The 288,358-nt window shown below is 41.7% G+C and overlaps 3 protein-coding genes across 19 annotated transcripts; 1 reads left to right on the top strand and 2 right to left on the bottom strand.

Moving 5' to 3' along the window:
- Positions 1–3,326: 3,326 nt before the first annotated feature.
- Positions 3,327–84,390, bottom strand: TRANK1 (tetratricopeptide repeat and ankyrin repeat containing 1). 2 transcript variants are annotated; one of them, XM_074988184.1, is made up of 25 exons: positions 84,229–84,390; positions 79,231–79,357; positions 63,695–63,829; positions 61,897–62,023; positions 60,108–60,258; positions 57,570–57,688; positions 55,683–55,766; positions 48,741–48,879; positions 46,714–46,845; positions 41,901–42,068; positions 39,827–39,988; positions 34,988–35,239; positions 33,210–33,386; positions 29,176–32,112; positions 28,387–28,586; positions 25,765–25,902; positions 24,492–24,635; positions 23,532–23,688; positions 22,763–22,851; positions 18,480–18,583; positions 18,186–18,318; positions 16,926–17,071; positions 9,165–12,235; positions 6,139–6,240; positions 3,327–4,579 (listed from the first exon to the last, which is right to left on the bottom strand). In XM_074988184.1, the coding sequence occupies exons 3-25, from the start codon at positions 63,826–63,828 to the stop codon at positions 4,470–4,472; spliced, it is 8,976 nt and encodes a 2,991-aa protein (XP_074844285.1). In that variant the 5' UTR covers position 63,829; positions 79,231–79,357; positions 84,229–84,390; the 3' UTR covers positions 3,327–4,469. The 2 variants fall into 2 exon arrangements, with proteins under 2 accessions (XP_074844285.1, XP_074844286.1); XM_074988185.1 differs by having other exon boundaries at positions 48,801–48,879.
- A 31,809-nt stretch (positions 84,391–116,199) lies between these two features.
- MLH1 (mutL homolog 1) lies at positions 116,200–163,754 on the top strand. 4 transcript variants are annotated; one of them, XM_074988167.1, is made up of 19 exons: positions 116,200–116,432; positions 118,228–118,318; positions 118,456–118,554; positions 124,939–125,012; positions 131,504–131,576; positions 135,450–135,541; positions 136,284–136,326; positions 142,356–142,444; positions 145,743–145,855; positions 147,700–147,793; positions 150,426–150,579; positions 151,808–152,175; positions 153,736–153,884; positions 155,936–156,044; positions 157,789–157,852; positions 158,742–158,906; positions 159,152–159,244; positions 160,114–160,227; positions 163,587–163,754. In XM_074988167.1, the coding sequence occupies exons 1-19, from the start codon at positions 116,317–116,319 to the stop codon at positions 163,752–163,754; spliced, it is 2,268 nt and encodes a 755-aa protein (XP_074844268.1). In that variant the 5' UTR covers positions 116,200–116,316. The 4 variants fall into 4 exon arrangements, with proteins under 4 accessions (XP_074844268.1, XP_074844269.1, XP_074844271.1 ...); XM_074988168.1 differs by lacking the exon at positions 124,939–125,012 and having other exon boundaries at positions 116,293–116,432; XM_074988170.1 differs by lacking the exons at positions 116,200–116,432; positions 118,228–118,318; positions 118,456–118,554; positions 124,939–125,012 and adding an exon at positions 130,487–130,504.
- A 37-nt stretch (positions 163,755–163,791) lies between these two features.
- Positions 163,792–275,229, bottom strand: LRRFIP2 (LRR binding FLII interacting protein 2). Of its 13 annotated transcripts, XM_074988171.1 has the most exons (27): positions 274,839–275,229; positions 263,022–263,175; positions 243,090–243,176; positions 240,662–240,712; positions 236,233–236,286; positions 230,735–230,803; positions 226,819–226,881; positions 224,123–224,197; positions 218,412–218,459; positions 218,280–218,324; positions 206,973–207,020; positions 206,818–206,874; positions 203,507–203,575; positions 201,324–201,437; positions 198,791–198,835; positions 197,543–197,656; positions 196,963–197,034; positions 187,039–187,209; positions 185,684–185,776; positions 182,925–183,017; positions 180,708–180,809; positions 180,268–180,400; positions 178,799–178,848; positions 177,083–177,203; positions 174,593–174,672; positions 171,914–172,018; positions 165,685–165,823 (listed from the first exon to the last, which is right to left on the bottom strand). In XM_074988171.1, exons 2-27 carry the CDS (start codon positions 263,109–263,111, stop codon positions 165,713–165,715), a joined length of 2,160 nt encoding a protein of 719 aa, XP_074844272.1. In that variant the 5' UTR covers positions 263,112–263,175; positions 274,839–275,229; the 3' UTR covers positions 165,685–165,712. The 13 variants fall into 13 exon arrangements, 12 of the variants coding, with proteins under 12 accessions (XP_074844283.1, XP_074844284.1, XP_074844272.1 ...); XM_074988176.1 differs by lacking the exon at positions 180,708–180,809; XM_074988173.1 differs by lacking the exon at positions 218,280–218,324.
- Between the last annotated feature and the right edge of the window lie 13,129 nt (positions 275,230–288,358).

Below are 288,358 nucleotides of genomic sequence, written 5' to 3'. Positions count from 1 at the left end.
AAGGTTGACAAATCAGAAAAAAAATTATCAAGATGAGCAAATCAGAGAGTAGAGGGGCAGAAGGCGGGGGGAGGGGGGAGTCAAGAATTAGATTAAGCCAAGTATAAGACTAGTTGGCTTAATCTAATTCTTGACTCCCCCCGCCCCGCTTCTGCCCCTCTACTCTCTGATTTGCTCACCTTGATAATTTTTTTTCTAATTTGTCCACCTTGATTACATTTTTTTGGTTCTCTAGGCCTTAAATATTGAGTCTGTTCTGGTATGGTTATGGTCTGAAGAAGTGGGTCTGTCCAACGAAAGCTCACCTAATATATTATTTTGTTAGTCTTTAAAGTGCTACTTGACTGCTTGTTTGTTTTGATAGTATATAGACTAGCACGGCTTTTTCTCTGTTTCCCATAAGTACACAGCTGGAGCTTACCTGCAGAAGAAAGACAATCCAACTACCAGATCAAATTTGAGGACTATTACCAGTGTTCCCTCTAATTTTTTCCATTGATAGGCAGAATAAATTTTATGTGCATCAGAGCATGTGTGGATGTGCACCATCAATAGAAACACAGGCTGCCCACTGTGGGTAGCTATTGGCGCTCTGCTAATCAGCTGGGCAGGACCTGAATCATTCCTGGGCAGCTGCCCAAGGGCTCAGCTTGCAGGGAAAACTGATTACCATGAATCTGGACCAACAAACAGGTTCTGGAGAATGATTTTCTGGTTATAGGTCCAGCCTCAAGGTCCTCTAGCTGAATGGTGAGGGGTCATTTGCCATCAAGCAATAACTTAGTGTTCTGTGCATGATATCAGCTGCTATAGTTCCAGTCATGTGTTTTGTGAAATCCAAGTGCAGATATGTAGGTATTAATGGAAATAAAGCATCAGATTACTCCTCAAGCTGTTGGTATACAGAATGTCTCTGCCAGAGCGTGTCATAGTGCTCTCCCCGAAGAAAAATATGCTTCAAAATTGCTTTTGAACAAGTGACATCAAAGATTTACTAGTAGGGGCAAATCTCTTATGACTTATATGAAAATAAGATCTGTTTTATTGCCATTTGCTCCTACCAACATTTTCCATGAAGATAGATTTCTTGCCTTTATCTTTTCACCTTGATAATAACGCAACCATATGTTAAAGTATAAGCTTCTGTTGGATACAAACTGCTTTTCTGAGTCTGGCTAAGTGTTCATCTCTTATATGGAGAATTAGATCTCTGAGTTTTTAAGAGACCTATTAACAGCTCTCCTCGGATGTGGCCACACTGGCCCCTCATGGTAATGAGGCACTTCCATAGATGCTAATGAGGTGTTGGTCTGGATATGCAGTGGCTCATTAGCATAATGATGGCCACGAACACTTCAAAATGCCACTTGCATAATGCACACCACCTGTGTAGCCCGGGGGGTGGGGGGTGGGGCTTTCAAAATGACCCCGATTTCAAAAAAGCCCCCAGCTGCGCAGGTAGCATGCTTTTTGCAAGCGGCACTTTCGAAGTGCACATGGCCATTATTATGCTCATGAGCCACTGCATATTCATACCAGCACCTCATTAACATCTGCCAAAGTGCCTCATAAACATGCTCCCTCCAAAAGGAGGGGCCAGTGTAGCCACAGCCCTCCTGAATCCCTGTGACTTTGGACAAGCCATTTAACTTCTTGGGGCCTCAGTTTCCCATCATAACATGGGCATGACACAAATTGGTGAAAATGAAAAACCACTGAATGGGAGTAATCCAAGGCTTAAAATGAAGCACAATTAAGACCTCCAGACCTCCTACTCCTGGCTACACTTGGGGATAAGCATTAGCCTTTAGGCCAGAAGATCTGGACTTACTGTTGATTTGCTCAGCTCACAGCTAGGAAGCCTGAGCTACAGATGCTTGATCTCATTTGCACAGCCACAAGGGCTGATTCTCCATCACCAAAGAGGAAACCCAGGCCCTGAGATGCAGAAATGTTATGCTAACCCTTCAAATAAACCATCAGAGATTTGGATGAACTGTAACTTCATTGCATTGATCACACATTAGGACAGAATTAATAAACATAGCAGAAATTATTCAAAGAGGGTGCAAGGGTTATGCACAGCAAAAAGAGAGGCTCAAGCCAAGCAGTGGGATTTGATTTTTGGAACCACATTTCCTCTCTCTGAGTAAAGCCAAAATCTGATTCCAGACATTCCTGAATTTGAAGATGGTGGTAGTGGCGGGGTGTTGAATTTTGATGTCAACTTCAGGGACTTTAGGGAGCTGTTTCAGCTCAGCTCACTGCTGAAGCAGGTTTCATCCAGGAATTCAGATCCAAAACTGGAGCCTGGAGTTCAGTTTGTATGGATTTGTTTGAATGTATTTGTAGTTCTGTTTGGATCCACACAAGGAGGAAGGCATGAAGTTCTAGAATTAGCTTTGACGCACAAGGGTTTTTTGTTCTTTGTTTTTTTGTTACATGTGTTTCAACTTTTTGGTCTGTTATAGTAATTTCATGTTTTTCAATACTTAAGGGAAAACATACCTGAATGTCTGACTTGTTTACTGAAGTGAAGGCCAGTGTGTATGTAATAAAAACACCGATGTGAAGGGCTTTTCAAATATGAAATGTAATTAAAATACAAAACTTGTTTAGCTGACATTAAAATCAAGAACTTAAACAGATAAGATCCTTAGACTAATGTTAGAATGTATATTTATAGTTTACAATTAACAAAAATCAAAATCTTGATACACATTAATAAAACCTGTAGGAAATTTCAACATGCTGTGTGTGCAAAATGCCAAGATAAATTACTGAGAATCTTGCCTTTCTCATTCTTTGACTCAAGAGCTCTTTAAATGTTTGCTTTTATCTATGCAATGCATTCAATTTTTCCAAGGCAGTGGGACCAGGAGATGAGAGGAAAATGCTTAGGTAAATACCAGGACAGACAATGGAAAAAATAGGACAACTGGGCCCCCCATAGTTGCTATACACCCCACCCACACCCCAAAAAGCCTAATGTCTGTGTAAACAAAGTGAAATGAGGGGGCCTTGTGGACATGTCCCCGGGTCCCAAGTTTCTCTTGATAGGTCTGGTGACTACTAAAACAATTTGATATATGAAAAATAGTTATATTTTTCAAACCTAGTATCTCAGCCACATAGTAACACATTCATTAAACACACAAAACACAACCTAAGAATCTATAATGGAGCTGTGAACAGTCAGAAAGTACAGTGGTGGTGAGCACCACTACACACTCTGTTCTTTGCACCAAATCCCGCCGCCCTTTTGCATGTGAGCGGCCATATGCACCCCTTACAAAACAATTTATAAAAATGAGACAGTGTCAGACTAACATCAACATTGTTGGCTTTATAAAATGTCAATCTACATGACAAAGGTGGTTTCTTTTTGACATGTCAAATCTATAAAACAACACAAAAGTATAAACAATTTTTAAGATCAAAGGAACATCTTTGATATGTATTGAGCATAATCACAAGAACAAGTAGAAAAAGAAACTTCTAACTGGAGATGTATATAATGATAATAAAACACTAACACCAATGCGTTTAGAAAGCTCTGTACTCACCATTCCTGTCTCTGGAATTAATAGAAGGGTATCCCCAAGGAGATTTAAGCTCCTCCAAAAGTGGGAATGCTCAATGGCTGGCTAATTTACGACGACTATTTGAAACCACGTCCTCCAGGGACAAACTGTTTTTGAGAGTCCAAAAATGTTAAAATACTCGTGAAAAGACATCAAAAATCTTCTTCCCCATGAGTGTTCCAGCTCAGCAGGATGTAGAGATAGATGCAAATTAAAAGAAGGGAATGGAACTGGTGAGGAAGCACCCCTGAGTAGAGGCAAAAAAGTGCCATTCTTTCCACTGGCTCATTTTAAATTAGTGAGGCCAAGACTACACTAGCACTTTTGTTGGCATAGCTTACATCACACTCAAGTAGTTGAAAACTCTCCATCCCTCTGAACAATGTTAAGTTACACTGGCAAACGCTGGTGTGGACAGTGGTATTCTGGTGGGAAGTGCTCTCCCATTAACATAGCTGCAGCTGCTTATCAGAGGTGGTTTAATTATGCTGAGAGGAGAGCTCTCACCAGTTGGCATGGACCGGCTACATGAACAATTTTACAGCTGTGCCACTGTAAGCTCACTAGTGTAGGCATGGCCAAAATTACATGCTGACGTTTGTCACTTCTGAGTTCCCCATTTGGTTCTGCCTAAAGTTTGTCCTGTCACATTTTAATTTTTACAATACATAAATTTATAAAATAGCTACAAGCAGTTAGGAATTTGTTCCCCCACAATAAATGATTAAAAACAACCAAAAGTAAAAATCTTGGCTGGTATTTTTCACTTTCTCCCCATTGCTGACCCTATCCTGTTACATTTTTTATTTTAAAGCCTTAAACAATTTTACTCCTAAATTATGGGTGATTCAGGGTGGGACAGCCATCTGCATATTTTTCAAATTATTATTTTCGATGTTTTCCTTTTTTTCTGGAAGGCTTTTTACGACATAGTTCTTCAAAAGCTGCCATTTCATCTTCTCCTTCATTTTCGAAGTCTTTATCATCCGCAAAACCTATTTAAAAAACAACAAATTGTTCAAAAGGGTATAAGATTAAAACTTTCTTTTCCTAAAGACATGACAAAAACTCACTTGCATCTTTTTAGTTAGGCCCCGATTCAAAAAAGGGCTTTAGGTCAGGGTCGTATGGAATTTTAACTATGTGCTTAAGAGCAAGTGCCTTCAATAAGACTTAAGCATGTGCTAAAGTGCTTTGCTGAATAAGGACAAATTGGTGATCCAGAGCCTTAGATAATAAAAAATTACAACTAAAGAAATAAAATCAAAATGAAATTCTATTACTGAAGGTAAATATGGGGGAGGAGGAGGAGGAAAGGAGTCAAAAGTTTTTCTGATGGCTCTCTTAACTGTAATAATTTCTTAGCAGGTTCCTCCTGAATATTTACATTTTATGATAGCAACATTAAGAACAAATGCTTCTTCCAGAGCGTTAAAATATTTACCCTTCTCCAGTAGACCCTTTAGCTTCAACGAATGGATCTGTTACAAGTAATGTTTGCACAAACATTTCAGTCTCTCTGTGACTTTAGTATACCTCTTGCATTGAAGAACTTAAAATTAACAGCTCTTCAGCACAGAGTTAATACTGATGATGAGATCTTTTTTATAAAGTATTTTTCTTCTATTAAGTTTTGATCAGAACAGAAAAACAAACCTTAGTGGCTAATGTGTATGTCAAAACACATAATTCTCTCTTGGATTCCTCCTGTGAATGTTTGACAGATACTCAGGACCCAACTCTATTACCATTGGAGTCAGTAAGTGTTTCACCATTGGCTTCAGAAGAGAAGAGGAAGGAGGCTTTAATGCAGTTTGTAGAACTAAGAGCTCACTCACACTATATTTTAACAATCTCTTTGTACTGTCAAAGGATAAAATGGTATGTTATTGTAATCAAAAATCACTGATCTAATACCACAGCTTTAGATTACAATGCAACACAATACACAGAACACTTTATTACTGGATATTGTGTCCTTTCTGAACAGACATCAGAATTGTTAGAGTCCTAATGCAGAACTTGGGTACATGCTTAATTTTAAGCTTGTAATTACTCCCAACAGAGTTAATAGAACCACTCCCTTACTTAATGTTAATCTTAAGTATTGTGAAAGATGCACATGCAAATCATGACATCTTTTAGAAAGAATATTTTACATGAACAGATCTTTTTGTTTTCCTTTGACTTATCATCCATCTGTCCTGTCCCCAGACTAAAAAGAGAACATGTTAAAAAACATAAAAAAGATCACTCCTATTGGACATGACTGACCTCAAAACTGGGGTTATTCAGATACCACTGCAAAACAAACTCTGCTGTCTGTAGTGGAAAAAGCTCCATTTCCCTTCCCTTTTCATAGGGACAACGCATTCTGAACAACACATCTGACCCACAGTTATCTGCATATACAGCCTCCTCAGTCCTCTCTGGGTTTGCAATAATGGTAGGGGCCTTGAAAAAAACCTTGAAGGTGAGTATCTCACCGCACAAATTAAAATACTACTGTATAATTTATGGGAGTTATAGAGACTCGCACAATTTGATGACATACCTTCCCCCTTTACCATATGCGACTCAGTGTTCTTCAGCAACTTACGGGCATCATTAAGATTAACAGATAAACTGCTGACAGGCTTGGCCATTATTTCTTCAGCTGAAACAGATAATAACTGTTAAACACACCAAGATTGTGCTTATTATCTGAGGTATGGAGAGCGACTTACGGAGACAGTCCATACTAAAGAAAAGGAGTCACAGGACCACGCTGCACTGAAAGGAAAGATTTTGTATGACTCAACAAGAACTTCTCTTGGGGAATTCCAGAAGTACATGCTGTGGGACCAAGATACCACCCATGGCAGATGACACAGAATGCATGCTTCTGCACATCAGTCAACACTGCCAGACCCAGGGGGACAGTCATAGCCACACCACCACCTTGTCCATTTCAGAAAGCCCATGCACAGAGCTTGAACTCAGGGTCAATGTTTTGCCTAGCACTGAGCATGACACAAGAGAGACGATTCCTTGGATTCTCTCTTTAATCCCCAAAAACTCTACAGGTGCAGGTTCAGTACAGTGCAGGCGTGTCACTGCATTTGTTTAATGAATTGTGATGTTACAGATTTAATAAAAACATTTTCAAATAAACATAAAAACCTTAAGCAAACCATAAACTTGTATGCACTTGTTCTCCTGAGATGGAAAAACAAAGACCGCAGATGATAAGATCTTGTAGCTAAATCTACCATTAAAGTATGTAAATAATTAGTGGTAGTTGGGCTCAAGGGGTTGTGATCAATGGCTCTATGTTAGGTTAAGGACTGGTACTAAGTGGAGTCCCCCAAGGGGTGGTCCTGGGGCTGGTTTTGTTCATCATCTTCACTAATGACCTGGACAAGGGGATGGATTGCACCCTCAGCAAGTTCGCAGGTGACACTAAGCTAGTGGGAGGGGTAGATATGCTGATGGGTAGTAATAAAATCCACCGTGACTTAGACAAATTGGAAGATTGAGCCAAGAAAAGTCTGATGAGGTTTAACAAGGACAAGTGCAGAGTCATGCACTTAGGATATAAGAATCCTAAACACTGCTACAGCTTGGGGACAGACTGGCTAAGCAGCAGTTCTGCAGCAAAGCACCTGGGCATTAGAGTGGATGAGAGGCTGGACACAAGTCAACAACGTGCCCTTGTAGCCAAGAAGGCCAATGGCACAATAAAAACTGTCCAGCAGAGGCAGCCTAGAGCGCATGTCTTATGAGTAGAGGCTGAGGGATTCAGGTTGTTTTCTTTTATTATTATTCTACAGAAAACTGAGGGGAAATTTGATAGCAGCCTTCAACTACGTGAAGGGAGGGTTACAAAGATGATCAAGAGAGGCTGTTTTTAGTGGTGACCAGACAGCAGAATGAGGAACAATGGCCTCAAGTTTCAGTACGGGAGATCTAGGCTGGATATTAGGAAAAACTATTTCATCAGGAGGGTGGTGAAGCACTGGGATAGTTTACCTAGAGAGGAGGTGGAATCTCCATCCCTAGAAGCTTTTAAGTTCCCTCTTGACAAAGCCCTGGCTGGGATGATTTAGTTGGTATTGGTCCTGCTTTAAGCAAGGGGTTGGAATTGATGACCTCCTGAGGTTTCTTCCAACCCTCTGCTTCTATGATTCTAAATGTCTCAGTGTAGACATAACCTTAGAGGTATTTCCAGAAGTACATTTCAGACAAGTTAGAAACTGCCACAGAAATATGATAGCAGCAGCTGATCATGCATCTAATATAGTTTAAAAAAAAAAAGACTTTAATAAAAGAGCTGACCGTGAGACCCTGTTAGACTACTCATTTTATCTGCTGATTATCCTATTTAAATATTTTTCTGTATGTTCATTAAATATAAATATAAAATTGAAATAAATAAACTATGACTCTCAAGAGCATTCTTAATTTTAAACTTGTTTTCATTTGGAAAAAAAACTGAAAGGCAGTACAGATCTTTCTTCACAAATAGGATTTAACAATCTGGGCCTGATTCTCCATTCACTTGCACTGGGATCCACCAGGAGTACTTTCAATGAAAATCTGAATAAGCCAAAGGAGAAACCAGGGCTATGTCACTGCTGCTGCACAAAAGTATTTACACACATTCCCATACTTACCCTGAATTGTCCCAGAACACATTCTCCTTAGTGATAGGTCATCATTACAGTAAACCCTTATTTTACAAACCGCGATTTAGCGGACTTCAGGGACAAGGGACGTCCCCCCATTGTTCCTGAAGTCCTCTGGTGTTTCAAAAACCACCCCCCAGCTCCCCAAAAAATTGCTTTGCTTACATTGCTGCAGCCTGGAGGAGCCACCAGCTCCTCCACTGGAGCTGCCATGCGTTCCTCCCACCAGGGGCAGGGTGCATAGATGGGCAGACTGGCACTCGTGTATGCGGCCCAGCCCTGGTGGGATGAACGTGTGGTGGCTCTGGTGGCAGACCTCTGGCTGCATGCGGCAGGGTGCCTTCGGCTGCACCGCGAGGCAGCTCGAGCCACACACAGCAAGGTGCCTCCAGCTGTGCAGCAAGGTGGCTTGAGCCAGTGTAGCAAGGTACCTCCCGCTGCGCAGCGGGGTGCCTCCGTCCACATGCGGTGCGGCAGCCTGTTTTGCACAGCGAGGCTCCTCCAGCCATGTGCTGCGAGGTGCCTGGAGCTGCACACAGCAAGGAGGCTCCAGCCACACTGGCAGGGTCTCAGCCATGCAGCAAAGTCCAGGGCTCTTCCAGTGGTGGCGGGTCCGGTAAGTGGCAGGGTTTTTATTTCTTGAGAGGTTTTTTTTGTTTGTTTGTTTTTGTTTGGGTTTTTTTGTTGTTGTTTGTTTTTTGGAGGGAGGACTGGGGCAGGAGGAGGCTGGCAGGGGTGGGTGGGCAGTAAACCCTTGCATTTAACGGACTTTCAGGAATAGCGGACACCCCATGCCCATTAGTATGTTAAATCAAGGGTTTACTGTATTCAAATGTTGAAGGAACCTAAAATACAAGACCATACAAGCAATGATGACATGGCATCACAGGCAACAATAACAACAAAATCTTACCATCAGTCCAAGCTTTTCTCCTATAGACATCTTCCACAATATCAGAAATCTTCTTAATGTTCTCTTGAAGTTTTCTTTGTACCACATGAAAATGTTCTTTAACTATCAAGTAGCTTTTGATGTAGGCAATTTGTTCAATTGTGTCCACTACATCTAGCCCTTCACATATTTTTGGGTCAACATTTCTTTTGAAAAAGTCAAAATAATTCTGGTAAGCAGTGTATTTATTTCTATGTTCATCCAGGTGTTTGTGCTTTATGTAAGTCTCACTCGCCACAACAGGTTCCCTCTTTTCCATGCTCTCCTTTCCTCCCTGATCAGTCTCTGCTGGAGTCATGGCTTCAGAAGCTTCTCTCTCAAAGTCTTCTTTCTGGATGAAGTAGTTTTCAGGACCCTGAATAAATTTGACTCCACAGAGGTCACATTGCGTTCGGTCAATATCTGCTTTTTTAAAGATTCCTGATGCCAATTCTTTCACTTCCATGCCAATGGGATCTGGTTTCGAGCACGAGTTTCTCTTCCATTTTATGCAATAATAGGCTAAAAGGAATAAACGCCACAATTTTTTCTTAGCATAAGCTTTCTGCTGTTGTTTCTGGTGCTTCATGGATGCTATGGCTGTCAGCGGATCCTCTCTCTCTTCCATATAGAGATCGCTTTCAAGTTCCTTTTCCGGCTCCTCAAATAATTCCAAAGGATCCAAATAGGACTCAAATCGGTTTAGGTTTACTTGCTCATAAAAGATGCCCCGTACACTTCCCCCTTTGGCATACATCATGTCCCACTTCCAGTGGCAGTCAGCTAAGTACTCCTCATCTCGTTCAATCAGCAGCTCTTGCAGGCCTTCTGCTATTTTTCTCACATTTACAGCCTCGTTCACTCGTTCCACGATCTTAACTAATCTCTCAGGCACTTTGGATGGACAATCTTTTCTCATATTTATCAACTTTGCCTTGATTTCAGGGAAGTGTTCATGCAGAAGGGATTTACATCTAGGGCTAAGCACTTGATCAGCATTCACTAACATCACTAAGCAGAGCACCACTGTGCGCTCTGCTTCCCCTGTAGTAATGCAATCAATGTCCTCAAAAGCATCAAGAAGAACATTGAAATTACTGTTTTTAGCTCCACACAAAACCTCTGCAACATAAAGGAGATGAAATCTGAATTCTTTCATAGCCTCACTTGTGTCCTCTGGTTTGTACTCTTGTATGATGGAAAATGTATCTCTCACCTCTTTGTTCAGGCCTTCCTTTCTGAACAAGAACTCCCAGTAATGGAAGAGAGCAATGTAACTTTTTGGAAGACACAGAGTAATGTTTTTGCAGAGGCGCATCAGGACAGCACAGCACAGAATATACTGGAATTCCAGCAACATCACGGTATTTCCTATGCTAGGAATCAGAGGTTCAACACATTTCTTCACAAGGACATTCATAAAACGGAAAAACATCCATTTACAGTTTGCTGGATTTCTGTGAACATAAAGTTGGTCCAGTGAATACTCAAGAAGTCGAATGAAACACAAGTGTGTGTTTTCGGCATTTTCAGAATACTTATCTGGTATCAACATGCCATATCTGCCATCCAGCCCTCGGAGTCTTCCTCCTCTGCCTCTGTCCCCCTTTTCATAGTGTTTAGTCTCTAATAACTTTAGTTCTTTGTTATAATCATCTTCCTCCTTAGCAAGGAGCTTATCAAATTCTTCAGGATAACCAGAAGACAAGATGAAAACTTGCATTGCTCTGAGCCATAAATCTGTTGATTCTCTTCTGTTTATGGCATTTTCACTTTTAAACTTAAATACAATGTACTCCTTCAGTACCATCCTACAAGGTTTAGGAAAGTGATAAACAAGTCTCAAGAGATCTTTGCATGCCATTGGGTTTTCCGACATCACTCTCAGATGGAAGTGTTTAGGGAATAAGAAATCTAATAGAGATTTGCATAATGTATACTTATCTGCCGTCAAAAGCTCATCAATGTCATTACATTCGTGCAACAGCTCTTTTGGGAATACTCTTTTGGCCTGTAACAACAGTCCATTTATTGCTGCTAGCTGCACTTTACACTGAAGTATAGACTTTGCCTCATGACGCAACAAAGGTCGATGGAAATCTTTACAGGCCTTATCCTCACATGTCAAGCCAGCAATGAACTTCATGCACATGTCAGAGTAACTCTCCTCAAGTGTACTGCGAGTAATTGAACACAGCCGGCTGAGGAAGTGCTTATTCAGTGCAGACTTTAGCTCTTCCATGCCTACACGGAAGTGATCTTTAGTTTTTTTCTCTTTCAGACTCAGATCATCTGGCAAGAACTGAAGGATATGTCCAGCTTCATTTGGAGACATCTGGCAAACACTGCCATCTATTGGCAAAATCCCAAAATAATCAAAACATGACCTGACCATTTCTTTCTCAGCATTGGTAGTGGCTTTTTGGAGAGCTCTGACCAGATTTAGAAGGTCCTCTAACCCACAACATGCCAGAACAAAGATGTCCTGGTATGTTGGTTCACAATGGGTTAATTCAAAGAGAGCTTCCACTGCACCAGCAAAATGATTCAAACGTGCGAACTTATAGAAGGCCTTTTCAAGCTTTCTAAAGTCTTTCTTTAGAGCTCCCTGCAGAAAAGTTGCCTCAGCAATGCCAGACTTTTGATTTGTTTGCTTACAAAGCTCTAATGCTTCATCCAGGATAGCATCTCTGTTTTCCAATTCTGAACAGCTAGTTTGGCTGATACGGACAGCAGTGAGCAGACATGAGGCTCGAAATTCCTTTTTGGCTGTGAGCTTGGCTGCCTCCAACACAAAGCCATGCTGTTTCATTAGTTTAGCAGCCTCTTCTTCTCGACCCTCCCTCTTCAACAGGTCTGCTGCCTGGGCCAAGCATTTACGCGATTTTAAGAACACAAGCTGGTCTTCAGTGTCGAGTTTGGAGAGAACTGCCATCATCTCCTTGGTTTTGTTTTCACTTAAGTACTTCGCAGCTGCCTCCAAATAAAACTGGTTTGCTGAGTATGAGAGTTTGGAAACTGGCTGCCTTTTCGTCCTTAGTATATCTTCATATCTGGAATAAAAATACATCATGTCATGTTACTGCCCTATATGAAAAAAAACAGACACAACCTACCATTTTTTTAAATGATCACACAACACTGAACGAGATAATACACCAGTGCCAGTCAGGTCCTCTCCAGACATACTTCAAATGTTGTACAGAGTGATGAGAGGTCTTTGAGATATGAAAAATTATCCCAGCATTTTGAAAGAGCTATAAATCATTTCATTACAATTTAAAGTTATCTGAAATAAAACCATTAAAATTTCAAATCAGAAATCAGATTAGAAACTCAGAACCTCAGTGGGTCTTCCTACATATTGCTTTAAAAGGATGAAGTGAGATTAAAGTGATTCAGAACAGAGGTGTATGAACTTCTATTAAGAGAGATTCATGATTATGCTAACTATTACATGAACACTCCAAATTGTAAGACAAAAACCCTGATAATATCAAATATTCTTTAGGGCTCAAACTTAGTAACTGCCAATAAAAGCTTACACTGATTACTTTATGATTAACAGAATATGTATCTGCCAGAGTAGGGTATATAAATCTTTCTCCCATTTGTTGCTTCTGAGTGACAGATCAAGTTACCTTTTTTAACAGTTCCAACATTCAGCTAATGGCTAATTACTGTTACATAATGTCAGTAAATTAGTAAACTTGTTTCATACCCAAACTACAACCTTGCAAAAAGTCTTCTTTTCTACTCACCTAGGACAAAGTAATGTTTTCTGACAGGTGAGCAGATCATCATTAGCTTTCCATTACCTATTTTTGCACGTTAACAGCAAAGGAACAGATTTTTGTGCCAGGGATGGTAAATTTACATGGATGACTTTGCAAGTCCATTTTAAAATAAAGCCCTAGATACTAAAAATAATTGTAGTACTTCCAGTTTTCAAACTCTCTCTATATAATTCATAAATGTTATTCTTAAAAAAAAAAAAAGTATTCCCAAGTACAGAGCTTATAAGAGCTATTTCCAAATTCGCACATTGCATAACATAAGATTTCACGATATGTCATACAAAACATGAAAATTTACTGTGATGTTTGAGGAATATACTTACTTTACTGTGAAGTGTTAATTGTCTAAACTGTGGAAGCTCCTTCAATGGAGATTTTCAAAGGAGGTTTGATAGTTTACACAACAAACCCTGCATCTTGGTAAAATGAACCTTGAGGTTCTTTCTGACCCGGGGCAGGCAAAAGATGGCCCTTGGGACAGATCCCGCCTACCAAATCCTCCGATCATAGAATCATAGAATCCTAGGGTTGGAAGGGACCTCAGGCGGTCCTTGAGTCCAGCCCTCAATCATCCCTAACTAAATCATCCAAGCCAGGACTTTGTCAAGCCGTGACTTAAAAACCTTTAGGGATGGAGATTCCACAACCTCTCTAAGTAACGAATTCTACTGCTTCACGACTCTCCTGGTGAAATAGATTTTCCTAATATCTAACCTACACATCACCCCATGTAATTTGAGACCACTGATCTTTGTTGTGCCATCCATCACTACAGAACAGCCTCTCTCCATCCTCTTTAAAACCCCACTTCAGGAAGTTGAAGGCTGCTGTAAAACGGACCTTCACTCTTCTCTTCTGAAAATTAAATACGCCCAAATCCCTCAGCCTATCCTCCTAGGTCATGTACTCCAACCCCCTAATCATTTTTGCTGCCCTCTGCTGGACCCGCTCCAATGCGTCCACATCCTTTTTATACAGGGAGGCTGAGAATCGGATGCAGTACTCCAGATGTGGCCTCATCAATGTCGAATAAAGGGAAACAATAACTTCTCTAGATCTGCTGGAAATGTTCCTCCTAATGCACCCCAATATGCCGTTAGCATTCTTGGCTACAAGGCCACACTGTTGACCCCCCAGCCTATAACAATGCTTGGGATTCTTCCGTCACAAGTGCAGCACTCTGCACTTCTCCTTGTTGAACCTCAATCAGATTACTTTTTGCCCAGTCCTACAATTTATCCAGGTCACTCTGGACCCTATCCCTTCCCTCCAACATATCTACCTCTCCCCTACCTTAGTGTCATCTGCAAATTTACTGAGCGTGCAAATCCAGGTCATTAATAAAGATGTTGAACAATACCAGCCCTACAACCAATCCTTGGGGCACTCCGCTTGAAACTGTCCACCAACCAAATCCAGCCCACCACTGTCCTGTGGCCTAGCAGGAGCCTCAAGCAGGCTTCCTGACTGATATGCCTCCACGCATGCTGAGAGTGTCCGGCTGCAGCGACCACGTGCACTGCTACATGTCACGGGGCAGAGGTGATCAGCCTTGGTGCACTGCCTTTATCTGTACCACAGACTCGCACCTTCCATTGGTTGGAAATGGGTCTATGGGAGCGGCCTACGCCATGCCTGCAGCAGAGGCAGCATGCGGAGGCCTCCCCACAAACTGTGTGCAATACACGAACATACATTGCCTCCCACATCAGGATGGTCTGAGTGGCCTACAGGGGCGTGGCAAGCAGGGAGCCTGCTTGAGAGTAGAGCTGAGCTGCTGGCTAGGAGCTGACTAAAATAAGCACCTACCAGCCAGAGCCTGCACTGGGCACCTCACTCCCTTCTCCCCCAACTCCCTGCACCCTGTCCCTAGTCACAACCCCCTCCAAGCTCCTACATCCCCTCCTCCAGGTCATAATGCTCTCCTGCATCCATCTCATGCCTTGCACCTCTCCTGCAGCCCCCCTGCCCTAGTTCAGCACCCAAACTGTCTGCACCCCTGCACTCCTAGACATAAGCCCTTCCCAGGCCCTGCATCCTTCCTGGAACTCAAACCCCAGCCCCAGATCACAAACCCCTCCTTCACCTGAACTCCCTCCTGGACCCCAAACTGCCTCCTGCACCTCAAACCCCTACCCCACATTCTGTTCTGCACCCCAAGCCTATCCCAGACCTCGCCCCCTCCCATCAATATCATGGAAGAGTGTGGCCATTGACCACTTATCCAATTAGTGGAGTGCCCTCCCGTCAAAAATTATTACCCATCTCTGGGTCAGAGGGAGGGGATCAGACAGGTCTGTGACAAACTGCGCACATGAGCTCACGCGCGTGCACACACACACACCTTCTCGCCGGGAATGGGAACTGAGACTTGTACCTTTCACCCCTCCTTTGCACTCTGTGAAACCTATCAGCAAAGTGCTCCATTGCCCTTTACTGCTGGTCTTGACAGAAGATGACACTCTCCTGTTGCTATCCAGTTACTCCACTCCATCAACTGACAGAAGTCTGTATAGTGGATCTACAGCTGCTATGTGGTACCAATATGATGCCACATGACAGAATTTGGGCTTTTCTGGTTTGTTTTAAAACACCTAGAAAATTACACACAAAATCTTTTGCTAAAATATCATCAATGCTGCAAAGTCAAGTGCTAAAGATTAGGAAAAGCAAAAATTAATATTTCTTTAGCAAGCTTAATCCCTCGCTCCACCCAGCCTCCTGCCCACAATATACATTATATATATTATAATATATTAACATATATAGTATATATTAATATATACACAATATATTAAAGGCAAACTCTAATAACATGACCATATACTATGTCTTCCACATCATCATTCAGTACAGAGGACAGACCTCTTCTGGGAGTTATTCAGGGTTATTCTTAGGACACCTCATTCATATCTTGCAAAGCTGGAATGTGCCTAGCAAATAATGCAACAGACTGCAGGAACAGAAAGGTTACTCCCACAGCTGAATGCTACCTGGGAGAATTGTATTGTGTCCCTGCCTCAGTGAAGCCACATTATGCTAGCAGATCACTTAAACCAAACTTCAGAGGGTGGTAGCCAGTTGTGTGTCCCTCATTTTATGGGTGCCTGACTAGAGACCCTGGGATCTGATTTGCCAAAGTGCTAAAAGAACTCACAGCTGCAGATGGAGACTGGGAGCTGAGCTGTGAACATACCAAGTGCTAAAAATGATAAAGACTTTGATATCCAAAGGTCCCAAACATCTCAGGTTTGGAACCACCAATTCCTGATTTTGAATATTTCTGAAGTGCTCAGGCACTTAAAGAGATGAATAGTATAAAATCTGATGAATAAATTAATGTCTTCAGAATTTACTTGTGCAGTTTAAAAAAAAAGGCCTTGACACTGAAAAGAAAAGAAAACATTGAACTGTCTCCTTAAAACTATGTCTACACAGGGATAACCCTCACCGGCTGGTCTAGCCACCTGACTTGGACTCACAGGAATCAGTCCCTAGGGCTTAAAAACTGCTGCGTAGACATTGAGTCCCAATGCAAACTCTGGAACCCTGTGAGGGTGGAGGATCTTTTATTGCTGCATAGAAATACCCTTTATGAGCAATCTATCAGCGTGCATTCACAAGGGGGACAAATTTAGGTGAGTGAGTCTTTCTGTGAGATCTACTTTAGGGATTTAGTTGAGGAGACAAGTCTAGATAGAGAACTGAAGATATGACATGGCTGACATCAAGTGAAATAAATCCTCAGGGGAGAGGGGACAAGTTCTCTACCACAGTCGAGCTGGTGAGAGTTCTCATAAACCAAATGAATTTCATCTTGGCGCATAAGTAATGTCACCAACTAAAACCCTTGTCAAAATCTGTGAAGAACCTACTTTAATATGCTCAAGCAACAAAAGACAAAAAATAGTCATCTTCCTTTGCAGAATCCTCTTTAGGAACATACCTTTTCACTAAAATAGCTGCTTCTTCATACAGCTCCTCATGGCAACACATCTTAAGCGCAAGATCAAACTCCTGGATTTGTTCGTAACATCTGGATGCATCTCGGTAGCACTGGCTTCTTTTATAGAAATACGCAGCATCTTTTATCTGCACCATAATAGCTCTTTATTAATATTTCAGTCTTCTAAGTATTTGAACAATACCAAGAGAAAAACTGTAGTATTTTTAATCCATACTAGGAAGGAAAAAACGATGCAGTGTCACTGCCGATGAACTTCTATAGATAATTATTCCCCTTTGAATAATATTGTTAAAGTAGCTTAAGATTTGTTAATATATATCTTGTTAATTTAAAATAATCATTAGAATGATGAACTGTTTTTCAAAAACCGGTAAATTGGAAATTAAGGTAAACACACACACACACACACATACACAAACACACACACAGATTGACTTTTCAAAATTGCTCTGCATTGGCTTAGCTGCTCCTTACAGAAGTTAGTGGGAATTTTACCCTTGACTGCAATGAGAGGAAAGTTCACCTAATGATGAGATAACAGAGTTGCAATCTGTTTTTTCTTTGGGGGTATGTTATTCCATCACACAATTTGAGTTGTATCAGTACTTTTCAGCTAATGCATGAAGTTAAGAGTTCAGAGGCAAGGGTTTAAACTATAAAAACGTCATTTGTATAATTCTGCATTATGGATAGCTTGTAATTTGTGTTTGATCAGTTCAGGCAGAAAATGTCCACTTGGCAAATTAACTGCTGAAGACAGCATCACCTGCACAGTTGTATCCAGTAATAATTTCCATCTTTGTACACTAATGAAAAACACTAAATTCTTCTTCTCCCACTCACTCAATTGTATAAAGTCTGCATAAAAGTTCCAAATTAGAAACACCAACAAATGCAAAGCAAGAATGACTAACTGGGGTTAGGGAGAATGGTAAAGAAACCTAATCTACTAACGCAGAATCCCTAACGCCTGTTCCCTCCTTTTGTTTCTGTTCTATGATATGTGTTGTCCTTGCATATATGATCTACCTGAAAGAACTTCATATTACTTATTATTCTTATGCCATAGAAGAACATTTATCTAATCTCACCAATATTAAAATGATGTAATGAATATAAGTTTTAAAGTATCCTGTATGGGACCATGAGGTTTAAAATCTTTAAAATAGATCTAAAATCCCATAACAAGACAAACTCCATAAAATACTGGGTCAGGGAGAGGGAAGAAGATTATAGTACCTTTCCCAATTTTTCACATAGTTCTGCACAAAGCTGAAATTCTTTCGTGTAAATTAGACATTTCAGGGACAGTTTTGGCTCTCCACATTCCAAATAGGTCTTAGCCAGGTACATATATTCCATCTGTTTTTCCCTATGTAAACAAAAAACAAAGACCATACATTCACAATAAATCCAGTTTTACAATATTTTTCACAAGTCTGGTATACCAGAAGTTCTAGCAACAAGAATAGTTTGTTCCTTACATTTTCCAAGACATACTACTAATAAATGCAGCTACATTTCAGCACTTACTTGGGGCTGCTTTTCTTTGATTGCACATTAAGTACAGCATCATGCGCTAAGGCCAGTTTTTCCTTCTCAATTGCTCCCCCTTTTTGGTAACATTTGGCTGCCACCTGAAATTAGATAACAAAAATGCATGCCTATATTTGGATATCAGTGTGCAAAGCTTTCATCGGTTATTATGAATAATAATCATGATTAGTATTTCATCAGTGTGTAAACAATTTATACAATTTGCTCAGCAAAACCATCATGCTTAACTAAAAAATGTTACATTTCATTTTCCAGTGACAAAGGAAACATTAAGATCACCAAAGCACGTGGAAGATGAAGAGTATAATAATTTAAATATAAATGCATTTAATATAAAGGCAAACATCAAAAATAAGTTCATGCATAATTTTAACTGAGAATGTTTGACTAGCAACACGAACAATACATTCCTCTTGCTTCACATGCAACAGTGTTATCTGGTATGTCACAGAGAGGAATCTTCTCCATTAGCAAAGTCAATAAATCTTTCCTGGCATATTTCTCTGAACTATCATGGACCAAACTCAGATGTTCAATATTCACAATCTTATAGTGAAAAATATTCAACATGTGAAGTAACCTATGTGGGCAATATGCACTGCCAGAGACTAGAAGTTGGTTCTCTAACCTTTAAACTATGCACAAAGCAAATTAAACAAAGTTAAGGAGTGACTGCCTGATGAAAAGCACTTATTCAGTTAGATCACTGTAGGATGAAAAAAACTGATACAGTAAAAAAATTACAGAATGTGGATTATTTGTCTACACGCATGGTTCATATACTGCTCCTGTCCTATGACAACAACGGGAAAGTTTGAGAAGATCTCTGCTGAAGCACTAATTCTTAGTGTGTGAGGCAAGTTTGTCTGGTTTTACTTTGTTTGCTTAAAGTTTACAGTGTGCTCGGCCAGTGATGAGGAGCTGGAGGAGCGGGCATGAGGACTGCTAGCTGAGTGGCCATCCTTGTGATCACCATTTCCCTGTTTATTACTGAGAGGGGGAAGAAATCCCTATGAGAGAAGGGCTTAAAAGCCAGATGCTAAGTGACCCAGAGGAGCTGCCTAATAGGCAACAACAGACAGGAGAAACGGTTTGTAGAAAGGAGAAATAATCAAATCAGCATGGCTCAGAAAGGCTGCATCGTTCCAATGCATCTGGCTCCTCCACCTGCATTCAGACAGAGAACCCAGTAATGGTGTCTCTACCTCAGTCTTGCCACTGATTTGAAGTGACTTTCCTGATTTCCCCTCACAAAAACACAGATTGGGAAGACCATCTAGTTTAAAAGCTGTCCACGGGTAGAATCTCCCAGGAACCATATGGACAACCTATAGGAGGATGCAGCAGCTGCGCTGAGGAATGCGTGTGCATAGGAGGAAAATCTCCAAGGTGGAAGAAGCAACTGGCTAGATAGGACTGCAGTAGCATCATCTGTAAAGAAGGAAATCTGCTGGTTACTTCTGGCAGCAGGCAGTGCCTCCACTCTTATTCCCAACTTGCTGTCCACAGAGATTTAAAAAAACGGTATACTGCCCTGGCAACAAAGGACAAAGAATCTCCCCCAAAGGTGGTGGTGGTGAAGCCATGTGTTTTCAAGACTGGGAGGATTGCGACAGCCACTCCCAAGAGGAAACGAGGGGGGCGGTGGGAGGTTCCCTTCTAAAGAGGATGATGGCATCAGAGAATACCTGTACCAGCCAATAATGGGTGGAAGGAGGCAGAGTGACAGTAGCAACTTCAGCAGGTATTACTGAGCATGAACAATACAAGCTATGCAGCAGCTTAGGATGAGGAAAGGCACATTGTCCTGTGGGCACCAGGCTTACAGATTCTGGGAGGCATCCATCTGTTCATCCAACCTGGTTTACAGAGAGGTGTGCTATCCACAGAGTGTACCTCAGCAGAAGAAGCTTTCTCAAAAAAGGAGGAGGATTATAAAATGAGGAAACAAGCTGAGTCACACCCCTCCTCCTGGTCTCTGTCCATCAATTCATGGCACCAAAAGGAAGAAGAAGGCAGTCATCCCAGAGAAGAAGGGTTCCTGACTTAAGAAGTTTGGCTAGTAAGGCTGTTCAGAGAGTGGGATGAGAAAAACTTTGCAATGAACTTAACATAGTTCATGTTAGGCATTAGTTGCATTTCATCTTCATTTTCCTTGTAACCATTTCTGACATTCACGTCTCATTACTTGTGTTTGTAGTAAGAAGAGGAGGGCCTGAAACTTAAGCCCATGTATCACGGGCCTAGGCCACAACAGTCAAGACTTTGCTAATATAAAGCTGAAGTTGTGAGCAAGAGGCAGGCCCCTGTTCACAGAAGTTGGCAAAAACAGGGCAGATATTGAAGAAACTCTCATACCTAACTGATACAAGACATGGGCTGGAAAGTACATTCCAGAGGAATAATATCAGAACCTCAACTGCTCTGACTCTGATGTGCCCTCTTAGACAGTCCTTCTGGCCCATGACTGGTTGTTCCAGCAACCCCTCTCATTGGCTGCTGCCCAGCAGCCACTCTAGGATACCTGGAGCACTTCTCTGGTTTATTTGAGTCCCTGCCTCCACACACACACACACACACACACACACACACACACACACACACCCCAGGGTTGCGAGAGAGGGTGTGAGCAAACGGGGAGAGGTGGGGATTCTGGATCTAGTCCACCCTTTAACAAACTCCCATATTTTTCTTTGCTTTAACTCAATCCCTTTTATTGAGGTCCACCACTGTAGCCGAGAAATTTAAGCATGTTCACACCAACTTCCTCACTGGTTGATGGAATCCCTATTGGATATAGGTAATCCTATTCCTTCCAAAATACTCAGTCTATCAGATCTGGAAGCTTTTTCTTTTTTGGCCTGTATAGCAGGAGTACTGAACATGCACTTAATTCTTCCATAACTTTTTTAAATCAAAAACTCCATCTGCTGCTGTCTTCAGGCATTGTAATGCACCATTCTGATGCCCACCACTGAAACTTAAGTCTTATAGTTTACCTAAGGAATAATCAAAACATTTTCACACTATCAACTGCCTAGATAGACCCAATTTGGATATTAGCTAAGAAACTAGCAAATAATAGACTTCAAAAGTCAAGAATTCTAAGAAGCCATTTTAATATAAATGTGCACATATTAAAATGATGGTTTTGTTTTTTAAATAATTTAATATTTCACAGAACAAGAAGAAGTCTGTGGCACCTTAAAGACCTACAGATATTTTGGAGCATAAGCTTTCGTGGGCAAAGACCTGCTTCATCAGATGCATGAGTTGGGGGGGTGGTTTCAGAGGGGTATTTAAAAAGTGGGGTCCCAGTAAAAGGGAGGGCCAGAGCTGACAAGGTCTATTCAGCAAGGTGGAAATGGCCCAGTATCAACAGTACTTATCAAAAGAGTTAAAAACAAGTCAGAGCAGACTCTGATCTGACTTGTTTCTTCCTCTTTTGATCAGTACTGTTGATACTGGGCCATTTCCACCTTGCTGAATAAACTTCGTCAGCTCTGGCCCTCCCACTTACTGGGACCCCACTCTTTAAATACCCCTCTGGAACCACCACCCCCACTCATGCATCTGATGAAGCGGGTCTGTGCCCACGAATGCTTATGCTCCAAAATATCTGTTCGTCTATAAGGTACCACAAGACTTTTTGTTGTTCTCGAAGCTACAGACTAACACGGCTACCTCTCTGATACTTAATATTTCATATGAACTTGTGCATCACAGCAAAATTCTTTGGTTCTCAGATATTACTGCTAGAACGAGAAAAATTAGATATAGACATAAACCACATTTTGACCTTAAAAGGCCATGAGCTAATCATTAGATTTCCCTCTACCTTTTCCCTGAGCAGAATGTATTTTGTTATGTTCACCAGTATGGAGGTGATATGTGACTGGCTGCAAGTTGCCCTCCTCTGGATGCAGCAGGTTAGATGTGTGGCTACTTTGGGTCAGGGATGAGGCAGCCCTCCCCCAGCGACAGCAAGTCCCTGGGTGAACAAGCAGCTGTGCAGCTGCACAGGTTACATGGAACTTAGCTCATCACCTAGACCATTGTGCTCCTAAGAAACGGAGTCTCTTCGCTATAGGAATGTTAAATAAAATAGAATTTAAATCGTTCAAAATCACAACTTCCAGCTGACTCATACTTTTGCTACAGTAAAACAGCTAAACTATTCTAAAGTGACTTATATTGGTACAAAGGGAACAGGGTCTCAGAACTAAAAGAATATAACTCAGATCAATATATGACATTACCTTCCAACACTGATGCTTAGCATAGTATTCTCCTTGTGCAATCCATTCTTCTGGGGTTGAAGTTTTAACAAACATGCTATCATCAAGATCTGGATGATGGTGAAGAGGGAAAAGAGTTATTTTATGTTGGTAGTCTGATATAAGAGATGACACCTAGTCCATCTATCTCAAAACTAAGAATTATAACACTTCAGTAATTCAACCCTCACCTCCCTGATAACTTATGTTCAAATCAACTGACAAAAAGGGGTACATTAGATTTTTTTCTATTTTTATTTGTCCTAAAATTGACAATTCAATTTTTATTTTAAATGGCCTCTAAATGTTTTAATTACTGTACAGACAACAAAGATTGGAGTCACTTTATGGTCCTTTAATAAACAGGTTCTTTCATTTGCCAACAAGTTTGATTTCACAGTGTTTATGGATTAGTTGCACATCTTCCTCACTTGTAAAAGGAAGATAACAGTAAGATGTCTGACAAGTATTGCTGACTTTTTAGAGCTAAAACTGTTAAACTGAAGCAAGAAAAATATCTTCCTAAAGTCAAATGGAATTTCCAAGGACCAAGTATTTTACTCTTGGAAGCATAACGTTAAAGGCAAGCAACACACATGTGCACCATTCTTCATATTATTTGATTATTATAAATAAAGCCCTACAAATATTTGCTAAGAACATGGGAATATTAACACATTTTAAAAAACAAACACTTAGTGGATTGTCTCGTTTTCAGAGTTTTAACAGAAAGTTTTGATGTGGCTTTTACCTTTGTTTTCATCTATTTTGACAACCTGAACAAATTCCCTTTTGATGAAATATTTAAAAGCTGGAGCACGCTTGTCGCTATTTTCATCAAAGATCCAAAGATTGACTCTGGCTCTTGTAATGGCAGTATACAGTTGCTTTAACTCTCCATTGAGCATCTAGATTGAGTGATTAAAAAGACATATGACGTGATATGTGCAGGAAATCATTTGAGTGCAAAGTAAAAAGAATGATATGATTACATACAAAACTAACTATTTTAAAGTAAGCCACTTTAAACATTAAGGGTCCAATTTTTAATATGCCTGCAAAAATGCATGTGCAATTTTGCACCTAATTTGTGTGCAATTACTTCTATTGCAAGTTCCATGTACACACAGTAAGTTTCACATCTGAAAACATTAACAAATGAAGCCACTTATTTTTTGCACACAATTATGGATATTTCAAGTAAAATTAAGCATGCAATTTCTCTCACAATTTTGAAAAATCAGGTATTAAGGGTCTGATTCATGACTGCATCCCTCATGTCCTTCCCTGCTTTTAATAGTTACACCAATATCAGACTGGAACAGCATTGAAGTTAATTAGTTCCTAACTTTTAATTAATTTTTAAACTGTAACTTCTACAACTATCCATTCACTATGCAAGATATTTGCCCTGCCACCTGAGATGTGTTCAGAAACATACTAACTTCTAAATCTTCCCAAGAACAAAGTACATCAAAATCATATGTTTAGTAAGAGCTAGAAAAAAGAAAAAAATGTTGATGGATCCAGGATTAATTAATTACAATACATAATATTCATACACTGACTGGAAGAACAGTTATATACAATAATGCTAAATAACAGTTTATTAGAAGTCTTTCTTGAACTTGGAGATTTTTCTTCTACAGTTTCATGTGTGTTTGCTATCTCCAAGCAATGTGTTTTATAAAACAAAAACAGAATGTATCACCTTGTACATTTCTGGGTTAAGGACAGGAGATCTGCTTTCGGTAGCAATATTTTTTTCTAAAGGTGCTTCAATCACTATCTTGCTCTCTCCTCCTGATTCAGAGGATGGGGTAAAAGAAGAAATTATCTTCCACTCTTTGTAAGCCTAAAATTTAAGAAACATACAAAGATTTTAGGTTAGCCAAATCTAGTGCATACCAGTGCCTACACATACATACACATACGCATAGAGTTTACAAACACAAACACACAGGAATTTGAATACAGCAATCTACATCCTTAAAGTTGTGGGTTGGTGACTTTATTTGTACAAATACCATACAACTAAAATGTTTAGTAAATCCCATCATTCCTGCAGTTTTAAAATTATTGCATCCTTTAGTGAATTAAAATTTGTTTCAGTCATGTCAAAAATTGTGGCACAAATTGAAAAAGTCAAGCAAACCTAGGGTGACCATCCGTCCTGTACTGGGCAGGAGGGTCCCATAATTGGGAGGCCAAAAAGGTGTTCTGACTTATTTTTTAAAAGGGACTCATTGCCCCGTATTTGGGTCCCCCCCGCCACACACACCTTTTCCGCCAGCAGCAGCACCTGCACAGCTGCTGGCAGAAGTCACTTCCCCAAGCCTCAGGGAAGGGGGCAGAGCTTGGGTGGCTGCCACCTCCCCTGAGCAAGGAGCACTGTCGGCTGTCACTTCCCCACAGCTCCGGGGGAGGGCCGGCAGCTGTGGCTTCCCCAGGGCTCCTGGGGAGGGCCAGTGGCTGCCGTTTTCCTGGGGCTCCCAGTGAGTGCTGGCGGCTGACGCCTCCTTCGTGGCTCCCCAGGGGTTGACGGATCCAGGAGGAGCTGCCCCTCCCCCCTATATCTCCCTATCCCACTAGCTGTATGCTTTTTATGTACCCTGGTGTAAAACTATGCTAATCTCTAGAAGAGTTGATGGAAGTTGTGTGCATAACCCCAGAGGTAAATGTACCCTGGTTTAGAACCACTGCTCAACCTATACTATTAGTCCATCACTTTCCTGAACCCAGCTGATATCATAGAAAACTTTTAAAATGAAAAAAATAAATACCAGAAATAAGCCAGTATAAGATGATGCAGCAACCCATGTAGGGGTGACCGAGCAGCAGCTCCACTGGCTTACCTGTGACCCAGAGTCCTACTCTGCATTGGAACTGACTGTCTCTAGAGAGAACTGTGTATATTTCCTCAGCTAGAACAATTAGACCTACAGGAAAGAGGCAAAAGGAGAAAATAAAATGCAAATAAATACCTCAGAATCTGTGAAAAAGTTGTAAAGGAGGACATCATCAAATTCCAAACCCTTTGCTTCATAAATTGTTAGCACAAGTGCTAAACTAAGCTCCTCTGGAATCTTATCCTTCACCGTTTCATTTGCTACTAATATTACCTGCCAGAACAAAATTAGTGACTTATGAATCAAAAAGACAAAAAGTAATTCATTTAAAGCGTGGAAAAAAGACAGCTATCTGTATTCCTCACTGATGTTCTTCGAGATGTGTTGCTCATGTCCACTCAGTGTGGGTGTGTGTTCTTACCACATGCACTGGTGCCAGACCATCTTCCCTTAGCAGGACCCATGGGGCGGTGGGTGGCTCAGGTCCCTTCTGGAATGGCAAGCACCTGCCACACTATATAGGGTGCCTCCACTCCATTCCATTTCACCCCCAATTTCTTCTTGCTGGAGAAACTCTGACAGTGGAGAAGAGTGGGATGATGACTGGAGGTGGGAGTTCACTGACATGCCATCTGCCATGCAACTCTTCCAAAGGCTGCCTCACGATGTGGTATGTAGTGAGAACCATGTTGCATCCTTGCAAATTTCCTGGATAGGCAAGCAGGCAAGAAAGGCTGCAGAGGAGGCTTGTGTACTGGTTGAGTGGGCTCTGATGTGCAGTTGTGGCTGAGCGTCTGCCAACTGAAAGCATCTCCAAATACATGAGTTTATCCAACTGGAGATGCTAGCCCCTGCAACCTCCTGCATAAGCGACAAGGAGATGACTCATGGAACAGCTTTGTTCTGTCAGTGTAGAAAGTGAGGGCCCTGCAGACTTCCAGGGCTCACAGCCATCTCTCCTCTTTAGTCATGTGAGATTCTGGGGAGAAGACCTGGAGGAAGATGCTCTGACCTGTGTGGAAGGTCAAGTCTGCCTTAGGTAGGAAGGCAGGGTATCTGGTCACTGCTGGTCACTGCTGCACTTTATCTTTAAAACAAGAAAGTTAAAGGGGCTCTGAAGGAGACAGTCCTAGCCAATGTATATATCACCAAGAAGGCCACCTTCCAGGACAGGTGCAGAAGAAAGCACATGGTCATCGGCTTGAAGCGTGGTCCAGTAAACCAGATTAAGAACCAAATTAAGGTCTCACTGGAGAGCAGGAGCCCATGCACATGGAAAGAGCCACTCAAGACCCCTCAGGAATCTGCTTGTCACATCACGTGAAAACACAAACTGGTATTGTACTGGCAGGTGGAAGGTTAAGACTGTTTCCAGATGTACTCTGATGGATGCAAGTGCCAGGCCCTCCTCCTGTCAGTAGAGGGTGGTCTGAATAGAGCCTCCATTAGGGTGAGACCACTCTGTTCATCCCACACCAAAAACCTAGTCCACTTGGCTATGTACATATGTATGGATGGCTTGCAGCTTCCCAAGAGGGACTGCTGAACTGCCACTGAGCATGACTGTTCCTCTGTATCCAGCAATGGAGCTGTCCGAGACAGCTCTGAGAGCTGTGCTCCACAAGGGCCTGTGAGGTGTAATGGGCTACTGCAGAAAGGTAAGTGGTGGCTGGTGTCCTGACCTTATCCTCCTTAGGGCTCAGAGATCTTCCCTGGCCTTGCCTGCACCTATTCAGAGCTGGGCAATGATGCCAGGAAGCCAACAGAATGGAAGGAGCAGTGCACACTGATGTGCTGGAGCTCAGGACCAAATCTATGTGTTCACGAACCAGAGCTATGGTAGCTTCCATTTGGAGACCCTTAAAATAATCGCCCCTCTCCTTTTGTGTACAAGGCTTAAATGCGGCACTTGTCACTAATGTGTCCCCTCTTGTAAGCACTCCAAAACAGCAGCAGTGAGGATCATTCATTGGCATGATCCTAGTACAACTACAACACAACTTGAAGCCCGGGGAATGGGGCATTCAAGGTTAAGTCCCTATGGGACCTACATTATGTAACTAACTGATAACAGTCAATTAACTGAAAAAAAAAAACCCAACGAGAAGTCCTGTGGCACCTTGTAGACTAAGAGATTTATTGGAGCATAAGCTTTTATGGGCAAAGACCTGCTTCATCAGATGAATGTATCCATCCTGCGCACTATATAGCGTGGCATATGTACGTCACTCCAGGGGGCACCCAACTTGGCTCCCCTACAGGTACTGCTAAGGGAGAATCTTCCAGCACCAGAGATGTGGTGAACACACACAACTATGTTGAATGGACATAAGCAAGTACTCAAAGAAGAATGAGCAATTAGTTATTGCAAGGCACAGTTATCGTGCACACTACCGTAGGTATCAATGTAATACTAAACCTATGTTACATCCATAGATACTTTAGCACTCTCCAGAAAAAGGGTTGCTAAACTGCTTTCTGGCTGCTACCTGTGAGGCATCTGGAGAACTGGTAGAAGAGAGCAATCAGCATGAAAACCTGGGCAGGACTGAGTGGAAATTTCAAAGAGAGAAAATGAAATAGGTTCTGAGGCTGAAATAAGAAAGGTAAATCCTGAATTTTTACTTTATGAAAGAACACTGGGGGGTTGGTCCTTTAGAAAAGTGGATTTTGCCATTAGCTTAAGCCAAACCAAAACAAAAACAAAAAACCCACTTACACACTATGTAAAATATCCCCTAGAAAAGAAAAACGAACCTGATGTGCTCCAAATTCAATTGGCTGTGTTTTTCTTTTGTTGCCTCTCAGTAAAATTGCTAGGTCACTAACACTGCAAGACTCTAAGACAGTAGGTTTAGGTCCATCAAAGAGGCCAGAATCCCTAGGAAGACGATCGAAAGATTCTGGGAAATAGTTCTGAAGTAAATCAACAACACCAGAAGCGAGATGTAGAATTCCTATGATGATCAAAAATACATATTACAAATGTAATATAGGCCTCACACAAACATAACTATAATAAATATGAACATTACTCAGATTGCACAGAATACAGAAATAAGACTGAGATTAGGAGGAGACAGCAGCTGTAACATGCTCTTTGAGTATCTTTGATTTACAGGGCCACCACAAAGAACACACGCAACAAAATTAAGCAAAGACTTCTATGTAATAAGCAAAGGCTCAAAGGGAGAGGCAAGCATTAAACAGCAGAAGTAAACCACTTGTCCTAAAAATTGTAACTATCAAGCAGAAATTTAAGACAAACTTTTAAGAAATATTCTAACTGGGTCAAACACAAACAAAACATTGATAGGAAGATTTTCAAGCATGATTAGTGATTTTAGGATGCTTTATTTTTGGATACCCAACTCAGGATACCTTAAAGGAATCTGATTTCAGAAAGCCCTGAGCATTCGCCATCTGAAAATCATTTCCCTGTAAACGTATCTCGTGATGAGCACCCAAATATTAAGATACTTATAATCAATCACTTTTGCCTTTTGAAGATCTTGTCCCCAAAATAGAATATGGTAATTTCTCTACCTGAATGAGATCTGTAGTTCTGATAAAGCTGGTATATCCTTTTAGGTTTTCTGACAATGCATCGTTTCTTGTCAATTGAGTTCTTGTTGGCATAGTGAAACAGCGACCTCAGATCACTAAAACGAAAAGCAACTCCCTTCATTATGCTTTGTGCAGTGTCACCAGTAAGGAACATTGCATTAGGGTCATTGATGCATTTCATTAACAGCGCAAGCTCAGCTTGAGTGAAGTCTTGAATCTCATCACCATAAAGCTCATGGATGGACCATGGTAGCTCCTCAAGCTTAGAGAGTCTTTGAGATAAGTTGTATAGCACATCTTCTTCATCAAAGTAGCCTCTCTGTGATCTTATTTGCTGATAAAGGCAAAAGAGACGATAGATTTCACTACGGTCTTCCTTGAAGTTTGGCGATCTCTTCCGCCCTAGTTTTTTGTACTCTTCTTCTGTAAGTTTACCCTGGGGAGAACTTAGTGCTTCAAAAGATCCTTTCAAAAAAGATTTTATTTCTTTCCAAACCAATGCAGGGTTATAGGGGGTTTTGCCTTTTATCATTTTTGGCCACATTTCATTAGCAAACACATCGTAAGTCACAAAAACTCGAGGGTCGCTTTCTCGTGAGTGAGCTTCTGCAGCCTTTTCATCCTCACCGAATTCTCCTTCAGCATTACCTTCTTCATCCTCATCTTGCCAATTTGGTATTACCAAGTCTTCCTGAGTGGACCAACCAACGATGGTTCTTTTAAGACTTCCATCTTCATTCCTAAGAAAAAATGGATCAGGCATTGATGCATCAAGTAAAAGTAACAACTGTTTGGAGGTTACGTACAATGGGAAATTTTCATCTTTAGCATCTTGTAGCTTGTAAACATTTGGCTCAAGTGGCTGGAAGTGACTTGTTGACTTAGAAGACTTACTTAGCTCAATAAAATTCCTCTGGACTTCTTGGCACAGAACATGATTTTTAGTAACAAAAATCTGGTGCAAGTGTTCCAGTTTGTCTGATTCTTCGGCGCTATGCTCTTCCTCCTCTTTGCTATCATCTAGTAAGTTCAATTCTATGTTAGCTGCACTTGAATACTGTTCATCTTCATCATCTTGTTCTTGTTCATCACCTACGCTTTCTAACTCCACTGACTCACCGGAGTCATTGTTGCTGTGCTTTTCATCCTCCTCCTCGTCCTCCTCCTCTCCCATGCTTTCTTTTTCAGATTCGATTTCCAATCTTCTCCTCTGCCACATCTGTCTAACCAGTAAAGGGGCTCCTGCCAACTGTGCTTTCTCCCAGTAAGAATGAAATTTTTTCCATAGTCTATATAAGCAACAAGTAGTCTTTCCTGTTCCACTCCGTCCAATTAAGATGATTGGCTCCATGGGTTTGGGACTGAGGTCAATCACTGCATACTCTAACTCACCAACTCTGAAAGGGTATTCAACAGCAGAATTCATATCATTTATGATGTTAAGTGCCATGTTAGTACTGAAGCTGTGAAATTTCATAATATTATATTCTGTTTCCACTGCGCTAGCTGGTGGGAAGTATTCAGGTATGATGTGTTCTTTTGTTTTTTCTGCCTCTGTATCTTCCACATAACAGCGAGGAATGCGCTTTTGCATTTTCAGATTAGAAGAATACTTGATTTTACTTATACCCTTGAGTTTTTTCCTCAAGATGCAGGTCAAGCCACGGTTGTATGCAGTACATATAGTGTTGATAGCACGGTCGAGTTTGCAGTGATCAAAAACAATGTCCCATATTCTAATGATTTCAGTGTAAATCCTCCCAGATTTTTCTACAGGATGTACAGACTGTTCTGTCTCTATAATCTTCTCTGCAGCCTCACTGCAACGGGGAGAAAAGTCTATTGCAAGCTCCCATAGCATCCTTGCTCCTTTGTCCAGCTTAGCTTCATACAGCTGAATATCAGCTTTCAAGTGTTTTAGCCGCTTTTGTAGACCCTGGGTCCATTCTCCATTTCCAAGCTGCTGAACTGCCATTATAATTTTCTTTTTCATGTAATGAGGTACAGCTTTGCTGCCTAGCTTCTTCAGCATTTCAGAAGTGCACTCAATTTCCCATGTCATGTTATCAAAGTCCTGAATATATGCTTCAATGTCCTGAATCTGCCCATTAATTTCCTCTGTTTCTTCACCTATGCCATAAGGCATGGGAATGTCGGATTCATCATGCTCCTTCTCAGTATTCTCCACTTTCTCAGAGCCAGCAACATCTGCTTTACTGTGAATCAAACTCTCATACTCACAAGTGTGCTGGGACTCACTCTTTTTACCTTCAATGCTTGTTAGTGCTGAAGGTGGGTTTGGTACTCGAGAATTAACTTCTGTTGGGTTGTCACCCACTTGAAGATGCTGGATTAAATCTGTGATTGATTTTACTAGGCTTTCCCGTGGAGTTAAGGGCTTATTTACCTCACCAGGTTCTTGCTTTGTCAACTGAGCATCTTCTGCTTCTTCCCAGGTGTCAGGAACCAGATCTGAATTTTGGACATTTGCAGGTGCCGAATGGCCAGATGGTGCTCTCCAGACAGATGCAGATGATGAATGAGCTGCACTTTTTGGCTGTGATGTGTTACAGGCTGGAATGGACTTAGGCACCTTAACAAGTTGCCCTAATGTATCTTGACGGTGCTTCCTCTTCTCTGACACAGCTGCATTCCATGCAACTAGCCGAGGATCATTTTTTTTAATTCTGTGCCTCACATCTTTTCCTAGTTTATTTTTCAAGTTAAAGTTAATGTCAAACTTTGCTAACAAATCCATTATTTTCTTAACCTGCTTTGACTGCGTTTTCTGAAATATAATATGCATCACTGTATTCCCATTCTTATCTTGGCTGTTTGGATTAAGATGTGGGAAAGTGGATGGGTTCGAACCATAGAGTTCCAGTAAATAGTTCAAGAAGCGTAAACCAATGTAATCTGAAAGAAACAGAACAACAAATCACTTAACAAATATACTTGCTCTTAAGAACCAGAAAAAACTATCACTAATCTTTGCAGCTATTAACTGAAAATAAACGTCCTCTAAAATAATAACGTGAATTTAATATTTCTGAAACCTCTCATTTTGAGAACCAAAAAAACTGAAGTTTTCTATTTTTTCAGGAAAAAAAAACAGATTTAACACTAACAAAGGCAACAGAAGATTTGCCCCATTCCCCCACGTGGACGCTTCAGGAGGCCCTCTGTCAACAGGCCAGGGGCAGCCAGTAGGCTGGCCACTCTGTCGACAGTGTGGATCACTTTTTCAATCTGCATTTGTGCATGGACACACTCTATCAACAGAAGTTTTGTCGGAAGATGTTTTCAGAGAACTATCTGCAATGACTCAAAAATCTTGAGTGGTGGCTGCTAATTTAGACACCATCACTTTGTATGTACAGTGGAGATGTTTTCTAATGTGCAGTTCTTCGCCTTTATCAACACAAATTTTCATCTGCCATTCTGTTGCCCAGTCATTCCATTTTGCAACATCCCTTTGCAACAATTCAGCCAAATTTGGACTTCACTATCCTCTGTAATTTTGCATTGTTGTCAATTTTGCCACCCTATTTACCCTCTTTTTCAGATTTTTTATGAATATGTTGAATGGCACGTCCCCATACAGCTCTTTGGGGCACACCATTATGCATGTCCCTCCATTTGAAAATGCCAAGTTATTCCTACTCTTCATTTTCTCTCTTTAAACCAGTCACTGATTCTTGAGAAGACCTTCCCTCTTATTCATTGACGGTTTACTCTGCTTAAAAGTCTTTGGTGAGGGACCTTGTCAAAGGCTTTCTGAAAATTAATATAGAACATAAAAATAATCCATATTATTTCATTTACACTAAGCCCTTTAGATCAAGCTCCAAAGTGTTTTATCCCATGGTTATTCTGTCCCTACTCAACAAAGCCCATGTTAAAGCCAGTGAGTACTTAGCTTGAGGAAGGACTATCTATAAAGACAATCCTCCTTCCTAAAATAATCTGAATAAATTAACATTTAGACCCCGTGCACCAAAACAAAGACTTACTTCTTTTATCTAAGCAGATGGAAACTGCAGCATGCAAAGGTGTATCGCCTTCAACAAAAGAAATGCTCCGAGGATCTGCACCATTGCTCAGCAGCAAATAAGCCAAATCAAAATCATCATTTTTCAAGCATATCTGCAGCGGTTTTTCAGGGCTGGCTCCATTCCCCTCAGGTGAAGCTAGTGAAATAAATTGGACTATTTAAGACTAAATTTGATTCATTAGATCTGTACATTCAGAAAGGACATCAAATGTAAGACATCAGTGACTGTGAAGGGAGTAGATGTTAAAAATAACATAGGGACTGATTAACCAAATGATCATATTTATACATTAACAGAATATTAAGGAAATTCAAATATTAAACAAACCTCATATGACCTCTCCCAAATCAAAGTCAAGTTAAAAAAAAAAAGTTCACTGCAAATCTGATGGCCAGGATTTCCCTCGTTCCTTTTTCAAGAAATCAGTGTAAGAAGTCAAATACTTAAAAGAATGTGAATTCTTCTAGCTTCAGAAATACACAAAGCCATACAGCTGCCTGTACGCACTAAGATATTTTCCTCCCCTTATAAAAATACTAAATTTTTCTCCCAACGATATCAGTTGAGGGGAAAAACAAAGTAATCTTGACTTCCAGACCTAGCAGGAGCAAAGGACTAAAATAGTTCAGAGCTCAGAGTGTCACAACTAGTAAATGCTCCTCTTCTCCAAAAGGTCTCGTATATGGTGACCCACAGTGGCTACTTCATATCTCACTCTCTCTTTTTTAAACTTTTAAAAAGTGAGTGTTCAGTGTGAGCAGCTAAAGAATGGAGCTTGTCATCCTTACTGTAAAGCACCTAGAATTCTGTATGGTATGTGTATACATATAAAAATACATTTTGCCATGAAAAACCTTAAGATAACACAGAGATCCTAAGCAAAATTAACAGTGCCTATTTACATTCAGAACAAAGAACACATGTTCTTTACAGTTCTCCTCACACAAAATGAGAAAAACTATAAAATTTCCCGATCAGATTTAAAGTAGAAGCTTAAAAATGGGTAAGCATGGTAGCATCTCTGTATTAAGGACCTCTCAAGAAGCGAATAACTAAAGCAATTGTAACAAACAAAGGCAATGATGTCAATTCTGTTCTCCTAACCAGGTAGAGGTAGTGCGTAGTAATTAATCAAAAATCAAGCAAAGCTTAAGGCAGAAATACTGTTTAACCATTTCCCCTCAAATACAATCCTATGCCTATATTAGATCAGATTCTGCCACACTTACTAAAGCTGAGTAATAACTTACTCCACAATCAATACACACAATAGAATCAACTTTTTAATAATACAGTGATTGAATTTACACTGTGCCAGAGGAGTCGGGTTGCCAGTATTTCTAAAATACAGGTTGAACTTCTCTAATCCAGAACCCCGGGGACCTGACCAGTGCTGAAAAAGAGAATTTGCCAAATCACGGGAGATCAGTATTGTCTAGCAGAATGAGCAACACTTCCACTGCTTTCTGAGCTCCTAAAAGACATTTAAGGGTAAATTACAACTAAATAATCGCATAGAACTCTGAGAGCCAGAACTGGGGGCTCTAAACAAACTTTATGGGACCACAGGAAACTTGGCCACAATTACAATATATGGTCATCCAGCTAACTAAAATCATGCCAGATTATGGATGTTGCCAGACAAGAGAGCTCTGGATTAGAGAGGTTCTACCTGTAATCTGTTTCAGTCAACAAACAGAAATCTTCTAAAACATTTTCATATCTGAGTTTTTCACCTCCTTTTTCTAGCAAGCATCTTATGAGATGCAGCCGACAATCATCCAATCTGTCAACCTTTTTAATAACACTGCCAATGTTGAGGTCTGAAAGGTTACAGTTTCTGATGACGCCACATGATGGCATTTCTCCACTGGCATTACGCGTCAGCAACAGCAAAACTTCATGCCACATTTGCTTCTCCAACAAAAACTTTATGAAGCTGCTAGCACAGGTATTGTCGATGTCACAAACCAGTTCTTCAGGAATTTCTGCAAGGAAGCAAAGTAAAAGGCAATTAAATAGAAGCAAGATAGCACAATGACCAATGCAAACTGATTCCAGAAGCATTGATTGAAAAAAAAATACTAATCATTATTAAAATACATAATGTTATTGACAGTCTAGCACTATTACCCTGTATCCAGCACTGCAGGAAGAGGGAGAAAAACAAAATCAGCGCGACCTTAGGCAAGAAGAAAGGTTCTGTTCCCAGACCAGTTTAAGAGGCATAAAAGACGCTAAGTAACGTCAATTTAAATAATGTGGCACATTAGAAGCGTAAGGTCAGAAGGGAGTAATATGAACATCTGGTCTACGGTCCTGATGACGAAGGCCATCAACGACATGATAAGGCTGCAGTTTGACCATATGTTTTCAAGACAGAAGATACAGGATTCCATAAAGGACTTCACAAACTAATGATAAATGAGTTGCTACTTGAGCACTTCAAGGAAACAAGAAAAATCATTGGATAACTCAAAACTACCAGTCAGACAACCCCCATTCTGAGGAAAAGGCAAAGCACTAACTCACATTCTTGAATGGGAGGTGAGTTTTAAACCACAGTGACATTCCAGCTACCTCAAAGCCCTCTCATAAAGAACAGGAGGACTGACTAGATGTCATACAGAGAGAGAACGCAAAATCAGACATTGACTGCACCTAATTGCCACAACAGTCCAAGTTCCTGATATATGAAGAACAAATCCCTTCAGTTTCCAAACAACTCATTGTGTCAGGAAAGCACCAAACATGCAACTACAGACTCTTGATTTTAAAAGAGTAAAGAACCTTTGCTAAAAAGCCGTCTCCCTCTAAATCAAGCATGTCAAACATGCTGCCCATGGGTGACATGCAGCCCCATCGAATGTTTTTGCAGCCTGCAGCTCCAGCCCTGGGACCCAGCTGGGGCCTGAGCAAATTAGCAATTTTACACATCAAATTTTATGAACTATTAATAAAATTATAAAACAATAAAAATAATATTAAGTGACGTTCTCAATTAAAATTATTGTATTATATTAAAACGAGACTTGAAAAGTAGTATAAAATATACCTAAAACATAATCTATCATAATAAATAATTACAACTTTCCAAGAGAATTACATTTTCTTTGGTGGCCCTGAAAGTTATCAGTTTTCATTTGTGCGGCCCTCTTGGAGGCTTTGAATTTGCTCTAAATACACTGGTACTAAATATAGACCAGGTTTCTTATGTTGAGATCAGATATCAGGTAAAAGCCAGACAAAATTAGATTGGATTTAAATAGCCCATCACAAAGAGAGGTAGACCAGAATACCAATCAATATAAAAATCCAGAAAAACAAACACACACACAAAAAAAGCCAAAGACAGACAGACTTACTTTTTCCAGGTCAGAAGAGACTTCTGATTACTGCTTTACAGAAAGAATTCTATTATGCTGAACAATACGTACAACCATGAGCTGTTGGGGTCCCTGTGAAAAGTGAGTTGATCTCCACCCACTTCCTAATGGACCGGGATGTACACATCACAAAACATATCCCCACAATTGTCACTAATTCACAACCAACAGAGGCAAAGGATTCAATAGGCACGAAGAGGCATAGCTAAAATTGCACATCAGCAGTCAACTGCTATGTCTAGTACAGACATAGCCCACGTGTATCCCACACACCTACTGGGTGTGATTCACTGTACATGCAGTGGCACCTAGACCAATTACAGAGAGAAAGAATGAGCCTCTTCTAGCACCTTAGCTGCAAGGCAGCTGGGGTTTAGCTCGAACTATAGTGGCTCCTGCACTAAGCTCCAGAGGAATCAGGTTCAAGTCAGCCTATGGGTGGTTACAGAGGCACAATGGAACAATTCTATTCTGTGTTCATTAAAATAAAAGGGCTAATATGCTGTAAATCTGCTAGAAGAAGATTAGAGACTCAGGCTGCATCTACACTACGAGATAAATTTGAATTTAAGGCAGTTAGCTCGATATTAACAGGTCACTGTCTTCACTGAAAATACCATTAGCTCAATATAGGGAGCACTAATCTCAAGATTACAAAATTGCAGTTACGGGATATAGCGTCAAGCTCGAATTCAGAAGTTCGGTTAAAGGCCAGTGTGGAAGTGACACATCCTAAAATCGAATTTATTAGCCTCCACAGCCTCCACCCTATCTAGCCCACAAAGCTAAGTGAGCTGCACCTGACTCCCAGCTCCCCGCTACTAGCAGGAGCTGAGAAACTGAGAAGGCTGTTGGACTCCTGTGGTGGGGAGCCAGGTACTTTGCGGCCAGGCAGCTTGAGCTCCATGGGGCCAGACACTCCGCCACCAGGCTCCTGGAGCCACAAGCAGGTCCAGGCACCCATGGGCAGGCACCCACCTCACAGTGCCCTTGGCCACCTGTGACCAGGCGCCACCTGCCAGTGGGCTCCAGCAGTTTTCCACCAGAGCCGGTGAGTGGCAGGGCTTTGTTCTTTTTGTTTTGTTTTGTTTTGCTTTTGGGAAGAGGGTTTTTTGCAGGGGGCGTGAGTGTTTTTGAGTGTTTTCTTGGGGGAGTTGTTTTTGGGGGGAAGTTGTGTTGGGACTGGGGCTGGGGGAGCCTGTGGGGCGGGGGATTAAACCCTCATATCTAAGGGACTATGGGGAAGAACAGACAGCCCTATTAGTCCATTAAATGGAGGGTTCACTGTACTAGCAGGAGCCAGGAAATTGACCAGGGCTGCTGCACTGTCAGTTTCCCAGGTCCCCCAAGCTGCTGGTCCCAGAAAACTGACAGTGTTGCTGCTCTTGGCTCAGAATGTGGGGCTGAGGGAACTGTGGGATAGGTTCCCACAATGCACTGCTGCAACAGTCCATGTCTGGTGATATCAATGTGGGCGCAATATGTTGAATTGGTTGGGAGCCTGTGGGAAGTGAGGATACTCAAAATCGAATTTAGAAAACCAGCATAAAATCAATTTTAATAAAGTCAAATTTATCTTGTAGTGTAGCCGTAGCCTCAGTGGCCTGGTCATAAGTGAAGTATAAAAGGCTAGATAGAGTAGTCAAGAATTACTTAGCTTTTTCTGATTGCAACTGATTAAATGGGCATTTAAAAAAGGCTAGTCACCACTCCCTTACAGGCTTTCATGTATATAGCACTATATTTCAAAACATGTTTGGGGTTACAGTTAGAGAGTAGCAAAACCTCTGTAATGTTGATGTCCCTCAACTGCCTTTCTGGTCAACTTATCGACTTCCCAAGCAGTGCTCCCCCTCTCTCAGGCAGCCAGCACACTACCATAGTATGTGTGCAGCTTTCTACAATCAAGCCAGAAAATAGTTCGATTGAATATTAAGTTTCTAGTTTTCATAAAGACAAAAAATTTCCCATTTTTAAATTCCATAATCTCTATGTTGAAAAACTACAATTTTTTGATCAGACATCCCATAGTATCCCAGCATATCACTTCCCTGACACTGCATTCCAAAGCTGGGAATGTTTCAGACGGGAAGAAACATTAAAAAATGTTTTTATCTTTTAGAAAACAACTCTTAACCAAGTGCTGCAGCTCACTGGGAAATGTGCTAGTCCTTGCAAAGATAAAAGATTTTGCTCTGCTCCTCTAGGGTGATTCAGAGACAAACGGCAAGACACTGATGGCAGCATCAGAAATAAGCTTGGTACATTCCATCTTCAGGCTGGGCTGGAAGGCACCTCTAAGCTTACAAACTTAGTGAGGTTGAAAAAGTGATGAATTTTTAAAGAAGAAATGATATGCATCTTAAACAGGGGTCATAGCGGAGAGTCTAACATTAAGCAAGTTTAGCTAACCACAGAAAATTCTGGAGATGTCACCAGCTAACCTAGCTTACATATAAATTTTTTCTTGCCTGGAACTACCATAAAAAACAGAACATATGCATAAGTCTTTCTGCAGCTCTGAATACAAAGATCTATCCCTCTCCAAAATTCATATTTTGGAATTAGGAGAATAAAATTAAATCTTCCAGCAAACATCATGGAATAGGTGCTAATGGATCTCTAATAACCGTATTTAATAGGCAAAAAATGGATCACTAATGCAGCTCAGTTTATTTGGTATGACTGAAAGAATTATCAAACAGCTCTAATTAAGGCAATTTACAGTGGCGACAGAAGTGGTGGAAAATACACTAATATTTTTTGTCACTTGCAACAATACAAGTCACATGGCACAGGCATAATACAATTACTAAAACAGCTTTTAGCACATATTTGAAAATAGCATATGCAGGTCCTGTACTATTGCTTTCCCCCATGTCAATTTTTTTAAAAAATACCAAAAATAACCAACCAATCAACCCAGAGTAAAAAAACATAAAAACAAGACTTCTCCTATGGCATAACTACTGTATACATTTAAATATATGTTCACTGTACTGTTTCTACAGTCTGCAAAAAAAACCTTTAAATTAAAGATGTTAGCCCTCCAGCAAGAATAGGAAGTAATTTTTTCTGCAACTATTTCTACATTACAGATACTTGCAGAAAACACTCTGTATATTTAATTCAAATACATTTTTCTCACCGATCAAGTTGTGTGAAAGGCAGAAATGGAATTCACTTTACCTTTTACAGTAGACAACAGCTCCAGAAATTTCTGAACCTTCTCCTGCTTCAATGCATTTTTATGGTGTGCTTGGTTTTCAGGACCGCAAAACATCAAGAACTGCTTAAAAGCATCAAGAAGAGAGCTAATTTCATCATCTGAGCCTTTGCTTTTGCTCTTTCCTGAAAAAAAATCACAAATGTGTAATCCTGTTTTTTGTTCGCTGTTGGTTTTTAAAACTAAAGTAATATAATATATTTTATTGGAAATGTATGGAATGCTAACACATAAAAACATACTTTTTAAAATAAAAACTAGTAATGCCTCCCAGTTTATCCCACGACCAGGATAAAGTACAATGTGTGTTTTATATTAACTAACACATTTTAGTTAGAAAATGAGGCCCAGGCTTAGCATACATTAGCCAGTGGCTCTGAGGAACGTAACTATGTCCAAGTGACAGATCATGTAAGAAAAACAGCTGAAGAAAGCCCAAGGAAGGTAGTCTTCTTCCATGAGATCCAGAAGAAATTCAGGCAGTTCGCTACAAAGGAGCAATCAAAACTCCCTACTTCCACTCCCTACTTCTACACTAAACCCAGAAAACCTTGCCCTTGAGAAAGAGAATGAGGGGTCAAAGTGCCAAGGTAAAGGTGAAGAGAAAAATTTAAGTGGAACCAACAACCCTGGATGAAACAGTGGATCAGGCAGGATCACAGCACAAGAAACTTAAGCCCACTATCACTACAGCCCTGGCTGGAGGAACTTGTCAGATCTTTTCATTCTGATGCCACCAGCTTGCAGCCAGGAAGAGGGAAGAACAATAAGATGGGCCATGGGAGGGAGCATTTAGGGACCACTTTTTCAGGAACCAGAGACAGAGGAGAAAAAGGTGAAAGTAAACCCCCCAGGCACTATATTTTCTCTATATATGGAGACTTTGAGGTAGGCTTAACCCATAACTGAGTTTGCCCAGGTCAGAGGCAAGGCATTTCCTCTGTTTCTGACTCTTGAGGTCTTTAAGGAACTGCTTGTTCGCTCAGGTATTCAGAAGAGCTCCAAGTGAACACTCTTCAAAGGGTCTTCTTGAGGGCTTAGCTGAATCTGATCCTTTCTTAGAGCTATTACCACAAAGTTCGTTCTTCCATCTTTATCTGCTGTGAGGAAAATGAAGTACCCACTATTTGGACTGACATTTAGATACAAGAGCTTACAACCTTCCTTAATAATAGTTTAGTGATTATTTGAAGAAAGAACTGATATTTGTTCGTTTATTAACATCTAGTTTTAAGCTCTGTTAAAGCTTAAAAAATAGGCAAATAAGAATTTCTCTTTAAGTATTTTTCTTGAAGACCTTTTTCCTTTAGCCAGTTGTCTAGAAATACAAATTGTGATTAAAAACCATTTTAAAAATACATTTCAAAGTTTGTGCATAGTGGCAAGTGGTGAGGCTTTCTCAGGGTATGTCTACACAGAAAAGTTATTTTGAGAAAACGGTCATTATATTGAAATAGCTATCCTTGGCCACATCTACACTACAGAGATCTTTTGAAAGAAGCCCTTCCAGAAGATCTCTTCTGAAAGAACTTCTTTTGAAAACACAAAAACACACACAAAACACAGCTCAAAGAGAGCTCAAGAGAGATCTGCTCTTTCAAAAGAGAGTGACCACACAGCCCCTGCTCTTCTGAAAGAATATGCCAGGAATCGAAAAATCAGGCCCCATGAGGACTGCTCTTTTGAAAAAAAGGTCCCACAGAGTGATTACATACGGTTCTTTCAATAGAAGCTGTCGAAAGGGGGTGCTCTTCCTAAAATGGGAACTGAACAGTGATTTTGAAAGGAGCAAGCACTGCGTTCTTTCAATTTACTTTCGAAAGAATGCTTTGTGTCTGTAGACGCTCTGCGGGATCTTTCGAAAGAACCCCCTTCTTTTGAAAAATCTTTCAAAAGAACTTGCTAGTGCAGATGCAGACTTTGATATATTTCCACCAGAAAGAAACACTATATAAACCTTACCTACTACAAGCTACGAGAAGTATAACATTTCTGTAAAGGAAAAATGACATTTAAAACAGACAATGCAACCAGTACCTGAGTTGTCAGAGGGAGAAGCATGTCTTGCTAAGTGATTGTTGATTATATCTACTGCCTTGAAGTTTTTGCTTTTTTTCAAGATGTCTGCAGCACTCCTTGCTTGTGCATCGAGAACTGTGGGGTCCACCCCAGCATTTAGGAGCATCTGCACATTTTCTGTCTGACCTGAAACACAAAATCAACACAGTAGGGAAGTGGCACAATCCTCTCATTCAAACAAAGAGCAGCTGAGTATTACAGAAAACTGGGCATTTTGCCAAATTGTACTTTGGGTGGCTTATGTGTATGTGTTTTCTTTTTTTAATTGATATTCAGTCTTTTGCTTTCCTCTTTGATCAAGACAAACAAAAAATATTTAAAAATGTCTAAGATACTTTGTGTGATTCCGTTGTTAATTACTAGTTTTTTCCCCGTATCAGAGTGACATAAAAATAACATTACCTAATAACAAGCCTTGCACCATATGTTATCTACATTTTCATGAATATGACAGTACTACTATTCTTTTCAATTGAAGCTAGTATCTGAACATAACTGCCTCTAAAACACTGCAGAACAAATATAGAACAAGCCCTGAAATATAATTTCTAACTGGAAGCTCAAAATATCATCTTTGATATATCACAAGGCTCTGTACTCCTGTCTCACAATGTCACATTCCATTTTGACGGGCATTGTGCTACTCCGAGAGAAGATGGACTCTCTTTTCCTCAAACAGCTGAACATGTCCTACAAATCAGATCAAAAGAATTCCAAGGAGAAGCATCAAAAGTCAAAGGATCACCCAGGCAAGTGAAAGCAGCAGAAATGATTCCTAGGAAAGCTACACAATATTAATTCCATTTTCCTGAGACACAGTTGCAAGGCTGACCACTTCAATCACTCTATATATCCCACTTTATAGAGCAGGGGTCAGCAACCTGCAGCTCCAGAGCCACATGCAACTCTTTAAGGACCCACTTGAAGCTCCAAGCACTGCCACTGCTGACTCTTCCGGCAGCTCTGGAGGCTGCTGCTACTTAAATGTAGGCCACTCAGCAGTCAGCTGTGTCAGGGAGGAAGCAGGCAGGGCAAGGAGCCACTCCATGCAGGGGAAGTCAGCCTGCAGGAGAGCTGTGGGGAGGGGCAGCTGAGCCTGCCCTGCCAGACCTGCACAGTCGTGCTGAGAAAGAGGTGGTGGGGGGAGAAGTGTCAGTGCATGGAGCTCATTGGCTGAGGCAGGTAAATCCTGGGGCTGAAGGGGTTAAACCCTAGGGTGTCTAAGGGGTGGTTTGGGGCTGAGAGGCGTTAAACCTGGGAGTGGGGGAGCAGTCTGTTGGATGGTGGGGGTAAAGCTTGGGGACAGGGGAATGAATCTGGGGGTTGAGGCAGGTGAAGCCTGGAGATGGGAGTAACAACTTTCTAACTGGTACAAATCATTGTGTGTGAGCTGTTCTTAAAACAGGGGTGAAAAAAGTGCGGTCTGGCATTATTTATTGAGGACTGCCTTGTATTCACATGCATTGCGGCTCTTGAAGTATTGATTTTATAACTGAATTTGAAAAAATGGCTCTTCTCACCATTTTAGTTACAGACCCCTGTGCTAGAGCACCAGGAAAGGCTTGGAGAAAAGGGTGTGAAAAAGTGAGACACTTCTACACATTCAACACCGTTCTCTTGTTGCTATACATTTATGCCTTGCCACCTGTGTTATTTTAACAGGCTTTTGTCAAAAAGATGGCTCTGAAATTTCTTCCACTTTTTGCAAGCAGTATATTCATTGGGATGGCTGGGAGAGAAGAAATGTGACTCGTCCACAGCATAGTATGAATGAGGCTACGTCTACACTACAAGATAAATTCAGATTTATTAATAACAATTTTGTAATGCTGGATTTCATAAATTCGAATTTGACTATCCTCACCTCCCCACGTGCTCCTCACAAAGTCGACTTATTGCTGCCACACTCAATCAGCAAACATCGACTACGGCAGCAATGTATTGTGGTAACCTACCCCACAGTTCCCTCATCACTATAGCATTCTGGGTATTTTCGCTGGGGCAGCATGGAGAAAAAATAGCCCCACAAGTGGTTGTTGATATTTGACATCATCTTCCCACATTGCATTGCCCTCATTCCCCTCCCGTGGTAAAAAAAAGTCCATTTTTCCAGGTGGAAGGAAGGAAAACTAGTGCATCAACAAAGATCACCAAATGCACACAAATCGCTTCATTCTATAACTGAATTACTTTTTAAAACTGCAGATAACTGAATTAAGAACGATTTTATAAAAAGCAGTCGGTGTGCATCTTTCAACTGGCCCTCCACCCAATGCCCCCATCCCTTGAGTACATCTGATCCCGGAAACCGATATAGGGTCACTGCAAAGTATGAAGAAAGAGTAGATAGTAAAGAACTTGAAAAAGGAGGGTTGCTTAGGTAGGGTTTTTGGGTTCCCAGTTCATTGTACGGCTTCTGTGCATCATCTGTATTCTCAACTGGCCCTCCACCCACTCTTCCCTGCATGAAGGGTGCAAAGTTAGAAGAAAGGTGATAGAAAAGGTTAGGAAAAAAGATTTTTGGCTTCCCTCTTCGCTACACAGACATTGCCAACACAGGGGATGGGGGTTTGGTATTTGGGAGGTTGAATGGCCAGGTGACATGGTCCTTGAAAATCTTTTTTGGCTGTGTGGTGCAGGGTCCATGTCTCAAGGGCCACCTGAACCATTTCCCCTGAGTGGCAACCAGGTCCCACAATTCATAGCCACTGGGGAAGATATTCACCCTTAGTGACAGCTAGCCCTCTGTGTCCTTGTTGTGGTGGGGGGACGTGGGGAGGTTTGAGTGGGGGGCCAGCTGACGCAATCCCCCTGGGTAGCTGCAAGCCCCGAAAATCTTAGCCGCCAGGGGAGATTTCCCCCTGGCAGCAGCAAGGCCCCAAATTTCTTAGGTGCTGGGGGAAGACTTCCCCCCCGGCAGCACCAAGCCCTGAAAATGTTTGCGGGGGTCAGGGGGGGTTGTTGCACTGAAGCTACCAAATATCCTAGCTGCAAGGGAGACTTCTCCCCAGGCAGCAGCCAAGCCCTGCAAGTCTTAGCTGCCAGGAGAGGCTTTCCCCAGGCAGCTGCAAGCCCCCAGAAATATTTCCCACCCTTGGAGACCTCACCACACGCAAGCCAGGACATGGTGCTGCCTGGCATCATGGTCAGCCCCAAACCGCAGGCACGTCCTTTAATTGGATTGGGAGATACCCATGAGATGTGGTTGGGCATGGGAAAGACTCCAACTGAATGGTGCCGGAGAGGGCGGGGCTACGCAAATGTAAACTACTGAGAGGAGGTTTCTTGGCCTCTCATACAAAAACGACCCCCACAACAGCTTTGCTGCCACGTGGTGTGGTGGGGCATCGGCTGGCACCAGGCAGCGCAAAAAAAATACCAAGTGCTCAGCTAGCAGAAGTAGAGAGCAAACCACATTGGGGCTATTTGTAATGCGTCGATGTGATCACAGCGCTAATAGCAAAGAAAGAAAGACATTTCTGAGCCTCTCATACAAACATGACCCCTCAGCCATGGGCTTCCTGGTCCTAAATTGAAATTCATGGTCTTCCTGTTACCTAATTCCTGCACACCTGGAGACCAGAGGAGATGGAAGTGGCCAGAGTGGAGCACTGTGGGGCATTGCGGGGTACATACAGGACACCTCTGGAGGCTAATAAATTCAGTTTGAAGACCTGGTGCTTTGACACTGGCCTTAATTTGAACTTTTAAATTTGAACTTGACTCTACACCAGCTGGTTCCAATGATATAATGTTATCTATATTAGCGCTCTCTAAATCGAGCTAATGGTGTTTACAGTGAAGACAGACACACTGTAATATTGAGCTAACTGTCTTAAATTCAAATTTATCTCCTAGTGTAGATGTAGCCTGAGACTCAGACTATCAACAGGAGGCACCAAAACACCATTGTGTTCAATGAACAAAAAGTTCGGATAACTTCAGGGCTGATGGTTACTTTCTGTTGCCACCCAGTGGATTAATTAAGAAATGCAAATAAAAAACAAGCCACCTTTCTATTTCTTCAGTTTTCAGATAAAAGCATCCACAGAGATGGTATGGCTATTAAACTTCGCGCAAGAAGCCCAAAGGAAAGCAGCTCCCAAAGTTTGCATGTCTAAGCTGAAATACATAGCTACTGACTTCAAGGTAAATTCTGAGACAGTTCTCTATGTATGAGAAACGAAACTCCAGAAAAGCTTGAGACCTTAATATTTTCTTAATTGCTGACCGTACCAATACATAAATGGACCAAGAAAGATATAAGTACGTTGCAGCAAGTCATGCCTAAATCTTAATCAATCAACCAAATAACAAACAAGCAGTCAAGTAGCACTTTAAAGACTAACAAAATAATTTATTAGGAGATGAGCTTTTGTGGGACAGACCCAATTCCTCAGACCCTTCTTCAGGTCTGTCCCATGAAAGCTCATCATCTAATAAATTATTTTGTTAAAGTGCTACTTGACTGCTTTTTTGTTTTGATAGAATACTGACTAACACAGCTATCTCTCTGTCACTATTCAACCAAATGAAAGACCATACACAGAATAACAATGCATAATGACAAAGAAATTGGCCACCCCACCACACCTTATAAGTTTTTTAATCCTGCTATATGTGCCATAGATATAAATGTACATTGCGCCTTTTATCATTCTCCTTCTCAGCATGAAATAAACAATACCAACATCTGGAGGGTTTTTTTTCCCCTTTTGCTATAAAGCACAAAAGTCCATGCTCCTGAATAATCCCATTTTTAATTACATACGTTTCACAGGATAGCCACTGGAATGAGAGGCCACGACATGCAGAACTGTGCAACCATCTTGGTCTTGCTGGTTGATGCTACCTTTCAAGTCAGGTACCTCATCTAATAACCATCTGAAAAGGTGGTTCCCTTCTGAAATAATTATAAATTAAAACCACACATTATTAAACGGTACAATCTGTCCTGTTTGTACAGGATAGTGGGAAGTATTATTGTCCAGTTCCCCACCACCATCACCCACCACCATCATAGGTGGCCAAACAAACTATCAGGCTGTGGCCACACTTGGCCAAAACTCTGACATGGCCATACAAATGGCCATTTCAAAGATTACTAATGAGGCGCTGAACTGAATATTCAGCGCCTCATTAGCATTAGGACGCTTCCGGCCGTGGCGCTTTGAAAGCGCTGCTTTCAAACGCTCGCAGCTCAGCGCAACTACACGGGGGTCCGTTTCAAGAGTGACCAAGTGCGGCCACAGCCTCAGAGACATAAGTGAAAGGTGACATAAAGGGAAATATAATGTAGAATACCAAGCAGTAATCGGTGTCCAATGCCAGCTAAATAACTGGAGAGAAATAAACAAATTTTGTCCTAACATGCAACCTGAATTTGGCCTGAAAATTTTAAACATTTGTCGTGCCCGCAAAACAGCTTTTTCAGATTTGAGATGGTCACATCTATTACATCTCAGCTTTGAATGACTGTAACACTACTAGGTGCACACGATTCTCAAGTATATGTGAATCAGACGTAATTTAAGTGCTCTTATTTTTGAAGAATAATTATAGAAACACAGAACTGGAAGGATCCTCAAGAGGCCATCAAGTCCAGTTCCTTTCACTCACAGCAGGACCAAGCACCATGCAGACATCCTTGGGAGGTGCCTTTATAACCTGCTCTAAAAGACATCCACTGACGGAGATTCCACAGTGCCTCTAGGAAATTTATTCCAGTGCTTAGCTACCCTGACAAGAAGTTTTCTTAATGTCCAACGTAAACCTCCTTTTTTGCACTTTAAGCCCATTGCTTCTAATCCTATCATTACTTGTTAAGGAGAGCAATTTTTCCTCCTTGCTCCTTGTAACAACCTTTTGTGAAACAAGTTGTGAAATCCCCTCTCAGTCTTCTCATTTCCAGACTAAACAAACCCAGTTCTTTCAATCTTCCCTTACAGGTTATGTTTTCTAGACCTTTAATTGTTATAACTGCTGTTCTCTGGATTTCCAATTTTGTACACATCTTTCTGAAATGTGGTTCCCAGAACTGCACACAAGACTCCAGCTGAGGCCTAATCAGTGCAGAGTAGAGTGGATAAATTATTTCTCATGTCTTCCTCACAATACTCCTTTTAACACATACCATGTTTGGTTTTTTTTGCAACAGTGTCAGACTGTTGACTCATATGTAGCTTCCGGTCCGCTATGGCCCTACATCCCTTTATGCAGTACTTCTTCCTAGACGGTTGCTTCTCATTTGGTATGTGTGAAATTGACTGTTCCTTTATAAGTGGTACACTTCGTATTTCTCCTTTATTGAACTTTACCTCAGAATATTACTCCAGTTTGTTCAGATCGTTTCATATTATACTCCTATCGTCCAAAGCACTTGCAAGCCCTGCCCCATCCTGATATCATCCAAAAATTTGTGTCATTATCTAAATCATTGATGAAAATATTGAACAGAACTGGTCCCAAGACTGATCCCTGCAGAGCCCTAGTCATTATGCCCTTCCAGCATGACTGTGAATCATTGATAAATACTCTCTGGGAATGGTTAGCCAAGTCGATACGCACCCAACTTTTAGCAACTCCATCTAAGTTGTATGTCCCTAATTTGTCAACAAGAACATCATGCAAGACTTTATCAAATGGCTTACTAAAGCTACGGAATTACTAAGGCTATGGAAGACAGTGTCTTTTGGGTATGAGCTTACTTTAGATTGTTAAATATGAGCTTTACCTGCAAATTCTCTGTAGGCTGACTAGGGTTGCTTTTGTTTTATTTGGACATGGGATGTCACTCACTTGCTTTGATACACAGGTGGATGATTGCATGAAGTGGGTATGTCCCAATGCTCCCCACACCTGCTCCAATGGAGACCAGCCACTGCACCAGTTCTGGTACCCTTTCCATTCTCTCATAATGGCCAAACAGGACATACTTCTGGTAACAAAGAGACAGTAATTAAGTGTTACAAAGGCAAAGTGAATGAACAAATATTGGCCACTTGCCTCATCCAATATTAAATTTAATTACATAAATTTATTATTTATATTACAGTAGCACCAAGAGCCCCAGAGCAGAGTTCAGGATCTGTTCTGTTCCATCTCTACCCCACAAAAAGATCTCTCAGTCCAGAAGGTGGTTTTGGGTTTTTTTTTTTAATTTTATATACAACAAATATGCGTGCGCGCGCGCACACACACACACACACACACACACACACACACACACACACACACACACACACACACACACACACACACACAGAGTATATTATGTAGCTCTGTTTTTTCTTATACATCTAAATATTTTCCATTTTTATGGTTTTTAATAGTGGCTTCCACACATATTGCAAACACTGGCAAACCTTTGTGTAAAAGAATTCTAATTTGTGAAAGTTATTGTTTGTGAACATTTCAAAGTGTAAATATTATACACACCTGTAAAAGAAAAAAAGGGAGGGGGAAAAAGCAGCAGCACTTAAAACTCCCCTAGGTGCTTTTTCTCTTTTTTCCCTTCAAAAGGAAAACTTTTGGGGATTTTCCATTTTAATTTTTTTTTTACACTCTTCCACATATACAAAATTTCCACGGGAAAAATTTTAGGAGAACACTGGGTACTATTATTTCATAAAGACAATCACGCTAGAAACAAGCACAGCCTTATAAGGTTTGCCAGCATCTATCTGCAAAGTATGGGTCCAAGATCATAAGTCATCTACAGCATTCACGTTAATTATACATATACAAGTTTCTTTTGTGGTGATTAAAAGCCAATGTGATTAAATGTCTCTCTTTACATTTTGTTTTGCCTTCCCTTCTTTCTCAGGGCTTCTCCTCTTCCCTACACCATCCACAGAACAGTTTTTCACAAATATAAGTGAGTATAAAAAAGTCCCCATTTCAAAGATATACAGTAAAACATACCAAATGTGCTGTGGAATTACAGGATATGTGGCAACCCCCGTCACATTCCATCATATATGCCCTATTACAGGGTTAATCTTTTGGCCAGTAAATGTAGCTATACAGAGCTTACTTTATAGTCCCCTATTTTCTTAAAACTTTCTAATATCGGATTTCAAACCAATGAAGATGAAGCATTTGACAGCAGAACAAAGAGAATCTTAAGCATAAGCTCGCTGTAAAAGCTCACATCAACAGCAGGCTCAGTACAGACGGTTTTATGCCTCTCAACAAGAAATTGCACAATTTGAACCCAACAGCTACAGGAGACAAGGGATCTGATTTAGGTTTAAAAAAAAAAAAATCTATGGATTTATGGCTAGTTTCATAATTCAACACAGATTCTGGAGCCTCTGCTTTGTGTTTGCTATTGTAATTGATTAGAACATCCCATAGAAACAGAGGATGATAATTTATGCCCTCACGGGTTTCTCTGAGACAGAATACTTGTGGACAAGGTCTGCTCTTGCACTGTTGAAGACAATGCAAACACTGGCACTTAAGTCAATGAAAGTAGGATCAGGACTGCAATGTTTATATAAGCAGAAATCCTCCACCTGAAATTAAGATTTGAAAGGCCCAAAATGCAGCAGAATCTGTGGGATTTCACAAAGAAGGAAAGAGCAAATTGATGAAGATGTCATATAAGGGAGTGAGCGCTCCAAACCCGCTGCCTGGCACAGAGCAGTCATTTCAGCTGAAGGGATCATGGCCAGTGGATCTACGAATAGCCCAGGGGCCTGCAACCAAAATAGCGAGAAGAGCCATTTTTTCAAATTCGGTTACAAAATCAATACTTCAAGAGCCACAATGCACATGTATACAAGAGAGTCCATAATAAATAACATCAAACCGTACGTTTTGTAAGTCCTAATTTAAGACAGTGCACACACAATGATTTGTAATGCGATCCATGTAAATATTTACTCCTTTTCTGAGCCCTAGGAGGCTCCAAGATCCGTCCTATCTAGTGGCACTGACTACCAGAAATGAATTGGTGATCCAAAGGGGGTCAATTTAGGAGTATGCAGGGGTCAGCAAACTTTTTCATGTTGGGCCCCACATTTTGTCCCTGCAGTTAGAAGGGCTCCTCCCTCAGCTTGTCCAATGCCCTGGAAGTGAGCATCGGTCTCCGATAAGTTATGTGCCACGCTCCATTAGTAATGGCGGGGGACAAGGAGGGGAGCCAGAAGAGGTCGCAGGGGGGAGGCTGATTGCACTGTGCCCCTGTTATGAAATTTCATAACCCCTGCCTAACGCTTAGAGCAGAATCTGAGGTATCTAGAGATGAATTCTTTTGCCAGCATTTCATTGATTCAACTTAAGCAAAAGTCCACATAAGGCACACCAACACTGCAAGTGGCTTTCAAGCATGCTGGCAGCAAAACAGTTAGCCGAGGCCTGTTTTTCAGACACAAGTTTGCAGCACTTGTGTAGCCTGGCTCTCTGTCCACCTTAGTTGTCCCACCTTTGAAATAGGTTTAATAATAATTCCTGTCTCACAGAGATATAGGGAGAATGAACCAAAACTTAATCTGGCTGATCCCCATTAGCAGCCTCCATCAAACTTGCTCTTGAAACAGCCTAGTTGCTGGGACCTAAAGCCCAGAGCATGAAGGGGTCTGAAAGGCCATCAGTGGTGGGCAGACTCTGAGCCTTAGATCATCACAGACCTAGGGAAGTGGTGGAAGAGAATCCAACAGCCCACAATGAATGCGAGCCCCCTTTTGCCATCCAAGCTGAACACTTTTTTCCTTCCCTCTTGCTCCCCGGAGTCCATAACTTGGAGAAATCTCAGTATTAAGTAATTTGAGCACAAAGTTCAAAACACTGACAGTAACTGTACAGCAATCAGGCCAAGGCAGCTCTATGTGGTAACTGTAGCAATACAGCCTCCCTGGCAGCTGCCTCTCCGCACTTCTGAGCTGGCTACATTCACAGATGGGCTGCAAGCACTGTGCCTGCTAAGCTGTGGTCCCAGCCTGAACCAGCCCCTACAAGAAGAGTGCTTTCCTCGCCAGTGAGTGGCAATGCCTGGGCTGTATGGGTAAACCACACACCTATGTCTGGTCAACTGTCCCATGCAGCAGTACTGAGACCACTTCACAGAGAAAGAGTAAGTGTCCTCTACAGCCTGCACTAAGAGCCAGCCGATCTTCAGCTCAAGCTGTAGAGGGGCCTGCACTATGCTCCAGCGGTCCCAGGTTTGAGCCCCCTGTGGGCAGCTATGCAAACCTACTACTGGCTGGAGGGGCTGAGCTCCCCGCCTGAACCTACCCCTCAGATCTTATCTCCCTAAACTAAAAAGGAGGGGCAAGCCTTCTACTATCTCCTAGCCCAGCTCCACTGCTGCCCCCTCTGTTTCTGGCTCTGCTCCCTTGAATGAAGGCAAACACAAGATGGGCTGGAGGAAGGGGGAAACTCGAGGGCTGCCCAAAGAGTTTGTCAAAGCTGAGTAAAATCCTAGACACTGTCTAATTTTGTAAAAACCCACACAGAGAGTTAACCGGACATATGGAAAGCCTAATTCCAGCATCCAGAGCTGCAGAGAAGTCAGCACTCAGAGCCAAAAGTAATTCCTCAAAGAGCTGCAGGTTGCCACCCCCTGGAATAGACAATACAGCTTGCCAAAAGCCCTGAACACAGAGACAACATCCCCCACCCCCAACCCCTCCTCCTTCAATTAATGTATTTCATTTATCTAATGTCATCGCAATTTTTTCCAGACCTCTGTACTATATCTGGGTCTGGACTGGAAATTGTATAGCTCTGAAGAAGTGGGTCGGTCCCATGAAAGCTCATCACCTAATAAACCATTTTGTTAATCTTTAAAGTGCCATATGACTACTGGTTTGTTTTGTTAGAATACAGACTAACACGGCCACACCTCTGTTACAGAGACAAGAGACAAGGATGCACCTTATTAGTACAGCAGTAGCGGTGGAATAGCTACACAGGTGTTCAGCATCCTACCACTCGCTGGGGGAAGGGACAGAAGCATTCCTTCCCAAAACCCTGCATGTTTTTCTTGCGTTAGGCCCTTTAATTGGATTTTGTAGACATGTCCAGGAACAGCCGATAGTGCACAAAACGACAGAATTTAGTTTTCCGCATAATATTGTAGCAACCCTAAATGGCTAGCTATATTTTAATAGAACCTTGCATTCCTATGTATCTTGGTATCACCCTGTATCTTTTTAATAGGCCACAGACTTTTGTATTACTCTTTAGCTTTTTTATTTTATATACTACTTTTTCCCTTCATATTATCCTTTATATTGGTTATTTTATATTCATAAGACACTCTGTATCGGATTCCATATTGTACCTAAAACTCCATTTTACTCTTGTATGAGGCTGTAACACTTATGCTGTCTGTGCGAATGGGTATGTGTGAGAGCCACCTGGAAGCGTAAATGTGGATGCTTACAGAGTTACTCTCTGGAGCCAGCCTGTTTGGACAACAAAGACTTGGTGGCTGAAGAACAATAAGAACTGCACTCTACAGCAGTGACCCACCCAGACAGGAAGATTAAGGACCATCTGTAGGTGGTAAGTCACACAGAAACCTGGGCAGTGGAAAGGGATCAAGCCCATCTGCCATTGACAGGTGACTCATCATGCCTGGGGCAGTGGGACAGAACCAGAACTGTGGACTAAAAGCTATAAAAGATGTGCGCACCACTACAGAGCTGGGTTCCTCTGCTCGTCTTGTCAACATTGGAGTGTTGATCTGGATCTACAGAACCTGGCTCCACATTCACATCTACTCCGTCTGGCCACTGGATTAGAGTGAGCAACCTTTAGTCGCTACAAGCAACCACAAGACAGGTATGTGCATGTATGTGTGTGTATATGCCTCTTGAGCAAACTATATATATTATATGCATATAATATAATGGTACTAAGTTCTCAGTAAATGCAGTGTTCTTGCCTTGTCCCTTTAAAAAGATCCGATGTACTTCTTATAAATATAACAATATCAATATTATTAGACATATTAGTTAATATGTATTTAAATTTTCACAGCTCAGAGAATGTCAGACTGTAATTAAATTGCCATAGATTCAAAAAGTTGAAGTATTAAAACAAATTGTCAATATCACATGTCAAAATATGCAGAGAAAAACATCCTTACATCAAACTCCAGCAAGTTCCCAAACTTTTTTTTTGTTCTACATATGTGTACATTATATTTATTCACAGAAATACATTTTCACTGATTTTTGTGTGTACTGTAAAATAAACATTTACTGGTAAAAGTCTAATCCTTCCACACCTCTGTACAATGTTGATTATAAATAACATTGGTCATGAAATACTGTCAATTTAACCCAGCTGCCACACTCTTATAACTAATTTATTAATTTGATTTTATGGTGTTGGTTACCCAAGTTGCTACAAACAAGTCTCGTACATTTTGTTACAGAATTTGTGCGTTGTACAGCTCTGTAGTGAGTCAGTATGGCCTCCTGCAGACCCGGAGGCAGAGGAGGCTATGCAGAGGCCCTGGTGGGTGGGGCCGGAGCCAGGAGACCAGAGGCCCGCCCCTCAGAGGGCGGGGCCAAGGGCTAGAAGAGCCAAAGGCGGGGCTCAGGACCCATTTGAGCCTGGGCCTCCGGGCAGGGAGGACGTGCCTGCACGAGCTCCCCGTTGGCAAGGGCAGAGGGCCTGCCGCCGCCTGGTTAGGCCAGAGGAGCGAGCCCGCAGCGGCTCCGAATGACCCTGGATCCAGATGCCCCGGGGGACTACCCAGACTTCCCAGACCTTCACACCGGCGGAGACCCCCTGCCTTGGGAGGAGCCCCCGAAGCGGTTCGCCCCAGAACCCCGGCGTATCCCTACAGCCCTCAGGCCCTGGATCGCCTCAGGTCCCCGGTGCTACCGCCGCCCGACTATCCCAATGACATGGATATGAGCGACTGGCCAGAGCCCCCGAAGGTGGAAGACCTGGAGGAGACCGACCTAGAGGGAGCCCCTGACTAGATGGACTGGGACCTTCCGCCAGCGGAGGCAGAGGTAGGAAGTGGCCCGGGGAACGACGCTCACGAACCCATGGCAGTGTGTTGCAGCCTGGATCCCCACTGCTGTGGTCGCGTGTGAGTGACCCCCCAGGGCCCCGGGCCGGGTCGCAGTGGAGTGGGAGGGCCTGCGACCCCCTACCCCCTCCTTGACAGGGCCAGCCTGCGCTGAGCCTGTCTGTAAACCCTTGTGTTGCTGCCCCGGCCCAAACTGAGGGCTGGGCCGGTGTTTAACCCTTGTGTTGCTGCCCCGCCCCAAACTGAGGGCTGGGCCGGTGCTTATTACTTGGGGACTGCTGCCCTGCCCTGGACTGAGGGCTGGGCCCAGAGCTGTGCTATTACTTGGGGACTGCTGCCCTGCCCTGGACTGAGGGCTGGGTCCAGAACTATACAACTCTTGTGAACTGCTGCCCCGCCCTAGATTGAGGGCTGGGGCCTGTACGGTGTTGTAGCAGTGAGCTGCTGACCGCCCGAACTGAGTACGGGCTGGTGCTCTAACCCCCTTTTTGCTGCCGCCCGCCCTAGGCCAAGGGGCTGGGCGTCACTGGACTTGTTACTCTTTATTTTTTTTAAGCAAAAAGAGGGGACAAATTACATACAAAATGTTTTGATGTGCACTAATAGCATCTGTTTTTCAAAATGATGTTTAATCTGTGCTCACCCTTATTCACAGAACATTAAGTCATTCAGTAAAATGAAAAAATAAAAGAAAAAGAACAGTCACCTTACTCAACAGAATAAATGTAACAGCAATGTACCTCAAACAGATCCTTCAGTGATAAATGAGTAACTTTCAGATGTCTTGGCAATTTGTCTCTCTCAGCTGCCAGCAACATCAAGGACTAGGAAAAACAAACATTTATGAGCCTACAAGTACTCAGATATTAATTTAAATGTAAATGCATTAATATGTTTGGAAAAAAGAAAATTAAGGGGGGAAATGAGAGCGGTTTTCAGGTATCTAAAAGGGTGTCATGAGGAGGGAGAATTTGTTCTTGGCTTCTGAGGATAGAACAAGAGGCAATGGGCTTAAACTGCAGCAAGGGAGGTTTAGGTTGGACATTAGGGAAAAGTTCTTAACCGTCAGGGTGGTCAAACACTGTAATAAATTGCCTAGGGAGCTTGTGGAATCTCCATCTCTGGAGATATTTAAAACAGGTTAGATAAATGTCTATCAGGGATGGTCTAGACAGTACTCGGTCCTGCTGCGAGGGAAGGGGGCTGGACTCGATGACCTCTCCAGGTCTCTTCTAGTCCTAGTATTCTGTGATTCTATGAATGAACATTAAAGGGAAAAATCTCACCTATGGTCTCCACAGATAAAAATTTGTATTACTATGTGTCATTTGTGACAATCTATCAGATCCTCAAAACACTAAAACTTGCTTTTTCTTTTCACTCAAATTCTTTAATTTGGCAAACACTTTTTTTCCCAACCCGAGCTTCTCATCAGGCACAAGTCACTACAGAGCTGGAGCATTTGCCATAATGTTTATGCTCCAGCATCATCAGGGACAAAAGCTTATCTGTAGCAACACTGGGCTTAAACTGAAGCAAGAGAGGTTTAGGTTGGACATTAGGAAAAGCTTTTTAACTCTCAGGGTGGTTAAACATTGGAATAAATTGCTTAGGTAGATTGTGGAATCTCCATCACTGGAGACATTTAAGAGCAGGTTATAGAATGATATCTATGGTCTAGATGGTACTTGGTCCTGCCATGAGGGAAGGGAACTGGACTTGATGACCTCTCTAGGTCCCTTCCAGTTCTAGTTTTCCATGATTCTATGATTGTTTGCTTGGGATTCAGCTTGTGCGCCGAAGAAGGAACCACTACAGGCTAGCAACTCAGACATCAGTGGCTCAAGAAGCTAAACTAGCAAGCAACATTATGCAAGACAGCAACAGTAATGACACTGCATTATTTCATTTACCATGGCACTATGTATTGATATCAAAACAATAACATCAGGAAATAGTATACTGAATTAATATTATTATTTTATAAACTATAATTAGTTAACAACTTAATAAAAGCATCCTGACTGGTTAATAGTTGAATCACACAATGTTTATTACATGAGCAACTTATGGCTCGAAAGCCTCAATCTGGGTATCAGTGCATTAGATGATTTAATATACCATTCAGAACTTGAAATCAGTTAAAGTGAGAACTAAATTAATTTCAAATGCTACTTGCTTGTGAATTTGAGATAGTTTTTGAAGTTTAGCCATCATATTTTCCTATTTTAATTCTCGACTTCTCTGTTGCTGTGTTAAAGACCCAAACAAATCAGAAGACTGACTTGTTATACCAAAGAAACAGTAAAAGAGACCATAAATACAAATTAAGACAATTTTTGTCTGTCAACTGTTTCAATTACAAGATTTTTGTGTCTTGTAACTACCACACACAAAAACAAGCACATTAGATTTTTAAGGTGACTTTGTTCACTTCAAAGGGGAAAGCACATTTTAGAAACTATTTTCTGGTCAGTTTCTATTTTTTCTAGTTCTAAGAATCAATATAGTTGAACATGGGAATAATAATTTTATATTTAAAAACAATTTAAGAACATAAAAGGTTATTATTGAAAAATTTTTCTGAAACAGATTTACGAGTATTCACGGCATGGGAATAAACTTACTTGCCACATTCCTTTCTTGGCCAGTTTTTCTACTGCCACCTGCCAAATTAATGCATCAAATCTTTCATTCAAGATGTTCTTAAAGCTGGAAAGAAAATATGGTGCAATATATTTTTCATCTACAAAAACAGGAAAAGAAAATTAAGAAGAGTATTTAGCATATGCAACTTTCACAAGCGGTGCTCTCAAAGTACATCAGTTCATTACATGTGGTCAGTTCTTTCAGTAACTATTACTAATAAGAGGTCTGCTCAATAATTAAAAAGGGTGCTTTATTTTCAGATGTCACAGATTTCATGAACAATGGGAAAGTAACCATTTGCCCTGAAAAAATTTCTGAAGCCCATGAAAATTTAAAACCCTTCCTATTTACTGTGAATGGACAGAGAAGTGGGTGTAAGTGATCAAACTCATTAAATAGGCAAAAGAGTACATGAAACAAGTGAGAAAAAGACACTGTGGGAGGCCAGATGACATGCCCTTGGGCTCTTTCAGGCAAAGTTTGTAAACCAGCCCAGTGAGCAACAGTGAGACAGAGAGTAAGGAACATTGGAGCTAAGAGAGAGAAGTCTGACTATGCTACAGAAAAAAGTAGTTGGGGGATAGGCAAAGCTAAGTATCCTTTCTTGTGTGTTCTTTTCCCTCTTCTCACTGCTCCCCCATAGGCCTTTCAATAATTTGCTCGGGGAGAGTATTCCACGACTTAATACAGCTTACTGAAAATTTGTCCTATGTTAAGCCTAAAATTCTTCTCTTTTTTCCATTACTCCCAGCTATGCCCTTATCTGCCCCAATGACAAGGAAAGCTGCACAACCTGGAAGAAACCAGGTGACAATAGACTTCAGCAGGTCCTAAGTTCTAGTCTTAGTTCTCCATGGACTCCTTGTTGTCTTGGGCAAGTCACTTCACCTTTCTGTCTCACCTTCCCCATCTGTAAAATGAGGGGGTGAGACGCAGATGGGGATATTGTGCAAATTATTTAGTAAATGTATGGTGCTTTGAAAATAACATAAAAATGCTAAGTAGGTGTTTTCTTCACTCAAATATATGCAGAATTTATATTCCTACAAGTAATGCTTCACCAAGATATACAAGTTCAGTTCTTTTTATTGCTCTACTATACTTTCATGTTACCTCCACTCCATGATCATTTGTATTATTCGTTTCTAAATTATCTCCAGCTTGTCACAATTTGTTTGTATATGTCCAGAAGGGAATGTAATATTCTAAGTATGGTCACACCAGTACTGTAGAGGATTATTCCAAAGTCCGTGACATGACTTGATGTCTGCAGCCCAGAATGGCATTGATCCTTTTGCTATCAGATCACATTGCAAATTCAAGACAAACTGGCTGTTTACTGCCATTGCATGTCTCTGTCAGCACTAATGCTTCCCAGGCTTTTCCATCTCACTGAATGAGCATTTCTGCTTTTTCCCCCAAGACAAGTTGACTTACATGTACTCTAGACCAAGCTCTTTTTGAGATTTTCTGCTCATATTTTTTTTGTCTACTGGACTGCTTTTTCCCTCTTAACAGTTGCTCGAATTCAGCCCATTACTGTAATCAACTGCACATTTCACCAACATGCTGTCATTCCTTTCTCAAGTCACTAACAAAGATGTTAACTAAGGCCATATTACATAACAGTCCCCATTAGAACAGCTGATCCTCCATAGCCAAGCTGAAGTCAGTGGGAGCTGTGGGTGCACAGAACCTCAGAGAAATTAGGCTCTAAATCTCCAGACTCTCTTCAATTTAAGTCATTCCCATAGAGTGGTGAGCCCTAAGGCCCAAAAAATGGGCTCTGGATCTAGGTTTTGCATTCAATTTTCAATACACAGGATTCCTTTCCAAGCCATTCTGAATTAAAATTCCTGCATTCTTTACATCCACTCCTTTGGTAATTCTGTTCTAAACAGCTATCGAGTTTGCCTGGGAAGACTGAGGCTGCTTATTGTCTTCGTTCTGTTTCCCTTTTCAATATTTTGTGATTGTTCCTCTTAATATCTGTTCTATTATTTTACTAGGGATGGTAGTTAAAGATAAAAAGTGGCAACTACCTGGATCTTTCTTCTTACTTTTATTGCAAAAATCATTATGACATTTTCTTCTTCTCCAGCCTTGTGCAAGTTGTCCAACCTCCTTGCAGGTTGTCCAAATATCTTGAGGCTCAAACCAACCATATTAAAATTAGAGCTGGCTGAAATCCCCAATCCCTTCTCTTCCTTTGCCCACCTACTAAAATAATAGGAATTTCAAACCTTTTGGAAACATTTTCCTTTCATTACTGTTCTAAATGGACTGATTTTTTTTAAAAATCACAGAATTATTTTCAGCAATTTCTCTGCTTTTTTAATTAACTTTTCAGAATAATTTTTTTTTTATTTTGAATAAATCCCTCAAATCTGCCTCGGTTGATGGTGACCAAATTAACTATTCTGGGACAAATGGCTTCAAATCCCATACACATGCCTGTCAGCTAGCCTGTCCCTATTACGAGCCTAAATAAAATGTAAACCTCCATTCCAATTTACCATTAATGCATGTGAAGATGCCAACTAAAAAATCAGCAATTTGAGATTGGTCCATGGAACCACGCAGAAGATTCAAACCACGAGAAAAGGTAAGTACTGCATCGTGAGTTCTTGACAACTTTAGCAGCGAATAACCAGATCTGTAGTAGCCCTAAGAGGAAAAAAAAGCATTGTCATCCAATCTCATTACTTCTAAATCTGGGAGAGTTAAGAGCCCATCTCTGAAAGTTCCATGTAAAACTATTAGTAACATTAAAATGGGATTTTTTCCTGAATAAGACTTTCAGTCTAGTCTAACTACATACATATAAAGTTATCACCATTTTAAATAATTGAGAGAATTACTCAGGTATCAATATAACAAAGCTGTAAAATACTACAGGTAACTTAACAGACCCCCTCATTATTGAGATAAACATGTTGATCTAGCCCCAAATTACTAATCATACCCCAAAAACGTACCTTGTGTTGTATATTAGTAATACCACTCTTACCTTCAAGCTTAAAGAATAAATACATCATTAGCGCTTGTTGCTAGGGCCCAGAGGAAAAAAATATCACATTTTTAAATGAAATTCATAGCTTCACAGGCAAAATAGTGAATTTCACAAATAGGTATAAAGCGCAGTCAGTAAAAGATTACAATTCTGTTACAATCCTTTGCATAAAAATCAGCTGCCCATTTCTCCCCAGACTGATCAGACTTTTTCCCAACAGCAGAGAGGCAGAGGTGGGCATCCATCCATCCATTCTCACACCCAGTGGGATTTGCACTATGTGTTATAAGTGGAGGTGGCACTGGCTACTCTGCCTTGCACAAAATTGGCCAAAAGCAACACCAAACAAGACTGTTCCACACAGGTGCCTCCTACAGCCTATGCATCTCCACTGAGGCTGCAACTCTCTGTGTTCCAAGCCACTGTGGTAATGGCTACCATGCCTTGCATAAAGCTGTTTGCCAAGTCCCCCATGTCACACACACACACTTTCTCTCTCTCTCTCTCTCTCTCTCTCTGGCTCTGCCATGATGTTGCCACAGACTATGAGCCACATGGAACACAACACTGTCCGGGGGACTGAAGACGAAAAATGCTTTTATGCTAATTTCACAATTTCTAGGCTGTCTGTAAAATCAACTGCAGTTTTGTCAGGGCCTGGCTCATTGGAAGTGCTCACCTCTGTATTTCACGTATTACTGGTGTCAATGTCTTTAGAAACAAAGTAGAGAACTCTCAATCAAAATACTGAAAATAACCAAAGAACAGACTATCAAGTATATTTCAATCCCCTAATAGTGCTGCAAAACACTTGAACATGTGCTTATGTCAAAAATCTAGGACCACTTTTCAATATCTGTTTAAGTATTTATGTAGCTTAGACAACAGGGGTTTAAGCATCCTGTACATTTAATGTCTCCACTGAATCAGGGTCATAGTGAAACTACTTTTCACAAGACCATTTGCTGTATTGGAGTTTCCGTAGTCCAATGACGCTATATGGGAATTTAATTTTACACCACTTAACTACGATTTCTTTATACTTGGATGGTCTTGTGTGTCACACCTAGTTCTATGGCAATTAAATACGTTTGTATTTAAATATAACTGTCATTTTGTTTATGTCATAACATATATTTGGCTACTGATTAGGTACCTGAAAGTTACTGTTCTCTCATTCTTCTTACAAAGAGTTGTAGTTGTGTATTAATTTTTTTTAAATGAATTCTGAATCTTGTTTAGAATAATAAGGCTGCAAGCTTTGCTGATCTGTTGGATTAAATGTGCATTACCTTAACATACGTCAAATCCCATTGGAGGCTCTCGTTGGCACAGTGAAATGCTTCTTCCCATTTACCAAGGCTGTAAAAGGCATTTGATTTGTTGCACAATAACACCGCCACATCTCTCTGAGAAACCCTACAAAAATTAACAATATTAACATTTAATCAATTTTAAATATATAAATGGTACTTTCCAGTGAACAGAAATTTGACAAAAACTCTTCAATTTATTGCACCAAATTGAATTATGGTACAAACAAGCTGTCTCTAGAAACAGCGACCCTTCAAATTCAGTTAACACAATTCCATCACTTATAGCAATGTTCCATAGGGGTAAAAAACCCTACTTGAATATAACATTAATGTGACAAGGTGAAAAAATAGTTATGATTATGCATGCCACCTTAACTCCACCCCTTTCTTTTCAAGATATGGGCTAAATGCAATTTTAGTTCCTTAATTTCATTTCTGATGGATAATATGGGAAGTACACTGATTCTGCAGTTTGGATGAATTCATGATAGACCCAAGACTAAGTGGAAAATTGGAGGTGTGACCTGCAGTTGGTAAGAAGAACAAGCGTGCTTCAGCAACCAAGAAAAAAAAAACCTAAATAAAATACACATCTAAATCCTTGGCTGATGTGAGCGGGCATAACTCCACCAAAGTCAAATTTATATCAGCTGGGGATCTGGCACAACTTAGGACATTACTTTAGCTCTCAACTATTGATCATTTGAGTACTGGGAATCTGCTCAGGCTCCAAAACCAACAGGCCCAAAACAATGTCCAGAGTTATACTAAAGATCCTAAACTAGACACCAAGGCCTTGGACTGGGAGTGAGGAGGAGCTGAGATCCAATCCTGGTTTAGTCAGAAAATCTCCAAGCCTCTGTTCTGTACTTCAGAGGGATAATATGATGATAAATTCATTACTTTGTATAAGGAGCTGAGATACTACTTCGTGCGGGGGATTGGCTAAGCATAAGTACATCAGACAGAGCTACAGACTTTAAAGCCAGAAACGACCATCACAATCATCAAATTTGAACTCATGCACGCTACCAGCCATAGAACTCCACCAAGCCACTCTTACAGAAAGCTCATAACTTCTGTCCAAGTTACTAAAGTTCTTAAATCTTGATTTAAAGCAGGGTTCTCAAACTGTGGATCAGGGCCCCATTTTAACGGGGTCACCAGGACTAGTGTTAGACTTGCTGGGACCTGAGGCTGAAGCCCATGCTCAAGCCCAGCTTTCCTGAAGGCAAAGTCCAAGGGCTTCAGCTTTGGGTGATGGGGCTCCAGTTACAGACCCCATTACCAGGGCTGAAGGCCTTGGGTTTTGGCTGCCCTACCTGAGGCAGCGGGACTCAGATAGGCTCAAGCTTTGACTCCCACTCCTAAGGTAGTGCAGTAATTTGTTATCAGAAGGGCTTTGTAGTGTAATGAAGTTTGAGAACCGCAGGTCTAGCCCAATGCTAGAAGGAATGAACAAAAATAACACACAAATAAGTCACAGTAATGTTTTATTCAAGCTTGAATTAAGCTTGTTTTTAATTTACAATAATTCTCAGCACTTACATTGAGCTGTTCTGATAATATGATCATCATCCTGCCCACTTTACAGATGGAGAAATAATCAGTGATGGCTATTAAGTGGCTTGCCCAGAACAAAAGAAGAGTCAGTATCAGGGCTTGAAAATAGAGCTCAAGTGTACCTGATTACTGCTATCCTTATGACAGTTAGACCACTTACCTTTAAAATTCTCTTATCATTTACTCCGTCATAGATGAGCTGAATACTTACATCCTCCAGTGGAATAACTGATAGAGCACGCCTAAGGCTTCATCGTAGTTTCTGATGGCCAAGAAATAATTTCCATTTTTGAAGTTCTCATTTCCAGCTTTTTTCATCAACTCTGCATAACTCATGGGATCCATGCTGGTTGAGAGTGGGGAAAAAAAAATGAAAAATCTATGATAACGTGCAGCAGCTCCTTCCTCCCAAAAAATCACAAGTCTATGGGTTTTTTTTCTTTTTCTTTCTTTAAGGCCCTAATCCTGAGAGGTGATAACCAGCTTCTAAGGACTTCTGTGAAAAGTATGGATCAGACCTCTCTTTTGCATCAACCATTCACTTTGGTTCTGGAGCCAATTTAATTTTAGTCTTTGTAATCCAATGTAGTCTCAAAGGTTACCTGTCAACTTCTCCTCCCACCAGGCACTAGGAGCAGAACAGATAAAACACATATTTCCTATCCCAGCAGCTGAAGATCATACGACATACGTGAACCACAGCACTGAATTGAAATTTACCCTCTGCTAGCAAGAAGTTGAGACAAAAATTATGATTTAGTCCTCTGGCTGGTAGATGGTTGGCACATTTCTCAAATCTTGTTGAAATCTTATTTTTAAAAGTGGCATTTAATATGATTTATTTAACACAAAAACACAAGAGAACTACAGAATTAGTTTAAAAATTAAAAATGTAGTGGATTGAAAAAAAATCAGTTTTTTTGGGGGGACGGGGGAACAATGCCTTAATTCTCCTCTGGTTTGACCAGCTTGTAGTCAGGCAGACAACTACACAGAAAAATTACACTACAATCTGATTATAGCCTGAAAATATTGTTATATAAATACAGTAAGATATATCTAGCCCAGAACAGCTCAAAATCTACTTTAAGATATGATAAAAGCAGAGGGCATAGCAAAAGCTCCATGGGAATATAAAGGTGACAACTACTGGCACCACAATCATTTTAGCAATTTAAATTGCAAAACAAAATTATTTATGGGAAGAAATGAAAGTAGTCACAACATCCAATGCATTTGGAGAGGAAGTATTCTAACACGTTAAAACCAACATTTGATTTGAGAAATGTTACTCCCAAAAAAACTGCAAAAATCAGAGAAAAGCAAGTTTCAAAAGTTTCACATTAAAGTTTTTCACAAACCACCAACAAACAGAAGTGTTGCAAAGAATTCCCATCAACTGGGGAATGGAGATCCATCAACTACATGAAAAAAGTACCCAGAAGTGTAGAAAAATCTACACCCTTACATGCTGTAACTATGACAACTTAAGCCGCAGCACAGACACAGCTAGACTGGCAAAAGAATGCTTTGTTGAGCTAACTACCATCACGCAAAGAGATGGCATTCCTAATGGAATGGAAAAACCCCTTCCATTGGTTGTCTTCACTATGGATGCTACAGGATCACAGTTTTGGCTATATGCTGTAGTACTTCTGCATAGAGGCTTCCTACGGTGACAGAAAGCATTCTGCTGCCATTGCAGGTAATCCACTACCCTGCGCAACATGACCTAGGTCAACAGAAGCTTTCTTTCCTCAGTTTAGCCACATCTGTATGTTGCCACAGCTACGACGTGCAGGGATGTGAATCGTAAGTCTTGTTCGGGTCTGTCCCATGAGAGCTTCTCACCTTATAAATTATTTTGTTAGTCTTTAAAGCGCTACATGACTGCTGGTCTGTTTTACTTCAGCCTTAGGTCATCACACCCTACAGTATTCCATACCATCACTCTAGCTATTGCCTCCCATCAGAAACATATTGCAGCTGTACCGCTATCAGGCCTCAGGGTAGGTAGTACCTAATGGTATTTCTGCTGCAGTGGATTTCAACAGGAGTACTTGAGATGCAAGCTACTATCAGCCAGTCAAGATGGAAGAATTAGTTTATCATCTTAACAAGTGTGGGTTACTCCATATTATCTGTGTATTGAGAAGAAATTATGCAAAACAATCCCACACAGTAGGAGGCTCACAGAAAAAAAGTTTTATGTGGAAATGTAATTTTATTTCCAGCTAAAGAAGTTGGTTTTACCCACGAAATCTCATGGCCTACTAAATGTGTTAGTCTCTAAGGTGCCTCAGGACTGCTTGTTATTTGCAAAGCTACACATTAACACGGCTACCCCTCTGAGACTTAAGCTTTAAATAAACATCCTCCCTTACGGTTTACAACCTGAACTTTACATCATCCTGCTAGTAGGACAGACTCCAAAAAGAGAAATGATCAGAAATTGGCTATCAACAAAATTGACTAATATTAACACAGAAAGCTTTAGTAGGTGCAGTAATTTACAACATGGTAACCCCAAAACAGTTAAAGCAGCTTAATTTTTTTTAATCTGGATAGATCTTAACTCTTAGATTTGTTTTGTTTGGTTGGTTGGTTTTTTCACTTCTTTCTGTTTTAATCTATATGCATCTCTCTGACAACAGGAGCAAGTCAAAATCAAGATTACAGGAAAAAAAATTCTGAGATGGGTTCAGCTACTGAAATGTTTTCTTTATATTGTGCCTGTGTGTTTGGGTCTATGTAGATCAGAACATTTAAAAAGCCCCAGTTATAGCTCAGTTTATCTAGGGTGGACTTTGACGGTTGTTTCAAAAATTAAGGTGGAGAAAGTAGTGAGAGTGAGGTCTCTGGCTTCTACCCAAAATTAAAATTTATTTACTAGATTATTTATTTGAGGTCCATTTAAAATTTAAAAAGTCAACACTATAAAGAAGTTTGACAGACCTGTTATAGAACAAAATAGTGAAAGATCCTCAGTTATGGTGTTTGTTTGCTTTTTGTTACTGATTTTCTAAAACATTCAAGTGGACAAAAGATGGGGGAAGGGAGGAGTGGGGGAGAGGAAAAAGAAATCAACCAATCATGAGTGAGTATAATGATTACACCACTTATCACGAGAAACAGCAAATTTAGAGACCACCCCAACTTTGTAACCCTTTGTCATAAGACAAGAAAACAAAAGAGGAAACATGCTGGTGTGTAGGACCTGATTCTTATCTCACTTGTACCATTTTACACTAGTATAAATTACTCCTGATTTACTCTGGTATAAGTGAAATCACATAAGCTCATGTCTTCACCCCCAAAAGAAAAACAGGAGGCCTCTTCCGTAGACAAAACTGTGTAGTGTAGACACAGCTTAAATGTAAGGAATGCGAGACTGAGCCAGTACAAATCAAGAGGCAGAGAGGAACACAACTATCCTTTCTGTGCTAAAAGCAAAGGGAGAACTTCTTCCTGCTCCCCTGCTGGGCTGGTGACAGCAAGGCCAACTCTCCTGTGGCTTGAGTCTACTCTGGGTAGAACGGACCTAAAACATATTCCCCAACATTAACAAAACCTTGTTTGACATTTGAAATTGATCAAATTCCTCTGGCCAGTTTTCACTTTTTGTGATGTCCTGCACTCCTTGATTCAGTACAGAAGCAGACATGCTGACATACAGGAAAAAAAAATGTCTCTTCATGCCGTACCCCAGCACAACCAATATCAAAACTAAAAATCTTGAGGCAAAGCCCATTCTTTTGAGCTTGCCAGGCAAGGTCCTAAAAACAGATACTAATGAAATTAATGGGATGATAGCTGGAAACAAGACTGTGCACAAAAACCAACAGTTTTGGATATCCAAATTTGACAGCCAACTGCCAACTGAAATAGAACCACTGAACTAACTGTCGGTTGCAACATAAAACACGTTGCTCTAACTTCTTCCTGTAGCTTTATTTTCTCTCACAGAGAGCTCTCTCCATTCATAGACATTTATAAAAAAGATGCAATCCATTATTCTAGCTTGAATGAACATAATTATTTACTTCATGCAACATAAATGATCAAAATCAAAACCATAAGAACACAGAGCCATGAGTAACCAAAAGTCTTGAATTTCCTGATGGAAAAATATCAATCCCTCATCATGTGGAAATCTTTCTTAAAGCACTAAAATACTGTAATATAGAGGCTGAGGGGAAGGAGAAGGAAAACCATGAAGACTCCTCTCTACTCTTTCAGAATAAATAAATGCAAATAACTACATTAATGTAACATTAAGACCTTGATCCTGAAAATAATTAAGAATATGCTTAACTTTTCTACTGTGAATAGTCCCACTGAAGTCAATGGGACTATTCAGTATAGCAAAATTAAGCATATATGTGTCTGCAGGATTGAGACTTAAGCATACAACACTAAAATCATTGAGACCTGATCCTATTCCTACTGCAAAAAAGGACAAAATTCCTGTTGACTTCCTGGGGAGTAAAATTCAGCATTGCCAAGTCTTCTGATTCTGTTGAAACTCATGATATTTGATGTTTCACTAGTTCCTATAGACGTAACTATATGAATTATGATTCGGGGCCAGGGATGCAGGAGGGGAACAAGAAGTAATGATTGTGGAGAAAAGCTTGAAACTATGACCATAGTGAATCCTAAAGGTGCAATTAATTTATTTAAACAACGCGATCTTTAAGCCAATGTGATATTTGAGAGGCCTGAATTCATGACTTTTGAACATCTGTGGTTGGGAACTTGATCCCATAATCAGCAAATGTGAAAGTTAAAGGTCAAGACACTGTTCAGCCTGTGTTTTTGTAAGATATGTTAAGATACTTATTTAATGAAAAAACACAGAATAATAAGCTACATTATGCAATGTTAACTTAATGTTGCTGTTGCAAGTTCCTAGAAGCTTCACCTTATGGCATTAGTTGCTAGGTAGTAAAGACTTTTTTTTCCTGAGGCATGTCATTTCCTCCAACTTCCAGACAGCAGGGCTATAAGTATTTTTTCTTAAATTAAAAATGGGTTGGGCTTTTGGGGTTTTTTTTGGGAAGGGGGTTTTCTATGGGGGGGAATAATGTTATCAGCAATCAGAGAGGTAGCTGAGTTAGTCTGTATCTTCAAAAACAAAAAGTCCTGCGGCACCTTATAGGCTAACATCTTACGTTCCAACATATATGTTTGTCTGTAAGGTGCCACAGGACTTCCTGTTGTTATCAGCAATGGTGGGAAATGAGAAGCATCTCCAAGTCTGAGGAAATTCATCCTCTGGAAGTTTTTGTGGTCACCCTTCCTGTCATGCAGAAAGAATGCAACTTTTTATCCCTGCCCTCAGACATCACCACTTCAGCAGAAAACATAAACAAAACAACCAGCTGTAGAAGAATGATTGCCAAACACCTTCAACAGCATTGAGAGAGAGAGAGAGAGAGAGAGAGAGGGAGACTCTGACAGAAAACATAAATATTTGCCAAAGAAGCTGCCTCTCCTACTTCCTGGAGGGGGAAGGGGAGGTGTCAGGGAGGAAGTAGGTGAAACACAGCAGCTGTCAGAAAGAGGGAATCCTCTCCCAGTCTGTAACCCCCACAGACAGATGGACTGCAGTAACATCAGGCCCATCAAAAGTTATTGTTGGTTGCACGACAATAACTCAGAAGACAGCACTTCATGCTTTGTTCCCTGGATGCTTCTCAAAGAAGTTTTCAGGTTGAATTTTTAAAACCTGTGACAAATGGCAAAGATAGCAGAAAAATTTTAAAACTGCAGAATGTGTTATATTTGTACTTGTGATGTTCCAACATTCTGACTCATAATACTAGTGCAGAGGCATGGTTTACACTTTAAATTTGGACCACCCTACCTATGTCACTCAAATTTGGGTGAAATTCCATACCCTGCGAACCATGATTAGGTTGCCCTTACCCACAGGGTTGACACAGCAAGATCAACAGACTTCTTCAATTGACCCAGCTACTGCTTCTGAGGCTTTGCCTATGCTAAGCAGCTTAATATTTCCACCTGCAAGGAGCAGCATTAACTTTGTGGCTAGGAGAGTTCTCCTGCTGGTAAAGTGCTGTTCACATGGGCATTTGTTGTTGGCATAACTTTTGTCTTTTGCAAGGGAGTCTTTTTAACACCTCTGAACAACAAAAGTTTTGTCATTCAATTGCTAGTGTAAACACAGACCCAGAGAGAAACATTAACTACATCAACATAGGCATGTCTACAATGCAGTGGCATAGCTGCATCACTGTGGTTATACTTATAGCAACTGCAGTGTTTAAATAGTCTAGTCTAATGATGACAGAGAGATAGCTGTGTTTGTCTGTATTCTATCAAAACAAAAAAAGCAGTCAAGTAGCACTTTAAAGACTAACAAAATAATGTATTAGGTGATGAGCTTTCATGGGACAGAAATGGGTCTGTCCCACAAAAGCTCATCACCTAATACATTATTTTTTAGTCTTTAAAGTGTTACTTGACTGCTTTTTTGTTTAAATAGTCTAAGTGTGACTATCTACTTATGACCCAAACAAATGAAAATTTCAAGTACAGGAAAAAGAGACCTGTCAAGTTTGCACAGGGCCTTTTCCCCAGGCCTGTTTAGGCTGAAGAAAGAGAGAATATGTTTTGTGTTAAGTAGCACATTTTAATTGGTATTGAAAAATGAATTAACACCTGGCTTAGACATATTTTAATATCTTTAAAATATGTTAACTGATGCTTGGATTTACAAGGCTTACATTTTGTGAGATTTCATGCAAAGTAACATGCAGGGCCCCAGGTGGCTACTGTCACTCCTTCACTAATTCTCTGATGGGCTCTGCCCACCCTCTCACATCACACAATGCAGTAGAACCTCAGAGTTACAACTCCAGAGTTAAGAACTGACCGGTCAGCCAACCCATCTCATTTGGAATCAGTAACATGCAATCAGACAGCAGCAGAGACAAAATAAATAAAGCAAATACACTACAGTGCAGTGTTAAACATAAACTACTAAAAATAAAGGTTTTTAAAAAAGAGTTGACAAGGTGAGAAAACTCTCTCTGTGCTTGTTTTATTTAAAGATGGTGAAAAGCAGTATTTTCTTCTGCATATTAATGTTTCAAACCTGTATTAAGTCAATGTTCAGCTGTAAACTTTTGAAAAAACCACAATCTTTTTTTCAGTTACATACATTTCAGAGTAATGAACTACCTCCATTCCCAGTAACTCTGAGGTGACCGTATAATTCAAAATCAACCAGACACACACATACATGCTAAAAGGTAATGGGATGTCAAGACATGGGAGTAGCACGAAAGCATGAGCCTGTGGGGAAATGGTTTTAGTCAGTCTCATGTCTTCACACACCTACTCACACTAAATAAGTGCTGGGCATGGGCAGCTAACTCCCAAATACAATCCATGACCCTGTGTCTCACAATGTGTGGGGCTTTACACATAGATGAAAGTCCACATTGTAACAACCCAACATAGTAATAACTTTTAGTGGCAACTTTGTGTTACTGTGTATCATATCACCCTGTATTACCCTGTATCTTTTTAATATACCACAGACTTTTGTACTACTCCTGAGATTTGTTATTTTATACTACTTTGTACCTTTGTATTACCCTTTACATTGGTCATTTTACATTCATAAACACATTGTATGGAATTCCATATTGTATTTAAAACTCCATCTTAACTTTGTATTAGCCTGTAAACCTTGTGCTGTCTGTGTGAGAGTGGATGTGTGTGAGAGCCACCTGGAAGTATGAATGTAGATGCTTAAGAGAGCTACCCTCTGGAGCCAGCCTGTCTGGACAACAAAGACTTGGTGACTGAAGAACAATAAGAACTGGACTCTACAGCAGAGACCCACCCAGAGAGGAAGATTAGGTCCCATCTGTAGGTGATGAGTCACACAGAAACCTGAGGCAATGGGAAAGGATCGAGCCCATCTGCCATTGACTGGTGACTCTGTGCCTGGGGTAGTGGGACAGAACCAGGAATATGGACTGAGAGCTATAAAAGATGTGCGCACCACGACAGGGTTGAGCTCCTCTTCCCGTCTTGTCAACATCGGAGCATTCATCCGGATCAACAGAACCTGGCTCCACTCTCACATCTACTCCATCTGATCAAGGATTACAGTGAGCAACCTTTAGTAGCTACAAGCAGCCTCATGACGAGGGCTGTGTGTGTGTGTTTTACTGAGTAAACTATGTATATTATACGCATATAATATAATGGTACTACATTCTCTATAAACATGGCATTCTTGCCTTGCCCCATTAAAAAGATCCTGTGTGCTTCTTATAAGCATAGCACATTCATAATATCAGCTGCATCACCAGACAGAAGTTTACTGCTCGCTTTCAAGGCAATGTACAGACATTGCAAATTAATGTGTCCAGTATTATTTTGCTCTGTCTATAGACAAGCATGTCTTTAGGAACTTGCAACTAAGGTAACTTTTTTTTTCCTGAAAAGCAAGCAATAATTCTAGTCCTTGCACATTAATTATCCACATCCAGCCCAGTACTGTGTTGCATTTTTATGGTGACTTGCTGAGGGTCTATTAAAAAGTAGGCTTATGATCATTTATTTTATCATACATGAAGACATACAGCCCAAGAGACTCTGATTTCTCCAACTCTCGATGTACCCCTTCAACCAAAATAATAGCAACCCACAATTTCTGCTTGTTTACTACTTTAGAAATAAAAACTTATCCCATCTGCTCTTCCCTAGTGTTGTGGGAAGGAGTGCTTTGTGCCTCAAAGCATTTCAGCAGTTCATACTTTAATTGACAGCCTAAGGATATTATTAAAGGGATATTCTATCCAAAGTGTTAGTCATTTGCTAAGATAATTAGTTAGTTAAATAAGTGAGCTTTTCCAATAAATGTGGTTGTTTAAAAAAAAAAAAAAAAACACCTCTCCTCTCTGCTCCTCAGCAGACGTCTGCAATATCATTCTACTAGTTCACCAGACACCTCCAAGTCAGACAGAACTTGCATTACTAATGTAAAAAACAATCAGAAGATGTTTAAAAGCACAACAAAAGCCAGCCTTCTGTCTATGACGCAGACAAAGAAAAATAATAGCCTGACCTTATATTCTCCCTCGTGCCACAATACAACCTATTAACACTCTTTGCTCTATGGTTCTGAACCTGCAATAAATTCTGCATGGAGAGACCTTTGTATTTCCACGTAGTCCATTGAAGGATCAGGCCTAAGGTATTGTCTCTAAGGCTACGTCTACACGTGCACACTACATCGAAATAGCTTATTTCGATGTAGCGACATCGAAATAGTCTATTTCGATGAATAACGTCTACACGTCCTCCAGGGCTGGCAACGTTGACGTTCAACTTCAACGTTGGGCAGCACCACATCGAAATAGGCGCAGCAAGGGAACGTCTACACGCCAAAGTAGCACACATCGAAATAAGGGTGCCAGGAACAGCTGCAGACAGGGTCACAGGGCAGACTCAACAACAAGACGCTCCCTTAAAGGGCCCCTCCCAGACACAGTTGCACTACACAACACAAGATCCACAGAGCCGACAACCGGTTGCAGACCCTGTGCATGCAGCATGGATCCCCAGCTACAGCAGCAGCAGCCAGAAGCCCTGGGCTAACGGCTGCTGCTCACGGTGACCATAGAGCCCCGCAGGGGCTGGAGAGAGAGCGTCTCTCAACCCCTCAGCTGATGGCCACCATGGCAGACCCCGCTATTTCGATGTTGCGGGACGCGGATCGTCTACACGTGCCCTACTTCGACGTTCAACTTTGAAGTAGGGCGTTATTCCCATCCCCTCATGGGGTTAGTGACTTCGACGTCTCGCCGCCTAACGTCGATTTCAACTTCGAAGTAGCATCCAACACGTGTAGCCGTGACGGGCTCTACTTCGAAGTTGGCACCGCTACTTCGAAGTAGCGTGCACGTGTAGACGCGGCCTAAGGGTACAACTATTCTGCAACCAGGAGCGTGCTTCCCAGATAAGACAGACAGACTCATGTTAGCTTCAGTCAAGTGAGCATGCTAAGAACAGCAATGTGGACATTGCAACATGGATAGCAGTTTGGTCTAGCCATCTAAGCTCAGATCTGGGAGTCAAGCTGACCTGAACTTTCTCAGCTGCAGTGCAGACGTACCCCAAGGCAGGGGTCAGTAATCTTTCTGAGGTGGAGAGCTGAAATTTGACCTTTTGGCCTCTATGGATGGTCTGATTGCCAATGATACTTTTAAAAGTCACTAATAGTCCTACTTACAACAGCTTCATTAATAAATAAATTAAGATGCAGAGCTTTACCATTTAGTTGGTGGTTGGTAGCATTAGTTGGTCTTTTGTTAATCCATTGGCAGCATGGCTTTGAGCAAGCTCCTGGCTGCATGTGGGAAGAGGAGTGAGGCTGAGCTCCAATCTCGTGTACTGATGAAAATCGGCTTGTGGGCCACACTTGGCACCCATGCTGGGGGGTTGCTGACCCTACTTTAAGGGTATGTCTTCGCTACCTAGATCAAGCCCGTCAGGATCGATCTTCCAGGGATCGATTCTGCATGCCTAATGATGATGAGCAAAATTAAACTATCAGGGGTCAATGGTCAAACCCTGTGCTCCTCAATTTCATAAGGATTAAGGGAACTTGTTGGGGGAGTTTCTCCCATCAACCTCCATTGGTGAGGACGGCCAGGCAAATTGTTTGTAGATAAGTCATTTCCAGCTACACAAATGCCATGGCTGGAATTGCGTATCTACGATCAACTTTAAGGTCTAGTGGAGGCCTGGCCTTAGTGTTCATAGCTGCATCTAGGTCTAAGATACTTTGTGTGTCCTCATACAGATCAGATTCTTTTGCCCATCATCTCAAATGCACACAAAGTTATATCCCAATCAAAGTTGCAAATTCTGGTTGGATGCATGCCTGGAGATTTCATCACAACATAATCTTCATTTTCTGGACACACCAGAACAACCCTGAAGGGCTGACAACTCACACTCCAACGCCTGATAATCATATCCCAAAACAAAAAGTTATCAGCAGTTTGAAATAATCATCACAATGGCACTCGCAAATATGTTGAAGGATTTTTTTTAAAATAACATGACAAGGTTTAAAATATTAAGATATGTGACAGGTAAAAAATTTAAATATTGTTTCTTCAGGGACTGAAGACAGAGAGCAAAGCATGAGGAAGCACCCTTACACGCACAACTCCTAGAGGAAGAGCTGGGAAACTGCTATTTGCAAATTTTTACCACTTTCTGGTACAGATATGTATCGGGGGGTAGCCATGTTAGTCGGTAGCTGTAAAAATGAGGAGTTCTGTGGCACATTAAAGACTAAGGGTGCATCTACAATAGCTCCTTGTTTTGAAATTAATTTCGAAAGGGGGCCCAATTTCAAAAGAGTCTGTAGAGCGTCTACACACCCAACAGCCTCTTTCATAATTGTTTTCAGCGAAAAGAGGCACAAATTTTGAAACCGCTCTTCCCATCTGGGATTGGGAAGAACAGTCCCTTTCGAAACCAAATTTTGAAATAGGGCATGTGTAGATGCTCCAGGCCCGCAATTTCAAAATTACGGGTCCACCATGGCAGCAGCTCCAGGGAGCACGGAGACATGCTAGCAAGCCCCAGCAGGGCTCTATGGTCCCCAAGACAGCCCTTAAAGCCACATGGCCCCGGAAACCCCGTGCAGGAAGCTGAGAGCCTGCCCAGAGCCTGAGGAGCATGAGCTGTGCCTGGCACATGCTCCAGCAGCCCAGACAGATGGGCCACACAGCCCATCAGCTGGATGGCGAGGCCCCCACCTCCCAGCCCGAGGGGTTGCCTGAGGAGATCCAGGGCCAGAAAAGGAGGGGCCCTTCCTGGACAGAGGCTGAGGTAAAAGACCTCCTCAGCCTCTGGGCAGAGGAGGAGGTGCTGCTCCTAGCACTGGGTGGCCTCACAACACAGCAGCCTTCGAGCTGTGGTCACTGGAACTGTGGAGGTGGGGACACCCCCAGAGCAGGGCCACTCAGGTCCAATCAAAGGTGAAGGAGCTGAGGCAGGCCTATAGCCAGGCCAGGGCCACCCACAGGCAATCGGGGGGCAGGGGCCAGCCCGAGGTGCCCCCATTGCTGGGCATTGGAACAGTTCCTCAGCCCGAAGGATGTCCTTGAGCTGTCAGCAGTGGTTGATGCAGGCAGGCCTGACATCGACCGGGAAACAGACCCGCAGGAACAGTTGGGGACCCTCCTGCCAGACCACACCTGTGGAGCCAGGGAGCGACTCAGAGGGGGGCCCACTCATGATTGCGGTCAGCTCTGGTACCTCCAGCCAGGCCTCCTTGAGGCTGGTGTCCCCAGACCTGTTCTCCGGAGCCCCAGGTAGGTAACGGGTGGATAGGACGGCCCAGGGGGGCCCTATCCCAAGGTTCACTGCCCTGTCCCAGACCCAGGCGCAGCGCCATCCAGCACATGCACCCGTGGACAGCACCCCGGCCCTCCCAACTGGGAAGGGATGCGGGGGCCATGCCGCAGCCAGCAGTCACCCCACAGATGAGGTCCCAGCAGGCACATGGGAGCCCCAAAGGGAGGTCAGCAGGGGAGGCACCACCTTGGGGGATGGTCAGGGGATGGCAGGGGTGGTGTGGGTGGAGCCCCCGGGCCCAGGCAACAGCACTGATGGGTAGCATCTCTCCCACTTGTGTCTCCACAGCATCACCCTCTGAGGGCTGGACCACACCCACACCACCATCCAACGGAGACAGAGAACCCTCCTCCTCATTGCCCAGGCTGCTGCCTGCCCAACCCCGGAGGGCCCAATGGTGACGCTGTTACAACCCTCAGGAGGCGGCGGAGGCCCATACCGCAGCCATCCAGGAGCAGAGCGCCGTGCTCTGGGAGTGGCTGCAGATGGAGCAGGAGGACAGGGCCTGGCGGAGGGAGGTCTGGGCCGAGGTGGACGCAGCCCTCTGATGGCTGGCCCCCTGCTAGCCCCCCCTGCCACCCTCATCCCCCCACCGCCCTCAAACCCGCTCCCAGCACCCCCAAAACTCACCACCCTCATCCCACCCACCCTCACCCCATCCACCCAGCTCATCATGGGCCACTGGCTGATTGCCAGTGTGAGTCATGGGGATGATCTCACCCCCAGCCCTCCCAGCACCCCGGTTCCCCCCACCTCACCCAGCCCACCCCATCCCTTAGCCCCTGGCTGATCCTACCTCCCTTTGCTGCCAGCACCCTCCCAGCCCCAATAGGGTTCCCGCACCTGGGGTGGCAGGGGCCCCTGTACCCACCAGGGGTCTCATCCCCCCACCCTCGTGGGGGACTAGGCCCGCCCATGCCTGTGGCCCTGGCCACGTGGGCTTGCCCCCACCTCTTCGTATATAGTTCTCCCCCATTCCCCTTCATATTTAGCTCCCATAGGAAGACCCCACACCATTTTTCCAGGGCTGTTTGTTTACATGTATATAGTTGGCCCCCAGTTATTAAACCCTTTTCTGTGCACCCCAGTGTCCCCTGTGTTTGGGGGGCTGTGCTACAGGTGGGTGTAAGCCATGCGCCAGGAGGTGGTCAGCATGGCTCCCGCTCAAAGGGCTCTAGGAGGGCTTCCCAGACCCTAACCCCTTCTCGATGTGCCTGGTGGCACGGGGACGTGGGTGTCTGCTCATAGGGGGGGCTGCAGTCCGCAGCCCACCCTGGCATGTAGCGCTCGTGCTTGCCCTCCACTATATTGTGCAGAGCGCAATAAGCCACAATCACCTCAGGGACATTGGGCAGGCTGATGTCCAGCCGCACGTTGAGGCATCCGAAACGCACCTTGAGGCATCCGAAGGCCTGCTCTGTAGTGTTGCGGGCATGGTTCAGTCAGTTGTTAAAAGTGTCCTGGCTGGTGGTGGTGTGCCCAGCATAGGGAGGCATCAGCCACAGCTACAAAGGGTATGTCCCATCGGCCACTATACACGGTGGCATCACTGTGTCCCCCACGGGGAGCTCCTGGGCAGGGATGTAGGTGCCCTCCTCCAAGTGCCGCCCCAGCCAGGAGTTGCATAGTACCCGGGCGTTGTGGGCTTGCCCAGACCAGCCCACGCAAATGTCACAGAACCAGCCCCAGGCATCAACAAGCGCTTGGAGCACTTGCAGTTTATGTAGCATCCCGCGCTTGGTCTTGGAGCACTTGGTATCCCTTGCAGTTTATGTAGCGTCCCGCGCTATGGTCTGGGGCGCAGATAGCTATGTGGGTGCCATCGAGTGCGCCAAAGCAGTTCGGGAAACCGAGGGCTGTGAATCCCGCCATGGCATCGTTCAAGTCGCTGAGGCGGACAGTCCTCCGCAGGATGATGCGACTGATGGCCTGGACCACCTGTAGAAGGGAGGCACCAACATGTGGGGCCTGCACATGAGGGGGCCCTCTTGCCCTCTCCTGTTCCCGGGGTGGGTGTGGGGCCTGGTCTGACTTACCACAAGGAGGACGGCTCCAACAGTGGCCTTGCCCACTCTGAATTGGTACCCCACTGAAAGGTGGCTGTCTGGGGTGGCGATCTTCCAGACGGCGATCCCCACATGCTTCTCAACTGGGAGCACAGGCCGCATGTGGGTGTCCACATGCCGCAGGACAGGTGTCAGCCACTGACTCAGCTCCAGGACCGTGTTCTTTGTCATCCTAAAGTTCTCAAGTCACCATTCATCGTCCCACCGGCCCAGTACCAGCCTCTCCCACCAGTCCCCACTGCTGGGGTGGCTCCAGAGGCGCCGTGGGGGATGTGGAGCAGTGGTTGGCCTGTTGCCAGGGCCTGCAGGACCCCAGTGGTGGGGGGAGGTGGGCCCCAGGGCATCCACCATGCCCAGGATAGCAATCACCACCTGGGTCCCGTTGTGGGTGGGGGCATCGGCCTTGAGCAGCTGCCGTTGCTCCCTTCTCCTCCCATTCTTGGAACGTGGTCCACGCAGTGGTGTGTGCTGCTCTGCGGTGCTCTGTGTGTGCAGGGTGGGTGTGTTTGGGAGGGGCCCTTTCAGGGCACTGCTGGCTATGGGACCTGGAAGGCCTTTTCGGCCATGTGACCCCATGCTTGGTGTTTCCAAGCTGCTTATTTCAAAAGCGCCCGCATTCCTGTGTGGACACTGCCTTCCGAAGCAGGGCAGGGGGGTTGTTCTTGCAAAATAGCGGATCAGCACAGCAATCCGTGTGTGTGTGTGTGTGTGTGTGTGTGTGTGTGTGTGTGTGTGTGTGTGTGTGTGTGTGTGTGTGTGTGTGTGTGTGTGTAGCCGCGCTATTTTGAAATCCCTTCTTTCGATTTTGTTTTTTGATGTTCCCCCTTTCGAAGTTTATATGTAGTGTAGACACACCCTAAGAGATTTATTTGGGCATATGCTTTCATGGGTAAAATTTACTCCATCCAACTCATGTGACAAAGCAGGTTTTGCACATGAAAGTTTATGTCCAAATAAATCTGTTCGTCTCTAAGATGCCACAGGACTCCTCATGGTTTTTCTCTGGTATAGATAGCAATCCTACGTGTTATCTGGGAAATTAACATGAGGGATGCTTGGAGGTCACAGAAATCAGGAGGACTTAAGGGATTTTGAGATGACAAATGGCCTTAGGAGTTAGGGCACTGGACTGGAACTCAAGAACAACTGGACTCAATGACCAGCTTTACCACAGCCATCCTGCATGAACCTGGACAAATCACTTACTCTCTCTTTTCCATCTGTTCAACTGGGATAATAATTCTTCCTTTTTCCTCACCTTTTATCTGTTGTGCTTGTTTAGCTGGTCAGCTCCTCAATGCAGGTCACGTCTCTTATTCTTATTCTGAGTATTTACAGTGCTTAGTGCAATGGGGTCTCAATCTCTACCAGGGTTCCAGGCACACCTAAAACACAAAAAAATAAATAACATATTTAGTTGATTTTCAAGCAGAGAAGGCAATGGGTGAGGGGGCAAGCAAACAATAAAAACGATGCAACCAACAGCTGTTAGTGGCAGACAGATGCCTCAATCCCCCGTTAAACCACAAATGACTCTTGTTACCACTTCTTAAATTTCCTGCTCCACCACTGACTTGTCAAAGTTTGCTCAAATCATTTAACCTCTTTGTCACAGTACCCCATCTGTAATCTGAACTCCTAAGAGATCTATTGGTGAAAAAACTAATTTGTGATACCTCTGCATATGCTAAACAGCACCTCCGACTGATTTAGAGATTCTCTGTAGTAATTTATGAATACTGTATTGACCAGATTATTGGGATGTTTATAGCATAAATACTGGCTTAGTTTAATAGGAAGCTGTAAGGAAGACAAGCAGGAAGGAAATGAAAATGATTGAAAAGAAACCGTTTCTCAGTTGTTAAAGACAATGTCCAAACTATTAACATGGACAACTCAACCTCCTGGCTACATCTACACTAACCCAAAACTTCAAAATGGCCAAAATACATGGCGATTTTGAAGTTTACTAATGAAGCGCTGAAATACATATTCAGCGCCTTGTTAGAATGCCGGCAGCCGCGGCACTTCAAAATTGACGCGGCTCACCGCCACACAGATCGTCCAGACAGGGCTCCTTTTTGAAAGGACCCCACCAACTTCGAAATCCCCTTATTCTTAACAGCAGATAGGAATAAGAGGATTTTGAAGTTGCCAGGGTCCTTTCGAAAAGGAGCCCTATCTGGATGAGCCGCGTGGTGGCGAGCTGCAGCAATTTCGAAGTGCCGCGGCTGCCGACATCCTAATGAGTCCCTGAATATGTATTTCAGCGCTTCATTAGTAAACTTCAAAATGGCCATTTGCATGGCCATTTCGAAGTTTTGGGCTAGCGCAGACACGGCCCCCGAGTCCAGCCAATCTCCAAAACTGGCTTGAAGAACAGGGCCCAAGCCTGAGAACCTGAAGATCAAAAAGGGCTGTAACAGATGAAAAATGGATTCCCTCAAGAGGAAGACAGCTGTTCATCAACAATCAGAGTAACCTTCAGGACCTGCTGGGCTATATGCAGACATTAGGTCTATAAGATACCACAGAGAATGGCAAGCCTTTGGGTAAGAAAGACAGGAATGTAGACTGTTTTAAAAGCCTTCTTCTGTGAATGTTTTGTTCCTACTATTAAACAAGAATTTGTTTTTAAGAGTGCAGTCTAGACACTATACACACACATACTCTTGAAGAAAACACAGCTACCTCTCTGTTACTATTCAACACTCTTGAAGAACTGTAGATGTGTCAGACCTGCTGTGTGAGTACAGTCAATACACAGGCCTGTAGCCCAGGAGCATAAATGGAAGAAACATAGAATTCCAACCCATGACAGAGAGTAAAGGCATGAGAGCTTGACACCTGAGAGGCTGCACTCAGAGGCTAAATCTATACTAGTGGGATGTGCTGGCAAAATGATGATTTTGTCCACAAAACCTGGAGAGCATCCAGATGCCCAAGGGTGTTCTGCTGACAGTAAGTTGACAGAATGCAGCACTTCTGTTGCTATCTGTACCCCACTGGCCATAAGGAAGAACACCATTGTTAACAGAGAGCTATCAACAAAATGCCAGTCTGGACATTCCAGGTGGGGGAGGACCTTCTGTCGACAGAAAACGCTTCTGGGACAGCACACAACCCTGTTTGCTCTGCTTCCAGGTGGCCATTTTGCTGATAAAGCAGCTAGGCAGTCCCGCTGCTCTCCATCAACAGAGCGGATTGCTCTTTTGATCCACTTTTGTGGTCTGGCCGCAATCTGTCGACAGATATCTTGTGAAACAAACTTCGCTCTAATCTAGACGTAGCCAGAGAGACGGCAAAGGAACAGAAGTCTAACCATGATGGGACATTAAACCATGAGTAAGAACCTGGGGAAGAGTGTGTGGGGAGGGGAAATTCACAGATTTAAAAATCACAGGCAGCAGAACAAAGTGTTAATTTTTATAGAATATGCAAGGCCACTGTATTCCTCCTGATACGATTTTTCAAAAAGCAGGGAAGTGGACATCTGTGTGTGACCCGCATACCAAGGTGTGGTTCACTGTCCCATGCAGTGGCACCTAGCCCACTTACACAGAGAGAAAGAATGAGTCTCCTCTACAGCCTTAACTAAGAGCTAGCTGCTTTTTAGCTTAAACTGTAGTGGCTTGTGCACCAAGCTCCCGAGATCCATGGTTTGACTCTACCTGTGGGTGGTTACATGTGCATACCAGTCTTATGCTGGGTACAGCCTGTAGCGTACAGCAGCGTCAGCTGGAGCTGCAGTTAAGGCCAAGGGAGAAAAAAACAGACAGCTGTTTTTGGTAAGGGCACAGTAGCCAGTGCAGCTGCTGCCACTTGGAACGCAAGCGACGGATCTGCACCAATATGGTAAGCAGAGATGCCTGCTTTCACCTCCCACAGTTTTTCCAACAATATGTCTTGGGCTAAGTTCACAATTTCCACCCAGATATGCAAAACTCTGATTTTCACAGGGCTCTAACCAGGAAATCAAGGAAACTAATCATAGAGTAAGATACTGTTCTGTATAAGTGAAGGCATCACAGCTGTCCATTTGACATCAGTGGATGGATGGGGCCCTTAGACACAGATCAGTTACAGCTCTCGGCTCCTACCCTGTCTTTCAATTATTTACATCCTATTTAGACTGTAAACTCTGCAAGACAGGTACTTGTCTGGCAGGCCCTGTGAAGAGTCCTTGAAAACTTACAGCATTCAATAAGCAAAACAAAATACTATTAAAATGCACAGCATTGCAGCTCCACCACTTAAATGCAAAAACTAAATGTGAATCTGAATAATGGTGTAGTTCTTTGTCACAGAACTAGCCAAGCGCCATTGTGGGTTTATTTAAAAAGACATGACATTCTTGCTCCACCCCCATCACCCGTCACAGCAGTCAAACAGCAGTAGAATAAGTTAATAATTACTGTTTACACCTGTGAACTCAATTTGGCCCATTTATTCAAACAAGTGCTATCCTATAATTGTAACAGAATAGGGTGGTTTTTTTCCCCCTTTTCCTCTGTGCCACAATAGCAACACCATATCTTATCTCCAGGAGGATGAATGTGTACATAAACCTCTAACAAGCAACTCTGGGACTCCTATATAAATAACAGCTCCATTAGGGGAATATTGCAAACTGTTAACTCTGTCTTTACATTCATTAAAGGTGGGAGGGGGGGCACAACTAGTATCAGCAATGGTGAGAAATCTTTGCAACATTTCCCTCCTATAGGCAAGGCCAGTAAGTCAAAAACCAAACTGGGAATACAACTCCACAAATCCTGGCTCCCTCACCTGTAGTGAAACTATATTCAACCCTGAAGAGTTCAACTTATCAACTTTACAGATTCATGAGGGGAAAAAAAAAAATCACTGGATTCCTAGTAACATTTTCCAGAAGATCTGGAATTCTTTTACCACTGGCAATAAACCTCAATTATCTATTTTTGTAATATTGCACAACTGCTGGCTTGTTTTTGAACAAACAATCAAGAAAAGGATAAAATGAAAAACAAACATTACAGGGATGAGCTATTATCAAAGTACAGAAACCATTAAACAAAAAACTTTTTAAACAAAAAACTTTTCAGTTGGCAAAGAGATCTTAAAGACCAGCTTCATGCTGTAACTGAACAAAACTTAATCCTAGGGGGAAAAGAGGTTCATCTCCATTGGAAAATGTGCTCCTTTCCAGACTGCACTAATGGAGTCCCCACATTCTTAAAGGCAGATTCACAAACATGGTCAGTGTCTCTTTTCTGTGTACTCTGACCAGCCACAACACAAACAAACCACACAGGATACACACTCCAGGGTGAACAAATGTCACAAAATGCACACATCTACTGGGTGTGGTTCACTGTCCCAGGTACTGACACTTATCTAGATCACTTACTGAGAAAAAAGTAGTGTATTCCCAAGTCCCATCCCTCCCCACCCCCACCAACCCTGGATTGTTATTATCTACTCCAATCTGATAAAGTGGGTCTTACCCATGAAAGCTCATTACCTAATATATAAATTTATTAATCTTTGAGGTCCTACAGGATTGCTTGGTTTTTCAGAGAGAAAGAATGAGCCTCCTCTACAGCCTTAGCTGGAAGCCAGCTGGCATTTAGCTTCAACTGTAGAAGGTCATGCATTAAGCACCAGAGGCTCCCAGGTTTGAATCTGGCTGTCTAGGGTTATACAAACATGGCCCCATAACTCACCCTATAGTATTTACACATCCATATCTCCCAGAGCCGGAAGGGACCTAGCAAGGTCACCAAGTCCAGTCCCCCACCTTCCCCATATTAGAGTCAAACAATAATGACAGCTCAAGGACCGAGCTCAGCAACCCCGGGTTTACAAGGCCAATACCCAAACCACCGAGCTATCGACACCCCTTATTTCGTGTGTGCAGAATGTAACCACCCGTTTCATTCTGAGGGCGAGGTGACCCTCTCCTGCATTTCTTGAGTACCCCTACCAGCACCAGGGGACGTTTTGGTTGCTCAAGGAAGTTGAGATTGGGTCCCCGCCCCCTAAAGAAACTCATCCTTCAGCGCAAAGCGGGCGGTGGGGGTGGGCGCTGAGGGCGATCTTTGGGCCCTCTGTCCACCTTTCAGCCTGCTGCGGTAATAAGCAGCGGAAGGTGGTAGATTAGTGTATTGCATGAAGTGCAACCAGCCCCCAACACCGGTGCAGGATGCTTTCCTCTGCAGGAAGTTCCCTGGCTTGCCACACTGCCCAGGGAGGCAATGGCGACATCCCCGCCTACCTGAATCCCGAAGAGGCGGCGGGAGGCCAGCACACTGGGGCATCGGCCGCTGCAGCTGCTCTTCGTGTCCCCATGCCGCAGCTGTACAGAGCGCCCAGGCGCGGCTCAGCTGCTGCCCGTAAACACAACTCATCTCGCTCGGGCACGCTCCCTCCGCGCCCAGCCCGGGGCGGGCCACGTTCTGTCCCCGCCCTCTCGGTCACGTCATTTCGGGGAAACGGGCGGCTGGTACCGGCGATGGAACCTTGGGCAGCCGAGACTTCGACAATCGAAACCTGGTTCCCCGTTCTGAGCCGCCCCTGCGAGCGCGCGCGCGCGCGCGCGGCGCGCCCACACACGAGCTGTCGGCCGCCCCGCAGCTCAGCGGGGGGTGGGGGAGGGAGAGGAGAAGTTGAACACAGGCCGCTTGTACGTTGGGAGCTACCCCCTCTACCTCGCCAGGAGGGATATAGCCCCCAGTGTTAGCCTACCTGTAAGAGGCTTAAGAGCTTTAGTAGTGGAAGTGCTAGAAAGGCAGGAGGGCTCTTTGCCAGTACAGCAATGTCAGGCACAGATCAGCCTTCTTCACACCCCAAACAAGAGACCACCACTGACCATCACACACAGCCCCCACTTAAGGCCTCTCCAGGGCATCATCAGTGATCTGCAACCCATCCTGAACAATGATCTTTCACTCTCATAGACCTTGGGAGGCAGGCCTGTCCTCGCTACAGGTAGCCTGCCAACCTTAAACAAATCCTCACCAGCCACTACAAATCACAAACCAGTGACTATAGGCGTGAAACCAGCCCCTGCAACAGTCCTCGCTGCCAACTCTGCTCACATATCTACACCAGTGACATCACCACAGGACCTAACACCAACTATACCATCGGGGCTCCTTTACCTGCACATTTACTAATATAATATGTGCCATCATGTGCGAGCAATGCCCAACTGCAATTTACGTTGGCCAAACTGGACAGTCTCTCTGTAAAACAATGAATGGACATAAATCAGACATCAGGAATGGTGATCTACAGAAGAATGTGGGAGAACACTTCAATCTCTCTGGACATTCAGTGACAGATTTAATAGTAACAGAGAGTAAGCCATGCTAGTCTATGCACTATCAGAACAAAAAGCAGTCAAGGAGCACTTTAAAGACTAGCAAAATAGTCTATTAGGTGAGCTTTCGTGGGACAGACCCACTTCTTCAGACCATATGCAGACCAGAATGGATAATAAACTATTATTTATTTAAATTATATATTATATATAGTATAATAATATAATATTATTTATTATTTATTTTAAAATATTATTTATTTTATTTATTATTCACCTAATAAACTATTTTGCTAGTCTTTAAAGTGCTACTTGACTGCTTTTTGTTTTGATAGATTTAAGGGTGACAGTTCTGAAACAAAAATATTTCAAAAATCAAATGGAGAGACAAATCTCTGACCTACAATTTATTTGCAAATTTGACTCCATTAACCATGGATTAAACAGAGACTGGGAGTGGCTCGCAGCTTACAAAGGCAGTTTCTCTGCTCTGGGTGCTAATGTCTCCCCATTAGACTCTGACAAAGGCTCACATCCCCCTGTCTGATCTGACTGTTTTTTTCCTCTTTTGATAAGTAGTGTTGATACTGGGCCATTTCCACCTTGCTGAATAGACCTTGTGAGCTCTGGCCCTCTCTCTTATTGGGACCCCACTCTTTAAATACCCCTCTGAAACCACCCCCCAACTCATGCATCTGATGAAGTGGGTCTTTGCCCACGAAAGCTTATGCTCCAAAATATCTATTAGTCTATAAGTTGCTACAAGACTTCTTGTTGTTCTCAAAGCTACAGACTATCACGACTACCTCTGATACAAACCAACATAGTTACACCAGAGAAAACCGGGCCAAAATGACTTGCTGGGATGGGGAGCTTTCACTCCCCTTTAGGCCTGCATAATGATTCGCAACCATCTTCTTTAAGGGTTATTTTCATGAATAATGAGCCTTAGATCTTGATTACCAGTCTGAACTAACCTTCCCCACCGTACCATCTTTGGATTCCCTCTCCTAAGGGTTGTTTGGACCACCTATCTACATGCTCCTGCAAAGTTTAAATTTTGTTTTCAAGCTTCTCCAAACTTTGGTTCTCATGTCTTGGTCCTCCCTGAAATACAGGGTGCAAAAGGGATTTTACTGTGTTTTTCTATGAGCCACTTAAAAGTCATATTATCATTTTAAAGTGAATGATTTGAAATTATGCTTCTGAGTAATACATTACAACTAATTTTTAGGAGACAGATTTGGGTCACTGAAGAGCAAAAGACTGGAAGAGCAGATATTCTATCTTAGCAGAACTATTGACTAGCTGTGTGTTTCTGCAAGTCCCTTAAAATCTCATGTGGTAGATGTAGATGGTCAGTGTGTTTGGCAGTTACACCTTCTGCTTTCCTGTCCATAAAATAGGGATGATATTAACTTATTTTCAGAAAGTAACTGTAAGATTCTTGGATAATGGAACATAGCAGAACTTTGCGAAGTATTACTAACTGGAGGATTTTTTAAAAGTATAATATTTTAAATGGCTCATTGATTCAATATATAAGTAGTAAGAGGTAGCCATGTTAGTCTGTATTCTAACAAGACAAAACAGTCATGTAGCACTTTAAAGACTAACAAAATGATTTACTAGGTGATGAACTTTCATGGGATCTGAAGAAGTGGATCTGTCCCTCGAAAGCTTATCACCTAATAGATCATTTTGTTAGTCTTTAAAGTGCTACACGACTGCTGTTTTGTTTTGTCAACATATAAGTATGTAGTGTATTCATGTATACTAAGTTTCAATAACATCTTTCATCACAAAGCATTTTAAAGTAATTAATGCCTCACAACACTTCAGGGAGGTACCTAATTATTTCTGTACTCTGTGCCCTGTGTGTATAAGGAAATGGAAACTTCACATTTTTGAGTAATTTGAAACTTTCACTTCATTTTTTGAGGTTTTTAATTTTAATTAAGGAAGGCAAATTTATAGCCTTACAGCAAAGGTGAATAATTTTCAAATATGTCTTTCAAAAATTGTTTTTGTTACACACTAATCTCTTAAAATGAGGCATATTAATAGAGTGAAAGCTGTTACAAACAACTGATCTCTTAATATACACAAGGTCATAGAGACTGACAAGTCTGTATCTTCTACACAGAGCATTTTCAGAACTTCTGCTGCTGTAGCACCACATGTGGGGTACTAGCAACTGCACTGTCACCAGAGATTTTTACAAACACACCACTTAATTCTGACCAGAGAATGTCTAGACAACATGTTGGAAAAAAAATACCTTGTACATCTACACTAGTGTTCCAAAAATTGCTTGAATCAGTGGAGACATATAGGTGATGGAACAGACAGAGGAGAACTTTAGAAACACTTCCATGCGAAGATGAGAAGGCAATGTCTCCGGATAAGATGAATCTATTTTTACTCAGACAAAACTTGCGGTAACTGGACAACATTTATTTAAGCCAGAGTTGAGTAATGGAAACCTGGCTCAGAGGTGACAGTCAGTTCACTTGACATTTGGTGCAAACTTGAAACTAAACATCCTTTCTGGGTCATCGTCACACTTAAAAGCAGGAACACCATTTCACTTAGTTAGTCAACATTAATTCTGATAGAACTGCTTGTAAAATTCTGCTACAGAATTCAGGAGGAAAAAGAAAGCCTGAAAAGCAAACATGCATTATGGTAGCGCCAAGAAAACAGTCATATATTTGAAATGAGTCACATGATAGAAAGTGAAACTTTGTTTGTTTTTCTTCCGCACCCATTTTTAAAAATGAAACCTGGCCTTATGCACAAGAATCATAGCTTGCTGTCAAATCTTCCCCTCTCATTGAAAATGAAACTAACAATTCCAAACGCTGTAGCCCTGCTACATAGATGTATACCAGGCTTCTCTGAATTACTGAATTTCATCTTTAAACCTGAGTGTGGAAGGCATAGAAACTGAATGGAGATAGAACTTTTGATGGAGGCAATATTGACTGCCCAAAGGCACAGATAAACTTGCTAGGAAGAGTGGTGGTAGTGGCAACGGTAATTTGGCAACAGATGTGCATTCTGACTCATGGCCTTAGTTGTACCACTTTAACACACTGATGCAGTTATAGCGGTACAACTCCCTAGTGTGGATGTTGGTATACAGTAATAGCTTATTCCTATATGAGAAAGTGAATAAGCTATACAACAATGGCCAGCACTTGGAAAGCTTTGCTGGTATACTACACTGGGAAAGCATTCCTAATGAGCATACCGCATTTAACTTATTTCAGCTTCCCTGAGCAGCATGAACTATACTAGCAAAAGCAAAATTTTGCCAGTATGACTATGTTTGCAGTAGAAGTGTTTGCCAGTACACCTATGTCAGTTACAAATCATATCTTGTCACACCCCAAAGCCAACAAAGTTATGCCAGATAAAAGCAGGCTGAGCTGACTACCGTTGCACCCATTTGCTGGGGTGGGTGCTTGCGCTATGATTCACAACCATCTTTTGATGTTATTGTTCAGATTTGTATTTTGGCAGCACGCAGAGGCACCAACGAGGACAGTCTGTACCACAAAGTGCTTGCTATGTAACAAGACAAACCAAGAAAAATGTGGTAGAATGGGTGAGGGAAAGCAGTACAAGTTATTAAGTGACCAGGGTGACAGTAAGTTTGTCATGGTTGTGCTGTTTCTTTTGTTTGAACAAATATGTTTCTATTTGTTTTGAAGAAAAGATTGTTGGAATAAGAACAAAGGGAAAAATGTGGGGAAGTGGAAGAGATTTTGCAGAAAGGGAGAGAAACGCAGCGTGGTGACTGGGAGGATGAAATCGGGTAGATGAAGTGTTACACTGGCAGGAATGAGACAGGCTGGAGGGCAACCAGCAGTCCATGACAATACAGCAAATGAGAAACAAAAATCCAGAGTTAAAAGGCAAATTAAGGAAATTAATAGGGGAGATTTTATTCATATATATACATATATGCAGTGTAAATGTTATTCACCTCTAGACAGGGGCCTAGTTTCAGAGATGAATGGATGATGATAGTGTTACTTCTTGTACAGGGAGACTGCCGAACCCATTGCCTTCAGGTTCCTCTGAATCCAGTGCAGATATGCATAGATATAAGGCAGAGGAATTGTTTAAAGCAAGCATGCCAGTTACAACAAGTAGCCTACAGTGAAGTTTTTTAAACATGCTGCCACATAGTTTATATTAGCTTATTTGTACTAGTTAAATAAGACAAAATAGGTAGCCACTGCTGTCCTACCATCACAGGCAGGGTATAACTAACTCATGAAAATGAATCTAATTCTAGTCCTGTTTCTGTTCCACTATCTAAGAACATAAGAATGACCATACTGGGTCAGACCAAAGGTCCATCCAGCCCAGTATCCAGTCTGCCGACAGTGGCCAATGCCAGGTGCCCCAGAGAAGGAGAACAGAAGACAATGATCAAGTGATTTATCTCCTGCCATCCATCTCCTGCCCTTGTACTGAAGGCTAGGGCACCATACTTTACCCCTGGCTAATAGCCATTTATGGACCTAACCTGCAAACATTTATCGAGCTCTTTTTTAAACCCTAATAGAGTCCTGGCCTTCACAGCCTCCTCTGGCAAGGAGTTCCACAGGTTGACTGTGCGCTGTGTGAAGAAAAATTTCCTTTTATTAGTTTTGAACCTACTACCCATCAATTTCATTTGGTGTCCCCTAGTTCTTGTATTATGGGAAAAGGTAAATAATTTTTCTATATTCACTTTCTCCACACCATTCATGATTTTATATACCTCTATCATATTGCTCCTCAATCGCCTCTTTTCCAGACTGAAAAGTCCCAGTCTCTCTAGCCTCTCCCCATATGGGACCTGTTCCAAACCCCTAATCATCTTAGTCGCCCTTTTCTGAACCTTTTCTAATGCCAATATATCTTTTTTGAGGTGAGGAGACCACATCTGCACGCAGTACTCAAGATGTGGGCGTACCATAGTTTTATATAGGGGAAGTATGATATCTTTTGTCTAATTATCTATCCCTTTTTTAATAATTCCTAACATCCTATTTGCTTTACTAACTGCCGCTGCACACTGCATCAATGTCTTCAGAGAACTATCCACTATAACTCCAAGATCCCTTTCCTGATCTGTCATATCTGGATTTGACCCCATCATGTTGTACGTGTAATTTGGGTTATTTTTTCCAATGTGCATTACCTTACACTTACCCACACTAACCTGGTACTTCCACCAAACCTTGTTCTCTCAAGCATTAATGTATCCATTAATGTTAGAGAAGTGAAAAGGGGAGTATCATGTATAAGCCACCATGAAATAAAATAAATTGGGACTGTCAACAGGCAATGTCCCTCTGAATTTAACCGAGCACACCCCCACCCCCACAAACACCACTTCTCCAAAACATAAAATGATTGTGTACAAGAAAGGCAGTATTCTCAGGTATTGCAAAGTAATCGTATGTATAATAAAACTCTAAGGACTTCGTGAGAAACTTGCATCATTTAACTAAAGGTACAGTTTTAAACAAGTTTACTTTATTTAAACCAGTGCAAAAGGCTGTGTGAGTGTAGTTATTTTGGGTTAACCCAGCCCATCAATCAATTTATTCTAAACCAAGATAAACTACTTTTAAACTAAAATGATTGTGTCTGCACTACAGTCGTTCAAAAGCTGTCTATGGTCTTTTTGATTATTTATTTCTTTGAATGCTCTCTGAATACGAAATTTTAGCAATTTATATTTGGGTTGAATTTGATGGATCCTGTTTTAGGCTTGAAACAATGGGGGAAAATCCCAAATGGAGTTTCATAACAACAGACTGAAGTGGTCACCAGTATAAACTTGCATCTGATAAAGTTTTCTGGTCTCTGGAAGGCTGTTCTGCAAGCCATTCCAACTTGAATGGAGGCAGTTTGTCTCCAAGATACAGCAACAATCAGTCCTTAGGCGACTAGTTAGTTGGGAAGGCTTCAGGCCTGTTGGACAGCAGAGCAAAGCTGATATAAGCTTTAGATAAGCATCCACATTTTTGAGAGTTTGTGGAATTTCTGAGACTTTTATTATTTACACCAACAGTATTAATTTTATGCTTGAGTTTTTCCTTCCATAAGTAAACTCATAACAAAGCACAGAATGCTCAGAAGCTATTAGGCTCTTCCATTTCATTCAGCCATCTTATCTCTTGCCTCCAGCCCCAGACCCCTAATCAAGATTAGGCACTTAAAAGGTCAGTGTCTAATTACTGCTCCCCAGCTACAATATTCTGTTGTCTGTCAAATCCTGAGGTGCATTCAAAACCAGTGTCAAATAAGTGTCTGCCTTTCCCTTTGTACCTCACATGTTTTTTTTGGAATGTTCCAGTGGCAATTCTGTTCATGCCTCTATTGTGTGGGGACTGCAAGCATGTTCACCAACAATGTGATTAGCCCCTTTGCATTTGGAATTAGCACTTGTTTATGCTCTTGAAAGGGTGACACACTGATGTTTGGAGACTTGTGTTAACCTGGAAAAAACATCAGGATTTTCTAGTGTGGACACATGGAATCATAGAACTGGAAGGAAGTTTTAGAGGTCATCAAGTCCAGTCCCCTGTGTTCATGGCAGGATCAAGCACCATTTAGACCATCCCTGACAAGCTGTTGTCTAACCTGATCTTAAAAATCTCCACTAATGGGTATTCTACAAGATCCTTAGGCAATTTACTCCTGTACTTAACCTCACTGACAGTTAGGAAGTTTTTTCTACTCTCCAACCTAAGCCTCACTTGCAGAAATTTAAGCTGATTGCTTCTTTACCTATCCTCAGAGGTTAAGAAGAATAATTTTTTCTCCTTGTCTGCCATACCAGATAACATGCTTTTCTTGGGTTGATTCATGCTAATTTTTTATTATATCCAGTATATATACATAGTGTGTATTTATTATAGGTATTGAAGGTTATGCAAATTATTAAGCTGTAATGCGAGAAACCTACAGGACTGTATCCAGTATGAACAGCTAAAGCAAACTAGTAGGCTACATCTACACTACAGCAATCTGCAGAGAGAAGTTACTGTTGGAAAATATTTGCCAAGAAAACTTCTGTCGACAGATTGCAGCCACCCAAAAAAAGTGGATAGCTCTGTCACATTTTTAGTGTGGATGTGCCATGGGTTTTGTAAATGAAACTCTCTAGTGTAGATGTAGCTGTAGAGTAAGACAGCATAAGCAACCTTTGACCTAGATAAAATGCCTACTAGACAGCTCCCTGATTTTTGGGAACTAAATAGGGGAACTGAACCTAGAGCTGAGCCAGCTCAAATGGTGCCCAGGACCAGTCAGTAACCACAAGACAGACTGCAGAAGAGAAAAGTTCAGAAAGGCTGAAGGTGTGAGATAATCCTCATTAATATGTAAGGTTAAACGTCATAGTCTACTAAGCCATAGACTCAGTGTATCCGAAGATTTCTTAGGATGAGTTAATAAAATCTGCGCGTGGTAGGTTGGGGCCCTGTGATGAAAAGCCCTGAGTTAGTATTTGAATAAAATCTTGGTCATAATTAAAGTAAAGCAGTTTTAGTATGTGTAATGCCTTCATTTTTCATGTACAGTCTATTTGAGAGATTTGTACTGCACAGAACTGGTGTAAACACCTAGCCTTCTGTGGCTGGTGTTATTATTGATATGTAATGGGCTCTGGAGCCAAACTTGCATACCAGGTAAAATGGGAAGTGCTAGAAGTAGATACGTCCAAACCCTCAGGCTGTTTCTACACAGGTGGCATGCTAATACACGGCCCAAAATATGCTAATGAGGCATGGATGCAAATTCCCTGCCCCTCATTAGCATAAGGTCACGTGATTTGGTGTCCAGAAGACTATTCTTCCGGACTCCAAAACACTGTTTAGAAGTGCGTCCCCCGGGGGGTCTTCTGGAAGGAAGTCCTTCTTCTGGAGGCCCCTTCTTCTGGACTTCAAATCACGTGACCTTATGCTAATGAGGCACAGGGAATTTGCATCTGTGCCTCATTAGCATATTTCGGGCTGTGTATTAGCATGCCACTTTCGAAGAACGTGGCCTGTGTAGAAACAGCCTGAAACAAAGTAACTAAATAGAGATATGAATAGTAACAGAGAGGTAGCTGTGTTTTTTTCATATAGTTGATGGATCTTCATTGCAAATGGCTAAATATTTAGCTGAATAGAGATGAGTTATTGACAATCCTCAGCAGGCAATAGAAGCGGGGAACAGTAGTAAATGTGCCAAATGGAATGGAATTAAAAATAAGTGATGTGTAATAACCCTGTAAGTTTCAACTCCCAGGATTATCTGAGGGAGAGAACAAGCAAACCAGGTTGCTGTAAGAAAGAAAGGGCATATCTATACAGGGAAATTTACTATTGTAATTATACATGTACAAGTTTACCACTATGATTATACCGGTATTACTCCATGCTTTTTCCAGTTTAGTTTATACTGTTTTGGTATCCCTTGTTTTTTTGTATAATATTGAACTCTCTCATATTTAACCATTAGTGTCTTGAACTAGTTAAATATAGTAATGCTAAGTTTAATTGTGGAAATTTACTAGAACAGGTTGGACTTCCTGGTCCACCACCCTAGGGATCGGTCTCTGCCTGTGCGCCCCCCCTTCCCCCCCGCCCGAAGCTTGCCCCCCATCCCTGCTGTCAGCTCTGCTTCTTCTCTAGCCAGTTCCCCTGATTCCCCCCACCGCCCCCCCGCCCAACACATACCTCCAGCCTTGGCCAGACTCCCACTGCTAGCCTACCTGAGCTGACCGCAGGGCTTTCTTGTCCAGGAACATCCATGGTCAATTGTGAAACTGGTTTTGGGAGGTGCAACCTGTAGTTAAATTGTTGTAACCCTTGTTCTTTTTATTTGCTAAATGAAAGAGACGTGCTCTGTTGAAATTTGTCAAATATGAACTGCATGCAGGTACAGTTAGTGCACGTTTCTCTATGATCTAGTAAAATCTGGTATTTTATTCAGGTTTGCCAAATATGAATTATGTACTAGGTGAAGTTAACATAGATGTTTCTGTGGTCTGCTGCCATCTGGAATGTTATGTGCCAAACACATATAAGAAAAGATGTGTAAAATTGGTTGGTGGACTTTTCCACCTGCCATAAACACAAGAAATATATTATAATTTGGAACAGAGTGAAGATGTAACTGATATAAGGCTACTCTCCAGTTTGGCAAGGTGTGGACTCTGCTTCATGTTGCTGATTTTATTTGATGCAACAAATATATTTAGTCTGATTATTTGGCATCTTGACTCACTATGGATCCCATATAGTTCATGACTCAAGACAATTAAAAACCAGACAGATCATACAAACAATAGGAAAATGAAGGCCATAATCCTAGAATGAAGATTTCACAACCCCAACTATTGATAAGGAGTTTCTCGCCAGAGTTTTCTTTAATCATATTGAGATCTGTTTCTGTATCTAGTGATGTTGGGTGCCATTAGGATAGAATCTCCTTCCTAACAGCCTGGCATTATATTATTTAAATGAAATTATTTAAATGGAATATTAGTATGTGATCCTCTAACTTTACAGCAGTTGTGCCTCTTCCACCAGGTTCTGCATATTATTTCAAAGTTTTTCCCAAGAATTTATGAAGAGGATAGCTGAATCCTTGTAGATCTCTCCAGAAGAGGAGCAAGAACCACAGCATGCTGCAGTACATATCCTATATACCTCTCCGCAGGGCAAAATCACCTAACCTATAAATGTCAGCAGCTTGAATAGGACAGCAAACAGTAGTCACTATCTCATCTATTTGCGAAAGGTGAACAAGAAATAATATGTACATGCTAAAGGCTTGGAATATCTCTTCTCCCAGCCCACCCCACCTTCACTGGTACTCACTGCCATAAGTGAGAGAAACAGCCAACACCACTCCAGATCTGCTCCTCTGCACAAGGAGCTCAGGTGTCTGATCCTTCTTGGGCATATTACAATTCAGGATAGTTAACTACCAAGTCCAAGTGGCAACGTATGACTATATAAGTTACAAGAAGTTATTTTATTATGTGCCACAAGACCAGAAGGACCAATTCCAGGCCTTTGCCACTGAAGGTAAGATGATCCCCAAAGCCCCTTTGCAGGGCTTACTGGATGCAGTGAACGCAGCTGTTTGTTCTATGGCAGCTGGCATACTTATGCACTGCAGTTCCTGGCTGTAGTTCTTTAGACTCCTAAGGGAGGTCCAGCATGTAGTGAAGGATCTTTGAAGGCCGCAAGCTCTTTAGCAGTGCAACAGATCAATCCCTTCATTTGGAGGATTTTAGATGAATCCTCCAATCTCTGGGCATCTATGTCGCTGCAACCAAGAAAAGATTCAGAGGTTCACAGATAGCACAGTGGTTTCCCTTTGTCCCATGGAAACCTTCCAAAGAACTGAAGAATCAACCAAGAAGAGGCCAAGATTCCACAAAAAGGGCCCCTCATCTATTGCCACCTGCCAGTCAGCAACTTCTCATAGGCAGCTGTTTTAACCCTTCATAGGTCATTCCACAATTGATATATAAATCTCCGCCACTCTCTCAACTCTCCCTCCACCCTACAAGGATTGTCTTTTCCTTTTCTATCCTTGGGAGCATGTTGGAGCAGAAACCCTTATTCTCTTTACACCCATATTCTAAACCCTTGTTCTCTTTACGTCCACATTCTAAATTTGGTATTACAACACTAGATGGTTACAGACATTTAGTGATTTGTTACTGTTATTAATCACTTTTGTTAATTTTATTAATTGTACTCCTGTAACGTTTCATGTATGCCTCTGGTTTAGTTAGCTTAGTGAGTAAAAAGTTAGAATTTCTAATATTGTGCCCATGTTAATGAGATTAGAAGAATGCTGGAGGCCAAAGCCTAGATGCTTGAAATACTAAGTACTTTGGAAGTCCTTGTAACACTGATTGTGTGTGAAAGTGGAATGTCTGTGTTGAGATAAAGGTGTGAAGAGTATCCTTAAAGCCAGACAGCCAAGGAGGGGCAAAGCATGGGTGAAGATAGATTCAGCAGGACTTCAGGAAAGAACCATCAGTATAAGGAGTGGTTGGATTGGCAAATTGATGACTCTAAAGAATGGAGCAGACACCCCTAAAGACAATTGGTTACAGAATGAGCCTCTCAGAAATGTTTTGGGAAAAACTGATATCAGAGAGATAACTACCAGTCACAGACTGACACAGCAGGTTCCACCAGCTTCAACAAGGAAAAAGAATTATAAAAGCTGGGTGCTTTGTCATGGTACTTTGGGTTCGTCCTGCCACCAACTCCAGGAGAGCATCGGATCGCGACGGACAAGGCCCTGCTCTCCCTCTGTGATTGATCTAGCTGGCCACTAGATTGATCCAGACACTGGATTGGTAACTATACCATTGTCTGGTGGGAGCGTATCCATGGTGTGTGTATGTGTGTGTGATAGAAAAGCATATGCTACTGCTGTATTCTCAATAAATGCGGTGTACTGCCTTTTCCCCTTCAAAAGATCTTGTGTGGTTTGTTTAAGCATAACAAGTGCATCAGTCAGACAGCCAGATACCAGAAGTCATTACATCAGGCTACCCCATTCACTTCAGCTCCAATCCCTCCCCTTCACTTTTGAGGGTCTTGCAAGGCAGGAGATACAATCTGTCCTGCTTCTGTGGGTGATGGAATCAATTTTCCTCTCTTCATTGGGAACCAGCTCTACTCCAGGTACTTCTTGATGCCGAAGACAAAGGAGGGTGGAGATGAATCATGGGCCTCAGGAATCAGAGCACATACCTCCAAACAAACCTTTAGGAAGGAACCCCAGTTCCTCATTTGATTCAGATGAGTGGTTTGTGGCCCTTAGCCTTCAAGATGCATGTTCTCATCTAGCAGTGTATCCCCCTCACAGATCCTTTCTGGAGTTTAAGACAAAAAAGCAGTAAAAAAGCACTTTAGAGACTACCAGAATAATTTATTAAGTGAAGAAGTGGGTCTGCCCACGAAAGCTCATCACCTAATAAATTATTTTGGTAGTCTTTAAAGTGCTACTTTACTGCTTTTTTGTTTTGACAGTATATAGACTAGCACGGCTTTCTCCCTGTTTCTGGAGTTTGTTATTGGCAATGGCCATCATTAGCAATGAGTGTTTTCAATTTGGGCTTTCCAAAACAGAAATCCTCTTAGTTATTTTGGCCCTCCTGTGGCTGTAGGGGAGGGAGAGAGAGAGAGTTTGAAGCACTGGGCCTCGTGCAAGACACGAGGCCTGAACCACAGTCAGCAAAGCCAGGCCATGCTATGAACAAATGTCAGGCCTTGTCATAAAGCAGATCCTTGCTTCCAAGTTCACTGCCTGATATAGGAGCTTGGCAAAGGTACAGCATGCTTTACTAAAACATGGGCACTCCTAAGTACTAGGTACTAGATATTTATGTGAACACATTCCTGGGAGACGGTACAGGAACACAGCAACCCTGAGTAAAACAAAGAAGGGAGGACAGAATAATGAATGAATAATAAATGTTTTGTTAGAACCAGGAGGTAAAAGCTGTCGGGTTAGTAACTAAGCACAGGAAGAGTGTAATCTGTGATTTGTTCATATACACATATCAATGAGAAATCATTGGAGAGGAACCTTTCTCAAGCCATGGGGGCACCAAATATTTCTGCCCATGTCATGGGCATACATGTGTTAAATTAGTTGCACCCAGGGGTCCAGATCACTAGGATCATGCTTTGTTGACAATAAAGTGGCTCAAATGCCCTCAGCATTGAGCCAAGTCCGTGGTCTTTCTGGCTAGTGCTGTCCAGCTCTGCTGAACCCGTTATCTGCGCAGGAGAGAACACACATACTCCCAACAGACAATGATCTTGACAGCTGATTTGGTAATTGATTAGCTCTTTGCTGTAGGGGTTGTTGCAACCTAGCATGACAGAAAATGTTAAGCTAGAGAACCACTAAATTTCTTTCCTAGGTATCTCACAGAGTTTAAAACAAAGCAGGGAAGAAACAGGGAACGAAATCTGTAAGGCTGAGGCAAAAACTGTAACCCTGAAAAATAATAAAGTAAGAAATATATAACATTGCAAATTATGACCATGACTGTTAAATGGCTAAGATAACACATCATGAAACTGAACAGGGCAAGCAACAGAAACAAAGAAAAAGTGTGAGGAAACAACAGAAGCAACAAAATGCTGGGAAGCACAGGAACAAAATAGAACATTGGCAACTGCTGTAGAGAATCTGCAAAAAAAGAGGATTGCCTTTCCCATTATAAATCTTGTTGGGCAACAACAGACTTTGGGTACTTAGATACTGCCCAAAGAAGGGGGATGAATATGGAAAGGGGTGGCCCTAACAAAATTAAAAGGTGGAATTAGGGATGATTGGAATGGATGTCACAATGGGGACATGTGGAATGACCAAAACTAGCCACCACTGTAGGATAAGAGCCAGGTTTTGGTAAATCCTAAACTGAGGCCTAGGCTGGTTCCTGTGACAAGAGGAAAAGTAGGTGTCCAGGAGAGAGAAGAGGCAAACAGGTATGTTGATAGATTGGTAAATCAAATGAAGGAAAAAATGGAACAGTTCATAGAGCACACAGTGAGACAGCAACTGTAACACAGTCATAGGAAAGTAGATCAAAAATGATTTCAAAGTGAAAAATCAAGAGTGAGCTGGTTAACACCTAAAACTGCTGAAGCAATGTATAATAATGTTGACCAGCAATAGTTAACCACGGCAGGCAAGATCAAAACAAAAAGCAGTCAAGCAGCACTTTAAAGACTAGCAAAATGGTTTATTAGGTGAGCTTTCGTGGGACAGACCCACTTCTTCAGACCATAGCAGAAGTGGGTCTGTCCCACAAAAGCTCACCTAATAAACCATTTTGCTGCTCTTTAAAGTGCTACTTGACTGCTTTTTGTTTTGATAGTGTATAGACTAGCACGGCTTCCTCTTTGTTACTATGGCAGGCAAGGTCACTCATACAATCCATTTGGCTTGCACAAGAAAGCATCAGAGACAAAGGTAGCAAATTCAGGTTTTTACAAGAGCAGATAATGATCCCCCACCTTTTCTGTCAAAGACAGGATAAAATCCAAAACAAAAAAGCAGTCCAGTAGCACTTTAAGACTAACAAAATAATTTATTAGGTGGTAAGCTTTCGTGGGACAAACCCACTTCTTCAGATCATAGCCACACCAGAACAGACTCAATATTTAAGGCACAGAGAGCCAAAAATAGTTATCAAGGTTGACAAATCAGAAAAATTGTAATCAAGGTGGGCAAATCAGAAGAGCAGAGGGGTGGTAGGAGAGGGGGGAAGTCAAGAGTCAGATAAAACAAAGTATGCAAAAGAGTCCTTATAATGGGCCAGGTAATTGCCATCCCAGTTTGAACCACATGTTAATGTGCAGAATTTGAATATACAAGAGAGCTCTGCACTATCTCTTTGTAGGCGATTCTTAAAGTTCCTTTTCAGTAAAACACAGACTTTCAGGTCATTAACAGAATGGCCCCCTCCATTAAAGTGCTAGCTGACAGGTTTGTGAGTTAGGAGCTTTTTGATGTCTGTTTTGTGTCCATTCATTCTTTGTCGAAGACTGTTTCCCGTTTGTCTTATATACAAAGTATGTGGGCATTGTTGGCACATAATAGCTGTGTCTACACGTGCACGCTACTTCGAAGTAGCAGCACTAACTTCGAAATAGCGCCCGTCGCGGCTACATGCGTCGGGCGCTATTTCGAAGTTAACTTTGACGTTAGGCGGTGAGACGTCGAAGTCGCTAACCTCATGAGGGGATCGGAATAGCGCCCTACTTTGACGTTCAACGTCGAAGTAGGGACCGTGTAGACGATCCGCGTCCCGCAACATCGAAATTGCCGGGTCCTCCATGGCGGCCATCAGCTGGGGGGTTGAAAGATGCTCTCTCTCCAGCCCCTGCGGGGCTCTATGGTCACCGTGGGCAGCAGCCCTTAGCCCAGGGCTTCTGGCTGCTGCTGCGGCAGCTGGGGATCCATGCTGCATGCACAGGGTCTGCAACCAGTTGTCGGCTCTGTGGCTCTTGTGTTGTTTAGTGCAACTGTGTCTGGGAGGGGCCCTTTAAGGGAGCGGCTTGCTGTTGAGTCCGCCCTGTGATCCTGTCTGCAGCTGTGCCTGGCACCCTTATTTCGATGTGTGCTACTTTGGCGTGTAGACGTACCCTCGCAGCGCCTATTTCGATGTGGTGCCGCGCAACGTCGAAGTTGAACATCGACGTTGCCAGCCCTGGAGGACGTGTAGACGTTATTAATCGAAATAGCCTATTTCGATGTTGCTACATCGAAATAAGCTATTTTGATGTTGGCTTCACGTGTAGACGTAGCCCCAGACATATATGATGTTAGTTGAGGAACATGAAAATGTGCCCGTGATTCTGTGAATAACCTGGTTAGGTCTAGTGATGGTATCTCCAGAATAGATATGTGGACAAAGTAGGCAACGGGGCTTGTTGCAAGGAACAGTTCCAGGAGTGGTATTATTTTGGTATAGCCTGTGGTTACTGGTGAGAATCCTCATAAGGTTGGGGGGTTGTCTGTAGTAGAGAACAGGCCTGTCACCTAGGGCCTTCTGGAGTGTGGCATTCTGATTAAGGATGGGTTGTAGGTCTGTAATGATGTGTTGCAGTGGTTTGAGTTGGGGAATGTAGGTAATGATCCGTGGTATTCTGTTGTTGGTTTTTTTGGGCCTATCTTGAAGTAGCTGGTCTCTGGGTATTCGTCTGGCCCTGTTGATTTGTTTTTTTTACTTCTTCTGGTAGGTAATTCAGGTTTATGAATATTTAGTAGAGATCTTGCAGTTTTTGGTCTCTGTCAGTAGGATCAGAGTAAATGCGATTGTACTGAAGGGCTTGACTGTGTGAGCAGGATGAAAGCTAGAAGCATGTAGGTAAGCATAGCGGTCAGTGGGTTTCTGGTAGACTGTGGTACTGATCAGGCCATCCTTGATTTGTACTGTAGTGTCCAGGACATGCATGTCTCGCGTGGAGTGGGCGAGGCATAAATTGATGGTGGGGTGCAGATTGTTAAAGTCTCTGTGGAATTCTTCCACAGTCACTATACCATGGGTCCAAATCATAAAGATGTCATCGCTGTATCATAAGTCAAGGAGGGGTAATAGGGGACAAGAGCTGAGGAATCTTTGTACCTGGTCAGCTATAAATATATTAGCATATTGTGGGGCCATGAGGGTCCCTGTAGCAGTTCCACTAATCTGGAGGTATAAGTTGTCCCCAAATCAGAAATAATTGTGGGTGAAAACAAAGTTACAGAGGTCAGACACTATCTCTCTGTTACTAGGATAAAATCCAGGAGTTATGGATTCCCAACTACTGTAACCCACAGTGCCACACTCTTCCCTCACAGCTAATTATACAACTTTCTTTCTCAAATAGTTTACATACCAGTTAAATTTTCCTTTATCTTCCTTACGCTTTAAAATAACTTGAAAGAGGTAATTCAATTCTCTTTGCTCAGGTCTTCCTCCCCTCCTAGGTTGCTCCTCCCACCCCCACACACTGTTCCCCACTTCTGCGCTCTCTTTGTTTTAAAAGTTCCATGTTAATCGCTATTATGAAAACCTCTTACTGCTTAAAAAAAAAAAGAAGCAGCAACTGAAAACAAAACACAACAAAGAGATAAAACTTTACTTTAAAAAAATCCAGCAAATGAATTATTTTAAGATTTCAGGAATGCAACAGCTGGAAATACTCCTAACTTTCTTGAAGATAGGGTTGCCAAGATACAGAAATTCAGACTCTGCGTCTAATCCTAATCAAGGATGAATATTTGAAACATGGATTATCCTTATTTCCACATAGCAGAGTTTTTAAAATAAATTAATATAAAATGATGGAAATACCATCTGTTACTAATTTAATACATAAAAGCAGGCAAAACATTATTTCTATTAATTCTTATTAGAAGTTTTAAATAAAAAGGCAACAACTTACTTATTTAAATGTTTTACTCTTTTATTTGCCTGTCTGTTTTCTGAACTATATTACCTTAATAATATTGCGCTCTTAATGCCTTACATTGTATAGTTATGAATACAGTTCTGGCACCATTCATCTTTAATTGTAAGTTTGTCATGCATGTTGTCTTGTGTCATCATATGTATCTCATGTGACTTTTTTGTTTTAATTTTGTTGCAATAAAAATCAATTGTATACTTTTTTAAAAACTGTAAGTGGTACCACACTATTTTAATATTATAGTTGGGGCATAACCATCAAAATATAATTAATAACCAGTTTTTGCAAGCCTCAGAAGGCATAATTTATATACATATAGTTTGCCACAACAAATAATGCACTTGCAAACTAAAAACATTCTCCTCAATTACAGGGTTTTTTATTCAAAAGGAAAATTGTAAGAGGGAACCTCACCATTAATGTAAGGTAATACAGGTTGAATCTTTCTTATCCGGCATCCTTGGGACCAGACCAGAGCCAGATGAGAGATTTTGTCAGACAACAGAAGGTCAACATTGTCAAACACATTCCACTGCTTACTGAGCTCTTGGAAGATATTTAGGGGTAAATTTCAGCTAAATAACACCTCTGAACACTGAGAGACAGGATTGGTGGCTGTAAGCTAACTTTATGGGACTACGGCAAACTTGATGATTGGTTATCCAGCTAACTAAAATCATGCTGGATTACAGAGTTTGCTGAATCAAGGTTCCAGATTAGATAGGTTCAACTTGTAGTAACAAAATATTAATTTTTTGTTTGGATTTTTATAAAGTTGTCTATGCATTAAATAGTATGATAGTTATAAGAATGTTATAACAAAATGAAAAAAATATAACAATATATATACTATGTCTGATTATGTCATAAAAGGTTAAAGCTAACCACATAATTTCAAGAGGTTGCCATCTTTTTCCCCCAAATACAACCAAGCAGGGCTTTTTATCTGTCAGTATCATGGCACTTCTTTTCTGGAGCCACCACTTTTAAAAGGTGGATGAGCAGCTCCGAGCCATATGTGGCTCTTTAAACAGCCATTTGTGGCTGCTGTTGCTGAGGCTCTCTTCTGGCTCCCTGCATCCTGTTGACTGAAAGAGGACTGAATTTAATTGGTTTAAATAAACCAATTAAATTGAGTCCTCTCATTAGCACAGCAGGGTGCTGGGAGATGCCCCCTACTGCACTGCAAGTTGGGAAGCAGCAGGGAAAATAAAGTGATCCTGAGTTTGGGTGTGTGTGTGTAAGTGGGGTTTGGGGTGGGGGTTAAGCCTGGGGATGGGGGTGGCAGTTTAGGGCTGCGGGCGGGTGGCTTGGGCCCCATGTGGGGCAATTTGGGCCCCGCACGGGGTGGTGGTTGCCACTCGGGCCCCATTGAGGGCAGCCAGCTTGGGCCCTGCTGGGGTGTCAACTTGGGCCCCATGCAGGGGGGTGGTTGGGCCCCACATGGGCCAGCTCAGGCACTGCATGAGGGTGGCTTGGGCCCCTCCGGGGGGTGGTTAAGCCAACAGGAGACAGCTCAGGCCCTGCGCCAGTTGGTTCAGGCCCCCATGGGGTGGTTGGGCCCCATGTGGGGCAGCTTGGGACATGCATGGGACTGCCAGCTCAGGCCCCGCACAAGGGGATGGAAGGGCCCTACCGGAGGGGGCCAGTTAAGCTGCTTGGGGGCAGCTCATGCCCCATGCAGGGTGGTTTGACCCCCCATGAGATATTTTGGGCCCCCATGAGATAGTTTGGGCCTCATACGGGGGTGGCTCAGGCCCCTCCGGGAGGTGCAGTTTGGGCCGTGCACAGGTCGTGGCTTGGGCCCTGCCAGGAGTTGGTTAGGGTCCCCCCAGGAAGGCTGCTTGGGCCCCACTCATGGTGGTTTGGGACCCCCAGAGGGTGGTTAAGATGCTTGGGGAAGGGGATATTGGGCCTTCAGGGGCAGGGGGGTGGTTTGGGGCTTGAGTTCCACTACCTTGTTTTCTAGAAAGACAGCACTGCAACCAAGTGTCATAAAAGTTTAATATATGCAAAGTGTTTGCATCAACCTGCATTTAAAATTCAGTATGGTTTATATATTTTTACTTTTATTTTATGTTATGTTGAAGGAAAGCACTGGCGATTGAAGTCTGTGCTTCTACATAGTTAACAGAAATGGAACTGGTATCACAAGCTAACTCTAAAAAGCTTTGATAAAAATTCTGTTACTAATTCTTTTGCTAAAGCACAGCGCTCAGCAGGAGAAAGCAGTACACCTCACGGAAAACTGTGAGAATCTATTTTAGCAGTCAAGCAGTGTATTTACTATGAAAAATTAGTAATGCATGTGTTAAGTGAAAAGGAATATCTATGCAATAATTACAAAAGTAATTAAAATAGGTCTATTTGTGCTAAATAGTTGGGAAAAGCAAAACAAAAGCATAGCCTGTGTTATAAAAAACTTGGTCCCTATTACATTGTTGACAAACTCAATTAATCTGTATATTCGTGACGGGGCACTGGCATATAAGGGGTTAAAACAGCCCTGGGAGAAAGCTGAGGCCTGGTCTACACTAGGAGTTTAGGTCAAACTTAGCTGACTTAGGTCGATTTTCTAAGCTGCGGTGCACGAAATGAGGGGTGTGACATTCTTTTTTTTTGGGCGGGGGAGCAGCACAATCAGCTCTCCTACAACCACTGCAGCTTCCACTGCTGCCACAGCCCTTTTCTTTCTCTGCCCACGGCCTCTGCCACTGTCTTCGCCAAGGGCATGCCCCCCCACCACCACTGAGCCAATCAGAATGTTCAGAGCTCCTGGAGTTAAGAAGCATGGCCAAGCTGGTGAGTTCCCAGCTTGGTAAGGTGGTCGCATTGGTCCCTGCAGCCCATGTCAAGCTGGCCCCTGGGAACTCCCCAAGATGCCGGTGTGGAGTGAGTGCTGCCCGTGGGGGTGCAAGGCCACCTTCAGTCTGGTGCCACCGCCACTCGTCAACATGGCAAAGCCATGAGTGTCCTTGAGTCCCCCACATAACCCTTGAGTCCTCCCCCTGAGCCTTCCTCCCCCTTGGGGGCACCCCGTCATGTGCCTCCCCCACTTGGAGCCTCCAGCACCCCGTCATGTGCAGCCCACCCCCTTCCTGAGCACCCCCCACACTTCTCTTCTGCTGGTCCTCCCACAGGTTGTGGGAGCCCCAGCTAATCGCGAAGCTGGAAAGTGGGGCCTGATGTAGAAAGCTTGCTCACTCCTGTTCTAAGCAATCCATCCACACTATAGGGTCTGTTCTGCTGACTCTAAGGACTCCTAAGGTTGGCTTTTTCACTCCTCCTTTTCACGAGGAGTTACACCAAAATCAACCTCACATGGTCGACTTTAGGGTAGTGCAAATGGAGCCTTGTGAAATTCAACATTCTTGGTCTCCTGGAGGTGTCCTGCAGTGCCCCAATGTGACCCCTCTGGTCAGCATTTTCAGCTTCACTGCTCTCCAGAGCCATGTCTACACGTGCACACTACTTCGAAGTAGTGGGACTAACTTCGAAATAGCGCCCGTCACAGCTACACGTGTTGGGCGCTATTTCGATGTTAACATCGACGTTAGGCGGTGAGACATCGAAGCCGCTAACCCCATGAGGGGATGGCAATAGCGCCCTACTTCGACGTTCAACGTCGAAGTAGGGACCGTGTAGTCGTTGCGCGTCCCGCAACTTCGAAATAGCGGGGTCCGCCATGGCAGCCATCAGCTGAGGGGTTGAGAGACGCTCTCTCTCCAGCCCCTGCGGGGCTCTATGGTCACCGTGGGCAGCAGCCCTTAGCCCAGGGCTTCTGGCTGCTGCTGCTGCAGCTGGGGATCCATGCTGCATGCACAGGGTCTGCAACCAGTTGTCGGCTCTGTGGATCTTGTGTTGTTTAGTGCAACTGTGTCTGGGAGGGGCCCTTTAAGGGAGCGGCTTGCTGTTGAGTTCGCCCTGTGACCCTGTCTGCAGCTGTTCCTGGCACCCTTATTTCGATGTGTGCTACTTTGGCGTGTAGACGTTCCCTCGCAGCGCCTATTTCGATGTGGTGCTGCGCAACGTCGATGTTGAACATCAACATTGCCAGCCCTGGAGGACGTGTAGACGTTATTCATCGAAATAGCCTATTTCGATGTCGCCACATCGAAATAGGCTACTTCGATGTAGGCTTCATGTGTAGACGTAGCCCAGGTGTGCAGGAAATGGCCCGGGAAAGTTTAAATTTCATTTCCTGTTTGGACAGTGAAGCAGGCAGAGCAGAAAGCACACCTCAGCAACACACCTAGCCATGAATTCACATGAGGTCACAGAGGAGCTCCCTCATGGAAAATGCAGATCCAGGACTTTATTGCTATATGTGGGTAGGCGGGGATGAAGCTGTGCTGCCAGAATTGCAAAGCAGCAAAAATATCTCAGATATTTATGCCAAGATCTTGCAGGGCACAGGGGGAAAAGGATATACCAGTGATGCCCAGCAGTGCTGCATGAAAATAAAAGCACTCAGGCAGGTGTACCAAGAGGCAAAGGAAACAAGCAGACATTCTGGGTCATCGCCGCAAACATGCTGCTTCTCTGGTCATCTGTAGGGATTATGGCGAAGGGAGTCAATCATTGTCCCAAAGCAGTCAGTGGATATCTCCCAAGAGACTCCTCAGGCAGCCTCTGGCAACAGCAGAGAAGACATGGAGGAAGAGGAGAAAGATAACGATGGTCATCAGGAGAACAGAGCAACTGGTCTCACCGACAGCCAGGAAGTTTTTGCAACTTTGGATCTTATCCCTTCCTCCCAGGACATTCTGCAGCCAGACCTGTGGGAGCACGAGCACCTGGTGGCCAGGCCTCACTCGCAAGGCAGAATGACCATACACTCCATCTTGGAACACTATCATACAACGGCGGGAAGGTCTGAAGTCAGGCCAGGAGAAAGAAATCAGAAAGTTGACAAGTAGTTGGAGAGTCCCCAAACAGAACATCCTGACAAGCAGATAGCAAGCCCCCAAAGAGAACAGCTGGGCTAGTAGCTGGAAGCCCCCCAAAGAGAACTTCTTGGTTGTACAACATCAGAGGGTCCCAGGGGAGGTTCAGAAAAAGACCAAGGACAGAGGAAATCTTGTAACATGTTCTGACAGGCCGGGAGGATAGAAAGCCCAAATTAGGTAACAAACACTTTAATTGGCCAGGTGTCGAACACCCAAGTAAGAAACAGTACAAAAGGTGATTTAGCAGGAATAAGGGTGTGGGCTCCTGGACACAAGGCGGAGGCTAGCAACTTCCAGTCCAGACAGCAGACCCTGGCCTGATCACCCGGACGTCACCACCACGAAAGGTCCCAACCAAGCCGTATCTCTGACTTGAAGGGCCGCTGTAACGTAGTTGTTGGTGAGATGTGGGAGCATTGTATGTTATTGGTAAGTCACATGTAATTATATACAGCTATATGTAACCTAGTGTTTAGCCTATGCCAAATAAATAACTATAACTATAACTATAACTATATATATATATATAGTGTTAAGTAATTGTAGTTACGAATAAATGAATCAATCACTATCGGTAAATACCACTAGCTGGTCTAGCTGGGGCTGTATAGAGAATTATTGGGACTTAGAACAGCCACAGGGCATTGTGGTGTTCACAATCGGAGTGTTATTGTTCCTGGTACTCATAATACTGTGGAAACCTAGGTTTTAAAGTAGATACGCTGAATCACATATTGCTGCTACACTATATAAGGCTGCTATAAAGGTGGGGTGGTCGGTCCCGGGCCACCCAACTCCCCCCGCTGTATCACACCCCACGCGCACCCATGGGACCTGGAGTAGGTTGGCACATCGTCAAGACCCTGATGGTGGGGAGGGCACCTCTGGTGAGTTCTCATTTTTACTCATGCTACAAAAGGGGTAAGGTGATTGGATGATCCGTGTCAGGTGCTGTACCTACATAGCCTGGGCCCCCTGGAACAACTTGTTAACACGCCTTGGGACAGAGTATCGATCCTCCCTGCACATGTCTATGAAGCTATCAGACAGGTACTCTTTAATCCTTCTCAAGAAATTTTTGGGAAGACATGCCTTTTTCCGACCTCCACAATAGGATGCCTTTCCACACCAAGGCAGCAGTGAGTAAGCTAGTGTCACTGCACCACAGAGCAGTGCAGCATACCGGCCAGCCTTCTGCCCACATTCAGTCAGCATCTGTTCCTTATCAATGTTTGTTATTCTAAGGAGGCTGACATCTCTTTTTGCAGCCTAGAGGAATCAGGGGAAGGAGCATTAACTGATGATAGCACTGGCTGTTTCATAATGCCTGGACCACTGCCCTCACCTTCCTTCCATGGGCGCCTGGGGGAAGAGAAATTTTCACTGTCCTGTCAAAGCACGGGGGAGAAGCATGTTGTGATCATGAGAGCCACACAGTCCTGCCCTGCACCCCACCTTCTCTAGGCTCCTGGGGGAATGGAAACTCTCAATGCTCCAGCAAAGCAGGGGGGAGAAGCACATGTTGACCACCCATGCCACAGCCCTGAAAGCCACTATGCCTCTCCCCCATCCCTCCTGCCCCTGCTTGCAGTGTACACAGCTAGAGAAACTGCTTTTGGATCACAGGCTTGAACGTATGCCTCAATCTGTGCCTTACCATGTCTGAAGGTGAACAGAGTCAAGCAGGTCCCTTAAGATCTTTGTGTAGTACCTGCTGCACAGAGAACCCTAAAAAGCCGACATTTGTCCTTGTGCATAATACAGCCCTATTGTTTGCCATAGAGGCTCTCTCATGACATTCCTTTGAGTGCTGTAAAACTCTTCTCATTTACAGTAAATGTATCTCCCCAATGTTTTGCTTTGCTTATGTTTTGTTGCAGTGTGTGCAACTGTGGACTTGTTTACCACCTCTCCAGCCCTCCCACTCCAGCTGTTAGACTGGCACAGACCTGAAAGAGGACGAATGCAGTAAGATATGTTCCTAGAACACATGCAAAGTCGTTCACACAGACAGGGCACAATTAAATGCAAGGAGGAAGGACCGGGAGGACAGGAAAGCACTCAGCGAGCATGAAGTCCAAACCATTCTGGACTTGCTCAGCCTATAGTTTAACTGCGCCTCACTACAGTCCAGGCTGCCTGTGTATGGCTTCATGAGCCAAGGGAGCAAGCGGTGAGCTGGGTCCCCCAGGATCACTATTGGCATCTCCATGTCTCCAATGGTGATTTTCTGGACTGGAAAGAAAGTTCCATTCTGCAGTTTTCAAAACAGACGGAAGTTCCTGAAGATGCCTGTGTCATGCCCTTTTCCTGACATCCCACACTGATGTCAGTGAAACAACCTTTGTGATCCACCAATGCCTGCAACACCAAGGACAAGTACCCCTTGTGGTTTATAAACTCTGTGGCAAGGCAGTATGGTGCCAAGATAGGGATGTGTGTTCCACCTATCACCCGTTGCAGTTAGGAAAACCCATTGCAGAAAAACCATTCCCTACGTCCTGCACACTTCCCTGAGTCACTGTCTTTTGTAGCAAAATGGTATAGATTGGCTTGGCTACCTGGATCACAGCAGGCCCCACTGTTGATTTTCCTACTGTAAATTGATTGCCCACTGACTGGTAGCTGTCTGGCATTGCAAGATTCCACAGAACTATTGCCACATGCTTCTGAATTGTCAGAGTAGGTCTCATTTTGGTACCGCTGTGCTTCAGGGTGGGAGAAAGCGATTTGCAAAGTTCCATGCGAAAGTGGCCTTACACAGGTGAAAGTTTTGTACCTGCTGTTGATCGTCCCATACCTGCAGAGCAATGTGGTCCCACAAGTCACAGCTTGTTTCTCAGCACCAGAACTGGTGCTCCACTGTCTACAAAGCTTTGAGTGCAGCCAGCATCTCTGCATCCTCCTCTCCAGTGTTTCACTTTCGTGTCTGTCCATGTCCTCCTCACAGTCTTCATTGCTCTGAAGGCTGCTCAGGCTCTGCTCATATAGCAGCACAATGTGTGAGGTGCTCAAAACATTTGCCACAAGAGTTTGAAGCAGGGCGTGTCATGCTGGCCCTGCAATGGCATCTGTAGTGATATGAAAACACTTTTTGCCATTATTTTCCGAAGGGAGGGGAATAACAGAAGAAGTGCACTATGGGACCACACCCAGAACCTCTCACAGCTCTGAGGCTGGGACCCAGCCAGGAAAGGGCTTGAGACAGCCAGTCAGGGTCTGGCTAGGCATCATAAGAAAGCTAGTCAAGTGATGCACAGTCAGTCTCACTCCTTCAGAGTGAGATGGCCCTAGCCACCCGCTGGTAGAAGGTATCTTGCACAGAGCAGTGCTGGGGAAAGAGAGTGAACCAGGGTGCTCTGGTCAGAGTAAACCCCAGGCTGAGGCCCAACAACAAAGGTCCTGGGAGGTATTAGAGCTGTAGAGGGGCCACCAGCATAAGAATGGTAGTAGGTCCAACCACTCTTGCCAATAATGAAGGGCCACTTCCGACTATAGTTTGCTCCTGAGGGAAGGGGCTAGATGAACATCAGTGAGTCACTGAAGCAAGTGATGGTTTAGGGGTAACAGGGTTTCCTGTGAGAGGAGGACCACAGAAAATGGGCACTGGCAAGGAGCAGTAACTGATGGAGGGGGCAACAGAGTCTTGGAGGGATGCATGGCCTCATGTGACGTGCTGAAGAATGGGGAAAGGACAGGTAACAGTGGGCAAGACATCTCTGGAAGGGCGCACTCTGGAACTGGATGAGCTAATTCCTGGATTGACCAGCAGGAGGCACAGTGGCATTGAGTCAACCTGCTATGATATTAAATTTGGGTTACAAGAGAAATGTAAAACAAACAAGCAAAAAGCTTTATTATATTAACCATCATAAACCACTTAAGGATGAATCCTGTAGCAACCATGGATAGAAATATATATTTTGATTAAGAATTTATCTCTGTATCCATCTGTATTACCCTGTGTATTTTAATAGAAGCTTCACACTACTTTCTAGCCATTCCTTATATTTGCTATTTTATATTCATAGACACTTTGTGCCTGACTCCATATTGTATCTGAGACATCATTCTGAGAAATATATTCTGTTGTATTAACCTGTAAACCTTGTGCTGTCTGTGTGTGAGAGTGTGTGAGATCCACCTGCAAGTGTGAATATGGATGCTTAGAGAGTTACCCTCTGGAGCCAGGCTGCCTGGACAACAAAGACATGAGCTGTGTCTGTATGTGTCCCCTCCTTTTGGAGTGGGCATGTTAATGAGGTACTTCAGAAGATGCTAATGAGGTGCTGACATGAATATACAGTGTCTCATTAGTATAATGGCGGATACATGTGGTTTGAAAGTGCCACTTTTGGAACGCCGCCACCCATGTAGATGGGGGCCTTTCAAAAGGACCCCCTAGCCTTCAAAAGCCCCTTCTTCCTAAAACCAAATAAGAAGAAGGGGCTTTCGAAGTCAAGGGGATCCTTTCCAAAGGCCCACAGCTACATGGGCAGCAGTGTTCCGAAATCAGCACTTTCAAATCGCACGCAGCACCCATTATGCTAATGATGCATATTCATGTCAGCACCTTCTTCACATCTTCTGAAGTGCCTCATTAACATGCCCCCTCTGAAAGGAGAGGGCATGTGTAGACGCAGCTTTGATGGTATCCAGGTATCAGAGCAAAGAGGAATAAAAGCCCTGGGCATCAAGGAATGAAACAGAAAGTGCTTTATAAATAACAGACGAGTTAACTATACCTCAGCCGACCAGCTATGAGCAATCACGTAGGTAATCCTCCAGAAACCACTACCTAGACCAGATTTAAAATGGTCATTATTGAGGAAGTGAGTTCATGTGTCCATGATTTTAAATCTTTAGTTGCTGAAGTATGGGTGATTTTGGCTATGGTGTAAAAGCAAAGCATTATTGCTATATATGTCTTCATTAATTAATGTACTAGTGTTTTATCAGGAATGTGCACAAGACTCAAGGTTTTGGCAAAAGACTGTTCTGCACTCTGGTATCTCTCAAAATAGGAGATTCCAAAATCTAAGCAGAACTATGGGTTACATTTCAAGATTATCTGAATCAGAAAGATTGATCTGGAATGAGGGCAATATGAAATAGTTATATAACTACATTGACTACCAGATTGGAAAATGTCTTGGAACCCGTAATTCATAGTGTTGAGGGCCTAGCTACTGAAGAAGCAGTAGTGTATCAGACAGTGAGCTTGTAAGCAAGTGTCTGCCAATGACAGGGCTTGACATTGGTTCATAGCATGGCCTGGCTTTGCGGACTGTGGTTTCCACCTCACATCTTGCACCAACCTCAGTGCTCCAGGTTCTCTCTGCATCCCCCTGAGAAGATATTGATCCATCACCATAGAAAAGCATAATACATGGACTAAAGATGACCTGGGGCTAAATAATCACTGTTATGTGACCCTCTTATTTTACCATCCACACATTCATGCCCCATCTGTCCCTTGGTCTATATGTTCCCTTATACAACTGACGAACAATTATAGTGGGCCTGGGAATGTTAGCTTTGGGATTTTAGTTGAGAGTTGTAGCTTTTAGTGCATATTCCAGTATTTCAGAACTAACCTATTATAAATTTCTATGATTATAACAGAAATTTGGAGTACTGACATCACACACAAATGATGTCACTTTATCTACACAGAAGAGTTCATCCTTGTTATAGGTTACCCTTACTGCTGGTTGTCATCATCTGTTAAACTTCACTGGGTAGGAAATAGGAGCATCTAGCTTTTAAGTTCTAAAGGATTGGCCTGAGTCACTGCAGCCACACACAGGAGTAGTGATGTCAACAACATTCCTGGCATGTGCCATGCTTACTAGGGTTGCCTTGCTCTGTGATCCATGATTCTTTTGTTTAAAAAAAAAATAGGAGCTGGTACTTGGCAAACTCCCCACCCATCCCATGGCTGGGGACGCTGAGGTGCCAATACTCAGTACCGGTAAGTACCAGCACAAAAAACCCCACTGGTTGTAGATATCATCGATCTTTGTCTGCAGTGACCATGAAAATAAAATAGACAAGGAAATTCTGTTGGGGCATAGGTTTAAAAGAGCACAAACAGAGCCATTATATATCGGAGGCAGTTTCAGATGCAATGAATATTACTTCTGAGGGAATTCTGCAGTAAAAAATATACAAATTCTGAGAGGGTTTTTCTGTATGGGGCAATCTGGTGGAAGGGGCCCCATGGGGGTCTGAAAGCAGTGGGGATCTGGATGCACAGGCGCTTGTTGGGAGGTGGGATTCCCAGTGCAGAGTAAAAGGAAATCTGCAAGGGGGTCCAGATGAAGGCAGTTGAGGCTCAGCAGATTGGGTCTCAGTGGCTACGTCTACACTAGCCCCAAACTTCGAAATGGCCACGCAAATGGCCATTTCGAAATTTACTAATGAAGCGCTGAAATACATATTCAGTGCTTCATTAGCACATGGGTGGCTGTGGCACTTCGAAATTGCCGCGCCTTGCCGCCGTGCGGCTTGTCCTGATGCCGTGCGGCTCGTCCCGACAGGGCTCCTTTTTGACAGGACCCCACCTGCTTCGAAGTCCCCTTATTCCCATGAGCTGATAGGAATAAGGGGACTTCGAAGTAGGCGGGGTCCTGTCGAAAAGGAGCCCCGTCGGGACAAGCCGCGCGGCTGCAAGGTGCGTCAATTTCGAAGTCCTGCGGCCGCCCGCATGCTAATGAAGCGCTGAATATGCATTTCAGCGCTTCATTAGTAAAATTCGAAACGGCCATTTGCGTGGCCATTTCAAAGTTTGGGGCTAGTGTAGACGTAGCCAGTGAGGCATGAGTTTCCTCTGCCAAGAAAAGTGGAGCTTCACCTATTATAAGAATCTATGGAAATTTCTTTTACAGAACTGAGCTTGAAGTGTGTAGAAATGCAGTCAAAAGGATGAAACTACTAAGAGTTTCTCTCTCACTATAAGCCAGACAAATACCCAGGCATCAGATCAAGTTACAGAGTGAAGATATCTGACAGCTTCAGCAAAAAATTTAATCCTTTATTGTTCTAAACGATGGTCAGCTTTGCAGTGGAGTAATTAAATTTTCCAGCATCAGGTACTTTCTTTGAGGCTGCCATTCTCAGTCTCTGAAAATCGCTTGCCTCAGCCAGCTATGGGGGTTGCATCTCCTGCCTTTTCAATGGCCTCTAAATAATCTTGAATTGAACATAAACCAGCAATTCTGTACATTTCACCTCTATCCCACAGGTTTTACTGTCAGAGGGCATGAAAAATATGAGGCGCTTCTTACTCTTGTCCAATTAGCTCAAAGGAGATAACTGAAAGAATGAAAACAGAGGCTGAGTGTCCTTGGTTCACAGGCCTCTTAATAGACTTCTGTATTTCTTTTTGTCAGCTTGATAAACATGTGGAATGCCTTGATAGTTCTTGTTTTAACTCTTTGTTCTCTGAAACCAGGCCATCTTGTTCTATGATAACCACAAACTTCACCCCTCTATCTATCTCCACAATATTGTAAAATAAATTCTATACATGCTCTCAGATATAGGACAATGTAGTGTTTCACTTACAGAAACTATGTTGTTAAAGAGTTCTATGTACATTTTAATGTGAGAACACCATCAAAAGATGAATGATTTTCATAATATTTGTCCTTTCTTTATTTGAAAATCTTTTCCTCTGAAGGCATCTCAACATGAGGACACTATACTATAGCGGAATAAACTATGGCACAGCAATATCCAAGCTGGACTTATTCTGGTTTTTCTATTATTATTACTTATAGCTGTACATCTCCTGAAATGTGTGTGCTGCTAAAATGAATCACACAGGACAGAGACAGTGTAAAACCACTTGCTTGTTAAGCACAGTCCAATGCTATGGTTTAAAAATCAATGCTGCTGAAAGCTTCTCATCAGGACACACAATCCCCACAATAGTGCTTCACTAATGTTCCCTTGGCAAATGGTTTGCTGTGATTTACTATGTCATATGCTACACAGAGGCTGGAAAACACAGCAGTACCATTCATTACAGGCGGGTTTTTTTTTTTTCTTTTTTTTTGCTCTCAACTTTCTTTCCCACTCCTCTCTCTTAACATGGGAGTTATTGGCTGGTTTGGTCACATAGCAAGGCCGCTAATGCGTGCTTTGCAGACGCCACTGCCCGAAAGGACACTGCAGTAGCCTGTTCCCCTCCACCAGATTATTTCCCTGTTCACTGGTCAAGGGAGATACAGGATTCCTCCTGAGCTGAGGTGGAAAACGTACCCAAAAGGTTACTTTTGAGTACAAGTACAGCTGCTTCTGGAGGAGGGAAGAATATACTTAAGTACAAATCACCAACGTACCTATGGAAAAATACTTGAGTAAAGGCACATATGCACATCACATATTTATTATGCTCAAGTACTTGGAAGTGAAAGTAGGTGCACTTTCACTCAAGTAACTTTTTGGGTACTTTTTCCACCTTTGTTCCTGGACCCTTCATTGCCAGACCTGCAGCAGCCCCCATCCCTTGGAGCCAGCGGCTGTGTAGGACATCAAGCAGAAGGGACACAGCAGGCCACCTGTGGGAGTCACGAACGACCACATCATGAGTACAGCCAGGCCCCCCGTGCTGCCAGAGCAGCACCAGGTGGATCAATCCAGCCCCCCTCCCACTCTCACGCTGTTCTTTTCCACCGCCGGCAGCTACCACAACTACATTCCCCACAAAGCTCTGCGCCACACAGTCCATCCTGCCAGCCAATAAGAACGAACCCAGCGTACGCGCACCTGCCCCCGTATCCCCCGCCACCCGGATCAAGCGTCATTCCGTTCTCAGGGCGCAGAGAACGACGGGAGTTGAAGTCGCTCAAGGATCCGGTATGCAGTCCCCGCCTGCGGGCTGCGCTGATTGACACCTGCGCTATCCAATGGGCAGCGCCCGAGGCACGTCTCTTGACGGTTTGGCGCGAGCCTAACCAACCCCATTTACGGGGCGTCTGCTACAGGCGTTCTTCGTTTGGTCCTTGCGCCTCCCGCTAGGGTCTCCCACTTTCCCCGCAAGAGAGCCGGCCTCTCGGGCCCCCACCCGCCTCATGGCGCTGATGGCCGGCGTGATCCGGCGGCTGGACGAGACCGTCGTCAACCGCATCGCGGCCGGCGAGGTCATCCAGCGGCCGGCCAACGCCATCAAGGAGATGCTGGAGAACAGGTGAGGTCGCGGCGGGACGTGCCCGCTGGCGGGTTGCGGGGCTTGCGTGGCTTGCGTGGCGCCCGCCCGCACGCACCAGTCCGCTGTGGAGGAACCGGCGGGTCTGTGGCGCCAGAAAGGCGAGGGGAGGGGGGCACGGGTGGGTGCCCCCTTGTACCCCTTCCTCCGTGCCCTGCCATACATTTAATTGCTCCCTCATGCCCCTCTCTGTTCTCCTTGCTGGCCTGGGCTGGCCTGGCCTGGCCTGTACCCCTTGCAGACACCAGTCACCTATGTGGGGGGCAGACATAAGGGAGAGCAATGCCATGACTAGTGTTCCCCCTAACTTTTATCATCTGTGGGTGGAATAACTTTTGCTGTATGCATCCAGGCATGTGCGGTTGTGCACCACCAGTAGAAACACATGCTGACCTTTGTGGCTATGCTGTTAATCAGCTGGGTGGCTGCTGAATCTCTCCCACGTGCTCAGCTAACAGAGAACGCAGGCTGTGACCCCAAAACCACTTGTAGCTGTCATGTTGCAAGATTAGGTGGCTGGCAAATGTTATGAGAAAAGGGAGGGAGGAGGCTGAGCAAGGTAAAAGCCAGGGGTCTTATTGGCTGTGTGGCCGATCGTGGACTTTATCCCTTTTATTATTATTTATTATATTAATATTTATTAATAATGGCTTAAGACCTTTTACTTACTTTTTCCAAAGCTTATTAATATTAAAGATAAAAACAGAATGAGAACAATTAGAGATACACAGGTGTTTCTTATACAGGCAGAGAGAATGCGTTCTACGTCATCCCTGGTTACATTGACCATTTATTCCTTTTCTAACCATGCTGTAACTAATCTCACAGCTCAAGATGCAGAATTTCCAGGACCAAGGTGGGCTAAGGAGGCCTACCTCTTGGACATCGTTACCAGTTTTTACAGGGGGGGACCCTCTACCGGAGGTTCCCCTAATTCTCTTGTCCCTGAAGGCAATCTTGGTTCTAGGTTACATTTATTTAGGCCTATTTTACTGCTCTTTAGAGTCGTTACTAACAACTGGGGCCTGATCCCCTACCTAAGCTGAGTCCTCATGGAATGTAGAGGTACTTAGGCAATCCAGTGTACGGATGTTGTGGACAGTCCCCGTATCTTGTTGTTTGGACTGGCAACAGCAGCGCTTAGCTGTCCTATGGAGCATCCCCAAATGGCAAGCTTAACGCCCTTAAGGTACCTTGCCCTCAAGCTCGTAATGAGTGACTGGCCGATGAGGGCTTTCATACCCACAGCTCATAATCATATTCTGGGTTTTTCCCCTCTCATTATGCCATTTTTTTGCTCACCAGGCTAATCGTTTTACTTATTGTTCTGTTTTTTCACTTTCTGTGCTAATTACATATTATTCCGTTTTTTTGCTTTCTATGCTAACTTTTTTTGTGATGGCAGTTTTCACCTGATTAGGCTCTCTTATCCCCATTGGCTGGCCTTTGCTTTTTCACTTACTATGTTCTAATTATTATATAAAATTATAACATCAGCAAGTATAAAAGCATTAACAACTGATAAAGTCTTAATAGAATATGACTTCCATAGTTTGCAGTTTTACATATGTAGTTTAGCATGTTTCCTGCTTGTCTGCAGCTTTGCTTGTTGTACGGTTTCCTGAAGCCTATGGCCTAGTGGCCGAGTTGAGTTCTGGAGCCTTTCTAAATTTACCCTGACAGGCAAAGCAGGCACTGCAGTATCACTACAGACTAGTTTTCTTGGAAGGGAAATGTCACTTGACTGGGCATTGAGAGAGAGTTTTGCTTTTTGCAGTTTGGATGCCAAATCTACCAGCGTCCAGGTGACAGTTAAAGAGGGAGGTCTGAAACTCATTCAGATCCAAGATAATGGGTGTGGAATCAGGGTAAGTAAACCTGTTGACAGGTATAGTGTGTGGTGAGGGGCTTTGTTGTGTTACCTTAATGATACATTTTCCCTGCCTTTAAAAAAAGATTAGCATTTTATTTCTGCTTCCACAATGTGTGTTTGTCTTTGTCATAGAAAGAAGATTTGGATATTGTGTGTGAAAGATTCACTACAAGCAAACTGCAAAAATTTGAAGATCTGTCTAGTATTTCTACATATGGGTTTAGGGGAGAGGTAGGTTTCTGGTTAACAGCTTGTTCATTACCACTGTGCTTTTATCAGGGGGTGTAGTTAATGTCTGAAATAATTTTAAAAAATATGGAATTTCTTGTAAGACTGCATGTTGGCATTGAATATAGATAAGTGGAAGCTGGGAAATGTATGTTAACTGAGGGAGATGGGTAGACAGATCCACTGGAGTGATCTGATGAATATTAGTTTTTGGGATCACTTCTAGTCCCCTGCCCCCACTAAGCACTAGACAGCATGTTTGTTCTCTCCCAGAAAAGGGGAGCGCTTTGGGTTGGGAAAGTGAAGAGGAGTAGATTATTGGAATAAGACCCAAGCTGTAGAGCTGTTTGAACTGGTGACTGGTTTGCAGAAGTACTTTATCTTTTGGCAGAAGGTTAAAGTGCCACCAGCATGATACTTGTATTTTGGCTGGAAGAATTTTATGTGACTCTGTGTGGGGCTCCAGTTGGAGACTGATGAAGTGCTGTCCACTCTGAATCACCCCTCTCCCCTTTTGTGTGTATAACTCTGGTAAATTTCCCTGCTATTCCTTCTTTTGTGAAGAATATACAGTGGTAATGTGCCTTCAGAGGGGGAAAAAAAAAGTAGTCACACCCTTAACATTGTCATCTTAGGAAAATATATAGTGTGTATTTACAATCAGTGTAAGACTAAAACAAAACTGAGGAAATATGCAAAATAAAAGTGGGTTATACATAAAATGAATGTCTAAAGAGACACAGTAGTTTTGTTAATGAGGCTAAGAGCTTCCATACAAAGGAAAGAATAATAATTACAATTTACATGCTGTTATGACTGAGATCTTAGAGCTCTGGCTGTGGAAACTGGAATGGAATTAGAGAGCCACATTTTGCTTTTTCTATTCCTTGACCCACATTGTTAAGTTGCAAGCAAGTTAGGCTTCTGTTGGCTTAGCTTAAAACTGGTTCCCTTTGGAATTCACGCTCTCCTGTAGAGAATGTTTAAATGGATTCATAGGTAAGGCGAAGAGCAAACTATCTCTATGCAGTCCCTCGCATGGTTATTTTATAGAGGCTTAGTGTTGTATTATTCAGGCCTCACTGATCATGCACATCATTGGAACTATTGAATGTTTCCCCTGAATGAACCTGGGAAAAACATGGTTAGTGTACCATTCTGCAAAACTCCCATCTCCTGTTGAGAGTGCATGCATTCTAAACTGAAACATCCTTCATCCCATTGAAAGGTATGTGTGGAAGTTCCACTAGTGTGTGGCGTGAAACTAGTACATACCAAGGAGCTGTTGGTACTCCCTGAAATTCGAGGAGCTGGTGCGGTATTGCTGATTTGCTCAGTTGGAGTGGTGGTTCTGGAGTGCCCCCTTCAGGAAATCTTGAAAAACCTGCTACACCTGAACTGGATAGTGCTAGGTACCTTGGAACAGCATCTCTATACTGCTGTCTCCTGAATCCTAGTGATGAGTGTATTACATTAAACACCTGAACCATTTCTGATCCCACATGCTCCGTTTCATGAGCAATCTGAACCTCCAGTGGCACTTCTTCTGCTCTGCTGAGAGCAGCGGCTAACTGGAAAGGTCAGGGTATGCCTCTCTCAGAATTTCCTTAATACTCCTCTCCATCAAATTCTTCCTCCCTGAGGAGCACAGTGTCTGGCTCACTTAATTTCGCCTCTGGTACTGCCACTGAAGGACTTCCTTTTTCTGCTGGCAGATTGCTGCCACTGTTTCTCAGTCAACTTTCTCTTCCAGCTCACCAGGCTGTTCCTGAGTCTCTGCTGATGCATCTGCAGGAGCTGAGCCTGCCTTAACTAACTCTTGACATACTTTTGTTTAAGTGGTGCCCCCCAGGTTGATCAGTTTCTCTTGGTTCCACTAAGCCAATAGAAATAGGAACTCGTCTCTCTCTTCTAGCTCTCTTGCAGTCATCTCTAGGAATACCTTATCTGCACTGTCTGTACCCAAGCACTTGGTGTTACAGGTGCCCTGTGGTTTCTTGTCTACATTCTGATACCTTGCCTTATGTCTTTCTAGCAAATAGCAATGGTCTAACTCTCTGATTTGATGCAACAACTGACCGTGATCCAATATATATTCTGCCCTCCTCATTCCCCCCGAGATTTTAAGCTGGTAGCTGCTCATTTCTGCTCTTTGTGATCTATGTCACGCTCCTCACGGGCATGAGACTGACTCCATTCCAGCTTCTTCTCTCTCTCTTTTTTTTTTTAATGGAAAAGAACCAACCGCTTCTCAGAGATATTGTGTAACTGATCCTTTAACTCCTCAGTTGCCTCATCCTCCACAGGTTTCTGGCTTTCCTAAAAAATCTCACTATCATTTAACTTCCTCCCTAGAATACTACAAGCTGTTAATAGACATTGCATTAGCAATCCCTTTTGCCTGTCCAGCCTTTCTTCTCTTTTTGCCTGTTTCGGTCTCAAACATCTGACCAATGAGACTCCATGAGTGATAGTGCTCTGAGAGCCTCTCTTTCAACATCTCTTATCTGTGCTCCTGAATATATCTTGTAGGAAAGACTTTTGAAGCTATACCCTGGGTAACTCCTGCAGGCTCTGCTGCCACTACTTCACTCATATTTTTTTCTTACACTGAATAAACTTACTTAACTTCTAAAGCAGGAAAAGAAAATTTAACTAACAACAAACACTACTTCTTAAGTCTAAATCAGAAGATGTTCCTTTCTTACAAAAATAAAAATAATGCCGCAGACTGGTCTCAACAGTACTGCAAACAAGTCCCAAGAGGCAAAAATAAAGGGATGGGGGCACGATCCTTCTCTTCCATCTATAGCCAATGTACTTCAGCTGATGGAGAAGCTAAGCCTTGTTGGTTCCTGCTGATTAGTGGAGCAATACTGCTAACAGACAGCCCATGGTGTGAACTGGTAGCTGAGGGGGCTAAAAAGGGTTACTCAAACCATACGAGTTCTGAGCTACTGTGGCCCCCTAGTGGCAATTAAAACATTAATCAACTCCCCTACCACCTGTATGGGCCAGTCATTATCACACAGATACATCAATAGTCAACAATCAACCCAGAAAACACCTTATCACCCATGCAACACTTGTAAAAATGACTTAAAAGTTTGCGTTTTACTTAAGAGGAATTTTCACAACAGTCTGCAAAGAGAGACTTCTGAACTCTCTCTTATATTCAAATTCGACACATTAGCATGCGGTTTGAACCGAGATGTGAATTTTCTGGATAATTACAGGGGCTTTTTTGCATACTTGGCTTAATCTAATTCTTGACTCTTCCCCACCCCTGACCCCCTACTCTGATTTGCTCACCTGGATAATTTTTTTCTGATTTGTCAACCTTGATTACTTTTTTGCTTCTCTATACCTTAAATATTGAGTCTGTTGTGGTATGGCTGTGGTCTGAAAAAGTGGGTCTGTCCCATGAAAGCTCACCACCTAATAAATAATTTTGTTAGTCTTTAAAGTGCTACTTAATTGCTTTTTTTGTTTTGATAGTATATAGACTAACATGGCTTTCTCTGTTACTATTGTAAAATAACTTGCAAGATTACACTCCCATCATCTGGCCACAGAAAGCAAACACGAAAGGGTTAAGCCTTTAAGCACCCACAAGCTTCAGGAGAAGAATAAGGGGAAGTGCCACTGGGACTGCTACCCAGAAATCATTAATCAAAAGGGAACCAACATGCCAGTAAGCAGGCTGTATCCTGTGGCTAGGTCACACAGTCCTTTTGCTTTTTATCAACTTAGATAAGCTTTCTCCCCATGCACACCTTCAGACTCCTGGCTTCTGGCTCACCAACTTCTAATCAGAAGATGTTTAGGTTCTTGTCTCAGTTCAGGCAACAGAGTGAGAGAATAGAGAGAGTTGTGCCTCAGAAGAGGACACTCAGGATGCATGGCAAGAACACTTAAATAGAGGATATTACCAGATCATTAAACCCTTTATTAAAATAAATGAAAGAACAACTTTTATGAAACATAAGTTATAAGGCAATAATATAATTCCATGACTCTTTGAAGTAACATTTCCATGATAAAGAACTACTTAGCCTAGCAAACTCACACCCTCTCCTGAAGAGCTGGTAGTAACAGATTGAGGACCAACCTTGCCCTGGCATGCCCGATGAGTTCACTGGTTCACATACCTACAGTACTGATCTGCAAACCGGTGAGCCTACATTCTAATCAAGTGGGCCATTCTGTAGAGTTTGTGTCTTACTGAAGAAGAATTTTCACACTACTTGGAAAGAACAGTAACAGAGAGAAAGCTGTGCTCGTCTATATACTATCAAAAGAAAAAAAAGTCAAGTGGTACACAGAATCACGGGCACATTCTCCTGTTCCTCAACTAACATATGCCATCATGTGCCAACAATATCCAGATGCTTTGTATATTGGACAGACTTCAAACTCTCTTAGACAAAGAATTAATGGGCACAAAACAGACATAAAAACACTCCTGATCCACAAACCTGTTAGTCGGCTTTTTAATGGAGTGGGCCATTCTGTTAACGACTTAAGAGTTTGCGTGTTACTGAAGAGAAATTTTCACAACACCCTTCAAAGAGAGGCTGCTGAATCTCTTTCATAGTCAAATTTGACACATTAACACGTGGTTGGAACCGAGATTCAAATTTTCTGGGTCACTATAGGGGCTCTTTTGCATGCTTGGCTTAATCTAATTCTTGACTCCCCCCCGCCTCTCTACTCTCTGATTTGCTCACCTTGATAATTTTTTTCTGATTTGTCCACCTTGATTACTGTTTTTGATTCTCTGTGCCTGAAATATTGAGTCTGTTCTGGTATGGCTATGGTCTGAAGAAATGGGTCTGTCCAACGAAAGCTCACCTAACAAGTTATTTTGTTAGTCTTTAAAGTGCTACTTGACTGCTTTTTTTTTTTTTTGTTTTTTTTACGTGGAAAGAGAGGCTGCTGAACTCTGTTTTATATACAAATTCGACACATTAACATGTGGTTTGAACCAGGATGTGAATTTTCTGGGACGTTATAGGGGCTCTTTTGCATACTTGGGTTAATCTAATTCTCGGCCCCCCCACTCTCTGACTTGCTCACCTTGATAATTTTTTTTCTGATTTGTCCACCTTGATTACTATTTTTGGTTCTCTATGCCTTAAATATTGAGTCTGTTCTGGTATGGCTATGGTCTGAAGGAGTGGGTCTGTCCCATGAAAGCTCACCTAATAAATTATTTTGTTAGTCTTTAAAGTGCTACTTTACTGCTTTTTTGTTTTGATAGCTACAGTACTGAGTGACTTAGCTATACTGCAAACCTGAGTTAATATCTTGATAGATGTCAGAAGAAGCTGAAAAGCAAAACTAACAACTCTGTGCAATCCCTAGCTCAGTTCAGGCCCAGCCTACCATGCCCAAACCTTATTTCCTCTCTCATAAATCTTCAAGTTTATTTTCTGTATGGGCTCACATATACTGTGATTTATTAATTTCTATATAGTAATAAGAATTATCTCACTCCCAAAACTATTATCTTTGAACTTGTAACTTTCGTGTTCTGTGGTTTATGCTGTGTTTACCGACTGGATCTAGACACTGGATAAACAGACTCAATTTTCTGTTTGCCCATTCTGTTCCTCAGAGTTGAGGGGGATCCAATAGACCATTCTTACCTATGCCAAAGGTTGCAAGTATCTATGACTTCCTTTATCTGATCATATAGTTTAGAGGTCATGAAGCGCCTTGTGTTAGAGCCAAGTACTGTGGATAACTGTGAGTGACTGATGAAAAGACCAGGCCCCTGAAAATATGATTCGGTGACAGCAGGTTATAAGAAAACAAAAAAGCAGTCCAGTAGCACTTTAAAGACTAACAATAATTTAGTAGGTCATGAGCTTTTGTGGGACAAACTCACTTATTCAGATCATAAGAAGGTAGTATATATCAACCCAAGAAAGATTGCTGTATCATAACAGCTTCTAGCAACTTAACCTTATGATTGTGTAGAGATCTCCCATCAAGAACCCAGAGGAAGTAGTTTGTGAATTCTGCAGCCCTTAACTTTTTTAAAAAAATATTTCAGTTTCCATTTAAAAAAGAAAATCAAGAGAGTAAACCATTATTTCTGAGTACAATCCTTTAAAGGAACATAGCTATTGACTTAGGAAGTGTCATGCCTTTAATAGTACCAATATTACTAGTTCTGTGTTAATAATCAGTCTATCCTGTGTTTGCTGTTAAAATGTTGGCATATTACTTGTGAGTAATGTATAGGGAATATCACAGTGACATGAATTACACACAGATGGTAAACATCTACATTGTAATTGCGACCACTGTGAATGTATTAATTTGAAATTAATATTTTGTTAAATGAAGTTTATAAAAGTTCATTTTTCCCCTCTATAGGCATTGGCTAGCATAAGTCATGTTGCCCATGTTACTGTCACAACTAAAACTGCTGATGCAAAATGTGCATACAGGTACGCTGCATATTCATTCTTTAAAAAGTTTGTGTGTAATAAACATTTTCTTTTCAGAGTTGTTAATATGGATGTTATTTTGGATACAAATAAACTCAGAGAAAAGGGCATAAGGAAAGAAAGGGAGGGAGTTTCAGGCATATGGGTGATTAGCCAAAAAAAAATGCAAAGATCAAGAGAGAGAAGAATAAAATGGAATATTGAAGAGTAAGCTGTAGTAGGACTAGAGCAGGTGTGGGCAAGTTTTGTCCTGAGGGCTACATTGAGGGGGGGAAATTATATGGAGGGCCAGGTAAGGAAAGTCAGGGGAGCCCCAAACAGTCAGGCATATGTTGACTGGAGGTGGGAATCTGATTAGGAATATTTTTTTTGGGTGACTTGCCAGTTACCTGATCAGACCATCTCTAAGTTTGCCCTCTGCCTCCGTTATAGGTAGTAAGAGCTGAATGCTCTAAGTCTGGAGGCAGGTTTCAGGAACTCTCATTCATCATACATGCTTTGAGCAGAACCAAACCAGGGCAATTTTTATTATAACTGGTATTAAAATCACACACAATAAAATGCCTAAGATGATGAACACACAAACTGATTTGATTACTCTGGTAACGTAGATGCTGCCTGAGTATACAGTTGCAATTGCCTAGTACAACACCATACTCATGCTACCTCCTAAAGACCCAAATTGTTGGAGACCCAGCCTCACTCCTCTGGTGAGAGAGTATTATGGTATAGGAAATTGAAAGATTTAAAGAGATACTACAGGTTGAACCTCCCTAATCTGGCACCCGCAGGACCTAACCAGTGCCTAATGAGTTTTTTTGCTGAACCACAGGAGGTCAGTATTGTCTAGCAGCATTGTCAACACTTTCACTGCATGGTGGGCTCTTAGAGAATATTGAGGGATAAATTAAAGCTAAATAACAGCACAGAACATTGAGAGCCAAGAGTGGTGGCTGTAAACAAACTTTATGGGACTGCCACACCCATGACAAGTGGTTAACTAAAATCATGACAGACTACAGATATTACCGGATGAGAGTGCCAGTTAAGAGAGGTTCAATCTGTAGTACTAGTGAAGAGAAAAGGTAAACGGGACAAGAGTTTTGAGGAAGAAGAATTCTCTCTTTGAGGATGAGAAATCCTCTCTAATGCTATTGGATATGGGGTCTTATAGATCTTCTTGCATCGCTTTGGCCAAGACTACCAAAACCAGAGTTCTGCACCCTAAGATTTTTGAGTATGCACATAATATATGGAGATACACATCTCACGGAGCTGGAAGGGACCTCAGGAGGTCATGAAATCTAGCCCCCTGCCCTCTTGGTAGGACCAAGCACCATTTCTCCCCCCCGCCCTTTTTCTCAAATCTGTTTGCCCCAGATCCCTAAATGGCCCCCTTAAAGATTGAGCTCACAACCCTGGGTTTAAGAACAAGTAGTCCTGTGGCACCTTATAGACTAACAGATATTTTGGAGCATAAGCTTTCGTGGGCAAAGACCCGCTTCATCAGATGCATTTGATGAAGCGGGTCTTTGCCCATGAAAGCTTGTGCTCCAAAATATCTTAGTCTATAAGGTGCCACAGGACTACTTGTTGCTCTCAAAGGTACAGACTAACACGGCTACCTCTCTGATACTTGTAATCCTGGGTTAAGCAGGCCAACGCTCAAACCACTGAGCTATCCCTCCCCCTGCATGTGATTTGGAGGATTAAACTAAGATACCCCTTTGATGTGCATGAGCTGTCACTTCATACTTTCATGGACAAACTCCTAAAATGGGCACCGGTGAGTAGAATGCCAGGAAGTATCAGCTAATGATCTCCACCTCCGCTTTTCAGTAAAGCAGGATGTTAGTTCGATGCAGCCATTGTATTTTTGGCACCTTCAGATGTTGTATAAAATAATGTCACATTATGGCTACATCTACCGTAGAGGAAGATTTCAAAATGGCCATGCTAATGGCCAAATTGGAGAATACTAATGAGGTGCTGAAATTAATATTCAGTGCCTCATTAGCATGCTGCTGACTGCGGCACTTCAAGTGGCTTGCCTACACAGGGGTCCTTTTCGAAAGGACCCTGCAAATGTCAAAATCCCCTTATTCCTATCAGGATGTTTGCAGGGTCCTTTCAAAAAGGACCCCTGTGTAGGCAAGCCATGTGCCGGCAGCATGCTAATGAGGCACTAAATAGTCATTTCAGTGCCTCAGTAGTATTCTCTGATTTAGCCATTAGCATGGCCATTTTGAAATTTTGGCCAAGTGTAGACACGGCCTATATGTCAGCGTGCTTTGCAGTTCGACTAGCTGAGTTAAAAGGCAAGGCAGGGTATGATCCCTTGTAGGTCCTTGCATTACTGCTAGAATAGAATAGAGTAAAAGAGTGACAGATTTAGGAGAATAAAGAGGCTTGCATATATGTGCTTACAAGCTATAAATCAAATGTATGTGCTCACAGACTACACATGGCCCACCCCCCCACCCTTTGAACCCCTGGCACTGCCCCGCACCAGGACCTGCCTTCTAACCAAGCATACCTGTTCCCCACCCTGGTTGCCCTGCTGGGACTTATGCTTCCTATCCAATCCCTTGAGATCTCCTGCCCCTTAATTATCCCCCATCCGACCCCCTTGCTCCTCACTGCCTGACTTATCCCCCCACCATTGAACACCCCCAGCTCCTTTCCCCCGATTGATACGCTGGTATCTGGAGCTCCCTGACCTGAGGCTGTTTGCGGGGCTGGAGTGGGAGAGCAGCAGAGAGGGATGAGTAGTGGCGGGGCTAGAGGCCAGCTGCTCACTCTGATGCCCAGAAGTTGGGCTGGCTCCTGCTGGCTCAGGTGTCCTGTCCCAACTCCCTGATAGGAGCCCCAGGTGAGGGGGTACAGACTGAAGGGTGCAATTTGCTGGATATGGCCTGCGGGCTGTAGCTCATCCTCCTGAGGCCTAGAGGCAACAAGCAAGGGGGTAGTAGAATGAGTTCAGATCAAGAAGCCCAATTGTGGATTCAGTGCGTTTTAGTTCAGACCAGAGGTTCTCAAACTGTGGGGAAAGTTTAACTGCTCGCATTTTGTCCACAGCAAAGCCGGTTCCTCAAGTAGGTGTATTAGGTCCTTGGTGGAATTGTGCATTTGACTTCAGACAGCAGTGTGTGTTAAATGTGGGTTGTTTTTTTTGTTTTAAAGTTGCATAGCATTATACAAAGACATATGTTTTTCTGTTTGTTGTGACATCCTGTGCACATTTAATATTTACAATTGACCACAATTGCAGTTTTGCTTTTGCTTTTATTACAATGGATTGCTGGTTTTGTTACTAGCAATGCTTTGCTGTTTTTAATATTTAGTGATAGTTGCATGGTGGTGGGGTTTTTTTTTTTTTTAAATCCCTAGATGTACTTTGTGTGATGGGGATATAAACTACTACGGACACAAAGGAGTGCAGTTAAATAAGATTGAGAACCACTGATTGGGACTATAGATAGCTAAAGACAGCAGTTTTGCCTAATTTTAAATAATATTTTTGAACCTTCATATCAGATGAAAAGTTTATTTAAAACAGTTCTATTTTAGAGACCAATATAAGGTATGTTTTCTTGTCCAACTTACATCTTTAAATAAAATTATTGTTATTGAAAATGAAGTAGGGCTGATTCCTTGATGTTTTCCATTATACAGCACAAGCTTGATTATCTGGCATCCCTGGGGAATGGGGGTTGCCTGATAATTGTATATCCTGGTTGGTTAAGCTGGGGCTGGTCTCCTCGCTGCCATCAGACCTGGCCGGGGAGATGCCAGTTAATCAGTTACTGATTATCCAAGTGCCAGATAACATGGCTTTTACTGTAAGATCACATTTTTAGTTTCTTATGACTTTGCCAAACAATCATGTGGGCTGAAATTTTCCATGCGGGCTATCGACCTCAGGTTAAATAACTTGAGGGGGGAGATTTTTATCCAGAATGGTTCAGCTGTTCTGAGAATCAGGCTAGGAAAAAGTATGTTGTTTTGTCCATGTTAAATACTGTTATGCAATCTCTAACTGCAGCATTGCATTTGAGGATACTTGGGGAACCTCATGGCTTAAGGCATACCAAATACAGGTGCTTTTTCGTTGAGATTTGGGTTCCCCCCATTTCTAGGTTATGTCTTGCTTTGTTTTATATAATCAGAAAAGTCCTTTCCGTAGAGAGACAAGGGAGGTGAGGTAATATCTTTTTTTTGGACAATCTTTTGTTGGTGAGGGATATGCTTTTGAGGGGCCTGGAACTCTCTTTCAAATTTTGGAAGGTGGAAGACCTGAAGGGGTGGCGGGGGGAGGGAGGAAAACTCCTTGTAAGCTCAAAAAATTGTCTCTCATCAACAAGAAGTGGAGCCAAAAAAAAAAATCCCCAGCCGTATTCACCTTGTCTCTTTAATATCATGGCTACAACGTTACAGCATTTAACCCTTTTATTAACATTAATATTGTTTACTGTTTATTTCTAATAATTATGGCATCTTAGAAAGAAAACAGCTATTTGAACTTCAACTTAAAAACAAAAAAGGCTTGAGTCACTGCCCCATAAAGTAAAAATTACAACAAATATGTACACCTCAGCCCTCATCATACGCAGCAGCCTTAATCAAGAGAGGAAAAAATGGGCTTTGCAATGTGTGACAGGTTAGTAAATCTGGGCTCTGGCAAACCAAACAGGAACAGGCTGTACAGTTCAGAACTCCTTACAGAGAATGCCCTGCCACCAGTCCCCTGCTGCTTATGTTGAAAGAGCTTCTGCTCAAGTCCCTCGCCTACTGTAGCATAGGGGGAGAGGTGAATTTTTCATTTTTGATACCTTGAATTCTACCTGGAGTTTTATTGGAATCCAGTGTACATCACAGAGCGTTGGTCTGATATGTTCAAGTGAAATGCCAGTTAATAAAAGTGCCACAACATTGTGTATGACCTCAACTCCAAAGTGTCTCCCTGGGGAGAGCACATTCCAGTAGTATAATCTTCAGGTGTCAAAGACAAACAAAGTATTTTGAATTAGGTAGTCTTTTAATTTAGCAAAGTGATAATTATCTAAATTCTCTGTCTGGAAAGATATGTATATTGGCCATCTGCTGTGTCTTAAAGTTTGTCAAAATTTCCATAAATTGCGGAGTAGTATTTGACCACTAGAGGGCTGTTACGTTGTTTCATTGCGGTAAAAATTAATAAAATAGCAATTTTTCATCTTTATGTTTTTGCAAACAGTGTTGTGACTATTGTTTCAAGAATACAAAAATGGGACAATTAAGGAAAAGCTGTACAGGTTGAACCTCTCTAATCTGGTACTCTTTGGCCCTGCAACATCTGTAGTCTAGCATGATTTAGTTAGCTGGATGTCCATTTTCCATGGGTGTGGCAAAGTCTCCCACAGTCTCATACAGTCTTTTTTTTTTTTTTTAAAGCCACCAATCCTGGTTCTCTGAGTTCTGTGCTGTACTCTAACATGTCTTCTGAAAGCCCGGTAAGCATGGGAAGTGTTGGTAATGTGTTAGCCAATATTGACCTTCTGTGGTTCAGTAAACTGTCTGGTTCGGCACTGGTCAGGTTCTGAGAATGCCAGACAAGAGAGGTTCAACTTGTACTAGTTAGCTTATGCATATCAGTGAGACTCCTGCCATTATAGAGAGATTTTTCTTAACTTAGAACTACTGTATTTCCTCTTAATAGGAAATAACTTTGTCTTATCCTTATTATACAGTATGTAAGTAGGGGTGAGAAACAGATATTACATAAACTGAGTAATTTGTATAGCCTTTTAAAAATTGCATAATTCAAAGATCCAAGGTCTAATACACCAATAGTGCAACTAATAAAAATAATGCAAAAAGCACAGTTAGTGAACCTAAGCTGCTGGAGTGCATATGTGCGTTTGTCAGATACTATATTTACAGTGCAAATCTCATCTCATCTAATGTGTCCCTTGCTGACAGCACTGTCTGATAATCCTTAAAAGTGACTCAGGGATGAACCTCAAACAGAAAAGAGTGTTACAATATCATCCTATTGTAGGATGGGTTTGGAAGATTTTTTTACCTGAGCAAGAAGGAATGACTGCAATAGAATACAATTGTGCCTCTTGAACATCTTCACAAAGAAAGTGAAAAAATGCAATTAGTATAAATAAAACAATTGTAAACATGCATCAACATGACCAACCATGAAAATTAGTAATCCTTTTCAAGGTTTCCATTTTATTTCTTCAAGTTTAGAATGCTTGAAGTTCTCGTTCAGAGTCTAATGTTTCTTGTATCAAAAAATTCTCAGATATTTGTTTTATAGTCACAGAAGTTCAGAAAATGGAAAATTAAAACTTAAATCAACAAAAAATGAAAATACCTCAACACCAACTGGACTGAGATTGCCCACGCCCAAATTTTCACAGCTTCATGTCTGAGTTTCCCATCTGACCCCCAGACATAAAATTGGTGTCTGACAACTGTGTATTTTGTTTTCTGATTAGAGCAAGCTATTGTGATGGAAAACTGAAAGCGCCTCCCAAACCTTGTGCTGGAAACCAGGGAACTCAGATCATGGTAGGTGCTGGAGGTGATTTGTTACTTTCAATACTATAGTCCTAGCCAGGACCCTGTGGTGCTAGGTAAACACAAAACAAGAAGATGATCCTGCTTCCAAAGGATTTAAGTTGGTTGTCTCTCTTATTGACCTGCAAATCTATAGTTTCATCAACGAATGTTTTCTGTCATGTAATTTTTGTGACGTTGAAGTATTTTACAGATTTTACTTTGCTTTGTGGAATCGGTGCAAAAACTTTAAGGCAATTTGCATAGGTTATGCTTCGTCTCTAGATGTCGGCAGTATATAGTAACGTGGAAGAAATACTTAATTTTGTTATGTTTGGACTTCGAATACTGGGAGAAGTAGGTATGCATATTTAAAACTATGCAATATTGAATTGCATTGTAAATTTAACGAGACACTGGCTTGCAAATCTTGTTAGATCTATTAACGTTGGTTGACCTAAATAAATAATCAGTACAGTAAACCCTCAAGTAATGCAGGGGTTGTGTTCCTGCAACCCCATGTAACTCCAATTTTTATGCAAGTCTGGGGAGAGATGGGAACTTCTGCTTACGGACCCAGGAGACTGACCAGCCCACCTGCTGATCAGTTTCCTGGCTGCTTCTCCCTGCTTTCCTCGGCCTGACAGCCATGCTGCTGCAGGAAGGCTTTTAGCTCGCCTAGCTGCCCATGGTGCTTAGCAGATTGACAGCCACATGGCAGAGAGAACGGGTTTTAGCTCACTTAGCTGCCTGCTAAAAGCCTTCCCTCTGTCTTCCCCAAGCAGCGTGGCTGTCAGAAGGAGCTTTTTGCTCGTCCAGCTGCCTGCAGGCTAGGGGAGCCAAAGGTCTTCCCCCAGCCACGTGGCTGTCAGAAGGGGGTGCAGAGCAGCATCCGGTTGCACTTAACTCCCATTAAAGTGAGTTATGTGCACCTTGATGCAGTGTATGTCGAGGTTTTACTATAAATAGATTAATATTGTGCCGTAGATATAATGTTATGGGAAGAAGTGAGTTAGTGTTGTGTCCCATGCTGCTCGCACTTACGAGGAGCTTCCTATGAACATATATAAAACTACCTCATTATCCTCATTCAAAACTTTCCTCAGAACTCATTTTCTTTTTCCTGTGGTGCCTTCAAAATACTTATTGACAATGAAACTGCTGGTGCACCAAGACCATTGCCTGTCATGCTGTCTAAGGGCAGACCTACACTAAAGGGAAAGGACAAAGTAAGGTACACAACTCTGGCTATGTTAACTGCATTAACTATGTTAATTTGGGCTCCTCCTCTGTCTCCACTGTAGTAGGTGACTTCCCTTGCTCCTAACGAGGCGTAGGAGTGCCACTGCGGCCACACTGTGAATTCAAGTATCAGAGAGGTAGCCATGTTAGTCTGTAGTTTTGAGAACAGGAAGTCTTGTGGCACCTTATAGACTAACAGATATTTTGGGGCATAAGCTTTCATGGGCAAAGACCTGCTTCATCAGATGTGTATTCAGCTGTGAATTCAGTTTAGCATGTTCCTATCAGGTGTGCTAAATTGAACTCTGGAAGATTTCAGTATCAATCTTCCCAGAAGTGAAGTGGGCTAGTATTGCCCATTATTTCCTTGTATTCTGCCAACTGTCTGGTTGTATCCATCCTTTGTTTCTTGCTTTACACTTAAACTTTAAATTCTTTGAGGCAGGGAATATGTTTTGTGTATCAAGTGTCTGATGCAAGGGGTCTTGTCCCTGACAGGTTCTTGCAAGTGTTAATACAGATGATATGGAAAACAGTGGTAATAACTCTTAGAACATTAAAGACAGGAAACTGAACTTCCCCCTAATACTTGTGCCTCTAGGAGTCAATAGTGTATTTAACACTAATTTGTTAACTTTATTATTAAACCTCAGATGCTTATTACTCCAGTTGGTCCTTAATTTACACAAGGGACTCATTACTTTATTTGTATTGCACTAAAATACACTGTTGGGAGTACTCTGTCCTGTGGTGTAAGGATGTTTACTTTGGAAATTTACTTTGTATTATTTGATCTGTAGCCTTTGCTAGCTTAATTGTAGTTTGGCTAAGGATTTGTTTTACTATAGCCATATATCAAGAAGCCATTACAGTATACCAAACTTAGGCCCAGGGAGGCCTAGCTTTTCATATTTTTCCTGTCAGCAATAATGCAAGCAGCCTGCCGGTGAAATATGGCATGAAGGGCTTTTTGCAAAGTGTTTTCCTTTCACCCCATTTATAAGAAAAGTTAAGATCAGACAGGCCAGATTAGTAATGTTAAGACAGTACATAAATCTTCACTATCTGTGGCATTATCTGATGCCAACTGGTGTTCAAGCTCCCCTCCCTGCACTGCCTCACCCCGACAGGAAAGGTATGATGGCCCCAATTGAATTAGAGTAAAGTTCACCTAATGGTGTTTTTTCTTGACCTTTTATCAGAAATTGGTCTTGAGAAACAGACTATAGAATACATGTTGAGGTCATCAGGAAACTTGGGGTACTGGTAAAATTCTATGAAATCAGAGCTTAATTTACTATCAGTATTTAAGCACTATAAGGTAAAATGGGTATAAGAACCCCTTGCTGCATGGGGAGTGTGTGCTGGACAGAATCTGCACCCGAGGCATATGTCACCTTCTGAAGGTTCTCTCTGCTGCCTCCTGTTATCTTTGCTACCACTATTCTTAGAACAACCATTTGTTTTTCCACTCTTTGGCTGTGTCTACACTAGCCAAAAACTTCAAAATGGCCATGCAAATGGCCATTTCGAAGTTTACTAATGAAGCGCTGAAATACATATTCAGCACCTCATTAGCATGCGGGTGGCCATGGCACTTTGAAATTGACGCGGCTCGCTGCCGCACGGCTTGCCCAGATGGGGCTCCTTTTCAAAAGGACCCTGCCGACTTCGAAGTCCCCTTATTCCCATCTGCTCATAGGAATAAGGGGACTTCGAAGTCGGCGGGGTCCTTTCGAAAAGGAGCCCCATCTGGACGAACCACGCGGCGGTGAGCCACGTCAATTTCAAAGTGCCGTGGCCACCCGCATGCTAATGAGGTGCTGAATATGTATTTCAGCGCTTCATTAGTAAACTTCGAAATGGCCATTTCGAAATTTTTGGCTAGTGTAGACATAGTCTTTAGCTTGAATTTTACCAACTGCAATAACACCTTCCTCGCTGATTGAAGCGAGCTGGCCTAAGCTTCTAGATGGTTCAGATGAGTCAGTGAGTATTGCACCCTGCTTGTATAGCTTAAGTTTAAATCATAGGTTCAGGTAGTTAAGTAACTTGTATTAGTTATAACATTTAAGTAAGAGCTCTGTTTGTAACCAGATATTGACTGTTTTAAACATCTTCAGTTTGTATCTATTAAGTGCTGCTTTCATACCTTCGTGTTGCTAAAATAAACAAACCGTAAGTGCTGCTAAAAGTGTTGTCTGTGTAATCACTGGAAATCCTGAAAACTCACCTCCAACCTTAGACACTCTCCGTCTCGGACTCTGTGTTAACTTGGGAGAGGTGTGAACTTCAGTCTTTAAAATTTAAGTCAGATTGGCGAGCCTTTCCAAATCTGCAATTCCTACTAAATTACCCCTGAGTCAACAGCTCTGAAAACCAAACGGTGGTGACATATGTTCCTTTTTGTGAAGCATACAATTGTCAATAGTTTTGCCAGAACATTGAAATTGAGTATTCATAAATTAAGCTACCCAGACGATCATTTTGGAGATTTTTATATCAAGAAGATTGGTTCAAGTAAAATAAGGTTTTTTTTTTTGTTTTTTTTTTTCCTACATCTTATTTGTGTGTGTGTGTGTGTGTTGTTTTTGTTTTTAAATAGTGATGTGTGGTTTTTTGTTTTTTTTTTAATAAATGCAGGTTGAGGATCTTTTTTACAATGTAAATACAAGGAGAAAAGCCTTAAGAAATCCAAGTGAAGAGTATACAAAAATTTTAGAAGTCGTTAGCAGGTAAAGTATTAAAGAGCTCCAGTTTGTTTTATCTATTGGGCTGCTTTTTTTGTGTTGCTTAAGGTAGGACAATCCCAGTTCATATTCGTATCTCTATTTGATAAGTTAGAAACTGTGGACATTACTTTTCTAGTGGTGTCAGGCTGTCATATTGACAAAATTTCCTTTGGATGAAATTGTGAGATCCTTACTTGAGTGAACACCAATTAAAGTTAGGTCAGAATGAAAACAAGCAAAAACCTCATGATTTGGCCAATTGTGAATAAATGCAGTGGGATTCTCACTTTCCCAGGGATAACTGAACAAATCAGCCAATTTCATCCTTCCTCTCCCAGAAACTGAAAGTTTATTCCATTGTAACACCACTAAGTCACCCTTTTGGATGGAGCTTTTGCTGTTTCTCTATATACCAGGCTGTCTGACATACAAATATTTTAGTCTTTGCCTAGAAGTGGTGAACTAATACAATAATTTCTAAAAAGAATCTGCTTTCCTATACATGGAGAGGTCTAGACTGATGTTTAAATTTCTTTAGGGCTTGGATGAGTCAGGTAATAGTAAATTGTTTCCATCTCATGTGGCAGTTGATTTGAACTGAATTTCTTTTAAACTACAGAAACTAGCTGTTTCACAAAAAATATAATTATTTGTTTTCATGTTAACTGCTTTAGTACGGTGGAAAGGGACAACTTGTCATTTATCCTTTCATGTACTGCATTTTTGTTCTGTGCTTATTTTTCAGGTATGCCATCCATAACTCAGGAATCAGCTTTTCTGTTAAAAAGGTATGTAGAACTTTTTAACTTCACATATTTATATAAATTAAATAAAAGGGCTGGCCTTGTGCCATGGATTTTGTAATGAGAATGTAATGTGTTCTTTACAAGAAAAAAAATTCTAATACGAAATCTGGATAAAATTACACATTCATTTAAAGTAACAAGTAAATAAAATAATAAATTCAAATAAAAGCTGAGCATCAGCAGTTCAGATTTTTTCTTGCGCTCACAAAGCTAATACTAAGCCCTGGTCTACCCTCGGGGATAAAATCAAATTAAAGGGACTTAGGTCAATTTTATAAAACATCAGTCTTCACCATAGGGCTCATTAGGATGTTTTTAAGAGGCTCTGAGTTCAACTTTCATACACCTGATTTCACAAGGAGTAAGAACAAAATCAATTTTTCAATGACCACCTTAGGCTAGTGCAGGCAGCAGTGTTATTAAAATTGATTTTATTAGCCTCTGAAAGTATCCCACAATGCCCCAAATGTGCCTTTTTGATCATCGTTTTCACCTCCACTGCTCTCCACGTGAGCAGAAAGTAAGTGGCGGGAAAATCTGAGAAGTTTGAATTAATTTCCTTTCCTTTCTGGCCAGTGAGACTAGCCCACCTCAGCAGCAAACCTACTAGCCATGAGTTCAAAGGGTTTCAAAAGAGCCCCAGCATGGAGCTGTCAGGTGATCCAGGACCTCATCGCTGGCGGCGGGGGTGGGGTGGGTTTGAATCTGTCCTCAGGCAGCTGAAAACCAGTAAAAAGGAATGTGGACGTTTATGCCAAGAAATCAGAGGGCATGCTTCAGAAAGGGTACACCAAGAATGCTCAGCAGTGCCACATTAAAATCAATGAGCTCAGGCAGGTGTACCAAAACACCAAAGAAGCCATCTCCTGAAGTATGTCTCTTTTATGAGCAGCTGGATATTATTCTGGAGAGAGGTCCAACCACTTTTTCTCCCAGAATGCCTGGACTCTTCAGTAAATGGTGGTTAGAAGACCTCTGGCAACCACAAGGAGTATGAAGCAGGGTCTGAGGTGGTAGATGAGGTGAATGACTGCGGAGTGCAGTCTAGCATAGAAGTTGATCCTGCAAGCCAGGAACTTTTTGTAACTTTGGAGCTGGTGCTGTCATCCCAGGAGGTTTCAGAAGCAAACTGTGATGCTGGAGAGGGCACTTCACCGGGTGAGAGTGCTTTTTCTCTCTCCTGTTAATAGTATAGTGCAAGCAGGGTCGGGTGGATCTATTCCCATTTCCCTTAGAACAGCTTGTTAATATTTCTGGGGATGGAGCACTCATACTGTTTGGACATCTCAGTGAAGGTCTTAGGCAGGCACTTCTTGATTCTCCTCATGAGATTTTTGAGGAGACCTGACTTACAAGCCACCAGTAAGTAATCTGGAATTGTGGCACCCCAAAGCAGTCTTGCAAATTTTCCAGCCTTTTACCCAAACAGCACAAGCATTCTTTCTTTATCCCTTTTTCTTATTCTGAGGAGGCTGGTGTCCCCTTTGGCAATCTAAAACGCATGGGATGTTCCATGAGTCACTGCAGTGACTTTTAATGATTTTTTTTTTTTTCCTGTGACCCAGCACAGAGCAAAACTCCTGCAGCCTGATTATGGCATTTAAATAATGGTGCTGCTTAAAGAATCCCATGCGGCAAACCCCCGCCCTTCCCTGCCTCTGTCTGGGCTGGAGGGTGATAGTAACCCGTCCTGGGTCATGCATGCACCTGCAGTGACATTTAATGGTCTGGGAAGAAAGTAACACTGGAGCTTTTTAAGCAGACCAGAATTCTGAAAGATACCTGTGTCAGGCACCTTTTCTGACCATCCCACACTGATGTTGGTGAAATGACCTTTGTGGTCCAACAAAGCCTGGAACACCAGGGAGAAGTACCCCTTGTGGCTTATATTCTCGAAGACCAGGTGATCCGGTGCCAGGATGCGGATTTGCTGCGGTTAAGGAACCCCATGGCATCAAAGCCATCCACTATGGCCTGCACATTCCCCAGAGTCACTGCCTTTCACAGGAGAAGGTTATTGATTGTCTTTGCTACCTGGATGACAGCAGGCCCCACTGTAGATTTGCCTACTCCAAATTGATTTCCCTGCTGAGTGGTAGCTGTCTAGCACTGCAGACTTTCAAAGAACTATCAAAGCAGGTCTCATTCTTGTGTTGCCATGCTTCAGGGCTGGGGAAAGCAATTCACAAAATTCCATGAAAGTGACCTCACGCATTCTGAAGTTTTGCAGCCACTGCTGATCATTCCATGCCTGCAAAACGATGCAGTCCCACCAGTCTGAGCTGGTTTCACGGGACCGCAACCTGTGCTCCACGGTGTACAATGCATCCAGTGCTGCCACCAAATCCACGTTCCACTCCTGCTGTTGATGTCTAGAAATGCTCTCCGCCTCAGGGTAGTCATACTCCAGGCTCGTTACATTTAGAAGATACTGCAACACAGTATTGGAAGATGACAGAAAATGACAGAAGACCTAAGTGTCTCTGGATTCATGTTATCCTTGTAATGGTGTGTGGCAGGCAATATAAAAGTGTTGTGAAAATTCCCTTGGCCGCATTTTTTTTTTTTTTTTTTTTTTTTTTTTTCCAGTGAGGGAAATGCACTCTTAGATGATAATTTCAGACACCCAGAACCACTTGCAGTGCCCTTTTTTTCCCACAAGAGACTGGCACAGAAACCCAAAATGCAACAGGGTTGCAGGAACTGTGGGATAGGTGCCCCCAATGCACTGCTGTCACAGTTGAACTTGGGCTATTTAATGGGGACACACTAAGTTGACTTTGAGCAGGTATGGACACTCAACTTCAACTTTATAAAATCTAGTGTTAAAAAGTTGACTTTAATGAATTTGGCTTTATTCTCAAGTATAGACATACCCCAAATCTCCCAGTAAAGAGGTGTTAGCCACTTTAGGAGACAGGGTGCTGAACTAAATGGACAGTGGATCTGATCTAGTCTTGCAGTTTCTGTGTTGTCACCTTATTTGATTGCTTTCCCTGTTAGGATTTGCATGTGTTTTTGCAGTTATTACTTTAGGAATTTTCAATTTATTGTTACAAATCTCTAAAATAAGGACTCTTAAATTTTACTGCTCCTTAAATTTAAATGAGAGGTGGTTATAGTTTCATTGTTAAAAGCTAGATGTCTTTTGATCCAAATTGGAGTCAGATTTTAGTAGTGAATTTTCCTCCAAAATTACTTTTTTGAATGATGTCAGTGGTGGATACAGCAGAATCGATGTGGACTGTGGTTCATTTGGAAGTGGAGCCAAAGATAAACCATGTTGATATGATGCTGAAATTGGCTGCCGTTTATATTAGGGCTTCCCATATTAATGGTGGTACAAACATTTTTTTTAAAAATAATTTCTAGTGTAGGAAAGATCCTTGTATTTCAAATAGTGATGCAAAGGGGAAAGGCAGCCTAAGGTATTACAGGTTGAACTTCTCTAATCCGGAACACTTTTGTCCAGCAACATGTGTAATAATTCAGCAGTATTTTAGTTAGCTGGATGACCACTTATGGGTTTAGCCAAGTTTGCTGTGATCTCATGAAATTTGTTTACAGCCACAAGTCCTGAGTCTCGGTGTTTTGTGCTGTTATTTAGCTGTTATTTACCCCAAATGTCTTCTAAGAGTCCGGTAAGCAGTGGAAGTGTTGGTAATATGCTAGACAATATTGGCCTCCTGTGGTCAGGCAAATTCTGTCATATGGCATAGGTCAGGTCCAAGGATGCTGGACAAGAGAGATTCAACCTGTACTAGGAAAGAGAGTCTAATGAACACTAAAACTTTTAACGCTGAGGTCCTGCCCAATACTATATTAATAAACACTTAGTCTTCAGTTGACAAGCACTTACGGTTGCTTTTAAAATAGCTCTGTTCTTGGGTTTTTTTTTTTTAAATTGCTTTTAGCCAGCAAACTTCCCAGGATGTGCTTACAAATGTAATTTTCCTTTATCTTATTTTTCATTATTTACCTACTACACATTTTAGAGAATTTATCTGTTTGTCTGATCCTCCTAGACTGGAAGAGCTAGGACCACCAAAGTCAATGTACAGCTTCCTGTTCTCATAATTTAAAGCAACGTAAAAGTTTGATTGTGTCAGGAAAATGGGAAGTGCCTGGAATGGGATTGCATCTCATAAAACCAAACAGAAAAGAGATGGAATCATCAAATCAAATACACTCCTAAAAATTGACATAACAGTGAATGTTGAAAAAGAGTGAAACAGGATGAGCCAGAAGAATAGGATGCACCTGAAGTAGGATTGCTTCTTAATAAACCTTACAGAAAAGAGAAAATGGAGAAATTTGTCGTGCTCTGTTTTGACACCGCTAAATCAATACTTATGATTTTAAAAAGAGAAATAAATGTTATTGGAAACCAGAATGACTATTGCTCTTTTTGTTAAAACATAGTGAATGATAAAAATTCATAGGGATGAAGAAAAAAATACACTCAATGGAAACTCTCATTTTAAAAAATTTACTAAAAAAATTAAATGGACAGATTGTTAAAATCTTTTTTTAAATAAATCTGAAATAAAAATTAACTTCATAAAGCATGTATACTTTCCTTTTATTAAAAACTAACAAAAACAACTTGATAGAGTTAAGGACCAGAGTAATTTTGGGTAAATTTGCTAGTATTTAAATAATGAGAGACACCCTTGAATAAAGGCTTTAGTTATCCTGACATTTAATGTAACAACATAGTGCCAACAAGGTTAAAGAACAAACCTGACCTTGGTTTGCGTAGTTTGACTCAGCCGAGTAGCCAACTAATGACCAAAAAAAAAAAAAAGCTTTCCAGATCTGTGTTCTTAAGGAAATGTGCTCTTGCCTTTCTCTGAAAATCCTGTTTAATAGATTTAATCTTATCGAATGCCCACAATGTCATCACGTTCAGGCTATTTTGGACCAAAGACTTTATCGTTTGCAAACTACATAAAAGGTAACTAAAAAGCCCCTAAGTGATGTAAGAGCCATAAGCTAGGGTTGTTGATGGTTAACAGGTAAGCCTCACCCTAAACAGATGAGGCTTACTGGTTATGATTAATGTGTGGGGGCTGGAGCATCTGCCTACCTGCTGTGGGTAGAGGACTGTTCCAGCCCCATGGGGCCCGCCACAAGCAAATGGTGTTCCAGTGCATCTGGCACAGCCCTCGTCTATGGTGGGCTCAGCCTGAGAGTGCTGCGGAGAGGTGCTTTAGCCCACCTGGAGCAGCTAGAGTCCTCAATGGCCCCAGGCATACTGTGGGGAGGGGCGCTGCAGCTCAGCTGGAGCAACTCCAGTCTGTGGTGGCCCAGCTGGAGCAGCCCCCAACCATGATGCAGGGGAAGGGAACTTGCTCCGTCAGGCCTAGAGTGGCTCTCCCTCCTGCCCCAGCTGCACCTCCCCGGTTAATTGGTTAAACTTAACATTTAACTGGTTAACTAATTAAACAGGATATTACATCCTTACCGCAGACCCCTTTTAAAACAAAACAAAACAAATTTGCATAGCGGCTGAGGAGCAACTCAGCTTGACTTTCAATAAGGCTTGACTGTCAGAGATTTAAACTTCAAAGTGCCTATGTCACTTTAGAAAGTAGAATTTTGGTTTTGATGTCACTTGGGCGCTTTTGAAAATGTTACCTAAAGACTTTAATGCTCTTAAATATTATTTTACAAATTAATAAAACCTATTTCACACATTTCCTACACACAGAATTCTGCTATTCCCCCCCACCCTTACTGGTATTATTAATGTGACGTGCATGTGAGGCAAGGGGACATGAAGTAAGATGCATGCTGATGGCACACAATGATGTGAGAGCTGTGGGCTCCCTCTCTATCCAATTGCTGCTATCGTGCACTTGGCACACCTCACAGATTCTAGGTGCACAAGCACAGTTAACAAAACTAACCGAGATGAAGGAGGGCCATTCATGCAGCCGACTCACCAGCTTAGAATGCCCATTGCTGCACATGGGGTTAGTGACACATTTCCTTTCTCTTGTTTTCAGCAAGGTGATACAGTGGCAGATGTTAGAACCTTATCAAACGCCACAGCAGTGGATAATATTAGGTCCATTTTTGGAAATGCTGTTAGCAGGTATGTTGACTATAAAGTTTTTTAAAAATTAAATTCTGTTTTGTAGCCCTATTTAAAATAAATAATTAAAACACACAACCTCCATGAACATTAGACTATTTGTAGCAGTATGGTACAAATGAATGTAGTTCTTGAGCCATCATGCTACGCTATTAAATATATGATAAAATAACTTAGGGTGTTACTACACAGCAAAGAAAATGCTACAGATGACCAGTGGCAGTCAGCTCAGACTCATGGGGCTGTTGCTGTGCAGCTGTTTAATAGCTCTGTTGGCTGTCCGGCTCCTCCTGGAGCTCAGGGCCTAAGACCCTGTGAGGTGGGAGGGTCCTAGAATCTGGACTACAGCCTGAGCCAGGAAACATGGCAAAAAAGCAGCCTGAGCACCCTGTGCTCAAGTTGGCCAGCAGTGGGTGTTTAATTACTGTGTTTATATGTACTCTTAGTGCCCACTGAGCTTCCCAGGAACAGTTCCATAGTAAAGAGGCCTGGAGTGCATTAACCTTTCAGCAAATTTCCCTCAGGTTTAGTGAAGATGGAAAAAGAATGATGCGTGCTGCACAGCTCCCCACAGCCTGATGGAAGGGTCTTTTATGTATCCAAAACCAGGGACAGAGAGAAGAATCTAGGAATATGGCCACATGCCTGACTGATCTTCTCTCCCCCCATCACCACAGGCAGAAAGGGAGCTTTCTCTACTGAAGAGACTCCTCTAAACACTGATATGGGGATAATTTGGCCCAATTTCATCTAGCAGTTCCTATCCTGGTGAATCTATTAGGTGTCAGAACTAGTAATTTCTTCAAGTATGCTTTTCTGAAATCTTAGATATGTTTTTGTAATTTATAAATTAGAGCTGTGATTGGAGAAAATGACAAGAAAGTGGTTGTAAAAATAACCCTTACTCCATAGAGTCTCAGCAGTAGATGTAGGAAGAATTCCCCCCCACCACACACAAAATGCTTATCTGCATACATTTCATAGAACAGTTTTGCAGAATGCTTTGCCGCCAACTTTTGTTGGATTTCTGCCAACACTGATAGAAAGGTCAGTCTGATTCTGTCAGTTAAATTTAGAAGTTACAGCTAAGGAATTGAACTGATTGTGTGACTAAAAATCACGTTGACTCCTTTCCGGGGGATTATAATGATAAATTACCTAGGCTTAATAATATTTCTCTGCCCAGTGTAAGTGTCCTATCAGAGTTTTGCAGACTGATGGAGACTAATATTTTAAGACTTGTCTGCACTGTCTGGGAAAATGTTTAAGCATTCTCCACTCCTTATCCTTACCAGCATCCCATCCCTTAATTCAGATCAGGTAAAAGTGGAAACTGAAAATGTATGTGGGTCACAGGTTCAGGAAAGGCAGTAATATTCAGTTATGGTCTGAATGACAATTTTGAAGTCTCTGTTGGTCTCTCATGGCTAGCAATATGTGTCTTAAATGTTGAGAGAACTGCGATTCATGATTGCCAGTGGTAATGTAACAGCCATTCCTGGTCCTGGAAAGCCACAGGATCTTGGAAAATGCGGCATGTTAATTTATTGACGAGCTACTCTGAATAATTTTGTAGAGGCTTTTGACATTTTCTTTCTAATGTTACTGTCAGTTTGAGGATACATGGTAAATAAGAGGACATGGCCTCATTATTTTTATGACCAACAATTTTATTCACCAACAAATAACTTTAAAACTCTTGAAAAGGATTTTGTTCTGTAACTATCATGTAAATAAAACACCTGTAGTGTAGTCATAATGATGCTGGTCCCAAGATATTACTCAAGGTGAGTGAGGTAATGTCGGTTATTGGACCAACTTCTATAGGTGAGAGAGAAGCTTTTGAGCTTACCCGTAGCTCTTCTTCAGGCCTTGGAAAGACAGTTCCAGTGCCACGGGTAATACAAGGTGGAACAGATTTATTAGCATAAGGCTTTAATTTATATTTTATATTTTTAACACTTCCACCATCATGGGGGGAAGACTGCAGGAGTGGGGAGTGTTGAGAGGGAGTGGGTTATAGATTTTTGTAATAAGCTATAAATCCATTTTCTAGACTCCATATTATTTAGTGTCTAGCAAAGTTATGAATTTAAGCTCTCATGCTCATCTTTTGAATGTGTAGTGCAGGCTTTCAGTGAGAATAAGAGCTGCAAGGTCATCTGTAGAGTGGTCATATTATGAAGACTTCACCCACAGGTGATGTAATTTTGTCTTATCAGTTTCCTGTGAGAATTCATTTGAGTGTGTGTTGCTTGTCTGGTTTCACTCACACAATTGCTGCTGATAGATTTCTGCGTGGATACAAAATTTTTATCCACAGATGTAAATTGGTATCCACATTGCTCCAGAGCTCTACTGAGAATAGCAAACTGGTGCACCATTGCCTTCCTGCCTTGGCAGCGTTGCTGTTAGCTCCCAGTTCTGGCCATTGGGGCAGGCATCAGACTCATCATCATCTGTCCCTGGTTGCACTAGTGCAGTGGATGTGGTTGGGGTCATACAGTGGTTGGGAGCAGCAGCATGTCAGGTTTTGCTCTCACCAGTGCAGTTCCTTGTAGAGCTCTGCATATACCGGTTTATATCCATGCATATTTGCATTTAGAGCATTGAGTGAGATACCGCCTGTTTAATATGCATGTTCAGGATCCATGGATCTTCGAAACCTGCATCATTGTTGAAGTGGATCAGGTGTTCAGGAAATTGATGCTAGTGTGAGAGTTCTCTAGAGATCGTTTAATAGATAGGTGGTGGTGGTCGAAGTTGAGACAGAAATCTACAAGCAAGTTTAGGTAGACTGTCCAGAAGAGGAGAATATTATCAGACAAATATTGGACAAAAGTGCACCACAAATCCAGAAATTCTTCTTTAAGGTGGCTGATGAAAAGGTTACCATTTTGGATGGCCATCATAGTACCTGTGACAGTTCCAGTGGTTTGGACAAAGTGTGTTTTTGCTGAATGTAAAATTGTTATGGATGAAGATGAAATGGAGGATGAGTTTGGTGATTTACTTGGGCTATAATTTCCTAAGCAATCTGCTCCACCTTATATTTAGCTTTGACGCTCTTGAGTACTTTTCCCAGACTTGAACAAGAGCACTGTATAAACTTGGAAGTTCTCTCTTATCAAGAGAAATTGGTTCAATAGAAGGTATTATCTCACCCACCTTGTCTCCGTATATTGCCAAATTTGTAATAGTGCATTCCCACTTGTAATTAGGGTAAGTATCTTAAACTCATTTCAATAAAATCTTTGCACATCCATGTATTTTCTTTCAAAATAAAAACTGTCTGTAGAGAATTGATAGAAGTGGGCTGTGAAGATGGAAAGCTGGGCTTTAAAATGAAAGGCTACATAAGCAATGCAAACTACTCAGTGAAAAAATGCATATTTCTGCTCTTCATAAATCGTAAGTACAATCATAAGTTTTAATAAAGATGTTCTTTTTTGTATATATTTTACAGTGCGAATCCATTTATTTTTATAGAACAGCAGCATCAAGGCTCTGAAAATGCATCTGTTTGCAATCAAATTAAGGGCTGAATTCAGCCAATATTGGTACCTTGTAGTAAGCAGGAAAGCAGCAAATAAATCAAATGTTTACTTGTCTGCCATGTTTTGTGGTCTGGAGGGTCAAAGTGGCTGGAGCCAGAGCCAGACTGTACATACCATGGCCCAAGTTTTCTGTCCTGCCTCCACCTACCATAATCTTCTCTACCCACAGAATTAGAGCCATTGGGCCAAGTCCTTCTCCCTGGAGTGGCAGCAGGGACTGTCCTCTGTTAGGGACAGTAATAGTGGTCTACAGACACACCCCGCGGCAGCTGGGAACCTTCTCCATTACTTTATTGTCTGCTGGAGTGGGTGGGCAGATGGGGCCTGCTGCACTTTTTCCTCCTCATCTGATGAAGCGGATCTTTGCCCATGAAAGCCTATGCCCCAAAATATCTGTTAGTCTATAAGGTGCTACAGGACTTCTTGTTGTTTTTTCCTCCTGTCATACATAGAATCCTTTTCTGGGGCGATGTTGGCAGGGCCGTCTTTGGCAGTAGAACTGTGGAGTTAATGCTGTGTTAAGCATTATGAGGCAGTTCTGAGTTACTGTTTCTTATCACATGCTTGGTTGCTCCAACCACGTTCTGAGGTTTTTCTTCCAGCCATAACTTTACTTTTTAAAAGAAGTTTCTGATACAATTGTGTGATTCCTGGAACTGGTACTTAAACACAGGCTTACAGTGCCTAGATCTTAATCCAGACCTAGCCAGAGAAGGGGGATAGGTTTTATTGCTGCTTCTTACTACAGACTTCATGACATGGGCTAAATGCCAATCTATCTATGTTTTAGTTCGCCCATTTGTAAAAAGAATTTAATTGTAATGTAGCCAGAGTGTTGAAGCTCAATAATTATAAAATCTTTAAGTTCCTTTGAAAATGCCTTAAGCTGTCTTACTTAATGACTAGAACAAGCAACAACCTTATTATTTTCTTGTACCTGAATATGCACAGAATGCTGCTCAGGCTATCTGGCAGCTGCTTTATCTGAGTACACTTGCGTGTGTTGCAGGTTATAGGCACAACTCAAAAGATAGTTTCACAAAGATGAGCTCTGGCAGCTTTCTCCAAAAACACGTTGCAAAAAAGGTCAGAATGCTTGTAACTCTTGCGTTTGATCCTCGCATGAAGTCAGGTGTCTGATTATGAAGAGGATCACTTTTAGAAGAAAATTTTTGGGAACTTGTATCTTTTGGTGGTCTGCTGCATGAAGGTTACTCAAGTGAAGAGCATGTCCTGTGTTTGCCTTTAATTTATGCAATCCCATTGAGGCTCTCCCAGTGAACAAATGAATATGCTACTGCATGAGAATTGGAAAGTGAAACTTATATCTTGACGACACTGAATGGTGAGAAGGAAGTCCGATTATTAAAACTGAAATCTTTGAAATGTCGTCATTGTTTGTAACATAGGTTGAAATATTATATGGGGTGACAAATGAATGGAACACGATCAGATCCTAAAAACTGAGGAAGAGCAAGGATTTAATGATAAATGGAAAGTGAGCAAAATGCTTTTATAGAGCAATTTTTAGCTACTGTAGACTTCTGTCAGTGCTTAGACCCTATGGGAATAGATTCTCCAAGGGGGAAAAAAAAAGTCATGCTCTTCAACAGCAGGAAGTTTGGGGTATAATGGAGTACTTGTGCAGCATATAGTGTGTTTAAATGTGCTAGTTGGATGTGCTGTTCTTTATTCCAGATCGACTAGTGGAGTCAACTGCTTTGCGGAAAGCCATAGAAACCGTATATGCTGCTTATTTGCCAAAAAGTACACATCCATTCCTGTACTTAAGGTAAAGTAATAAAAAGCTGTAAGCCTTGTCTTCACTGCTGTGCTGTCTTGGCACAGTTGCACTGATGTAACATATCTGGTGAATGTGTATCGTATGCTGTGTCAACAGGACAGTGCCTCCCACTGAGATAACACTGGGTAGATGGTACTTTAAGTCAATGTAACTTGTGTCAACAAAGGGGGTGGTTTTTTCACATCCCTGAGTAACATAAATTCTAGTAACTCCTCACTTAATAATTCCTGCTTAATGTTGTCTTGTTGTTTATCTGTTTGAGCACATGCACATTTAAAGATGTGCAGTGCTCCCTGTAACATCGCTGGGCCTCCTGCTTTGTCCACTATTTGAAGGATTTTCTAGAAAAGCAGCCTGTCCTTTGTGGGGGTTTAGAACCAGGGTGGGCTGGCAGCTCCCATTTGTTCCCTGTGAGTTACGCAGCTGAACTGCTGCACTTCAGGTGCCCATACATCCACTGCTGTGCTGCTGCTGCCCTCTGCCTTGGAGCTGTTCCTGGGAGCTACCTGCTTGTTGTGCAGTGAGTGAGGGGAAACAGGGGAAGCAAGGTAGAATGATGCTGATGTCAGGACATCCCCCCACTCTTTAGCCCGTCTCCACAAAGCAGGATATAAAAGCTATGGACTCTTGAGTCTGAACTTCTTGATGTACATTACTGTACTTAAAAGGGCAATGTACTTGAAGTATGTTTGATTGTGTTTAAAGCGGCAATGTGTATCTCTCACTCTCAAACACACACAAACTCAACACACTGCACTTCTCTCACGTACATATTTTTGGCACCGTGCAGCTGTGCGTGCGCTGTCTGGAGGAGAGAGCACTCCAGCAGGATAGTGTGGGTTCATGTTCCGTTTCTGCAGGGCAGCATTTGCAGCCATTGCCAGGCATCTGTTGTGTTTCCTCCCTTGAGGGCCCAGCTGAGTGCTACTTCATCATTTAGTAGAAAGATGTTACCTGAGAAATATTCCAAACTGATTCCACCACTTCAACCAAGCTTCACAATCCTAATTGCTGTTTACAGTATTATCTTACTTAAATTATTTAAAACTTACACAGTATGGCTATGTCTACCTGAGAGAGTTTTTCTGGCAAAAAAGGGGCTTTTGTTGGAAAAACATGTAGAGTATCTATGTGCAAAATATACTTTGTCAGCAGTTTGTTGATGAAACCCAGCACATCCTCCAGCATTATACCTCTCCTCGGTCAGGTATAACACCTCTCTCAGTGTTCTGTCAACAAAACAGCTGTGTAAATGCTCAGAGGCCCTTTTGTTGACAGAAGGGGCTTGCGGTTCACTGGGCAGCCCTGTTTACAGAGCTTTCAGTCAGCTGTTCTGTCGAGAGAGGGCCGGGCAGTCAGGCTGCTCTCTGTCAACAGAGCGGATTGCTCTGTCTGTTCACTTTTATGTGTAGATGCAATCTGTTGACAGAAGTTTTTCCAGTAAATCCCTTCTAACAGTCACTTCTGTTGACAGATGCTTCTTGTGTAGGCATAGTCTATATGGATATATTGTCTTTTGTCCTCTGAAAATATTTGCCTGGAACCCACCCTCCCATATTTACAGTAATTCTTGTGGGGAAATTGACTTCAATTAACATAGGTTTGCTTAAAGTAGCATTCTTCAGGAACATAACTATAACATGAAGTGGGGAATTTCTGTACCTTAAGTGGTAGTCTAGATAATCCCTTAACTTCTAAAGCGTGTTTTGCATGGCTAGCCAGAGTCAGAGTTACCAACAGCTCAAGGGGATTAAGACAGCTAAATCAATTTCTTCCCAAGAGGTTGGTAACTGCAGGTGTGTGTTTCATTGTTTGTAGACTAGCAATGCCAAAATGCCAAAGCAAAAGTTTGATTTTCAGAAGTGTTGAGCACTACAACTCCAACTGAAATATACTGGATTTGTGGGTTTTCAGCACTGAAAATTAGGCTCCTTTTTCCACCCCAAGAGTAATAGTGAACACTCATGCATTCTTTCTAAAACTCCATCTCTCTCTCTCTCTTTGTGCTAAGAGGTAGCAGAAAGCAAGAAGTTTCTTGCAGTAAGGTAAGCGCTTCAGGAAGGCAGGCCTGGAAGAGACCCTGGAGAACAAAAGACTGGTTGGAGAGTGGTGAAATTTTCTGTTGAAAAATAGTTTTCTACTTCAGCCGTGACAAATGCAACCCTGGAGGGGATGGTTAAGGACTATGATCCAGTTGGATAACTGAGTTACCTGACAGAAACCACTGAAGTGCGGGAGTGACTTTTAGCAATGGTGGTAGTCCAGTGATGGACTTCTGTATGTCATCCCTTGTCACAAAAGGGTGCATGGTGGTGAATAGACTGTTAGGTGTGCCCACTGAAGAAGTGATAGTTGGCTTCAAAACAGCTTTTAGAAATATATAACAAAAATAGTTCCATTAGTGGGCTAATCCAAAGCCCTTTGAAGTAAATGGAAATAATAGGTTTTGAATCAGACCTCTTAGTGTTTAATAGAGTATCAAAACCAAATACCACTCCACTGAAACACAGTTGGCAAACTTATGGACTTAATTCTGACACATCTTGTGCTGAGAGTATTCACACATTCTCCTCCATCAGAGGGATATTTTGGGTTAGTTTTCCTTTAAAATGTTTTGCAGCCTGGAAATAGCCCCTCAGAATGTAGATGTGAATGTGCATCCTACAAAGCATGAAGTCCATTTTCTTCATGAAGACAGTATCCTAGAGTGTATTCAACAACACATTGAGAGCAAATTACTGGGGTCTAACTCTTCGAGGATGTACTTTACCCAGGTGAGATTATAACTATTAAGAGACTAGCCTTATGCCGTGTTGATAAAATATCTGCTGCCACTGTCTAATTTCAAAATTAGAATCTAGTCTGGGTCAGATATTTCTATTGTACTGTGGATCTTCTTTTGAGAGCCGTACTGTCAATTTGTGCAGGGTTTTTGCCTATATATATATATAAAAAGTGATATTGTCAACTTCTAATCTAATGGGTTTTGGGGGGAGGAAGTTGAAAGTAATTTTTTAGGTACATTGACTTAAAGGCAAAGTTTTGTTGTCAAAACTAATATCAACATACAAAAACTAACAAAACAAAGTTGCCAAAGTGTGTTTGCACTTGCTTCCTTTCTCAACTAATTGTGTCCACATTTGGAGCTCCCTCTTCAGCTGCATGAGCAGTGTATTCTGAATACGTGTCCCTTAGTGTCTGGCAACACCATCTGGGTCTAAATTCAAGATACTGACTAGACTGGCAGCCTGGTCATTGTGGGACACTTTCTGGAGGACAGTAAAAAAGTGCCTCCTGGTGTCTTCACTGCATGTTTGTCGATAAAGGGTGGCAGGGAAAAGAAAAATCTCTCAAAGGGATGGATGTTTTTTGTCCCTAATGTTGGGAGTTTATGACAAAAATCACATTTCATTGTACAATCTCACTGTTTTGTCACCAAAAGGCAGTTTTTGGTGACACAACTTGGTAGTGTAAACAAGGTTTAAGTCCGTACTCTTAATTTTTTTTCTCTGTGTGAAAGACCTACATAAATGAGGAAGATGATTATACATAAAGTGCTGTCAAATACACAAGGTAAATAGACTGGAAAAAAATAAGGAAATACATTTTTCTCTATCTTTGTTAGTCATCTTAGGTTTACAAATAACAAGACGTCTTCAGACAGAAGCTTGGCTTTTAAATGGCTTCTTATTAGTGTTTACCTTTTTGCAATAGAGTAAATTAATAGATTTACTATTACACATTTGTTCCATTTAATGTTTAAAGATAACTAAATAAGTAGCATTATGTATTTAACACCACCAATTTTTAATTTTTATTGTAATTTTGTTAGTTTCAAAATACTGTAGTTTAGATAAATACAAAATAATTATGCAACTGTGTTGCTTAAATCTGCATAGTGTAGGCAAAGCCTTAGAGAAAATCACAGGCCAGTAAAGTCTCCTGATGGTGCTGAATTTCTCTCCTGTCCTCTCCTCTCCCTTTCCCATTTTTGCAATGAAGACTTTGATTCCAGGAGTTGAGTGCTCTGCCACAGAGGTTGTTAAATCAGTAGCAAGCTCATCTTCTTCCACAGCTAAAGGAATGAGTGATAAAGTCTATGCCCACCAGATGGTCCGCACTGATTCCCGAGACCAGAAGCTGGATGCTTTCCTTCAGCCGGTGAACAAACCTTTGAGTACTGGGCATTCAGCAGTGACCCTCAACAGTGATACAGGAAATTCTGAAAGCAGAGCCAGGCAGCAGGATACTGAAATGGAAGATCTCAATGACTTTGATACAGTGCTGGCTGTACAGGTGGATTCAATGATGACGCCAGAGCAGCAGCAGAAGGAAAGTGGAAGGCTGTCTCCTGAAACGGTCCCTACAAGGTAAAGATGACCTATGCTGGATAGTTGTATAGTTGTCTTTTCATCAGAGTGGATAAAAAATTTGCTTTTAAATGTTTAATTTAAATCATATTTTAAAAATGTAAGAATTAAACCTCTTGAAATTAGTTCTTTAAATTTAAAGTGTATGTTAAGGCCTAAAGGTATAATGTGTTAAAATTTTTTAAAAGTGAACTAAAAACAAATTTGCAGTACCTGATTTCTGCCAAGTTTTTGAAGAAAGGCAACTTAACTGGTGTTAGTGGCTAAGCATCTGGAATCAGTTTGCTGAAATGTTAAATCAACTTCTGATAACAGTAAGTAATTTTCTTCTGTAGGTGTAAACAAAATTTTCTCAGTTTCAGTTTGTTGAACTAATTCAGATCAATTCTTAGTTCTTTCAAACCAAGTGATTTGTATTGAGGTAGATCCTGGATTGCACTTAAATTCAAAAAGCGATCTTATGCTGAAAAAAGTTGGAGACCACATATGGTACATCCCCTGGTGCAAAAGGAAGCCTCGCATTTAATTAGATACCAGTCAACATGTTCTAATAGTTACCAACTAGTGAGAATCAGCTTTTTTTGTGAAAGTAACTAAAATGTATACATTCAAGACAATGGCAAAACAATGGTTATTCAAATCAAGGTTTTCTGGTTGTTGATTTGAATGATGGTTAAATCACTTGATTTAAATCAGCTTGCCCTGCTGTTTATGCTGGTGCGCAATTAGGTTTGGATGCTTTTTTTAAGACATACAAAAATGGATCAAGAAAAGTGAAAACCAAACGTGAACAAATATAGCTTTCACAGAGGAATTAAACTGTTTATAAACCGTAACCCAGAAGCTTGTGCTGCTGCTGGAGAATCAGAGAGTTGAAATGACCATTATCCAAGTTGAGAGACAGATATAAAGAAATGTACTGCAAAAATGATGAAAAGTAAATAGCGTATGTTTTATTTAAGGCAATTGTGTATGTTAATCACAATTCCTTATGTTCACACCATGGAGGACTAAATTCCACCCTATAATTAATGTGCCAGGGATGTTACACAGTGTTCCTTTTCCAGCCTTGCAGACGTTCAGGAAAAAATAATCTGACCTGGGACTACTTAACTACACGTGAAGCTCTTAAAAGAAGATCCATGGAGCAGCTGTTCAGGGAGACCCTGATAGTGCTGGTCCAATGGAGGTGCTCTGACAATTTGTCCAGAGGTAGCAGGGAGAGGAGTTATTTTTCATGATATTGAAGAAAATCAAACATATTAAAGGAACATGCTGGATCTTTTGTGAAATCTCCTTTAGGGCATGGTCTAACTCCTTTTGAAGTGTGAGTACTGAGTTGGACCTTAAACAGTTGCTTTGCCAAAGTGATTAGTAATAAGAATCCTTAAATAGCCTTGACAGTTGCCCTGTTTTGTAAAAGAAACAAAACAGTTTTTCCTCCTTTTGGAGTTAGCTGGGTTTCCTGATTGTGGTTTAATGTAGAATTACCACACTTCACTGTTGAAATATCGTTCTAACGAGCATAGAAAATATTTCCTCTTTGTCTCTGTATCACAGAAAGAGACAGCATACAGGCTCTGATGTGGAAATGGAGGAAGATGATACTAGAAAGGGAATGACTGCTGCCTGCACTCCTAAGAGAAGAATTATTAATCTAACCAGTATGTTGACTCTGCAAGAGGAAATTAGTACTCAAGCACACGCAAGTATGCAAGCCTCTTGTTCCTCAAGATGATTATTTTACTGACAGTTAAACACATGCTTTCTTGGACTACTTAAGATAATTTTATAAAAGTGGTACAACAGACCTGCTCCTGTGGAAAAGAAAGTTTGCCGAGTCTTTTGCTGTGTATCTTCTACATTTGTCTTAGCTTGCAGTTTGACCTGCTAAACCACAACAGTTGAGTTAATCCAAATGTCTGAACAAAATTCGTATTACGTTTTTTTAAAACATAAGACCCAGCTTCTGCACACACTTAGATAGCCATGAAGTAAGCACCTTTCCTAAAGGTTGGCTTAGTTTTTAATAATTTTGCATATTAAACCACATTACTTGACAAAATACACTGTTTAATATAAGGCTTTATTCCATTCCAAATGCAGGTGTTAACTCACCCCCGAGAAGAAATAACTTGCAAAATTGCAGTCTACATACCAAGGCTTGTCCTTTTTTTGCTGTGGATACAGAGACAAAGTGAGGTTCCTTAAACAGAACTTCTCCCTGCCCCCACCCCCTCAATTTCCATGCTGAGCTGTTCAAGGAAAAACCATGTTCAGACATTTTTTTTATTGTCCAGTTGCAAGTCTCTGAAAATATATTTGATAGGACAGATTAATTAAATTGCTGTCATTTGTGCACACCATTTTTATTTGAATGAGGAAAGAGGAACTACTTCACCTGTCACATTGTCGCCTGTGAAGTCCTTATAAAAGTTAAATATGCTTCCCAGCCTGTCAATTGGTAGGCATTTTTTCCTGTCACGTGGTGGTTCACTTTGCATCCTCTGCACCCTTCTTCATTAGTGAGAGTTAACTGGAGTAGGGATGGCATCCATTCAGAAAGTCCAGATGTATAAAGTTGGCTTAGGTATTGGAATTCCTATGGCATGACAGTTTTTATCTAGTTAGTTAGAATTGGTTGGAAATGAGGATTCAGGGGAATTCCACAGCTCAGAAGGCCAGCATCTACAGATACCTACACTGGCTGCGAAAGCTAAGAAATCGTGACTCCTAGCAATCAAAGGGTTTAATGAGGAGTTTCAGGAGAACACCAGTGCTGGCTACTAGTACTGAATGCAGAATGCCATATCCTGGTGGATCTGGTCCATCCACTCAGTACCTAACTATTAAGGAATTGCAGTTGAGGCTGTTTAAAATCTCTCCAGAATGGTAACAGTCAGAGCAACTGTCCATTTTGTATTACCTTCGTTATTGTCTCTGAAATACATGCATCCTACAAAGGCTTTTCCAACTGAAGTGCATCTCTGAGACTTTTCTGTCTCAGAGAAAATGCAAATAGAAGTCAGGTAGCACATGGCAATGACTGCTTTATCAGAGCAATGCCAAACCCTTGGAAAGAAGATAGAGGAATGTAACAATATGCTTTTTAAAATAGAGTGGATGGACCAGAGCTTCATTTGAAGAGTCTCTTACTTTTTATTATAAGCTCTTCTGAACAACAAGGACAGAAATTGCTTCTGGAAAAGCATATACCACGCTAAGAAACCTGATCTGTATATGCATATACTTTGTATCAATTGCAGGGGGTGGGAGAATAATAGCCTTAGTAAAAAGAGCAGCAAGGTTAATTCTTAAATCTGATTTTATTCTGGAGGGTTTTTTGCATTACCAACTTTCTTTTAGGCATGTTGGAGATGTATTCAATCTTTATCCAATCAGGAATGTGTCCAGTAAAACATGATAAAATTCTAGTAAAACACCCAGATTTTTTTTACATTTTTTTTTTTTTTTTTTTTTTTTTATTCAGGGTTTGAATTTACTATAATCTTTCTAGTTCATACACTGTCTATTTTGGTATTAATCTATTGGGGTGTTCAAAATTTCCTTGCTAGTTTTTAATGCTTGGTCAGTTTGGACTAACATAATAGTGATTTAAGAAGTATTCTAGTTATGAAAGTCTCAAAACAATCAAGATACTGATACTTTGCAGACTATAACAAATCTGGGCTTAGGTGTGGAGGAGGAAGGGGGAAGAGAGATTTTATTTGACCTCATGATGTTAGATGTATTATTCCAGGTCTTCAGGAGATGTTACGTGATCACTCATTTGTTGGTTGCGTTAGCCCCCAGTGGGCCCTGGCACAATACCAGACAAAGCTGTATCTTCTCAATACCACACAACTCAGGTAAACACACAGATTTCATGCGGTTAGATGTCTTGTCAGTAGTTGAAATTGCTTGTGTACACAGCTCAGTAGATGTAAGAAAGAAAGAATGAAACAGTAGAAATGAGGTACAAAGGCAACGTGACAGCTAAATTTCAAAAGCAGCAGAATTGATTTGATGAGCTCTCAAGTCTGAAAGATCTCAAACTTCTAATCTAAAAATTTTCTATTCATCCTGAAAAAATGTGTAGACCGCTATTTCACAATGAAAATGCACTTTGATTCTATGCCATTCCTATCCCTACCATCCATTTGAAGATTACTGAAATGAGAACCTAACTCTTTTTTTAAAATTGGTTCTGTGCTTGCTTACAGCATCTGGAGAACATAGGGAACATGCAAATTATATGAGTAAACCTACAAAAACTGGCAAATTTAGTACCACAGGCCTTGAGGTGTCAACATTTCTTCTTACTGCCTTTTAGCAGCACAAAAATCAGTCCTTTTCTGCCACGTGAACCCTGCACTCAGAGATTATGGGTTTGTCTGCACTGACAGCTTGTATGTAATAGAAAAGCACAAAAAGAAAGCACTGATTTGTTTTCACATTGTTTTCTGTTGGCATCAGAGCATGTTTATATATGCAGCACTTGCATCGCTGATGAGAGGAGTGCACTGTGGTAACTATCCTACTATTGCACTGCTCTGTAACACAAAGCAAATCATTATTGTGATGTGGGTGGATATGTGTAACGCCTGCCAGAAGAACCAGTCCTGAGGCAAGGGAAGACCGTGACCTCAGCCCCTACTTCCTCCCCTGACTCCGCCCTGTATGTTCTGTCTGCTTGCCTCTGTTCATGTTGCGGAAGGCAGCAGGAGCATTCCATGTTCATGATTTGTTTTATGTCCTGCAGCATTAACAGCAGGGGCTCTCAGAATGGAGCTGAAGGGGGAGGCACATACCTACAGGCAGGACTGCTGAGTTTCAAAGTGGCCACTCTTGCTCTACGTTTTGGGACCTCTCTGGAGGGGAATTAGATCAGTAAAAGCAATCAGGAATGTTTTTGTGCACATGGACACGAAAAGACTTGTTGGGGTGGTTTTATCTTTTGCACCGAAACTCGGCAATTTCAGCAAAAATGTGGATTTCCAGTGAAGATAGTAGCATGTTCTTTGTACAACCCCTCCCCCTCCCTTTTTTTTTCTTTCTAAGACTGGCAAGGGTAGACATTTAGCATAAGTACATGGGTGGTGGGTGAAGCTTGGTGGAGGCAAACCCCAGCCCACCCCTTCTGCCCAGGTCCCTTGTAGAAGCCAAGCCCCCCATTTTAGAGGAAGGCCATTCCCACCCCCCTCAGTGGGAGGTGTGCAGACACAGGCGGCTTTGGCAAGCTCATGGCTGAATGGGGGAAGGCTCACGTGCCACTCTTGGCTCCCATGCTGGGTGTTGCTGACCCCAGTCTACATATACTAGAGAATGGGCTGCTGACGTCTGTCTCTAAGTCCTGGGCAGCCAGTGGCTCAGTTAATAAGGAGAGCTGCGTGATGCAGACTTGATTAAATGGGGTTCTAGTGACAGGCCAAATCATAGTTTTATTAAAGGACAATCCATTCTTATTGCTATTTTCATAGGAAGCTTATTTCTGTCTCCTAAGTACTGCTTTTTTTCCAGCATCTGCCTGCATAAACTAGAGAATATGCATAGGAAAAAATTAGGCAAATGGTCATTTAAATAATAAATTTTAATTATTTTCTTCCTATTCAGCCAAGAACTCTTCTATCAGATTCTTATTTATGACTTTGCAAACTTTGGTGTTCTGAGGTTATCAGTAAGTATAACTTCATTTCAAATCTTCACATATAGGTTTTGGAGAGAATGTGATATAAAAGCTGGTTTAAATCACTTGCCCACCATCACATAAGGAATCTTAGGCAGAGACAGATCTGGAATTCTCCCGGGCAGCATTCAAATGTGCCCCACCTCCTTCCTCTTCCTGCAACAATCTACCTTCTTCACTGCATGCTTTTCAACTTCTGTAAAAACTGAGGCTGGGAAACTACAAATGTGTTTCCTTCACTGCTAGAGCAGGTTCATTCTTACAGTCATGTGGCATGTGTACGAGGGGATTGAAATAAGGGTAAACAAGCAACCTTAGTTTAGTGTTTCCTAACTGTGTTGATTTTGAAACTTTTTAATTTAGCTTTTTGGTAATTCATGTTCTGTATGAAGTATGTTTGTTTATAATGCAGACCAGGTGGAACTTCAGTTAGGAAGATGGATCCGTTAGATGACAGCCAGTACTATAGGTTTTTAGAAATGCATACTGTTAAATTTCCTTTGCAATTACATGAAGAAGCAGATTCTGTCAATGATCACACAGCTGCTGCAAGATGGGATAGTGGTTGCTTTATTATTATTGTCAGATTCTGTTCCTTAAACAGTTACACTTCTAATGCACCAGATGTGTTAAAACATGGCTCCTATTTTGTTCTGTCTTCATCAGAAATGTATTGGGAAATGCTAAAAATTAGTGCTTAAATATGCCACTGTATTTTACAGTGCCATGGGCTTCAGAGAAGAGATTGTTGTAAAGATTCATCTGTTTTCTCAGGCATTAGTAAAATTAGCTAACTGCTGAATGAGGAACATCTGGACTTTGAAGGTTGAAGTGTACCGGAGGTACTGATGATCGTATTGTACCTCATGGTTACTTACAGGAGCCAGCTCCATTGTATGATCTAGCTATGCTAGCCTTGGAGAACACTGAAAGTGGTTGGACAGAAGAAGATGGTCCAAAGGAAGGACTTGCTGAATACATTGTTGAGTTTCTGAAAAAGAAGACTGAAATGCTGAAAGACTATTTCTCTCTTGAAATTGATGAAGTGAGTACTGCTTTTGCTTCTGTGTTATAAGGTTATTTATGTATAAACCTTCAGCGTAGGTAATGCACAAGAGAAACCACAATATTTATTCACTGGAACCTCACTTTAAGACTTGCACCAACCTGATAAATATAGTCACTTACTATACTGCAAACAGCAGTGTGCTGGGTGGGTAGGTATGTCAAGTAAAAACGTCTTTAAGACCAAAAATATTTCAAGATGTAAAGAAAAACTTTTGCTTGCAGGATGGAAACCTTACTGGATTACCACTCCTGATAGACAATTACATTCCATCTTTGGAGGGGCTACCTATGTTTATCCTTCGCTTAGCCACAGAGGTATGGTGTTCTTCAGCAGTTAATAGAAAAGTTAACCAACCTGCAAATGCTACATTTTTTTCTTCATTGTCATTTATTAGGAAATGTGATTGCAATAATTCCACCACCAAGAAATTCACCAAAAGTGGTTATGGACAAATGTTTTCCTATCTAATGTCGTCATAGACACTGGTCTGACCGAAGCAATTGGTGCAAAAGCTCAACTGCCAACCTTCCTGCTTCAAATAACCATACACAGTATTTTTAAATTTGTCAAGGTTGTAATTCTATTATAATGGTAACACCATTGATATGACTTGTGCTGAGCTTTCTCTTTTAAAAGGAAAATTGCACTGATTGGTTAAGACCATCCATAGCTCAACATTCATTATCTTCTAGTATACTTAATATTTAGAAACTTCCAAAAAGTCTTTCTTTGAAAAATAGGCAGACTTTTAGTCTGTTCCTTGCTTTCCCTGTATCTCACCTGGCACCACCAAGTGGCTAAGACAGTTGCCTATTTTGACTTATAATTAAGTGGGCCTTAAGTTGATTCTGCTGACTAGTAAATAGCAGTAACGTTCTTTCAAAACTACCACTTCAGATATAGTTTTGACTTCTCCTCTGGCCTTACCAGTCCCAAATCATAGAGTTTGCTGGACTACCAGAGGTCTGTTGGCCCCTCTGCTGCTGGAACTCCAGATTCCATGGATAACCACCAGACTGGCCCTCTGGTTTGGCATTGTTTGTGCTGTGCTGATTCCCTCCCTTCCCCTGCCCTGAGTGCTCCAATGGTGAACACCCACCGATTCCCCCATGATGCTGGACCAGAGAGCTTCAACCTCTACTGAAACAAATGTCTGCATTTTATCAAGTTTCTGTTTTGACAGGTAAACTGGGATGACGAAAAGGAATGTTTCGAAAGCCTCAGTAGAGAATGTGCTATGTTTTACTCCATTAGAAACCAGTATATATTGGATGAATCTGATTTGACAAACCAGCAGGTACAGTAATCGACTGCGCTGCTCTAAGTCAGCAGGGTATATCACTCATGTTGAATTGTAAAAACTTTTGAAGATGGCTTTTATGACTTCCCCTTCTGTGGAACAACAGTGCCAGAGGTTCTGAAAGACAGCCAAGTTTATCCTTTGTAGATGGATACTTTTACAAGGCCAGAGGACTTTGTGTGTTTAGAAAAATCATTACAGAAATTCCCATGTGTTTAAAAATAAAACAGCTTAAGACTGTCTCAAACCATTGCCTGGTACATCTACCTTCAAAAAGTATAAGTTCTGGCTGAATCTCTAAGCACCATATTACTCTTGCAGAGTGTCCCAATCTGCGTCATTACAGTATCAGCTCAGCACTTTTCAAAAGTTCACCAATCACATTGATATTTGTTTCCTCTGAGTAATGCAAAAGCAATATTAATACCACCTGTAATCTGTTTCTCAAATCAGTGAACTAAGGCATCACTAGCTGTAAGGGCTTTCTGAGCCACAGGCAATACTAACTCACTTTTGGCTAAGGACGTGCATACCTCAATTTTTCCATTATTGTGCCCCCCATGTGTATGTTTTAATATACAGTTAGAAATATATGTACACAGTGCACAAAATGGTTGAGGGGTTATAGTGGATTATAAATTGAATATGAATATAATGCTGTTAAGATGCATTTCATTTTAGAGTGCATTACCAAGAGTTCTGTATAAAACAGGAAATAATTCTTGTGCTCTGCTTGGCTCTAAGGAGGCAGTAGCTGGAGTATTGTACCCAGTTTTGGTACTACACTGACAGCTGTGGACTAACTGGAACATCCAGAGAACAGCTACACAAAAGGCTTAGAAAACATGACCGATGAGGAGAGGTTAAATTGGGCTTGTTTAAACTAGAAGAGAAGGTTCACGGGAGAGTTTAAACATACTTGAGTATTTAAGGGGTGTTACAAAGGTGGTGAGTGCTCCGTGTCCTGGAAGGGTAAGGACAAATAGTTAATGGGCTCATGTTTGACATTAGGAAGACCATTCTAAGAAAAGATGAAATTACCTAAAATAGCTATTGCATCCCTTCACTGGAGGTTTTTAACAGGGTAGGCAAACACCTTTTTATTTCTACTTAATCCTGTCTCAGCAGAGTGGGGGGCGACCTGATGAGCTCCTGAGGTCCTTTCCAGCCCTACACTTCCGCCTTCTTTTTAGTAAAATCTCCACAGAAATTAATCTTTTAACTGATTAAAATAGCAGCAAGTGACTTGATGGCAGTTGTGCAGGAAAATATTTTCTACCAAAAAGCCCCTGCAAACACAGCATGGGCTGAAAGGACATGGCTCTGAAACAGACCATAACTCAAATTCTGCTGGTGCCTGCGAACGTAGTTCCTTGCAAGTGAATTGCACAAACAATTGTTTGTTCTAGGAGAAAAAAAATTAGTCCAGTTCACATTAGGGTTGTCAAGAGATTAACAGCGTGATCAATCACAAAAGTTTTGAACAAATATTATTTAAATAGGTTGGGTGACTACTGCGTTTTCAAATTAATTTCAGTTACAACACAATACAAAGTAAACTGTGCTCACTTTAAATTTAGTACAAATACTTGTAATGAGTTGATTTTTACAGTACAAGTATTGTAGTTGTATTATGTATTAATATTCTGAAAGCTGAACTTAGATACAATTATGAATAAACTGCATTCAAAACTAAAACAATATAAAACTTTAGAACCTGGAAGTCCATTCAGTCCTACTTCTTCAGCCAGTCATTCACATTTGTTTACATTTGCAGGAGAAAATGCTGCCTGCTGCTTATTTACAATATCGCCTGGAAGGGGTTTGCTGGCTCTAATAATGTTATGTATCACAAAGAAGTTTAAATGCCAGATGTGCTAATGATTCATGTCTTTTCAAGCTTCAAACACCATTCCAGAGGACATGCCCATGTGTATGATGAGTTCTGATTGATAATCCAATGCAGTGAAGACTGATGTGTATTTTTAATTGTGAGAGTCAGATGCCAGCCACAGAAGTGGTTGTGGTTTTTTTTTTTTTTTTTTTTTTGGTGGTTGGAGTCTATAGTTTCTGTATCAGTGTCGCTCTTTTAAGACTTCTGAAAGTATGCTCCACACCTTGTCTTTCTCGTATTTTGGATGGCACCTCAGATTCTTATACCTTTAAAAATTTCATATTGGTACTTTTACATTTATCAAATCTGCACTGAAAATGTTCTTAAAACCAGTAACATTAGTCATCATCCAAGACTACTTATAGCATAAAATTTATGGCACAATACAAATAAAACAGAACAGGAAACAGTTCTCCCTCAAGAAGTTCAGTCACAAATTTAATTCATGTTTTTAACCTACCATCATCTCTGTGGAAGCTTGTCTTCTGGAATGGGAACTAAAGCACAAAGAATTATATATAAGTGTTTACCATATCTGGCATTTAAAGACTTTGAATGGCACTTTTGTAGCCAGCATTGCAAAACCTGTTTTCACTTTCAGGTGACACTGTAAATAAGAAACAGGCAGTATTTGTGACAAAGGTAAAATAAACTCATTTGTCTTTGTGGCTGGCAGAACAAGAACTAAAACTGAATAGATTTGTAGGCACTAAAGTTTTACATTGTTTGGTTTTTGAGCATGGATATAACAAAACCCCAAACATTTGTAAGTTGCACTTCACAATAGAGCATGCAGTACAGTAATTGTATGAGGTGAATTGAAATAGTATGTCACTTTTTACAGTGCAAATATATGTAATAAAACATTGTATACTTTAACTGAAATCAATAGATATGAAAATGTAGGAAAACAAGTTAAACAGTGCCATTAGAACTGCAGTTACTAATTATGATTACAAATTAATGGTGAATTAGTTTCACACAATTGTGAATAAACTTTAGCTGACACACTTAACTTTGCATAGCTAACACAGCCAAGAGTGTTTTTTTTAAAAAAAAAAAAGTACTTCTAGCAATAGGCTAAAGGAATTTGTTACAGAAGGAGCCTGTGTTTTCCCCTCAGTGTTAGCACTTCATAGTGTAATAAGCTAGTTTTTATTTTTTTATACCCAAACCATGCACTGGAAATCTTCAAAAGATATTTTGATTTAACCCTCTTTTTTCCACTTTAATTTAGGCTAGAACAATTCTTAGTGACAGTGAGTGGTTGTGATTACAGGAGGCTGGCAAGGAGATGTTTTATTGATCAAGATAGTGAACTAATTCACAAAGATGAAAATCAATTTAGCATTCCCAACTACAGGTGTTTTAGCAGGAAAGTTAAGGTTTCCAAAAACTTAAAACCCTACATTTTCCATAACTGGTTTTAATACTTGTTTTTTTAAAACAAAACTTTTTGCAGCCTGAAGAGCTTGCATCTGGTTCAAGACCCTGGAAATGGACTGTGGAACACATTATTTATAAAGCTTTTCGAACCCACCTTTTGCCTCCCAAACACTTCACAGAAGATGGCAACGTTTTGCAACTTGCTAATCTGCCTGATCTGTATAAAGTTTTTGAGAGGTGTTGAACGCTTCAGTTACCTGCTGGCATGTAACAATGGGGGTACACCAGTAACAGTGGATGGACTAATGGAAGAAAGGTGTTTGTCATGCTGCTTTTTAGCAAAAAGTATTTGTTTAAGAAATAAAGCTATTTAGTGTAACTAAATAGTGAAATACTGCATCGGAGACTCTGCAAGTTTCCTACCACATTGAAAACTTCATTCCCACTCAGAATGGATCGGAGGTCTCTCAAAAAGGAGCAGATTTTCTGATATTTTCAAAAGGTAAAAAGTTCTATTATAGAGAAGTATATAAAGCTGTCCTGTTGCTGAGGGAAATAGACTAATCCTGCAGCAATCAATGCAGCTGCACAAATTAACTGAAATTGTTGTTGTTCTGGTCCTACTCACTATCTAAAGGCAAAATCAACATTAAGATTATATAGGAAAAAAGTTGAGTCTATGAACAGGGTGCTGCATGATGGCTAGCTAAGGATATGGTTCACACTTCTCATTGTTACACTCAGAAGGTCAAAAGCATAGAGGGAAATACAGCTGTATGAAGATCCTGTACTAGAGATTTTATCAAGATTATGTATTTTTTCCTAAAGTAAACATTCACTTGAGTTCACAGCTCAAACAGTTAAACTCACCTTTTCAGGTCAGGCCCCATTTTTTGTCCCTAAAATTATCAGGGCCCCTACAACCTGTCAAATATAATTCAAACTGATGGACATTTTGGTTATGGTCATATGGAAAAAGCCCCTTTTAGCATGTGTAAGCAAATAAGTCTGTAGAATGTAAACTATTAATTGGTATATAAATGTGAATACACATACGTAAACAGTAACATTTCAGCATTTTTAATGAGATTGGATGAGTTTAAGACCCAGTAGGTGATCGTGCTATGTATCCCCTTTAAAATCTCATACCCCCCAAGGGGGCCTGCCCCCTGCTTTACTCACCCCTGCTCTATACTTACCATTCAATTTTTAAAGTAACGAACAAGTACATTCAAGTCCCTCTAAGATTATGAATGTTACCTGGAGTACCTTACAGACTATCACGGATAAAGTGATTGCTGTGGTTTGAAGGCCTTTATAGATTATGGTTCCTGAAACAACTTAAAAATCACTCAAGAAAGCCACTCATATTTGGCCAGTAACATGTCCATTTAATGAACTCCTCATCCTTCCTTCCCATCCTAAAGTTTCATTCCAACTTTGGCAGGTGCTATATAATATACAGAGTACAAGAGAATATCTTCCTTGATTAAAGCCCTATTTTATATTAAGAATAGCAGAGCTAGTACTTCCTTGGTAAAATAATCTAGAACTCATATGCTATTACCCATGCAAAACAAAATTAAAAAAAAAAAACCCCAAGTTTTATAAGTCCCTATTTTTATTTTTCTGCAAATTTAAATATTTTACAAAAATGCACCTTTCCATCAAAATGTATAAACTTTAATGAACAGACCCTCAAACTGTATCTTAAAATAAATGTTATCTGATTTCAAAGGTTAGCGCTACCATATTTGAAGTTTAAATTGCACGATATAGAAGGCACTTGTGCTGTGTGATGTCATGAGCAAATACATTTGTTAATTTCTAAGTGTCCTCTCGAATTCATGCAGTCATCTTCAAGCACCAAGCATCAAAGCAGCTGAAAAAAGTTAAGTAAACTCGATTCCACAGTTGTGAAAATAAATGTTTTCTAGTAATAAGTCAATCATACAGCATTGTGCTCCAGCTCTGACTCTACACTTAAACTGCTAAATAAAAATCACCATCATTCACATAGGAATTCAAAAATTTCACGCTCTCATAAGTTACAAAAGGTACGTCATTTAATTCTGCAACTAAATTACTGAACAGCTCAGTGTTCAAATAGTTTGTGCCAATGAAAGTCTGTATTAAAACAAGCTAAGGGCCAGTTAGTTCAAGGAGCAGTGCGCAATTTGTTCCATTTTCTAGAAATTTCTTCTACTGTTGAGATAGAAGCGCAGTCCTGTTTGCCTTCATCTTCTCCAGCCTTTTCACCAAATGGCTATTGGTCATCTCCATCTCTTCTATCCTGTCCAATGCTGTTCTTAACTAAAATGAAAACAAAGTTACATTAAATTTCAGAACAACTGCAGCTGGGTTTCTGTTTAAAAATCCTGTCCTGGTGTGAATAGCACAATTTAAAAGATGAGTTTTGTGTTAGACTTTCAACAGAGAAAATTGTGTTATGTTCTTTAAAAGACTGTCAGGTCAAGAAAAATGGCACCTGACTGCTGACTACGTAGTTACCCTATCCAAACAAAGCAGAGCTCAATTGCTGACATTAGCATAATCTAGAAAATTTAAAGATGGGTATTTCTGAGCAGCTGGGCACCCACAGCTTCATATTACAACTACACACTTTGGACATAAACCTCTGTTATCCTCAAAAACTGATACAGTTTATAGGCAGTCATCTGAGATGGCAGGGGTAGAAATAGCAAGGCCTTGTATAGTAGCTGTTATTCCAGTGCTGGATGTGTTTAATGCAATTCCTTATCTGACTCCCTGGAGATGGGACTTTGAGCAGTTTATCTTGAAGACTAAAGATTTTATGATGGTGCAGACTAATCATTTAATTCTGTGGAACATAGCTCTTAGTCACCTAAATGGTCCAGCATAAAGGAACATGTTTCACGTTGTGTAAAGGTGATATTCCATCTAAAAAAGCTCTCGAATATATGCAGTGCAAATAGCAGAATAAAAGCAATGCACAAAAATTGTCTTTACTGTCTTCTCCTTACACTTCTGAAAACTATCCTGTGCTTTATATATCCCTCCCCATGGAAAGACAGTAGGTTCACTCAAAGCATGTAACCAGACACTTTCCTATGAGGGCTTGTCTACAGTACCGCCTTCCTTTGAAGGAAAGATGGTAATTAGGGTGTTGGGAGTTTACTAATGAAGTGCTGCGAAATTGAGGAGTAAGACTTCGAAGTTGCCCCAGCACTTCGAAGTACCGGTGGATGAGCCACAACTAGATGCATGCCAACACTTCATTAGTAAACTCCCAGCACCCTAATTACCATCCTTCCTTCGAAGGAAGGTGGTAGTGTAGACAAGCTGTGAAAGAGGCATGATTCCGAGAGATGCCATTCGTAACTCTGAAAGCACACAAATTGAGAAGTTTGACATCTAACAGGAGAGCTCAAACCCATTCATGATAAACAGTGAAATACCTGAATACAGTCCTTTCCTCTATCACTTTTGTAACCAAGAAAAGGCTTAAATGGAATATATATTTGTATCACATCTTGAAGAATCCTTTCTCAAAGGAGAAAAAGGGAAGAATTTTAAATGCTTCTGTGAGGATTTGAACATAGACTGTAGATACAGGTTTCCTTTGTTGAAACATCACCAAGGGTTGAATAACCAATAGTAGCTGAATGTGATGTTGATATTTGTAGGTATGTATGATTCTGATGATCAGGCCTAAATAAAGATCAAAGACTTTTCAGAAACAGGATTTCCTGGAACACTTTCTTCCTGATGGTATTAGATGCATGGGCATGCTGAGTGGCAGTCCTGTAGTAGTACCTTTTGCAGATCTGCTGATGAACCATATCTGAGGAACAGCAAAAGAACCTTAAGTCTTCCTCCCATTGGAACATCTTTCAAGTTTGAGACTGACATGCTTGTCCAAGTAGCTTGTCCAAAATCTGGATATTTTCACTGCTCATGTTAAGGGTTTTTGAGCCAAAAAAGACAAGCAGATTGAGACTACAAACTGTGCACACTTGAATGTGCTAGTTACAGAACACGCTGGATTCTTAGATGAGTACTCATCTGTTGTACTTTCTATCATAATGATAGGAGGTAGGTGGGATTAAACTAAACCAAGAATGTGTTTAGGTTTTTTTTGGGTATTCATGAAATTTGCCTCCACTTACAGCAGAAACAGAGAAGCTGAATCTTTGACAGAACTCCACGCAGAGGGGGAAGATGATGGGTTATAGAATATGTCTACGTCACATCTTGAAGAGCAACAGTTACAGTCGTCTCAGGGGTATCTTTGTCAGTCTGTATCTTCGCAAAAAAACCAAGCAGTCCTGGAGCACCTCGAAGACTAATAATTTGAATCTGAAGGAGTGGGTGTTCCCTATGAAAGCTCAAAGCTAATGAATAAAATTTAGTCTTTAAGGTGCTACAGGACTGCTTGTTTTTGCACAGTTACAGTCAGTAGCCATTTCTTTGAATAGTTGTAGTCATGTATGTCACATGACTCTCAAGCAGTACACCCTTTGCAGAAAGCAGGGCTTGGAGTCTACCTACACAAGGATTGCAGGACTGCTCTTCTGAAGCTTGTATCAACCTTGGAAGATGAAGAAATGGCATAACTGGATGAACGCATAGAAGTCCTGCAAATCTCCAATATGGAAATGTCACTGAAGACTGTTATTGACATCGTTTGTACTCCCATCAAATGAAATCTCCTCTACTGAGGGGCATAAAAACATTCTCTCATATGCAGTCTTGATACACTATTTTATTCATTGAGAGAGACGCTGTGAAGATTGATTGGTCCTTCATATGACAAATAAGGCCCAGGGAAGCACAGAATGGTTTTGTCCTATCCACACAAAGCTTCATATTGTGACATCTAAATGTATGGAGAATGCTGCTGGTCTGGAGATGAATATGCCTTAAGAAAAAATACAGGTGAGTATACAACCTAGTTCACATTAAACTGACAAACCATTTTATGACCCTGACAAAAAGTTTCGTTTAAAGTCTACTTGTCTTTGTACAATTTGTGTATAAGTAGGCTCTTCTATCAGATCCTACAATTTTCACACCACTCCAGCTGGATGTTGTTGCAATCAGGAACAAAATTTTCTGACATTACAGCAGAAAGGGACAAGGTTCTAGAGGCTCAAAGAGATGAACCACTAGGAACATGTTAAGGTCCCACAGATGAACCAGCTCTTGGAACAGAGGATATATATGAAGAAACTGTTAAGATCTTGCTACTGTGGAACTGTGATGAACTGATCTTCCCTGAACAGGGGTGCCATTTCAGCCACAACGCAGCCTTCAGTGACAAATGCTCTAAATTTATCCCTCAAGGCCTTGGGCAGCACATCTTGAACTAATTTGGACACAGTTGTCCAGATGTCAAAAGTTGTACTTGTACAATGCCTGCTGATTAGTAGCTTGCATCTGCAAGAAAGAGGAGGTATAAATCTTTTTTGCCAGCCAGATGCATGCAGTAAGTCTTCTTCCTTAGGAGTCGACTTAAACCTGCTCTGTTGGTTTTATTGTTCACCACTTATCACTAAGGAGGTTGGGGCTGGATCATGATAAAACCCGTCAAATCCCCGCACAGAAATCAAGAAACACTTACTTGTGCACTTCAGTGAAAGTGGTGCTGAAACTAGCATGCTCTAGAGGACTGTAGTAGGCTCACAGACTACAATGTTAACGGGGAATGACTCTCACGGACAGATCCACTAACTTTTGGATGTTTACCTACAAAAACTCTGCTTGAATACCCAGGGAGGCAAGCACCACAACAGCTCCCAATGTGTCTTGACATCCTTCAGTACCAAAGGACAGAAGAACCTGGCACTCAAGAATCACCTGGGGATGAGGATAAGGCACTTCAGTGTGTTCAAGCTGAATCCTGCAGCTGGACTGACAGGGGCAATTCAGGAAGCTCTGAGTATCACCAGTACTTGGCTCTGTGGTGGATCCCGGGTCACCATCACAGACATATCTCAGGCAAGATGCTTAATATCCCCCAACCCTCACCCCCTCCTTCAGCGCTCTGTATTTGATTTGTCAGTTTTTATTGCAATTTTTCTGGGGACCTCTGGACTGCATAACTGGGTCTGGACTGGAAATTCTGAAGAAGTGGGTCTGTCCCACGAAAGCTCATCACCTAATAAATTATTGTTAGTCTTTAAAGTGCTGTTTTGTTTCATCACATGCGTGGCTGGTGACCTCTGCCTCAGACCAAGAAGCAGGACTTCTGAGATGGAGGAGAGTCCCACAGTTTCCATGGAGGCCACTGGTATAGCTATGGCATTGGTAGTAAGTCAGTGCCAGGCCAGGTGCTTCCAGCCTGACCAGGGGAAGAATGCCAGTCCTGGTACTTATGGAGCTCCATGAAAGGCCCTCATCCAGGGAATAGGAAGAGAAGGATCCCTACTTGAATACTTCAAGATTCTGGGCTTTGAGAGATGGCTGTGGAGCCATCACTTTGGTGTAAGCAGCCAGACTGATTCAGCCGTAACCCACAATGATGACAACTGGTGCCAATAGTGGAACCACTACTGCCAGCATAGAGCATAGTTGGTTTCTGGAATACTGCATACCCTCACGTGAGCAGTGGTATCAAAGTAACTGACAGTACCAAGATGAAATGCAGTGACCAGCATCCCAGCAGCAGGGGCAGTGCCAGCCAAAAGGTTTAAGTTCTGGGTGCTGAGGAGGTCCCTTGGGTCAAGTCTGGGATCATACTCATTTTTTCTATGGAAAGGAAGCATCAGGCTCCAACATTGACATACCCCTAGTTTCAGTGACCTGGCAAGCCACTGAGGCTGTAAAGTATGCAGCCTTGGAAAAGTCCTGCACCAAGAGAGAGGTTGGGTCAGAAGGGCAAAGGAGGCCTGCTCTTATACAATAGGCCACTAGTGCAGAAACAAGTGGGGGTGGTGGCGGCTTTGCTTTCATTAGTACTACACTTAACAGATACCCTGAGTGGGAACAGGTGTCTATGCTGTAGTGTCACTGAAATCCATGGAGTGTGTGGGGGGGAGTGACAGATAGGACTTGCTCCAGCCCACATACTGGCATGCATTATGTGCTTATCCACACCTGGAGGAGGGACACAAGTTCTGATGGGACTAGGAGTTGCCTCCGTCTCATGACTTTCTGTAGCATGTGCAAGAGAACAACCCTAGGATGCAAAACCGCACTTTCCACACCTGTGAGTGATTTTCAATTTGAGAAGCTGCTGCTTCAGATGAAGAGCCATTACCACTTGAGTTCATTTTGTGAATGATCTGCAAAGCAATTGTTGCTGCTTAATGTGGGCTTTGCCTAGACGCATTAAGCATCATAAGCAAGGAGTGTTGCTAAGGCTCACCTACACATGATAGACAATGTTCAACTACTGCTGAGGCATCAGCTCTGGAACATTAGATTCCAAAAAAGTAGGTCTGTCCTGTAGTTAGCAACAAGACTCCCAGCGCATATAGTAAAGATTCTTGCTAGCTTCACTGCTAAACGTAGCAGTGTGGATGTGGCAGGGGGCAACTTGGGCAGGCTTATATGTGGGTGGATAGCCTAACTCCTTAGGTCCAAGCTTGAGTGACATGAGGCACACCTCAAGTATGGTGTAGACAGCTCCTGAGACCTAATATTCTAGGCTGACCTCTCACTGTGGTCACTCATGGTTGAGCATCTTTTTATGAAGAAGCCGTTTTGTCACACATTAAAAGTTGTAACAAAAGATTACACAGCTTGGATCTCTATCTGAGTCACGGACTGGAACTGGAAGAAGACAGTACTCAATGAGTCTAAGCGAAATGACGTTTGCAATGTAACATGCTCCAGCCTGGGAACAAAGTGCAAACAAAGGTGGAATAAATCCAGGTATCAGTGAAGATGGCTTCAGAAGCTCAAAGTCATATACCTTATTACTTCAACTGAAGGGAAAAAACAGATTTAAAACAGGCTGTTAATAAACAAATAAAAACATTTACTGATGATGTCAGCTTAGCAATGGTTTGAAAGCAAAGATTAAAAAGGTGGCAATAATGGAAATGGGATGGAACTCATTCAAGGAACCAATGCACTTAAAATGATAGTAAAAAAAAAAGCATTAGGTGCAATGTTCAAGAATTTAGAGAAAAAATTTAAGAGGAGAGTACTGCTGTAAGCTAAGACAATTGTCAATGAAATGCTTGCAGATACTGCAGAACTCTGCCAGCGATAGTCAGAAAAGAAATGTTTAAAAATACATTGGTCCAGCATCAGGTTCCTGAGCCTTCATAGTGAAGAAAAAGTTGTGTGTGATCACTTGCAGTTCTTGCCCTCTTGCTGGAAGCCAACAGACTGCTCCCAGAATTACTCCCTCACAGCTACAAGTATTATTTGTTGACATTTGGTTTTACTAATAAAAAAATCCAAGTTTACCTCTCGCTGAAGTTTCCTCTTTTCTGCCTTGAGTTCATCTTCCACTTTTTCTGCATTCTCTGCTGCAGTTTTATATCTTATTACTTGGCCTTCAAGTCTTGCAATCTGCAAATCAAGTAAGTCATCAAGAAAAATGGCTGCTGACTTCTTATGGGACAGGCTACCCAACTGTCTTTCTCCCCTCTCCTATGTCGCAGTCCACACAACTGCTCCCTGCATTATCTGCAGCACCTTCAGCAGGAGAGAAGGTTGTGAACATCAGTGTACAGAAGAAGCTGTGATTGCAGAGAAAGGGAAACGGTATATAAAGAACAGGGAGACAGCAAGAAAGGAGACCCACTGAGGGAGAATTACCAGAGGAGGTCCCTCCCCTGACCCCAGCCATCAGGGTGAGCCCAGGGGGAGTAGACTGAGAATGGAGGAGTACTAGCAAGAGTGAGAGAGAAAACTGGGCAGGTAAAGAGCAGGAAGGTAAAGCAAACTGGAAAACAGGCAGCAGAGAAATGGAGGCAAGATACTGGGGGTGGCAGGGGAGGGAGGACGGACACAGCAAAATAAAGAAAGGGAAAAGAAAGGCAGACAAAATACATGGAAACAAGACAGGTGAAACATGACAATGGGTCAGGGTAGAAATCTAACTCTATAGCAAAGGAGTTCCAAACAAAACATGAATGGGAACCACTAGCTTTAAAGCACACTCAGCACTCTAGTTAGTTTGCGAGTTATTGTGACAAGATGTTTTGCTTCACTTACCCAAAATGCCTTATTAGGCTCTAAATCAGGGGTAGGCAAACATTTTGGCTTGAGGGCCACATCTCAGTATGGAAATTGTATGGAGAGCATAATTACAGTAGTGCCTCAGTTTACACAAGGGTTGTGTTCCCACACACCCTCCCGTAACTTGAATTTTGCGTAAGTCGGGGACAGCTTTTTCCCCCCGGCAGAATGCATGTTCTGCAGCTGGAGAAGCAGCAGGAGCACCTGGAGCTCCTTTTGGAAGGTAAGTCCTGGAGTTGGGAGGGGGGGGGTGGGTTAAGCCTGGTGGTGGGCTGGGGCTGTGGGAGGAGGGCAGAGGTTAAGCCTGAGGTTGGTTAGGGTGGCAGGGGGTACGGTCGAACCAGAGCCATGCAAGCGGGGGGGTGAGCGAGAGCTGGGCTCAGGTGGTGAGCTGGTGGCTTTGAACCAGGGCCAGATTGACCTGGAGCCAGAGACAGGTGCAGGGGTGGGGGGTGACCTGGAGCCATGCGTAGGTAGTGAGCAGGGCTGTGGGGGCTGAGCCAGGTCCAGGGGGAGCGGGATTTTGAGTTCCAACAACATTGTTTTGAGCCTACAACAGCAGCCCAGCTTCAGCAACCAGTGGGCTTTCACACTGCTGCCATTCATCAGCATTTACCTCTGAAGCTAACAATCATCACCATGAGCTTTCAAACCCATGTTCCCTAAACACTGCACTTAAGCTTGGAACAGAGCAAAAGAACCAGTTACGATGATTCAGAGGGAATTTTAAGACCTATAAAAATTAATATAATATTCTGTTTATCATCCTACGGTGTATGGATTCAACTATAAAGATGGATACCTGAATTCTGAATGACATCTTCCCCTACTCATCTAATTATTGCCTGATAGCTCTTATTGAATATTTTAATGTTACGTACCTCATATACTGCTATGTGCTTAATTATTGTAAATGAATGATAGATTGTTCAAGTGAAATTATTAGTGTTGCGTTTGTGCTGCTTCCTTTAAACTGTTTTCTCTCTCTCTATGCTTTAATTGTAATTTCAATCTAAATAAATATTTTTATTTTAGGAGAATTTATTCCTTGTTGCTATTCTTGATAGGAGGGCTGTGTCTATGTCTGTCAAGAGGAAAACAAGGTGACTTTAGTTAGCAGATTTTCCCTGGCAAATTCACAGGGTGGGCCACAACTCTGAATGCCGGAATAAATCAATTTAAGAATAGAACATTTTTAAATTGAAAAGCAGTATTTTAGGAAACTCACTGGTTTAGTACAACCAAGTTCAACTCTTCTGGTAACTTTGACTTTTTAATGTTTTACTGCAGTTCGCAGAGTAACGAAATCAAACATGTAGCATAGTGATAAAAATAAATTACATTATGTAACTGAATTATTTGCCAAGTTTCTGAAGTAATCCCCTTTTACTAAAACACACTCTAATTTGGTCACAAAGCATTCTATTATTTCGCTCTTTATAAACTATGGAAACCAAGAAGAATTCCTAAAGTAAATTACTGGTCTGTTTACTACATAAGGAAATCTAATTATTTGTATCTCCCTAAATCGAGCATACTTTTTTCCCTACACAGTATTAAGACAACAATTCAGTTTACGCAATAAAAACACAACTTCGATTCCTTTTTATTTTCTACAGTATGGTGGTAGTTTTGGTAAATTAACTCCATAATATCAATATCTACATTATCTTTTATGGTGACATTATGAAGAAACATTCATTTGTAAGAAAACGGTACCATAAGTATGAATGTAGTGCTGCTGAAAAAGCTGTTGTGGTGAATCACAGAACAGATAAAAATTAATTATGGAATCTACAATATCTAATAAAAATGGTCTTAAAATTTTGTACTATGCACAAAAATCACTGTTACCAATCTATATTTACTATATAAAAAAAAAATTCAGTAAGAGGCACTTACATTTTGTTCCATGGTAGTTATATCTTGTTCAGCTTTTGAAAGCTTAAATTTGTATTCACTTATTTGTCTGTTGGCATCTCCTAAATAAAATCATACCTTAATGAATTTCTTCAAGTGTCACTAATAGAGAACTTCTATTTTAATTTAAATCAATTTAAAATATTACTCCATTGACAAATAGAGGTTATTTATCCATAACTGGAAGTTCATTGAGGTTTGTAGTCCCCTCAGTATTCCACACAAGGGCACATATGTATACCATGCACCTGAGTCTGGAATATTTTTAGTAAGCAGTGGCCACCGTTTCACATGTATTGTCACTCTCCTTGTGCTCCAAATCTAAACAATCCGAAACAGAAGGAATGAACAGAGCACAGATAAGGACCAATCTATTAAAGAATCTCCAGTTAAAGGTAAGTAACTTCCCTTTCTTCTTTGAGCGATGGTCACTACCTGTATTCCACATATGGGAGATTAGCAAGCACAAGCACTGTTCAAAAAAAAAAAGGTGGTTGCCAGGAAATAGATGTGATAACTGATTAATATAGCTATCCCTATAGCTGTACCTGCAACAGAAGACTAGATCAAAGTGTAACATCTTGTGATGCCATGCCAGGAGCTCCAGGTAGCTGTCCTACATGTGTTTACCTATAACAGTACTGTCTGTCCCTTCAAAATCATGCTTGGCCAGAAGACGCAAACCTGATGGTCTAGGGCTTCTGTCCAGGGCCATCTTTGTCTGGTACCACAAAGACTCGGGGTGCTAGTGTAGACATTGCCAGGAAGAGGTTATTCTTCCTCTCCCACCTGTCAGTCGCTGTATGCACCCATTGGTACAGTAAGGCTAGTAATCTGGAATCTGACCTTTTCTTACAATGGCTACGTCTACACAGCATGCTGCTACCTGCAAGGTCATGCAAATGAGGGCACTCAACAATGCAAATGCGGTGCTCATTTACTAATTTCTATCCTCACTGACACATGCAAACCAGCTGTATGCAGAGACCCTACTTCAGAGGGACCTTGTCTACACTAGCACCCCCTTTTGAAAGGGGGATGCCAATGAGACACTTTGGGATATGCTAATGAGATGCTGCAATGAATATGCAGTGCCTCATTAGCATAATGGCAGCTGCAGCTCTTCGAAAATGCCACTTTCGATCGCACATGGCTCATCTACATGGGGTCCTTTTCGAAAGGATCTCGCAGACGTTGAAATCCCCTTATTCCTACAACCAAATGCTAGTGTAGACACAGTCCCTCTGAAGTAATGTCTCTGAATACAAATGGTTTGCACGTGTGTCAATGAGGATAGAAAAAAAATAGACCTCAGACTCTGTGGGGGTGCATGGTAAGTCCACTGGCAGTACCACTAGATATGGAACTTCCTGGTCACAGTAGAAGTAAAATCCTTCTGGGGCCATGTCAGAACAGGCACTGCATCAGTTCTGGAAAATGTCTGTCCTGTGCTTTGCACACTGGAACCAGTATCAGAATATGTGGAGCCGTACCCGTATTTGCACTCTCTCTTGCTAAGATGATCTACTCAGGCCTAAGTCTTCAGTGTCTGTGTTCACAGGCTTCTCCTGACTTTGGTGGGGTCAGAGAGTAACCCTCTATTTTGGATAAAGATAGTTTCTCTATGTTCAAAAGTGTACCTCTTACACTCATGGAAAGCCTTCTCTTCAGGCCTAAAATTCTTAGCTTCAAACCACAAACTTGTGCTAGGAGGGAATCATCCTGAGTGATGAGGCTGATGTACAGGATGATCTTTCGAGTCTGGATCGGTTTGGGTTTGTACCCTATATTCTTTATGGAAATATGCTTATGAATAGGAATATGACATAGCTCACATGCTTTACGAAAAATATTTTGTATAAAACACCATTTAAAAAGTTATAATCTGCTGAATGTGTATATTCTATTTGCATGCATGCACCTTTCCTGTGTTTTATTCCTGTATTTTAAGCTAGAAATATGAAGTATAAACTGGTTACTAATCTAGACATTGTAAGTGAGAGATATTGATAGTATTCAAGGAACTTAATGGCTCAGTGCTCAGGAAAACAATGTGTGAATAGTTTTGCTTTTTCTCTAAGCCTGGACTATGGATGGGTCATCTGATGCTGGAACCCATTTTGGATGCTGTATTTTTGCACTCTGTGTGAAATATTTTTAGTGTAAACACAGAGGATACCCATCTTTGGCAACAGGGATATAAAAGTAGGAAACTAAACAACAGGGTGGCTGCCAGATCACCCCTGTTTACCATCTAAGATATGGACTGCATCAAGTCCCTTTGACTGAGCCTTACCCGAGCTGTGCTGATCTCAGTGACCGTATTACACTGTTGGGAGCTATGATGCCAGCTCTGTGCCAGCACTGACAGGAAATGGTTGTTGGATGAACATTCAGAACCCTCCACTCCCACACACACAAAAAATGTTTATTTTCACTATGAATACCTGTGTATATTTAAGGTAAACTTACTCTGCATTTCAATTAACTGCAAATCAGATCCATTCTCTAATCCTGTTATATCTCTAGTTGTGCCATCATTTTTAGAAATTTTTTGTCGTTCTTCTTCCAGCTGCAGCTTCAGTTTTCTAATCTGAAATAAAAATGTCACACTGTGAAGGGGAAGCCACCAGAAGTTATAGTGTGACCACAAAACATTTCTCCTTTTCTCATGATTCGCAGCATGAGGTGCCCAGTGAACTCTGTGTATGGAATTTTTCATTTATAGTTTACATTTCTAAAGGTTTAGAAAAATTATGACTCAGATTCTTAGATATGCAAAGGCATATCAGGGCAAAGCCACCACTATGACATACACTTTTTCCCTCATTCCGAGAGGTGATAGTTGCCAAACTAATTGCCTGTGCAGCATCAAAGTAGTTCAGAAGTGGCTCAACTTTGTTTTGCATGTCCGCAGTTCCTACAGGTTCTTTCAGCAGTCAATGGTCATCAGTATGTGGGAAATCCCCAGCCATAACCAGTTTGTGCATGTGCAGGCGTGCGGGGGGTGGTAAAGATAAGGGCTCTTTGCTTTGCACTATTAGAAAAATTCTGCACAGTTCATTGCAATGGTGTTGGGGGTTTGAATCCCACAAATGAGTTTACATAAGTCACTGTCAAAATACAATGATTTTCACAACTACAAAGCTCTAATACGTGATTGTATCCTTAACAGTCTAGCCAATATTTGGCTTCTATTTTGGCTTGAACCCAAAGCATCTAGTTATTTGATATTCATCTGAATATTAAAATAAGTTATCTGGTATGTTAGCAATGAAAACAAAGGCTGACAAGAACAATTAATCCTGTGTGACTGGATTCCTTGTCATCCCCTAGACTACAAGTTCATAAACTGTGGGTTAGTAGTCAGTGGAACCCAGGCTAGTGGTGCATTAGTCACTTCATGGTGTCTGGCCACCTCCCCTTTTCTAGCTGCTAAACTGCATTAAAAACAAATGTTCATAATATTTTTCTTCTTAAGTAACTATAGCTATCACAGGAATATTGTGAAGAGGAATTGGAAAAATCACAAAATGGGAGGATAGGTAATCCACAAGAGACTCTATGGTATGGAAAAGTTTGAGAACTCCCATCTTGGACCAGTCCCTCAGAGCACACAACCACCTTGGCTTCTGTTATCTCTCAAGTCAGTCATACTGGTACTGTGCAAACATGATTCCCAAACCTTCTATTAGATTTTAGTAATTTCTGACTCTTTCTTTTAAAAAAAAATAAAAGAAACGCTGAATAAATAACTACTTCACTTCATATACCATCACTGGTCAATGACGATCTGTAATTATAAGATGCAAATGAATCGATCACACAGAACAATCTTAGTATAAACAGAAGGAGAGGTAGAAAGCACCTTACCAAGATCCTTCCAACTAGGCCTCACAGAACAACCAGAAGGGAGGCAGTTTGAAGAATCCACCATGCTAGCTATTGTATAAGACAAGTTCATGTTGTTCAGTGCACCACAGGGAGGAGTTTAGTAGGTTTTGACTGATCATCAACAAAGCTGGAAGTTTCGTTAATGCTAATATTTTAGTTTAATTTGTTTTACAGTTTATCATCTTTTTATTTAGTAGCTTTTTATTAATTATTAATGTACTAACTTTTTTCAAGGATACTTTTTTAAACCTTGCCTTTCCCTTTACAGAAAAAAAAACCGCACATCTCTACTACCTGTGACAATAACTCCTCCTTTTCCCCAGCCAGTTTTCGTAGCCGTACATCTAAAAGAACCAGAGGATCTCAATTAAACACCAAATGGATTTAAAACAAAAATGCAATGTTTTCTTTATTTTCATTAAGCTTAAAAATAAAAGCTTGTGAATTTTCGGACACATTGAAGATGACAATTTGAATTTATATGGATTATTGTATTATTTATTGTCTAAATGGTAGCAAATATCAATACTTCTAACACATTAACATGCAGTTTAAATATATCTTTGAAACAGATGAAAAGATAAACTTTTTATATTAAGAAGTTAAGAAAAAATGATCAGCACTAAAGACATCTGAGACAGGCACTTCCTGGTAGTTAATGAATGGTTGAGAGAGAAATAAGAATAATTTAAACATTTAGGAAAACTAAACTCTCTCTCATTTCATAAAAGTACTCAAGATACTGCCAGTTATTGATACAGGTTGAACCTCTCTAATCCAGCACCGTTGGGACCAGACAGATGCTGAACAAGAGAATTTGCTGAAACACAGCAAAGGAGATCAATATTGTCTAGGAGTGTTACCAACACTTCTGCTACTGTTTATTGGGCTCTTGGAAGACATTTAGGGGTAAATTAGTGCTAAATAACAGCACAGAACACAAAGCCAGGGCTGGTGGCTGTAAACAAACTTTATGGGGCTATGGAAAACTCAACTACATCCATGATAAGTGGTCATCCAACTAACTAAAATCATGCCCAATTATGGATGCTGCTGGCAGAGGGCACTCCAGATTAGAGAGGATCAACATGTATAACCATTTTACCTGTGTGTGTACTCCTTTTCACAACCATTTATTTCTGTCTTATCTTTCAAATTGCAAGCTTTTCAGAGTAAGGACTGTGCCTCTCTGTGTTTGCAGAATACCTATCATATTGTTGTACCAGAATACAAACAGTAGGAGTAAAGGTCTGAAGTGAAGCTAAAATAAAAGTTAACTAACCCAGAAGGGCATTAACTTCTAAGAATGTACCCCTCCCACTCTGTCGATACTAAAATCAGAAAAAGGACTGTCAAATTCTCAGTCTCAAAGAATTATTTTAAAAATAATGAAAATAAATAATTGTTAATACTGTTCATATTATTATTTCCTTACATTTTCAACATGGCTGGGAAGTATCACGTATTTAATACATGATTTAAAGCAAAAAATGTGCTCTAAAATTATCTCAAAAATATAACATGGACCATGAGAATTAACCAAATGCAGATGTCCTCATCACACCTGCAATTTTTTGTTGTTGTCAACAAACAAATATGCCATTGGGTTAGCTAGACAAAGATAAGGGCAGTCACTTTGGTAATGGCACATATTATATAAATAACAAACATATTCCTGTAGTTCTCAAGTCACAATTTTCAAAGTGAATATTGGGACAAACAAAAATCCTGTAAAAGACAACAAGTATTTAGTGTATGTTTACCTAATGGTCCTTCTCCTGCAGACTCCAAGACTTGAGCAGCTTCTTGTGATACGACTGCTATTGTACCAACCACTGGTTCATGGTTTATATCACCATTTGGAGTACCATCTGAGATTATAACTAACCCGTGCTTCTGGGGAAAAAAAAAAAAAAAAGGACTTTCACTCACCCAAAAGAAACATTTTCCATGCAATTACATTTTTAGAAAGGTTTTTAACTTGATTGAAACAGTTACACCAAATAGAAATGGTCCATTTAACTACGTGAGGATTGGGGGCTTGGTCCCTATTTGGGTCAAGCAGTATTACTTGTCGTTCCCAGAGCGAAAACTTTGTTGGGATGTACTGGAGTAGTAACACACTGCTTCCTGTTTTGTGTTGAGTATGGTTGATCCCCCATTTCTGTATTTCTATTACTTTATACTACCGCTACTGACATACCTCTCCTGTCTTCATTGTTTCCTTCAGGTCAGCCAACTCATCCCTGAGCTCATCTCGCTCACTCTTAATGCAGTCAAAGTACTCTTTCTGTCTTTCTAGTGCCTGGGTGCAGGCAGATAGCAAGAAAAAGAATGGCACAGAGAGAGAGCAATGTGATAGGCAGTTGAGAGATTTTATATTAATAAGGCAAGCAGCTGAATAAAAAGTAAAGAAAGAAGAAGGGACTATGCATGACAAACCAGAGTTTTAATTGAACTTATTAAATAGAACATAGTACTGTTTGATATCATCACTGTACTATTTAGGTGCTTCAGGTCACTCATTTTTTTCCTCTTTTGTTGTTTCTAGTAAGCTCTACAACATTAATCTATACAATAGACCCCCAGTTTGCACAGACTTAACTTACACGTTTTTTATATTAACACAAGTCAAGTCCAGGGCAACCCCACTTCCCTGCACCCTGCCTCACCACTGACCCCCGCGAGACGTGCCAGCTAGCAAGATGCTGCTGGCCAGCTCAGGGGCTCCACAGGAGGCAGCTCCCACCTTGTGGCTGTGGAGGGCTGCAATGCTGGGGGCGGAGAGGGGCAGATGCAGAAGGTAGGGCACATGGCCAAACGCTGGAGGAGGCTTGCAGCCCTCCTGTTCTAGCCGGTGATTCCAGCTCCCCCTGCAGGTGGGCAGGTTAGGGAAGGGGCAGGGCCAGCTCCTGCTCCAGTTGCCAGTCATGGCACCTCAGCTACCCAGCCCTTGCCTTTCTTCAGAGTCTTTAATGGCTTAGAGCCTGCGGGGGCCAGGAGGAACAGAGCAGCCCCAGCACCGCACGTGGTGAGAGTACAAGGATCATTCCCAGTGGGTGAAAGGAAGGGACAGCTGCTTGTGCGAGCCCAAGATACATGGGGGGCACCAGGGCCATCTTCTCCTTTTGCGCCTCCCTAAGCTAGGGCTGGTGTGGCAGGCTGGGATGGAACCGAGCGGGGGCAAGGAGGTCGGGTAGTACTGTGCCCCGGCCAGCTCCCAGAGCCCAGTTGCTGCTGGGGATTCCCTCAGCCCAGTCAGCTCCCTTGGAGAAGAGGTGGTGTCCCTGCCCCCACCTTGAGTTACGCGAAATTCAAATTAGGCCTGGTTCCTCAGAAACGTAATTCTCGCATAACTCGGGGGTTTACTGTAGTATATTTGATTAAATATTTCTTTCCACACAATGTTTTCAGAGTGAAAACCGTGGACTACTTAAGTAAATGACAGACAAGTAGTATGTGCCTATATTAACTAACTGCATGCTTCTTACATATTGAAGGCATATGGCCATAAAACCAACCCTGACATGTGGGACTGATCTATAGCTAGGCTTCTTTAACATGATTTTATAAGAGTCATTTTATTTTAAAAAGACAATGCTTTTCTGACTAGCTCTAACAAGAGTAAGTCTGTGTCTATACTCACCTGGAAAGTCAATGGCTGATATGCAATTTTAGGTACGCCAGCTGCGCATCTAAAATTGACTTTTCAGCCATCTACTTCCATGCCTGTCTTCAAGGCATAAAGCTGACAGGAGCACTCCTTCTATAAACCTTCCTTAATCCTCACAGCTCACAAGAAGTTCTGGGGTCGACATTGACCCCAGAATGCAGTTACACACATGCGCAAAATGGCACCACGGAAGACCGAACCTGAGCAGTCAATCTTTTGTAGCCAGTGTAGATGTCGGCTCAATGTCATGAGCACTCATATTCCTCCTTTCTTAATATGAAATGTATAAAATGTTGCTTAATGCACATAAAATATAGTAAATTCAGAAACCAAAATGACCATACTAAGTCATATTTTCAAAACAGGATAGGTGTCTGTATATTTTTCATCATCTCCTTGATGTATTAGGCATTGGCTCCTGCTAGCTGTATGACAACTCACTAGATGGATCTTATGGTTTTATCTTAGTATGGCCAATCGCATATACTTAACCAGTTTCTCAGGAAAAAAAAATGTAATTTTTCTGTTTCCTGCACTGTACATGTAAGTGAAATTAAGAAACATGAAGGAGAGCTCCTTTCTTTGTTCCAGTGGGGGAGACTATGTCAGAAATATCAGGCTGCAAGTGTGGTTAAATGGCTAAAATGTGCGTAGCCTTTGTTCCTTTGGACTGTCCAAAATCTTCTAACAATACCATTCTAAGTCAATGATGCTATTTTCCCTCCCATCCCCGTATTAGTTTCATACCCCAATTTTTTTATCTTTCCAATTAATTGTCTCCTGGAGGTCAAACACCTCTCTGGTTATGGAGTCTATTTTCTGCTGCATGCGTTGATTCTCCTGTAGTAAATGGGAGAAGGGAAAGAATATAAGAGGAAAAAGACAAGTAGAGGAAACAAACAGAAAAAGGTAATTAAATAGTATAAAAAAAATCAACCAAAGAGTTTGTAAGGATGAGATTTTAAAAGCATAGGTGGCATCTTAGGCTAAATACGACAACTTTCCTTTTCAATCACACAAGGATATTGTAACTAACTTTATTTACACACTGTTATGTGGAGTTGCAATTATCAGTTATTTTGTATCTGTACAAGCTGTATCTGAGCTTTTCCATTATAGTATGTTCCATATAGTTTGTGAGTAATAATCTTTCTAGAGAAAGAATACATTCATTATAGTTTTTCTGCAGAGATAAGAACCTACCTAAATCTGTAAATCCGACAACAGAAATGGGAACACACAAACCTGTAGGGGAACACTTTAACCTCCTTGGACATTCAGTAATGTAAAGGGATTTAAAAGTAGCCATTCTTCTACAAAAGCATTTTACCTCAAGACCAGAAATGGAGACATGTGAATTGGAATTAATTTGCAAATTTGACACATTTAATCTCAGCCTTAACAGGGATCTCCACTTTCTTATATATTACAAGGACAATTTCACTACCTTTGATACTTGCAGGAATGGAGCACATTCTACTTAATTACTTCATCAACCTTTCCCCTACCCTGCTATATAAACCCTGGATTTTATTTTTCCTACTCCAATCATCTGAAAAAGTAGGTTTTACTCACAAAAGCTCATGATCTAATACATTTGTTAGTCTCTAAGCTGCTACATGACTGCTTGTCATTTTGTACTGTGGCAGAGTCAGTCTCACTCCTGGGCCCCAGGTCCTCTGTTTAGCATGCTGGCCCCACCATATGAACTCCGTTACCCTTGCTGGGGCAGGAGGCAGTCTGGGTGGGGAGCTGGGCCTCACCCACTTGTTCCAGGTTCCGGCCCAGGGACCCTGGACAGCCGCTATCAGTGAGGGCTGACTCCCATCGCCCTTGCCCCTGCAGCTATGTGCTCACATTATGCACATAATTCAACACAACCAGTAGGGGTCCCTTGAGCAGAAAGAACTTATTTTTGGCACAGGCACCTCTTCCACTTCCAGGTACTGTGGCAGCGTGAGGCCAGGAAAAGAGAGGCAGGAATAAAAACAGAGCGGAGTCAGAGTTGACAAGCAAAGTGGGAGCAGCTGAGGAGTAGGCTGCCCTAAATCAATTAGGGCCAGTTGATCCTACTCAAGGCTACCTTTATAAGCCCTTCTCCACGCAGGGCAAGGAGGAGGGTGTTAAGTCTCCTTACTTCTCCTCACTCGCCTCCCAAACGCTCCTTAACCACCCTCCTCTTGCCGTGTGTTGAGTTATGTGCATAATGCCAGCACTTAGGAAAGAACTGAAATGAATATCTAAATAACCTGCAAGAGTGGGTGTCCTGTGGCCCCCATTTTGTGATGTATCCACGTGCATGTAGTGAATAGTAACACTTGTGTGCTGTTTCACTTTGTGGAAGTTAATAATCTGAACATCCTTGTGAGGCAGTTATAATATTGTAATAAAGATTAAAAAACGCTCAATCAGAAAGGTTCAGTCTAAGGCAGAAGTAGTAAGTAAAAGAACCAGAGTTATCAGACACAGGACATACGTGCTCTCCGTGCTTAGTTCACTACACACGGAGAACTGGCTCAGCTCCTGGCCAGAGGTCATAAAGGCTCCATGTATCAGTCTTAGCACTATAAGTTGCATGCCCATCAGTATCATATCCTCCCCATTGTCCAATATTAAGTCTTTGAGTGTCACAGGACCCAAAAGACCAACCCAGGTAAGTGGCAGGGTACTGGAGGAACTTAAGGGGTTGGGGGGCGGGGAGAACTTTCAGATGTTACACCCATTTCAAATTGTCAATAATATTTCTAATTAAAAGAGCTGGAAGCTTAGGAGTTTTCTTAAATTAAATCTGAGATTAGCTCTCACATCCCCTGGACTTACAATTTAACATGAGGTTTACAGACAAAATGATGTCACTGGATTTGAGAGCCAGTACCATGCCAAGTGAAAACAATACATTCATGTATAACTGCACAAAGTAAGCCACAATACAATCCTACTCATTTAACATTCACAAATACTGAAATCTTCGCCCTCCCCCCCACCGCTTTAAAAAAGCAAAATGAAACAAAACAAAGCAAAACAAATTTCTTGGAAACAAAGTTCAAGCCACTTCAACTTGCTGTCTGGGTTTGGGATGACTGCCAAATATTTTGGTGTGATAGTGGGAGTTCAAGTTACAGAAAACTGCCAGTCCTTTAATCCATGCTTCTTGCATACAGACATTAGACTTGTGTTCACACAAATTAAAAATAAAAAAGGTCTGCAATTAGAGTTTTTAAAAGTATTTTACAATATTCAATAAAAATTTTTTAAAGTTTCACAGCAACATTTCTAATTTTTAATAAATTAATAAAAATCATCCTAAAGGAACTCAAAATGCCGATTGGATAAATTTATGTTCCTGTCTGTATAACTACACTTTATGTTACTCACGAAATAAAGCTGATATTTGTGTCTACTTTGTAAACGGGAAATAGATACATGTCCAAATTTGATATAATCTATCAAAATGAAAGACCTCCTATACTTCTGTAAGTATAGCAATATATTAAATGTGTACAAACCTCTATTAGTTCATCTCTCTGACGAAGGCCCTCCTTAAGTTCATCCATCTTATGCTGTAGAATATTGCACATGTGTTTCTGCCTTTCCAGTTCCTATATTAAACAAATATTAGTTAAGGAGCTAATGCTTTATTGTAAGTTTTACACATATGTTTTCAATGTAAAGTTACAATAAACATGTTAGGAACACAAGAATACCCACAAATATCAGTCTTAGCAATGCTTTCCAGTCACAGTTCAGACTCCTTACCAGTTAGCATTTATATGTTCAGGGTTTGAGTAGTTTTCCAGACACTAAGTAGCCAGACAACCAAACTGATTAGCTGCGATTGTAGGCAACCCTTCTGGGGCCTAGGGTTATTACATTTTTGGGGCCTCTGAGGAGGCCCCAAAAATGAGGATTTCAGAGTGCAGGAGAGGGCTGTGGGGTGAGGCAAGAGAGAGAGGGGTGTGGGAGGGACTTCAATTAGGGATGCATGATTTGGGGTAGGGCTGAGGATGAGGCATCTGGAGTACAAGGAGAGTGGGGGTCCAGACTGGGCCCAAGGGGCTTGGAGTGGCAGATGACTGGGGTGGAGGTGCAGGGTCTGGGTAGGAAAGGGGCACAGGGCAGGAGGTGGGGTTGTAGGATCTGGTGGGGAGTTAGGGAGAAGGAGGGAGCTCAGGATTGGAGCAGCGGGTTGGAGTGTGATGCACTTACTGGAGTAGCCCCCCTTTGATGAAGTAGTCATTGGAAGGTGGCTCTGAGTAAGGCAGTACCATGCTTACCTGAAGGCACTGCCCACCACAGCTCCCACTGTTCGCAAGACTGGGGCAATACAAAGCTTCCCAGCACTTGTAGCTCCAGCACAGCAGACAGAGTTTGGGAACACAGGGTGGCAGCACAGGGACCCATGTTGCTCCCCACCCCACAAACAGAGGCTAGAACGCAGTGACTTTTTGTGGTTAATGGGGCCCTGCAAATAGATCTGCACTTTGGCAGCCCAGAAACCTTTTTGCAGGGCCACCTTAAGAGGTTTGCAGCCTCTTAAGTACTGTTAATCCCACCCTGTCGGCAGCTCAACCAAAAAGGTGTAAATGCAATGAGCTGGTTAGAAACCAAATGGATTATTGAATCAGGACAATGCTTCTTTGTATTAGACTTTCTAGTTATTTTTGAAAAAATTGGGAGCTTGACCTTTGCAGAAAGGAGAAATTCTCTCCTGCGGTACACATACACTTCAACAGAATATTAATATTTTCTACCATGATGTGGATTCTCTACCATATCTACTTAAAAATAATCTCAATATTCAAGGTAGGTAATGACCATAAGTTCTGACTTTTATAATATACCTTAAAACATATAACAATACCTTTGACTTCTCTTCATTTTCCCTGTAGAACTCTGCCATCTGCTCTTCCCTTTCCTCGATAATGTCCTTTAGTGTATCTACTTGATAAATCAAATTATTTTTCTCATTATCTAGCTGAGCATTGGAAACCATAGCTTTCTTATACTTCTCTTCAACTTCAGCTAGTGAATCCTGCATAAATGATATAAAAAGGATTAATTTGTCTTATGCACTAGTGCAAATGCTACATGTACACAGAATACAAAAACAGCTTATATTTGCTTTGAACTAAAATCATACCAACATTCACGAAGTACTGTTTGTGGTCTTTCTTTAGAGATAAATTAAATTATAGTAGGTTTTGACTGCAGGTAGTGTTAACTGCAATCCCACAAATTACAAAAAAACTTGTTCACCTGTGCCAGCTCCAAAACTTACACTTACTATTAACTTAGAACTTACTATTATGTCTAACTTCGGAACTATTATAAGAACTATTTTCCCCTTAACTATGCATTTCTTTGTTTTTGTCCTCGTACGTCACAGCCACAACATTTGTTCAGTGTTTCCATGCATCAATATTCTTAAGAATTCAGTAAAATTACTCCACTGATAAGAGCTGCAATGATTAATCACCTAAAAGTATGAAAGAAAATCGTTCAGTAATCATGAGTGATTTTAATGGATACATTTATTTTAGTATTTAAAAATCAGATACTTTAACATCTGACCTTTACTACAATCACTTAAAATTGCTTATTGCTAGGTAGCTTAGAACCTGAGTTATAATGTGGTCACAGACAGACATTTTAGTAACCATCCCAAGTGGCTCTGAAGATGAGAAAGTTACTGCACAAGGTGAGTAACTGAGGCTCTTTGAAATGGTTGTCCTATGGGTATTCCACCTAGGTGTTATGGCACCGCTGTGCCATAGTCAGAGAATTACAGCAGCTGTGCCCTCAGCCAGCTGTGCATGCAGAGCAGCCAGCAGGTGCTGAATGCAATGGCTACTATACGTGTACAGCCTGCCAATCTCACTGTTGCTTCTCTGTCTGGAAGAGAGAATGCTTAGAAGCAGAAGGGAGGAAGGGTGAATGGTGGAGCACCCACAGGGACAACCATCTTAAAGAACCTCAGCTAGGCTATGTCTACACTACAGTGATCCTTCAAAAGAAGCCCTGCTAGAAGAGCTCTTCCAAAAGGACTTCTTTCAAAAGAGTACGTCCACACATAAAAAAGTGGCTCAAAAGAGTGATCTGCTCTTTCGAAAGACAGCATCCACACATCCCCCACTTTGTTGAAAGAATGGGCCAGAGAGCGAAAAATCAGCCGCCATGAGAAATACTCTTTTCACAAAAAGGGCCTGCAGAGTGTCTACACACATTTTCTTTCAAAAGAAGTTTTCAAAAGAAGGCGTTTTTCCTGAAACAGGCGTAGAAGACCACTTTTGACAGGAGCACTGCATACTTTCAATTTAATTTCGAAAGAACACTTTTTGTGTGCAGACACTCCACTGGATATTTCAAAACAGACCCTTCTTTAAAAAAAAGTTTCAAAAGAACTTGCTAGATGTGGCCTTACTGAACAAGGTGAATAACTTTCTCGTCTCCAGAGCCACTTTTGATGATTACTAAAAATGTCTGTGACCATATTAAAACTCAGGTTCTAACCTACATAAAAAAAAAAAAAAGCACTTTCAAGTGATTGTAGTAATGTTCAGGTGTTAAAGTATCTGATTTTTCAAGGAGAACCTGTGGGTGCTCCACCAAGGTGATTATAGAGCCGCCCCCTTGGCTGGTGCAGGGAGCTTCAGATGCTATCATCTTATAGTAGGTAATCTGATGTGGCCAAACTGAGTATCTGTGTCCGAATTTGTTTCAATGACACAATGTTGCGTAAATATGTGTGCATGGATACCCAAGTACGCGCTCTATAAGTATCCTGTATTGGGACGTTTCAAAGAAAAGCTGTGCATGCAGCCATTAGTTTGGTGGAGCTGGCCTGTACAGTTAGTTGGTGGGGGCTCTTTGTTGGAAATAGAAATATCATAGCTAGATGAATGAATCCCAATATCGACTTGGATAGTCTTTGCTTTGATATAGGCACACCCCTAGACCTCTCTGCAAAAGACACAAAAATCTATATCTGTTTTCCTGAAAGGCTTTGTTCTTTGTAGATTAAAGACCATCGCCCTGCCAACATCTACTGTGTGCACAAGCGCCTCTTTTTGGTTCAAGTGAGGTTTGGGGGAAAACAGTGGTAAGTATGAGGTAGGTACTTGGGAAAGAACTTAGGGTGTAGACAGAGAACATCCCTGCCTTTGTGAAACATAGTACGGGAGGGTTCAACATGAGGATTGGGTCCATCCCAATTCTCCACCCTTCACGGGGACAAGATGGAATACTATATATCTGAGGTATTAAGAATGCCACTTTCATAGACAGATGGAAGAATGAACACATTGCTATGGGCTCGAATGGTTTTCTGATGAGAACCAGCAATACTAGATTCAATTCCAAAGCTGGGGTAGGGGGCTTGTTTGGTGCATACAAGTTTTGCAGAAGGTCTACTAGTTTCATAATGGCCTGTGCTCTTTGCAATGGTGGAGAGGCTGTGGCCATTTGCAGTCCAGATCTGAATTCTAACTGTTGCTCTGGAGTTAGCATATCCTTTTGGAGGTTCAGCTGTAGGTTGAGCTCATTGAAGAGGGCGTGCTGAGTATTCTCTACTGTACATTTTCTAGCATTCTGTTGTCTATGTACAAGTCTGAACTGATGGTGTTTCTACCAATTCATTTTCTAGCATTCTGTTGTCTATGTACAAGTCTGAACTGATGGTGTTTCTACCAATTCCACTTTCTGAAGGAGACTATTTCACAAACACAGTTTCACTATTGGATCCAGAAGCCCTGTGCTGAAGAAACACCATACCTCAAGCACATTTCCTAGGACAAAACTTCCAAATGCCATACTGAATTAGAACAGCAGTTTCTGGAAGAAATTGGTAGCTAGATCCCTAAAATAATCATATGTGGATAAACCGATTAAATTTGCAGAATATAATAGTTTTTGAGCATGATGAAAAATCATGAATTTGTTTTTACCACATTCTCTGATATGTATGACTTCAAAGTGGAAGTCGGACATATCAGAAAAAGGAGAGGTCATGCAAAATAAAAATTACATGTAAGAAAATTTTTGTGTCTCTCCATACCCTGGGACATAGGAATCAGTAACCACGTATTACAGTCAGAATACAGATGAAAGGTATATACACCTATATATAAAGGTACTTCTCATTTTAGATTAAGAGTAGTATAAAAAACTTCAGCTGAGGTCACTATGACAATTTTGCAATGAATGGTGAAAGCACTAATTGTTGAAAACCAAGTGTCTATCCTGCCAATCTCATCAACAGCAGCTCTTATCTCCTCTGCTTATGAGGTGGCAGCTCCATTAACTGAGTGTGCATTGAGTCTATGACAGATAAATTTATGAGCCTTCGGCTATGTCTACACTAAAAGCATCTGTCGACAAAAAAATCTCCACAGAACCTCTGTTGACAAATTGCATCTACACACAGCTTGCTTTATCGACAAAGAACTGCGAGACTGCACTGCACTCTGTTGCCAAGAAAGTGGAATGGCAGTTCTGCAAAGAGGGCTGTCTGGCAACCAGAAGTCCTCTCTGTCGACAGAACTGGGCCACTGCACTTCTGTCAACAGATTGTTATGCCTCAAATTTTTGAGGGATAATACTGTCGAGGCAAATGCAGAGTTCTGTTGAGACTGTTGACATAATGCTTTAAGTTCGCAGATGCTCCCTGAGATGGGTCGACAGAAGGCCCCTTCTGGCAACAAAACTCTTTAATGTAGACACAGCCTTAGTGTCTTTTTGTGCCCATTGAAAGAACAATTTTATAACATTCCTTAGTGACATCTAATACAGTTGTAAAGACCATAGTATTTCCAAAGCATGCATAGATAGCGTGGGGAGAAGGGGACAGAAGCCTAATGAATGGATATAAAAAAAGAATAGCCATGAGTAGAATGCCTGCAAACTGTACGGAAATTAATGAAAAACATGGCGATATAGGAGTTCATACTATATATCACCTCTGTCACCCCTCAAAAAACTACCCAGCAACAGACAAAAATAAAGAGGAATTTAGGAGATGAAAAACATCTTTTAGAAAATTAAATATAAAATTCTACTGAGGAAAATACAAAGAGGTAAAATCAAGTGCAAAAAAAATATGAGGCAGGCCAAAAAGAACATGACCAAATAGCAAAAGACAAACTCATGGTAAAAATGTTCTTAAGTACATCAGAAGCAAGATGACCACCAATCAGTGGGACCACAGGATGACTCAAATGCTAAAGAAGCACTCAAGGAAAACCAAACTGTTTAACTGGGTAAGCTCAATTAATTCTTTGCATCAGTCTTCACTGCGGACCATGTGAGGAAGATTCCCACAGCTGAACTTCTTTTTTTTATATGAGAAATCTGAGGAACTGTTCCAGATTGAAGTATCAAAGATGATTTTGGAATAAACTGAAAAACGAACAGTAATAAGTCATGTGGACCAGATGATAGTTACCAAAGGGTTCTGATGTAACTGCAGAATTACTGACTGTGGTATCTTACCTACTGCTTAAACTAGTTTTTGTACCAGATGACTGGTGGATAGTTAATGTAATGCCTATTTTTAACAAAGTCTCCAATGGCAATCCCGGCAATTGCAGGGCAATAAGCCTAGATTTAGTAGCAGTTGAAACTATAGTAAAGAATAAAATTATCAGAAACATACATTAACACAGTATGTTGGGGGGAGAATCCACAGAAGTTTTCTAAAGGGAAATCATGCTTTGCTAAATCTATTAGAATTCTCCAAGAATGTTAACCACGTAGACAAGGCTGAGACAGTGGACACAATACACTTGGTCTTTCAGAAAGCCTTTGACAAGCTGCTTAAGAGCCTTTGGTGAGGAAAAGTAAGTAGTCACTGGATAAGAGTGAAGGTAACCTAATACATTAGAACATGTTGTACTCTGTAGGTAGATACCAGGGATGACAGTAACACATTTCTTACACATACTGTCACGGTAAAAGCTTCCCTGGGGAGGGGGACCTCAGGTCAGGGGGTTGGGGAGCTTCAATATGATAGCACCTGTAGAACTTGAATGGTAGGGGCTGGGGACCCAGGGAGTTATGACCCGAGGGGGAGTTTGGAAGTAGCCCAGGGATAGCTGAGTCTGCATGTTGCAGCCTGGATCCCTGCTGACTCTAGTGGCAGACCACTCTGCTGCTGGTAGGGACCTGGATCAGGGCGCAGTGAAGTGGGTGGGCCTGTAACCCCCTCCCCAATCCATGAGGGGCAGTCTCCTCACCACCCTCACCACACACTATTGTAGGCACATGCCTGTGTTTGTCCTCCCGCCATCCTACTAGGAGGCCCATCCACTTGCTGCCACACCCTGCGCTAGGGCCTGTGCTTGTACTGCGAACCCTTTGGAGAGGAAGATGATGTCTGTATCTCTGCACGTTTATTCATGAGGTTGATGGATTTCCACTTCATATGGCTACATTCAATGCCTTGCATGGTGACAAGTATCAGAGGAGTAGCCGTGTTAGTCTGTATCCGCAAAAACAACAGGAAGTCCTGTGGCACCTTACTGATTAACAGATTTATTGGAGCATAAGCTTTTGTGGGCAAAGACCCACTTCATCAGGTGCATTGGACAAAGTCAGTCTTTGCCCATGAAAGCTTATGCTCCAATAACTTTGTTTGTCTATGAAGTGCCACAGGACTTCTCATTGTTTTTGCAGATAAAGACTTTGATACTTGTCACCATGCAAGGCACTGAATGGCACTTGAACCCTTTGTTGCCCCACCCTTCACTAGGGTCTGGGTTCTACTGTGAACCCTTTGCTTCCCTGCACTAGGGCCTGGCTTGTATTGTGAACTCCTTTTCTGCCCCACCCTGAGCCACAATCTGGGCCTACACTGTGGAAACTATTTGTGGCCTCACCCTGAGAGGCCCTGGGCCTGTCTGTTTCATTGGCCTGATTACAGGCCTGAGCCCTGGGACTAGTGTGGTTAAGACTTATTTCCATACGCAACAGTGCGGTGAGGCAGAGCTCCTTTGGAGTCGGAAGAAACACTCCCTAAGTCCAACTGGCATACACAATTAAAGAGATCATAAGCAATTTCACACCAAAGAGCTGCTTGGCCAGATGGGGAGAACTGATTGGCTGCAGCAGCTGGAAACAGCTGACAAGGCTGTCCATGCAGTAGCTGATTGGTTACTGAAAGATTTCTTCTGCACACTCAGTTTCAAAATGTAAAATAAAATAAGTTTATCCTGGAGATCACCGACCTGATTTTCCATCTCAGCTCAGTAGACAGAGAAGCTTGCCTAGACACGTATTCACAAGGCAAGTGGTTCCAGCAGATATTTTCTATGGAAACATACCACTTAAGTGAGCTATGCAATGCATGAAATAGCACAATCACCTTGTTTGTTCTATTGTGTTACTAGTTTCAGTTGCCAGGAGAAAGTGCAAAGAAACTCAGAGATATTGTGGCTCAGTGGACTGTGTCATCAAAAGTCACAGGCACCAGATGACGGGTATTTAATGGGCTCTGAATACAGGAAGATTCAAAAAAATCCATCTTCTGAAATAGATTCTAGGGATGTAACTGCTCTATACCAAGCTGATCACAAACTCATGTTGTTGAATCCATCTCGTGGTCTGAAGAGAGTCACAGACTATTTTCCTTGTTGGGAAAATGTGTCAATGTGTCATCCGAATTATATTAGAGCTGAAATACTCTGGGAGCTGATGACAATCTAAAAGACATTACAACAAATAGGAAGTAGACCTTGAGTTTAACAAAACATGTTTCCTCCTGGTAATATCTCCCAAGCCTGTGCTATGGCTTCAGTCCAGAATTTCATCTTCCTGCCTGTGGGACTCAAGTCCTTGACTGGACAAAAGCCACCCTCTCTCCTGAAGGGCACAAAAAAATCTTTAAATGAAAGGTTCCCCTTTCTCCAGAATAGAAACATGGAGGGTGGCTTCTACAGGCAGCAGAGCCTGTACAGCTAATCATATCACAGATGTGTTGGTCAGGTCCAGAGATAATATCAACTGGAAAGAATTATGGAAGAAAATATTCTGAGAATTCTCAGGGGGAATGAGCTGGAAAATAGAAATAAGACTATGGCATTTCAAAAAGGCGAATGGGGAATTCATCTCAACTTTTAGCTGAAGTATAACGGTGGGAGGCAACATAAATTAGTCAGGCTCATCTGAATAGGTCAATGTACACAACTGTGCACTTGTAGAGTTACATCCAAGAGCTGAAAAGCCTGGAAAAGATGTAAGGATTGCCCTTGGAGTAAACTGGTGGCAGAAGCCACATACAACTAAGGCAGACTGGGTGGAAACACAATCTGAACATTGCCTATCTCGATTTTAAATTTTTAAAATTTGTATATTTTCAATATTATAAAATGTGTATAATTTTTAAAAATGTGTATATTTCTCAGCTATTCCAGAGATCTTGAAGGGCAAGCACCAGCGGTAGAAACAGAAAAAGGTGGGCTGGAAATACTGGAAAGGTAAGCCTGTGAATTGGAAAGCTGGAATTGTTTCCAGGCAGCTCTGAAAGACAACAAACAGAAAACTGCTAGGCAGATACTGAGAAAATAAGATAATTTTCCTGTTTGGAGAAAGAGAGCTACAGAGAACCATTACTTTACAGCTGGAGGACGCATAAACAGAGAACACTGAACAAGGAAGAATTTCTCAAGACTACATTTTTTCAGTATGGAAAAGGGGGGAAAAATGGCTCTGCACCAGAACCAAAGCTGTAAGAAGGGACCAGTAGTAATAAGAGCAGCACATATTAGGGGATAGGAACTTGTAAGAAAGAGGCTATAACATATAAAGTTATTGACAATATTGCAAATATTTCAAAATATTTATGAAAATATTCAGAATTATATAATAAATATGGTGACTATATTTTAGTGATCTGCAGGTCATGATCATGCCCCTGAAAAAACATCCATTATTATACAACTATACTCTTAGACTGGTGCTTAAGTATCATAAAAATAGGTTCGTTAATCTTTTAAAATTACAGTAGCAATAACAGAAATCCACTTTCTAAATCTGATGTCAGCCAAGCAAAGCTTCTAGAATGTTAATTTCTAATATAGCTTGTGCTTTACTGTAAATCAACAGCAATCATCACATTATCACAAACAAAACATTCCTAATGATTCATACCTTCAATTATGAGATGCAGATAAGCATGCATGTTTATTAGCGTTAAGCCAGTTTCAAAAATATTTAATCAGGTGCAATGCACTGTTAACACAAAAGGTATTTTTCAAGTTGTTAAATGACAAACAAAGGCTTGTGGATGCAAAGTATTTTGATAAGATTAAGAAAACGGAGGACTTTTAAACTGGATATTTTGACAGTTAAATGAGAACTCTATATTTTCATTTCAACCTGTAGTTAACCTGCAGATATATTTATTAGACAATTTCATCTGTGTCTACCATAATATGAATTCTTAAATATTGTCCAGATCTGCCCCCATTAAGGAAATTAATAAGTCTGCATCAAGGATTCAGTAAGCTACAAGAAAAAAAAGTGTTTTGACCATTTACTATAAGGTGCATCAATAAACTAATATCAAAGAGACACAAATTGTATACTTCATCAGAGCCTTAAAACAGCTGTTCTGCTAGTTTATTTACTCATTTTCTGAAAGGGATGTGTGCTAGCAAAGAACGATGAAATGCTGACTTTAAAATGTGTGACTTATCTTTTATCAGAACATATTTGTATTCTGTATAAATTCCTCCTCAAGAAGGCTAATACACAAAACCAAAAAACATTAATTTTTAAATGTGGTTTAGGCAAGGTTACAATCCCACTTTGTCATTAAGAGGATCTTCCATGGGTGTTAAATGTGTGCACAAGCACAACAGAAAAATTACAATTAAGAGCTCTTCATATTTAAATATAAGTATTTGCAAGAAATTTGAATACAGGCATCTGGATAAGAATATTCTGGAAAAGAGATCATATTCTCATCTGCATCCAGCTTTTTTTGGGCAAAGCTGAGAAAGGGGAAGGGGGGGCTTCAGAATGTAAATTCATTGCTAGTTATTTTTAAAATAAATTAGTTGGAGAGAAAATAAAGATAAGAATACCAGTAACTAAAGCAAACGGAGAAAGCACATGTACTTTAATATTAAGCAACATAGTGTTAACAATAAATACTTTAAAAAACCCTAGCACTGTAAAATGTGATTTAGGTAAGATTATATGCTTGGGAGTAGAGGCCTTACACCTTTAGTTCTTTAAGTCTCTGCATCTTTCGTGATAGTAACCTAATAATGGGCCATAAAGGCTTCATTTACTCATGAATCTAATACACTTGATACAGAATGTATTTTTTTAAAACAAAAATTGGATTTTTTTTTTTACTATAACATTTTCTGATATTTATAAGTTTAATTCCTGACTATTTCCTGGGTTATTTGATTTATTCTATCTTTTTAATAGACTGTATTAATGATTAATATGCATTTATAGTCTATTAAAATACTAAATCCTATATTAGGCTTCAATTTGTCTTCAACTTAGTGGCACTTGATATGAACATGGTACATGCTTAATTCTATCTTAATGTGTGATGAATAAATAATTTTCAATCTACAGGGAACTAGTATAGTTTAGTAATTTACATTTGCAGAAAACTGATCCATCCTATGCACTGCAGGTTAAGCACATGCTTCAGAGTAAAGATAAAATAAATCTAGTTAGTAAAGCTATGTGCAGTTAGTGGGACTGATGAAATCTTCATTACCAATGTATGTCCATACAGAATGCATGCTTGGGAGGTGAGCCCTTATACCTTTAGTTCTTTAAGTCCCTGCATGTATCTCCCCTCTACATCTTGTATCTGGTCCTTAAGATCATAGATATCCTGTAGGACATAGGAATGAACCATTGCATAAAAGAGGGGAAATAGTTTACATATGAAAAAATATCTGAATAATACAGCACTTTAACCTTGCATATCTTTCACTCACATGGCAAAGACTGCAGAATAAAATATACAAAACCTATTTAACACACAAATAGAAAAAACCCTCATATCAGTGAGGAAAAAATCTATTTTGTTATGCAAACTTTGTTTGAAAACCATTAGTATTAAAACTACTCAGTCCCATTTCTTAAATCAATCCAATGATTACTAAAGTTATTAAATTAAAATATGTTTCATTACATAGCTTTCAGTGCCACTACATTTACACATGTACACAGTATCAGTGACATACCACACACGCATCTATTTTTTCTCACCATCATTAAAACAGCAACTTACATTTTATTTTTCTAAGCAAATAAGCACAAATCCCATCTCCCTTTCTACTTCCCCATCATATTAAACATAAACCCTGCAACATTTTCAAATCACTAGAACAGTTTACCCGTAATTCACTTAATGAAACGTCGGGATCCACCAAACTGCTTGTATCTCCACTTCCTCGTCTGGATGAATTCCCACTCAGAGGAGTTGTACTTGCTGAATTGCGAGATGCCGGCTTAAAAAAAAAGAATAAACTATATCAGGATTCACACTGCAGTATTTCCTGGGGCGGTATTCTCCCACTTTGTGATGTCTCATATTTTTCATAATAAAATTACTTGATAATTAGAAACAGCACTGACAATGTATAATTAAAAAATCCTTTTTTTCACCTGACTTAAAATTCTGTAATTTAGTTTAAACCTTGGTCTGGTGACTCCATATGCTTGCTATAATAAAGGATTTTTTTTTGCTGATAAGACATTTACAACACACTTTGGTTAGGTGATGTGAGAGAGAAAAGAAAAACCAGAATAAAATATCTTATTGATTATCAATTATCCTATTTTTATGTAACAGAATTTGAACCCCTATGTACATCTTGCTAGTGGGCTTGTAATTTTGCAGAAATTTCAACTTTTCCATGATTTTATAGTCATTGTAATACTTTCCACATAAAGATTTGTAGCAATGTCTGCAACAGCAATTAAAACAAACTGTGTTTTTCCAGTCCTGTCCCCTTCAAATTCAAACTCCCTGATAGATGGAGGTGAACTGAATATAAAAAAAGTTCCTTTAAAAGATATTCTCCCTTCTTATGGGAAATAAAAGGATGGGAATAAGAATGTTCTACATAGCTTTATATGGCTTTACATAGAACCATATAAGTATCCTTTTGCAAATTAACACCACTGAAGTGAAAGGATGAACCTCTCTAGTCTGGCATCCTCAGGACCTGACTGGTGCCAAATGAGAGAATTTGACAAACCATGGGAGGTCAACATTATCTAGCAGCATTATCAACCATTCCACTGCTTAGTGGGCTGTTAGAAGACATTTAGGGGTAAATTATAGCTAAATAACACAAAACAAAGAGCCATAAACAAGCTTCACGGAACCACAGGAAACATAGCCACAACCATGATAAGTAGTCATAGGGCTAACTAAAATCTTGACAGATTATGGATGTTGCCAGATCAGAGAGTTCCAACCTTCATTAGGATACAAACACTACTAAAACAAGTACCATATAAACTTTTGGAGATATTTTAACAATAACTATAATTAAAGAAGAAAATTTACTCTTAATCATCTTTTTAAAGAAGAAAATTTACTATCAATCATCTTTTTAAATTTAAAACAAACTTACCCTTGTGTAAATTTCAGAAAACTGTTTGTCACACTTCTCTTCCAGCTAGAGAAAGAAAATAAAAGTGATAAATATTAATTTTGTGACTTGGATCAGCTGTAACACTTTTATTTTTACCAAGCATAAAAAGGTGAACATAATCCATAAGATTGCAAAGAAGAGATACCTGAGCCACAAAACTTGATTGTTTGGCCTAAAATAAAAGTTATTTTAACTGTAGTATTTACAAATAACTAATATTTACAATTAAAAAATAACCCTTCAGAAATTTTAGATACATCGGGTTAAAGACTCTTAATACTACAAAACTGAGAAAAAATTATTTTCATTTGAAATCACAGCATTACTGTGATTGAGATGGTAAGTAAAACTGCAAATGCTAACCTCTTCCAAAGTCTGGTTTAGATCACAAGTAAAATCAGTTTGAGTGTCTTAATTTAGCCACCAGAAAACACCTCCATAACATAGTACACAACATTATTTGGTAGAAATGGCAGTCACATCAATAGATAAATAACTGAGCTTGAAGAAGACACAAAGAGGATTAATTATTTTCAATAGCTTACAACTTATTTCAAGCAATTTTTAACTAATCAAGTTTAACCAGAAATACACACTGAGAAAGTCTAGATCTAGGGAACATTTAATTATTCAGAGACTTACTTCAACATTTTCTTCAGTCAAAAACCCAAATTAAGTTTACAATTACAAATCTATATATTTTTAATAAAGAGAAGTAGCTTCCCCAGAGTAACTTATCCATTAATTGTCTTCAATAAAATATCTGATTTTTTTGCCCTAAACTAATGGAGAAGCAGAAGGAGGATTTCACTTCATGCAGACGCTAAGTTCATACAATTTTGAAGACATCAGTTCTTTGTGTCTTACACTCTTTCCTTTTTTCATTTCCACTGCAGTTTGTTACTACTTGAAGAAGATAGCTATTATTGAGAACGATCAGTAGACTATTAACTGGTAAACTGTGTTCCCTGTGAGCTGAGCACTTGGGGTGGCTGCTCAGGGGAGATTCAGGTGCCATCCTGCTGATTAGCACAATGCCCACAGAGGGCAGAATGTGTGTCTATCGGTGGTGCACATCCACATATGCCTTGGTACACAAAACAAAATTTATTCCTCCCGTGGATGGAAAAAATTAGAGGGAACACTGCTGGGAACTCTCAGATAGCTGTAACTTGCAACTTCTTTTTCCTAAGATCAACTATGGACCTGCACTACATCATTTGAACCCAATCTTCCCTACAGAGTATCAACCAGAATATTTTTATTATGACCATAAAAACAAGAATTAAGATTCCATTCCGACAACAGCAATTCCAGTAAATGAAAGAATAATTCTATTAACCATTCACACCATACTGTCACTTCCTCTTAGCAGAGGATACTAATATCAGTGTGACTACTGGAAGAATTACTAGCTTAAATTTCAATTTGAGAAAGAACATACACTGCAACTGACAATAAGCCATTTTCTGGACATAAAATGCACACAGAGATGATGAATCACATACATGGTGGTGACTATAATATTGCACTATTGTTTTTAGTCTAAACAGAAAAAAACCCTGCTAACTTCAAGTGTAGTTCTAAGTTACTGTACAACTGATATTGGGCAGAATAGCTGTTAATTGCGTCTGAATGATTCAGCAAATACACCAGATGAAGGAGAGATGTTTAGCACCAGTAAAATATTTTTTGTAGTGAATTCTTCCTTCAGTTAAAGAGGATTAACTAAGGTTGGAAGTTGTCCCTGCAACTGGAATTCTGTCAATGCCCCAAAAGGAACAGAATACAGCTTATACTCACAACCGTGTCTCAACCTTTTTCTTTGTGGTCACTAACGCAAGCAGATACTGAAATACTCAAGGAATAAGATTTGTAGAGCAAGAGGATACCAGCTTTGCACAGTCAGTTTTTATTTTAGACCAAAACCTCTGTTCACTCTCAAAAGCTGTTCAGGCTTATTATATAAAGGACATTCAGACATTGCACTCAGATACCCATGTATTTATAGCATGCAGTGTTGCTGTAGCCATGCTGGTCCAAGAATAGTCGAAACACAAGGTCACAGGGGTAATGTCTTTTTCTGTACCAACTTCAGTTGGCGGGAGAGATGAACTTTCAAATTTAGACCAACCTCTTCTCACGGTATGCACAACACCCATACAAAAACATGCGTGAAGTGTGGAGTATTATAGTTCATGATTAGATATTATACACAACACAATTAGGTTGTTATAAACTCTGGTATATCTCAGGCAAAAAACCAAAACCATTTACTGAACTGTGTTAGAGAAGTAGCATTCCAAGACACAAAAGATTTGTCGTTTATGGTTACTTTCTAATAAGATTATTGGCAGTTTAATAAACGAAACTCATTCACTATTGAGTAAATTCTACTATTCTACGGTTATTTTGCTTTTTCAGGCAGCTACTTATTTTTCAGTAAGATAAGGAAACACCACCAGTAAGCCCACTGTACTCACTACAATGTCATAACATGCATTACACTCACACTATTTAAATCTGGGATACTGGCATCATCCACATCAGAAACAATGCTCCCCCTGCGATTGGAACGACTAAAATAATCAGCCGCAGTTTCACTTTGATCAGAAAAATCAGCTGACTTCAAAGCCAGATTTAAAAAAAAGACAAAGAAACAGATTAACGAAGGGCAGAATTGAAGACAACAAAAGCCCTTTCCACAGTAATTTATAAGTACATTTCAAAAGAAATAAAATTAAAAATATCAACTACTGCAATTTGCTCTTGGAATGTATAAAGTTTAATAATGACACTACAATTCCTCCTCTTACTATTTGATCATTTAATTGTTCTTAATTGAAGACTTACACGTTTATTGGTTGTATGCACACAATACCAATAACATTTTTTCAAAAAAGAATGTGTCTGAGATCTACTACTTCTTTCCTTGTGACTTTTCAACAATGTATATTATTAGAACAAGTTATAGTTATCCATGTTGCAATATGTGGCTAGAGCCTGGCACTGATACAAATTTTTTATCCACAGATATAGATATTTGTGGGCATAAATCCGTATCTGTGGGGCTCTATCAGGAATAGCAGTGGCAAAAGCAGCAGTTGGCCTGCCCACCACGTCCAGAAGCCAGCATCCTGCACTGGCAGCTCCTCCAGCCCTGCTCACTGTGGTGGGCAGCAGGTTCACCAGCCATCTAGGTGGACTAGCAACAGACAGCAATGAAAAAACACACTTTACCAGTGAATTTCAAAGACCACCCAATACCTTTATCCATGCAGTCCCAGATGCTCAACCTTGGACTCCTTACTCAGTTTCACTTTCCCTCTCAGATTCCCAATCTTCTTGCCCAACCAGTCCCATGGTCCAACTGGGCTTCTCCCGAAGTCCCCGTCCTCATATTTCAGTTCCCTACTTGATCCATCACCACTCCACAGCACCCAATCTGAATTATACTGTCCTACTCTCAGGCTTGTTAACAGTCTCCTCTGGTACAGTTCTGATTCATGCTCCCTCACCATATTCAAGTTGGCTCACTTCCTCCTTCATGCTGCCTGGGTTTATCAGAATGACCATTAGAAGTACAGGAGACACACACACTCTTTCTGTGTCCAACATCATAGCAGATCACAACAGCCAGGAGCAACAGAAGTAGAGAAAGTCCTGCTCGTTCCCTGCAGCCCTTGGTTGTAGTATGGACTCCTCTGAGAATTTAGCTGCTTAACTGCAAAATTAAACTGCAGCAAGGGAGGTTGAGGTTGGACATTAGGAAAAAGTGCTTAACTGTCAGGGTGGTCAAATACTGGAATGAATTGCCTAGGGAGGTTGTGGAATCTCCATCTCTGGAGATATTTAAGAACAGGTTAGATAAATGTCTGTCAGGGATGGTCTACACAGTATTTGGTCCTGCCCTGAGGGCAGGGGGCTGGACTCAATGACCTCTCAAGGTCCCTTTCAGTCCTAGTATTCTATGAAAAGTCTGTATTGAGCATGTGTAAAATGAGATTTTTTTTTCCCCCATAGGACTATAACCTGGACAAATTTGTTGGCTTTTCACAGGAACAGAAAAAAACATTTTGCTGTTACAACAGCCAACCCCTGCCAAATTTCAAATCCCTACTCCAAAACAGGGAGCTTCTAGAGCTTCTCAACAAATGATATTTTTTTAAACTTTGCAAAACCATGTATTTTTGTTTTGTTCAAATTTAAATATTCACCCAGAGGCAGGTTTCTGGGATGGAAAATTTCAGTCTAAAATGATAAAATCTGGCAAAGTTACAAGCAACAGAAAATATGGCCTTATATTTGAGGTTGTCAAACATTATCTCCCATTGTAAATGGCGCTCTATCATTACATTGCTTTAAAAATTTCCTTTACTTTTTTTTCTTTTTTTTAAGAAGAGATTAGCTCAAAATAAAGTACTTCAAAAATATTCACATGATAAGTCAAGTGCCTTATTTGAGCTGCATTATAAAACATATATAGAGATGCCATACAACTCTGGGCAAGTAACAATGAACTTCAAGAAAACACAACTCAGGCCAATTGGTGCACAAAAGTTCAACGTTTTATTTTCTGTCTCTCACAAGCATCCCTTCTTATCTGTGGAATAGCATGTGCTATAGTAGAAGTAATTAGGGATCTTTAAAAAAAAATTAAGAGCGCATCTGACAATTGCATGCAACCCTTCTCACCATGCTATCACTCCACGCTCGGATGGCACGATTAGATGATGTGGTACTCCCTGTTTCATTGTCTGTAAACTACAAAGATTAAAATTCATGTATTTGCAGCTCGTTAACAGCAGTCTAAATAATTTCTATGTTGAAATAAGTAATTCATGGAATGTCAGTGAATAAGGCACACATACTATGGGAAACAAATTTAAATAAATTATGTTTGCAACCTTGAAAAGTGAACGACAACGAAAGAGTAAAATTAAGTCAAAATGCTGGATTATTAACTATGAACTCAACATTCACTGACCAGATAATTTTCAAAAAGAACAAAAATCAATGGATGCAAAAATATTATGGATTTAATATATACATATATAATATATAATAAAAATCTCATCCTCCCAAAATCAAACATAATGGCCTACAAGAAGCAGACAACGGGATCTAAAATGGGTATCCCAATCATAATGGTGACCTGAAAAAGAAATAAATTCACCTTACTGCTTTGTTTCTCTATGATGTACAAAAAGGGACCAATTTTTATTTATTTATATTTTTTACTCATTTAAAAATCAGAAATGTAGGTCTTGTCTATTATGATGGGTAAGACCATCACAATAACACATGCTGACAACAGCAGAGTGTCTAAGGTGTCCAAATGTCCTAATTAAGCAAGTCCTCTACCAAAACCAAGAAGATGTCAGACTTGAAATTTAGTATTTCTAACTTAAAAAGTAATTTAAAAACCCATTTTTAAAAGCCCAAATTAAACCTACTTGATTTCTAGCTTGATATATTTTAAAAAACCATAAAGATATAATTTTTCCCCTTTACCCAATCGTTTACAGGTCACTTTTAACACTTGCTTTGCCAGGAACTGGAAGTTTTGCTACCCAGAGATATACTCAGGGGGTAGGGAATTGGTTGGGGTTATTGTTTTAAGCAGATGATATTTTTGGATGCATGGGTAAATAAAATAGAACACATTAGCACTTAGAAAAACACTGAAGAAAACCAAATTGATGGACCCTGAATTTGCATGTCATAAAAAGTCCCCTCCCCCTTCCCACTGCAGTGACCCACAGAAAAAAAAAAAAATCAAGTGTGGGTCGTGCACAACTCCACAGGGGTGGGAGGTATGAACATGAAGAGGCTCAGGGTTTCTCCCCCACAATGAGGCAAGTTGGCGCTTATGGCTCCAGCCCTTTGGGAAATGGTGTGGAAGCTCTAAGTGAGGCCAGAAGTGAAGGGTTAAGGGTGTAGGAATGATGAATTTGGGCAGCAGCACTGGGCTGGCTGCACGGTATGGCTTTGGACTGGATGCAAGATATCTGAAGTGTGGGGTAGGCATGGAACTGAGGCAAAAGGCTGGGGTGTGGGATGTAAAAGGAAGTTTCAATCTGGGGTATGGGGTTAGGGTCCATGTGAGGATGCATTCTCAGGGAGGAAGTTAGGGTGTTGGAGGAGGTTCCAACCTGAGGAGGAGGATTCGGGGAGTAAACTCTGACCTGGCAGTGCTCACTTGAGACCGCTCCCAGTCAGTGGCACAACACGGCTAAGGCAAGCATCCTGCCTTCCCTAGCTCCACAGTGTTCCTGGAAGTGGCTGCCATATCCTGCTCCTACCCAGGTGGAGTAATCAGGGGACTCTTTATGGTGCATATTGCCATGCCAACGGGCTCTGCCCCCATGGCTCCCACTGGGTGCAGTTGCCAACCAAAGGGAGCTGTGAAGCCAGCACTGGGAACAAAGGCATCACACAGAGCTTCCCTGATCTCTCCTTTGCATATGGGCCTCGGGGACACGTCAGGGCTTCCAGCTCTCCAGCACAGAGATTTGCCATATGCCAGAGGCATATCATAAATCATTAATCAAATTCTGCTTTTGGTTTTACTCTTGAAAGTCCACTGACCATTTCTGCACAATTTTTGTAAGAATTTAACATGCCATAGGTAACATTTTTATAAAAGTCATATTGATGTAGTAAATTTGAAATTAAAAAGAGATTTATTTAATTTATAATTTTTCAGCGTTCTAGTTACTATTGAAGGTTTTGTTTAAAAAAAAAAACAAAAAAACACACCACACACCTCTTCGCCTTGTCCCAGTTTTCTCTAGCTACAGTGAAACTTTAATCTTGCAGAAGTAAAGTCTAACACTAAAATAACTGGTGTTCTGAAATTGATAGCATGACAGGACATCTTTACTTTGGACCAAAAAGATACATAATTTAAAGCTCCGAAGTCTTACTTAAAGTTAAAATATCAATAACTTTTCTTAGCATATTTTAATCAAACAACCACTTCTCTAGATCTTTATATGGCCTTCATCACCACAGTATCTGAGAACCTGCCAAAGGAAAAAAGAACACGATTCTCTCCCTCCTTCCCATTGCTTGTAGTAAAGGAAGTAGTACTTTTAGCAAGGGCTATGTTTTAAGCCTCATTTAATTGGACCTTTTCCCCTCAACTTTCAATTATGGAAGAACTGCTTAGTGTTAAATAGTTGATGTAATTTTTTGAAAGGCCAAGGATTTCTTTATATTAACAACTATAATGTACGAAAGGCAACAGATAACACACTCTACCTTTCTGCTTCAAGCCCAATTTCATTCCAATCTGTACTATGTCATATGATGTTCTAGCACATCAAGCAGTAACATATCCAATATACCACTGAAAGTTGTAATGGTCCATAGAGAAATGTTTCTGATTTCACTGGAAATGAGATACATTTAACTTTGACAATGTGGATACCAGTTTACCTGCTTATGTCAGGCTTTGCTAGCCTACTTCCTTTCTGAAGCAAAGGAATTCTCTCAATCTCTAAATATCAGAAAAATGGGATATCTGTTTCTTACAACGTGCAGACACCAACCTACACCACATTTCTTCCTTATAAAAATATCTCTTTCAACACAAAGGCAATGATTCTGTCACTCCTCTGCTCCAGCTACTATACTAAGGTTTAGATTTGACAACACCGTCTTTCAGTTTCTGGCTAATTTTCTTGAAGTGACACCTCATAATGATGGAGTTCTATACATGTGCTCTATTTCAAAATTTTAAATCCATATCATTCATTTTCAACTTTAAATCTTTTTTTTAAAGGAACACTTTATACAGCAACTTCTACATTTGAACTGTTAGATCAAATAGTCTCTTAAAATTAATATAGCTGCTTTACATTACTTTTTCTGTAGCTGAAACAAAAATAGTTCATGTAGTTGACGTTAGATGGCTCTATAGTGCAAATGCATACTATGATTATTGTGAATTAGTCAAGAAAAAAAAAACACCACAAAATCATGCAAGAGGGCTCACCCACCACAGGACTACTTCGAGCTGAGCTTGCTCTTGAAGAATAAGAACTGTATTCAGATGGCTAAATACAAATGTCATGAAGGAGAAAAAAGATTTTACAATTTTCCATCATCTTTACATTAATAACAAAAGTTTTCAGAAAAGATTAATTAGACTTACAGTGTGAGACTTATATGAGCTATATAATCCATCACCACACAATGATGCCTGTGAAACCAAAAATGGATCACTATATATACGTAGTGTCAAAGTAATTAAAATGTGACAACCTCGAATCATACAAGGTAATTTTACTTCTGTGCAATATAACTTCACCCTTATAATCAAGTTTTATGCATTTTCCACCAAAAGATGTACTTTTGGAAGGTGGAGAGGGTCTAATTTATATTTTCTCTTTGTCACCACTGCCTCCCGCTATGCAGGGAATACTCTCTTTCAGAGGAAATTTGACTATTCTGTTAAAAGGGCATGGTCAGATTTAAAAAATCTTTAACTACGATTAAAACTGAAAATTTAAAGTGCAATACAATATCATTTATACCATTTTATCTTTTTTGATTTTCACTCAGCTTTAACAATGAAACTAGACAAGAGTTTCCCTGAAGATGCTATCTGTGCCTACAGGGGGCTTCTTGATAGTCCTCTTCCACAACAGGCAATAGCTACATTGATGAAATAAGCTGTCCCGCAGCACAGCCAAAATCAAGAGATAAAAAATAATTAGTCCCCCTCAAAATCATGAGTGATCACAAAATGAGTATTTTTCAAAGATTGTACTGTTTCTTAGATCAGCTTCTTGATTTTTGAATGACCCCTGCCCAACGCCAGAGTGGATGTATGTGACAATTAGCATTACCCACTAGATGGATATTATGGTTTTGATCCTTGCTGCAGGAGCCCTGATCCTCACATCTGCCCACCTCCTGCCCAGCAATTAATCCTGCCCTTGAGTCATCCATCAGTTTTGTCTCCATCCATTTCCCTTCAATTCAGCTCCCTCAGTTTAGGTCCCTAATCCCCATCATCACCACTGCATCAGCTCAGCCCCAACCCCCTAAATCCACACTACCATCAATTCACCCTATCAGCACTCATTCCATCTGCTCAGAAGCCACCCTCAATACAGACCCTGCACACCCACTTCACTTTGGCCACCAGGGCATAGATCCAGCCACAAAAGCAATTTCTTACTATCATTAATCTTGACAATCTAGGGATAGAACTCTCAAGTGTCAGAATTTTTTCTTAGAAATCACAACTCTCACAGTTCATGAGAGCTGCATTTCTGCTCCTGTTAATTTTGCACCATCTGCAAGGGTGTGAGAGCAGATAACATAACTATGTTTCATGGGATTTCACTTCTCTCAGACATAGTTGTATTAACCTATCCCTACCATATGGACCAGGCTATGGCTATGTCTACACTAGCACCCCCACCTTCGAAAGGGGGATGCTAATGACACACTTTGGGATATGCTAATGAGGCGCTGAAATGAATATGCAGAGCCTCATTAGCATATTGGCAGCTGCAGCACTTCGAAAGTGCCGCTTTCAATCGCACCTGGCTTGTCTACATGGGGTCCTTTTCAAGAGGACCCCACAGATGTCGAAATCCCCTTATTCCTAGTTAGTTATAGGAATAAAGGGATTTTGACATTTGTGGGGTCCTTTCAAAAAGACCCTGTGTAGATGAGCTGGGCGCGATTGAAAGCGGCACTTTCGAAGTTCCACGGCCACCATTATACTAATGAGGCACTACATATCCATTGCAGCGCCTTATTAGCATACCCTGATGGGTATCATTAGCATCCCCCTTTCGAAAGGGGGGTGCTACTGTAGACATGGTCTATGAGATAAATTCAAATTTAAGGCAGTAAGCTCGATTGTACCAAGTGCTTGTCTTCACTGTAAATGTCATTAGCTCAATTTAGGGAGCACTAATATCAATACCCTAATATAGTCAGAACCGAGTGGGTGTAGCATCAAGTTCAAATTTAAAAGTTCAAAGGAAGGATGGTGTGAAAGCACCATGTCTTTGAACCAAATTCATTAGCCTCCAGAAGCTAAGTGGTGCTGCTGAATCTGGCACCAAGCTCCCAGCCACTTGTGGGAGCCAGGAAACTAATTGGTACTGTTGTTCCTGGCTCCTGTGAGCGGCAAGGAACGGGGAAACGGACTGGTGCTGCTGCACCTGGTTCCTGGATCCCTGCCACTCACGGGAGCTGGGAAACTGACTGCTGCTGCACCACCTGGCTCCCTGTGTTGCCTGGCTCAATGGTCAGTTTCCCACAAGGCACAGCTGCAACCATCAATGTCTGGCCATTCAGTGTGGTGGCACTAAGTCGACTTTACGTGGACTTTGTAGGAAGTGAGGATACTCAAAATCGAATTTATAAAACCAAGTGCTATAAAAATCAAATTTATCTGGTAGTGTAGACATGGCCTAACTCAAGGAGGGGTCTTCTCCCATCAACATAGCTACCTCTCATGGAGGGGAAGTACCTGTGGGTTTTTCCATACACTTCCATGATGTAGAGCAACGAAGGGTCCTGTGGCACCTTATAGACTAACAGAAAAGTTTAGAGCACGAGCTTTCGTGAGTTAACTCACTTCTTCAGATGCTGGTCCTGGAAATCTGCAAGGCCAGGTATAAATAGGCCAGAGCAAGGCTGGGGATAACGAGGTTAGCTCAGTCAGGCAGGCTGAGTTGTATTTCATTTGGAGATGCAAATGAATGGACATCATACCGAATGGACTGAAGGTGAAAAATCCTTTGCAATCTACATACTGCACAGACTACAGTGAGAGATTATGCCACACACTCTCAAAGAAACTGAGGAACCACCTGATCAGCGTCCTGTACAACAAACAGGAGAACATCAAAAAAGAGCTCTCCAATCTGGAGTCTTTCATCAATAACCAACCTTCAACACAAACTTCCACGCCGCTGAACTTTACTAAAATAAGACAAGAGATTTACACTAGACACTTCACTACTATACAGAAGAAAAAGGACTGCAAACTTTCTAAACTCCTGCCTGCCACACAGAGCCACAGCAGTGGTACCACTAACTCAGCCAGCAATATCATCAATCTGTCCAGCTACACACTCAGCTCAGCAGAAGAGTCTGCCCTTTCTCGGGGACTCTCTTTTTGCCCCACCACACGCACAAACATGATACAGTTCTGCGGTGATCTGGAAGCCTACTTTCGCCGTCTCAGACTCAAAGAATACTTTCAACACAACACTGACCAACACACCATTACACAGACAACCTCCCGGCAGCACAAGAATAACTACTCCACGTGGACCCCTCCCGAGGGCAGAAATAACAGTCTGGACCTATACATAGAATGCTTCCGCCAACGCGCACAGACAGAAATTGTGGAGAAACAACATCGTTTGCCTCACAACCTCAGTCGTGCGGAACGCAATGCCATCCACAGCCTCAGAAGCAACCCTAACATTATAATCAAAGAGGCAGATAAAGGAGGAGCTACTGTCATCATGGACAGGTCTGACTACCAGAAGGAGGCTTCCAGACAACTCTGCAATACCAGATTTTACAGGCTACTTTCCTCAGACCCCACCGAGGAATACACTAAAAAACTACACCGTCTGCTCAGGACACTCCCTACACAAGCACAAGAACAGATCTACACCAACACACCTCTAGAGCCCCGTCCAGGGTTATTCTACTTACTACCCAAAATCCACAAGCCTGGAAATCCTGGACGCCCCATCATCTCCGGTATTGGCACTCTCACTGAAGGACTGTCTGGTTATGTGGACTCTCTCCTCAGACCCTATGTCACCAACACCCCCAGCCACCTCCGCGACACCACTGACTTCCTGAGAAGACTGCAATACGTTGGTGACCTACCAGAAAACACTATCCTAGCAACCATGGATGTAGAGGCTCTGTATACCAACATCCCACACAAAGATGGAATAAATGCTGTCCGGAACAGTATCCCTGATGATGCTACAGCACATCTGGCGGCTGAGCTCTGCAACTTTATACTCACACACAACTATTTCAGATTCGGTGACAATATATACCTTCAAATCAGCGGCACAGCTATGGGTACCCGCATGGCCCCTCAATATGCCAATATTTTCATGGCTGACCTAGAACAACGCTTCCTCAACTCTCGTCCACTAACACCCCGGCTCTATTTACGCTACATTGACGACATCTTCATCATCTGGACCCATGGGAAGGAGACTCTGGAGGAATTCCACCGGGACTTCAACAACTTCCACCCCAACATCAAGCTCAGCCTGGACCAATCTACACAGGAGATCCACTTCCTTGACACTACCGTGCTTATACACAATGGACACATCAGTACCACCCTGTACCGTAAACCCACTGACCGCTACTCCTACCTCCATGCCTCCAGCTTCCATCCCAGACACACCACACAATCCATCGTTTACAGCCAAGCACTTAGATATAACCGCATTTGTTCCAACTCCTCCGACAGAGACAAACACCTACAGGATCTGCACCAAGCATTCCTGAGACTGCAATACCCACCTGAGGAAGTGAGAAAACAAATCAACAGAGCCAGACGTGTGCCACGAAGCCTCCTACTACAGGACAAGCCCAAGAGAGAAACCAACAGAACACCACTAGCCATCACCTACAGTCCTCAGCTAAAACCTCTTCAGCGCATCATCAGGGATCTACAACCCATCCTGGACAATGATCCCCCACTTTCACAGGCCTTGGGAGGCAGACCTATCATTGCTCACAGACAACCTGCCAACCTAAAACAAATCCTAACAAGCAACTATACACCGCACCAGAGTCACTCTATCTCAGGGACCCATCCATGCAACGAACCTCGTTGCCAGCTCTGCCCACATATACACACCAGCAACATCATTACAGGACCTAACCGGATCAGCCACACCATTGTGGGCTCATTCAGCTGCACATCTACCAATGTAATTTATGCCATCATGTGCCAGCAATGCCCCTCTGCCATATACATCGGACAAACTGGACAGTCCCTACGTAAAAGAATAAATGCACACAAATCAGACATCAGAAATAGCAATATACAAAAACCCATAGGAGAGCACTTCAATCTCCCAGGACACACAGTAGCAGATTTAAAAGTAGCTATCCTGCAGCAAAGAAATTTCAAGAACAGACTCCAAAGAGAAATTGCTGAGCTACAATTCATCTGCAAATTCAATACCCTCAGCTCAGGATTAAACAAAGACTGTGAATGGCTGGCTAAATACAAAAGCAGCTTCCCCTCTCTTGGAGTTCACACCTCCAGATCTACTGATGACAATACAACTCAGCCTGCCTGACTGAGCTAACCTCGTTATCCCCAGCCTTGCTCTGGCCTATTTATACCTGGCCTTGCAGATTTCCAGGACCAGCATCTGAAGAAGTGAGTTAACTCACGAAAGCTCATGCTCTAAACTTTTCTGTTAGTCTATAAGGTGCCACAGGACCCTTCGTTGCTCTACAGATCCAGACTAACACGGCTACCCCTCTGATACTTGATTCCATGATGTAGTTATACTAATGCAAATTTATAGGACAGACATGGCATAAATGTTCATATAGCCAGAACTAAACTGATGAAAGAATTCTTCCATTTACCTATCTACTGCTTCTTAGACTGCATCCACACTATGAGATAAATTCCAATTTAAGGCAGCGAGCTCGATATTACCACATGACTGTCTTCACTGAATATACCATTAGCTCAATTTAGGAAGCACTAATATGTCGGTATGTGCTGGGTGTAGCATCAAGTTCAAATAAAGGCCAATGTGGAAGCAACATGTCTTAAAATCGCATTTACTAGACTCCAGAGGTGTCCCATATGTAACCCACAATGCCCCTCAGTGCTCCACTGTAGCCACTGCTCTCCCAGTGTGCAGGAATTAGGTAACAGGAAGACCGTGAATTGCAAATTGAGACCAGAAAGCCTGTGGCTGTGGGCTCATGTTTGTAGGAGAGCCTGAGAAATGTCTCCCTCTCTTTGCCATTAGCGCATCTACCCATTATGAGTCACCCCAGCATGGAGTTCGTGGTTCTGTCTCTACACTTGGTATTTTTTTCTGCACTGCCTGGCACCAGCTGCTGCCCTGCCGCATCATGTGGCAACAAGGCTGTTGTGGGGGTCGTGCTTGCAAAAGAGGCCAAGAAACATTTTCTCAACAGTTTACGTTCCCGCGTGCACCCTCTTAATTCCCCCACAGGCGCCACACAGTCGGGGTCTTTTCCCGCAATCAACCACATCACATGACCTAATAAAAGGACATGCCTGCCATTCAGTGCTGACCATGCTGCCAGTAAGCACTATCCTGGCTTGATCACAGGGCTCCAAGTGTGGGAAAGAATTTCAGGGGCTTGCTGCCACTGAGGAGACTACTTCAACTGTCCCCCTGCCCTAAATATACATTTGGGGCCTTTCTGCCACATGGGGAGGGACTAATTCAACTGGACCCCCACCCTAAATATACATTCAGGGGCCTGCTGATGCTGGGGGGAAGTCTCCGCCAGCAGCTAAGATTTTCAGGGCCTCTCTGCCGCACATGGGGACTACCTCAACTGGCCCTCCACTGAAATCCCCGCACACCCTAACAAGAACGCAGGGGGCTTGCTCTTTCTGGCGGTGGGAACATAAGAACATAAGAATGGCCATACTGGGTCAGACCAAAGGTCCATCCAGCCCAGCATCCCATCTGCCGACGGTGGCCAATGCCAGGTGCCCCAGAGAAGGAGAACAGAAGACAATGATCAAGTGATTTATCTCCTGCCATCCATCTCTTGCCCTTGTTCTGAAGGCTAGGGGCACCATACTTTATCCCTGGCTAATAGCCATTTATGGACCTAACCTGCAAAAATTTATCAAGCTCTTTTTTAAACCCTAATAGAGTCCTGGCCTTCACAGCCTCCTCGGGCAAGGAGTTCCACAGGTTGACTGTGCGCTGTGTGAAGAAAAATTTCCTTTTATTAGTTTTGAACCTACTACCCATCAATTTCATTTGGTGTCCCCTAGTTCTTGTATTATGGGAAAAGGTAAATAATTTTTCTATATTCACTTTCTCCACACCATTCATGATTTTATATACCTCTACCATATCGCCCCTCAATCGCCTCTTTTCCAAACTGAAAAGTCCCAGTCTCTCTAGCCTCTCCCCATATGGGACCCGTTCCAAGCCCCTAATCATCTTAGTCGCCCTTTTCTGAACCTTTTCTAATGCCAATATATCTTTTTTGAGGTGAGGAGACCACATCTGCATGCAGTACTCAAGATGTGGGCGTACCATAGTTTTATATAGGGGAAGTATGATATCTTTTGTCTTATTATCGATCCCTTTTTTAATAATTCCTAACATCCTATTTGCCTTACTAACTGCCGCTGCACACTACGTGGATGTCTTCAGAGAACTATCCACTATAACTCCAAGATCCCTTTCCTGATCTGTCGTAGCTAAATTTGACCCCATCATGTAGTACGTGTAATTTGGGTTATTTTTTCCAACATGCATTACCTTACACTTACCCACATTAAATTTCATTTGCCATTTTGCTGCCCAATCACTCAGTTTGCTGAGATCTTTTTGTAGTTCTTCACAATCCCTTTTGGTTTTGGAAGTCTTCCACAGCGGTTATGATTTTCAGGGGTGCGGGAACACTTCAACCAGCTCTGCAGACATAGACTGCTGCCACTCCTGGCAAAATATTTTCAGGGGCTTGCTGCCCATTGCAGGCATCTGATGCTTTTTGCAAAATCTTTGATATTTCAGAGATCAAATATTTTTCCTAACCCTTCCTATTCTCTTTCTTCATGGGTTTGGCACCCCAAAAATACCAGAAACAATGAGAGGAGGGCCAGTCTAGATTCGTCTTTCCATTATAAGTTCAGTGTATGAGATTTCATTGAAATCATGTTTGGGAAAGACAATGTAGCTATTTTATATGGAGATATACCCTGTGTCATAGAACTGGAAGAGATCTCAATAGGCAATTGAGTTCAATCCCCTGCACTCACAACATTCCACCTCCCCGCACAGCGGCCAAGATTTTTGGGTGCTTGCTGCCATCGGCCATGTTGGCAATTTCTGTGTAGTGAAGAGGGAAGACAAAAATCTTTTTTCCCCAGCCTTTTCTATCCTCTTTTCTCTAACTTTGCACCCCTTCAGGCAGGGAAGAGTGGGTGGAAGGCCAGTTGAGAATACAGACTGTGCACAGAAGTTGTATAATGAACTGGGAACCCAAAGACCCTTTCCACAGAAACTCTTTTTTTCAAAAGCTTTACCATCTACTCTTTCTTCATGCTTTTCATTGTCCCTGTATTATCATCAGGGATCGGATGCAATCACAGGAGTGGGGTACAGTCAGTGGATGGCCAGTTGAGAAGACACACACTTTCCAATTTCTATAAAATGCTGGGTAATTTAGTTACAGAAGAAAGATTTCTGTTAACCTTGCCTTCTATGTTGATGCCCTACTTCTCCTTCCTTCCGACTGTAAAAATGGATGTTTGCTTACCACAGGAGGGGATTAGGGCAATGCAATGTGGGAAGATGATGTCAAATACCAGGGAACATACCCAGAATGCAACGGAGATGAGGGAACTCTGGGATAGGTTCCCACAGTGCACTGCTGCAAGTAGGTGTTTGCTGAGTGAGTGGATAGCTATAAGTTGACTTTGTGAGGAACACGTGGGGAGGTGAGGATAGTCAAATTTGAATTTATAAAATCCAGGAGTTATAAAATCAATATTAATAAATTTGAATTTCTCTCATAGTGTAGATGTAGCCTCAGGGAGGTGACATCTACAGCATGAAAATAATCCCTCCTAATGCTGTAGTGGATACCTACACTGAAGTGTTACAGCAGCACAACTCTAGTGCTGCAACTGTGCCACTGCCTCCATTTAAATATAGACATAGCTGGGAGCAGGGGAAAGAAAAAAAAAAAAGGCTCTTCAGTTCCTTAACTGTAAATCCCTTATCTTGAGGAAAGCTCTGACACTTCAAGTGGTACAACCAGCATATAGAAGCATTTTCAAAACTTTTTTTTCCTCATTTTGTGAAAAATAAAGTTTAAAAATTTTGAGGGAAACTTTTTTTTTTTTTTTATTAAGTACATAAGCTTCTGTAGGCAAGCACGGCTGCCCCTTTTGTTATCAATTGTGCTTTTTGGTATCTGTGTCCTAGTTATGCACTTCTCCTCCCCTTCTTCCAAAAGCTCATGCTAACAGATCTGGCAAGATTGCTAAATGGAGCTTAGCTATACAGAAGCATCATCATATTGCAGCTGTTGTGACACATGCACAGAGCATGCAAATTGCAAATACTTTAAAAGTTCTGTAATCTCAGTTATAAAATGTGTTACTTGTAACAGCAGTAGGTAAAAATTTACATGCGATTATTTTTCTTTTAATGTGCACGACCATGCCTTTTCACTTTTTTTAAAAAAGCAGTTTAGCCATTTTTTTGTGAATGCCTTCCTCATTATAGTAGTAGCAAAAACAGTCTTCCCCAATAAAGTTTTTATATAGTGTTTTTCACCAGTAGGTCTCAAAGTGCTTAACAAAGGATGTCAGTATTAGTATACTCATTTCACTGATGGCAAAAATGAGGCAGAGGAAGGTAAAATGACTTGTCTAAGTCAGCCAATGGCAGAGCCAAGAACAGAAGCTGCGTTGCCCAAGTCACAGTCCAAAACTCCATTTACTAGGCTAAAGTATTTAACACAGTTATGACTTATTCCTGTAGCTCTCTGTCATACTGCTTTTTTCACTTTTTTAAAGCACAGTAAAGTTTAATCATTTTTTCCTAAGATACTGAGTATAGCTCAATTAATGATAATACAGAGCAAGAGTTACCACCTTGATATTCAGGATTTAATAGTTATGCATAAAAACTCAGTATGTGAGTTATTACCAAAACATAGAAAATTATTTAAAGGAGAACTGTCACCACTGAGATTCTTTAACTATTAATTGAACACACCTCCCCCTCGCCAAAAAACGGAAAAAAAAAAAAAGTGTTAGGCTTCACTTACATAAAAGCACATAAAACTGAAAAAAATTAAACACAACATAAAGCAATATAGACATACATACTACCTAACTCTCTAAACAATTTTTACAGGATTCTGATCCTCAGATGATCTGCAAGGTTATATCACAAAAGGAAAATTTCAGAATTCCAGTCATATATTGCTTACATTGTTCTGAATAAGAACTTTTCTCTTAAGATGTGTGGTGACATTTAAAAGAGCTGCATAACACTGGACACAAACTTCTAAAGCAAACTCATTTTTAGAGCGTGATGTGGGGTGGAGAGCAAAAAGGATAGTAGTATAGGAAGAGTGACTTTTCATTTTGGGGCCTGTCATCTTTAACTCTGTGCCATTAAGTCATTAAAATGACAGAAGAAAAAATACCTTGATGTACAGAACATTTCTTTTTCTTTATCTTAAAACTATGTCTTTGTAATTTCATAATGTTTTAAAGGCTAATGATTAGTCAGTATTATCAGTTATTAGTGTTAATATTTGGAGGAGCAGAAAAGTGGAGAAAGACTAAGGTGACATTTAATAGCGGATCATTTTGTTCTGAACTGAATAGTATAATCTGATTAAATGAACATTTATTTATATCTACACATATATTTATGATTAAATGAAAATAAATGGCTATGTCACTAAAAGCTGTGTAGTTTAGACACAATTTTCTTTTTTTCATTTAAGGATGTCCAGAAAAGGAAATAAAATCTGAGGCCTGAGGGTTTTTTTTTTGTTTTTTTTTTTCCCCAAAGAAAAACAAAAATCCCAATGCTCCCCTCCTGCCCAACCCAAAAACCAAAGTTGTTTTGTGCCACTTTTTATGCTGGAATTTCATTCTTTGCACAAGCTGTAAGATGACAAAAATCACTGTAAAACTAATGATATGGAGACATCACAAGAGCAAAAATTGAAAGTTAATTTACTTGGAAAAGATTGTCAGGGCTTACATTTTCTGTTTTTTAAAATCAATATCCTAAATGTGATCACTAATTAATATTTTGAATAAAGGAAGCTTCTGTGAAAAAGCAACAGAATTGCCCTTAAATTAAGGAGGCAGAACTCACAATAAACATCACTTATACTTCTTAGAAAGAGTCAGAGCAGATGAGATGTGATATCCCTGATATTTCTAAAGTTTAAAAAACAAAAACAAAAACCACAGAAAAGGACCTCCTGCCTTCCAGACCATCTTAATAAAGAAATGAGCCACATGTCCAATTCTTGAAAAATCCTTTGGAATTCACCTTTCAGAACCTCTTCTACACTCCTATTCATTTCATATTATCTCAGTCATGCAGGCGTTAGCTTTATTTTAAAATACAACGGGAATGCATATGCAATATTCTCAAACTACAGTCATTTGAATGCAGGTTTAAGGCAACCATGCAAACAGACTCATACAAACCAAACTAGCACTTCTTATCAAACCCATGTTTACAGAAGGAGACACCTATAAAGAAAAGTTTCATTATTTTTATTTCAAAAAACTATTAAGAAATCAAAAGTTAGTCAAAAACCTTTTTCACACTGTACTAACCCTATGACTCTTGGTAGTTGCCAAAGAATCACTGTAGAGAGACGATGACTGTGATGAAAAAAAAAAATTACAATTTTGGCTGCAGTACAAAGAAAGGTTTAAATCCATTATATTTGTCTGAAACTCTAGGACTTACTTAAACAAGTAAAACTAAGCTCTATTAGAAATTTTTGAATAAAACAATATAATAAATTTTTAAAGAAACCATACATCTTGCGTAACAGAAGTCTATAATATTCTAATTACAAAGTTGATATTTTTATGGTTAAAGAAGTGGCATTAAACACATAAAAGAGAGGACTGGATTGTTTGGTCACACAATTTCTCCCCATAACCACTAACATAAATCGGACCAAATTCTACAAAAAACAGAAATTATCCTCTGGTTGTAGACCAGAAATTTATTATTATGCTCATTACGACAGCACTTTCAGGCCCCCAACATTGATCTGGGCCACACGCCTTGAACAGTTGCTGTGGTGTGTGATGTGGGTGCAGACAGATATTCCACTAAGGAGCAAGCACACCCCAGTGCTTTAAACCTGAAGAACTTTGCCCAGCACTACCAGTAGGAGCAATGTTCATGGCCTCTAGTCATTCTACCTCTTTCCTGTTTTTTTAAGGGCAGCATCACCTGATCATAAGAACACCCATCTTAGATCAGACCAAAGGTCCACTTCACCCAGTACCCGTCTTCCAAGAGTGGCCAATGCCAGCTGCCCCAGAGGGAGTGAACAGAAAAACAGCAATTTGTCTCCTGTCATCCACTCCCAGCCTCTGACGGACAGAGGCTAGGGATACCATTCCTACCTATCCTGGCTAATAGTCATTGATGGACCTAACTTCCACGAATTTATCTAGTGCTTTGCTGAATCCTGGTAAAGTTCTGGTCTTTAAAAGCATCCTCTGGCAAGGATGGATCCCCTGCAGTTCCTCTGGACTGAACATCAAGAGACGAGACTCTTATGTAGAAGGCACCAAAGATGAGTTGTGGAACACACAACTGCAGCCACAACACAAGGACAACTATTTTCATCCATGTTGGTAACCATCTTTTCCTGGTTAATTGGTTGCAATTACATAATAAAGTCAGGTGACTCACAAGCTGTATCAATAAGAATTGGAGTCAGAGTTTACTTAAAGAACAACTGGAAAACTGCTTTCCATAAGTCTGAATCTGACGTGGAATCCACCATAATAGCACAGCATTTGGTAAGAGTATGTGCACAGGAGACTAGGTGCAAATATCCAATATCAAAACATCACTTCTATATGTGAGTAATGTAGCTTGAGCCTTAGCTGAATGAACCTTTCGCAGAGGTGTTGCCTGAGCTACTCCATATGCCGTCATAATATAGGAAGCCATCTGGAAATAGTCTGCTTGGAGACCATGTGATCACTCATGCTGTCCACACAGGAGACAAAGAAGTTGAACAATGAAAGGGTTTAGACCTCTCCAGATAAAAAGCTACACATTGTCTCACATCTCGTACATGAAGCCACTGCTCTTCTGTATTAGAATGTGGCTTAGAAAAGAATACGAGGAAGCATAAAGCAGTGTTACAGCAACCAAAAATTTAATATGTGCCCCACGGGCTCATTTAGCTTTGAAAAAATGAAAAAATGGATGACTCTGCCATTAAAGGCTGTGTCTACACTAGCCCAAATCTTTGAAATGGCCATGTTCATTAGCATGCCGCCAGCCGTGACTCTTCAGAATTGCTGTTTTTCACTGCCGCATGACTCTCCAGACAGGGCTCCTTTTCGAAAGGACCCAAGGAACTTCGAAATCCTCTTATGCCTATCAGCAGATAGAAATAAGGGGATTTCTAAGTTGGTGGGGTACTTTGAAAAGGACCCCTATCTGGACAAGCCGCGCGGCAGCAAAAAGTAGCAATTTTGAAGAGCTGCGGCTGGCGCCATGCTAATGAGACACTGAATATGCATTTTAACACCTCATTAGTAATCTTCAAAACAGCCATTTGCATGGCCATTTTGAAGATTTGGGCTAGTGTAGACATAGCCATAGTCTGCAGCTCAGTTACACTCTTCCTCTAGATGTGAGAGCAACACAACAGGCACAGAAGAGAGGGAGAACAAGTTGCCAGGGGCCTAAACAGAGAACCTGTAAGGGCAGCCAGTACAAGAGTAAGGTTTTACAAAGGAACTGTTTCTTTCACCAGCTGGGGAAGAGGGAGGACCAAGTGATTCCTTAGACACCTTAGTATTATGGAGTTTGAGAAATCTGACATCCTATGGATCAGAGTCTGGGATGCCAAGCTCCCTTCTAAGTGGATCCTCAATGACCTGAGACACAGACTAGAGGAGTGGAGTTGTCACAGATTCTCCTGAAATGCCCTAAATGTGGGTTAGCACCAGTTACCTCTCCTGAGCCAACAATCAACCAAAAATCACTTCCACTTGATCAAAGGGGTAATTCTAATGGAGGGTCTTCTACTATTGAGTAGCATTTGTTTAATAGCTGCCAAACAACAATTCTTCCTTTTCATCTAGCCATGCCATGAGCTGCAGATTACTTTAATACCAGAAATCTGACTTGACCATAGCGGTGAGTCAGTGGGTTGGGATAAAGAGATATGGGACTTCAAAACAGAGACTGAGGAAGTCAGATAAATAACTGTCTTGGCCAACTTCATACATAAAAGAATTAGTTTGGAATGATCCAGCTTCTGCTTGAGAATATTCTGCAAAACAAGTGAGATCAAGGAAAAGGAATATACCTTCACAAATCCTCCAATTCAGGTCAAGGCATCAGTTAAAAGGAGCCTGGACAGAGACCCACTTGAAACAAAAGGGATGTAATTACAAACAGCTCAGTAGCCAAGATGCCCTATTCTGCAATATGGAGCTTGGCAAACTCATCTTCAGAGATTAATCAGGATTTTGGGAGAAATTACTACTTATGTAATCGGCCAAATGATTCTGGACCCCAATAAATGGATGGCTGTGGAAATTTTTCTTTCCTTCATACAGCACTGCCACAATTTTATTGTTTCCTGACAAAGCTGGTTGGACCATTTTCTTCCCTGCTTCTCTACATAATACATTTCAGTGCTATTGGTGACCATAGGAGAGCATCCTTGATCTGGGCCCAAATATCTCTGCATGAACTGCAAATGGCTCAGAGCCCCAGGATGCTGATCCAAATGGAAGCTCCCTGTTTTGTCCACAAACCTTGAACCTTCCATGTCCACACATGCACTACCCTATGTAGCATGGAGGCACTGACCACAGGAGGACAGACAAAAAAAATCATGCTCACCCATATTGATCTATCTGGCCACCATTGTAGGGACCTGAGGAAAACGGACAGCTGCAGTTGGCCATCTAGCTACTGATAACTCAGCCAGTATATCACCTTCAACTACAGGTTGAACATCTCTCGTCCGGTATCCTCGGGACGTGACTGGTGCCAAATGAAAGAATTTGTCGGCCAAGAGGAGGTCAATATTTTCTAGCATTATCAACTCTTCTATTGCTTATTGATCTCTTAGAAGACATGTAGGGGTAAATTAGAGCTAAACAACACCACAGAACACTGACAGCCAGGACTGGTGGCTGTAAACAAACTTTATGGGACCACAGGAAACTTGGTCACTCTCATGACAAACGGTTGTCCAGCTAAATAAAATCATGCCAGATTATGGAGTTTGCCGGATGAGAGTTCTGAATTAGAGAGGTTCAACCTGTAGTTTTACACAGCACAAAGATGAAATCTTGTGTGCAGATCAAACAAATTCATTCCACCTTATAGCCTAGTTATTTGAAATGCACACATAACTTGTTGGGCCCAATGAATTTGATTTTTTTGTGCTGTTATTAATGCTGATTTCTTCTTTTTCAAAATTAGATTCAGATAATCAGAGATGTAACTCTTCAATATGGACATGAATTACTTAATGAGCCATCCCCTGTCATCCAGTCCTAGCCTTTGGCACTAAGAGGCACAGGACACTGCGGGGTGTGTACCCTGACCAAGAGCCATTGATGGACCTGCCCTCCAGGAACGTAGCTAACTTTTTTTTCTGAACTCAGTTGTACCTTTGGCCTGCACAGCATCTTCTGGCACATCACAGTATGGAGGCGCTACTGGAGATAGCTACAAGCAGTATTAAATCGAAAATCCTATTGATTAATAAACTAAACCTAAGGATACTACTAAACCCATTAGAAGAAATAGCTGTATGAGGGAGAAGGGTAAGAGAAACCACAGCATTGTGAAATGAAGCATGAGGTAAAAAACATATTGAGCACTCAGATTCAAGCCAGAAATAGCGAGAAGGAACTGAGGGAATCAAGGTGGCATTGCTCTCATACAGCTAAGGGACTCAATGGCACAAATTCCACCCCTACTGGTACTGATTAATAAATTTCTTCAGATTTGGCAAAAGCACACGAGTGGAATATACAGCCCCAATCACTCAAAGAAGCACAAGTAACGCACATCTTGGGAGATTCATTTGGGTTAGTTACAAACCCAAAGAAAAATATCTCTTTAAGGTAAGAGTAAAGTTTTAGTTTAGTACCAAATTATAAAGTTGTGAAGAGGTTCAATCAAGTAAAATGGAAGAGTCATATGGGATTAAAATAATAGAAAGGTTATTTACTGCACGCACATGTCACAAATCAACATAACTATTTTACAGAAAACTGTAAAAAGCTGAACTTTTGGTCTTGCTTATTCTGAATGATTGATTTCCTTAGTTTGTCAGAGAAATTCAGTTAAAGCTGGCCATGAAAAGCACATAAGTAAACTTGAAACTCAGTTAAAAAAAAAACCAAACACATGGTAATAATTGATAACCTAAAGCACTTAACATTCACCTCAAAACATGCAGGGAATAAAAGTACCTCCTAAAGCGCTACAGTGACCGAGAACAGTCCTTCATAAATTGGGCCCTACCAAACTCACAACCATGAGACATGCATCACAGCCAATGAAATCTGTTTTTTGTGTACTTTTATCCTGGTGTACAGACTTTACGAGGCAGAGCAATGTTTCTCAAATTGGGGGTCTTAGCCCAAAAGGGATTTGCAAGGGAGTAGCAAACATTTATTTTAGAGGGTTTCACAGGATTGACACCTTTGCTTGCTTCTGCATTGCCTTCAGAGCTGGGTGACAGCAGAGCAGGGACTGTTGGCCAGGTCCCTAACTTTGAAAGCAGTGCCCCTCCAGCAGCTGCACAGATGTCAGAGTTGCACTATCATACCATGCTACCCTTCTGTGCTTGTGCTGGCAGTGGCTTTGCTTTAAGAGCTGGGCCCCTGGTCAGCAGCCGCCACTGTCTGGCTGCCCAACTCTGAAGGAGGTGCCATTACCAATAACAGTGCAAAAGTAATGGTAGCAGTATCACAATGGCCCTTTCAATGACCTTGCGACCCTCTAGCCTCCCACATAAACATACATGTCCTTTTTGGGTCACAACCCATACAATTACAACAGGATGAAAATTCCAGATTTAAATGTCTGAAATCATAAAATTTGCAATTTTTAAAAACCTATGACTGTAAAGTTGACCAAATTGGGCTATGAATTTGATAGGGTCCTACTCAAATTAACGTGAACAGAAATTTAAAAACTAAGCAAGCATTTCAACTCATACTAATATTAGTTTTAATACCCTAGAATCTTAAGAAGGGAACACACACACACACACAATTATTAAGCAGAAACCAAATTACAGACAAACCCGAGTTTGGTAGGTAGAGATTGATTTGCTATGTCTAAGGCTGCTGTAATTTCTTTGGTCATGATACAATCCACTCTGTAAAAAATGAAAAATTACATATAAAGTTATTGTGAACAAGGATATCACAATGATGCCCAGACACCCCCAAGCTTGTAAACAGTATCGGAAGGGTAGCCGTGTTAGTCTGGATCTGTAACAGCAACGAAGGGTCCTGTGGCACCTTATAGACTGACAGAAAAGTTTTGAGCATGAGCTTTCGTGAGCACAGACTCACTTCATCAGATGTTTGTAAACAGACATTTAAAAATGTTCCTCCTTTCTCTAGGGCCAGGGCTCAAAATTGATACAACTTTCTGAAGGAAAAATGGCAAATTTGGTAAAGTATTTTTAAAGAGTACTCTTTAAAAATTATGGAAAATTCTGATATTTAAAAATTATTCATTCAGCTGTAAAAAGATTATATGAGTGTGTCTTTCTCCCACACAAAATTGAGGAATGTCTCTGAAATATCTAAGAAGCAGTAAAGCAGTGCTTTTTTTTATGCCGGTACTTGTCAGTACTGATTATCAGAACCTCGGCATCCCAGCTGCAGGATTTTACAGAAAACTGTGAAGAAGTCATTACTTACTTCAAAAACATGACACTTCAAAATAATAAGTGAAAACCTGTTTATGCTTATTGGTTTAATCTGTTTCCATTAAATAATTTGGTCAGAATTGGAAAGTACAGAGAAAGTGCAGTCTGCATCTTCACTACAGGTTCAAAGGACCAGTGAAACTATTTAATAAACCAGGCGCCAATCCAGCAAACATGTAACCATATGCTTAACTTTATAACTGAGCAGTCCCACTGACACTCACTAGTGAAGCGAAACATGCTAATGTGTGCAGGATCGAGTACTATGTTACATCACTGTTTTCAAAAAATATGTACTGAAATCTTATTGATTACATTTCTGATTTTTCTACATTGTGAACTTAGTGTCTTGTTTAAGCTATAAAAGGTTTTCCCTTTCCCTTACATATCTAGTCTGTACACCTGACCCTGCAAAGGGATCAAAAACCACAGATTCATACTTCCCCTGAAATGAGTCCAATAGGATGGAGAGTAAAGAACAGTGTTTGCCATCCCTTTGCCAAATTAGCCGTGTCTACATGTGCACGCTACTTCGAAGTAGCGGCACTAACTTCGAAATAGCGCCCGTCATGGCTACACGTGTTGGGCGCTATTTCGATGTTAACATCGAAGTTAGGCGGCGAGACGTCGAAGTCGCTAACCCCATGAGGGGATGGGAATAGCGCCCTACTTCGAAGTTGAACATCGAAGTAGGGCACATGTAGCCAATCCGCGTCCCGCAACATCGAAATAGCGGGGTCCGCCATGGCGGCCATCAGTTGAGGGGTTGAGAGACGCTCTCTCTCCAGCCCCTGCGGGGCTCTATGGTCACCGTGGGCAGCAGCCCTTAGCCCAGGGGTTCTGGCTGCTGCTGCGGCAGCTGGGGATCCATGCTGCATGCACAGGGTCTGCAACCAGTTGTCGGCTCTGTGGATCTTGTGTTGTTTAGTGCAACTGTGTCTGGGAGGGGCCCTTTAAGGGAGCGGCTTGCTGTTGAGTCCGCCCTGTGACCCTGTCTGCAGCTGTGCCTGGCACCCTTATTTCGATGCGTGCTACTTTGGCGTGTAGACGTTCCCTCACAGCGCCTATTTCGATGTGGTGCTGCGCAACGTCGATGTTGAACATCGACGTTGCCAGCCCTGGAGGACGTGTAGACGTTATTCATCTAAATAGCCTATTTCGATGTCGCTACATCGAAATAAGCTACTTCAATGTAGGCTTCACGTGTAGACGTAGCCATTGGGTGGTATTTGTTTGCATGAACACACAAAGACAAGCTTGCAAATGTATGTGCGGTTGAATGTAGCAAACTGTGGCTCTTTGCAGTTTGAAAAATGTGGTAGAAACTATACAGCTCTGTGAAAATGAGACAAAAATATTCCAGCAGTCAGAATGAACTACAGATTCAAGCTGGGACTTTTCAAAGGCAGCCAAACTGTGCTCATTTAATCAATGACTCATTTTTCAGGTCTGGGACCTTTTGAAAATACTATTCTGAAAATGTATTTTTATTTACCTGTCAAAATTTTATTTGTTTAAATTGTTTACTTGAGTATTCTACAACCACTTTCTGTAGACCACAAACCGAACACCATCATCAACAAATTTGCTGATATAATATCAAAATGTTTATGGCAAACCTAATAATCTTCACTCCATTGCATAGTAGAATTTAAGCTACCCAGTACTGATAGTGAAGGGGACAAATGTGAAACAGGTTCCTCTGTCCCCACAGAACAAATGAAATCAAACCAAAAAAAAATTTGTTTTCATCCACAGAAGTGGCACTTCCACAAATATTCCCAAAAGCAAAGACCACTTTGTATATTAATTTAATTTCTACTCTGAGCAGAGCGCACAATTCTACTGACATGATTGAAACCGCAAGCAAATTCAGATTTGATATGCACCAAATTCAGAGCGGAATTTGGCTGGTATCATCACATAGGTCACCTAAATTTCTTTTACTGTAAAAAGAGAGATACATAGCTGGTACATTAAACATATAAAGCATTTACTTGAAAATGATCCTTAGCACTTATTTGGTATATTCATAAAGAGTACTGCATGAGAACACTAACCAACAGATCTTTATGGGAACTAGAAGACCTCTTCATACCATGAGAATCATTGTAAGTACGATTCTGCAAGTAAAAGTTTAGAAAGTCAACTATGAACAATAACAGCATCTTCAACACTAGAGCATAATAAAAGCAAGCACATGGAATTCTTAACAGAACACTCACCATACGAGATAAGCGCAGCCATAGAAGACACAGATCTACCTAGTGGTCTCATCTACACTAGCAATTCCTTTCAAAACAGTTCTTGCAGGAAGGAACTCTTTCAAAACATCCAGTGGAGCATCTACACACAAAAAGTGTCCTTTCAAAATTAAACTGAAAGAATGCAGCGGTCCTTTTGAAAGTGCTCTCCCACTGCCATTTCAGGAAGAGTGCATTTTTTCAAAAGCTTCTTTCGAAAGAAAGTGTGTGCAGATGTTCAGCGGGCCCTTTTATTTTTTGAAACAGCAGTCTTCCTGGCACCAGATTTTTCAATCTTCGGGCCACTCTTCTGAAAGAGCAGGGGGTGGTGAGGATGCTCTCTATCAAAAGAGCAGATCACTCTTTTTGATCCATTTTTTTGTGTGTGGATGCACTCTTTAGAAAGAAGTTTTTCCAGAAGAGAGATCTTCTAGAAGATCTTTTTTCAAAAGATAGCTGTAGTGTAGATGTAGCCAGTGAGAGGTAGGGGATTAGCCAGAATAGCAGAGGCAGGTTGCTCATATCACTAAGTTCCAAAGAAGGGTCAGCTGAGTGTGACTGCAATTTTGCCTGTGTTGAGTTATTGAGTAAAGACAATCAGTATTCAATATTCACAACAGTTCTCAAAAAACAAAAAAAGTAAAACATGCAAAATAGAAAAAATAAAACAAAGTATACTTGAAATGTTTATTTTTTTCCACCTACTTGAGCTAGTTCATCATTTTAATCATCACTGTTTAAGAAAATTTAGTTCATTGTTTGTTTACTGGTTCACGTTAGTGACAGAAACTGGAAGTTACACATGACCAACTTAACATACTTCCAAGTAGGAATGGTAAATGTGAATTATTTTTAAATCAAGGGATCACACACTCTTATCCCTATGATTGAGAATTTAAGCTTTGTTGTTGTTTAAAAAAAGAATCAGCTTTGTTATGGGATATTATGTATCACAAAAACTGGCATTTTGAAAAGAAAAGTCATTTTCAAAATCAGAATGTCTATTTTTTTTTTTTAGCACAATGCAAAAACTGTTCACATATCTGAAAACTGAGATTATCTGTGACAGCAGGAAGCTAGCCCTAAATGATCAGTTTTCATACTGTCTGAACAAAGTAGCTTTACCTATTTACACAAATTCTGTTACAACATCCGTATGAAAATGTAGTAACTCTCCAGAAAATAACTCAATAAAACTGTATTTTAGTGTACATTTCCATGCTTACTTACCATCTCTCAGTAACAGCCATAGTTGCTCAATTTAAGATAAGAAAACATTTTTAAACTGGCAATCCCAGAATGAGAGAACAAGGCTACTTCTACACTACGAGATAAATTCAAATTTAAGGCAGTGAGCTCTATTGTACCAAGTGACTGTCTTCACTATAAATACCATTAGCTTGATTTAGGGAGCACCAATATTGATAGCACAATATCGTCAGAACCGGAGGGAGGGCGGGGTGAAGCGCCAAGTTCAAATTTAACAGTTTGAATGAAGGTTAGTGTGGAAGCACCATGAACCTGGCTCCTGGCTCCCTTCCACTTGAGGGAGCTGGGAAACTGACTCGCGCAGCACATGGCTCCCTGCTGCACCTGGCTCCTGGGAGCCAGGTGCATCAGCACTGGTCAGTTTCACGGCTCCCCCAAGCTGTGGGGACCTGGGAACTAGGCAGCAGGGTGAGCGTTGTCAGCGGTTGGGTGAAGCAGGGCCAGGAATAGGGCACAGAATGCAGGGCTGAGGGAACTGTGGGATAGGTTCCCACAATGCATTGCTGCAACAGTTGATGTTTGGCCACTCTAGTGTCGCAGCACAAACTTGACTTTGTGGAAAGTGAGGATACTCAAAATCAAATTTATAAAATCCAGAGCTAGAAAATCGAATTTAATAAAACTGAATTTCTGGTAGTGTAGACATAGCCTAAATGTGTTCCTTCTGGGTTATAAATCTTTCAAGATTCCATAAGTGTTACTTTGTTAATCAATCTATTGGTAGCACATAAGCCACAAAAGCATCCAGAATCCCTCTTCTATTGATGTTGATTTTGTAATGCTGTCAGAAATAAAATTTTGTTCTTCCTTGTGAAGCAAACATATATGGATTTTTAGTACTTACACGAAGGACTGCTGACAATAGTGGTGTTATTTAAGTGTCACCTTTCTGAATGTAACAGGAGCAGAATGGAAACTGGTTTCAGAAATTTTCTCCACTCTGTTAATGCTACAATGAAGCCAAAACTAGTGTTTTTTTTTTCCCCTTGAAGACATTTATGCAGGTTTCAATTCATTGATCCATCACTCTCAAGACCAGAGTGGTCCTGAATGAGGGAATTCGGAGGACCAAGGGAGGTCAGCCCCAGACTGCCTGTGAGGCTCCACTTCTGGCAGGGTTTCCTGCTAGCTGCCGGTGGGAATTCCCACCCCCGGGCTGGCGCCCCGCTACCTGTGGATAGAATCCTTATCACCATGGGGCTCCCTGCTGCAGGGCTGCTGACCCTGGCCCAGCTCTCACACAAGGCTCTGGCAGCAGGGCTCCCTGACCACAGCCAGGCTCCTCACCACCAAAGGGCAGCCATGGATACCCAGCTGCCGCTGGACTCCCCACAATTGGTCTGCCAGCCAGGCTGCAAGCAGGGCTCCCTGGTCAGGCTCCCTGCAGCACAGTCCCTGCTGGGTTCCCAGCCCCAGCACAGCTGCTGGCCAGGCTTCCCGCCTCTGGCAGGGCTCCCCGTCACCACAGAGCTGCCAGGGCTCCCTGCAGCAGGGCTGCCAGTGGGACTCCCCAGCCCCTGCCAGGCTCCCTTCAGTGAGGCTCTCCAACTTGGGCCTAGCCTCCTGCCACCACAGGGCTGCCATCCGAGCTCTCCACAGTGGGGTCAGGCTCCTTGTTCCCAGGAAGGCTCTGCCTGCCAGCCAGTTAGGCTCAGGGCAGATGAGGCTCTCTTCTCCAAGTGCTCTCTGGTCCAGCAACATCCATGGTCCAGCCAGACCACACATGTTGCTGGAAAAGGGTGTGTCAGCAAAAAGAATTTCAACCTTTACTGCTCAAAGCAGACAGATATGGACAACTTCTTTGTTGTCAATTTGATTACTCTGAATATTTGTCTTCTATCCAGATTCAGGCATCATCTTATTTTTAAGTTGCACCATTTTAACTAAAATTGTGATTTTTAAAAACACAGTAACATGGAAATAGATAAGACTGAAGAGTGCTGGGGCCATCCTGTGTATGGGATCATAATTCATTAATAATTCAACAACTCCAGAAAATATTAATATCTGCAAATAAGCTTTACAGATAAAATTGCCTAAGCAAGAATAAAAGTTATTCTTCATTTTCATATTTCAGCCCAGATCATGGCACCAAAAGAGCCGTATCTACCCCAAAAAGACATGGCTTGAACAATCTACAAATTGAAGCTGCAGCCAAAACCTGTGGCAGAGGATCAACATTTAATGCAATGGTTTTCAAATTTTGTCATTTCAACACATTTCTCTTATATGAGTAACTGGAAGACCACCTCTTCCCACAGCAATGCTCCTGTTTTCTTAGAGCATTCAAATACATTTTTATTGAAAGAAAGCTGCATAGTACAAGTAATAACATGCTCCAGTAAGTGTCTTCCATCCAAATAATGTGTTCTAACTGAAATAATTTAATATTTCTGATCAGTAGGCACACAAAATTTTATACTACATGAACAAATGCAAACATGCTCTTTTCCAGGTTACAGACCACAAGATCGCTCCTTCTGGAGGTGCTTGTTCGGCTCTTATGAAATCCACTGACATCCAAAGATGAACTCTTAGGAATGAATTTAAGATTATGAATTATTAATATATAAGCAATACACACATTCAAAATAAAAAACCTGCCTTCACCTTAAAGGTATATATAAATATGCCTACATAGTAAGCAAGTAATAAAGGTAATTTTATGAACCAGAAATAACAGTATAACTCAAGAATGAGTTGTGAGGTCAGTACTTACAACTCCTATGGATAAAGCAAAAGAGCAGCCATGTAGCACTTTAAAGACTAACAAAATAATTTATTAGATAAACTTTCATGCAGCACACCCACTTCTTCAGATTTCCAGATCTGAAGAAGTGGGTCTGCACCATGAAAGCTCATCACCTAATAAATTATTTTGTTAATCTTTAACATGCTACATGACTGCTTTTTTGTTTTGTGAAGACAGATTAACACAACTGGCCTCTCTGTAACTAACTGGTATGGATGACCACATATTTCTGTTCATACTCATTTGTGCTTTGGGTTTTATTTCTCAAACAATAAGAAACAAGATGACTGTTTTGAGCAAATTATTTTCTCTTTTAGAACAGATGAAGAAAGGCTTGTGTTCATCTACCAAACTAGTTTCTGGTGTGGATATATGAACATTTATTAAAGCTTTTTGTCATGGGATACATTCATATACACTTTTCAGAAAAACACATACATTCATATTATACAGGTACATAACATTTTCTCTTTATAGTAATCTAAAATATAGCACTTCTGTTTTCTAATTACCTCAATTTCTCTGCCTCACTTATCTAAAAATAAAATGTTATAGTAATTTCATACAGAAAGTCTAGTAACATTTACGTTATTCCACACTACCTTTAGATATGACCGCACATATAAAGGTGACCAACATTCTCAATTTCAAATTGTTTTGAATTTAAAATATGCTATTATTAATCTCATTGGCCGCTACTACACAGGCCACTTCCTTCAGAAGTGGCATGCTAATACACAGAGGAAAGATGCTAATGAGGCACGGATGCAAATTCCCCGTGCCTCATTAGCATAACGTCACATGATTTGGAGTCCGGCAGACCGTTCTTCTGGACTTCAAAATGCCGTGTAGAGTGCGGACCCGGGGGGAGGGGGGTCTTCCGCAAGGATGTACTTCTTCCAGAGGCCCCTTCTTCCCAAAAATTTTTGGGAAGAAAGGGCCTCTGCAAGGAGCCCGTCCTTCCGGAAGCCCCCCCGGTGGCTGCGCTTCTACATGGCGTTTTGGAGTCCAGAAGAACGATCTTCCACACTCCAAATCACGTGACTTTATGCTAATGAGACACAGGGAATTTGCATCCATGCCTCATTAGCATCTTTCGCTCTGTGTATTAGTATTCCACTTCCGAAGGAAGTGCCCTGTGTAGAAACATCCATTGACTGCAGCTACACTACTCCTCCCTTTCGGAAGGGACATGTAAATGCAGCCGTTCAAAAATACAAATGAGGCATGGATTTAAATCTCTCACACCTCATTTTCATAATTCCATTGGATCTTGATTCTGAAAGGGGCTGTTTTTGAATCACAAACAACTGTGTAGCCAGGTTCCTTTGAAAGGAAACCCCACCTTCGAAAGCACCCTTCTTCCCAAATTTTTTGGGGAAGAAGGGTGCTTTCAAAAGTGGGGTTTCCTTCAGAACGAATCCCAGCTACACAGCTGTTTGTGATTCAAAAGCAGCCCCTTTCAGAATCAAGATCAGACAGGAGTATGAAAATGAGGCACGAGATATTTAAATCTATGCCTTATTTGCATTTTTGAATGGCTGCATTTACTTGCCCCTTCCGAAAGGGATGGGTAGCGTAGCCGTAGCCATTTAGAGCACAATTTAGCAACGCACCTAAACTGCCTGGTAGCCCTAGCCCCATGACACTCTGAGTCTGTTGACTCAGGCTTTGAGACTTGCAGCTGTTGGCTGTGTATACTACATAGGAAAGGAACTAGGCACTGTCATAATAAAAATAATAATTATAACTACAACATTATTATTTTCTGGCATTAAGAGTTATCATCTAACTTCAAATGAAGTTAACAAGGTTTATATCTGTATTCCTGAAAGAAGAGTCAGATATGATCTGCTTAGAAAAAAAGCATATTGAATATTAAACCTCAGAAATTAAGGTGCTGTTTGCATTAAAGTGAGGAATCAAGCTTGTTTCTTCTTAAGCTTAGAAGGGATTAGATATTTATCAGGATGTAACTAAATACTGATTTCATTGTACACACGTGCGTGCACACACCACTATTAATCAAAACGTACCAATAGGAGAAGTAAGAAAAATGCTGCTGAGGGAATTAGATTTTGATTTAGAGATATTTACTGGATATATTTTGACATGGGATGTTGGCTATTTGAATTTTAATAGTTAGAAACCTTTAGTTTGAGTCTCAACAACTACTGTCATTAATCAGTTACTGTCTGAACCCCCATTCACTGGACCTCTCCCATAATCCCCGTCAAGTATGAAAATTAAAATAAAATCATGCCTAAGAGTTGAAATTTTATGCAACTGAACATTTTAAGGGATAAACTAGAAAAACAGTTTCAAAATTATTAACTATTGAAATTAAGAAAGGTAAAAATAAAATTCTACCAAGCCTACTTATTTTATACAGAACTTCTGTAATTACATTAACACATGCATGGAAATACCTGTTTTTCCTCTATTACTTATTACACATATATGTATATTGCCGCCATACTTTCTAAAATGTTTGATAATTGTGTGCTCTGTTAGAAATGGATTTTAGTCACCTTCTCCTTACCAAACTGTCATTTCTTAAAAATGTCAACTAGCTCTGACAAGATCTATTTTTGACAAGTTCATTAAAAATTTAGGTTCCAGTTCTGTCTACTCAATAAGTTGATTAAAAATGTTTCCAGAGATTGAAGTTACCCATTAGTCTGTAATTAGCCATTTTACATGTGTAATATTTTCTTATTATTTACATTGCAATGTTCCCCCTTCAATTTTCTAGAACTCTTCTCTCTTATGGGCCGTGTCTACACTAGCCCCAAACTTCGAAATGGCCACGCAAATGGCCATTTCGAAGTTTACTAATGAAGCGCTGAAATGCATATTCAGCGCTTCATTAGCATGCGGGCGGCCACGGCACTTCGAAATTGACACGCCTCGCCGCCGCGCGGCTCGTCCCGACGGGGCTCCTTTTCAAAAGGACCCCGCCTACTTCGAAGTCCCCTTATCCCCATGGGAATATGGGGATACAAATACAAATTCCCCATGGGGATAAGGGGACTTCGAAGTAGGCGGGGTCCTTTCGAAAAGGAGCCCCGTCGGGACGAGCCGCGCGGCGGCGAGGCATGTCAATTTCGAAGTGCCGCGGCCGCCCGCATGCTAATGAAGCGCTGAATATGCATTTCAGCGCTTCATTAGTAAACTTCGAAATGGCCATTTGCGTGGCCATTTCGAAGTTTGGGGCTAGTGTAGACGTAGCCATGGAGTAATAAAAACAGAAATGCGAGTAGTTAGATAAATGTATTTAATGTTACTACTGTGGTGAATCATTTTTAAGGATCTTCATATTATTATTGAGTATAAGAAAAGCTAAAAATTGGTTTCTTTTAAGATCCATAATGCTCTCATAAAGAATTGATTATCAGCTCTAAACATTGCCCTGCTTTTGGCTGAGTCATCCCCATACAACGAAGAGGAAAGGATGATCAAAGAAAGGGAAACGGAAGAAAAAGGGCAGTACATGCTGTTGAACTGCCATACTCTCATCACCATTACAAAATTCTCTATGGGGCTGAAAGGCAGTGAACACAGTAGATTGCAAGCCTTCTGGGTGTGCTGCTGCTAAAAGCAGAAAATGAAATAACTTAAGATTGTATGTTTTCCACTTCTGCAAAAATGCAAACAAAACAGAATACAGGAACACCACACACATCTCTTTTTTTAAGTCTGAAAAAAAAATCCTTCATAGGAAGGAAAAAGAGAAATGAAAAGATAGAGAAGTAAGTTGACCAGTAAGTGAGGAAAGACCTAGAAGGCTATGTCTAGATTAGAAGCATCTGTCTACAGAAGTTATTGTTGGAAAAGATGTTCAGATAAAGCTTCTACTGACAGATAGATCCACTTTTATGTGTAGAAGCAATCTTTTGCCAAAAGAGTGGATCAAAAGGGCCCCTCCCCCACCTGGAGCATCTACATGGCTTTTTTTTGTCGACAGCTTCTGTTGACAAAACGCATTTTGTGTGTAGATGGTCTATGAGTTTTGTCAACAAAACTCTCTAGTGGAGACGTAGCCAAAGAAAAGGAAGAAACTCTTAGGGCAGAGGAAGAAAAGGTGAGAGATGGAAATGGAAGTGAAATGAAAAAGGAAACAAATAATCAAAGAGGAGGGAAATGGAGGGAAAAAAAGGCAGAAAAGCATCAGAGAACAGAAAATCTGGGAAGGAGTGAGAATTAGAATAACTGTTTTTAGATCCACTTTTCTTTCCAAAGCACTACTCTAAACAAGCATGCTAAGCAATTATTAAGAACAGCTTTGACTCTACTTCAGTGCATAACTGGTGAAAGCTTGTAGCTATAGACACAGTTTGAAGTACCTTAATATAGCGATAATTTACATAACATACATGACTATGCAAGCTTATAAATTCTCAGCACTTGTATGTCGCCTATTCTTCTCTCAAATAAATTTGAGTTAAGTTTTAAATATGGTCTAGTTAAAGTTGTACCATACACATACACTGTACTGGGCGTATCTACATCAGAAAGTTTTGTAGACAAAACTTGGGGAGCTTCTACACACAAAATGTATTTTTGTCAACGGTTTCTGTTGAGAAAAGGTACGTAGATGCTCCAGGGCCCTTTTTTGTTGACAGAGCTGATCGAAAGATTGATTCTCTTTTATGAGTAGACAGGACCTGTTGACAGAAGTTTTGTCAGAACGTGTCTTCCAACAGTAACTTCTGTAGACAGATGCAACTAGTGTAGACATAGCCTATGTGATTTTTAGGTGTGTTTCCAATGGCAGTAACATTATCCCATATAAACAATATCTGAATGACTTACATTTTTGGTGCCAATTTCCAAATTCATATTAAGTTACTTTTTAAGCAACTATTTATAGTGCAGATACTTAACAATTTGGGGGGGGGCGGAGAGAAGGAGCAGAAATCAAGGTCTCTAACAGCACTCATATTTTAAAGATAAAAAAATCAAACTGATAAAAAATACAATTAAAACGTTGACATAAAACACACTCCCCTTTTATAATGATTAACCAACTAGCTTGAATGAACTTTGATACAACATGCAACTTATGTACAAGCCCTATGTCTAGCAATACTTTGACAAGATACCACACCACCTGTTCCCTGATAACAAAAATGAAAGCAAAATTAAGTGTAATGTTTGCTAAAGTAAGGCCTAAGAAGGAGAGGGAAAGTTTGTAGGTTAGCACAAACCAGATAGGAACGATGACTAGACCGGAGAGAACACCTTGCCCTCTCTGCATCTTCCTGAGAGAGAAGAAATATAAAGTTATTTAAAGAAAAATAAAGATGGAAAGATAAAAATAAGCAAACCAAAACAGCATGCAGTTCTTATTTCCACACAGATAAGTGATTGGAAAAGAAATCAACCAAAGCACGTGAATCCATTTAAGTCAGATAAACATTACTTTCATTTAATTTTGACTCTACGGCAGGTGTCTACCACACTATATTGTTAAGGAAGTGCAGTTGAAATAATATATTTAAGTAAAATCTGGATAATCTTTTGCGGCTTAAGCAGAAAAATATGAATTACCTGGAAATAATATAGAAGAATCTCATTAAATATTTTTAAAAAAGAAAATCAAGAATTAAACTCTGGAGAAGTATGTAAACAGATTTGGAAACTGGATTTCAAATCACTTTAGTTCAGATAAAAATACCCCGTCCCTTTGTCTCTAAGATTAATTTCCTGTTGAGTGCAGCAACCAAAATTGAAGTGTGATTATATCTTGCAGCTATACATTCTTATTTGAGGCTCCAGATCCTTTAATGACGCTGGCCTTGCCTAACTTTGGGAGAATTCTGCAGCTGAGATACCTCAAAATACCTTCTTCAGCTGAAGGCTTGGGATGGTTTTAACCTGGAAATGATTAAATCTGTGTGTGAAAACAGGGAACAAAAACATTTTTAAAAAGAGGGAGTACTTGTTGTATTAGTTGCCAGAAGCGTCTTAAGCATAAAATATTTAGTTACAGAGAATAAATACACTTACATTGTTTCAATTTAAACAATTAAATATAAAACTTCACATTTCAACAGGAGCCCACTTGTAAAAAAAATTTAAACCCCTTCAAAAAAGTTTTCTTGCCCTCTCCAGTCTTCCACATCTCTTAAGGTCACAAAGTGTTAGCAGTTAGACTTGACCTACAAGCTGGATAAAGAGGAGGTTTATTCCAGCAACACTGTTTAGACAATAAATATTAGTGATACTAGCTTGGGACTGAAGGTACCTCATTTATACTACAGGTTGAACCTCTCTAGCCTGGCACTCTCTTGTCCTGCAACATCCATAACCCAGCATGATTTTAGTTGTCTGGGTGACCACTTATCATGGATGTGGACAAGCTTCCTGTGGTCCCATAATGTTTGTTTACAGCCACCAGTCCTGGCTCTCAGTGTTCTGTGCTGTTATTTAGCTCTAATTTACCCATACATGTCTTCTAAGAGCCCAGTAAGCAGTGGAAGTGTTGGTCATGACGCTAGACAACACTGACCTCCCTTGGTCTGGGAAATTCTCTCGGGACCCAACCAGGGCCAAACGAGGTTGCTGAACTAGAGAGGATCAACCTGTACATTTGTAATGAAATTTACAACCACTTCATGACATTGTTGACTCCAAAAAAAGGTGTGTGTCATATTCAAAGTAGATAATACAGGATACATAATCTCTGTAGCTAACAGTCTTCTGCCCTTGGAAGCAGCCCAGGTTGGCTAATGGTTGCCTTGCTTGGGGATTCATAACACTTATTTTGGTGTGCACACAAAACTCTCCCAACTCAGCCTGTGCAACTGTTGACAATTTCTTTTTCCTCAGCTCTGCAGTAATATATTCCAGAGTGCATTACCTCACATATGCCCATGCACTCTTTGGCAATGTTTACCTCTCTCTAACCTATCATAAAAGGCTATCCTACCTACATACCAAGAAATGGCAAATACCTGTTCAGCACGTTCCATCACAGAACTTTGTGAACTCTACATTATCTACAACAGCCAAAATGCTGAAGCTGATGATGATCACTTTGGCTATTTCTCAAATATGATTATCAATTTTTAAAGGGTAGGCATTTAGGATATATGTTTTGTCATACAAAGATGTCAGATCCTGCTTATGGCTGAAAGCAAGGAAAGTACTTACGCAGATCTGAATTCTACTTAAAGGCACCAGAAAGTCTAACAGCTGTGAACCTCAGGCAGAAAGAAATCCACTCAAATGCCTGTCACCAATCATGTGTCAAGCAACCAGTTGACAAACTGATTCTCCTTGGAGGGACTAGACTGAATTCTGAGGATAAGGCAGGGCCTCATACAGTGGAACAAAAATGGCATGAGACCAGAGCTGACAAAGAGTTGGGTTTGCTGAACTCAGTTGGTGTTTCAGACTATGCCACTTCAGTAATCTATACTTCAGTTAATTCCTGACCAGTTAAACCAGCTCAAGGGAGCAGCCACATTACAAAACAATACTTGAGCTGCACAGAGTGATCAGCATAGCTTCCCACCTCCTGATATAACTATTACCTCCAGATGGACTAGGCAACTTTTGTTAATAGCCGCCTCAGACTTATTTTAAGATTTGTGGGCATGTAGATGGGACTCATGGTAGGGCTGCACTAGAGTTATACCTGAAGTCAGTTCTTCAGTGAAGACAAACCCTAACAAATAAATTAAACAGTGTATAAAAAGCTCTTGGATTCCAAGGTAAATGTCTATTTTAAAAACAGTTGTGGGGAGTGACTGACAAGAAATATGTACAATTAGATTGACAGATTCAGTTGCATTTGCAAGTCAGTGTGAAGTCAGTCTGATGTTTAATTTTTAAGTCAACTTTGGACCTACAACGCACAAAAGCCAAATGATGTGATTGCAATATGTCAAATGTCAAATAAGGTAAACACCTAGAGTGCAAAGTTGTCTGACATTTAGAAACTAACCAATGTTTTAAAAAAATGTATTTCTTCTGACTTGACAAAGGTAACTTCCTTTTCTTTAAGCCTCTCTCTTGCATGATCTATTAAGCATTAAACTCTAAACGGAAAGTAGGGTCACCATTGCACCTGGGGAAGTAAATTATGAACATTAACAGCATAGCAATTTTATTAATAGGTTACAATCAATCCAAAAATTAAAATGGTTCATGCTCTTAAGACCTTTATGTTCTGTAAGGTTTTTTCCCCTTATTCTAGAGAAATATATTAAAAAAATTAAATGACTGAACATGTTTCAGTTTTCCTTGTTAAATGGATTCAATGCAATTTGGAGTGCAAAAAACAAAACAAAACAAAACAAAATAACCTCAACAACCAAAACCCCAAAACATTCCTCCTAACTATAGGCTCAATTTGTAAGAGATAAGCATAAAAATGTTAAGATTTAACCCTCTGAAAACTGAGTTCTCTACAGACTTGCTGACATTATCAGATTACAGTGCCATTTTTCATACTTTTAAGTTATAATTTAGCAGATTTTATTTGACACTGGTTTAATTTAATTCTTCTTGGTACAGGTCATTATGGCTGTGGTCACACTACCCCTCCCTTTCTGAAGGGGCATGTAAATTACAGATGTTTTAAAATGCAAATGAGGTGCTGCCATGCATCTGCAGCACCTCATTAGCATAATGGCAATCACGCAAATTTCAAAGCTGTTAACTTTGAAGTGCTGACAGGCAGTCTAGCTGCAGGCACTTTGAAATATGCACCCAACTTCAAAATTCCGTTCTGTGTATTTCAAAGCATCTGCAGATAGCCTGCTGTTAAGCACTTCGAAATTAGTAGTTTCAAAATTCTCATGGCCGCCATTATGCTAATGAGGCACTACATATGCATGGCACCACCTCATTTGCATTTTTGAACGGTCATAATTTACATGCCCCTTCCGAAAGGGAGGGACGGTGTGGCCACAGCCTACGTGTTGAAGTTTTCACAAAACAAATAATCGTATCTAAATTTTACTTATAGAGAAGCAAAGATACTCCTACAAATTTGTGGAAACAGCTTTTCAATCATACAGCTAAATAAAAGTAAACAGATTGAGGAGCATAGTGCTCCCATTTTAATTCTTATCTCCAGGTCACCCTGTTAAGAAAAAACAATGTTGCATTCGTTTTTCACCCCTAAGTCCCACTGCAATCAACTGGAAGTTTGCAGTCCCCAAAACAAGAGTAACTTTCCTCTACTGGACTCTCTTAAAGAGGGTGCGATATAGCAATTTTAAACTTTTTTTTAAAGAAAGCATCAGCCACTGAAATATTGTGGATCACCTGTGGAATATAACACCTGCCAGACTAATCAAAGAATGCATAGAATAAGGCTGGTCTAGAAAAAGATAATTTACTTCCACTTCTTACTTTAACACAGAAAAATTTTATAATTTTTAAAATAAGCCTTTGCCAATACAATACAACCTTAATTCCATTCGGAATGTAACTGTAAAATCTTTAAAGTCACTGTGAAAGAGAAAATGACATACTCCCAACATTTTTATCATTGCACAGAGTCCTGAGGTCTTAAGTAATGATTGTTCCTCCATTAGTCATAAAATGTGTTCAAGTGGCACACTGCAAACCATTAGTAATTTAGCAGCATAAACAACATGCACAACAGCAATCCCAGCCTACCATCCACTTTTGAATATGTCCCCATTTTCTATCATAGGCGTGATGAGAAAGCTATAAATAGGTTTAAGAAATTATAGTACAAAACAGAAATCATTACCTTGTGCAATTTAAAATTCACAGTCATATACAATTGTCTATAGGATATGAGATCTGTAAATTCACTTTAGGTAATAATTACAATAAATTAAAGGAAAATGCAAATAAAAAAATACATTAAAAAAGTTTTGCCTTGATTTCTAGTTAACTCTATCACACCAAACTGGCAAATTCTTACAACACTGGGGACGAACTTGAAATTGACATTCACTTGAAATATGAGTGAATTAAAGATGGCTTTTTTTTATTACAAATACAAAAATATCAGAATAGGCTATAGAATTGACCAGTGTGTTTACTGTTTAATAGACAGACAGGAAAGAATGAAATCCTGGTTTGACTGTGGTCAAAAGAACTCCACCAGAGCCAAGAGGCATACAATACCGTAAATACACTAAGTAAAAAGGCAGCTTCTTATATACATTTCAACATACTCTACGTATCAGTCTTAATCAATGTTTCCTTAATGTTTTTCGTTCTGAAAACTGAGTCCTGTTAAAAAAGCTTTCCAGTTTACTGCTCATCCTTGTCCAAATGCTCTTGTGCACATTACTTGGACAGATACCCCAGTTGCAGAGATTTGGTTCTTTTCATGTTTAACACAATACCATCAACTTGAAAAAAAAAAAAAAAAAGAGATCTATGCCTTATTTTTACAGGTAACAAGTAAGAATATCAAAAACCAAGATCAGAGAAATAATTCCCTCTACTATTTCAGTTTCTTTACCTTGAACATTTGACAGTATTTTGGTAAGTATTTTGCTTACTGAGTAGATTTTCCACAACAACAACAGAGAAAGAAAATATCTTAAAAATAAGAAAATATCCTTATGTAATAATATGATACAGGAGTAGATTTAGTATTTTAAATTTTTAAGCTGTTTGAATATCAAATTGAAGATGCTCCTCTAACGAAAGCCTTAAAATAGCCTGATGGTACACGTAGAATTAGTTATACGTGCACTGGCTTTTGCATGTTGCTCTTGTGCTACATACAGTTTACTGAAAATAAAATAGGAAGTTTAAAGGAAGTCTGTTTAAGAAAACGTTTAGGTCAGTCTGTTTTTGAGCAGCTTTGTTTTCAAGCAATTAATTTACTTCTAGGGTGGGGAACCCTCAGCAGCCTGTGGTCCAGATCTGGACTGCAGCTTGCCTGGATCTGGATCCTGAGATTCAGGGCTCCCCTCTTTAGTATCTTACCCACAGCAGGGATGGGGGTGTGAAGCCCTGACTCTCGTGAGCCAGACCAGGCAAGCCATGGCCACATCCAGACTATGAGCTCTACCAGGGACAGTAGGAAGAGACTGCACGCAGTACTACCATTTCCCCAGTAAGGGGAAGGGGAGGGGAAGCGTCATCAACCTCGGCAGCACTGTTTGGAGGCTTCAACCCGCTACTCTGATCAGCTGGTATTCAAGCCAATCAGAGCATCCAAGGCAGTGCCTGGGAGGACAGGGAGGGGGAGCAGTGCCAGGTGTGTCCAGGGGAAGCAGGTAAGTTGCACCCTGTTGCCCAGACCCCACACCCCTCGACCACTCCTGCGCCCTGCATCCAGAAACCCACTCCCTTCCTATACCCTCCCCTACACGCCAACCAACCACCTCAACCCGGCTCCTGCCCCTCTCTCCCAGGTCTCTTACCCTCCCCCACTCGACTGCTCCCTTCCAGACCCTGAACTCCCAAAACCTCCTGCACCCTTCCTCCCACACAGACCCACACCCCCAGCCCGCTCCCATACCTGCCTCTCACCCAGACCTACACCCTCCTTCCCACCCAGACACCATAGTCCTGGTCTTCCTATAGCTGGGCACCATATCAGTGAGGGTTTGTGGTTTTTTCCCCCCTCCCACTTGTGTGGCCCCCCAAATGATTTCTCTGTGGGTCAGTGGATCCCCACCCGAATTTACTCCATTTGTTAAAATTATATTATACACCATTTCTGTTACAAAAATATTCCAACAACTAGAGTCACGTGCCAAGTTAAAAAAGACAAATTTTATAAGTATTTTTGTAGTTGTACGGTAAGCAAATGTGTTACAGTCATATTTAAACAGGCTATTTGCTTTTTGCTATAGTATTCTTTGTTACTACGAAGCATAAAATTTACCTTTTAATATGACTGCATACACACAGTGCTATCCACACAGGAATGGAGCAAGTTACTCGTTTGAATCCCAACTCTAGCCTGGAAAAAGCTACAGTAATGGCTGCCTAGTGCAGAAAATGCTGACCCATGGCTACACTATACTGAAAAATAGAAACATCTTTCCTAAAGAAATTAAGGAATTCTTAATACAAGGCAATTTATAAAGTATAGCAAAATTTACATTACCTCTTTCTGTTGCCGCTCCAATTCTCTCATACGTATCTCTCTTGCTTCTGCTCGAGCAGCCCGTTTGGCTGCAAGCCTTGCTTCTGCCTGTAAATGAAATCAAAGTAATAAAGGTTAACCAGTTTTTTTAACCACTTCTCTTTGCAAAATGTGTTTGAATACTTGATTTAAGCATGTAATACATTACTTGGTTACACTACTAACTGATCTGCTTACCAGTTAGTGCTACCAGTTACTCAGAACCTGACCCCCACCACTCTCCCAAGTACACAGAGGGTACCTGGCTCAGCCTCTATCTTGCTTATGCCAGGATCAGACAGTTTTCCCCACTGTCACTCTACATTTAAAAGGCTGAGCTGGCATACATTTCAAATTTTAATGCAGAGCGGCAAGGGAAGGGGAAAGAGCCCAATCCCCACAGCAGGGACAGAATTTGAGCCAGCCTATGTGCCAACTCAGCCTTTTAAATGTAAAGCAGCAAGGATGGTGGGAAGGTGGTTAATCGCATAACAGACACAAATTTTGGCGGGTACTTGGTTACCAGATTACTTGCTCTTTAAACATCCCTAACTTGATTCAATTATTTCTCCACAAAAACAAACTCTGATTCTAATGAACTGCTTGTTCATGTTAAATAACTACATACATCAATTTGATAGCAAACAGAAGTTTTAAGGGCAAGAACAAAACCCCAAAATGATTATATATGAGCATTTTTAAAGATGCCACTGCCTACCAAAACAATTACAACCAAATATAAGTGTTGATCAAGGCGTAGCCCTAAAAACACTAACATTTTAATTTTATACTTAAACAGTTCCGTTGCTTTCAGCAAGACTATTTTCACGTGTAACATTAAGCACAAATGTATTTCTACAAGTAGAGGTACAAGTTAGGGATGTTTTGAGGTAGAAGATAAGCAGTAACACAATTCAAAAACCTTGCAATACATGTACGCCAGAAGCCAAAGTTCAAATCTAATTTAGAACAATTTGAAAAACAAACTTAATATTTAGGGGGAAAATTACCAAAATCAACAATTAGCAAAAAATGCAGGAGTTCTTGGAGGCAAAAGTCCAAGATGCTTGTTCCTGCTGAAGCCCTATATTGAGGCCCAATTTGTCTCTATTTTATTCCTCGCCCTTATTGACAATACACTGCAGTCCAAATGGTTCCAGATGATGAATTAAGTCTTTTCAGACACTCAGTGGCACTTCTGATTTAGACAGAAGTTTAAATAATGATATTCAGGAAGCTACAAGCTTAGGAGCAGATTTCAAGTGCAAATTTCTTACATTGGTGGATAATATGAAAAAAATCTTGACTTTTTTAAGTAAGCAACTTATTGTATGCCAAGTTTATCACCACTAGAAATCCAGGCTGTATCATTAATTGTTAAATGTTAAGTTGATCACTTATGAGAAACTGAAAAGAGGTAATTAGCTGTATCAGACCACTAATGATATAGCTGGGAATTCTAGTAATAAAAAAATAAGTTCCTTTAATATAGCAAGAGGCAGCATTTAGCAAATAGCTAACAATTTAAGGCTGAACTATTTGGAATACTGACTGAGAAAGACCATTTATTATAAATACCTGAAAACTGATTTATAAAAGGGCACACCGAGAGAAAATTGCTGAGTGCTGCTATATTACTGATCAGGATGGAGTTATTTTTAGGAAATGGCATTTTGGTGACCTTTACCTCAATATGGCTTCAGACGTACAAAGTTCTACGTTCCCTATGGTTTACATAAAAGTATGTACCAACTTTCCCCATGTCCTCAACTCCAAACTTACTTCTAGGTCTGCAGCTGACAACTGCCAGAAATCTAGTCACAGTATCACTGGTCAACTCAAATCTTATGGACTACTATTGAATCAACTAGTTTGAAAGTTGTAAGCACCAGTCTATACTCATGTAACTTATTTTCAGAGACTCTTAATGCTGTAAATACATTTGGCAAGTTCAGAAGATCAGTTCTCCAAGATACAGATATCTCTCAGTAAAGAGGGTAACTACAGTTCCTCAAGACAACTGCCTATATGGAAAACCATTTTTAGTACACCTGGTTCTCTTGAGCAGCCTTATTTCAAAATAAGCTACTCCAAAAGAGAGATTCCGAAATAATGCTGCCACACATAAAATGCATTTTGAAATAGCACTTAGCTACTTCGAAATACAGTATCTACATACAACAGAGCCTATTTCAAAAGAGAGCCATGGGATGCACTATAGCTTATTTCAAAATAGTTATTTGGTTTTATCAAGAAGGAGCTTTCGAAATCAGGGGGTGCTTTCGAAAGGTCCCCGGCTACACGGGCGGTGTGCGTTTCAAAATTCACTTTCAAATTGCACATGGCCGTTACTATGCTAATGGACAGCTGAATATTCATGTCAGTGCTCATTGGCATCTTCCAAAATTCCCTGTTAACATGCTCTTTCCGAAAGGAGGAGACTAGTGTGGCCACAGGCACAAAGAATAGAGCCTATTTTGAAAGAGGCGCTATTCCTCATGCAATGAGGTTTACCTATTTTGAAATAAGCCAACCACTATTTCAAAATAGCAGTTGCATTGTGTTGAAACTAGGATAGTTATTTCAAAATAACAGCTGTTGTACCAAAATAACTTTGCTGTGTACACATATGCTAACTTATACATTTTAACTGATGAAATCACATGTGCAAAACCCCCTCATACAACCTAACAAAATCTGAAGACTGAAAAGGGGGCAAGGTCACAAATTTCACTGAGTTCCTTCCACCAATTCAAGAATCAGTATGAAGATTGTGAAGAAATGGAGAAAATGGGTGACAGTCAGCCAGCGTTCCCGGTAATCTGAGCGCTTGAGCAGCCATCCAGGAGATATTCGAATGCCACCCAGCTAATTAGCAGAGTGCCCACAGTCAGCAGGATGCATTTCTAGTAGTGGTCCACATTCACACCTGCCTTGGTACACATATAAAACTTATCCTGCACATGAATGAAAAAATTAGAAGAGACAGGCTAACCCCTGCATTTACCCTACATGACTGAAATTTTAAGAAGACTTACAAATTCACTTAATATTATTTCAACAATTAAGGACCTTCTCTTCAATTCTAGGGTGTAATCTGACATCCTTAGGATGTTAATGAGGTTTAGGAAAAAATACAATGTATAGCCTGACTGAGATGGAAACTAGATCCCCTTAATAAGGAGCTTAACATGAGCATGTATGAATACTTTATTCCTACAAAACTGTTGAAGGGAACAATGTGGTACGGGTAAGACTCAATCACTAGGGCCTGGATCTTACCAAGCTTGCGTACAGATGTTACAAGTGGGGGAGAAAAAACAAAAAAACCACACAGTTTTCACAGATGGACAGTTCAAAGAAAAAGTCAGATAGGAGTTCAAATGAAGACTCCAAAAGCTTCACCAGATCAAGGAGAAATACCATGATGGGTGGCTGTGGCTCATTTATCAGAGGAAATATCATAGAATCATAGCACTGGAAGGGACCTTAAGAGGTCATCTAGTCCAGCCTCCCGCCTAAAGCAGGATCAACCCTAACTAAATCATCCCAGCTAGGACTTTGTCAAGCTGGGACTTAAAAACCTCTAGGGATGGAGATTCAACCGTTTCTCTAGGTAATGCATTCCAGTGCTTCACCACCCTTCTGGTGAAATAGTTTTTCCTAATATCCAACCTGCACCTCTCCCTCTGTAACTTCAGACCACTGCTTCTTGTTCTGTCATCCGTTAACTATTGAGAACAGCCTCTCTCCATTCTCTTTAGAGCCCCTCTTCAGGAAGTTGAAAGCTGCTATCGAAGCCTCTATGTAAGAAGAGCAAAAGGTAAGTCTTCTATTGGAGGAGAAAATACCAAAATAGTAGCTAGATAGAATGACATAGCTCATTGTTTAAGGGACAGTAAAGAGAACAAAACTGAACACAGCCACTTTTACTAAGTGGGTAGGAATTAAAGAGCTCATTATTGTTAAACCCTCAATTCAGTATCAGTGAAAAGGGTCTTAAGAACTAACTCAATCAAAGACTTCAGAGCAGATCTCCCAATCTTTCAGGTTTTAGAAGTAAACGCAAGATGAATACACACTTGTCAGAATTATAATTTTAATTTAATCACTGATATCACTGAATGTTATGGTTAGGAAATGAAGTTTAGAAGTCAATACTTTTGAAGATCTTGATCATGTCATTACTAGAATCCACAAACTCAAAAGCCATTGCGAAAAAGAAAACATGGACCAGCCTAGTGGACCTGACAGCAAGGAAAAAGCTATGTTCACAATGGTTCAGGCAATTAAAAAAAAAAGACTATTTTGTAAATTATTTACAGTAAAGTGACTGAACAATAAAACAGTGCATGCTCAATGAGCTTTCACTCTCTTGTTTTGACTGAGCCTTGAGCTCCAAAATGTCAGGACTTACTTATATGAACATTTAGTTTGCAGGAAGCCACGATGGGAATTACAAGGCTTTGTCTACGTAAGTCTGAAGCTAGCAGCTGTGGCCCGTGACAGCACTTTAAAGTGGCCATGTGGCCATGGCAGAAGTGCTGCGAGAGAACTCTCCCAGTTCGCTAGGTGAACCACCTCCACAAGGGGAATAGCTAAATATGCCGGGAGCACAATCTCCTGTGCTGTAGCTAGGGTTACACTGTTGCTTTATTGTGTTGTAACTTGCTGTGCTGGGGGAGGTAGAGGGTATTTTTTTCACACCTGTGAGACAGAAAGTTGCAGTTCAGTAAATTGGCAGTGTATTGTTAACACAGGGATCAGTAAAGTGGGAGGGGGCAGTCCCTCCTCAGGGAGATGATATTTAATAAGGGGGCGCAGCACGATTAGCTGCTGGATCTCAGGCTCTTTCATCTCATACTGAAATTTCTGTTGGTTTGGATTATATTAGACAGGTTGGGGGGTTCCTGCTAATTGCAGGGGCTAAAAGTGGGGCCCAATGGAAAAAGTTTGTTCACCTCTGCTTTAACCTACTAGCCTGTATCGTAAGAGGGAAGGCCTAAGCCCATACAGCACAGGCCTGGAGTGAGGCCTGAGGCCTAGCAACAATGGACAAAACATGTCTCAAAGCAAAGCTCAGCTGTGAGCACGAGGCAGGCCTCTGCTAACAGATTTTGAAACAGACAGGTTTGAGAGTACAAAACATTAATTGGTAATTGGTCCAGATGCAGAACAATAATTGGTATAAGTTGAAATCACTAGGTCTCATCAGCTCATTAAAAGAGACCTTGATACCTACTCCTTACAGATACAGACCCAGGTTCAGGAAAGGGTCTAAAATTACAGTATGATGATTTAATCAAACCATGAGATACAGGGCGATGGGTAGTATCTAAGTATCGTCAGAAGGTGGTAACCTGAAATGTCAGCAGTACAATGTTCTTTGTTTGTACCTATAATGTACATATAACGTAATGTCTTGGAGGACTGTGTTTGTCTGACTTAGGGGGTAGTGAAATTCTCACTGGCTTTGTCAGTCCATTGCTGCAGGTACATCTGTACAGTGTATCAATATATCAACATACTATACTTGAAAACTGTTGTTTGTATCTTGCTTGGAAATCAACCCTGGCTGGGTGCCTTTGATCCTTAGCTGGTCTGTGGTTCTTAGGAAGCCTCGGCTGTGGTCAGTGGGCCTGCTTCATTGAACATGCATTATATATACATATATATATACACATACACACACACACACACACACACACACACACACACGCAAGCACGCACTTACAGACACAAGCAGCTTTCTGGTTATCATCAACAGAGCCAAAGACCCATGAGGACACAACAGCAGTAAATCTGCCAAACTACAGCCTGCTACAGACTAACTGCCCCTGAAGACTCTGATGACATGCATTAAAGAACTGTTAATACATACCTGCAGGGTTTACACAGTCAATCCACAGCAGATTAGTGCAGAGTAGAGCCATAGTTCAGTTTACTGAAAATGAAAGACTGATGTAGACAAGGCCTAGGCTTTTACCAAAAAAAAAAAAAAAAGTGCCACCTAGCCCAGCGTTTCTCAACCTTTTTTTTTTTTTTTTTTTTTAAAATAAGTAACACTTTGGCTATGTCTACACATGAACGCTACATCGAAATAGCTTATTTCGATGAATAACGTCTACACGTCCTCCAGGGCTGGTGCCGTCGACGTTCAACGTCGACGTTGGGCAGCACCACATCGAAGTAGGCGCTGCAGGGGAACGTCTACATGCCAAAGCAGCACACATCGAAATAAGGCTGCCAGGAACAGCTGCAGACAGGGTCACAGGGCAGACTAGCACTCCCGGGGCAACAGCTAGCCGCTCCCTTAAAGGGCCCCTCCCAGACACACACAGCCTGCACAGCATGCAGTTTGCAGAGCCATAGGCACGCACACCTCGGGTGACGCAGGCATGGACCCCCAGCAGCAGCAGCAGCCGCCGCCGCCAGAGGTCCACCCAGCCGCTCCTGTAGGAGCGGTGCTCGCCCTGCTCAATGCCATGCAGGAGGCAGCTGATCACATCCTAGCCACAGAGGAGGAGCTGCCCACAGGGGAGAAGGAAGCAACCCTAAACCCTGCAGCCCCCGCCCCGCCCCCCGCCGCAGGCTGTGGAGCTACCCCATGAGCACTGACTGGTGGGAGAGGCTGGTGCTCGGAAAGTGGGACGACGACCGCTGGATCCAGAACTTTCAGATGAGCCGGCAGACATTTCTGGAGCTATGCCAGTGGCTCACCCCCACACTGAGGCACCAGGACACCTTCATGCGGCGTGCCCTCAGCGTCGAGAAATGGGTCGGCATCACTGTCTGGAAGCTGGCCACTCCAGACAGCTACCAATCCGTGGGCCAGCAGTTTGGCGGCAGCAAGGACACCATCGGGGCTGTCCTCATGGAGGTAAGAGGACCCACGGGGGGGAGGGGAGGGGAGCCCTGGCAGGGGAGGGCCACACACACACACTGCACACCCCTCATTGGTGGTCTCCCATGTGCTTCCCCTGCAGGTCATCTGCGCCATCAACGGCCCTGCTCCTCCACAGGCTCATGCGGCTTGGGGACCCGGATGCCGCCATCGCGGGGTTTCCCAGCCTGGGCTTCCCCAATTGCTTTGGGGCTCTGGATGGGACCCACATCCCCATCCGTGCCCCGGAGCACAATAGAGGACGCTACTTAAACAGGAAGGGCTACCACTCAGTGGTCCTCCAGGCCTTGGTGGACAGCCGGGGCCGCTTCCTGGACATATATGTGGGCTGGCCTGGCAGCACCCACGACGCCCGGGTATTCCGGAATTCAGGCCTGTGCCACCGGCTGGAGGCAGGGACCTACATCCCCCAGCGGGAGATCCCTGTGGGGGACACCACCATGCCCCTCTGCGTCATCACAGATGTGGCATACCCCCTCCGGCCCTGGCTCATGCACCCTTACACGGGCCACCTGTCAGCCAGCCAGCAGCACTTCAACATGCGCCTGAACCATGCGTGCCAGGTGGTGGAGTGCACATTTGGCTGCCTCGAAGGGCGCTGGAGGTGTCTCCTCTCCCGCCTTGATGAGGGCCCCACCAACATCCCCCAGATTGTTGGCGCATGCAGAGCCCTCCACAACCTCGTCGAGAGCAAGGGGGAGGCATTCTTTCAGGGCTGGGCTGTGGAGGCTGGCAGGGCCGATGTGCAGCCACCCGCTGCCCCCAGTCACCAAGTGGACCCCGAAGGGACCCGGGTCCGGGAGGCCCTGCGGGCCCAGTTCAACGAGACCGCGGGGTGAACGCTGGCAGGCCCCCCACTGCACCCCACCCATCCTCCACAACACTCCCTGCCCCTTTGTCCACACCACAGAGCACCCAAGAGCACCCCCCCCACACTTTTCTTGTAAATAAAAACAGACATGTTGTTCGTCAAAACAGAATACGTTGAACTCTTATTATAATCATACTATTTACAGCCAAAATAATGTATTATAAGATGACAGGAAAAAAAAAAGGGGAAGACAAGGAAGGGGAGAACTATTTACATGGGGGGCAGGTATCATCATAACATAACAGGGGTCTAATACAAACTATTTACAAAAGACAAGTGAAGGGGACATGTACAAAGGGGGGGGCACGTCTTGGACCCCACACCCCCTAATGTCCAGTGCTGGGGGTGGGCGACCGCGACCCGCGCCTTGGCCTCAGCCCCGACCGGGGCTGGCTGGGGGCCGGGCGGACCGGGAGATATGGCCAGCGGGTGTCAGCAGGCCCCAGGTCCCCCTCGGCAGAAGGGCCCTCGGTGGCAGATGGCGGTGCGACAGCAGGTGGAGCAGGCAGGGCGGCGGCCGGCGTGGCATGGGGGGCCAGGTAGTCCGCGATGCGCTCGAACGTGCGCATAAAGGCCCCCCATGCCTCCTGGTGCCAGGCCAGCGCCCGCTCCTGCAGTTCAAGGTGCCGCTCCTCCACTCGCAGGCGCTGCTCTGAGACCTCCAGCTGATGCCGGAGGATTGCCAGCAGCTGGGGGTCCATCGCCCTCCAGGAGTGCTGGCTCCGCCGTCATCCCCGCCCTGGGGCCGGTCGGTGCTCCGCCGAAGGGCTGGCCTGGACTGATGGCCCCGCTGGGCTCTCCGGGACCACTGACACCTCGCCGGCGCTCTCCAGTCCCTCCGATGGTGCAGCTGCGGAACACGGGGGGAAGAAGAGTGGAGACAGCCCTTAGTGTGGGCCCCGAGCCATGGCCCTTGTCCCGCCACCCCTCTGCTGCTGGTTCCCCATCCCCGTCCCCGGGAGATGCTGCTGCTGCTGCTGGGTGTCCCACCCCCTTCCCCCGGGGGACCCTAGGTTCCGCTCCCCCCATCCCCAGGGATGGGGCATGGCACTGTTGTGCTGGGGGGGGCAGGGGCTGATGCACTCTTCTGAGGGACATGCCACTGCTGTCCTTGGGGCCATGGTCATCTGGGCATGTGGAGGGCCCTGGTCATGTCTGTTACCCCCACCCCTCAACCCCAGGGGTGCGCACCGGGGGGGTACATACCTGACGGTCCGCTCCCATGGTCCGGGGACACCCGGTGGGTGGACACCCGGCTGGAGCTCCAGGACAGGATGTCGATCCGGAGCCCCCCATCGCTGGAGGAGAATCCCCCCTCCTCCTCCTCCTCCAGTGCCCCAGGGGTGGGCTCCTGGGGGGGCCCCTGGGGTGTGGAGCTTACCTCCGGGGCGGACTCCGCCTCCGGGGCCTGCTGGGGCTCGTCGGCCAAGGTATCAAGAGTGGCTGGAGGGGAGGAGGTGTGCCGGGGGCCCAGGACAGACCTGAACTCCCTGTAAACGGGGCAAGTGACGGAGGCGGCCCCAGATCGGCCGGCCGCATCCCGGGCCCAGGCGTAACCCTGCCGCAGCTCCTTCACCTTACTCCTGACGTGGTCAGGAGTGCAGGCAGGGTGACCCCGGGCGGTCAGGCCCTCGGCCAGCCGAGCGAACGCATCTGCGTTCCGCCTCTTGCTCCCCATTACCTGGAGCACCTCCTCCTTGCTCCAGAGCCCCAGCAGGTCCCGAAGCTCGGCCTCCATCCAGGAGGGGCCCTGCTACCTTTTGCCAGGCTGGCTGCCGGGCTGGGAGCCCTGGCTCCCCTTGGGGCGGCTGGCGGGCAGCCATCGCAGCGGGGGGGGGGTGGTGTCTGTGGCTGCAGAGGGGTGTGCAGGCTGGCCGTGTGGCTGGGCTGCTGCCTGCACGCTCTCTCGGCTTCCTGCACAGGAAGACAGGGGGCGGGGACCTTTAAGGGGCCGCTGCACGCGGCGACCATCGAGCTCAGGGGCTGGAGAGAGCGTCTCTCAACCCCTCAGCTGATGGCCGCCATGGCGGACCCCACTATTTCGACGTTGCGGGACGCGCAACAGCTACACGTGCCCTACTTCGACGTTCAACGTCGAAGCAGGGCGCTATTCCCATCCCCTCATGAGGTTAGTGACTTCGATGCCTCGCCGCCTTACGTCGATGTCAACTTTGAAATAGTGCCCGCCACGTGTAGCCATGGCGGGCGCTATTTCAAAGTTGGCGCAGCTACTTCAAAGTAGCCAGCACATGTAGACGCGGCTTTTTTCAAAAAAAAAAGTTTATATATAAACACCAGACTTCTCTTGCATTCCCTTAAGGGTATGCCTACCATTGGTTGAGAAACATAGCCCTAAAGTAATCTGAAGTTTTGAAACAAGTCCCATTCAACCTTTCCAGATTATTGTACCCTTTTCAGGAGTCAGATTTGTTTTGTAAACCACCAAGTTATGCCTCACTTAAATACTTGCTCACAAAATCATGCAAAATATCTCAGAAGTCTACTACTACTGACGAAGTGGGATAAAAATATTGTACTCACACTTCACCATCGGGCACATGAAACAATAAAACTAAGTCATTGTCTGAATGAACTTTTAGACCGTACTGACTTTACCATATGTAGCCTATTGTAAAACTAGGTAAATATCTAGATTAGTTGATGTACACCTTGGAAGACTTTGGTGTACCCCCAAGGGTACGTGTACCCTGCTTGAGAAACACTGTTATCGCCTATACCGTTATAAAATTGAAGTCTGCCTTTGTCTGCAGGAAGCCTTAGAACAATAGCTATAACAAGTTTTGATTTTCATTACGTGATGTTATGGGCATTGAAATACACTTGGCTGAAAAACTTGGTAGGGTAGGCCAAACTTAAGTCCTGCAATTCAGAGCTGGCAGATAACTCAGGAGTGCTTAATTTGTATTCAAAGAGGTGCTGCAGTTCCGCCTGACAAAATAAAGTACTTGCTGGTCAGCCACAGGGCATCTTTACCTCACTAATGCACACCTAGCCCCCACACTGTGCCTCCTTCATCCCAATCTCTGCCACCCTCCTCCTGTGCGCCTGTGGGTAAGCTGACCTGGAGGCAAGCTGAGAGGTGCTCGAGCTCAGCCCTGGCAAACATTAACTACTGTCATCCTGCAACAGCATTCCCCATGCATGCCTCCACTTAGGGGACAGTCTTCCCGTCTCTTCAACTACTCGGAGTATTACAGAGCAGTGGCTCTCAACCTTTCCAGAACATTTGCATCCTTTTCAGAAGGCCGATTTGTTTTGGGTGCCCCACCTCAAGTTTCACCTACCTTGATTACAATATTTTCTTGTAAATTAATTGTTTACAAAAATCAGACATAAAAATACAAATGTGTGACCACACACTATTATTGAAAAATTGCTTACTTTCTCATTGTAACCCTATAATTATAAAATAAACCAGCCGAAGTAGGTTGTACTTTTGAGCGTATAATATATATCAGCTACTTCTACACTAGCCAAAAACTTCAAAATGGCCATGCAAATGGCCATTTTGAAGTTTGCTAATGAAGTGCTGAAATACATATTCAGCGCCTCATTAGCATGCGGGCAGCCGCGGCACTTCGAAATTGACACAGCTCGCTGCCGCGCAGCTCTTCCAGACGAGGCTCCTTTTCAAAAGGACCCCGGCTACTTTGAAGTCCCCTTATTCCCATCTGCTCATAGGAATAAGGGGACTTCGAAGTAGCCGGGGTCCTTTTGAAAAGGAGCCTCGTCTGGATGAGCTGCGCGGCTGCGAGCTGCGTCAATTTCGAAGTGCTGTGGCCTCCCACATGCTAATGAGGCGCTGAATATGTATTTCAGCACTTCATTAGTAAACTTCGAAATGGCCATTTGCATGGCCATTTCAAAGTTTTTGGCTAGTGTAGACACAGCCATCAAGTCATTGTATGAAATTTTACTTGGTACTGACTTCTGTAGTGTTTTTCATGTAGCCTATTTTAAAATTAAACTAATATTTAGATGAGTTGTACACCATGGACAGAGCCGTCCCATCCATAGAACAGAGGGGGTGGCCACAACAGTCCCCACACTTTTGGGGGCCTTGCAGTGGCCATCCCAGCAGTTTTATGGATTGGCAGAGTGAGGATTACCTGGGGCACGAGGAATCAGCATGTGGCCTCCCCTCAGCCACCCCACCCCACTCACCACGTAGGTGGAGTAAGCAACAGCCTGCTCTGCTCCACCAAGCCACAGAGAGAAGTGGGGTTCAGGAGGCTGGAAGGGTGCAGTGGAGCTGCCACTGACACGTCTTGCCCCAGATAACCCCCTCCCTGACCAACCCAGCTGGGGATAACAGGGACAGTTACAAGACAAGGAAACGAGGGCTCTCTTCTCAGACTCTGATATCCCAGCTTTTGGGAGAAGACTGCTAACCCTGAGTCACAAGGACACAAATTCAGGAGGAAATGGTCTGCTAATCTCTTAACTGTGTGTACCCCTACGGGGTGGAAGCCAACCTAAAGAGTTGCTGGCCGGTGCAAAGAAACTGGAATTAAGTTCTAAGTGGGATAACTTTACAGCTCATAACCTAAATTAGGCAACTGCCCTTAGCTGAAGAGTTCAAATATCTAGGGATCCTGTTCCCGAGTAACAGCAAGAGAGCATGAGATCAACCTATGAATTGCTACAGCAGCAGTTACATGGGCACCACACCATTAAAAATATAAGAATGGCCATACTATATCTGACCAAAGGTACATCTAGACCAGTATCCTCTCTTCACGCAGTGATCAATACCAGATACCCCAAAGAAATTAAGAGAACAGATAATCACCAAGTGATCATTTGCTGTTATTCATTCCCAGTTTCTGGCAAAGAGAGACTAGACTCACCATCCCTGCTCATCCTAGCTACCAGCCATTCACAGTCCAATGCAATGGGAACTTACCTAGTTCCTTCTTGAATCCTATTATAACGTTGGCCTTCTCAATGTCCTCAGGCAAAAAGGAGTCCAACAGGTTGACTGGGTATTGTGTGAAGAATTACTTCCTTCTGTATGCTTTAAAAACCAGCTAAAACAACAAGTAGTCCTGTTGTACCTTATACACTAACATATTTTGGAGCATAAGCTTTCATGGGCAAAAACTCACTTCATCAGATGCAATGTAGTGGAAATTTCAGAGGCAGGTCACAGAGACAGGACCCTGTGGGCTGGTGGAGCGGAGCTGGCTACTGTGGGGCTGGTGGAGCAGGGTCAGCTACCAACTGCCCCATCAGGGCTGGCTACTGTGGGGCTAGCAGAATGGGGCTGCTGCACAGCTCGCTGCCTCACTGAGGCTGGCTGCCAGGAGCAGCCAGTTAGCTGCTCAGCTTGGCCAGCCACCCCACTGAACTATCCAGAAAATTTAAACCCCTGTTCCTCAGCGTGCTGTGCTCCACTTCGGACAAAATCAAGAATCGCCTCTTCTCTTTCTGGGTTCCAAGACAAGCTGCTACAAAGAGCAGTCATTTAAGATGTAAAGAAATGACATCTCTGCATTCAGTCTTGAAATTACATGTATCCTATGTGAAGATAGTTGAAATCCCCCACTGAATGTTTTACTTTAATAGCTTCTCTAATCTCTCTGAGCATTTCACAGCCATTACCATGATCCTGGTCAACTGGTTGGCAATACATCCCTACTACTATAACGTTATTACTACAGCATGAATTACTATCCGTAGAGATTCTATGGCTGCGGTGCCCAATACGCTCCCCATTTGCCACATGTGGTGAACTGGGCAGCATGGTGTGGTGAAATGCGTCTCAGGAAAGCGTGGTGGAACAAGCATGTAATGGCAGTGGCAGAGGCAGCTCGAAGCATTGGACTCCTGAAGCTCCTGTGAGTAATTTCAGGGGTGGGAGGGCGCTGGCTAGGGTGAGGTGGTGCCTGACAACCCATTTTTTTCTTTTGGACACCACTGTTCTATGGTATGGCTTGGTTTATTTAAAGATTTTTACCTCATTTGATTCTATACTTTCATATCTAGTGCCAGGCACTCCCACCAGCATGATCTGTTCTGGCCTTCTGAAACATTTTGTACCCTGGTATTACTGTATCCCATTGATTACACTCATTCCATCAAGTTGCTTTGATGCCCTTTATATCAATATAATCATTTAACACAAGGCACTCTAATTCACCCACCTTATTATTTAGACTTCCAGCACTGATACATAAACACTTTAAAACTTGTTACTTTTTAGCTGTCTGTCAATAAATGATGTAACTAAATGGGACTCTTCCATTTGACTGTTTCTGATTAGATCCTGCCTGTATTCTATCACTTTACATCCTCTTCTCCTTACTAGGGCACAGAGAATCTCCATTAATAAACACTCCTTTAAGCAATGTCTTTGTATGAACCATATGCTCTTCCGCTTTCCCCAAAGTTTAAGTTTAAGAACTCCTCTATGTCCTTTTAATTGTAAGTGTCAGCTATATGGTTCCATTTGGTTTCAGAGGGAGTCCATCCTTTCTATACAGACTCCCCCATTTCCAAAAAGTTTCTCCACTTCCTAATAAATGTAAATGCCTCCATATGCCATCATTTCATCCACAAATTTGGACTCTGCAGTTCTGCCTCTCTCAGTGGCCCTGTGCATGGAACTGGAAGCATCTCAGATAATGCCACCTTGGAAGTCCTGAACTTCAGTCTATTATCTAGCAGCCTAAGTTTGGCCTCCAGAACTTCTCTCCTATCTTCCTCTTCCTTCTCCCCAGTACTACACGAGTCCATCTAGAGGTCTTCAGAAGTCCTCAAACTTTGCACCAGGCAGGCAAGTCACCATGCAGTTCTCTTCATCATCACAAACCCAGCTGTCTATGTTGATGATAATGAAATTCCACATCAGTCATTGGAAGAAATGGATTGGGCTCCCTCTGACAGAGAGCATACTAGTGCATTGAGGATACCCACATAAATCAGTAAAGAGGGTCCCTGTTAAGGCTGTTCCCCATTCTGACTGACACTCAAAGTGCAGAAGGTGGAGGCCCACAAGCGATCTTGAAAATACCTTGCCTCTATAGGCTTATGCTTAAAAGCTTTTCAGGATAACAGATTCCCTGCCTTGGGAGGATGCTGTCACCACCACCCAAGTGAGAAAAAAAGCCCTTTCTTCCTGAACCCAGGAAAAAAGCACTTGAGAATTGATTCCATAGGTACCCCAAGCTTTTACCACAAGAGAGCTTAAAAAGAGAGAGAGAGAGAGAGAGAGAGAGAGAGAAAACTGCACTCTCTGACAGCTGTGTATTCTTGTACATGCACACACACATACCAGGACACAAGAATCAGAGCATAGCCTTAAAAGGGTGATTTTTATTAATAAAAAGATGACACGCTTGTTAAGTATACTTGGTTATTAGGTGTTAAAGACTAACTAAAAAAGGTAGATTAAAAATCTTGAGAATTACTTCCCTGGGATTCAATTTAAAATTTATAGTGTACAGAGAAGTACAACAGCCAGCCTGAGAAGTCCCACACCAGACCCAAAATTTAAAAAAAGTGACTGCATGTGACTAAATATTTACTTTCCACTCAAATATATGTTATTCCAAGATTCCTCTCCAGGCCTGGATATTACTGAAGATTTCCAAGCCTGGTTCCAGACTTCATCTCTGTGTCTCTCCTCTAACCACAGAGAGAATTTATTCAGAAATCTCTCTAACTCATCTGGCTGTTTGCCAACACAGGACTCACCATCTCTGGGTTTAACTCTTTATAGGCAATTAAGAACCCTGGGATGTCTAGAAAAGGGTTAGTAACCCTCCTATCCACCACAGTCCAAACTATGGGATCATTTCCCTCTGCACAAACTGGATGCTCCCCTTCTCTGAGGAAGAAAGTGCAGAGGCTGTCAAGACCACCAATGGGACTGTTTTACAGATTCCAGAATGTTCCTCTCTTTTCTCTTTAGTTCCTCCAGTTAAGCCACTCTGGTTGCCTAAGTAGGAGGAGGAATAGCTCAGTGGTTAGAGCATTGGCCTTATGAATCCAGGGTTGAGTTTAATCCTTGAGGAGGCCTTTCAAGGTCAGGGCAGGTTAGATTTAAAAAAAAAAAAAAAAAAAATCTGTCAGGGATAGCTGTAGGTCTTACTGTGAGCTCAGTGGACTGGACTGTGATCTCTCGAGATCCCTTTCAGCTCTCTGAGATATGTATCTCCATATTTCAAGTCCATACATGGTCTCTGAAGGCCAGGAGCTCCTTGCACTGAATGCACACGTCACCTACCCATAGGATGGGTAGCCATACATGCTACACTGGATACAATATACTGGATAACCCCCACTCTGTTGCTGGACTTCTGCCTGCATTATCTTTAAACTCCCGAAACACATTCTTTTATTATTGTTTTATTTCTATCAAGGGCATTTTTTGCCTTTAAGTATGAAGACTAAGTGTGTCTAGCCCCTTCCACGCTCCCCCTTTCAACTTATTCGCAAAACTCCATTTATTCCCTCCTGTTTCCTAGCTCCTCTGGTCACTTAGAAGCAGGCTTTTCAAAGTTTTACTCTGGGTAACTAATGGGGATGTGCTAAATCGAACCACCAGGGCTCAACAGTCAACTCTGGTACTCCTCCATTCTCACAAGGAGTTACGGAGGTTTCTCCCATCTACCGCTCTCTGTTAGGATTGTCTGATAAATCAATCTTAGATATGTTGATTGCAGCGACACAACTGTGGTAGCTATAATTGCATATCTAAGATTGACTTTCAGGTCTAGTGTAGGCAGAGAACCACCTCCCATTGACACAGTATGGTGTAGGCCCCGCTGAGTCGATGTAAGCTGCATGACTAAAGTAACTGAAGTAGCATAATTTAGGTCAACTTACTGAGGCACTGTAAACCAGGCCTGAAACTGTGCATCAAAAATTATTGAGCTAGACATTGTAAAATAAAATAATTGTGACTTATTTTGAGAATTAAAAGAATAAAGCAGTCAAGAGCTTTTCACAAATAAGACTTAAAAAACCCATAATATTTATGGAAAGGGTTAATTGGAAGCAAGATAGTTACAGGAGTGTAACTTCATGAAATATACGCTTTTAGAAGCTACTTCTGAAATGGTTTGGCCACCATGACTAAGCAAATCGTGTTAAAAACAACTTTAGCCTGAAATTATTATAAAAGCATTTTTAAACCAAACTTTCAATTACTTAACTACTCAGACTTATATTTATGTATACATGACAAAAAACATACTCCCATGTGGCCTATTTTCCATTACACTCCTAGATAAAAGCTTGGAGGGCCCATGACCATCTAATCTTACCTTCCCACATTGCATGTCATGGAATTTCACCCAGTCATTCTTGTTCTAAACCCACTAATTTGTACTTGAACTAATACACTTCCTCTTTTAAAAGGACATCCAATCTTAAAATCTGAAGTGAAAACTCTACCACATTACTTGTAAACTGTTCCAATGGTTTATTATTTAACTGTTAAAATTTTGCTCTTTTATTTTTCAGTTTGTATTTATCTAGCATCAACTCCCAGCTTTTACATACTTTTGTCCTTTGCCAACTAGATTAAAAGCCCCCTAAAAACAGACACTTGTCCTTATAGGCTATGACCTACGTATCTCTTAACTATTTCTTTGAGAAGCTTACGAAGCTCAGACTATTTAGCCTCTCACTGTATGACATGTTTTCCAGTCCTTAAATCTTGTGATTCTTCTCTTAAAGATATGGTTAAGAACAAGATATTGCATTGGGGAGTGATTGCACACACACTGTGATTTCCGAGTATGCCAAAACCAACTTTTTTTTTTTAATTGGACAGGACAACTGATCTGGTGGCTAGCAAGAATACAAAGAACATAATATACCTGGACTCCAAAAAAGTTTTTTTTGTTTTTTTATACACAGTCCGGGGTGACATTCTGATATGTAAGCTGGAGAAATGCAGGGTCAAGGGTGGATACATAACTGACTAAATAACCACAAGAAGTAACTATTATTGGAACGATGTCTGACTAGACAGAGGTCTCAAGCATGTTTCCATAGGAATTTGTTCAGGGTCTGGCGCTATTTAGCATCTTAATTAAATGAGCTGAATGTAGGTATAAAAAGCATACTGACCAAGTTTGCAGATGACAGATTTGGGAGGAGATGAGCAAGGGAAGGAGTCACCACTACTATGAACTGAGCAAAAATTCAGAGAGATCTTGATAAATTGGAGAGCTGGGCTACAGATTACAAAATAAAATTCAACAAAGGCAAATTTACCGTACTACACTTAGGGAAGAAAAACTAAATGAACAAGTACAGAATAGAAGAACCTGGCTTGGCATCTGAACTATTTGAACAGAAGGCAGCAATGGCACAAATAACTATCAATAAAAATAAACAATAAAACAATAAACAATAAAAATCAAATGCAGTTTAGGTTGCATTAACAGAAACACAGTGTGCAAGTAACAGGAGGTAATAGTGCCACTCTATTTGTTGCTGGTTAGGCCTCAGCTAGAGAATTGTGTTAATAATCAAATGCTCCACCCCGGCACCCCTTCCCAGATTCTGACAAACAGAGGCTAGAGACCCATCCCAGGTCATCCTGGCCAACAGCCATTGATGGACTAGCCTTCATGAAATTATCTAAGTCCTTTTTGAACCATGTTATCATAGAATCCGAGGGCTGGAAGGGACCTCAGGAGGTCATCTATTCCAGCCCCCTGCTTCAAGTAGAATCAACCCCATCTAAATCATCCCAGACAGAACCTTGTCAACCTTGTCAAGCTGCGACTTAAACCTCTAGGGATGGAGAATCCACCACCTCTCTAGGTAACGCATTCCACTGCTTCACTACCCTCCTGGTGAAGTAGTTTTTCCTAATATCCAACATACACCTCTCCTTCTGTAATTCAGACCATTGCTCCTTGTTCTGCTATCTGACACCACTGAGAACAGTTTCTCTCCATCTTCTTTAGAGCTCCCCTTCAGGAGCTGAAGGCTGCTATAAATCACCCCTCAGTCTTCTCTTCTGTAAACTAAATAAGCCTCAGCCTCTCCTCATAGGTCATGTGCTCCAGCCCCTTAATCATTTTTGTTGCCCTCCGCTGAATTTGCTCCAGCACATCCACTTTTTATACTGGGGGTGGGGGGCACAAAACTGGACACAATATTCCAGACGTGGCCTCACCAGTGCTGAACAGAGAGGAACAATCACCTCTCTAGATCTGCTCAAAATGCTGCTCCTAATGCACCCTAATATGCCACTAGCCTTCTTGGCTGCAAGGGCACACTGTTTACTCATATCCAGCATAACACTTAGGTCCCTTTCTGCTGTTCTGCTGGTAAACCAGTCGGTCCCCAGCCTATAACAATGCTTGGGATTCTTCTGTCCCAAGTGCAGGACTTGACACTTCTCCTTGTTGAACTGCATCAGATTTCTTTTGGCCCAATCCTCCAATTTATCCAGGTCACTTTGGATCCTCTCTCTACCCTCCAACCTATCTACCTCTCTTCCGAGCTTAGTGTTCTCCACAAATCTGATGAGAGTGCAATCCAGTCCCTCATCCAGGTCATTAATAAAGATGTTGAACAACACCAACTAAAACATACCTCTATTGCTTCCACCTCTAAGTTTAACCCAAAGACGCTCAGCTGGTTTGTCTCCTTCCTTATACTGGAGCTCTGAGCAATCAAAATTCTCCCTCACATAATCTTGGCTTCACAATATCCTCTGACAAAGTTGTGTGTTGTGTGAAAAACATAATTTCTTTGGTTTTAAACCTGCTACTTTTAGTTTAATTTGGTGACCCCTAGTTCTTGTGTTATGGGAAAGATTAAATAACTTTTCCTTTTTCACTTTCTCCACATCAGTCATGATTTTATAGCACTATATCATAATTGTCTCTTAGTCATCTCTTTTCCAAGCTAAAACGTCCCAATCTTAATCACTTTTAAAATTAACCTAAGCTAAAATATATTACTGTAACATTTTAATTTACACAGTATTTAAATACTTCAATTCATATACCAATTATCAAACACCTGCAACTAGTTATTGTTGCCAGTTTAGGAACTAAGCATTCCACAGCTTCAATGTCTGCATTCTGGCTTAAACAATTTTCATTTGTACTTACTATGTTAAAATAATATACTATTTACAGACCTCTCTGGCAATGTGACTCAAGGCTTCATCTTCTGCAGAAAATCTGTCTTTTACTGGAGTTCTTTTTCTCCCTGAACCCGGAGTCCCCATTTTTATTCGATAGTCGCTAGGTTCCTTTTGCAAAAACGTACAGGTCAAAACTCAAATTTCAGATCTGAAATAAAAAGCATAAATATAATCAGGCTTATTATTTATATGTAACACACTCAACTTTCAAATCTACTTCTCATAATGAGATTTCTCTGGCCTTCTTTTCTGAGAGAGGAGAGGAAGGGGGAATTTTACCTTAAAGTCACAACAGGTCCTGCAGAATCTAATCTTTCATTTTAGAAAGATGTCTTAATCCTTATGATGATAAAGGCTGAATACTAGTCGCATTTAAGTCAGTAGGAAATGCCAATACCTTTGCTCATGCATCTAGTTTTGCCAAGCAGCAGCTTGTCATTGTCAGTATCTTGTCACTTAGCATTACTATTATTCAGTTCCCCATAGGTAGTATTTCAGCTCCTTCAAACCTTAATTTCATTCTACTGCTGCTAGGAAGATTCATAAGCAATAATAGCTTCTATGTGTGAACCTAGTTGCTGAGATGGGACTTCTCCCAAAAATGGGGGGAAAAAAGTATTAGGGACTAAAATATTGTTGGCAAACAGCCCCTTTACAACAGGCTAGTGGGGACGGACACAGACACAGACACACTCACTCTCTCTCAAACATCAGCACAGCAGCTGTAAGATCTCGGAGACTATTGCTCTTTTCCAGTACCCAGAGGGATGGGGGTGTGAAAAATTGTAATCCTAAAACATCTTCTGGTTAGTATATATTTAAGTTTAAGGGGTTCGGGTTTGTTTTTATTTTTTTGGGGGGGGCGGGGGGTGTCAAAGAGTTTGCCCTGTAGCAGAAGAAACGTTATGCACCAACTAACGGCTCACAAAGTTTAATTCTACATTCCCTTTAGAAATTTGTTTTTATCGTAACTGATTAGACAACCTTAAAGCTATTATAAAATCATTTTAATATAAAATGATATGAACCTTGTTCAAAAAGATGAAGTATTACATTTCCTAGCCACTTTCCTTATATGAGTTGCAGGGCTAGAGAAGAAATAACTTATTTTTTGTTGCACGGTACTGTTTACAGCATAAATACTATCCTACATCAAGGATGAGCAAGCTATTACGTCAGGTGCCACTTTTCATCCCAGCAGTTAGCAGCCCTACCCCCACCTGTCTAATGTAATCCAAAGTGAAGGAAATTTTGGTTATGCTCATATGAAAAAACAAACAAAAAAACTTTTGGCATGTGTACGAAAATAGGTATGCAGAACATAAAACCTTTTTAAACTGGCTTATAAATGTGAACACATACCTAAAAACAGTCACATATTTTAACATTTTTAAGGAGACTGATGAGCCTGAGATGCAGCAGCCGATTGTGCTGCGTCCCCCTATGAAATTTCACACCCCCTCACAGAAGCCTCCCTTCCTACCTACTTTGCTCACCCCTTTCCTACACTATACACCATAATTCTAGAACTTGCACAGAATGAATCTTGTTTTAAGAATTCCTGTTACTCAAACTGACTGAAATCATGTGAGAGATATGATAAAGTTTCCCTTTCACTCTGATGCATTTAGAATTAACAATGCTATTTTATATACACTGCATTTATTATAGGTATCTTGCTGCCAACTGGCAAAACTACATATCCACCTTCGAACATCATATATTCAGGTTTTAAATAAGGTGATTGGAAGGGGTTAATATGTCAAAATAAAGGTTGCAAATCCCAGGAAAGCAAATACAGTAAGTTGCTGTTCTCAGCGAACAGAACCCTAATCTGCGATGGTCCAACAAGCTTCATTTTTCTGCCTCATTTTTTCCTTGCCCTGAAATCCTTCAGGAATAAACACCTCTGTCTTAAATGTTAATACTCTACCACACAGCCATTTTACTTTTGCATTGTTTTCATAAAATGGGCGTTAGCATCTTGGTGTAAACTATGTAGAACAGAAATTCTGGTGCTTCAATAGCAACTCATACACAAGGTTTCTCAAAACAGCCATACCAAATAGATACTATTAGCACAATGATTGCATAGATAGACGCAGAACCATTTAATAGGCAATACACAAAGCCTCTAAACATTAGAACATAATTTTTGAGAGTACACAGTCTGCCGAGACACCATGACATTTCTCTATTCCAGTAACAGCATGTCTTCATCAAGTGCCCCCTCAAAGATAACTAGCTTGGCATGTAAAAGGGTGAAACACAAATATCAACCCGTCTTCACAACTATTTTATGTTATCACTTTCTTCATTTATTTTTCATCTAACACTTTCCATCTCACTTCCCTGGAGAAGAGCCCTATTCTCAGTCCCACATACTAAGATCTTCTAATTACTGATTATACTGCAGAAGCTCTCTTTGTGGTGTTCCCTGAGGTTACAAACTTTACATTTCAGGCCACAGCACAAATCAACTCCAACTTCTCTCCTTGTATTTAAACTGTGTTCAAGTCCCTGTTCTCTTGGGTCCACTGAGTCTATTATTGAAGCACAGATTTTATAGAACTCAGATTGTCCTTCTTGGTCTTTTCTGAACTCTTTCCCACAGTTAAGATAATTTTTGAAGTGCTGACCCCAGATATGGACACGGAATTGCAGCACTGGTCTCACTAATGCCATATTTAGTGGAAAGAGCATCTCCCGAAGTCTGTGATATTCCCCTCACTTACATATCCAAGGATCACATTTGCTTTCTTAGCAGCTACTCCACACATGAAGCTGCTGTTAACTTGATTATTCATCAAGACCCATACAGTTTCTGAGTCACTACTTGCAAATATATAGTTCTCTGATCCTGTAAGTGTGACCTACATTCTTCACTCATAGGCGCAAGACCTAAGATTTAGCTTTACTGGTGGAACCTCTTTAGCATGGTACCCTCTGGTCTGGAAACATCTGCTGTTCAGCATGAATGTAGATAGCCAGAAGTCCACAATTATGGGTATAGCCAAGTTTCCCACCACCACATACAGTTTGTTTCGAGCCACCAGTCCTCACTTTCCATATTCTGCGCTGTCACTTAGCTCTAATTTACTACTAAATGTCTTCTAAGAGCCCAATAAGCAGTGTAAGTGTTGGTAATGCTGCTAGACAATATCGACTTCCCAGCGTTTGGCAAATTCTCTAGCTCGGCACCAGTCAGATCTCCAGAGTGCTGGGCAAGAGAGGTTCAACCTGTATTATATACACTCCTCCCCATCAGAGGTCGTTCATCTTCTTATGAAGCAATGTGAGTAAGAATCTTTTGATCTCCTTAAAGGAGCAGAATTACAAGACTAGTAATTTTTCCTCAATCTATATATAAATACATGCACCAGCTTTCCACTCTTGCAGAAAACCTAGCATGTGGGATATTCCAAACTACCATGACAACAACCAAAAGAACACAAACTAAGCAAGACAGGGTGGATTGATTTAAATCAAGCAAGTTAAATCATGAAGTAGAAAAAGTAATTTAAAGCAGTATTAATCATCAACTCCTCTGTACTTCAGTTAATTTCTAAAGAAAGATGTATTCTCATAGGCTGATACAATCATTAAAATGCTGACAACTAAATAAAGCTTTTACGCTGCTTATGGTAAATCTGTCTGCTACCTAAGATGGATACTATAACAATATATGATTATTTAAGCAGTTACATATAATTTTTTCAGATTTTTATTAACTGTACACTTTTAGTATGTTAGAAAATGGTGTATGATACATTGCCTAATTAGTAGGCAACTGACTCTTTGCACATTTGCGTCAAGTTGCATTAGGATTTAAGTGGAATTAAATTGATTATGTCAGATCAGCCTAAGAACATTTTCAAATTCGCCTAAGTGAAAATGACTGGAACTTAAAATTTCCTACTTGAAAAATGAGAACTTCTTAAACCACATAGCTGACCTATTGTGCCATATTTATGAAGTTTGATGTCAAAAGTTCAAGTGGGGGAGAAATTCTCTTTATATAGAAAAATTAAACTTTAAATTAGAAAGTTTGATAGACTTGTGATTTCAGTATATTTAAATGTTCAGGATATTGTAAATTAATCCACAATGCATTTTGTATGAAATTCAGATTTTAGGTAGTTTTTAAAAAGAAAAAAAGTAAAAATAAAATCAGATTTTTGAAAATTTATATTTTCATTTAACAAAAAACACACCTGTTTTTATCTACCTTGTTGGATACAGTTTAATCACAGACATGGGAACCAGGATTTGTAGCATTCTCTTTCCAGCTTTGACCCTGCTCTGTGGCCTTATCTCCATCAGTGACAAAAATGCTGGGAAACCTTGTGTAGGCAGCTACAGGAATTTCGAGTACCCTGTTGACTAGACCTTCTTCCAGCAGGGTTACAACTTCTGCTGCCTAAAACACAAGGTCAGCTGGTGGCTTATCGACACTAGGATTCGCAAAGTTGCTACCCCTAATGGAAGTAAACCCAAACTTAACAAATTTCAGTATTTCCCTAATGGCGACTGGAAATGCTATATACATACAGGCTACGTCTACACTGGCCCCTCGCTTTCAGAGGGGGCATGCAGATTAGCAAATGAGATGCTAATCGACATATACAGCACCTCATTTACCTAATGGCAACCACTCACCATTCCAGAAGAGCTGATTTCAAAATACAAAACAGCCACGTAGAGGGGGTTCCTTCAAGAGCACCTTTCTTCCTTTGAAGAAAAAAAAATTAGGAAAAAGGTGTTTTCGAAAGCAGGGCTTCCTTTCGAAGGAACCCCGTCTACACGGCTGTTTTACATTCCAAAAGCAGCTCTTCTGGAACAGCAACTGGCTGTCATTATGCAAACGAGGTACTGAATATGCAAATCAGCATCTCACTTGCATTTTGTTCACCACATTTGCATGCCCCTTTCAAAAGGGAGGGGCCAGTGTAGATGTAGCTACAAAGCTGCTTACTACAGTTTAACTCTGGTTTATGTACACAGCCATCCTCCCAGGGAAGAGACCTGCGAATGTCATCGTTGCAGGGGGAAAAGAGAGAGGATAACTTGGGATTTTTCCTTTTAATTTCCATCCTGCTACTATGACAGGTAATAGGGCCAAATTCATTGCTGACAAACTGTGTAATTACTGACAACCTCATATGCTAACAATGAGTTTCACTTAAGAAAGAATGTTACGCATAGAAATTTAAATAAACCGACAATGGCTCTTGGTTAGTTCTATGACACTACTAATCTAATCAGATTGACATTCAAATCTTATGTTTAAGAGGTGGAGGTGTAATATTGTCCGTTTTAATAGTATTATATTTTTCTTGTAGAGTGCTACATGGTTTAATTGAGCCTCACAAGGCTTCTCACAACAAATACCTGTCCTGCAGAGTTTATAATCTAAATTATTGGAAGACAGAACAGGAGCAGAGAGTTGTAACTGATCTGTGGTGGATCAGGGTTCGCCATGTCTCTAGTGCCACTCATACAACAATCTCAAAAAGAACAGATGTGGAATCTTCATATTAGAATAGCCCCTTACTTCAAACTAGTGTCCTTGATTTTCATGGAATATGGCTGGAATGAGGAATTGTGGCTTGCCCCATGTTTAGGCAGCTGTTAAAAAAAATCCACTATTTCAGACACTTGGTGGAAATAGTGGAAACAGCTCAGTACAGTATCTGCTCCAAGAGAAATTGTAAGAGGTGGAAGCAAGCAATTTGTGCACACTGATCTTGTGCTCAGTGCTAGCACTGCATGTTCCAAGAAGAAATGTTGGCTTACATGTCTCACAAAAAAAACAAAAACAAAGAGATGCAGTCAGGCTTCTCTAACACTGGTAAATAAAGGGGTCCCTGAAGGCCATTTGTATGCTCTTGAACATTTTCCCCTCAAAATGAAGCTGCACATCTTTCTACTAGATAGCTTTCATGCAGCCAGGACTAAGCCACCTAGCTGGATATCCCATACCTAATAATTTCAAGCCTATCCAGCTTCGACAGAGAAGGCTCCTGCACTCGGATCGAATGAGACATGCTTTTGGGATGATCCAAAGCCAGATTCTCAGCATGAGAATGAGGATACCTGGCACTGACCACTATTGGAAGCAGGATACTTGGCTAGATGGAACTTTGGTATCATCCAGTATGTCCGTTCTTATGTTGCTATAAGCCTGGATAGCTATAAGCACACAAAGCAGATTTATACTTGACAGAGCTAACACTAGGTTATGAGGGTCTCTTAAAATTTTATATACCTGAGTTTTCCAAGGACTTAGGTAACAGAGCTATCTGTAAAAAAAAGCCCACAGGAGCCTCTTTCCACAAAGGATGAGGACAACATATCCCATTAATACTTTTCTGGTTACACAGAGCATAAGACCACTCTGCCTCTTGTTCAAGCCAGCAGCTAAGAAACTCACTTTCTATGTGCCACACTGGAAGAAGGTCAGATACATAACTCTCAGTGGTCTTGAGATCCCTTGTCCTAAATCATGTTCCCTGCCAGAAGGCTCTGTGTTCAGGTCTATATACAAGTGCCTTCTAGTGCAATGCCAGCCTCCTAGAAACAAAGCTAGCTTTTGGATAGCTAAACATAAATCTAATAATACTTGCTGTTAGTTGTGTTATCTAGCACATACCAAAATGCAACATGCTCACAGTGGTAGACTGGGCATACACTGACTGAAGCTTGGCCATGACTAATGTCTAAGTAAGGGTATGGGAGACAATGCCTCACAAATTCTGCTCACTAGGTGTTGAGACTACACAGAGCACACAGGACTTTTGGCTGAATAATTTGACACTTGCCATCAGTGACTTGAAAAGACATGGAAAACTGGCTTAAAACTATTCACAGCCCACTCATGAAACTCAAGCTCACATTAGTTTTGTCTGCTGGATTCTAAATTGTACTTACTGCCTGCCTAGTACTCTAGTGTTACCCTCAGCTGACAGCGCCAACTGCAGTAGCAAACCTGATGTGCCAGTTATCTTATAGCTCCAAAACGGCATGAATATGCTGGCAGAGCTACAGCAGCAGTGATGTATTTGCATGTTGAGAAGAGTATGGTAATTGATGCCTCAAAAAGTATTGGCACCTGAATGGCCACTTAACATGCCAGACAAGGTAGAGAGTCTCACTTCAAAAAGTGAAATCCTCTACAGCATAAGATGTGATTACAGAGCGCAAGTATTTTGAGAGAGACTTGCTAAGCTACACTTATGGAGTATCAGGGCCCATAAGGTGCTAGCATAGCAGCAGATCACAGTTTATATATTACTTCAGGCTCCTAGATGTATTCTTGGAGCTCTGAAGCTGTTTGTGCCACTCAAGCAAAAAGATGGCACTATTTGAGGCATATATGGTTTGACAGGAGAGAGACAAGAGAGGAAAATAGCTGGGCTTTTGAGAGTCTACCTAAAGTAGTTAAACATGCTGGAGACACAGGAAAGCAGAACTGTCAAAAACTAAAAATGCTCTACGACTCTAAATACAACTCCAGACTTAGTCCAAGGCAACAGATTTGTGTATTAAATTATTAACAAGCACCAGAGCTTGAAAGAGACTCTGCAAACTAAAAAATGTACACAAAGCCAAACCACAAATAAAATTATTCTACAGAATTATAGGTTACAGGAAAGTGAGATTTAACAGAAGACCAGGTTTTAATTTCATAGCTAAGTGAACAACATTATAACATCTTTTCATACTTACATTGTTAAAATAATCTCACCAAGTGACAAAGGAAAGATTAATTCACTAAAGATACATATTGCTACAAGCTCTATTTTTAGTTCATTAAAAAAAGCAAAAAACAAAATACCAACCAAAAGTGTACAGGGTAAACAAGTCACATTTTGAAGCATGGCTATACAATGGTACGTACAGGTTAAACCTCTCTAATCCAGCACTCTTGGGACTCAATTGGTCCCAGACAAGAGAATTTTCCAGACCACAGGAGCTCAATATTGTCCAGCAGCAGTGCCAACACCTTTGCAACTTGTGTGGCTCTTAGAAGACATGTGGGGTACGCACATCTCCTAGAACTGAGAGGGGCCTCAGGAGGTCATCTAGTCTAGTCCCCTGCCCTCTTGGCAGGACCAAGCACCATCCCTGACATCAGTTTGCCCCAATCCCTAAATGGCCTCCTCAAGGATTGAACTCACAACCCTGGGTTTAGCAGGCCAATGCTCAAATCACTGAACTATCCCTCCCCGCCACCCCAATTTTTTTTTGTTTTTTTGTTTTTTTTGTCAGAGAGGGATAGCTCAGTGGTTTGAGCATGGGCCTGCTAAACCCAGAGTCGTGAGCTCAGTCCCTGAGGAGGCCATTTAGGGATTGGGGCAAATAGGTGTTCAGGATGGTGCTTGGTCCCACTGAGAGGGCCGGGGACCAGACTAGATGACCTCCCAAGGTCTCTTCCAGTTCTAGGAGATGTGTATCTCCAATTATTATATGGAGGGAGGGGGACAGCTCATTGGTTTGAACATTAGTATGCTAAACCCAGCATTGTGAGCTCAATCCTTGAGGAGGCCATTTAGGGATTTCAGCAAACAGACACCAGGGATGGTGCTTGGTCCTGCTGAGAGGGCAGTTGACTGGACTAGATGACCTCCTGAGGTCCCTTCCAGTTCTAGGAGATGTGAATCTCATATTATCTTATTTGGGGTAAATTACAGCTGAACAACAGCACAGAACACTGAGAACCAGGACTGGTGGCTAAAAACAAATTTTATAGGACCCCAGGAAACTTGGCCACACCCATAAGTGGTCATCCAGCTAACTAAAATCATGCTGGAGTAGGGATGTTGTTGGATGAGAGAGGCTCAACCTGAATTAGAAACAAACACTAAAGCTACATCTACACGAGCCCCTTCCTTTCGGAAGGGGAATGGTAATGAGCGAGTTGGGAAGATGCTAATGAGGCAGTGCATGAATATGCAGCACCTCATTAGCATAATGGTGGCCACATGTGATTCAAAAGTGGCACTTTTGAATCGCGCACCAGCTGTGTAGACAGGGCCCTCTTGAAAGGACCCCCCTGACTTCGAAAGCCCCTTCTTCCTATTTGGTTTTAGGAACAAGGGGCTTTCGAAGGTTGGGGGGGTCCTTCTGAAAGTCCCCCATCTACACAGGCAGCGCGCAATTAGAAAATGGCACTTTCAAATCGCATGCAGTCATCATTTTGCAAATGATGCACTGCACATCCATGGCAGTGCCTCATCAGCATCCTCCAACCTTGCTCATGACCATGCCCCTTCTGAAAGGAAGGGGCTAGCGTAGACACAGTTTTGAGGTTGAACAGCTTCTGTAGGAGAGGACTGGCATATCACCCAAGGTCTGTAAGAATGAGGGACTGTGTTCTAAGACAGGTTGTAGGTTGTCAGCAACATGATGGAGAGGTTCAAGCTGGGGACTGTATGTGATGACAGTGGTGTTCTGTTAATTTCCTTGCTGGGCCTGTCATGAAGCAGGTGACTTCTGGTTACTTGTATGGCTCTGCCAATCTTTACTTTCCTGGGTGGGCAATTAAGTTTTAAGAATGCTTGATAAAGATCTTAAATTTGTTAATCTCTGAAGTGCCACAGGACTGCTTATTTGTGAATTTGTTATTTGTGAATAGACTTTCTTTATGTTGCATTATATACAATTACAGTAGTAATTTCTTGTTTTAGAAGTCATTAAAATGTAAAAACAAACCTCTTCAAATCAAATCAATTATTTTCCCTGAAAACATATTTTTCTAATTTCCTGCATTTAGCAACAGAAACCCAAAGCTTGAATTGTGACACACTCTTATTAATATATTGCACCACATCATAAACATTGACTATAATTATCAACCACTATATCCAATCACCTTCTTGTTTTTCTCCTCCTCCATAGTCTCTATGTATAATAAATACCTGTTTAGCAATGCGTCCTACCAAATTACATGTTTCTCAAGAAGCTGTATGTAGCAACAATCGGACAACAAACTGTACGTTAAATCATGAGTTCTGTTTCTGCTGTATATTTAAGACCCTTGTCATATACCAAACTCAGTGATGTAGCTTCCCATCTGAATCATATTTTTCCAAAATTCATACTTTAAAAGACTATGTCATCTTTCATATGTTGGCTAAAGAGAGAATCAAATGAAAATGAGTCTTAACTTTGAAACAACTCCACAGATTGCTGTAGAAAGGGCACTCTCACTATTTTGCCTGTTGCACCTTTCACAGAACTTTCCTCAGTCTTCGTATTTTACTCCCAGACCCAGCGCAAGCACACTGGCAGACCTGGCACTAACAACGAGCTTCTTTCTGTTCCTGTTAATTCTGCATTCTCTTTCTGGAATGAAGAAAATGATGAGTCCCAAATAATACTTTTTATTTCTATGGCACTTTTAATCAGTTCTGCCACCAGGAACTGGCCTGTGAAACATTAGGAAGACAATATTGTTACTGTTGCTTTTTACTTTTTAGCTCGAGATTTTTAATGTATTTACAGTCACAGTAGACAGTTAGAAACAGCAGCTAGGAAGTGATTTAACTTACCCCTGTGCCCACTCAGATGAGAGAGTTAGAGATTTAAAACAGTCTCCCAAAATGCTGGAAATTAAGCCATGCTCACTTAGGAAAATCAAGTCAATCATATGCCCCCATGAGCCCAACCCTGTGTTGTTAAAGACCGACCCAAAATATTTGCTCTATAGGATTGTGTAAATGTTTTGAAAGCTTTATCTCCTCTTAAACTCCCACGATCAGTCAAGTAGCACTTTAAAGACTAGCAAAATAGTTTATTAGGTGAGCTTTCGTGGGACAGACCCACTTCTTCAGACCATATCCAGACCAGAACAGCTGTTCTGGTCTGGCTATGGTCTGAAGAAGTGGGTCTGTCCCACGAAAGCTCACCTAATAAACTATTTTGCTAGTCTTTAAAGTGCTACTTGTCTGCTTTTTGTTTTGATAGGGTATAGACTAGCACCGCTTACTCTCTGTTACTATCCCACGATCAGTGAAATAATTGAAGTGTCAACAGCTCTAACTACCATCATTTAATTGAAAGGGGCAGCCATGTCAGACCTACGTGCCAAGTTGTCTACAAATACAGTACAGGCAGACTCTACTGAATCAGTTACCCTGTCGTCACATTGTAAAGGTCTTCCTTGCCAAGGAAACCCTTCCAAGTGAAAACTAAGGCCCTAAAGACATGTACAGAAGCTAGCTGAATCCCTGAAAGAACCCTATGTGCCCACCCCACAGGGGCAAACATGACACCTTACCAACACACCCTGACTGCCACTTCCCCAAGTGCACTGAAGTGCTCATCCCAGTGGTGTTATACAGCAGGGTGCTCCAGTCCCCTTCTCAAAGAGGGGAACAGACAAACCCGAGCAGCCATACACAAGTGCATGAGCTACATACAGCAGAGAGAAAGAGGGAGAGAGACAGACGGACAGACCCATAAACACAGAGCCCAGGTACAGCTATAGCCCATCCATCCACAGGCACTGCCGCTTGCAGGAGGGGATGTGGCTATTTACCTGTATCACAGGGGTAGCCGAGATAGTCTGTAACTTCAAAAGACAACAAGAAGCCCAGTGGCACCTTATAGACTAACAGACCTACTGGAGCATTAGCTTTCACAGACGGGTCTTTGTGCACGAAAGCTGATGCTCCAATATATCTGTTAGTCTACAAGGTGCCACAGGACTTCTTGTTGCTATTTACCTGCTCTTTCCCAACCTGCCCATTCCCCCCACACACACTTTGCTGCGCCGCCCCGCACGGTCCGGGGCTCCGGGTCCCTTACCTCGGCCAGCCTCCTGCAGATTTCCAGCGCCGTGGGCCGTCTGTTACCCGGGCCGGCTCCAGCCCAGGCTATTCCCCCCAGGAGTGCAGGGGAAGCGGGAAGTCCGGACCCGGCAGCGAGGAGCCGCCCCGGGAGAGCGCGGTGCTGCCGGGCGGGGCACCCCAGGCCCCTGGCAAGGAGCGGCTCTTCCCGTGCAGCCGACAAGAGCGAGCAGCGACGGGCAGCCCAGGCCAAGTCCCTGCCCGGGCAGTTACAGCCGCAGGAAACAGGTTAGGTTCAAATCGGCCTCAAGGCTCTGTTGGCAGCAGGAGCGCGAGACGGCGATTACTGGGCTGGAAGAACACCGGCGCTCCAGCAACTGAAAGGGCTCGCGGCGACCCACCGCGCGCATGCGCGCTGAGCTCCCTCGACGCCTACCCCCAGGGGTGGGGTAGCTGCGCGACCAGAGCCAGACGCATGCGCACAAATGGCAGAGCGGGGGGCGGGGCGCGCGCGGAGGTCAGAACACGCGGTCCGTTCCGGTCCTGTGGATTGCTGTGCGTAGCTGGACCTCTCTCAGGCGCCGCTCTGGCCGAGGCTGCGCAGTTAAATACAGCGCGGGGGGCTCTCTTGTTATCGCCGGGGAGGGATGGGGCAAGCTGGAGCCTTCGGGGAGCAGAGGCAATGGGCGGTTTGCGCTTCTCCTCCGCCGTGCCTGGCCGTGGGCAGCGAACGGGAGCGACGGGAATGACAGCAGCTGGGCCATGTCCTCGGCGGTGTCCTGCGGCCGCCTCAGGCATCACAAGGTGCCTCGGCCGCTGGCTGTAGGTGTTCCCTGCGGGCGAAGCCAGGCGCTACCGGGACAGGCTGCGCCAGTCTCGCGGTTAGTCCTCAGCTTGAGCACGAGACTGAGCGAGTCAAAAGCCGTAGCGGGCCGAGGTGGGGTTGTGCGTTCGCCGCCGGGGCAGTTCACGCGAGGGCGAGTGAAGTGGTCTGGGACTGGGCCACTAAACCGTCTTATCCGGGAAACAATGTGATGGGAGCTGATCCTGAGCTAGGGCTTGATTCCCGCCCCTCTCCGTCTGCCCCATTGATTCAGGCCCGGTGTTTTCAGTAACCGCTCCCTTTACTCCACTGCTTCCACCTCTCTTTTCCCCGGCGCAGCCTCACTCCACTGGCGCGTGGGAAGTTCTGCGGATGCTTCTGAAACTTCTTGGAGGCACCCCTTGTGAGTCACCCAGTTTATTACCGACTTCCTGCATGAGGGGCTCTTGATCTCCGTAGCTGAGAGTTAGCCCCCTACCGCAGCCAGTCTGGAGCATTCTCATAAGGCCCTGCTTTTGCCGTTAAGGTTGATAGTAAATGCTCCCCTGACCCAAGTCCCTTCAAGGTTGCTCCCTATAACGGGGGTGAGCGAACTTCTTTTTGTCGGGCCCCACTTTTCAGCACTGTAATTAGCCAGGCCCTACAACCTGTGGGATGATCACAGGGAGGGATGTGGGGGGTAGGGGACACCACTCTGGAATGGGATGGGATGTTCAGGAAAGGGGTGTTGAGGGCTTTCCAGGGGGTGCCCAGACAGGGAGGGTTGCTCAAGAGGAGGACCACAGGAGGGTATGTGGGGGACTCAAGGGGTGCCCTGATGTCTCCCAGTAGAAACATAATCCTGTACCACTGGAAAAAAGTAAAGTAGAATGAGAAAGGGACTGAGGTGAAGGAACTTTGGCTGTGACAAAGTCAGTATTTGCCGACCCTTATATTTGTCCTGAGCTGCTATGAACTTCATTCAGAAAGGGAGACTTTGTTATAGAGGAGACATTTTTCACACATGAAGTGTAACCTCCTTAGAAGTTTCACTAGTGTTTTCATATTCTTTCTTTGATAATGAAATATATTCACAGTTAACAAAAAATGGGCCTCATTCTGTCCCACTCTCTTTCCTCACTTGATCATGCAGTGCAATCATGATACTTTACTTGTTATATGTTAAGTTTTGTGGTAGTAGATGGTGGTCTCACTGCAAGGTGAAGCAGAAATGTTGAAGCACAGTAAAATGGGCTCTTGCAAACAAAGAGTGAAAGTGAGAGAGCAAAGGTGACTGGCCTTGAATATGGTAAGTAATCTATTATTGATGCGTAGAAAAAAAATCACCACAAATTTTGTGGAGTTTGATTGTTTAGTGGGAGCCTTGAAAATATTAGGAGCATTTTGATTTGGGTTGATAGCAACCTTCTAACTTCTATAATAGCTTATTTAATATGAGTTCTTCCTAAGTCTGTTTGGTTTGGCATAAATGTGAAATCTCCCAGGTCTGTGTGGGATGGCCTTTCTGGCAACATACTGCTAGATGTAGGAAAAAAGTTTTCATTTGTGCTTGTACATTTTTTTATGATGAAGTATCAGGATTTGCGTAATTTTGTTCTCTTCATATCATAGGCAGCACATTTTTCTTTAATGATGCAGTCAAAAGTGTGTCCACTTGAGAGCAGACATGCATTTTTGTGGTTTGAAAGGGGCAACTTTATTTTTCTGAGATTGAAAACACAGTATCATGTAAACATTCTGCAGGGGTATGATGTGCAACAATACGAATTCATAATATAGTATCATTAGTAGGAAGTTGAAAAGCTACTTTCCTAACAAGAATTTAATTAGAAACATGCAAATTGAAAGATCATGTCTGAAGGACAGGGTAGGGCCATTGCTCAGTGAGGAGGGAGAAACAGTAATGGGGAACTTGGAAATGGCAGAGATGCTTAGTGACTTCTTTGTTTCGGTCTTCACAGAGAAGTCTGAAGGAATGCCTGACATAGAGAATGCTGGTGGAAAAGGGGTAGAGTTAGTTTTTGAAATAAAAAAAGAACAAGTTAAAAACCATTTGGAAAAATTAGATGTCTGCAAGTCACCAGGGCCTAATGAAATGCATCCTAGAATCCTCAAGGAGCTGATAGAAGAGGTAGCTGAGCCGTTAGCTCTCATTTTTGGAAAGTCATGGGAGACAGGAGAGATTCCAGACGACTGGAAGAGGGCAAATGTAGTGCCCATCTACAAAAAGGGGAATAAGAACAACCCAGGAAATTACAGGCCAGTAAGCTTAACTTCTGTGCCAGGAAAGATAATGGAGCAGGTAGTTAAGGAAGTCATCTGCAAGCACTTGGAAGGTAGTAAAGTGATAGGGAACAGCCAGCATGGTTTTGTAAAAAAACAAATCATGTCAAACCAACCTGATAGCTTTTTTTGACACGATAACGAGACTCGTAGATAAGGGAGAAGCAGTGGATGTGGTATACCTAGACTTTAGTAAAGCATTTGATACGGTCTCGCATAACATTCTTATCGACAAACTAGGCAAGTCCAACTTAAATCGCGCTGCAATAAGGGGGGTGCATAACTGGCTGGCTAATCGCACCCAGAGAGTAGTTGTTAATGGTGCTCAATCCAGCTGGAAGAGCATAACAAGTGGGGTTCCGCAGGGGTCTATTCTGGGACCAGTTCTGTTCAATATCTTCATTAATGATTTGGATATTGGCATAGAAAGTACGCTTATTAAGTTTGCAGATGATACCAAGCTGGGAGGGGTTGCAACTACCTTGGAGGATAGGGTCATAATTCAGAAAGATCTAGATAAATTAGAGAAATGGTCTGAAGTAAACAGGATGAAGTTTAATAAAGATAAATGTAAGGTGCTGCACTTAGGAAGGAATAATCTGTTTCACACATACAGAATGGGAAAAGACTGTCTAGGAAGGAGTACAGCAGAAAGGGACCTAGGGGTTCTAGTAGATCACAAGTTAAATATGAGTCAACAGTGTGATTCTGTTGCAAAAAAAGCAAACATGATTCTGGGATGCATTAGCAGGTGTGTTGTGAACAAGACACGAGAAATCATTCTACTGCTCTACTCTGCGCTGGTTAGACCTCAGCTGAAATATTGTCTCCAGTTCTGGGCACCCCAATTCAAGAAAGATGTGGAGAAATTAGAGAAGGTCCAGAGAAGAGCAACTAAAATGATAAAAGGTCTGGAGAACATGACTTATGAAGAAAGGCTGAAAGAATTGGGCTTGTTTAGCTTGGAAAAAAGAAGATTGAGGGGGGACATGATAGCGGTTTTCAGATATCTTAAAGGGTGTCATGAGGAGTAGGGAGAAAACTTGTTCTTCTTGGCCTCTGAGGAGAGAACAAGAGGCAATGGACTTAAACTGCAGCAAGGGAAGTTTAGGTTGGACATTAGGAAAAAGTTCCTAACTGTCAGGGTGGTTAAGTACTGGAATAAGTTGCCAAGGGAGGTTGTGGAATCTCCCTCGCTGGAGATATTTAAGAACAGATTAGATAGATGTCTGTCAGGGAAGGTGTAGATAGTGGTCGGTCCTGCCGTCGGGGCAGGGGACTGGACTCGATGGCCTCTCGAGGCCCCTTCCTGTCCTAGTGTTCTATGATTCTATGAATCTCTGCTTTGAGAAATCTGAAATTACTGTCCAGAATGAGCTTTTGAGTTGGTAAAGCTTTCAGTATTATTGAATTATCATTTTTCCACTAAAAACTGCTAGATGCTTAGCCTTAATTACATGTTGTGTTTAATATTGCCTGTAATTCTTGCAGTAATTTGAAAGATGGATCTCTAAAAAGAGGGGACAAGGATCTGCAGAACACCATACAAGAGAAATGTGTTCCAGTAACATTCTAAATATGTTTTTAAAACATGTTGACTTTTTCACAGAAAGAATTTAAGATATTATAATTTTTTGGACTAATGTGCCATAGTCCTAGTTCTTTGGTCATCTCATTTAGTAAACAAACTCAAAAAGAGTGACTGGAAATACACTCATAGGTCAAACAGCATACCATTTCCCCGCTCCCTTCTTTTAATTATATATTTTCAAAGTGAACCTGTGTAATTAAAGCCTTGTCAACACTAAATATTTTTCTTTAAATTTCCTACTGTACGTACAATTGGTTCATCTCCAGTGGAGAGACTTGGAATATAGCTGCCAGCTGCTGCTAGCGTTTTGAATCATCTAAACTAGTGTTTCTCAAAGTGGGTCGCAGGCACACTTCAGAAGACTGCAGGTGGGTCCATGTCACTTTATTTACCTAAAGGGTCCACAGTCCTGGGGCCTTGCAACTCCCATTGGCTCCAGTTTGCTGTTTCCATCTAAAGGCAGCCACGGGAAATAGCAGCCCAGACGCGATCCTTCCCACAGCTCCCCTTGGCTGCAAACGACAGACCAGAGCCAAAGTGAGCCGAGAAACTCCATGGCTATGAACCCTTTTGGTAAACAGAGCAGTGCAACTTTCCCAGACCATGTCTATGGCCCACTTTAAGAAACTACTACTTAACCCTTGTACTCTGAGTGGAGCATAGGTCATCTACAAGTCTCCTGCACTGTCTCAGGACAGAACTTCTAGATGGCTCCATGAGTACCCCAGTTGTTGTCCTTCAGTCTCAGAAGATCTTCTCTACGTTGTCTGAGGTCTTCCTCTTTTGCATTTTCCTGGCAGGTTTCATTTGAGAGCTTGATGGACTATGCTGGATGATGGTTTTCTGAGAGTGTGGCCCAGTCACCCCCACTTTCTTCTCTTGATTTAAATGTCAATTGATTCTTGTCCTGCTCTTTTCTAAAGCTCCTGATTTGTCACAGAGTCTTGCCATTTGATGTGAAGGATGTACCTCAGGCATCTGTTTATGATTGTAGCTTGTGGTTTGAAGACTTTTTAAGAACACCAGGTATCGCATCCATACAAGAGCACACTCTTCACATTTCACTCTAAGAAACACTGATCTAGATTTGATCTAAACCACATTAGATAACACAGTGGTGGCTCATCTATACTAGCACTCTCTTGCTACTGCCACTGGATAAATTTTAAGTTAAAGAAAGCTAATGTAAAAACAGATAAACAATACATTTAAAACAAAAACATCCACCTACATTTCTACCACTACATATACATGAAGGGCCCAGCTGTGATCCTAGGAACTGCCTCTGGGAGGAAGCTATACTGATTGCTTTGTTCTGTTTAAGCATTTAAAGGGTGAAGTCTGCATTCTGCTTAAACAGAAGGTCATGCTGGGAAACATCCTGTAAGAATCTTGTAATTTGATTAGCGGGAACAATTTCAACTATGTCTTGGTGTTTGCCTAAAATAAAGTTCTGATCTCATACATACATATATTTTAAAAAGAGCCTCACTCTAAAGCATTCTCGAATAAACAGCGCATACCTGGGTTTGGCTTGTTGTTAATTGAAATGCTTGTTTTTGGGTTTTTTTTTTCCAATTAAGGTTCTCTGATGCCATCACTTTGGCATTTCTCTTTTTGTAGTGAAGCCATAGCTCTGAGTTCTGATGTTACAGTTTATTAATGGGAAAGTTATTGTGATGTCACAAATGCAATATTATTGGCTAAATTCATCGCTGATGTAACTCCATTTATTTCGGCGTTTTGTGTCCTCCCCCTCTTGTATCTGACTTCTTGTTCCCCTGTGCCTGGAACAGATTTGCAAACCAGTCTGTCAAGTCTTTTCTGTTTATTTTAACTCTTCTAAACACTTCTTCCATCAGACCTACAAACAGTAAGCCATGTCAAATACCTTCTGAAGCATCATTATATGAGTAAAACAAGTGAAGCAGTGAGGGAAGGGGGAATAAGAAAATGCAGAGTTTGCTTCCTCTTCTGGGTCTCCCAGCACATCTTATCTATCTTATGTTTACTAGTGGAAATCCCCCAAGGCTGAGATTATTTTTAGTAAAAATGTGTAGTTGCCTAGAATCGTAATCACACTATCATAGCGGAGGTATGTCGAAAATCTCTTATCATAGTGCCAAAGAGGCATAGTCATTTACCAATACCCCATTGTGCCTAGGTGCTTTACAAACACAGAGAACAAGACAGTCCTACTTCCAAACAACTTATTTTTGAGACAAGAGACAACAGATGGATACAGACAGGGGAGTACTTTCATACTGCAATTTTCTGGATAGCTCACTGGAGAGTATGAAGTAACTTGGAGGTGATTACACACAAGATGACAAGCTGTGATCAAGATACCGCAGCTATAGAATAAAATTATAAGCCAAGTACTGGAACAAGCAAGGAGCTTGAAAATCCAGGCTGAATTCTATCACACCACAGCTAGTAATACACCTTTTGGCTTGCAGCAGCAGCCCAGAGAATGTGTAGTGGAGCCAGAGAGCTGTGAAGCCACATGCTTTGTGCCTCTCCCTATATTTCCTTCTACTTTGGCGTGCTGTAGAGACTCAAGGTACAAAAGAAGGTGAAAGTAACTTAAATGTCTTACAGGCACTGTCCTTTTGCAACCTTCTTCCCCAGGGAGGAGTGAGTTCAGGGCAGGAGGTTTGAGGGGGTTGCATTACAATACCTAAAAGAAATTTCAATGTGGAATAAAGTACAAGGGAGGAGGGAGGGGCTCAGGGCAGGATGTGGGGATGCAGAAGTCAGAGGAAAGGGCTGGAGGCATGGGGAGCTCAGGTGTGAGGGGCTCGGGGCAAAGGATTGTAGGTGTTTGTGGAAGGGTTCAGGAGGTGGGGGTGGGCTTCAGGGCAGGAGTTGGAATATATGTCTGTCTACAGGAGAGAGTGCAAGGGATGCTGCAGCACGCCTGGACTCATGGCCCCAAATACTGGGGTCCCAGCTACCTTACCTGTGCACTGTGCCTCTTCCTGCAGCAGAGCACGTAAGTCAGTTTCTTCGTACCAGAGCAGTGCGCTAGGGTGCACCGCCTTACTTTCACCTCTAGATACAAACTTTGTGCACTGTCTACCCAAAACCTTCCCATCCCTTTCAATAGTAGACTAGCACTAGTTTCACAGAATCAGAACTGTGCTATCAACAAGGGAGCAGGATGTGGTCCTTGATCATCACAAACTGTGACTAGGGCTGACTGATTAAATCAAAACCCACAATTTTTTGGCTAAAAATGTTTCTTGTTCAAAATTTTCAGTTGTTGGCAGCCTAAAAAACTGAGAAAAAAATCTGTGGAAGTGTTAGAGAATAGTGTCCTCAGAAGAAATTCTGCTTAGCCTACATGTTTATATTTGCCATATTTTTTTTTTCAAGAAAGCCTCAGAGAGATAGTAAATCTTTTGGATTATGTCCAAAAATGAACTTGCAAAACACAGGAATAGTGGGTGCATGATAAATGTTTTGGCTGATCAAGTTTCTGTGTTCCCAGATTACTAATACTCTGTTTACAGACTGACAGCTTGTGGGAACTTTATTTAGCTTTCATTAGGCAAAGTGCAATAGTAATACAAAAAATAATGTAAATATGGCCCATACACTGTTATTCAATGACTTCCTGTCAAATTTGCTCAATTTATACATGAAGTTTCCTTCTCTCCTGCCTGAAAATTCACATCTGCTTTCTGAAATTTGTTCTTTCTACCTCATGTCACCAATCAGAGATTTTGTAATTGCTGCTTAGCTTGCAATTTTACTAATGACACAAGTCAAAATAGAATCCAGTTTACTGTTGCATAACAAATATCTTTAAGGAATAAGTCTCCATTGAGTCTGCAGGACTAGCAGGAGTGAAAAGAAAATAAGGTTGAAACTTTCTCATGTGGCACTCTCTCACCTGGCAGCATCCCTCGTCCAACGGACAATGGATATTGCTGAACCAGAGAGCTCCAGGACCAGAGAGCCCCAGCTGTGTAGGGTGCAGCGGAGACCTACTGGTGGGAGGGAGTTCCAGTGGCAGCCTGCTCTGGGGAGCCAGCAGGGAGACCTGCTGTGGCTTGGAGCCCCTCTGGTAGCCCCTCAGCTATGGGGACCCTGGCTGTCCTGTGGCAGGGAGCCAGCTGGGCTGGGGAGCCCCACCAGCAGCCCTGCAGCAGGGAGCCTTGCTGGCAGCCTCACAATCACAGGGGCCCTTGGCTGGTTGGGTGGAGCCTGGCAGCCCTGAGGCAGGGAGACAGCTGGGGCAGGGAGCCCCATTGGGATTCCTGCAGCCACGGGGACCCCAGCTGAAGCCAGGGGAGCCCTGCTGCCCCATGGCGGGGAGCCAGTTGGGGCATAGAGCCCTGGCAGCAGCCCTGCAGCATGAGTGAACCTGGCCAGGGTGCAGGGGGACCATGGAGGAGTCCTGCAGGAATGAGTCCCCCAGCCAGGCAGCCTGGGGGCCTGCCCTCATCCAGCAGATCCCCTCTTTCAGGACCACTCAGCTCCCAAGGGTGCTGTATGAGGGAGGCATACCTGATACAGCTTATTTTTGACTCAGAATGAAACACAGTAAACACAGAGATATGTTGAATATGTGTGTGATTTTTATTTCAAGGCTGTTTTTCAGAGCATAATCACATTTATATACAGAGTTTGCTACAATACAATTTATCTTGGCTTCTCAGGACAAGTCAGTTTTAGAATGTTATTAGCGATATCCTAGCCCTATACATACATATAAGCCTAGTATAATATAATAATTATGAGTCTTTTTATATATTATATAAGACCAGACAATATAAATGATATCCACCAGTGATGATGTCCCCACAGAGCACTCATAAGTAAATTAATAATCAGCAGAGGTAAGATATATCTACTGTTTCTTTAATAATCTCCATTTTGTATTTTACAAATGCCTGCTGCTGTACAATTCTCCTCAAGAAATAAGTTTCAAATGTACACCCTGTTTGCTTAGCAAAAAATTCTCAACCAAATTAATGTACTGTCTTTTGTGGAACTTCCCAAATGTAGTCGAGCATTAAATCTGATTGTCTAATGTATTTCACTTTAAAAATTTATTCAGTATACTTTGCTCATAGAGATGTACAAGTCACTTTAGAGGATATATGGTAGTTTCCCATTAAATATATTGTCAGAGTTACTCAACCTGAATGCCACATGTTGCTTCTTGCCACTCATGTATGCTTTGTATCCTCACATATCTGACATTAATTTACAGAAGATTCCCTGCAGGTAAGGTGGATACTTCATTTATACCTTTTTATGTTAAATTATGGGAGCAAGGTTACAATATATTATTTTCAATTTGTCAGGGATTGAACTGGATTTCCCATGTGAGAAACATTAAAAGCTGAAAACTCCTAGAAGCCAAACTAGTTGTTTTCCTAACACTTAGCTATTCTTCAGTCCATAGCCACTGGCATAGGTTAAAATGCTTATGGACTGATTTCACATCAGTAAAGCCAACTTAAACTGATAAAACTCAGTACACCTGAAAAATCAGGTCAGTACAATTTAATGTCCCATCCCTCCCAGGAGGTATGTAGGAGTTTAAGCATGTGAATCATTTTATTGATTTTTAACATGTTTGAAGCTGAGCAAGTGTCAAAGTCCTTTCTTTGGCCTAGGTCTAAGATCACAGCAGTATTGTCAACCTGTTATTTTAACATGTCCCAAAATATCGTGTTTACTAATAGCCTCAGCTATTGGAATTATGTGCAGATAAGAACTGCAGCTTAAAAAAATTAAATGCATCTGTCCTTCATGCTTTCAGAGAATTGCTGGAAAACATGAACCCCAATGACTCAATGGAGTCAGAAGAAGAGACCACAAAAGTTATTTTATTATCTAATTATTTTTTAATCCAGTCTCTTGATTACTGGGAGCCTGAGTCTAATTTTTTGCATGCTAGTGATTGTCAGTATTGCAAGAGTAAACAAATGTCAACATTCAGGGGGGTAAAGAGGAGGGGGAAAAAGTGATACATGTGATTATTTCTAGCACTTTTCCCTATCCCTTTTTATATTCAAATACATTTTAGTGTAACATTTTACGTACTGAAGTTAATATATATTAACCTATACCATGTTAACCTATGATAATAGTAAATAAAAAAAAAATTTGACAGTGTTGTGAAGTATATATAGTCATTTCCACTGTTTAGGAGGGGCTTACCACAACGCCAGGGAAGAGAGGAATTTGTAGAAAACCAGGAGGCAGCAGGGCCAGAGCTGCAAAGTTATGGAGCCGGGGCCAAGACAGGAGCCCTTTGGTGGTGGTGGCGGTGGAGACAGCCAGGGCTGGAGCTGTGAAGCCATGACCATGGCTGACCCAGAGCCCTGGGTGGCAGGGCTGCATCCAGGGCCGGAGTCCGTAGACAACAGCACTGGGACAGGTACAGGGCCTCTGACACTGAGGCTAATGGCAGGGATGGCATCAAGGCTGGGGCTGGAGGTGGTAGAGCCATCTGGGTAGGTCAGGGCAGAGATATGTTGGTGGCAGGGACCCTTTCCCTGGTCCAGAAATCCCCTTGTTTGGGATTGGTCAGGACCCAAGGGTGCTGGACCTGGGATGTACAACGTGTCCTTTAAACTATTATTATTGATTAGCTTTCAAGTTGATCAATTCCCTTCAACTCAACTGAATACTGAATTATAGTTCCCCAGTAACAGATTCATCATCATCATCGTCGTCAACCACCATGAACTCAGCACCCGTTGGTGTCCAATGACTCCCTCACTATTTCCTTCCATCGTTCTTTGGTGCAGAGCTAGTCTACAGAAACTAAGCCACTGTGCACTGGACAATCTGCTATATCAGATCTACCCATTCTCTGTGCGGTCTGCCTCTCCTATTTGAGACGTCCATTATGCCAAATATCAGGGTCTTGATTTTTTTCATTCATCGTTCATTCTGCAGATATGCCCGAATAGCTATAGCTTCCATTGTATATCTTTCTGCAGTAGGTTATCTTTCAGCTGCCTCCATCCTATTCTCAGGATCTTTCTGTAACAAGCCTCTCAAATGCCAATATCCTTCTTTTCGAATATTTTGTAATCACCCCTGCCTCACATCTATACAACATGATGCTGTATACATGATTGCTTAAAACATTTTGTCACTAGACGTGCTTTTTTTTTTTTTTTTTCAAAAAACAAGGTTGAATTTCTCTAATCCAGCACTCTCTCCTCTGGTAACATCCGTAATCCATCATGATTTAAATTTGCCCAATGACCATGTATCATGGGTGTGATCCAGTTTTCCACAGTCCCATAAAATTTGTTTACAGTCACCAATCCTGGCTGTCAGTGTCTGTGCTGTTATTTAGCTGTTGTTTAAAAATAAATGTCTTCTAAGAGCCCACTAAACAGTGGAAGTGATGGTAATGCTGCTAGACAATACTGACCTCTTGTAATCTGGCAAATTCTCTCATCTGGCACCAGACAGATCTTGAGGGTGCCAGATTAGAGAGGGTCAACTGGAATTTAAGATTTATATGCTCCAGTCGTTTAGGGATTATTTTTGCTGCTTTGAAAGATGCCTTAAATCAGTGATGGCGTAACTTACGTTGTTCTGAAGCCAAGACTAAAAATATTGCTCTTCACCCTGCTTAAACTGACAGATTTTCAGCTGGTATAAATCAACGTAGCAACATTCAAAATAGTAAAGGTATGCTGATATATGACAAATAAGGGTCTGGCTCAAAATGTAGTTCTAATATGAGAACAGTAAAAATAGCATTGCAGAGTTCTATGATTAATGTGTCACAATCATTTTTATATCAGTCGTGTTCTGTTTACAAGTAAAGTTTTTCCACCTGCCAGCCCTTTAAAAACTAGAATAGCCTCTGACTCAAAAAGGATTTGACTTTTCAATCATTACGTGCAATAAAGGTTCCAAAGACCTAAATATGTCCTAATTACACTTACGTTCAATGACAAGATGTACACTACTGCCATCAACAGAGTTGTGTAAGTAACCAGCTGAGCTTCTTATTGGAACTTGATAAACAAGTTACACCAGAGAATATAATCCAACTCACTTTTTTAGCATTGCAGAACCAGCACAACTAACAATAGCAAAAAGCATTAAAAATTTATCACTGAATTTAGCAGATCTTTGAACATATACACAGAAACCAAGCTGGAGTAAGTGTCATTTTTGCATAGCCACTTTTCAGACCAGAAGCATACTAAACATAGTAAAATCTCTGTATATGTTGAGTCAGATCTGCTGCCTTGTGTTCCCAACATTTTACTGATATTTATTCTTAAAACAAACACCTGCAAAAACACAAACATCAATGCAAAAATCCTAGGCTCCCTTTTCTTGCATCATCAGGCTTTTTTTTACAGAACATTTCAATCAGTTACAACTTCAGTGAGGCTGGATATATTTTAAAATAATGGTAATGAATACATATAATTCTAAGAGTTAATTTGACCTACAAAGCTCTCATTAATGCGGATGTGTGAGATGGGAAAAATACACTTACCTCTCAAAATCCAGTTTACATGGCTGGCACTTACAAAAAACTTAGATTGAACATTTGAGATCCGTGAGAGGGGTAGCTATGTGAGTCTGTATCCACAAACAACAAGAAGTACTGTGGTATCTTATAGGCTAATGTATTTTGGAGCGTAAGTGGTAATGGGCAAAGATCCACTTCATCAGATGCAATGCAGACATTTGATGTATAAATAATTGAAAATATGTACATGGAACCCCATATGCAATTTAAAGAAGTCATTTAGTGTACAACTACACTTTAAGCAGAGGAATGTAAAAATTTGCCCTAATACTATTTGTACTGTCCAGATTAGGGGTGGAGAATTCC

This window comes from Carettochelys insculpta, chromosome 2 (genome assembly GCF_033958435.1).
Source record: "Carettochelys insculpta isolate YL-2023 chromosome 2, ASM3395843v1, whole genome shotgun sequence".
Lineage (NCBI taxonomy): Eukaryota > Metazoa > Chordata > Testudines > Carettochelyidae > Carettochelys > Carettochelys insculpta.
This window is presented reverse-complemented; position numbering and strand designations above follow the sequence as displayed.

Bases quoted from the DNA above. Each gene is read 5' to 3' on its own strand.
- MLH1 (XM_074988167.1), top strand. From the start codon at position 116,317: ATGGCGCTGATGGCCGGCGTGATCCGGCGGCTGGACGAGACCGTCGTC. The intron at 142,445-145,742 runs GTATGTTGACTA...AACTGTCTGTAG, and splicing joins TTTGGAAATGCTGTTAGCAG to AGAATTGATAGAAGTGGGCT. The intron at 156,045-157,788 runs GTAAACACACAG...CTTCCTATTCAG, and splicing joins CTCAATACCACACAACTCAG to CCAAGAACTCTTCTATCAGA.
- TRANK1 (XM_074988184.1), bottom strand. From the start codon at position 63,828: ATGGATCCCATGAGTTATGCAGAGTTGATGAAAAAAGCTGGAAATGAG. The intron at 32,113-33,209 runs GTAAGTCTTTGT...TGTTTCTTTCAG, and splicing joins CATCTGCTTAGATAAAAGAA to ATTACATTGGTTTACGCTTC. The intron at 18,319-18,479 runs GTAAGTGCTGAA...TTGTTTACATAG, and splicing joins TCAAAGAAAAGCAGCCCCAA to GGAAAAACAGATGGAATATA.
- LRRFIP2 (XM_074988171.1), bottom strand. From the start codon at position 263,111: ATGGGGACTCCGGGTTCAGGGAGAAAAAGAACTCCAGTAAAAGACAGA. The intron at 201,438-203,506 runs GTGAGAAGGGTT...CTGGCTTTGAAG, and splicing joins GAGCGTGGAGTGATAGCATG to TCAGCTGATTTTTCTGATCA. The intron at 180,810-182,924 runs GTATGAAACTAA...GCCTGCACCCAG, and splicing joins GGAAAGATAAAAAAATTGGG to GCACTAGAAAGACAGAAAGA.